General features: G+C 43.7%; 2 protein-coding genes across 4 annotated transcripts; both read right to left on the reverse strand.

Moving 5' to 3' along the window:
• Positions 1 to 7162: 7162 nt before the first annotated feature.
• PIP4K2C (phosphatidylinositol-5-phosphate 4-kinase type 2 gamma) lies at positions 7163 to 77223 on the reverse strand. Its single transcript, XM_073663302.1, has 10 exons — positions 76849 to 77223; positions 60964 to 61061; positions 55164 to 55260; positions 42803 to 42949; positions 29556 to 29702; positions 20029 to 20067; positions 17483 to 17593; positions 13522 to 13771; positions 12370 to 12473; positions 7163 to 8038 (listed from the first exon to the last, which is right to left on the reverse strand). Exons 1-10 carry the CDS (start codon positions 77194 to 77196, stop codon positions 7958 to 7960), a joined length of 1422 nt encoding a protein of 473 aa, XP_073519403.1. The 5' UTR covers positions 77197 to 77223; the 3' UTR covers positions 7163 to 7957.
• A 10649-nt stretch (positions 77224 to 87872) lies between these two features.
• Positions 87873 to 238683, reverse strand: KIF5A (kinesin family member 5A). 3 transcript variants are annotated; one of them, XM_073663305.1, is made up of 30 exons: positions 238224 to 238683; positions 179279 to 179366; positions 178442 to 178515; positions 177898 to 178002; positions 174753 to 174801; positions 171439 to 171494; positions 159932 to 160019; positions 155814 to 155938; positions 152177 to 152281; positions 151940 to 152088; positions 149853 to 150001; positions 148555 to 148730; positions 148128 to 148196; positions 147441 to 147647; positions 147100 to 147246; positions 146790 to 146978; positions 145521 to 145638; positions 133696 to 133760; positions 131978 to 132084; positions 130517 to 130618; positions 129378 to 129438; positions 129221 to 129292; positions 127614 to 127718; positions 110615 to 110635; positions 101484 to 101700; positions 101168 to 101318; positions 97943 to 98025; positions 92918 to 92945; positions 92156 to 92276; positions 87873 to 88640 (listed from the first exon to the last, which is right to left on the reverse strand). In XM_073663305.1, exons 1-29 carry the CDS (start codon positions 238347 to 238349, stop codon positions 92198 to 92200), a joined length of 3111 nt encoding a protein of 1036 aa, XP_073519406.1. In that variant the 5' UTR covers positions 238350 to 238683; the 3' UTR covers positions 87873 to 88640; positions 92156 to 92197. The 3 variants fall into 3 exon arrangements, with proteins under 3 accessions (XP_073519406.1, XP_073519404.1, XP_073519407.1); XM_073663303.1 differs by having other exon boundaries at positions 131978 to 132087; positions 238224 to 238682; XM_073663306.1 differs by lacking the exon at positions 110615 to 110635 and having other exon boundaries at positions 131978 to 132087; positions 238224 to 238681.
• Between the last annotated feature and the right edge of the window lie 49675 nt (positions 238684 to 288358).

The following is a 288358-nucleotide window of genomic DNA, read 5'->3' on the forward strand; positions in this document are numbered from 1 at the left end:
ACACCCGCATCCAACACACTCCACCCCAGTAGGGAAGGGCGAGATTGCTCCTAAGGGAGAGTCCCTGGCTCGAGGTTGGAACCATGTAGTGGGTGTGGGTGGAGGAAGAAGTCCGGGGAGCACCGTCAGTAGGAGTATAAGAAAGAGGGGAACCATCTAGAAGGAGTTCAGGTAAGTCAGTCAGAGTGAGGAGACAGTACAGAGGAGAGAGAGCTGGGAGCAGGAGCTCTGTAGGAGCTCTGCTCAGGAGGAGTGGAGAAAGGAGCAGGGCCCAGAAGGAAAGAGAGAGAGGACAGGAGCAAAGGGAAGGCTCCAGAATCAGAAGGGATCCCAGGGGAACGGTGAGTGCAGGAAGCCACCCGTGAGCCAGAATCTACACGGACGTGGAGGGATCAGGCCGCAGAGGGGACCGGCCCCAAAAGTAGTGGAGAGTAATCCGGCTCAGCTAGATAACCGGAGGTTGCTGTATTTGCAAGGTGCAGTAGCCAACCACCACGATTATATCGCTGAAAAGGTGGCTGCATAGGGTCCAGGGGACTGCACGTCGCCCGACAAGATCCGAGGCTACTGGCTTGGGACACTGATCGTGAGGCGCAGGGCAGGAGGGAGACAGCCAGCGCAGGGAAGACGACCGTGAAAGGAACATAGAACGGGGTCCCGTTTAAGTACTCCTGAGAGACTTGAGAGTTGCTGAACCCCTTCCCTGGTGAACACAGGACGACGTGGGAGGTTACACACTGGCCCTGACAACCTGGAGTCTTGAACAACTGTGAGTAAACCTTGAAGACTGCACCCCACTATGTCCTGGAATTATTGCTGCGCCATCACCAGCCCTGCACTACACATCACCGACAACACCTACCTCATAAATCATCATACACTGCCCTGCAGCTTAGCTCTGCCTGTGGAGAGCTGTACCAACTCTGCTGTGTCACCATCAGCTCCAGAGGATCTGCACCGCAGCGGCGGCCCCATATAGCCGCATACCACGGGTGGCGTTGCAAACATTATCTCTAAACTTTATTCCCCTTTTACTTTTACCCTTTTATTGACCGCCCTCTGTCACAACCACCGTGACATTCCCCAGCATCGACCGCCCCGGCTACCCCATGGCCCAGGGGGCACGTCATAGGCGCTATATAGATGATTTAATCATCTTCTGGAAGGGCACAGGAAAACAAGCAATTTCTCTTATAGAGGAACTTAACAAAAATAGTTGGGGTATTTCATTCACATATAATATGGATAAAGAAAAAATTCATTATCTGGACCTGGAAATCAGTCAATCTAATAATAAAATTATAACTAAAACCTTTTTCAAAAAAACAGATTCTAATGGATTTTTGGATTTTCGGAAAGCACATTATCCAAAATGGAAGCAGAACATACTGTTCAGCCAATACCTGCGCATCAGAAAGAACAATACAAAAGACACAGACTATGTGGAACAAGCCAAAATTCTGACTGAAAAATTATGGGATAAAAAATACCTTAAAAAAATTGATAGCAGAAGCCTATGAAACCACCTGAAAAAAATCAAAATGAATGTCTGTATGAAAAACTCACAGAAAAAAAAGTGCTCTGTTATAGACACTGAACAAACAAATACGTACAAAAAGAGAAATAAAAATGACAAAGAAAATACAAGATGGCATTATAATTTTATTACTGCTGTTAATCAGGGAAGTGTGAAAATAAGACAGATTTTAAAAAGCATTAGTACATTCTAAGAAAGGATTCCTTTCTCAAAAAGTGGCTACCGGAGAATCCTGGTATCACATTTTGCAGGGGGGTTACAATTGGGAACATTATTGCGCCTAGTGTCTTAGGGAAACCCCTCTCTCCTTCAAGACCAAAAAAGACTCCTATACAAAACCCCCTTGAAGTTTTTAGATGTGGATCAAAAAAATGTCATTGCTGCAATATCATTAGTCAACCAAAAATGTATCACATCAAGCAGCACAGGAGAGACAATAAATATAAACCAGCACCTTACTTGTGAGAGTGACCACGTTATCTACGTGATCAATTGTGCCTGTGGTCTTCAATACGTGGGCCGCACTACACAGACAGTGCGGTCACGTATGAATGGCCACAAACACAACACTAAAAAAGTTTTTTTAAAACAGTTTGTCCTGACACCTTTTGGTTAAACATCACAAAAAATTTGACATAAAGATAACTCCTGTTGAACAAATATCACAGAATGACATAAATAGGATCCAGAAACTAAACAGAAAAGAGTCTTATTGGATCTTTTGATTGAAAACCCTATATCCAGATGGTCTTAATGATATAGTGGAAAATGTGGGGGGTGGGGTGAAGGAGTGTATATTGATTAATACACAGCCCTATTTACCAATACTGAAAAAATATTTGTTTATTGAAATCTCATTTCTGTAAAAATAACGGTCATATTTTATGAGTTTTTATATACTAGAGCAGGGGTCCTCAAACTGCGGCACGCGGAGGACTTTTATCCGGCCCGCCGGGCTATGGGCGGAGGAGAGGAGAGCGGTGCCATTGCCCGCCCTTACCCCCGCTTGCTCAGGGCCCCGGCAGGCGGATATTTACCTCTCCCCGTGCCTCTGCAGATCCGCTGTCTTCCTGCTCTGCGCTTCCTGTGACGTCACAGGTCAGAGGATGCGGTGACGTCTTTACACCGCGCCCTCCCGAGTGCCGTCACAGGCAGCGCAGAGCGGGACGCCGCCGCCGCGACGCTGGAGTCCAGACCAGAGTAGAGCAGCGGCAGCAAGTGAGAAGTGAGGTGAGTATTGGATTTTTTTTTTTTTTAAATGTATGGAGGCATAGGTCATTATATGGAGGGGTGACATCCTGCATGGGGCATGATATGGGGGGGGTGACATCCTGCATGGGGCATGATATTGGGGGTGACATCCTGCATGGGGCATGATATGGGGGGGTGACATCCTGCATGGGGCATGATATGGGGGGGTGACACGCTGCATGGGGCATGATATGGGGGGGTGACACGCTGCATGGGGCATTATATTGGGGGGGTGACATGCTGCATGGAGCATTATAAGGGGGGGGGGGGGGGAACAGCCTGCATATGGCATTATAAGGGGGAAACAGCCTGCCTATTGGGAACATTTACCTGCCCATTGAGGACCTATGCTGCCTATTGGGGATATTTACCTGCCTATTGGGGACCTATGCTGCCTATTGGGGACATTTACCTGCCTATCGGGGACCTATGCTGCCTATTGGGGACCTATGCTGCCTATTGGGGACATTTACCTGCCTATCGGGGACCTATGCTGCCTATTGGGGACCTATGCTGCCAATTGGGGATATTTACCTGCCTATTGGGGACCTATGCTGCCTATTGGGGATATTTACCTGCCTATCGGGTACCTATGCTGCCTATTGGGGATATTTACCTGCCTATTGGGGACATTTACCTGCCTATCGGGGACCTATGCTGCCTATTGGGAACATTTACCTGCCTATTGGGAACATTTACCTGCCTATTGGGGACCTATGCTGCCTATTGGGAACATTTACCTGCCTATTGGGGATATTTACCTGCCTATTGAGGACCGATGCAGCCTATTGGGGACATTTACCTGCCTATTGAGGACCTATGCTGCCTATTGGGTACAGTTACCTACCTATTGAAATAACGGTTGATTTAACTTTACTTGTTCTTCATTTTAAATATTGTATTTGTTCCTGCATTGTTTTTTTTACTACAAAATAAGATATGTGCAGTGTGCATAGGAATTTGTTCATAGTTTTTTTTAAAAACTATATTCCGGCCCTCCAATGGTCTGAGGGACCATGAACTGGACCCCTGTTTAAAAAGTTTGAGGACCCCTGTACTAGAGTAACAATTATGATTTTTATGATCAGTACCATGTAATTTTTTTTTTTTTTTTATATAACTACCACTAGGTATATTTTAATCACAAGTATATATTCTAAAATTACTATTATATATTAAATATATTGAAAGAGAAAGAAAGGAGGGAAAGGGGAGGAAATGAAAAGAGAAAGGAATTTTTTATTATACATATGTTCATTCTAATATCAAAAAAATATACCATTCTAGTACACAGAATGGTGTTAGAATGTAAGGCTGAACAACTATCCACTCTCCTAACTTAATTGGGGTGCGGTGTCAATCCTAATTAATTTAACCAAGTTAAGGGAAGAAAAAAAGAAAAAAAAAAAACGACATTTTAAGAGTAACCAGTCTATAAAGATTGTCTTCCTTTAAAGTCCTTACAAGTGCATATTATACCTGATGAAGGCCGTTGCTGGCAGAAATGCGATGTTTGTTCTTAGTATAGTGTCCGAAGAAATCGGATTTTGAGAAAAAGAATTCATCTGTAACCATCCTTATCCTCCGGAAGCACCGAAAAAGGGCAGACATAGTTCCCGCATTTGTGCTGCAGACCAGAGGATTGCAAAGAACTGATCCAATATACGGATCATTTGAGTGAAAATACAAGATATCTAAAGGGTGAGTGTAAAAAAACAAAAATTGTGGCAAATGCATATATTCATCTACACAGACTCTGCGCCCCTTGTTTCCCCTTTTATCCTTCTTTCTGTCACTGTGACATTCACACCTATGTTAGGTCTGCTGTTCTGCTTTATTATAGGAGCAGAATGGCCAAAAAGGCAGTGTCAGTTCTGTCATAAGCTGTACCCCATTGACTTTAGGAGGATTTGTCTGGTTTCCGTGCTATTTAGTGTGGCCTCTTTGATGGCACATGTAATGGGTGCTTCTAACAGTATCCAGCACATAAGGGAACAAAGCAAAAGAAATAAAACAATTTTTTTTTAAATATTCCAGTCTTTTAATTCTCATGAATTCGCTCCAATAAAGAGGCACTCCGACCACTGACCTTATGGCATGGACATTAAAATTTGTGCATTAAAGAAACGTTGATTGTGTAGCTGTAGGTTTTTCACAGACTTGCATCGACTTTGATATTGAGTATAGCGCCTAGCATGAAAACTCCTTCCTTCCTTGGAGGCCACATGACCATTTGCTTGGGAGAAGGGGGTTGTCAGTGGGTATTTATGGTGCATATTACTGATACACAAGTGTTAGAATTTCTCTTTTAATCACTATGTAATAATGAGGATCTACATTTGCTATTAGGAAATATTTAAATTCCCCCCAAAATTACCAATTCTGGAGCGACTGTTCTTTGGATTCTTTATTGTACTTTTATTCATACATCCATACAAGAAATAATGGGAAAATACTGTAACTGACTGTTACCGTTCCACTCTCCAACAGTGTTTGTACAGGCGGATACTGACAGCACTGACTGTACCCTGTCAGCCTGTGCAGAAATCTCTTTTAAGAACACCTAAAACAGTGTGAAAAAAAAAAAGACTAAATAACAAAAAGCCCAGAAACAGGACATACCACAAAATGTATTTTGTAACATAAAATAGAAATACAACATTTTGTTCCAGTTTTAGTGTTGTGGTTTAATTGCACAATTGAATATATTTGTAAAGAAGAAAAGAAACTCTACTTACAGAACAGCATAAGGCACTTATATAGGAGAGAACATGAAGATTGGCACCATAAACCCTAACAGCGAGCCTGCAGACATGTTATATGGTGCAGACATGTTATATGGGGCAGTGCATTATGTCGGAAGTCTTGCACGAAAATGGGGAGGGCACAACACTCTGCTCAACGGAGGCAAATTGGGGAATTACTAAAGGTGAACCAAAAGGTAGGGATTTACATTGTAACTTAGCCCCTATGTAAGTATACAGTTTTTGAACAAATGAATAAAATCAGAAGCCAAATCTTTCCTTTGTCTCAACCTAAAAAGAAAGACATAGTAAAAAAATACACAAATATATGTTTGCATCACATCTACATACCGTAACAATCCCAAGATTGTTATATTGGCATAACAAGGAGAATTACTTCTGTTTTAGCAGTGTTTAATCTCATACAGCCCCATACCTTGTATAAAGTAGTACTGTCATATTCAACAATGTATACTTGACAATATATAGCAATGTTTTGTTCATGCACTGGCAGTTATCCATCCCATATTTTATATATACAGATACTGTCAGTAGCTGAGGGATGTATAGACTGTATTCGTTTGCAACGTATATTAGGGTTTTACCAGAAGATAATTTACTCACATCAATTAAAAACAAAGTTACGTGCCAGCAGTAAGCTTGTAAAGCCCCCGTCTCACATAGCGAGATCGCTGCTGTGTCACGGTTTTGGTGACGCAACAGCGACCTCACCAACGATGTCGCTATGTGTGACACTTTGCAGCGATCAGGCCCCTGCTGTGAGGTCGCTGATCGCTGCAAAGTGTCCTGGACCATTTTTTGGTCGTTGCTCTCCCGCTGGTCAGCACACATCGCTGTGTGTGACCAGCGGGAGCAGCGATCAGGCTGGTAACCATGATAAACAGCGGGTTACTAGGGGCACACGCGCACCTAGTAACCCGTTGTTTATCATGGTTACGAGCCTGCTAAAGTGAGCGGTAACCTCCCGCTCACTGTAGCAGAGTAGTAACCATGATAAACAACGGGTTACTAGGAGCGCGTGTGCCCCTAGTAACCCGATGTTTATCATTGTTACCAGCCTGCTCCTGCTTCAGCAGGCTCGCAACCAGGAGCAGGACATCGTGGAAAGATTCTTTCCACGATGTCGCTGCTCCCCTGATCGTTGATGAGCCTGCCTGTTTGACAGCTCACCAGCGACCACATAGTGAAGCAGCAACGATCCCTGACAGGTCGTATCGTTGTCGGGATCGTTGCAGCGTCGCTAAGTGTAACGGGGCCTTAAGTTAGGGCTGCATGGCAAGTTTAGAGAGACAGATGTGATTTCGCTGCTAAAAGACAAGGAAGTCCGAGCCAGATTGCAAGAAAGCTGAAGTTAACCACAAATTGCATTGGAGGTCTGTGTCAAAAAATTGCATGCAGCCCATTCAGATTTTTGGGGATTGTTGCATTTTGCCAACCTCATTTCTAATCATTGGATGTGCTGTTCATATTGAGTACATAAAGTTGGGGTATAACCCTAGTGTTCGTTATATTGGCTACCAAACTCCCAAGGAGAAACCATGGCCAATAAAGCAAAATATTTCAACAAAAGGAAAACCATTCTTAACAGTCTTAAATATAAAAACCAGACTCGGCATAAATATAGGTTTTTATCCTCTAAAATACAGCACAATAAGTCACAGCCAAGTAATGAACCCAAAAAAGGCACACAAAGATAAATTATGAAACATGAATGTGTACATCTATATAAACAATAGTAATAACTAATAGCAAATGAAGGAAGAGAAGGATTCTGTTTCCATATACCAAATCCCAGTGCATGTGCACATAAAAAACCTGCAAACTATGGGAGCATTCATAGAAGGTAATGATGTGTTTACAGCTGTATTTTTGGCCCATGCTCCTATCCTTTTAATTTTGCCAAAAACAGGTGTGGTGTCTTGGCATAGAGAATATGGAAAAACAAGCGCTAACCCAAAGCAAAATGAATACAATCAGAGAGGTAGAAACTACCTCCCATTATACTGTAATGTTTCCCAAAAACACAGTCCCTCGTTTGGTCATCTATGTGACATGTCTTATGTTTGATCAAACATGAGAAACTGGATATACCATATACAAAAACCGCAGATTCAATTCACACACATTGCAAAAATGGTGGAAATGTAAGGGAAGTGTGAAAATACTTTAACTGTGTGCATAGTGTATTTCATATGCTCAATGAACAGATTTTTTTTCTTGCTCCAACTCTGTTACCCATAATGACTTCATTTCCGGATTTATGGGTATTTTGCCCCTGTTACTGTGATAACATCCACTAAGCCTCCAGGACAGCATCTAAACTGAGAGTCAGCACTGAGAGGAGGAATCCATGTTCAATTTAGTCAGACCAATAAATCCACATGAAAAAGTCTAGTTTGACATTTTATGCAAAGATGTTTGTGACAAACTCCAAAAATCGCTTTCCATACTGATCTGGATGCACAGTAGAAATCTCTGCACCAGCCTAGAAGAAAAAAGAAAGGAAAAACTTGTAAGATATTTTACAAAGGCAAAAATAATGAAAATAAATGAATGCACGTCTAAAAGTAACGGGACAAAGACTGAAGTGAAATAGTAAATAGACAACACAGGAAACGGAAGGCATTCAGTCACAGGCTCCCCATAACAAAACTTAAAGCGCACCTGTCAGCAGGATTGTGCTTGGTAAAGCACATATATTGTCAGGTGGGCGCCGTTACACTGAGTAAAATGATACCTTTGTTGATGAAATCCGTACAATGGTTCTTATATAATCTTTATTTTCAGTTCTGCCATAATGATATGCTCGTGCTCTGGGGCAGGACTTTAGGGAGGGGCTGTAATTGATGCTCTCATTATGTATGCCCGTCTCTGCCCTCTGACAGGTCACTGTGCTTTCAGTGACCGGCCTATTATTTTAAATATTGTCTGTGGCAAAGTGAAAATTTACATGCCCTAAAATGGCCGCATGCGCAGTAGCATCTTTCGATTGAAGGCAGATGCTACTGCGCTCGCGCCATTTTGCTTTTGGAAAAAGTGTGGGTGCAGCAATATGGCACCGCGCATGCGCAGTAGAATATCTCAGTAATCGAGAAATGCTACTGCACAAGCGCGGGGGCCATATTGCTGCAGGCAAGTTTCTTTTTCCTCTAGCAAAATGGCGCCCGCGCAGTAGCATCTGTCTCTTGCCAATGCTACTGCACACGTGCCATTTTGCTAGAGGAAAAAGAAACTTGCCTGCAGCAATATGGCCCCTGCCGCCAGCGCTTGTGCAGTAGCATTTCTCAATTGCCGAGAGATGCTACTGCGCATGTACGGCGATATATTGCTGCACTCAAATTATTTTTTCCAAAAGCAAAATGGTGTCCACGAGTGCACAGTAGCATCTCTTGGCAACCGAAAGACGCTACTGCGCATGCGCGGCGGCCATTTTGGGGGGTGTAAATTTTCACTTTGCCACAGACCGTATTTAAAATAATAGGCCGGTCACTGAAAGCACAGTGACCTGTCAGAGGCCAGAGACCGGCATAAATAATGAGAGCATCAGTTACAGCCCCTCCCCAGAGCACAAGCATATCATTATGGCAGAACTGAAAATAATTATAAAAGAACCACAGGACGGATTTCATCAAAGGTATCATTTTACTCTTGACAGTGTATGTGGTTTACTAAGCACAATCCTGCTGATAGGTGCGCTTTAAACTGGACTTCAATAACCAACTTTTTTTTTTTTTTTTTTTTTTTTTAAGAAGAGTATGGTTTGAAGGGGTATCCCCAGCATGAGGCATTTATCCAAAAACTCTCCAACCCTCTGTAATGCCCATAACTGCCTCTACAAAGTAATCAGGCCATCCGTGATTCTTTGTTCTTGTAATTTTGTCGTTTGTCTAGTGGTTAGAAAAGAAAATTGACAGTCCAGCACAGCTTGCTATGTGACTACTAAAGTTCATTTTGGAAACTACAAGTCCCAAGCAGTAGCATGTCAGCAGCTGCATCTCTAGGCAACAGGAGGCTTCACACTCTCGATTATTCGGTGTCCTTGGTGGCTGCCATGGTCTACTCCGTATCCAGTAAGTAGAACAAGTTCCTTCTTGGCACAGTCAAGTCGCTCCTCAGTGGGGATCGCATCTTCCTCGATTTGTGAATTGCTTGCAACTCTGCTGTACACACTACGGTGCCGCTGCTGCTCTCTTTCACCCACATTTGCCTAAGTACTAACTGGCGGGTAGTTGCTACCCAACTCCCTGTTATGGCCGCTGTTCTTCGCCGGCACAGAGCGGTCACACACCACTCCTGGCGGCAATTCAGCTACCTCTGCTGATGTCACACCGACAGAGCGGCAGCTTCTTTTCCGCCCTGCTCTGTTGACGGGGTGTGACTGCCAACATCATGCTGATTTACAACCGGCTCCCTCAGTTTGACAATCTATCCCCGCTGTCTATCAGAATGATGTCGGTAGTCCTGCCCCGTCAACAGAGCAGAGCGGAAAAGAAGTTACTACTCTGTCGACGTGATGTCAGCAGAGACCACTGAATAGCCGGGGAAGAACAGTGCTGAACACAACAGGCAGGAAGGTAGGTAGCAACTACCTGCCTGTTAGTGTTTAGGAACATTTATTTATTTATTTTATTTTTTTTTATTTTTTTTTTACAAAGTCCTAGATATCCCATTTAAGGACACACTCAGAAGGCCATAATACTAATGCGAGGATCGCATTGAAATCCTCAGACTGGCTGTCGGCACTCCTGACGTAAGATGACAGCTGCATAGGAATACGTGCTGTCGTGCTCGGGTCAAGAGAGCCGACGACCTGCCCGAGGATTGCAATGCGCTCCTTGCATGAGTAATACGGCCATCTGACTGCGCCCGTAAGTTATAAAACATGTCTATAGAAGAATTGTTCTCCTGGTGTCAGCCGCAAGAAACACTGGCTGTATATCAGGAAGTTAAAAAAGCCGTGCAGTGCAGCCTCCTCTCACTTTAGGCACCATAGCCAATGTCTGCTCTGCTGCTTTGGAAGGTACAGTGCTATTGAAAACAAACAAGAGATTATCTGGATTTATTTAACACACAAGACCCAATTTGCCCCATTTATTAAAACTGTATCAGGACAATCTGCTTTATCGCACATAGCAACCAGTCACTGTGCAGATTTCATTTTGCCAGATCAGTTTTAAGAAATATCGTAATTGTTTCGTATTGTAACCAATTAAAACTTTCTGGTGGACAATTTGATTTGAGAAATGAGGCCCATTAGGGTATGTGCACACGATGCAGAAATGAAGCAGAAAATTTCTGCATCATTTCTGCATCTCCCTGGCAGAAAAAACGCATGCAGATTGTGCATGCGTTTTTCCTGCAGAATACATGCGGATTCACATGCGTTTCCGCATGTGGATTGAAAAGCGCTTTCCAGGCGATTTTAGCATCACCTGGAAAGTGATTGTGACAACTAGGTCACACTATATAAATCCATGCAGCTGGCATGGATTTATATAGTGTGACCCGAGAGAGTGTATATACTTACCTCCGATGGCCCCCGGTGTCCGCTCACTCCGTTCTCCCTCGCCGGCAACTTTGAATTGAAAGACCTGCCGACGTCAGCGTCACGTGACCCGTCACATGACTGACGTCAGCGCAGGTCCTTCAACTCAAGTGCCGGGAACCAAGCAGGAGCGGTGCGCGGGCCGACAGAAGGTAAGTATACATTTATTTTTTATTTTATTTTTTTTTTACAGCTTTTTTAATGGTACCTGGGTGTGGATGAGACTCTCCTCTCCTCTACACCCGGGTACCATCCGCACATTAGAACGCGCCAATAGCGCAAGTACAAATGCAGTCCTGCGGAATTGGCGCGTTCTAATGCAAGTCAATGGCGGCGAAAACGGCGCGTTTACGCAAAATTAATTGACATGCTGCGGATTTTTGAGCGCAGCGTTTACAACGCTGCGGAAAAATCCGCATCATGGGCACAGCACATGCGGATTTGAATTGGGGAACATTGCTGTCCTTCTACCATGCATTTTTCCGCAACTGCAAAAACGCCGCGGAAACGCATTAAAAACGCATCGTGTGAACTCAGCCTTTGCAGTGAGTTGAAGGACCTGCGCTGACGTCAGAGTCATGTGACGGGTCACGTGACGCTGACGCCGGCAGGTCTTTCAATTCAAAGTTGCCGGCGAGGGAGAACGAATTGAGCAGGACAGCGCGGGCCATCAGAGGGTAAAGTATACATTTATTTTTACCACTCTCTCGGGTCACAGTATATAAATACATGCCGGTTGCATGGATTTATATAGTGTGACCTAGTTGTCAAGCACTTTCCAGGTGATGCTAAAATCGCCTGGAAAGCGCTTGTCAATCCACATGCGGAAACGCATGTGAATCCGCATGTATTCCGCAGGAAAAACGCATGCACAATCTGCATGCGTTTTTTCTGCCAGGGAGATGCAGAAATGATGCAGAAATTTTCTGCTTCATTTCTGCATCGTGTGCACATACCCTTAAGGGAAGTTTCTTAATATTTGAGCACAGGAATGGCACAGCCTCTGCCCACAGCAACCAAGCAGATTACATATTGTCCTTAAAATAGATGGTTTTGAGGCACAACTGCTCATTTTTTTTCTATTGACACAAGTTTTATACTAGGTTTTTCCCATTATCTTTAGACATTACATGCAAACTCTGTCTGCAAAACCTCAGCTAAACCACCAGGGACATCAGTGCTAATCAGTATGGACTAGAATGGGCATGCTCTGGGACAGCTCCCCTGGGACACCATTGCACAGATTCACTAGTGAACAGCCACATAATTACCCCATGCTTCACTGTTTTGGCTGCATGGGCGGCTTTCTTCTTTGCATCATACTGTGTAAAGATGTCAATCAAACCCATGAAATAGACTTCTTTTTGTGGAGCACCTGAATAAAAGACAGATAAAGTTGATTCATGGGTTTTTAAAAAGCAAAAAAAAGTTTACAAAACCAAGAAGATTGAATAGGGAGGGTACTTTTTTTTTCCCCAAGAAAAAAAAAATTTCTTGCATTGTCTTGCAAATGTACATTATTAAATCGACTAATGTACTTTAAAGAGAATCTGACAGCAGTTTTTTGCTATATAATCTGGGAGCAGCATAATATAGGACAAGAAAGCCTGATTCCAGGGATGTATTACTTACTGGGCTGCTTGGTGTAATTTTCATAGTATCCCTGTTTTCTCTCATGTAGATGTAGCAGAGTTAAAACTTCTGGCCTGTGTATAACTCCACCAAGACCCCTGACTGGCAGCTCCCTGTGTACACTGTGAATAGTCAGCAAGCTGCTAATCAGTGGTGGGGCGCAGTTACACAGATTAGCCTGACTGGTGTGAGCATGAGCTGTAGTCCTGCACTGATAATCTCCTGCTGATTCAATACAATCAGTATTTTAACTACAGCACACAGGCTAATAAGTGACATCCCTGGAATCAGGGTCTCTTGTCCTATATTATGCTGTTCTCCGGTTCATTTGCAAAAACCTCCTGACAGATTCCCTTAAAATTTGAAAACTGCACCTTCATTAGACACGCCAGCCTCCTTCTCCATCAAAGCTGTGTCAGGGACACAAAAAGGGGATGGCTTAGCTCAAGAACTAAAGTATTTATGGTCTTTATTCCATAGCTCAATTGTAAGGTGCTGTGGAATATGTTGGCGCTATATAAACAAAATTATTATGAACAGATCCAGCAGTCAGCCCCTTCTCAACCACATGTACACACAGAAGGGGGCGCTACAAAGCGCTCTGTCAGTGTTGAAATGACAGCAGCAGGACAAGGAGTGGGGAGGGGGTCTGTTATCTGGCTATCAGTATAGTTTTCAGAAATAAAGTATATTAGCTCATTTTATTAATTTACATTTCAAACAACTCAAAAACTGTGTGGCTGGAAAACCCCTTTAAGACATATGAAAAAAACTAAAAATGTAACCCGTACACTCAGAGCTTTTGATGGCATAAACATCGATGCTGGGGTCAAATTCTCCAGGCCCTAGAGGTTTATGGGAGTTTAGGTAGCCAGCTATTCCCTCAGGAGATGTCCCATAGGAACCAACAGTTGTATGAAGCATTCCCTCATTGTCTGTTTCTTCCTCCTCAATCTCCTCTTCCTCTTCTTGCTCTCCTCGAAGGACATCATGAATTCCCAGCAAAAGACTATAGTCCATGATCTTTAACTGCACCAGAAACTAGAATACAAAAAACAACATGTCTTTATTACCTAGGAACGTAGTGCCTACACCACATTAATGTCTTTGTAATGTATATTTGGGTATAACAAGACTGGACACACAACGCATCACAATTACTATACACCTATTTATAACGGGAAGTGCAGAGTGGATGAGCACAAGAACGGACAGATACCAGTTACTTGAGGTGTCCATGTGAACCAGACTGGAAGAAACATAGAAGTATATTAAATAATGCCAAGTCTACAAAACGGAAAAGGTCAAAAAGGTAATACACTGTGTGCCGAATTATTAGGCAAGTTGTATTTTAGAGGATTATTTTTATTATTGATCAACAACTATGTTCTCAATCAACCCAAAAGACTCAAATATCCAAGCTTAATATTTTTGGAAGTTGGAGTGGTTTCCCTCCCTGTAGATCTCACATTTTATGATGGACCACAGGTTCTCTATGGGGTTCAGATCAGGTGAACAAGGGGGCCATGTCATTTTTTTTTCTTTTAGACCTTTACTGGCCAGCCACATTGTGGAGTAGTTGGATGCATGTGATGGCGCATTGTCCTGCATGAAAATCATGTTTTTCTTGAACGATACCGACTTCTTCCTGTATCACAACTTGAAGAAGTTGTCTTCCAGAAACTGGCAGTAGGTCTGGGAGTTGAGCTTCACTCCATCCTCAACCCGAAAAGGTCCCACAAGTTCATCTTTGATGATACCAACTCATACCAGTACCCCACCTCCACCTTTTGCTGGTTTCTGAGTCGGAGTGGAGCTCTCTGCCCTTTACTGATCCAGCCTCTGGCCCATCACGAGTCACTCTCATTTCATCAGTCCATAAAACCTTTGAAAAATCAGTCTTAAGATATTTCTTGAACCATTCTTGAAGTTTTATCTTATGTTTCTTGTTCAAAGGTGGTCGTTTTTCAGCCTTCCTTACCTTGGCCATGTCCCTGAGTATCGCACACCTTGTGCTTTTTGATACTCCAGTAATGTTGCAGCTCTGAAATATGGCAAAACTGGTGGCGAATGGCATCTTGGCAGCTTCACGCTTTATTTTCCTCAATTCATGGGCAGTTATTTTGTGCCTTTTTTGGCCAACACGCTTCTTGCGACCTTGTTGGCTATTTTCCATGAAACGCTTGATTGTTCGGTGATCACGCTTTAAAAGTTTGGAAATTTCAAGACTGCTGCATCCCTCTGCAAGACATCTCACAATTTTGGACTTTTCAGAGCCCGTCAAATCTCTCTTCTGATCCATTTTGCCAAAGGAAAGGAAGTTGCCTAATAATTAAGCACACCTTATATAGAGTGTTGATGTCATTAGTCAACACCCCTCCTCATTACAGAGATGCACATCACCAGATTTACTTAATTGGTAGTTGGCTCTCAAGCCTATGCAGCTTGGAGTAGGACAACATGTATAAGAAGTATCATGTGATCAAAATACTCATTTGCCTAATAATTCAGAACACAGTGTAAATAAAATGGTTGTTGCAAAACTAGATATAACCTATGGTCAAAGGAGCGAACATATTTTCTAATATTATTCAACCTCCTGAAAAAAAAAAAAAAGTAAAAAAATTCTATATATCTCCTTGCTGTGGGCAGATGTTCCTCTCCTAGGGGTGAAAGATACCAAACCTCAGACAAACAATTTAACACTGGGCCAGCTCTCATTTATTATGCGGTGCTTTTATAGCTCCATCATATTCCGCAGCGTTTTACAGACGTCATCATCGTAGTCCCCATAGAGAATCTAGATTGTGAGCCCCTATCAGTATGTCTCTGGAGTGTGGGAGGAAACCGGAGAACCCGGAGGAAACCCAGCAAACACGAGGAGAACAAACAAATTACTTGTTAAGAGGTAGAGTTTGTGAGACTGCAGATTTCTAACAAGTTTTGTATGAGGTTTTTTTTTAATAAACTAGTCTGGCTATTTACACCATGCCTACCTATGTGGAGATGTGGGTCATGAAAATTGCCAAATGACAAGAATTTAATATATTTAAATTACAAGGTCTTTAATCAATTTTCCCAAGGGCAGAATTGACACATCAGCATCACAAGACTCGATTAGCCAGACGCTTGTATAATAAGAACATTTTGCTTGAAGGATAAGATGTCATGTACAGAAACATCAAATTAGCCAGAGGACATGGAAAAAGAACAACGTGAATAAGCCATGTTATCCTTTACCAAATGAGAAAAATCCACTTGTAGCTTCAGTGCAGAAAATACAAATTACATTCTGTGCTGCAACAAAAGATCTAACCTTCATCTCTGTACTTTATAAATTATGTACTGAGGCACTTTAGACCAGGAGTCATTACCAGCCACGTGGTATAGACAGACCGCAAGTATTCACACACATCCAAAACAGCTGTAGGTTATTAAACATTATATTGACAAAACTTTAATTAAAGCTCTGCAAATATCCTCTTTACGAAGAGGAAGAGGAAATGAACTGCACCACCCATTGGAGGGAGCAAACCTAAAAGTCAATAATGACCCTTTAACGAGCCTTGCCACATGACTTAGGAAAAGAAGTGTAACTGGAAACTCCATTTGTAAACATGTTTCAGTGTGTTTTCCCCTCATCAGTGCAAAGCAGGAGAAATGATTTGACTGGGTGGGTGGTCTCTGCTAGGGGTAAAAAAAGGTTAAAGAGTAACTTTTTTATGCTGGGTTTTTAAAATTATGAATCTTGGTAATGTAATCAATTACCTTATCTTGCTTCCTGTTCTCTCAAACTGCCTTGTTCATTTACTTAGAGTGGATGGCTTGAACTGCCGGTGTAGCAAAGTTAGTACACCAGTCTCAGCTTCCATCCATGCTCCCATACCCCATGCTCAGACCCTACTTACAAGACCAGATTGCCACGGTCTGTGTTTAGTTTAATTACTTTACGTTTCTCCTTGTGGAGAGCGCCAGGTAGGCGTAGGGAGAATTCTAGACCATGTAATGTTCCCCAGAGAATTTAAATATGCAAATAGCCTCTTCAGAGATGAAGAGGACTGGAAGTCTAGTGCAACCTATTGGAGGTAGCAAACCTAAAAGTAAATTTAGACACTTTAGAAGGGTCTTACCATATGACTTAGCATAAGAAGCCAATCAGGAACTCCATATGTAGACACGTGCTTTGTGGTGCTTGCCTCTCTCACAAGCAAAGCAAAAGAACTGATTTGGCTGGGTGAGAGGTGTGTAACAGGGGTTCCAAGTGGTTAAGTTTTCCCTTGTGGCGAGAGGCAGGTTAATTAAAGCTCAGGACATATTGACACCATTTCATATGGTCTTCACTGCCCCACAAGTGCGGAATGGTGCAGTGTGCGGTACTACAAAGAACGCTGGTTGGTGTTGGAAACGTGTTGCTATGTGAATTTCCATGTACCTTGTGACCTCAAGAGATTTTAAAATGATGTAATAAAAATTTGACATTTTTTAATATAACTTTTTGGAGCTGGAATTTTTCACTTTTTTGCGGAACTACACTGCCCATGTCAACTGATTCAGATCTTACCATGTGAATTGCAATGGGTAAAATTGATTTATTTGAAAATGTGCCCAGCCTGAGGGGTTCTGAAAGAACTTTCATCACACAAAATGTCCCACCGTACTGCGGGTTTTTAGTTTATAAGTCATGCGAATGTGGCCTAACACAAACAGAACTGTGTATACAAACACGGCACTGAGCGCAGACATTCACCCTACCTCAACATCCCGCTTCAGTTTCTCCATGAAGACTTTTTGTTCCTCATCCACGTACACCTTCTGGCTCTTGTTTAGGAAATCCATGTCCTTCAGAGTCGGGAGCTCCTTTATCTGAAGGCAAAGTGAACAATGAGCACCCAATGTTCAAAATAAATACGGAGGTGACCAAACACCCTAGAGACTTAATGTGTGTGGGGGTGTCCAGATTCACCCCTGACAGAACTCAGGGAAAAGAAAGCTCTGGCATACTAGATTTTACCATGATGGATCCGATGTTCCCACTGAAGATACGATGGTGTTGGAGAGGAGTATGGGTACAGGAAGACTATCTGGCAGCCGAATACTCGTTCTATTGATAGTCATCTTAGGTTCATTAAAGGTTTCTAGGACTTTTACATTGAAGACCCATCTTTGGATAGGTCATCAATATCCGATCAGTGGGGGTGCGGCACCCGGTACCCCTGCCAATCAGCGGTTTCAGAAGATGGCCAGATGTGCTGCGCTGCGGGCCGCAACAGCAAAGCTCCATTAACGGAATAGTGGCCGCGGCTGGATACTGCGGGTACAGCCCCAATTTGAATCAATAAGGGTTGGCTGTGTAATACCCGGCCTCAGCCACTATGTAGGTGACGGCGCTGTCCTATGCAGTTCTGCAACTTGCCACATCCGGCAGCCGCCAGGAACAGAGGATCGTCAGAGGTGCAGAGTGTCTCACCCCCACCAATAATATATTGATGACTTATCCTAAGGATAGACTATCAATATAAAAGTCCCAAAGAAAACCCCTTAAGGTGAATTTAATGATGTTTCAGTATTGTGGATGATTTCATGGGCAAAAATAAAATTGTCTGAATGAGTCCTAAGGATGTGGAATTGTCAGGTTCACTATAACATCTAATAACTTTAGCTCTCACCTTGTAGAATTTTAAATCAACACTTATCTAAAGCAAAAAAAAACCACATAAATCTGATAGCAAAGACTTAAGGGAACTAGAATATAAAGAATGTTATCAGAGAACAGAGGCAATGTCTCACCACATAGGAACGTTCCTAAAGTGATTTCTGGAATTTCTGCAATGTTACAGTTATAGCAGAGTTTCCTCAACCTCAAACTCTGCAAGATCCTAATAAGGCTCCAGGTCACTTACTCCAAGCATCAGATAAACAGGAATAGCGCGCCCAGAACGGAGCGTGCACCGAAATACCGGCCTGACATAATCCTAACAAAAACAAATGGCAGCTTTTATGACCTCCTGAAATACTCTAAAATCTGAAAACTCAAATAAAACATACGTTTTATGCATTGAAAATGTAGGTAATGACATGTGGTTTGTTCTGCAACATATTGCAGTTTTCACACTGTCAGGTCATTAACAAGATTGCTGTTTTCAGCTCATAATTACCCAAACACTGTATTAGAGCTTGTTCACACAATATACACTTGTTCTGTGCAGAAAAACAAAAACCGGTGCATTTTTACTGTCCTCCTGCCAATAAAGATCAATATTGGCTAGCAGCAAAAAGAAAGGCAAAAGTCATTTGAGCTGTGGGTTTCTGGCCCCAGTCTGTTTTATGCAGAAAAAAATGCATCAAATGGGCTACAGCAGAACAAACATTTATGATGAATTTATTTACACCAGTAGTTTGTCATCAAATGAGTGTTCGTAAAAACATTAGTTCCTGATTATCAGTCCGCTGCAAACATGTCGGCGATTACCCAGCCTCACACGAAATGCTTCTTCATCAGGATAATCAAATCATTTCTGTCGGCAAAAAGTGACTGGTGTTTAGATGATCGGCACACTTTAATAATGCATTGATGGGCTGAAGTCGCACGTCCAAATGTGCCATTTTAATGAAAAGCAAACTTAGAGATGAAAGTGGATATAAAACCTGCACTGCAGAGGATCCAATATACGATAGGAAACCAGATGCGGTATGGATGCAGTATTATTTGTCAACGCGTTTTGAGGTTATCATACCTCTTCATCAAGACAAACCACAATGATGGTTTATCTCACTGAAGAAGTATGATTACCTCGATACGCGCTGTTAAATAAACCGCATCTGGTTTCCTATCGTATATTAGATCCTTGGCAGCACAGGTTTTATATCCACTTTCATCTCCAAGTTTGCTTACTATCTGTTTGGTTGATCTGCAGCCGCAGTCTTTACTTAAAAGCTAATAAAGGGGATGTGACTTTCACAACCCCCCTCTAGGTGAGCAAATCAATTTTAATCTTTCCTTTGTAATCCAAATAGGACCCTATTGCACTTATTGTCATTCCAGTTTTTATCTAAACACACTTTAATGAAAAGTGTATTTTCAATCTCATTATAATTTTGGATCTTTACAGAACCTCTTTTATAGTGCTGGATTTTACCATTTATATTCTGGGGAAAAAATGTTTGTACCTTTCAATCTTAACTAGAGAAAAAAAGCAAGCCTCATATCCAATAGCTATATACAAAAGGAAGAAAAAAACAATGAAAATGGTTCCAGAAATGCATCGTATGATCTCAAGGGGAAAGGAAAAGAAATGTACCTTCTCTTTATCACTAGCCTCTCGAGAAACCAAAGATCCCTGTGAATGATATAAAGAAATAAAATCAGTATGGTACAATGCTCAACTAACATTCAGTGATCGAGGAATCCAATTACAGTGAAAAACCTTACAAAGAAAAAAAAAAAGTCAGTACTGGAGGTTGCACTGCATATTCCACAATAGGGTAAAAACAGTCCTTTGCATAATTAGTACATAATTTGTACATAATTTGCAGCAACTCACATTTGTAATATAAGCGAAAAAAAAATGAACTGGAGTATAAACTTGGTAGGTATGCATGCAAAATAGGAGCATGTTCACATAGTGTCCCTTTCAGACGCCCATTGCAATACTAGAAGATGGTAAGTTTTGTTGTATGGGGGACACTAATATATTTGCATGTGAAATCAGTGGCCCAACACAGGACGTGTGACGCAGTAATGTTTTTTTTGTTCAAATGTTTTTATTGGTATTTTAAAATATTTTTGTTTTGTAAGCCACATCAAATCCAGGTGCTGATGGGTATTTTACAAAGTGCCTGTGGCTGGCCTAGACAGACACAGACCGTTAATGGAGTAACGAATAACATGTATAGATATTACATGCACGTGACATCCGCTCCTAGACTTGATATGGCTTAAGAAAGGTTGTCTATGCACAGGAGTTGTGCTGCAGTACCCAGTAGCGGATGCTACATATTGAAGAGCAGCAAAGAACAATCAATATGTTTACGTACAGCGGCCACAAGAGCAAATAACAGCAGATCGGAGGGGGTGCTGGGCCCTCACCAATCTGATACTAACGATATGGCATATGGATAGTTCATCAATATCCAATCCCTGGAAAAAACATCCTATAGACTGAGTATTCACTGTACGTACGCTAACCGCAGCCTCCGCCACTGCGTCTCTTTTATACTGAGCTCGAGTGCTTCACCTTGCAAGGGGTTGGGATTCACAAATCACCCCCCTTTGAGGTGTCCGCTATCCTAATTGTTTTATTAGCTACTTTTGATCTCCCACTACATCCTCTGCGGATCAGCGGCTCTGCAGCGCATTTGCTTGTAGAAACTTTTACATTTCTCCTGCCATGGAGCAGTAATAAGAACGAGGCGGGTTTTTTTTTTTTTTTTTGAGAAAAATGTCCTTACAGGCATCACCGACATCTGGAGAGGCATTGCTGTGACATCTGGTTATTATGATACAATTCTTATAGGATGAAGAAATTGTCAGCAGCGGAGCAGACTGGCCTCAGATAACTCTGTAGCAAGGGAAGGAGCACGAGCCTGGGCTTTACCTGGACAAGACCCTTACATGAATAATATTTATGTGTGGTTGTGACTCAGCACACAGGGTAACTGTGCTTTCAAGTAATAAGGTGTCCCGCGTGTTCATGAGGAATAACACTGTATCTGGTCATTATGTGACTTCTATCCTGCAGTCTCAACAATTTTCCCCTCTGCACGCACTTTGTAACGTGCTATCCACTGTTTGCTGGAGTAGACGAGCGGCAGTGATTTCACCCATAGACGGCATAGCACAGAGAGGAGCATGTCTGCTCTTCATTCACTTTTTAGCTCACGGAGACAAGCTGCAGCAACATAGAGAGTATTATACAGCAGAGACAAGCTGTGTTGATCTGAATCAAGCTCTGATGCAAGGTAAAACACTTGTTACAAAGCTCTGCACAACGGTTTTCTGTCTGCGATCAAGACCAGGCCATTTACCCCAGCAAAGACCAGGCACATTTTCATATCTTTTCGTGCATGCGGTTTAACCCCTTTACCCCCGAGGGTGGTTTACACGTTAATGACCAAGCCAATTTTTACAATTCTGACCACTGTCACTTTATGAAGTAATTACTCTGGAACGCTTCAACGGATCCCGCCAATTCTGAGACTGTTTTTTCGTGACATATTGTACTTCATGATAGTGGTAAAATTTCTTCGATATCACTTCCGTTTATTTGTGGAAAAAAAAAAAAAAAAAAAAATCTGAAATTTGGCGAAAATTTTCCAATTTTCAAAATTTTAATTTTTATGCCCTTAAACCAGAGAGTTATGTCACACAAAATAGTTAATAAATAACATTTCCCACATGTCTACTTTACATCAGCACAATTTTGGAACCAAATTTTTTTTGGGAAGGAAGCTATAAGGGTTAAAAGTTGACCAGCGATCTCTCATTTTAACAACAAAATTTACAAAAGCATTTTTTTTTTTTTAGAGACCACATCACATTTGACGTGACTTTGACAGAAAATACCCAAAAGTGACACCATTCTAAAAACTGCACCCCTCAAGGTGCTAAAAACCACATTCAAGAACTTTATTAACCCTTCAGGTGCTTCACAGGAATTTTTGGAATGTGGAAGAAAAAAAATGAACATTTAACTTTTTTCACAAAAATGTTACTTTAGACCCAAATTTTTTTATTTTCGCAGGGGTAACAGGAAAAAATGGACCCCAAAATTTGTGTCCCCCGAGCACGCAGATACCCCGTATGTGAGGAAAAAAAACCACCGTTTGGGCGCACGGCAGGGTTCGGAAGGGAAGGAGTGTCATTTGACTTTTTGAACGTAAAATTTGCTTGAATAATTAGCGGACGCCATGTTGCATTTGGGGAGCCCCTGATGTGCCTAAACAGCGGAAACCCCCCACAAGTGACACCATTTTGGAAACTAGACCTCTTAGGGAACTTATCTAGATGTGTGGTGAGCACCCAGAACCCCCAGGTGCTTCACAGAAGTTTATAACATTGAACCGTAAAAATAAAATTTTCACATTTTTTCAACAAAAATGTTTTTCAGCCCCCACTTTTGCATTTTCACAAGGGTAACAGGAGAAATTGCACCATGTAATTTGTTGTGCAATTTCTCCTGAGTAAGCCGATACCCCATATGTTTGGGAAAACCACTGTTTGGGCGCACGGCAGGGTTCGGAAGGGAAGGAGAGCCATTTGACTTTGATTTGTAAAATTTGCTTGAATAATTAGCGGACGCCATGTTGCGTTTGGGGAGTCCCTGATGTGCCTAAATAGTGGAAACCCTCCCCCCAGTGACTCCATTTTGGAAACTACACCCCTCCAGGATCCCCAGTGGTATCCTACAGAATTTGATAACGTTAGGTCATCATATTGAATAAGTTGTCATTAGTCTTGAGTGCAAGTGCTTGCTATTTGAGTTTGCATCTATTTGAGTTTGCATCAGGTACTCGGGTGTACACCAAGTATCGCGGGTGCTCAACTGACATGCTCGAGTACCCGCCCGCATGTTTCATGGTTATTAGACACCCAAAAAAAAACATGCGGGGATCGCTCGTGCATGGCAGGCAATCCCCGCGAGTTTTTTTTGGCTGTATAACAGCTGAAAAACATTTGGGACAGAGACTCAAGCATGTCACTCGAGCACCCGCCATACTCTGTGCATACCCAAGCACCCGATGCAAACTCAAGTAGCGAGTACTTGCGCTCACTAGTTGCCATATCGTCGTCATTTTTTTTTTATTTACTTCTGAAAAAATCCCTAGCCCAATGTTAACTCTAAAGCAACCCTAAAGTTTATTTTTTACGCCGTTCATCGTATGGTATAAGTGATTAGACGACGTTATTCTTCAGGTCAGTGCAATTACAGCGATGCCAGATTCATATCGGGTTTTTATGATTGACAGCTGTCACACACTAAAAGACGCATTTTTTTTGCAAAGATTAGTTTTTGCATCGCCATATTTTTTTCCATATTTCGGCCGACAGTCATGTGACGGCTTGTTTTTTGCGGGACAAGTGGACCTTTTTATTGGTACCATTTTCGGGCAAATTACATTTTTTGATCGCTTTCTATTCCGATTTTTGGGAGGCAGAATAAACAACAACAAACAATTCAGGAATAGTTGTTTTTTTTTTTTTTTTTTTTTTTTTTATGCCGTTCTGCATGTGGTAAAATTGATAAGGTAGCTTTATTCTTCGGGTCAGTACATTTACAGCAGTACCGCATTTATATATTTTTTTATATTCTGGCGCTTTTACACAAAAACTATTTTGTAGAAAAAAGAATTGTTTTTGCATCGCTTTATTCTGAGAGCTATAACTTATTTTTCGGTTGTTGGAGCTGTATGGCAGCTTGTTTTTTGCAGGACAAGATGACGTTTTCAGCGGTACCATTTTTATTTACATTTGTCTTTTTGATCGCGTTTTATTCCATTTTTTGTTTGGCGATATGATAAAACATAGTTTTATGTTTTTTGTTTTTTTTTGTTTGTTTTTTTTACTACCGTGTTTACTAAAGGGGTTAACTAGCGGGACAGTTTTATAGGTCAGGTCGTTCTGGACGCGGCGATACCAAATGTGTGTACTTCTATTGGTTTATTTTTTTTTTTTCATAAGATTATTTATTTATGGGTACAATATATATTTTTTATTATTATTATCCCCCCCCCCCACTTTCTGACATAACTATTACTTGTTCACATTGTCCCACTATGGGACTTTCACTTTTTGCAGACTGATCGCCTGCATGGCATAGAGAGCAGCAGCTCCCTATGCCATGCAGCCTGTCAGCACTGCACAGGGAGAACTTACTTTAGTCGTGCACTGCGCATGACCAAAGCAACTTCCTGCCTCCTGGTGACCTGGATGTTGCCATGATGACGTCGGGTCACCATGGCAACATCCGGGACCAGACTCAGACGCTGCGAGACGCCAGCAGAGGAGGTAAGTATCGCGCTTACCTCCTCTTGCCACCGGAATGCTGCGATCGATTTCGGTAGCAGCATTTCGGAGGTTAATGTGCCGGGAGTGGTGTAGGACCGCTCCCTGCACATAACACCGGGTGTCAGCTGTCAAATCAGCTGACACCGGCGGCGATCTCGCCAGCACCGCTTGTGTGCAGGCGAAATCGCCAGGGCGTATTAATACGTATCAGGCCCATAAGGCCCAGGGCACAGATACGTATTAATACGCCCTGGGCCAGAAAGGGGTTAAAAACCTATAACAAAATTTCCGATATTCAAGTAATTTTTGCATTTTTTAGATACATGGGGCTACACACTGCTCAAAAAAATAAAGGGAACACAAACAGAATATAACTCCAAGTAAATCAAACTTCTGTGAAATCAAACTGTCCACTTAGGAAGCAACACTGATTGACAATCAATTTCACATGCTGTTGTGCAAATGGAATAGACAATAGATGGAATTATTGGCAATTATCAAGACACACTCAAAGGACTGATTCTGCAGGTGGGGACAACAGACCACATCTCAGTACCAATGCTTTCTGGCTGATGTTTTGGTCACTTTTCAAGGTTGGTTGTGCTTTCACACTCGTGGTAGCATGAGACGGACTCTACAACCCACAGAAGTTGCTCAGGTAGTGCAGCTCATCCTGGACGGCTCATCAACGCGAGCTGTGGCAAGAAGGTTTGCTGCGTCTGTCAGCGTAGTGTCCAGAGGCTGGAGGCGCTACCAGGAGACAGGCCAGTACACCAGGAGATGTGGAGGGAGCCACAGGAGGGCAACAACCCAGCAGCAGGACCGCTACCTCCGCCTTTGTGCAAGGAGGAACTGGAAGAGCACTGCCAGAGTCCTGCAAAATGACCTCCAGCAGGCCACAAATGTGCAAATGTCTGCACAAACGGTTAGAAACCGACTCCATAAGGGTGGTAATGAGGGCCCAACGTCCACAGATGGGGGTTGTGCTCACAGCCCAACACCATGCAGGACGCTTGGCATTTACCACAGAACACCAGGATTGGCAAAGTCGCCACTGGGGTCCTGTGCTCTTCACAGATGAAAGCAGGTTCACACTGAGCACATGTGACAGACGTGACAGTCTGGAGACGCAGTGGAGAGCGATCTGCTGCCTGCAACATCCTTCAGCATGACCCGTTTGGCAGTGGGCAGTAATGGTGTGGAGTGGCATTTCTTTGGAGGGCCGCACAGCCCTCCATGTGCTCGCCAGAGGTAGCCTGACTGCCATTAGGTACCGAGATGAGATCCTCAGACCCCTTGTGAGACCATCCTGCGGTTGGCCCCGAGTTCCCCCTAATGCAGGACAATGCCAGACCTCATGTGGCTGGAGTGTGTCAGCAGTTCCTGCAAGATGAAGGCATTGAAGCTATGGACTGGCCCGCCCGTTACCCAGACCTGAATCCGATAGAGCACATCTGGGACATCATGTATCGCTCCATCCACCAACGTCACGTTGCACCACAGACTGTCCAGGAGTTGGCGGATGCTTTAGTCCAGGTCTGGGAGGAGATCCCTCAGGAGACCATCCGCAACCTCATCAAGAGCATGCCCAGGCGTTGTAGGGAGGTCATACAGGCACGTGGAAGACACACACAATACTGAGCCTCATTTTGACTAGTTTTAAGGACATTACATCAAAGTTGGATCAGCTTGTAGTGTATTTTTCCACTTTAATTTTGGGGGTGACTCCAAATCCAGGCCTCCATTGGTTAATAAATTTGATTTCCATTGATGATTTTTGTGTGATTTTGTTATCAGCACATTCAACTTTGTACAGAACAAAGTATTCAATGAGAATATTTCAATCATTCAGATCTAGGATGTGTTATTTGAGTGTTCCCTTTATTTTTTTGAGCAGTGTATATATATTATATAATATATTATATTATATATATATATATATATATATATATATATATATATATATATATATATATATATATATATATATATATATATATATATATATATATATATATATATATATATATATATATATATATATATAGTACAGACCAAAAGTTTGGACACACCTCATTTAAAGATTTTTCTGTATTTTCATGACTATGAAAATTGTACATTCACACTGAAGGCATCAAAACTATGAATTAACACATGTGGAATTATATACTTAACAAAAAAGTGTGAAACTACTGAAAATATGTCTTATATTCTAGGTTCTTCAAAGTAGCCACCTTTTGCTTTGATGACTGCTTTGCACACTTTTGGCATTCTCTTGATGAGCTTCAAGAGGTAGTCACCGGAAATGGTTTTCACTTCACAGGTGTGCCCTGTCACGGTTTAATAAGTGAGATTTCTTGCCTTATAAATGGGGTTGGGCCCATCAGTTGTGTTGTGCAGAAGTCTGGTGGATAGAGAGCTGATAGTCCTACTGAATAGACTGTTAGAATTTGTATTATGGCAAGAAAAAAGCAGCTAAGTAAAGAAAAACGAGTGGCCATCATTACTTTAAGAAATGAAGGTCAGTCAGTCCGAAAAATTGAGCAAACTTTGAAAGTGTCCCCAAGTGCAGTTGCAAAAACAATCAAGCGCTACAAAGAAACTGGCTCACATGAGGACCGCCCCAGGAAAGGAAGACCAAGAGTCACCTCTGCTTCTGAGGATAAGTTTATCCGAGTCACCAGCCTCAGAAATCGCAGGTTAACAGCATCTCAGATTAGAGACCAGGTCAATGCCTCACAGAGTTCTAGCAGCAGACACATCTCTTCAACAACTGTTAAGAGGAGACTTTGTGCAGCAGGCCTTCATGGTAAAATAGCTGCTAGGAAACCAATGCTAAGGACAGGCAACAAGCAGAAGAGACTTGTTTTGGCTAAAGAACACAAGGAATGGACATTAGACCAGTGGAAATCTGTGCTTTGGTCTGATGAGTCCAAATTTGAGATCTTTGGTTCCAACCACCGTGTCTTTGTGCGACGCAGAAAAAGGTGAACGGATGGACTCTACATGGCTGGTTCCCACCGTGAAGCATGGAGGAGGAGGTGTGATGGTGTGGTGGTGCTTTGCTGGTGACACTATTGGGGATTTATTCAAAATTGAAGGCATACTCAACCAGCATGGCTACCACAGCATCTTGCAGCGGCATGCTATTCCATCCAGTTTGCGTTTAGTTGGACCATCATTTATTTTTCAACTAGACAATGACCCCAAACACACCTCCAGGCTGTGTAAGGGCTATTTGACCAAGAAGGAGAGTGATGGGGTGCTACGCCAGATGACTTGGCCTCCACAGTGACCAGACCTGAACCCAATCGAGATGGTTTGGGGTGAGCTGGACCACAGAGTGAAGGCATAAGGGCCAACAAGTGCTAAGCATCTCTGGGAACTCCTTCAAGATTGTTGGAAGACCATTTCTGGTGACTACCTCTTGAAGCTCATCAAGAGAATGCCAAGAGTGTGCAAAGCAGTCATCAAAGCAAAAGGTGGCTACTTTGAAGAACCTAGAATATAAGACATATTTTCAGTTGTTTCACACTTTTTTGTTAAGTATATAATTCCACATGTGTTAATTCATAGTTTTGATGCCTTCAGTGTGAAAGTACAATTTTCATAATCATGAAAATACAGAAAAATCTTTAAATGAGAAGGTGTGTCCAAGCTCTTGGTCTGTACTGTGTGTGTATAATTTTTTTTTTACGGAGCAGGACAGTGGCATAATATATTTTTTAATTTTATTTTGTACCTTACTTGTACTGCCATTCTTTAAAGAGCACCTGTCAGTAGGATTGTGCTCAGTAAACTACATAGACTGTCAGGTGGGCGACATTACGCTGATTAAAATAATACCTTGGTTGATTAAATCCGTCCTGTGGTTCTTGTGTAATTCTTACTTTCAGTTTGGAGATAATGATATGCTCATGCTTCGGGGCGGCCTGTGGGGGGGCGCTCTATCTGGTGCTCTGCTTACATATTCATCTGTATGCTCTTATGACAGGTTACTCATCGTTCAGTTCAGAGTCTCCCTCGCCACGACGCAGTTACGCTCTCACTTCTTCTGGGGGCGTCGGGGCGAGGGAGACAGCCCATAACACCCTTCTCTTGGTGGCCTTCATTAAAAGGTAAATTGAGTGGTACCCACTTTTATAGAATAATCCCTTTACAGATATTTGAATATATTATTGTAGACATTGTCAGCTTTCTTTCTAGGGTGCCATATGATTCAACATCATATCTTTTGCTCTGCTATCTGTAAACATACAGGTGCATCTCACTAAATTAGAATATCATCAAAAAGTTAATTTATTTCAGTTCTTCAATACAAAACGTGTGAAACTCATTATATAGAGTCATTACAAACAGAGTGATCTATTTCAAGTGTTTATTTCTGTTGATTATGGCTTACAGCCAATGAAAACACAAAAAGTCATTATCTCAGTAAATTAGAATCAAAGTTTGACAGCGGTGTTTAAATGGTTAATAACCACACCTGGAACTCTGCTTCAGCTGTGGCTGTTAGAGACAGATGAGGACTATGTAATAAGGCGGGCATCAGTCGTGAGTAGAAAGAGCTCATCTTCAGAGACCCCTTCACACATGCAGACCATGTTCCAGGATGTTAATTCACATCTAATGTGGGAAAGCGTTAAATAGCAGGCAGGTCTCCGGGTAGAGGTGCGGGCCCTGCAGACCTAGCGTCAGTTTTAAGGCTGACCATTACCAGGAACAATAGAGACAGAACCATCTTGCAGCAAAATCACATATATTCTAATGAAGAAAATAAAGCGTCCAGAATGATCTGAAGGCCATAAAACACAAGCTCACCTTAAGATCATACTTCCTGTGAACTGTAAGGCGGTGGCTGAACATATTTCTCATTACCAGCATATAGGAGTCTTCATTGTCTACACTCAGACGATACATCCCCAAAAACTGAGGCAGAAGGGTGCTACCATGACATTTCACAATATGCTAGAAGACAGAGAGAAATAAAGATTTCAGTCTAAAAAGAACTTATTTGCATAGAATTTCACCTACGAGGCAACACACATACATATTATAGATACACATATACAGGGCTGGCTCCAGGTTTTTCTGGGCCCCGGGCGAAAGAGTCTCGGTGGGCCCCTTTAATACATACCATGATTCATGATGCACAGATACCGCAGAGAAATATATATATATATATATATATATATATATATATATATATATACATATACAGCACAGACCAAAAGTTTGGACACACCTTCTCATTTAAAGATTTTTCTGTATTTTCATGACTATGAAAATTGAACATTCACACTGAAGGCATCAAACTATGAATTAACACATGTGGAATTATATACTTAACAAAAAAGTGTGAAACAACTGAAAATATGTCTTATATTGTAGGTTCTTCAAAGTAGCCACCTTTTGCTTTGATGACTGCTTTGCACACTCTTGGCATTCTCTTGATGAGCTTCAAGAGGTAGTCACCGGAAATGGTTTTCACTTCACAGGTGTGCCCTGTCAGGTTTAATAAGTGGGATTTCTTGCCTTATAAATGGGGTTGGGACCATCAGTAGTGTTGTGCAGAAGTCTGGTGGATAGAGAGCTGATAGTCCTACTGAATAGACTGTTAGAATTTGTATTATGGCAAGAAAAAAGCAGCCAAGTAAAGAAAAACGAGCGGCCATCATTACTTTAAGAAATGAAGGTCAGTCAGTCCGAAAAATTGGGCAAACTTTGAAAGTGTCCCCAAGTGCAGTTGCAAAAACCATCAAGCGCTACAAAGAAACTGGCTCACATGAGGACCGCCCCAGGAAAGGAAGACCAAGAGTCACCTCTGCTTCTGAGGATAAGTTTATCCGAGTCACCAGCCTCAGAAATCGCAGGTTAACAGCAGCTCAGATTAGAGACAAGGTCAATGCCACACAGAATTCTAGCAGCAGACACATCTCTACAACAACTGTTAAGAGGAGACTTTGTGCAGCAGGCCTTCATGGTAAAATAGCTGCTAGCAAACCACTGCTAAGTACAGGCAACAAGCAGAAGAGACTTGTTTGGGCTAAAGAACACAAGGAATGGACATTAGACCAGTGAAAATCTGTGCTTTGGTCTGATGAGTCCAAATTTGAGATCTTTGGTTCCAACCATCGTGTCTTTGTGTGACGCAGAAAAGGTGAACGGATGGACTCTACATGCCTGGTTCCCACCGTGAAGCATGGAGGAGGAGGTGTGATGGTGTGGGGGTGCTTTGCTGGTGACACTGTTGGGGTTTTATTCAAAACTTAAGGCATACTGAACCAGCATGGCTACCACAGCATCTTGCAGTGGCATGCTATTCCATCTGGTTTACGTTTAGTTGGACCATAATTTATTTTTCAACAGGACAATGACCCCAAACACACCTCCAGGCTGTGTAAGGGCTATTTGACCAAGAAGGAGAGTGATGGGGTGCTACGCTAGATGACCTGGCCTCCACAGTCACCAGACTTGAACCCAATTGAGATGGTTTGGGGTGAGTTGGACCGCAGAGTGAAGGCAAAAAGGCCAACAAGTGCTAAGCATCTCTGGGAACTCCTTCAAGATTGTTGGAAGACCATTTCGGCTGACTACCTCTTGAAGCTCGCCAAGAGTGTGCAAAGCAGTCATCAAAGCAAAAGGTGGCTACTTTGAAGAACCTAGAATATAAGACATATTTTCAGTTGTTTCACACTTTTTTGTTAAGTATATAATTCCACATGTGTTAATTCATAGTTTTGATGCCTTCAGTGTGAATGTACAATTTTCATAGTCATGAAAATACAGAAAAATCTCTAAATGAGAGGGTGTGTCCAAACTTTTGGTCTGTACTGTGTGTGTGTGTATATATATATATTACAATGCAAAGATTTCACTTCTTACATTACATGAGTGATATCTATTGTAAATTCCACAGTAGCTCAGAAACTGGCGAATCGCTCCACACAGAATACTGGCCCCCATATAAGGCCCCATACGGAATACTGGGCCCCATACGGAATACTGGCCCCCAAATAACGCTACATACAGGATACTGGTCCCCTTTTAAAGCTCCATACAGGATACTGGTCCCCTTATAACGCTCCATACAGGATACTGGCCCCCATATAATGGTCCATGCAGGCTGTTACCCCCCACATAATGCTCCATGCAGGCTGTTACCCCCCACATAATGCCCCATACAGGCTGTCGTCGTCCCCTTATAATGCTCCATGCAGGCTGTCCCCCCCCCCCCTTATAATGCCCCATGCAGGCTGTCCCCCCCCCCTTATAATGCCCCATGGAGGCTGTCACCCCTCCTCTTTATAATACCACATGCAGGATGTACCCCCCCCTCTTTATAAGGCCCCATGCAGGATGTCACCCCCCCTCTTTATAAGGCCCCATGCAGGATGTCACCCCCCCTCTTTATAAGGCCCCATGCAGGATGTCACCCCCCTCTTTATAATGCCCCATGCAGGATGTCACCCCCTCTCTTTATAATGCCCCATGCAGGATGTCACCCCCTCTCTTTATAATGCCCCATGCAGGATGTCACCCCCTCTCTTTATAATGCCCCATGCAGGATGTCACCCCCTCTCTTTATAATGCCCCATGCAGGATGTCATCCCCCCTCTTTATAATGCCCCATGCAGGATGTCACCCCCCCTCTTTATAATGCCCCATGCAGGATGTCACCCCCCCTCTTTATAATGCCCCAGGCAGGATGTCACCCCCCCCCCCCATATTATGCCCCATGCAGAATGTCACCCCCCCATATAATGCCCCATGCAGGATGTCACCCCCTCTCTCTATAACGCCCCATGCAGGATGTCACCCCCTCTCTCTATAATGCCCCATTCAGGATGTCACCCCCCACATATTATGCCCCATGCAGGATGTCACCCCCCCATATAATGCCCCATGCCTCCATACATTAAAAAAAAAAAAATCAAATACTCACCTCACTCCTCATCTGCTGCAGCTGCTCCGGTCCAGACTCCAGCGTCGCCGGTATCTTCCCGCTCTGCGCTCCCTGTGATGGCTCAGGGGAGCACGCGGTGGAAAGACGTCACCGCACCCACTGACCCGAGACGTCACAGGGAGCGCAGAGCAGGAAGACAGCGGATCTGCGGAGGCATGGGGAGAGTTAAGTATCCGGCTGCCGGGGCCCTGAGCAAGTGGGGGAGAAGGGCGGGCGCTGACACCGCTCTCCTCCGCCCATAGCCCGGCGGGGTGCGCGACCGCCAGTGGACCCCTCTGCCTGCTCAGGGCCCCGGCACTTGCCCGGGTGCGACGGGTGCTGACGCCGGCCCTGCACATATATACAACCCCTGGCAAAAATGATGGAATCACCGGGCTCGGAGGATGTTCATTCAGTTGTTTAATGTTGTTGAAAAAAAGCAGATCACAGACATGGCACAAAACTAAAGTCATTTCAAATGGCAACTTTAGGGCTTTAAGAAACACTAAAAGAAATCAAGATAAAAAATGTGGTACTCCGTAAGGGTAATTTTTTTCAGACCAAGCAGAGGGAAAAAATTATGGAATCATGAAAAACAAACACACAAAAAAATACTCCAATACATCACTAGTATTTTGTTGCACCACCTCTGGCTTTAACCCCTTTCTGACGTGTGGCCTAATAGTACGTCATTGTGACCTGGGCCAATTGGACCAATGACGTACTATTAGGTCATGGTCTTTAATGCGGTCCCGCGACTAAAGTCGCGCTGATCGCATTAAATTTCCAGTGCCATCTCACCTCAGGGTAGATGGTGCCGGCAACCCGGGCGGTGTCGCAGACCCCCACCCCCCCCCGCAATCGCTGTGATTGGCTGTTCAATTCTGAACAGCCAATCACAGCATTCTCACTGTTTCCGGCAATCAGATTGCCGGAAACAGGGATGTGCAGCCTAGGATCGGTGCTCCTAAGAGCACAAATCCTAGCCTGTTGCTCGGAGACCCCAGCCCTGACCCCAAAGCGCTATGATCGGTGCGATCGCCGATCACACCTATCATAGCGGGACCCCACGGTGACAGGGCGGTCATGGGGCCTGCCTGTCACCGCCCCATGACCCCCTGCAATGTGATGAAAGCCCCCAGACTGGAGCGATCGATGATGACATCGATTGCTCCAATCAGAGTACCTGAATACAGGTGACCAGGCGGTCACAGGGAGGTGTCACCTCCCTGTGGTGCGTGCTCTGCCCCAGCAATGTCTGATTAATGACATTGATTGCACCAATCAGATAGCAGGGGCACAGCATGCACCACACGGGGTCACAGAGAGGTGACACCTCCCTGTGACCGCCCGGTCACCTGTATTCAGGTACTCTGATTGGAGCAATCGATCGCTCCAATCAGATTACCTGACCGGGAGGTGACTGGGTGGTGACAGCCACATGTCACCATCCTATCACCCCCCTGTGACCGCCCTGCTGACCCTCACACTTGGTGAGGATTTCTACAGAGCGGTGACATCTGATCTGTCTGTCGCTGGGCCTTGTAGTGCCACAGAATCTTCTGTGACACTACAAGACCGTCTTCTCACCTGCTCCAGTTGCTGCTGCTCTGGTCTCCTGGATCTTCTGCTCCTGCTCCAGTGTTCTGGGTCTCCTGCTCCTGACCTGCTGTGGTTCCTGCTCCAGAGCCTGCTGCTGATCCTGCTGAAGAACAGAGAAGACTTTGGTAAGTCCATCTCTGTTCTCCCCTCATCCACCCCAATCCCCCCCCCTCTCCCCTCTTTTTACCCCCCTTCCCACCATTTTTTTTTTTCGTGCATCCTGCAGTGGCCGAGCGCTGACCAGTGACTACGTCACTGATCAACGTCTGTGCTCGCTGCTTTTCAGGATTTTTTTTGTTAATTCTCTTGGTTCTGGTCTCCTGCTCCAGCCTCGGTCCTGGTTTCCTGCTCCGGGCTCCAGTTCCTGCCCCGAGCACGGTCTCCTGCTCCTGTCCTGCTGCTGATCCTGCTCCAGAGCCTGCTGCTGGAAGAAGAACAGAGAAGACTTTGGTAAGTCACCTCTGATCTCCCCTCATCCACCCCAATTCCCCTCTTCCCACACACCCGTGCGCACATCCAGCAGCTGCCGAGCGTTGATGGGAGACATAGCTCACCGATCCACACTCGTGCTCGCTGTTTGCACCACATACAGTAGTCCTTTTCAGAAAAAAAGTTCACACCAAGCACACTGACACATACACACGCTAAATAAAGTAGACACACACTACATAAATAACAAAACAAAAAATGTCCTGCTCATCCAAAACTCGCTATTTAGCGGAGGAGGCCTACGCTCTTCTTGCCTCCGACACTGACAGCGAGGGCGAGGATCTCACATTTATTTATTTTTCCGACGCCTCATTGTCCTCTTCTTCCTCCTCCTCAGGTGCTGCTGGACAGCCCTGCAGTCGTCCCAGGAGAGAAGACGAACCAGCGCCCCCCACTACTGACCCCATATGGACCTCGCCCCCCAAAAACTATGAGCCACTGATTCCTGATTTCGTGGCGGAATCAGTAATCAAGTTTGACACCACCGGCCTCACAGAACAAAACCCATCTTCATCATTTTCTAACTGGTCTCCTGTAGATGCAGTAGAAATTAAGTTTTGGGGCCTGATCCTTCATATGGGGATCGTGAAGAAGCCAGAAGTTCGGCAATACTGGAGTGTTGACGTTTTGTATAACACTCCAAGTGTTCCGAATGGTCATGACTCGGACAAGTTTTGAGGCCATCCACAAGTTCTTGCATTACAACGATAATGCAAGGTGTCCTGCAAGCGATGACCCGAACTTTGATCGTCTTTTCAAAGTTCGGCCGGTCATCGAACACTTCAACGACAAGTTTGCTGAAGTGTATGTGCCCCAAAGGGACATCTGTGTGGATGAGTCCTTAATTGCTTTTAAGGGGAGGCTTGGATTCCGGCAGTACCTGTCCAGTAAGAGGGCCAGGTACGTTATCAAGCTGTATAAACTTTGTGAGTTTACAAGTTTTACAAGTTTACAAGCGAGTTTCACAAGTTTAGAGTTTACGAAGGGAAGGACTCCCGGACTGAACCCCCTGAATGCCCTCCCCCCCTAAAAATTGTGTGGGACTTGGTGCACCCACTGCTGGATAAAGGTTATCACCTGTACGTGGATAACTTTTATACCAGTGCCCCTCTCTTCAAGATGTACCGCAGCCTGCGGTACTGTCCGCAAAAATTAGAGAGGCCTCCCAAAGACGCTAATTGGGCAGATGCTCAGAAGGGGTGAGAGCAGAGCCCAATGTAGCGACCTCCTGCTGGTGGTCAAGTACAAGGACAAGAGGGATGTCCTTCTCTTGACCACCATACATGGTGGTGGCAGCACCCTCAGCACTGTACGAGGTTCCACTACACAGGTCGGCAAACCAGACTGCGTAGTGGGGTACAACAAGTACATGGAGGGGGGGGGGGGGAGTTGATCTCTCTGATCAAGTCCTCCAGCCGTACAGAGCTTTGAGAAAGGCCAAGGTATGGTATAAGAAGTTGGCGGTGCACCTTGTACAGATGGCAATGCACAACGCTTTCCTTCTGTCACAATGTGCAGGCCACCTTAACTTCCAGGAGACAGTTATCAAGGCCCTGATATTTGGCAGCAGTGACGAAGCAGGCCCCAGTACTTCCGGAACTGAAGGACCAAGAATTGTACCAGGCCAGCATTTTTCGGGGCAGATCCCTCAAGTCGCAAAAAAAGGTAAGTCACAAAAGAGGTGCAGAATGTGTTAATAAAAGGGGAATACGCAAGGACACCATTTATCAATGTGACACCTGTCCCGACAAACCTGGCCTGTGCATAAAAGAATGCTTCAAAAAGTACCATACTTCCATGCACTACTAAATTAATTCCTGACGTATGACAACCTGATGAACACTACACAACTGACGCAGTGTTCGTCAGGTTGTCATACGTCAGTTGTGTAGTGTTCGTCAGGTTGTCCTACACAACTGACGTATGACACTACATTATAAAATTCAAAAATCAGCTACCACTTCCAAAAAGGGGGCACTTGTTGGGCATTTCCACTGTTTAGGCCCATCAGGGGCTCTGAGAACGTGACATGAGTTTTACATTGAAAACGTTAATTGGCGCTCCTTCCCTTCCGAGCCCTGCCGTGCGCCCAAACAAAAGCTTTCCCCCACATATGAGATATCGGCGTACTCAGTAGAAATTGCACAACAACTTTTGGAGTCCAATTTCTCCTAGTACCCTCGTGAAAATAAAAATATTGCGGCTAAAAGATCGCTTTTGTGGAAAAAAATGATTTTGGCTCTACGTCATAAACCTTTGCAAAACACTTGGGGGTACAAAGTGCTCACCACACATCTAAATAAGTTCCTTAAGGGGTCTAGTTTCCAAAGTGGGGTCATTTGTGGGGGGTTTCCACTGTTTAGGCACATCAGCAGCTCTCCAAAGGCGACATGGGGCCCGCTGTCATTTCCAGCGAGTTTTACATTGAAAACGTCAATTGGCGCTCCTTCCCTTCCGAGCCCTGCTGTGCGCCCAAACAATGGCTTTCCCCCACATATGAGATATCGGCGTACTCAGTAGAAATTTCACAACTTTTGTGGTCCAATTTCTCCTGGTACGCTTGTGAAAATTAAAAAATTGGGGTCTAAAATAAAATTTGTGTGAAAAAAAAAGGTAAATGTTCATTTTTCCTTTCACGTTCAATTAATTGGTGTGAAGCATGTGAAGGGTTAATAAACTTCTTGAATGTGGTTTTGAGCACCTTAAGGGGTGCAGCTTTTAGAATGGTGTCACTTGGGTATTTTCGGTCATAAAAAACCCTCAAAAAAATGGTTTTGTAAATTTTGTTGGAAAAATGAGAAATCGCTAGTCAACTTTTAACCCTTATAGCTCCCTAATAAAAAAAAAAATTTGGTTCCAAAATTATGCTGATGTAAAGTAGACATGTGGGAAATGTTATTTATTATTAACTATTTTGTGCGACATATCTCTCTGATTTAAGGGCATAAAAATTAAAATTTTGACAATTGCAAAATTTTCGCCAAATTTCCATTTTTTTTCCACAAATAAACGCAAGTGATATCGAATAAAATTTACCCCAATCATGAAATACAATATGTCACAAAAACATCTCAATCAGGGGGATCCGTTGAAGCGTTACAGAGTAATTACCTCAAAGTGACAGTGGTCAGAATTGTAAAAATTGGCCTGGTCATTAACGTGCAAACCACCCTCGGGGGTAAAGGGGTTAATAACAGCTTGCAGTCTCTGAGGCATGGACTTAATGAGTGACAAACAGTAGTCTTCATCAATCTGGCTCCAACTTTCTCTGATTGCTGTTGCCAGATCAGCTTTGCAGGTTGGAGCCTGGTCATGGACCATTTTCTTCAACTTCCACCAAAGATTTTCTATTGGATTGAGATCCGGACTATTTGCAGGCCATGACATTGACCTTATGTGTCTTCTTTCAAGAAATGTTTTCACAGTTTTTGCTCTATGGCAGGATGCATTATCTTGAAAAATTAGGTAATCATCCCCAAACATCCTTTCAACTGATGGGATAAGAAAACTGTCCAAAATATCAATGTAAACTTGGGCATTTTAAGATGTAATGACAGCCATCTCCCCAGTGCCTTTACCTGACATGCAGCCCCATATCATCAATGACTGTGGAAATTTGCATGTTCTCTTCATGCAGTAATCTTTATAAATCTCATTGGAACGGCACCAAACAAAAGTTCCAGCATCATCACCTTGCCCAATGCAGATTCGCGATTCATCACTGAATATGACTTTCATCCAGTCATCCACAGTCCACGATTGCTTTTCCTTAGCCCATTGTAACCTTGTTTTTTCCGTTTAGGTGTTAATGATGGCTTATGTTTAGCTTTTCTGTATGTAAATCCCATTTCCTTTAGGCGGTTTCTTACAGTTTGGTCACAGACATTGACTCCAGTTTCCTCCAATTCGTTCCTCATTTGTTTAGTTGTGCATTTCCTGTTTTGGAGACATATTGCTTTAAGCTTCCGGTCTTGAAGCTTTGATGTTTTCCTTGGTCTACCAGTATGTTTGCCTTAACAACCTTCCCATGTTGTTTGTATTTGGTCCAGATTTTAGACACAGCTGTGAACAAACAACATCTTTTGCAACATTGCGTGATGATTTACCTTCTTTTAAGACTTTGATAATCCTCTCCTTTGTTTCAATTGGCATCTCTTGTGTTGGAGCCATGATTCATGTCAGTACACTTGCTGCAACAGTTCTCCAAGGTGTGATCACTCCTTTTTAGATGCAGACTAACGAGCAGATCTAATTTGATGCAGGTGTTAGTTTTGGAAATTAAAATTTACAGGGTGATTCCATAATTTTTTCCTCAGAATTGAGAGATTCCATAATTTTTTCCCTATGCTTGGTCTGAAAAAAAATAACCCTTACGGAGTACCACATTTTTAATCTTGATTTCTTTTAGTGTCTATTAAAGCCCTAAAGTTGCCATTTGAAATGACTTTAGTTTTGTGCCATGTCTGTGACGTGCTTTTTTTCAACAACATTAAACAACTGAATGAACATCCTCAGAGCCCGGTGATCCATCATTTTTGCCATGGGTTGTATATAAAATAATAATCTTTTTATTTATATAGCACCAACATATTCCGCAGCACTTTACAATTCAGACAAATTTACCGACATTATCGGCACTGTGCCCATTGGGGTTCACAATCTAGATTCCCTATCAGTATGTCCTTGGAGTGTGGGAGGAAACCGGAGAACCCAGAGGAAATCCACACAAACACGGGGAGAACATACAAACTCCTTGCAGATGTTGTCCTTGGTGGGATTTGAACCCAGGACCCCAGCTCTGCAATATACATATATACAGGTGCATCTCACTAAATTAGAATAGCATCAAAAAGTTAATTTATTTCAGTTCTTCAATACAAAAAGTGAAACTCATATTATATAGAGTCATTACAAACAGAGTGATCTATTTCAAGTGTTTATTTCTGTTAATGTTGATGATTATGGCTTACAGCCAATTAAAACACAAAAGTCATTATCTCAGTTAATTAAAATAATAAAAAAACAAACAAACAAAAAAAAAACACCTGCAAAGGCTTCCTAAGCATTTAAAAAGGTCCCTTAGTCTGTTTCAGTAGGCTCCACAATCATGGGGAAGACTGCTGACTTGACAGATATCCAGAAGGCAGCCATTGACACACTCCACAAGGTCCCAGAGTCTGGAGGAAGAGTGGAGAGGCACACAATCCAAGCTGCTTGGGGTCTAGTGTGAAGTTTCCACAGTCAGTGATGGTTTGGGGAGCCATGTCATCTGCTGGTGTAGGTCCACTGTGATTTATCAAGACCAAAGTCAGCGCAGCCGTCTACCAGGAAATTTTAGAGCACTTCATGCTTCCCTCTGCCGACAAGCTTTTTGGAGATGGAAATTTCATTCTCCAGCAGGACTTGGCCCCTGTCCACACTGCCAAAAGTACCAATACCTGGGTTAAAAACAATAGTATCACTGTGCTTGATTGGACAGCAAACCCGCCTGACCTTAACCCCATACAGAATCTATGGGGTATTGTCAAGAGGAAGATGAGAGATACCAGACCCAACAATGCAGACGAGCTGAAGGCTGCTATCAAAGCAACCGGGGCTTCCATAGCACCTCAGCAGTGCCACAGGCTGATCGCCTCCATGCCACGCCGCATTGATGCAGTAATTGATGCAAAAGGAGCCCTGACCAAGTATTGAGGGCATTTACTGAACATACATTTCAGTAGGAGAACATTTCGGATTTTAAAAACATTTTTCAAGCTGGTGTTATAAAGTATTCTAATTTACTGAGATAATGACTTCTGTGTTTTCATTGGCTGTAAGCCATAATCATCAACATTAACAGAAATAAACACTTGAAATAGATCACTGTTTGTAGTGACTATATAATATGAGTTTCACTTTGTATTGAAGAACTGAAATTAACTTTTTGATGATATTCTAATTTAGTGAGATGCACCTGTATATACATATACACACACACAATATATAATTTTATTAATGTAGTGTCAAAATATTCTGTGGTACTTTGCAGTTCTATAGATTTGTATTAGTTAATATATATTTATATCACTGGTAACTAGGAAATTCTGATACAGTAGCATTATTTCATGGTAATCCCTCAAAAGAATTTAGTTCATGACAAAGAAAAGATTACACTACACAAACTGGGAATGAGATTGGATATGGTGTAAGAGCCCACAAGAATGGGAAGGCTTTCAGGCTTCAACAACCTTCAATATGTTGTATTTGTGATCTAGTTAAAGGGATATCCCAGCCTAAACAAGTTATCATCTAGATAGGTGATAAAAGTTAGATCCATGAGAGTATGAATCATGATTGCGAGAACTGGGACTAATCTCCACTGTTCTCTCTTGGCCATAACACCACAGCTAAGAGTTGACCAGTACAGTAAATTGACCATATGGCCTGCTGTCCCATTCAATGCCAACAGACGCCCATACATTAGACTAAAGCTGGCAGAAACCATGCATATCAGATCGCAGACTAATTTGTATGGAGCCTCCCAAAAGATGTCAGGGAACGATCCAACATGCCTAATTTCAGCATCTGATCCTTTTGTGCTCCCTGGACAGGGGACAGGGGAGTCTGGCCGTAGACCTCTCAGAGCGCCCAGCTGAGCCAAGCATACCTGTGTATGTAGCAGTTGAAAGACAGCTGTAAGCTTACAGCTGTCTAATGTGTACAAGGGGTTGTTTCATGGTTGTTCTTCAGGAGCGCACCCCTCCTCTGCCTCCTAGCTCACTGTTTGGCAGCTTGAACTGCGCGCTCTCCAGTGCTGCTAGCCTAGGCAGCTTTTCCTCTGCATTATCGGATGAGCGCAGGGGTGCTGAAGCTGGACGGATCCAGCTAGCTTCAGAGCAGTGTTTGCAAGCTTGCAAGAGCGCGCTCCTTGCCTATGAAACTGGCCATTGCAGAGGAGACCAATAACCTACTCCACAAACTGATATTTAAAATCCCTTCATTCGGGAGAACGGAGAGTATTTTTTTTAATAAGAAGCAAATTGCAAAGTTGCTCATTTTTATAAGCACTTTACAATTTTAACGATTTACTAACATGAGCCAACTTCTTTAAGACACTGAAGATAACCAAGTGTTAAGGGGCTCTCCGCCATCTTGTTCAGCATCATAGACTTGAATGGAAAGATAGGACATATGCCACTAACGTCAACTAATCTAAGTTATCACTTACCCTGTAGATAGTTTTGCTGTAAAGAGTTATTCCAGCCTAACAACCTAAATAAGTTATCATCTTTCTCCTATGGCATTTTTTTTTTTTTTGCTGCTAAGGCTATGTTCACACAATGGTTTTTTTTGCATCACAAATCTGAGGCAAAACTTTATCTTCAGGAGCATTTTGTTCAGTATTTTTCTAGCAGTTTTGGTGCGTTTTTTCAGCGTTTTTTTCGCTGTCCTTCCGTCTCTATTTATGCACGTACATAAAGTTCTATGAAAAAAAAAGAACCCTTCTATTTTGCCATCAAAAACGCTGAAGAAAATTTTGGTGCGCTTTTTCAGCGTTTTTTGCATCACCCATTACTTCCTATGGGTGAAAAAATGCTGAAAGAAGTAACATGCTCTATTTTCCAAAAAAACATGCAAGGCACATGAAAAAAACAAGATGTGTGAACAGAGAATTCTGGTTTCTCATAGACTTTACTGGTACTGAAAAGGGCAGCTGAAAATTTGCATAAAAATCTGCAGCAAAAAATGCTGAAAAAAAAAACATTATGTGTGAACATAGCCTAAAGAAGAGTTGGCAGCACGCAGATTTTACTAGTAGCTCATATTATTTACATGCAAAAAGCTATCAAACAGCTGTGAGGACTCAGAGAAAGAGTGATTGACAGCCATCAATCGCAATGAGGTGGGGGGCAGCAATAATATTTCTGTATGAAATCGTAGAATCCTACATATACCCCCTCCACCATATGCTGCCATCACATAGAAAACCATAAGCATGCGGACAGCAGCATGAAACGCCAATATGTTCTGCGATTTTAGCTTTACTTACTTGGTGGTAGTCAGAGAGGATACTGTGCATATTTGCCACATCGTCACTGGAGATTTCCTTAACAGCCAGAGTCTTGTCATAAGCCAGAAGAAATCGTCCATCATGAGCTTCACTTTCAGTGTATGGAGAACTACGTGTCAGAGACACCTAAAATAAAGATTAGAAATCAGATGTCGGGCACATGTAATTAATGAATGAAGATGAGGAGGGAAAGTAAACGTTCATACTACAACCAGACAACACTGTAGATTGTTTTAGCCCAGCAGAGATCAGAAACTGGTATGGCCAGAAGATCTAACCACATTCTGGTGGAATAAGTAGTCAACAATGTTAATTTTCCAATACCATTACAACTTTACCTGGCTCAGTAGAGGTAACCAAATCTGGACACTTCAAAATCTAAAACCAAGTGTTATTCAGACTACTTAGGAGGATCAAGGCCAACACCACATCACACAGAAAACCAGCCAAATTTAAAGTGGTTCTACATCTATAGAAAATATTGGATAGTTGCTAGAATAGATCATCACTTGGATTTCCAAGAATCCTACCTAATCTCAGAATAAAGGGCTGCAGCAGCCTCATCATAGCTTTTCCTGCAGAATGATGCTCCCGATACCTGGTGTTTAAGGGTCTACAACACAAGCCTTAATTTTACATCGATTTTTTCAATATCATGAACAGTCAAGATCCCAAGGCAGTGTGAGAAATATAAAGCGGGTCACATACGTACAGAACACGTTACCAATTTTCTAAGTAAATATATTTCTAAAAGGTGCAACGGACATGAAATTGTTACCAGTCTTCAGTAACAACCCATCCAATCCACACAAGCTGGTAATTTATAGATCTCTATGGTTTGATTTAAGTTATGTGCAATAATGAAAATGACACAGCAAAAATGTATAGAATACGTGAAACAACAACAAAAAAAAGCCATGGAAAGTCATGACACCAGCTGAAATCTATCAGTAATTAGAAAGCAATCCTGCCACTTGGTGAAAAGTAATATCAGTTGGTTCAACTGATGACCTATAAAAAGGTGTCTCATTACTAAGGTGCCACACAAGAAATATCTCATGATGGGTAAAATCAGTGAGCTGTCTCAAAACCTTTGTAATTTTATTGTTGCAAAACATACTGATAGCATTGGTTACAGAAGAATTTCTAAACTACATGAATGTTTCAGTGAGCACTGTTGGGGCCATAATCCAGAAGTGGAAAGAACATCATTTCACCATAAGTAGACCATGACCAGTAGTGTTGAGCATTCCGATACTGAAATATCGGGTATCGACCAATATTCGCGGTATCAGAGTTCTGATACTTTTAGAATATCAAATACCGGAATCGGAAGTTCCCATAATGCCTGCGCTCTGCAGTGTCTCTGAAGGATGACAAGCTGGATGGCAGCGCTCAGCTTACTGTACTTGTCATTTAGTGTTAAAGGATTTATTTAAAAAAATAATAGTGTTTTCATGCACCGTCTCTTTAAAAAAGCCGGCCGGCAATTCAGCACCGGTACCCGACAATTTATAACAGAAAGAATAGAGCATCACACATAGATTAGATAGATAGAAACATGTCAGTCACATATATATGAAGTACAGTGATAGTGTTGGTTACTGTACTTGTCATTTAGTGTTAAAATAAAAGATTTATAAAAAAAAAAAAAATTGGCGTGGGGTTCCCCTTAATTTTAGTCTCTAGCGGAGGTTAAGCAGACGGCTGGGGCAGATGTTTGAAGCCTGGGAAGGGGGTAATACCCACGGAGCTTCCCAGGCTACTAATATCAGCCCCCAGCTGAATACCTAGCCTTTACTAGCTATTAAAATGGGGGACCCCCCCAAAAAAATGACGTGGGGTACCCCCTATTTTAATAGCTAGCAAAGGCTAGGCAGACAGCTGGGAGCTGATATTAATAGCCCAGGAAGGGTGCCATGAATATTGTCCCCCTCCCAGGCTAGAAACACCAGCCGTCAGCCGCCCCAGAAATGGCGCATCCATAGGATGCGCCAATTCTGGCACTTGGCCTCGCTCTTCCCCCTGCCCTGTAGCGGTGGCAGTGGGGTAATAGGGCTGGGGTTGATGTCCGCTTATAATGCCAGCTGACATCAAGCCCAGGTTAGTAATGGAGAGGCGTCTATAAGACACCCCCATTACTAACCCCATAGTCAAAGTAAAAAAAAAAAAAAACACAAACACCCAGAATAAAGTCCTTTAATTGAAATAAAGACACAATTCTTTATTGTTCTAAATTAAACCATACTTACCATCACGCCCATTCCAGCTGAAGCCAATGTCTTCTGCAATAAAAGTAAAATAATAAACCAACATCATCCTTACCTTTCCATGGTTCCCAGGACAGCTTCAGCTCTGCTACATTGACATGACAGGCTGGATCGCAGCCGAAAACTGCCATCCAGCTTGCCATGCCGCACACACGGAGAAGCGCAGGCATGCTTGCGCTCCTCAGTGTCTCGCTGTGACGGCATAAAGATGAGCCGAGGTCATGTCCAATGAACTCCGCTCACCTCATGCACGTCACTGACCGCGTGGGAAAATTCTTCAACGCTCAGAGCTTCAGCAGGAGAATTCTCTCACGCTCGCCGCAAGTGCAGGAGAATTCTCCCACGCTGTCAGTGACGTGCATAAGGTGAGCTGAGTTCATTGGACATGACCTCGGCTCATCTTTATGCAGTCACAGCGAGACACAGAGGAGCGCAAGCATGCCTGCGCTTCTCAGTGTGTGCGGCATGGCAAGCTGGATGGCAGTTTTCGGCTGTGATCCAGCCTGTCATGTCAATGTAGCAGAGCTGAAGCTGTCATGGGAACCATGGAAAGGTAAGGATGATGTTGGTTTATTATTTTACTTTTATTGCAGAAGACATTGGCTTCAGCTGGAATGGGCGTGATGGTAAGTATGGTTTAATTTAGAACAATAAAGAATTGTGTCTTTATTTCAATTAAAGGACTTTATTCTGGGTGTTTGTGTTTTTTTTTTTTTAACTTTGACTATGGGGTTAGTAATGGGGGTGTCTTATAGACGCCTCTCCATTACTAACCTGGGCTTGATGTCAGCTGGCATTATAAGCTGACATTAACCCCAACTCAATTACCCCACTGCCACCGCTACAGGGCAGGGGGAAGAGCGAGGCCAAGTGCCAGAATTGGCACATCCAATGGATGCGCCATTTCTGGGGCGGCTGACGGCTGGTGTTTCTAGCCTGGGAGGGGGCCAATATTCAAGGCACCCTTCCTGATTTATTAATATCAGCCCCCAGCTGTCTGCCTAGCCTTTGCTAGCTATTAAAATAGGGGGGACCCCACATCATTTTTTTTGGGGGTCCCCCATTTTAATAGCTAGTAAAGGCTAGGTATTCAGCTGGGGGCTGATATTAGTAGCCTGGGAAGCTCCGTGGGTATTACCCCCTTCCCAGGCTTCAAACATCTGCCCCAGCCGTCTGCTTAACCTCAGCTAGTGACTAAAATTACGGGGAACCCCACGCCAATTTTTTTTTAATAAATCCTTTATTTTAACACTAAATGACAAGTACAGTAATCAACACTATCACTGTACTTTTTATATATGTGACTGACATGTTTCTATCTATCTATCTAATCTAAGTGTGATTCTCTATTCTTTCTATTCTAAATTGTCGGGTACCGCTGCCGAATTGCCGGCCGGCTTTTTTAAAGAGACGGTGCATGAAAACACTGTTATTTTTTTTAAGAAATCCTTTACACTAAATGACAAGTACAGTAAGCAACACTGTCACTATACTTCATATATATGTGACTGACATGTTTCTATCTAATCTATGTGTGATGTTCTATTCTTTCTGTTCTAAATTGTCGGGTACCTGTGTATGCTGCTGCTGAATTGCCGGCTTTTCATGTAATACATTCTACATTATTCTTAGTTGTTTTCCTTCATGTAGAATTAACCTACAAGGAAAGAAAGGGTTTATTTTTATTCAGATATTTGTGTCCCATTGACTTGCATTGTTTTCCGGTATCGGAATCGGCAATATCCGATATTTTTTGGGTATCGGTCCGATCCAATCCGATCCGATATTTCCCGATATCGGAAGGTATAGCTCAACACTAATGACCAGGTGCTCCCTGCAAGATTTTAGACAGAAAAGTAATTAGAATCAGAAGAGTTGCCCAAGAGCCAAAGACCACCCATAGAGAGCTCCAGAAAGACCTGGAATCAGCAGGTACAATTGTTTCAAAGAAAACAATAAGTAATGCACTCAACCTCCATGGCCTGTATGCACGCTCCCCACACAAGACTCCATTGATGAACAAAAAGCATGTTCAAGCACGTTTAAAGTTTGCTCAACAACATTTAGACAAACCTGTGAAATACTGGGAGAATATAGTCTGGTCAAATGAGACCAAAATTAAACTCTTTGGATGGCATAATGCACTGCATATCACCCCAAAAACACCATACCAACAGTGAAGTTTGGAGGTGGGAACATCATGTTTTTTAGCATATGGCACTGGCAAACTTCATATAATTGAAGGATGGATGAAAGAACAAATGTACTGAGATATTTTTGATAAAAATATGCTGCCTTCTACCAGGATGATGAAGATGAAAAGAAGGTGGACATTTCAGCAAGAGAATGATCCCAAACACACAGCCAAGGAAGCTCTCAAATGGTTTCAGAGAAAGAAAATAAAGCTACTACAATGGCCCAGCCAATCACCTGACCTGAATCCAATAGAAAATTTATGGAAGGAGCTGAAGCTCAGAGTTGATAGAAGGAGTTTATGGGACCTTCAGGATTTGAAGAGTCTTTATGTGGAATAATGGGCCAAAATCACATTTGAGCAATGCATGCGACTAGTTTCTCCATACAGGAGGTGTCTTGAAGCTGTCATCACCAACAAAGGCTTTTGTACAAAAGTATTAAATAAATTTGAGTAAGAGCGTTCAATACTTTTTCCGTGTTAATTTATGGACATCTATGGCTTGGATTTCTTTCTGAGTGTGGATTAGATGGGTTGTTACTGTGGCGCCCCTGCGGGTCCAGTCGCCACAGAGGTACAGCATCTCAGCCAGAGGTGTGGTACCCCACTCTCGGGTAAGGAGGGAGCACTACCCGGGACCCACACACCCACATCCAACACCACATCCATCACTCCAGTAGGGAAGGGCGAGATTGCTCCTGAGGGAAAGCACAGTCCCTGTCTGTCTGGAGGAGGGAACTAGGTAGAGGAGGTGGGTGGAGGAAGTAGTTTAGGGGAGCACTGAAGGAAGGACTGAAGGTAGAGGGGACCACGTAGAGTGACAGTTTGTGACGTGGGTCACATGACAGACAGTATAAAAAAAAGACAGGTAGAAACATCTAGAAGCGCCTAGTGAGTGAGGACCATTGAGGAGTAGGGTCCAGACAGAGTAAAGGCCCAGTCAGTGGGGCCCCGTAGGAGAGAGAACGAGAGGAGCGAGGGAGTCAGAGAAGGGCTCCAGAGAGAGAAGGGATCCTAGGAGCACGGGAAGTGCGGAGTCCACCTGTGCGCCTGAACTTACGCCGACCGTAGTCGGGAGAAGGGATCAGGTTACAGTAGGGGAGCGGCCACAGACTAGTGGAGGACTGCAAGACTCTGTAGCAAACGGGAGGCTGCGGTATCTCTATGTGATGTAGCCAAAACCACACACATTCGCTGAAAAGGTGGCCATATAGGACCAAGGGGACAGAGAGGACGTCGCCCGACAAGGCCTGCGGCCACTGGCTCGGAACACTGTGTGTGAGGCGCAGGGCAGGAGGGCGAGAGCCAGCGAAGAGAGAGACGACCCGGGAAATGTACACAAGAAGGGGGTCCCGATCAAGTGCACCCAAGTTATCTGAGAGTTGGCTGGATTACTTCCCCGGAGGACACCGGACTCGGTGGGCTGTTATAACCGGCTGGCAGTTGTAACCTGGAACATCATAAGAACTGAGTAAAAACTTGAAGACTGCACCCCGCTGTGTCCTTGACTTAATTGCTGCGTCACCTGCCTTGCACTACACCAACAACAAAGCTACCAATTTAACTGCCCTGGGGCCTAGCTCTACCCGTGGAGAGCTGAACTCTCTGCTGTGTCACCAACGGCCCCAGTGGATCTGAACAGCAGCGGCGGCCACCTATAGCCACATACCACGGGTGGTGTCACAAAACTTTACCCCCAAAACTTTATTCCCCTCCATTATTGACCGCCCGGGGCCACGGACCGGGTCACGCCACCGTGACTATCCCAAAAGAACCGACCGGCCCGCCACCTTGTACTCCACAGCCCCAGGGGGCGCGTCATTACAAACACCTGGTGTGAATTTCAAGCTGATAGCACCTATATATTTACTTAGAAAACTGGTGACATGTTCAAAACTTATTTCACCCGCTGTATACAAGTATGCTTCCCTGGCTTAAGGAGATGTTATGTCTGAGCCACCATCATTGGACACTATATAACAATAGAATAATATCGAATGACAAACTATTGACTTCCTAGCAGTCTATTGTGGCAAATAAATTAACTAAAAGTGGCCCAAAAGTTTTGCTCATATATCATCCTTTACAGACAGTCATGAAATGGGTGGGTGTAGGGTACACTACTGCATTGAATGTGTTAATGTGTCTTAGCTGGAATGCAGTGCCTAAGGGTCCATTCACACGGACTGATCGGCGTCACGATCGGCGGTTGATAAAAGCACATTTACACAGGCAGACAAAAGAAAACTGAGTGATCGGTAGTAGATCGCTCAGTGTGCATAAGCTGCAGTGGTTCCCGGGCAGTGCCAGTCTGGTTTCCACAGGAAAATGTACTGCCGAGAAGTATGATTTTTTGCGCTCCACAAAATAAAATTTGGCTCATTCATTGGGTGAACGGCAGCCCGTTTACACTGCAAAATAGTGAACCGGTCTTTTTTTAAGAACGCTTGTTCATGACAATCTTTCAATATAAATGCAGGTTAATTCTCCTCCTCTCCAGCTGACCGCTAAACCTTCTCTTTCTTCCTTAATTATGGAGATCAGAGAGTGTATTGAACAGTCACACAGTTTTATGAGCACTAATTGGGGATCACAGAGTCTGTGCCACAGCAGCGTTTTGCTGAGTGAGATGATCTTTTACAGTAGGCAATAATGCTGGTAGTAAGGCATAAAAATGTGAGACATTGAAGTAATAAGAGTGTCAGATTCTCAATTATATCTAGGAAAATTACTATATTAACCAAAAGTAACACATCTAACTAGGGTAAGAAAATTAGGAGGATAAAGGGAACCTGTCACTAGATTCATGCAGCCCTTACCAGAGGCAGCATGAATCCGAGCCTGCGAGTAGTATTGTTGCCAATCATGTTTTACTCTGAACAGTCTGAAATACCAGTCAGGGACTATAGGCCGAGACTTGACTAGTTCGGCGCTGCCCTCGGCCCACCCAGCTTTAGCTTATTAACAGGTCTCTCTCTATGTACAAACATGGGACAGACCTGTCAATCAACTGGAGTGGGGAGGAGCCAGCTGAGCGCTGACCAGACTAGTCAGGGGTATCTACCTATAAGGTCAGCTTTTCAAACCAGGTTTGCTGTAAAACACCACAGCGTTTCAGAGTAAAACATACCTGGCTGCAATCGTGCAGCAAGGCCTCTTATTCATGCTACCTGTGGTACAAGCAGCAAGAATTTGACAGGTTCCTTTTAATTAATGCTGCCAAAAGACAGTTTAATCCTTTCTTGACTGTCCGGTCCTGAAGAACAACTTAGATTCCACTGTCGCGATTGACTGCAGTATTTAAGCGATGCCCCTCTCACTACATTCGTTCTGGTATCTTTATACACAATTGCTTTTTTTTTTTCCATGCGTTTCTAAACCTACAGGAAATACACACCACAACTAAAGCATGCAGAGTTTGAGAGGTGAAGGGTGGGGGGAATTAAAAAACAAACCAAAAAAAAAAACAAACACCCCACCAATAGTGTTAAAAATACCACACAAAAAAAATGCACTGCTTGCAGAGAATTAAATATTTTCCTACTGACTTAAAGCTAAAATCTGCAGAAAATCCTGCATATAAAGCAATAGGAGTCCCCGGGCTCATCCTTACAGCCTACTAGGCACATAGGAGGCTGTAAGCTCCGGACAGGGGACCTGCCATCGGACCGGGGACCGGGCATTGTGGTCAGTGTAAGAGCCACGATATAGCATTCGACTGCATTTAGCTTCCCATTATGGTAGAATAAAAATAAAATGGATTCGTTCTACTTTATAACATGCCTTCATAAAACTTCATCTTTCTCTACTGCCGCTCTCATAGTTTAGCCTTTAGTAACTGAAAGACATTTCATTATACCGTGATAAGCAGATTTGCTTTAATAAGAGGATTTTATGGATTCTTTTCTAAAAAGTAAGACTCATGAATATAAAGTAGTTGGCGTTCAACTTGAGTAATGTTAGACTGTAAAGCCCAGCACCAAGTTACAACGAGGCATTTCCAGCTCGTGCAGGAAACTTCTTCGGTTCTGAAAACTGTTAATTTTTTGCTGTTCTTCTGATTCTTCTTTACATCCCACAACATTTCCTGAGTTTGCAAAAAAATCATATTGATTCCTTTTACGCTGGGTTTACATTAGATGATTCACGGTGTTTAACAACCGCTGTTTGGCAAATATTTGTCAATCAGCAGTCGTTTAATAGCATGTTTAGACAGGCAGACTGCATACTGATGTGTGCACAGAAAGATCAGTACTTAGATAGTTGTGTGGGCAATGGCTGCCATTGTTCGGTGCAGGTCCTGTTTATACATAATGATGTGCCCCCAAGGACAATGCTAATTTGTGCAAACCAACAAATAATTTCACGCATCGAACAAGCTTTCTGCTTCTTCACGATCAGAAACCCTCCAAAAAACCCACCAACACCACCAGCCAAACAATCATAATAATGCTCAAGGAAAAGCAAAAGCCAATATTTCCTGAAAAGTGTGCACATATCCTTAAAGAGTATGTTTGTGTCTAAATATCAGGGCTGTGGAGGGAGTCCGGGAGTCTGTGTCCATTTTGGTGGAGTCAGAATCAGCATAAAATGGACCGACTCCTAAAATATACACTGCTCAAAAAATAAAGGGAACACAAACAGAATATAACTCCAAGTAAATCAAACTTCTGTGAAATCAAACTGTCCACTTAGGAAGCAACACTGATTGACAATCAATTTCACATGCTGTTGTGCAAATGGAATAGACAATAGATGGAAATTATTGGCAATTATCAAGACACCCTCAATAAAGGAGTGGTTCTGCACGTGGAGACCACAGACCACATCTCAGTACCAATGCTTTCTGGCTGATGTTTTGGTCACTTTTGAATGTTGGTTGTGCTTTCACACTCGTGGTAGCATGAGATGAACTCTACAACCCACAGAAGTTGCTCAGGTAGTGCAGCTCATCCAGGATGGCACATCAATGTGAGCTGTGGCAAGAAGGTTTGCTGTGTCTGTCAGCGTAGTGTCCAGAGGCAGGAGGCGCTACCAGGAGACAGGCCAGTACACTAGGAGACGTGGAGGAGGCCGTAGGAGGGCAACAACCCAGCAGCAGGACCGCTACCTCCGCCTTTGTGCAAGGAGGAACAGGAGGAGCACTGCCAGAGCCCTGCAAAATGACCTCCAGCAGGCCACAAATGTGCATGTGTCTGCACAAACGGTTAGAAAAAGACTCCATGAGGGTGGTATGAGGGCCCGACGTCCACAGATGGGGGTTGTGCTCACAGCCCAACACCATGCAGGACGCTTGGCATTTGCCACAGAACACCAGGATTGGCAAAGTCGCCACTGGCGCCCTGTGCTCTACACAGATGAAAGCAGGTTCACACTGAGCACATGTGACAGACGTGATAGAGTCTGGAGACGCCGTGGAGAGCGATCTGCTGCCTGCAACATCCTTCAGCATGACTGGTTTGGCAGTGGGTCAGTAATGGGGTGGGGTGGCATTTCTTTGGAGGGACGCACAGCCCTCCATGTGCTCGCCAGAGGTAGCCTGACTGCCATTAGGTACCGAGATGAGATCCTCAGACCCCTTGTGAGACCATATACTCCTGCGGTTGGCCCTGGGTTCCTCCTAATGCAGGACAATGCCAGACCTCATGTGGCTGGAGTGTGTCAGCAATTCCTGCAAGATGAAGGCATTGAAGCTATGGACTGGCCCGCCCGTTCCTCAGACCTGAATCCGATGGAGCACATCTGGGACATCATGTCTCGCTCCATCCACCAACGTCACATTGCACCACAGACTGTCCAGGAGTTGGCGGGTGCTTTAGTCCAGGTCTGGGAGGAGATCCCACAGGAGACCATCCTCAACCTCATCAGGAGCATGCCCAGGCGTTGTAGGGAGGTCATACAGGCACGTGGAGGCCACACACAATACTGAGCCTCATTTTTTACTTGTTTTAAGGACATTACATCAAAGTTGGATCAGCCTGTAGTGTGTTTTTCCACTTTAATTTTGGGGGTGACTCCAAATCCAGGCCTCCATTGGTTAATAAATTTGATTTCCATTGATGATTTTTGTGTGATTTTGTTGTCAGCACATTCAACTTTGTACAGAACAAAGTATTCAATGAGAATAATTCATTCATTCAGATCTAGGATTTGTTATTTGAGTGTTCCCTTTATTTTTTTGAGCAGTGTATAATAAATTGGGTTCAGTAGTTCCATGCAGTTTGTGGGGTACGGTGTACCCTTATTATTTGCACGACCAGCTTTTATAGCTCTTAATGGAGAAATGGCCTGCAAACTTGGTGTTTCTTTGGAAAGAGAAAGTATTAGAAAATTAGTGATTGAAGAAGCCATTAACCAAAAGGAAGATTTAAAGACTCTTGAGATGCTTTGTGTTTCTAAGGCTATGTGCCCACGATGCTGAATTGATGCAGAAAAACTCAGAAAGAATCCGCCTCTCCCTGGCAGAAAAAAAAACACATGCGAATTTTACATGTGTTTTTTTTTGCCAAGGAGAAGCGTTTCAGCATGTATTTTTGCATGCGTTTTTTCAAGCGCTTTTCCAAGCGATTTTGAGCATTACTTGGAAAAGTGCTTGACAAGTTGGTCACACTATATAAATCCATGCAACTGGCATGGAATTATATTGGGTGACCAACTTATGCTGCTTTTCCGCCGCGAAAACGCATTAAAAACGCTTGGTCTGCCATGTTTCCCAATGATAATCCGCATGTGCTGAGCACGTGCTGCGGAAACTTCCGATGTGGATTATCATTGCGGAAAAATCAGCAGCACAACCATTTATTGTGAGTAATCGCGGAGAAATCGCCACCACTGACTTGCATTGAACCGCATAACATCCGCATGTATACATGCGGATGTTATGCGGTTCAGTGCACGGATGGTACCCGGGTCTGGCGAAGAAGAGACTCTCCTCCAGACCCGGGTACCATTAGTAAAAAAAAAAAATTAAAATGTAAAAAAATATTAAAAAAAAAAAACATTATACTTACCTCTCCGGCGGCGTCCTCTGTCCTCGGCCTCCCGCAGTGTTCTGAAAGGACCTGCGGTGACGTCATTTAGTCATGTGATCGTCAGCGGTCGCGTGACCTGTCAGCTGACTAAATGACGTCACCACAGGTCCTTTCTGAACACCGCGGGACACAGAGGACGCCACCTGAGAAGTATAATGTTTTGTTTTTTTATTTTTTACGTTTTAATTCTTTTTTTTTTTTTTTACTATTGATGCTGCACTTAAAGCAGCATAATTTGGTCACACAATATAAATCCATGCCAGCTGCATGGATTTATATTGAGTGACCAACTTGTCAAGCACTTTCCAAGTGATGTTCAAAATCGCTTGGAAAAGCGCTGGAAAAAACGCATGCGAAAACGCTTAAAAAACGCTTCTCCCTGGCAGAAAAAAAGCATGTAAAATCTGCACACATATATTTATTTTTTAACAGCTACAAATGGTATAAAATAAAAAATATACCATAGGCATCATTGCTCAGCTGCAAGTAGTACAGCACACGATTATTGCAGCCATTGTTTGTTCACAGCAAACATGTACTGATCACTTGTAAACACTAGGAGGACCGTCAGGAACAAAAAAGAAAAAAAAAGAAGAACAGGCAAGTAGGGGGTTTTGCTTTTTTTAGTTTATTTTTTTTTTTTAAAGGAGGGGCAGATGGGGTTGGAGAAATGCTGCAAGCTGGTTAACCCCATAAAATAGGTAATTTACCAGCGATTCCCTGAGTTACAAACATAGCAGGAATATTCATAATTTGTTTTGCTGCAAACGCATTTTGCAAGGAAAAAAAAAAGTGTCTAACAAATTCCATAGTTTTATACTTATGTGTTCATTTTGTCAGCTTACCTGATAATCAGTGTCATCTATTACAAAACGCTCACGGAGATTTCGGAAAACTTGCGGGCAGTACTCTTTAAACTTAAAGTGACTGGGTAAATTCTCCCTAAAATATATAAATGGAAAAAAAAATAAGGAATTTTGAGTTTCTGTTATAGAAAAAACAAAAAGAGTAAATAATCGCAACTAAAGTGCCCATATCTGTAAAAACAGGTAGCTAAAAGAAGTTGAGAATATGTATAGAAGGTTTGCAGAATTGGATACAATGACAAATGCTAATTTCAAACTGCGTTCTGGCACCAGTTTGTTGGTCCAGTCGGGATTTACTTTTGAACTCCCGGTAAATCAGGATATGGGCTTATTCGCCGACGGGGCCATAGACTATAGTGGTGCCGGCAGAGCAAACGGGTGCTCTGTCGAGCATCATTTTCGGGCGTATACACCTACTGGAGGCAGACACTCAGATGTAGTAGACACACGCCCTAAAATGATGCACGATAGAGCGCACGTTTGATCTGCAGGCACAATTATAGTCTATGGCCCCGTTGGAGCATACACCCGAATCACATTTTGCGGGGGGCTTCGGACACAAGCCCAGACGGGACCAGTGAATGGGTGCCAGAGTGCAGGATGAAAGCCCCTTTACTGTGAAATAATCCAATGCTTTATTGACTGTCAGTACAAGGATATGATGACATGTGGACAGTGTATTACAGTAGCAAAGTTGATGAAATTTTACCAATTTCATCCACACGCTGTGGAACAAAAAAAAAAGTGGAAATTGACCAATGCGGATTTTAAAGAGGTTCTCCACATTCTCTGTTTAGGCTTCTAAATATCCACATGATCTCAGTTAGCCGATTTTTACTGTTTTAAAACCCACTCTTTGCAGCAACGCCATAAATCTGTCAGATTTCAAGGGCGTCTCTTGTGTACAGTGCCCTCTTGAGGTCAACCCACAGATTTTCAATTGGATTCAGGTCTGGGCCATTCCAAAACTGATCTTTTCTGCTGAACCCATTCCTTTGCCGATTTGAAGGTATGCTTAGGGTTGTTGCATGCTGAAAGGTGAAATTCCTTTTCATCTTCAACTTTTCAGCAAAGTCCAGTTCCAGCAGCCAAAAAACAGACCCAATAAATAATGCTGCTTCCACCATGATTCTCTGTGGGTATGGTATTCGTCTGGTGATACGCAGTGTTGTCTTTGCACCAAACATTCCTTTTGGAATTATGGACAAAGAGTTCCACCTTGGTCTCATCAGACCAGAACATGTTTTCCCACATTTTTCGCAGACAACCTAGGTTGTCTCAAAACACAGCTCGGCTAGGATGTTTTTATTTGTAAGGAAAGGATTCCTTCTTGCCACGCTACCCCATAGGTCAGACATGAAAAAGATTGCTGTCACATGCAGTACACAATCAGTACTTGCCAGAAAATCTTAGATGTGGGGAGAAAAATGACGCAATGTAAGAATGTTTTAAAAAAAAAAAAATAGACGTGTTAGTTTATTTTTATCAATTAACAAAATAAAATTAAGTGAATTAACAAAACAGAGACCTAAAATCAAATCAAAATTTGGTGTGACCACCCTTTGCCTTTAAAAAAGGCATTAATTCTTCTAGGTACACTTGCAAACAGTTTTTGAAGTAACTCAGCAGGGAGATTGTTCCAAACATCTTGGAGAACTTCTGTGGAGATAGATGGATTTGCACAAGCCTGTCTCTTCATGTAATCCAGGAACAGACTTAATGATGTTGAGATCAGGACTCTGAGGGCCATATCATCACTTTTATGCTAAAAGACAATTCTTAAAGGGGGTTGTCCGGTCTTTTGATTAAGACGGCAGACTTCTGAATTCTTCGAGTGCAAACTGCACGCAGTAAGAATTCTTCTGTGTTGCTGGTGAAAGCGGCTGGTCACGTGACCAGAAGTATGTAATTTCCATATTTCCAGCCACATTCAGACTAGAAGTGCTCGGCCACCCTAACTTGTATCGCGCGATACTGAGCATGTCTAGTCAGGATGTGACCACATGTATGCATATTGCATACTTGTAGTCACGTGACGACCAGCTTTTATCGGCAACACTGGAGAATCCTGACAGACAGCAGTGCACATGTTATAAAGATTCAGAAGTCTTTTGGTCACAGTGTGACTTCAGACTTTCAACCCAAGCCAGAATAACCCGTTTAATGCATTGGCTGTTATGTTTGGGGTTGTGGTCCTGCTGCAGAATAACTTTGGAGCCAGACGGCGGCGTGATGGTATTGCATGACTGATTTGCCTGTATTTCTCAGCATTGAGGACACCATTGATCCTGACCAAATCCACAACTCCATTTGCCAAAATACAGCCCAAACTTGCAAGGAACTTCCATCTTGCTTCATTGTTGCCTACAGACACTCATTATTGTACCGCTCTCCAGCCAGTCAGAAAACAAAATGCCTTTTGTTACAGCAAAATATTTCCCATTTTGGCTTCTCAAACAATTGTCCAAGGATGTTTGGAACACCCACTCTGCAGAGTTCTTTCACAACCTTTGTGCAAATGTCCCTAGAGGTATTGATGCCGTTTTGAAGGCAAAGGGAAGTCACCCCAAAAAGTGATTGATAAAACTAAAGTGAATGAACAAAATCCAATCAACAAAATATAAAACTATTAACATTATTTTTTAGCGCATTCTTACTTTGCAGCATATTTTCCACAACAGCCTAAAACGTTTCTGTAGTGCTGTGTATATGCACTGTCTGCACAAGCAAAAAATACGTACCGCAATAAACATACAACATGCATATACAGTACTGGTCAAAAGTACTGGTCAGTCCCTTTCCCCAGCTGTCACTACCCACCTAATTAAAATATTTAACCTCTCTCTTTCTTTGGGTACCTTTCCCTCTTCATTTAAACATGCCATCATAAACCCTTTACTTAAAAAGCCATCCCTTGACCAGAACTGCACTGCTAACTACAGACTGGTCTCTAATCTTTCCTTCATCTCTAAACTCCTGGAACGCCTGGTCCATTCCAGTCTAATCCGCTATCTCTCAGATAACTCTCTTCTCGACTCTTTACAATCTGGTTTCCGCTCTTCACACTCTACTGAAACTGCCCTCACTAAAGTCTCTAATGATCTACTAACAGCTAAATCTAATGATCACTACTCCCTGCTGTTTCTCCTGGATCGCTTTGCCGCTTTTGACACTGTGGATCACCAGCTCCTCCTCACTATGCTCCGCTCTATAGGCCTCAAGGACATCGCTCTCCTGGTTCTCCTCCTATCTCTCTGACCGCTCCTTCATGGTATCTTTTGCCGGCTCTTCTTCCTCTAATCTTCCCCTTACCATCGGGGTTCCACAAGGATCAGTCCTTGGTCCCCTCCTCTTCTCCTTGTATACTACCGCTATTGGAGAAACCATCAGCAGATTTGGTTTCTAGTATCATCTCTACGCTGATGACACCCAACTATACACCTCTTCACCTGACATCACCCCCACTCTAATACAAAATACCAGTGACTGTCTGTCCGCTGTCTCTAACATCATGTCCTCCCTCTATCTGAAACCAAATCTCTCCAAAACTGAACTCCTTATTTTTCCTCCCTCTACTAACCTACTTATACCTGACTTGTCAATTTCCTTGGGTGGCGCCACCATAACTCCCAAGCAGGCAGCAAGCTTGCTGTCTTGGAGTCATATCTGACACACAACTTTCCTTATTCCCCATATTCAATCACTCACTCATGTCACCTGCACCTTAAAAACATCTCCAGAATCCGGCCTTTTCTCACGTTTGATACTGCAAAAACTCTTACTGTTACTCTTATTCACTCTCGTCTGGACTACTGCAACGCTCTTCTAATCGGTCTCCCTCTAAACAAACTCTCTCCTCTCCAATCCATTCTGAATGCAGCAGCCAGGATCGTATTTCTATCAGGCCCTTCACCGACGCCTCTACCCTGTTCCAGTCATTGCACTGGTTACCCATTCACTACAGAATACAATACAAATTCATCTCTCTCACCCACAAAGCTCTCCACAGTTCTGCACCGCCCTATATCTCATCCCTCATTTCTATCTATTGCCCCTCCTGTGCCCTCTGTTCTGCAACTGATCTCAAACAAACACCCTCCTTAAGCCAAACCTCACACCTTCGTCTCCAAGACCTCTCTCGTGCTGCCCCAGTTTTTTGGAATGCACTGCCCCAAACCATCCGACTAATGTCTAGCCCCCATGTCTTTAAACACACAGCCTATCACCTCAACTCACCAACCTAACTCTCCCCTGTCCCCTCCTAAATATTAATCTTAATCTGCCTCTGCATATTCATCTGTCTCCACATCCTCCATGCACCAAATACCACACGGTAATTGCTCTTAGATACTGGCTGATGACCATGTTCTACCTATTGTGTCCCCCCTTTCTCATATAGACTAAGTTTGCGAGCAGGGCCCTCAACCCTCCTGTAACTGTTGATATGTGATTCATTGTATTGTTTATATTATCTGTATATGTCCTTACTTAAGCCCCCGTCACACCAAGCGAGATCGCTGCTGAGTCACAAGTTTTGTGTCTGAGTCGTCAACAAGGTCGTTGGTAAGGTGTCAAACGCACCGATGCATGCTACCCAGCGGGGCCTCAACGATCAAAGAAATGTCCAGACCATTCCGACACGACCAGCGATCTCACAGCAGGTGCCTGGTCGCTGCTAAGTGTCAAACGTAGCGATATCGCTACTGAGGTCGCTGTTGCGTCACAAAACTTGTGACTCAGCATCGATCTCGCTTAGTGTGACGGGGGCTTAACTCTGTAGTTAAAGAAACATGTCTATTGCCCTCTAAACCTAGAGTCTACTGGGATCCATACAAACAATTGGTTGACCACGTAATACACAGTCATAGTGAGCTCATAACTCCCACAGAGCAAAAGGGAGTTGTTTGCTTTGGCCAATCTGCACCACAGGAGAGACAAGACGCTACACAATTTACATTAGCTGGCTATGTAGACAATCTTGGCTCTGGTCAATAGATGAGGGTCCTCAACAAGGGGCATTTATCTAGGAATTCTTTTAGGCCACGTTCAAACTTTCATTTGGACATTCCCATTGCCTGCTCCACTTAGAAGAACAGACGAAGAAAACAAAAGTGTAGCATAAGTGATAGAGGGAGAAGCAGAGATACTGCATTTACTCATTATGGGGATTATTTGGGTCTCCTTATGTTTTCAGAATGGAAGGATGTTCCATTTAACCAGACCTATAACGAAATGAAGAAAGAGCCCATAAATAAATATATGTTCAATCAACCAAAAAGCCCCTTTAAGAGGAAGGAATGAAGAGACCACGGAGGCCAGTGATTGGCTGCAGCGGTCTTGTGGGCATGTTCAGCACATTATCACTGCAAGAGAAAAAAAACCAAAACAGCTGGGAACTTTGAATTGGTGTGTATGGGGGGTGGGGGGAGATCAATATAAGGTTGTTTATTTTATAACATTTCCTGCCTTTATTACATTTTTATGACCTGGACAGTCTCTAAGGCTGTATCAAGAAGATTCAATGTTACTGGAGAAAAAAAAAAAAAAAAGATATATGTTTGCACACCTAGAAATAATAGCCATGCTTGAAAAAATGTTTTTCTTCCCAACATATTAGTACTGGTTGAACGGGCATAGCAGCTGTTAGATTTGGCAGCGCAAACCTCGGCAATCCAGGATCCACTCCCATTAGATGATAAATATGACAACACTTCTGGTGATTGCCCTACAGCAAAGATAAAGAAACAAATAGTATCCTGCTAACTATGTGACAACCAACCTGTTAAAGAGGTGATTAGTGACCTTAATTTTAGAGTTAGCCTTAAAATCATCTGGTAAAAGCATCACCGGAACAGGAACTTGATTGAGCTCATTGACCTAAAAAAAACAAAAACACAACGAACATATCAGCATAAATTAAATGTCTTAAAGGGAATAGCTTATGTTATCAATTTTTATTTGATTAAAGGAGTTATCCAGGACTATTTTACTGTTCTGTTATGGGCCCAAAAACTTACAGGCAGGTACCCAGCACGATCTCTGCCGGTTCACAGCAGTCACAAACCACTCCTAAGTACAAACGATTCTGCGGCTTTCATTGCCGTCACGTCAACAGTGCAGCCGCTTCTCTTCCGCTCTGCTGTAGGGCGTGACTGCCGATGTCACACTGACTGACAGGAGGAAAGTCGGCTGTCAATCAGCATGAAGTTGGCAGTCACGCCCCGTCGACAGAGCAGAGTGGAAGAGGAAGAGCTGCTCTGTTCTGAAGCAGTAGAATTGTCGGCAGCAGTGGTCAATGATCGCTCTTAGCCGGAGTCGGGCAGAACAGACAGATAGTTAGCTGTTGCTTGCCTGTCAGTCCTTAGCCCCATGATAAAATATAACAGTCCCAGATAACCCCTTTAAAGGGAGTCTGTCACCTCAAAAACACTAAGGAAACCGCATTGTCAAATAGTGGACACCTAGTTTGAATAATATTTTTTAGGTGAAAGACTCTTTAGATGTGAATCAATAGAATATATATATTTTTTTCTCCTCCTAAATCTCCTTGGGGCATTTTCTATGCAAATCATTGGTCACGGCAAGAAGGTTTGTGGAGGGGAAAGTAGAATTTTCTTTCTTATTTAAAAGTAGTTAAACGCATTAAAGAGAAACAAAAACGGAAAAGAATTCCCTTGGACGCACCTTTAGACCATGCGCACAGGTTCAGTATTATACATCAGTATTTGTAAGCTAAAACCAGGAGTGGGTGATAAATACAGAAGTGGTGACGTGTTTCTATTATACTTTTTCTCTGATTGTTCCTCACCTGATTTTGGCTTACACATACTGATGCAAAATACTGAACGTGGCCTTAAACTGTTAAAAACGTTAGTGTTTGGGTGGATACAATAATGGCATGCTAAGGAATGAGATATGTAGGAGGTAGAAGGAAGTTACACCGAGTTAGGAAAGATAAGAACAGCCAAGTGAAACAACTCCCTAAAGTTACACACCAGCCGCTCTTTTTAGGTACGTTGGCAAAATGATTCCTGGGACTCGTCCAGGAATTGGTGAGGTTTCAGCTTAGAACTCACATTTCGCTTCATGCAGCCATATACAGTAAATGTGGACAATTTTCCACAAGGTCATACCCATAACAATTCTTCATATTATCTGCTAAGAGATCTCTGTTCCCTGGGCAGTGACGTACAGATGATAAGTACATGTTCAACTGCCAACAAACTATTAAATGCTTAGACGGAAGGTGATAATGACTGGCACAAAAAGGAATTATTTGCATGACTAACAAAATAAACCACAATTACAGACATCAAGTTAAACAAAACAGTTGTTTGAGCAGCTGGCAGGGGCAACACACAACCAGCCAAGGATCAAACGGAAACTATAAGGAGAATCGGAATTCCCTGTTGTAATTATGCGTACTCCATGAAAGGCAGTCTGTCACCAAGATTTTGCCACCTAATCTGAGAAAGAGCAGCATTATGTAGGGACAGAGAACCTGATTCCAGCGATGTGTCAAGTACTGGCTACTTGCTGCACTATTTGATAAAAAAAAAATCAGTTTTAAATCAGCAGATAATCACTAGAGGATGAGTAAACCTGCTGCCAGGTAGTCCTCCATATTCATGAGCTCTGTATAACCCCACCCCACCACTCATTGACAGCTTTCTGATTATGCAGTGTACACAGAAAGCTGCCAATCAGTGGTGTGGGCGGGGTTATACAAAGTTCAGCATTATAAAACTGCTAGATATGCAGCAGATAAAACAGGAATTTTATCAAAGCTGCAGCAAATAGCCCAGTAAGTGACATCACTGGAATCAGATCTCTGCCCCTATATCATGCTGCACTTAGATGGGAGTAGCAAAATCTTGGTGAAAGATTTCCTTTTAAAGAGTCTAACACAACACCATGCATAATCTACCAGAGTGTCAGGCTAGCCTGGCAGCACCTACATGAGGTCGGATATTTACCTAGTAGCAGACTGACTGGCAGGTTTACCAGGCTCTTATGTGATCATGTTGGTCACCTACTTGGGTACTGTGCTGGTAAAGTGTATAGGTCATCTCCCACCAGCACATCTGCAACTAGCCATCTAGCACTGCCTGGTAAACACATGATGATCAGCTCACCAATGATATTCATTTGATAAAAATAGCAGAATCAAAAACTGATTTTTGTGGGACCAGCTGTAGTTTTGAATGACAGATTTCAATCTATCATATAAAGTAATGTAGAGAATACAGGAAAAAATTCCATGAGCAGTAAAAGAAAAAATCCAAATCTGACATTTTTTTGGAGGGGAGGTTTGGTTTTTATGGTGTGCATTGTGAAAATGACCCGCAAATATGAGTTTACAGGTCAGTAGGATTACAGAGGTCAAACTTGTTCATATTGTTAATTATTTTTTTCACTTAAAACGCACCTGTCAGCAGGATTGTGCTTAGTAAACCACATTCACTGTCAGGTGGGCGCCATTACACTGAGTAAAATGATACCTTTGTTGATGAAATCTGTCCAGTGGTTTTTATAACCTTTATTTTCATTTCTTCCGTAATGATATGCTTGTGCTTCAGGGGCGGCCTTTGGGGAGGGACTGTAGCTGGTGCTCTAATTATGTATTCATATCTCTGCCTTCTGACAAGTCACTGTGCTTTCAGTGACTGCCTTCTATTATGCATACTGCCTGTGTAATTTCTGTGCCAAAGTAAAATTTACATGTCCCAAAATGGCCCCCGCCGCCCCGGCAGTAGCATCTCTCAGCAACCGAGAAATGCTACAGCACAAGCGCAGGCCATATTGCTGCAGGCAAATCTTTTCCTCCATCAACATGGCGCCACTAGCGCGCAGTAGTATCTATCGGCAAGCGCCATTTTGCTAGAGGAAAAAGAAATTTAGGAGCGTCAACCTACTAATGACACAAAATTGTGTAATCCTTTATGTTTTGTTGATAGATAGCATGCTAGTTCATTCATAAATTGTAGCCCATTCATACCCATTTAAGTGACCCACCAATTGGTATATCCTAAATAAGGTCTATGCAAATAATTACCCCATTCCAATTTATTCATGTCACTTATGTTTCAGTTTTATAACAAGTGGTGTATCTTTCAGAACCATGTATCCCATTTTATTCCAAATGAGAACTATTTGCATAACCATTGGGTTATTTTTATTTTATGTATTTGTTCCTCCCCATTGTCCAGATTCTAAAAATTCAAGAATAATTATAAATGGTGTCATGGATTAGATAAATCTAAATTTAAAAATAACTGAAGTATCCTCCGCTGTGTGTAGATAAATTAATTAGCTACTAACTGATTGCTCTTGTAAGAGCAAACTTTTACTGTGTACTTCGTTATAAAGAGGTGCTACCTCAAAAGGTGAAGATTAGGCAGACTCACATACTTTTCTCCAAGACTTCTCTCATGCTGCAACAGTTCTCTGGAATGCACTACCCCAGACAATCTGGTTAATTCCTCCACTTAAAACTGTGCTTTTACAGCAATTTTAAACGTGCTCCAAGAACAATTTTCTTCAGACTGGCCCATCACATCACCTCACTAATATAACTATTCCCTGTTCTCCCATCCTAACTTTTCCTCACAATCTGGACCCTCCTTTCAGGTGTTCTCACATCATCCATGCACTCCGTAGCACCGTTTCTGAACTTATATACTAGCTGATGGCCGGTTCATGAAGCAATACGTGAATACCCCCATTTATTATACTAATGGCTGGACCATACAATACAACCACTTTTTGTTATCTTTTCTGTCATCCCGATTTCCTCATAGATTGTAAGCTTGCAAGCAGGGCCCTCATTCTTTGAATTGTTGAATAATATATTGCTAAGTAATGCAATATCAACACAATCCACGGATATTTCTGTGATGACGGGATATTATCGCTTTCGTGGGTTCAAGTGCCAGGATTTTCGGCCCTGGAAAACCACAGAAATGTAAAATCAACTTGAATTCTGGATATATCATAGTCATGTTGGGTGTGTCTGGTATGGTTATAGTGTGCTCAGGAATATGGCTGTCATATTATTCCACTAGGAGGTTCCTGTGGGAAAAAATTACCAGTTAGATTTAGGTTCTGCTTCCATCTTTCTATGCATACAATTAACCATACTCCTCTCACCTGACCAGGATGAGGGGTGAGTTTGAGACCCTTTATAAGAGCTCACCCAAAAAAAAACAAAAAAAAACAACTCATTGCCATACTCTGGAGAACAAGAAGTATTGTTGATCTGTCCAAATTGCCAGTGTCTCTCCTCTGCCAAAAAGTCTTACAGATTGAATTCTTAAGCAATTTTTGTATTTAACCCCTTTTATTTTAATACAGTTTAATACAGTCTGTGTGACTGCAGACTTATGAATCCCCCCAGCGCACACACTGTGGGGATTCACAGGTTTCTGACCCAGGACCAGAGAATATGCATGCGTTATACATACTCCCGGCCAGTGGGTGCGGCCTTGCTCCATACACTTGCATTGAGTGAGGCCACGACCTTTCTAGTGACACAGCCATCCAGTGGGTGAGACAGACTAAAGGGCGCTCAATACATGCGTATCAAAGCGAGGCCGCGCCCACTGGCCGGGGGGTATGTATAACTCGTATATACCCGCTGATCCCGAATCAGAAACCGGCGAATCCCCAGAGCGCACAGTCCGTGCGCTGGGGGGATTCATAAGTCTGCAGTCACACAGAGTGCCCCTTTAATAAGTTTGTTCCTGGCAGCTCTAAATGTACCCATAGTCTATTAAGAGGAAAAGTATAGTTTGGTTGTATTAACCGGTGTATGCCTGAATGCAAGAAAACTATCAGGTATTTGGAAAAGATGGGTCTCCATGTGTACTAGTGTGTCCCCCAATGTAGGCGTCTTGCTGGCATATCAAAATAGTTAGTAGCACAAGGAGTGTGGATGTGTGAACTGGTTGTGGGGTGCACTTAGCGCACTGTCAGCCTGTTGTGATAGGTGAATGGATGAGTGAGTGTGAGAAGCAGAGTCCCTCCTTGCGGTCATATCGGAGTGACGGGTGCAGCAAATGGGCGGTGTTCATGTCAACTACTAAAAGGAAAACACTCACATCTTATCATTAATTCCTTCAAGTATATGTGTATTGTCATTTGGCTTGACAATAAACAAAATCTAGCAGTGCCAGATCTCCTTGCTTTTCCAGGTTTGTCAAGAAAGATAGCATAATACATGCTTTTCTACCTCGCCAAACAAGTTCTCTTGTAAGACTCAAGGATTTTCTAAATCTTTTCTCTAATCAAAAGCAGGCAGCTGATACGTAGATTCTGGGGAAAACCAACATCCAAAGCTATACGATCTGCAATTAATAAACTGTTTATTCCAGAACTTAAAGGGAATCTGTCAGTAGGATCAACCCTCCCAAACCATTTATTTGGGTATGTAGGTAATAGCAAGCTAAATAAAGGGATACCTTGAGATCTAAATAAATGTAGGTAATAGCAAGCTAAATAAAGTGATACCTTGAGATCTGTGACACTCAGACGCAGCAGCCTACGTCTGAGTGTCCGCCTCCTGTACACTCCCGAAAAAACTGCACGACAGAGCGCACGTTCGCTCTGCAGTCACCATTGCGGTCTATGACCCCCGTCAGAGCATACGTTCGAACCCCGTTTTGCTGGGAACTTTAGGACGTATGCCCCGACGGGGACACAGAACGCAATGTGAAAATACCCTAAGGGGTTTAATGGTATGAAAGTTGTTTTTTCATATGTAAAATATTTGATTGTTCCTTTTATTGGCTTTTTTTGTTGTTTTTTTTTTATGGAGGAGTGGCAATCAAAAACAGTTCTGGAGTTTTAATTTCTTTTGCACTTTATAGCATTTACCAAATGGGATCATTTGTTTTAGATTTTGTTGGAACAAACTTTCAAACTTAAAAAATGCCTGCCGAATGGGTTGAATTTTTACATCTTTATTTTTAAAGGGGAAAGGAGTAGATGATTCTAACTTCGTCCCTTCATGGACAGTTGATCGCCCGTTCTATATACACTGCAAGAGTACAGTATTGACAGAATATAGAGAAAATAACGTTCTCTTATGAGGCCCAATGGCTGGGCTTCACAGGAAGACTAAGATGGCAACTTTGGAGGCCTTCAGCGGGCATCCAACTACCATAACAAACCCATCGGCACTGCATCACAAGGAGGTAGGTGGCGGCGGGAGCCAGTGCACGTGCACAGTGGCAATCAGTCCATTTAAATGGTGTTGTCAGAGATTCACACTGGCGTGTACCGACTCCAGGTTTAAAAAAATATATACATTCGGTAGGTTCCATTATTAATGTATACTTAATGTATTACATTTTTCATAGGAGTTTAGAAAAGATGAGAAGTATTAGCATAATTATCCTAAGTTATTTAGTCTAATGCCTCTATGAAATTTAAAAAAAATAAATAAAATAATATAGAGGAGTTGTAACTTTGGCTTACAGACTCCACAGCCCTGCCCGTACAATGTGCTCCTGACCGTGGCATCAGGACTGCACACAGAAAAGTACTGTAACCTTATAAAGCAGTGATCTAAGCTCAACTCAGACAGAACACTGCAAAACTATCTTTAGCTCAACTAATTTAGCATGGGCTCATAAATGTAGAGGGCAGACCTGGTTGGGTTCTGTTTGTACTGAGGCCTCATTCACACTTACATATTTGATCAGTATTTTGTTCAGTGGAGGATGCATACATGTATTGCATGTTAGTTTTTCTGTGTTTCAGATGAACTCTTGGTTTAAAGGATGTAAAATACTGATCAAATAGGAAAGTGGGAATGAGGTCCAAGACACGCTTGATGTACCCAGGTCTGCATGCTCATGATCGTTATACAGGAAGACTTTCCCAAAATAATCTTTTAGGGTAAGACCGACTGTATGGAAGTTATTCCTTATCTATTGCATAAGAAATAACATCCAGATGCCAGGGTTGTCTGACCGCAGGGACCCCCATCAAAGCAGAGAACAGGGACTATGAATGGATCAGTGGTCGATCATGTGCACGGCCACTCCATTCATTCTTTATGGCACTGCTGGAGATAGAGGAGTGCTGCGATCGGCGGGTCTTCAGCGTTCCCATAAGAATGAATGGAGCATCAGCACGCTTTACTTGCAAGGAGCTCTTCAGTGCCCCAGTTCTCTGGATTGGTGGGGATCCCAGCAGTCGATCCCCCAGCGATCAGGAGGTTATCCCTTATGCAATGGATGAGATATAAAGGTTTGGTTACTTTCAAGTTTTATAGTTAACAATTAAACCAGACATACTCCAATTATTTAAAACAGGAGTGGATATCAGTTCATTTTGAAAGTTGTTTTTTTTTCTTTATGGAAGATAGTAATTTTTTTCATACTATGTTTTAAAGGGGTTTAACCACTAGTGACAGTGATTGTTGACTGCGGTTGACACCCCCAAAAATGTAACATTGGAGAGCAGGATAATATTTTGTATACCGTACACTGACTGGTAAGGATGTAGTAAAGCCTGAGCACATGATGCTCACAGAAAACACATTTGTCTCATTGGTGCACGAGATGAGAGCACTTTTTTTTTTTTTTGGTTTGTTGGGGATGGGTGGAAAGGACTTTTGTTTATTTTTTTTATTTATGTTTTGCAGTACTTATTTGATTATAGAGAATTAACAGAAAGAAAATTGATGATTTAACAAGAGGAATAGTGTTGCAAGAAGCGTGATTCTTCCCATTAAACTAAGGGCAGGAGGATGGACCCTACTGTAAGTATCATCTGTCATCCTCATACAACAGAGCATTGCAGCTCCAGATATACACATAAGCCATCATGCAAATGTGAACAGAGGCTAACATGTCATTTTTCAATCACCAGTTCATTAAATTATACATGTCATTTTCCAACTAAATATCAATAATAGAGGAAAATGTATAGTAGTTACCAAAATAGCGACACTGACAGGTGCCCCTAATGGTAACGACTTTCATATTGACGACTGACATCCCATACAGGTTTATCAGTCTGTGTCTGGAGTATTGCTTTAGGGGGAGAACTCCCCTTTATGGAAATTGGATTCCAAACGCTCTTATATACCTGAAATAAAGCAGTTACTCACCCTCCCCAGATCCAGCACCAGCTCCCCAACACTGCTCGGGTTTCTGAGTTTTGGTTTGCAGCGGTGACGTCACATTGAATGCTTACATAACTGCTGCAGCCAATCACTGAGCGTAGAAGCTGTGCCGACAGACATAGCAAGCTGCCAAGTTCAGCGATTGGCTGAAATGGTGACGTGCACTGTTGAAGTGACATAACCGGTGCAGCCAAAACACTAAAACCCAAGCACAGGGAGACAGCGCTGGACTCGGGGAGAGAGAGTACCTGCTCTGTTTGCTATTTTAGGTATGTAAGAGTTTAGGGTCCATTTACTTTGAAAGGAATTACCCCTTTAAGACACTTTCATGAGGTTTGTAAGACCTCATGGGCATCAGCATGGCATTAACCAACACTACTTGGTGTGACATCACTGTGCTGCCCTAACCAGAATATTTTGTGAAATGACTATAGATACTTCAGGAACAAGTGTACAACGTATGGCAGGAAGGGAACTGCAGCACTGACTTTGAGCTATGTATCCCCCCTGCCCCCACCAATTACGTCCTCACTAAAAACAAAGTGATTATTTCTGCTGGATGAATGATAACAGAGAAACAGCTACTGGAAAAATGTAAATTACCCCAGAAACTGGCATTTCACCTTGAGTAACAGAAGGCCTGCAGCCGGGCTACACACCATGAAGAAAGAAAGCTGTGCAACAATGGAACAAAAAATACCAACCAAAAGGGGCACAGCCAAGTCTGGTGCACAAAAGGCTACATAAAAGACAACAGAAATAAAAAAAAAAAAAAAAAAAAGACAGAAGCATACCCTGAGCAATACAATATGCTCACTGCCTAGAACGGTCACATTACACAATATTGTGTATAGCAACCAGCGGCAGCAGAGGTCGGGAGCCCCCCGGGCAACAACCAGCCGCAGCATAGGCCGGGAAACCCCATGGTGCAACGAAGCACACAGAGCAAGAGCCTCATATCTTAATTAATAATCAGGTGATTTATTGCAACTATAATGTAATATCTTATGCAATATTTTAGGTAACTGAAAGTCCTATAAAATGATGGGTCACTGCCACATTAAATGAGACTAACACAACTCTGTGTGCACGTGTTTCTTTGTCTCCCGATTAAAATCGCAGGTATACCAATTGCTGATCTACCAGATGAACTTGGAACAGTCTCCCACCAGGAACCCAATATATTGGGTACGGTACTTCCAAACGTATGACCCAAAAGCCTTACTTTACATTTATGTGAATCACTCGAGAGCACTACTACCAGACAAAATTTTGCACATTCTATGGCGCCATTAAGTATCACTACGTTTCCTCCAACAGCAGTGCAGTGTACCCTGTGCACGCTCACAAATAAAGGCCTATTTAGACAAGTTCTAGGCATAAGTGAGCGCCAGACTCATTACATAACCTATATATTAAGCCCTTGCCGACACACGCCGTATATATACTGCTCTGAGGGAGCTGAGCACCGCTGTTATCAAGTGCGGGTGTCAGCTCTATGGGAGAGATGATACCATGTAGCAACGCCCACGATCGGAGACAGCACCGATCGCAGGCGCTTAACCCCTGTGATGCTGCTGTCAATAGTGACAGCAACATCACGGGGCATCGCAGAGGGAGTGAGCTCCCTCTGTGCGCCCATCAGTAAAAAAAAAAAAATTTTTTAAAAAGTACACAAATTTGGTATCGCTGCATACAGAACGACCAGACCTAGAACACTGTCCCACTAGTTAACCCCTTCAGTGAACACCGTAAAAAAACAAAGCAAAAACTATGCTTTAGCATCATGCCGAATAAAAAGTGCAATAAAGCGCGATCAAAAAGACTAATGCAAGTAAAAATGTTATCTCTGAAAAAGTCATCTTGTCCAGCACAAAAACCGCCATACTGCTCAATAAGTGGAAAAATAAAAAAAGTTATAGCTCTTAGAATAAAGCTATGCAAAAATTATTTTTTTTCTATAAAATACCGTATATACTCGAGTATAAGCTGACCTGAGTATAAGCCGAGGTACCTAATTTTATCACAAAAAAAAACTGGGAAAACTTATTGACTCGAGTATAAGCCTAGGGTGGAAAATGCAGCAGCTACTGGTAAATTTCCCCATTCCTGGTATGCATCTCCCCCCCCACCCATCATCCCCAATCCTGGTATGCATGCCCCCCCCCCCCCATCATCCCCAATCCCGGTATGCATGCCCCCCCCCAATCCCGGTATGCATGCTCCCCCCCCAATCCCGGTATGCATGCCCCTCCCCCTATCATCATCCCCAATCCCGGTATGCATGCCCCTCCCCCCCATCATCCCCAATCCCGGTATGCATGCCCCTCCCCCCATCATCCCCAATCCCGGTATGCATGTCCCCCCCCCCCCCATCATCCCCAATCCCGGTATGCATGTCCCCCCCCCCATCATCCCCAATCCCGGCATGCATGTCCCCCCCCCCCCCCATCATCCCCAATCCCGGTATGCATGTCCCCCCCCCCCATCATCCCCAATCCCGGCATGCATGTCCCCCCCCCCCCCATCATCCCCAATCCCGGTATGCATGTCCCCCCCCCCCCCATCATCCCCAATCCCGGTATGCATGTCCCCCCCCCCCCATCATCCCCAATCCCGGTATGCATGTCCCCCCCCCCCCATCATCCCCAATCCCGGTATGCATGCCCCCCCCCCCCCATCATCCCCAATCCTGGTATGCATGCCCCTCCCAACATCCCCAATCCTAGTATGCATGCCCCCCCATTATCCCCAATCCTGGTATGTATGCCCCCCCCATCACTGTACACATTAAAAAAATAAACACTTCTACTCACCCTCCTTTCCTCTACTCCAGCGCTACTCCTGTTCTGCCAGCAGCTCACCTCCGCATCTGAGCAGCACATGATGTCATTGCCATGTGCCCTCAGATGAGCTGCGGGGATATTCACTTCTCTCCACGTCGGGACTATGGTAGTGGAGAGGAGTGAATATTCCTGTTCTTTAATAGCGTGTGCACCCATATTCACCCTTCTCCACGCCCATAGGCATGGAGAAGAGTGAATACGCATTCTCTTTAGTAGTGGGCACAGAGGATCGCTGAGCCGCAGCAGGAGCTGCGGCGCTTCTGACACTGTGCACACGCTATTAAAGAAATGAATATTCACTCCTCTCCACTCCCATGAGCGGGGAGAAGGGTGAATATTAATTTTCCTTTAGCAGCAGGCACACAAGGTAGCTGCAGCAGCGGCTACTGCATGTGCCCCGATCCTCCGCCGCCGCAACCCCCCCCCCTCCCCACCACCGGAATATATTTACAATAAAGTATGTACCCGAGTATAAGCCGAGGGGGGCTTTTTCAGCCTAAAAAATGGGCTGAAAAAGTCGGCTTATACTCTAGTATATACGGTAGTTTTTATTGTGTAAAAGCGCCAAAACATAAAAAAACAAAACCAAACAACACTATATAAAATGTAGGATTGCTGTAATTGTACTGACCCAAAGAATAAAGCTGCCTTATCAATTTTACCACAAGTGGAATGTCATAAAATAAAAATCCCCAAAAAACAATTTCTGAATTGCTGGTTTTTGTTCATTCTGCCTACCAAAAATAGGAATAGAAAGCGATCAAAAGAGGTCATTTGCCTGAAAACTGTACCAATAAAAACAAGCTCTCACATGACTGTCAGCAGAAATATGAAAAAATGATAGCTATCAAAATATGGTGATGCAAAAACTTGTTTTTACACTAAAAAGCATTTTTAAGTGTGTGACAGAAGCCAAATATAAAAACCTGATATAAATCTGGTATCGCTGCAATTGCACCGACCCGAAGAATAAAGTTGTCTAATCACTTACACCGCATGAGGAATGGCGTAAAAAATAAATAAAACCAATTCTTGACCTGCTGCTGATTTGTTCATTCTGCCTCCTACAGATTGCAGTAAGGCTTTGCGCACAATATCCTGCGCTGAACGCTTACACCGGGGTTTCCATGTGAATCTCTAAAATATGTGATTCAAACATAACCCCTGGCGGAAGATTCCCTGTAATGAGGCAGATGGAGGCACTGTGGACACAGTCTGCCCTGTGATACGCCGGTGCCCATCTTTTTATTAGTCGTGCATAAAAGTGCCATTGGCCACAGTTTTGTGCACTTCTGAAAAGAAGAACACTGCTGAACAGAGGCCAGACTGAGTCCAGAGTAACTCTGCTGCCTCATTATAGTGAATGGATGCCTTTGGGGTTTCATCTGAATCATGTCACTAGGAGATTTAGATGGAAACCCCGAAATAAGTGCTCAGTGTAGAGCACCAGATAAATGTGATCCAAAATGTTATGTAAAAAGTTCCCAATAAAAGCTTTAACTCCATTCACAAAAAAAAGCAAATCCCCACTCAGGTCAGTCATTTGTTTACGGAAGTATAGGGTCTTCCACATTACTGGTAGCACAAAGGTTCTGGAAAAGCGAAATGGCTACTCACCCCCCAAAAGAAATCCAATGAATTCTGCGCTTCCAAATCCAAATGTCCCCCTTCCTTCTGAGCTCCAGCGTGCCTAAACCACATTTAGAATCCACACGTTTGACATTTCTGTAGTGATGAGTGCAAGCCTAATTTACATGAATGTCTCCAGAAGCACGAGCTGGGTACAATGTACTGGTCACTACAACATACTGGTCACTACAGCGGCAGTTTGCAATATTCACTCAACAACATCCACTGCTGCTTATTTATTGAAAACACCCATGGAGTCAAAATCGTCACTACACTAGTAGATGAATTCACAAAGGGGTATAATTTTCAAAATGGGGTCACTTGAAGGGGATTCTGCATATGGAGTCCGCATACTATTCTAGAAAAATCTGCTCTCCAGCAGGCAAATAGAACTCCGTTCATCCCAAGTCTCGCCGTATGACTAAGTACTGTACAGCCACATATGGGGCATTTCTACATTCAGCAGAAATTGTGGGATACATTTTGGTGCCATTTTAGTCATTTCCCAATGTGAAAATGTAAAAATTTGGGTCTAATGTAAACATTTTGTGAAAAAAAGTTAAATGTTCATTGTTTCCTTCCACATTCCATTGATTCCTATGAAACACCTGAAGGGTTAATAAACTTCTTGAATGTGGTTTTGAGCACCTTTAGGGGGTGCAGTTTTTAGAATAGTGTCACTTTTGGGTATTTTCTGTCATATAGACCCCCCCAAAGTGACTTCAAATATGATGTGGTCCCTAAAAAAAGGGTTTTGCAAATTTTGTTGTAAAAATGAGAAATCACTGGTCAACTTTTAACCCTTATAATTTATTTTTTTTGTTAGGAAGTTATGTTTCCAAAATTGTGCTGATGTAAAGTAGACATTTGGGAAAGGTTATTAACTATTTTGTGTGACATATCTCTGATTTAAGGGCATTAAAATTAAGTTTGAAAATTGCAAAATTTACACCATATTTCCAATTTTTTCACAAATAAACTTAAATCATATCAACATTTTTTTTACCACTATCATGAAGAACAATATGTCACGAAAAAAACTCAATCAACGGGATCTGTTGAAGCGTTCCAGAGGTATTACCTCATAAAACGACACTGGTCAGAATTAAAGAAATTGGTCTGGTCATGAAGGTGACAACAGGCCTCAGGGGTAAAAGAGTTAATGGGGTGCACTATACTGTGTGTAGGGTATATAAGGGGGTGCACTATACTGTGTGCAGGGTATATAAGGGGGTGCACTATACTGTGTGTAGGGTATATAAGGGGATGCACTATACTGTGTGCAGGGTATATAAGGGGGTGCACTATACTGTGTGCAGGGTATATAAGGGGGTGCACTATACTGTGTGCAGGGTATATAAGGGGGTGCACTATACTGTGTGCAGGGTATATAAGGGGGTGCACTATACTGTGTGTAGGGTATATAAGGGGGTGCACTATACTGTGTGCAGGGTATATAAGGGGGTGCACTATACTGTGTGTAGGGTATATAAGGGGGTGCACTATACTGTGTGTAGGGTATATAAGGGGGTGCACTATACTGTGTGTAGGGTATATAAGGGGATGCACTATACTGTGTGCAGGGTATATATATCAGGGTGCACTATACTGTGTGCAGGGTATATATATATCAGGGTGCACTATACCGTGGGCAGGGTATATATATATCAGGGTGCACTATACCGTGGGCAGGGTATATATATATCAGGGTGCACTATACCGTGGGCAGGGTATATATATATCAGGGTGCACTATACCGTGGGCAGGGTATATATATATCAGGGTGCACTATACCGTGGGCAGGGTATATATATATATCAGGGTGCACTATACCGTGGGCAGGGTATATATATATATCAGGGTGCACTATACCGTGGGCAGGGTATATATATATATATATCAGGGTGCACTATACCGTGGGCAGGGTATATATATATATCAGGGTGCACTATACCGTGGGCAGGGTATATATATATCAGGGTGCACTATACCGTGGGCAGGGTATATATATATCAGGGTGCACTATACCGTGGGCAGGGTATATATATATCAGGGTGCACTATACCGTGGGCAGGGTATATATATATCAGGGTGCACTATACCGTGGGCAGGGTATATATATATCAGGGTGCACTATACCGTGGGCAGGGTATATATATATCAGGGTGCACTATACCGTGGGCAGGGTATATATATATCAGGGTGCACTATACCGTGGGCAGGGTATATATATATCAGGGTGCACTATACCGTGGGCAGGGTATATATATATCAGGGTGCACTATACCGTGGGCAGGGTATATATATATCAGGGTGCACTATACCGTGGGCAGGGTATATATATCAGGGTGCACTATACCGTGGGCAGGGTATATAATGGGGTGCACTATACCGTGGGCAGGGTATATAATGGGGTGCACTATACCGTGGGCAGGGTATATAATGGGGTGCACTATACCGTGGGCAGGGTATATAATGGGGTGCTCTATACCGTGTGCAGGGTATATAATGGGGTGCTCTATACCGTGTGCAGGGTATATAATGGGGTGCTCTATACCGTGTGTAGGGTATATAATGGGGTGCTCTATACCGTGTGCAGGGTATATAAGGGGGTGCTCTATACCGTGTGCAGGGTATATAAGGGGGTGCACTATACTGTGTGCAGGGTATATAAGGGGGTGCACTATACTGTGTGCAGGGTATATAAGGGGGTGCACTATACTGTGTGCAGGGTATATAATGGGGTGCACTATACTGTGTGCAGGGTATATAAGGGGGTGCACTATAACATGTAGCCGCTCTGTATTTTGTATATACTGTACATGACGTGTAGTTTTGCTGTAAGATAAATCAGCATTACCGCAGGCTGTATCACTCCTGGGACTTGTAGTTCTGGTTCTCCTCTGGAGCTACAGGTGGCATAGTGTCACCACCCTCCTCCCGGTGTCCGCCTCCCCCCGGGTACCACGTCAGGACCTCCCTCCCGGGCACCGTCCCGCTCCCCTCCAGGTGCCCCGCACTCTCCCGTCACCCGTGGGCGCAGGCCGGGCCTCACCGAGTGATTGACTCCCCACATGAAGACACTGACGAGCGGGTCGCTGGCCCGGAACACCTTCACTTTCTGCTGCACGAAGTGTTTCTTCTTGGTCTTCGTCTTGGCAGTCGTGGTTGGCAGAATGCTGACAGCTGCCGAGGAAGTAACGGGCACCGCGCTGGAAGACATGTCAGCACCACGGGGCCGCCAGCCACCACGACCCCCGAGCCTCCTCCTCTTTTTCTTCTTCTGTCCCAAGCCGGTGCTCCCCCGCCCGCCGGGACTGTTGGCTCTCTCCGCCCCTTGCAACTCACCTGAGCGCCGTGCGCGCCTGCGCAGCAGCACCCTACCTCCACCCAACCGGCTCATGGGTCACGTGACTGAACGCCAGGCGCGCCCTCGTCGCCATGGAGATTTTATCCGAGAAAGCTGGAATGTCAGAGAGCAGCAGCCATTTTGACTAGTGGCAGGGACAGGGCGTGTCACAAATAATGGGTATTGTCCGCCCGGGTTGTGTCAGTTCTTGTCCACAACGATGTGTGCACATTTGCCCAGGTTATGACCCAACTCCTTCAGTCCTTTCTTGCTCCTGCCATATCCCACTCTGGCTCTGCTCATATATCTTGCCTTTGCAGTCCTATCATCACTGTGAAAGAAACTTTAAACATCCTACTAAATAATAATAAATGTCTACTAGGTGAGGCATTCCTCGCCATCGGGAAAATGGGGGTCCCACAATTCTAATCAGATGCCAGCAGCTGCCGCTGCAACTTAAAGGGAACTTGTCACATGAAAAAATACTATTAACCTGCAGCTATGGGGTTAATCTGCAGGTTCATACCGTTCTGAACCTGCCCGGCGGCTGCACTTAGACCCCCGCTGCTGGGAGGAAATGATCTTTATTCCTTCCGACAACGTTTGGGTTTCAGTAATGGGGGCGGCACCGGTTCACTCATCAGTCATAGCTCCCAACCGTACCGTATTTGGCCGGACTGTCCTGATTGGAGGGCTCAGCCCCGCGTCCTGTCACGACACAGCTGTTCTCCCAGCTTCTACAGGGCAGGCGTCAGCACCAGGGCAAGTGCCGGGGCCCTGAGGAAGCAGAGGGGCCCACTCGCCAAGAATAGTAGGGGCGCAACAAAATAGTTTCGCCTAGGGCGCCGTAATCTCTCGGGCCGGCCCTGGATAACAGCAGAATCATTTCATTTCATAGCGTTAATGTTGAAAGAAAACTCGATTGTGTTTAAGCTATATACAGTATTTTCCATGTCAGAGAGAAGAATACTTACTGCTCAGGAGGAGGGATGGGCGAGCATGAATAAAGCACGGTGTACTCATATCTGGGGTCTCCATACATCAAGAGAGTAGGGATCTCAAGTGCGTGTGAGAAACATCTGTGTGCTGTCAGCTTTGTATTTCCTCTCACCCGTTTGTCTACGCACTGAATAAATCGATCTAGATGATTTGATATCAAGTCGTTGAACGCCGCGTCTAATATTTTGGTATTTTACTCTTGTGCTGTGAACACTTCACACCATTCACTGTTGGGTTAGGCTGAAAATATCACCACTGCTGATCAGAGATGATTCGTAATGACTGACATTGTAGAGGTAGTGCCGACTCTTCATTCATGCCTACTATGAAAAAACTGGAGAACAAGGCAAAACGAAAATAGTTTTTTTTTGTCTTACACTCGCTCTGTATGTGATATATTGGGAGACATATGACACTCTAAGTAGATTTTATTCACCATCATTTAAAGGGGTTGTTTGACAAGCATTTTTTTTCTTTTATACTAAATATTCTTTTATTTTTTAACCCATTTTGAGTATTTGTAATATATATATATATATATATATATATATATATATATATATATATATATATATATATACACACACCGTGGTGTGGAAAAATGTTTGCTCCTTTTCTGATTTTTTATTCTTTGGCGTGTTTGTCATGCTTAAATGTTTCAGATCACAAAACAAATTAAAATATTAGACAAAGATAACACAAAATGTAGTTTTTAAATGAAGGACTTTATTATTAAGGGAAAAAGAAATCCAAACCTACAGGGCCCTGCAGGATTTTAATCCATGACTACGTAGTGTGTTACTAACGATAATGTTTGAAACTGTGGTCCAAGCTCTCTTCAGCTTATTGACCAGGTCCTATCATGTAGTTCTGGGCTGTTTCCTGACCTTTCTCAGAATCATCCTTACCCCACGAGGCGAGATCTTGCATGGAGCCCCAGACCGAGGAAGATTGACAGTCATCTTGTGTTTCTTCCATTTTCTTATAATTGTGCCAACAGTTGTTGCCTTCTCACCAAGCTGCTTGCTTATTGTCCTGTAGCCCATCCCAGCCTTGTGCAGGTCTACAATTTTGTCTTCGGTGTCCTTAGACAACTCTTTGGTCTTGGCCTTGGTGGAGAGGTTGGAGTGTGATTGATTGATTGCGTGGACAGGTGTCTTTTATACAGGTAACGAGTTCAAACAGGCGCAATTAATACAGGTAATGAGTGCTGAGTAGGAGGGCTTCATAAAGAAAAACTAACAGGTCTGTGAGAGCCAGAATTCTTGCTGGTTGATAGGTGATCAAATACTTATTTCATGCAATAAAATGCAATTTAATTATTTAAAAATAATACAATGTGATTTTCTGGTTTTTATTTTTAGATTCTGTCTCGCAGGTGAAGTGCACCTACGATAAAAATGACAGACCTCTCCATTCATTGTAAGTGGGAAAACTTGCAAAACCGGCAGTGTATCAAACACTTATTTTGACACACTTTTACAATGACATACAGTACAGACCAAAAGTTTGGACACACCTTCTCATTTAAAGATTTTTCTGTATTTTCATGACTATGAAAATTGTACATTCACACTGAAGGCATCAAAACTATGAATTAACAGATGTGGAATTATATCCTTAACAAAAAAGTGTGAAACAACTGAAAATATGTCTTATATTCTAGGTTCTTCAAAGTAGCCACCTTTAGCTTTGATGACTGCTTTGCACACTCTTGGCATTCTCTTGATGAGCTTCAAGAGGTAGTCACCGGAAATGGTTTTCACTTCACAGGCGTGCCCTGTCAGGTTTAATAAGTGGGATTTCTTGCCTTGTAAATGGGGTTGGGACCATCAGTTGTGTTGTGCAGAAGTCAGGTGGATACACAGCTGATAGTTCTACTGAATAGACTGTTAGAATTTGAATTATGGCAAGGAAAAAGCAGCTAAGTAAAGAAAAACGAGTGGCCATCATTACTTTAAGAAATGAAGGTCAGTCAGTGCGAAAAATTGGGAAAACTTTGAAAGTGTCCCCAAGTGCAGTTGCAAAAACCATCAAGCGCTACAAAGAAACTGGCTCACATGAGGACCGCCCCAGGAAAGGAAGACCAAGAGTCACCTCTGCTTCTGAGGATAAGTTTATCCGAGTCACCAGCCTCAGAAATCGCAGGTTAACAGCGGCTCAGATTAGAGACCAGGTCAATGTGCCACACAGAGTTCTAGCAGCAGACACATCTCTACAACAACTGTTAAGAGGAGACTTTGTGCAGCCGGCCTTCATGGTAAAATAGCTGCTAGGAAACCATTGCTAAGGACAGGCAACAAGCAGAAGAGACTTGTTTGGGCTAAAAAACACAAGGAATGGACATTAGACCAGTGGAAATCTGAGCTTTGGTCTGATGAGTCCAAATTTGAGATCTTTGGTTCCAACCACCGTGTCTTTGTGTGACGCAGAAAAGGTGAACGGATGGACTCTACATGCCTGATTCCCACTGTGAAGCATGGAGGAGGAGGTGTGATTACAAAGGACAAAGAACACAATAGGGTCTTATCAGGATGGAAAGTTATTAAAGCCCATGCACATTGGTGCTCACCTGGTAGGGTTGTGTGCACACAACCACTGATAAGGCTTTAGGCTGCTACAGACTCACGGGGAACAATAGAAAATAAAACTGGAAACAAATGGGTTAGCCTGTGCTGCCGTCGAAGGATGAGAAAAAGCAGAATCCAAATGAATGTGGTTTATTCATCAATGTGTTTCAAAACGCGTGGACGAATAAACCGCATACATGTGGATTCTGCTTTTTCTCATCCTTCGACGGCAGCGCAGGTGAACCCATTTGTTTCCAGTTTTGCTTTCTAAGGTCTGAGCATGGACGGTGGTGCACGTACTGTCCACGGGTCTCCTCACCCGAACATGACAGCCTAGACATATATGAGGCTGGCAAGTTCTGGTCAGGAGACCCACGGAAAGACCATGCATCACATCCCATGCTCAGACCTTGCCATGTGGTGTTAGAGACATCTCTTATCCCATTTAATAACCAAAACCTGGCGTTACTTGATTAAACAATGTGGACCATTGACATTAAAGCTTGCTACTTTAGAAAACCAAACACTTTACCATGAAAATGAACACTCATCTTGAGCGTGCTTGTGCATTTCAATGGAGAGAACAGGCCACTATCAGATCCAATACCAGTGGCTTACTTTGGGCACGTTAAATTAGCCATCTTCATACATAGGACCTTATACATCAAACTTGAGAACAAACCTTCTTACCCGTAACAACCAAATTGTATCCGAAGACTAAACATGTCAGGGTCAGGCAAAGGAAACCTTCAGGTATCACTTATCAGAAGGTCCTCAGTCTGGCCACCGAGTGGTTATGATGTGCACTGTCGGGGGTTTTGTCAGCATGTTGTAGTATTGTGTTGAATCGGTATTGTGAAAAATTGTAGCCCTTAATGAAATTTGTGCAAAGGTAAAGGTCCATAATGCACCGCTGAAATACTAGGAAACTGTCACCGGGTTTCATCTTGACAATATTGATGTAGTGCAATTTGTGTATGTATATATAATATCCGCTCCAGGTACAGCTCGGGGCAGGGTGGCCAACTTGACTTTTTATTTTTCTGGACAGCTTATCAAAAAATCATGGACAGAAAACATTTTTTCTGGACACATTGGAAAACCGTAATACATCAATTTTATTATAAGTGATCCATGTATACAGCCCATACTTCTGATGTGAAACATTAAATGCATTCACTGTAAACTGTAAAATGCTGATAGTTACAGTCAAAATAATCTGTATAAATTTCTTCAGTTTCAAAAAATCACGGATGCCTTGAATTTTTTTTTACAGACAGGGCAAAAAAGTGCCCTATTTTTATCGGCTGTCCTGGAATTTCTGGAGGGTTGGCAAGCCAGGCTCAGAGTTACATTGATTTGTTGGTGGAATCAATGATACGGCCATTTCTCCAAAGTGTCGCAGGAGATGTTCTTCAAAAACACAATGCCGGGCTTCATGTTATTCTTGCTAATGTGAGCAGCCAGCATGGCCTAAACGTGCAGCGTCTCCGGACTTATCTCCCATCGAACACATCTGGGACGTCATCGGTCGGCAATTGCAAATGGAGCTGCCAGCAGTAGACCTTGAAGATTTGCCCAAATGCATTCAGAATGGCAGAAAAATCCACAGACAACCATTAATAACCTTACTGATAGCAGCCAAGGTGTGTAAGTGCCCGTGTTTCTGCACATGGCACTCATATTGGATACTGAAAAAATCCAGATGTTTAAACATTTTGTTTCCATTTTTTCATCATTAGCATATCACTATTATGTCTATGCATCCCATGATTTCCATAATGCTGCAACTGTACTTTTTGCTGTTTCAAAATCAATGTTGAGGAGTGTACATATGTATTTACATGTAATTATCTCACATTTTGTGCATTCTAGTTGCCTATATTTATCAGTGCTGGGTACCTGGAACACATATTAATGTCTGTTGCTCATTCATAGATACAGATGGGTCAACAAGCCCTTATGAAATAGGCTTCTCTATGTTGTACATATGTGTACAATTGGAAGATGTCAAATATTTCTATATCTTTAGGCAGAAAACTGAAATTTTACTACACAAAGCAATTTAACATTAAAATGGCTCATGGCTGTTAAAGTTGATAACCATAATTACCATGTTATGGTGCATAGTACTTTAATGATTGTGTAACACGGGCACTTTAGATGCAGTGACACAGAAACACAGAGCAGCTAATACGGGGTTAATAAACAGGGGACGTTTATAATAACAGGGTAAATCTCCACGCAGGGAGTATCAGGGGAAAAACAAGGGAAAAGCAGGTAAAAGTCTATCACTGACAGTTCACAGTTTAACTGGATGTAGCAGAGTCAAACCGGTTATAATCAACAGTTTTTTTCACTTAGTTGACTCTCGCTCCTCACAAGGCAGATGCACGCTGATGCCGGTGTTGATTTTTCAGGCTTCCCCGCCCAAACAATGCTCTGTCTTCTGGCAGCAGCGGGCGGTCTCCGGTTTTACCCGCTGAGCCTCTAGTCCATAACACGGCACTTCACGTGCCCAGCTCCACCGACCCTGCGTCTCTTCTCTAGTCGGCCTGACTCCTCCGGTCCACTGCACTTTGCTCTTGCTCCCAGTCCTGGAGCCAGGAGCCTGGACCCTCTCACGCTGCTCTGCTGAGCCGGATCCAGCTCCGCTTTCCCACGCAAAACGTACTCGTCTCTTCCTCCCTCTAGTCACACCAGGAGTCGCTCTGTCACCTGACCTCCCAGCTCTCTCTCGACACACCCCCTGCTTCCCTGTCACATGACTACTCTGCTTGCAGTCTGTCTTCCCCCTGCAACAAGAGGTACGGCCCCGGCAGTTCCGGATCCCTTGCTCTGAAAGTACTTACACCCCGGTCTTCCCCCTTACACCCCCGCTCTCCTTTAACTCGCCATTCCACGGGCGAGAGTTCCTTCATCAAATGTTCACATTCTTGGACTTCCTGGACGATATGGTACCATGTGAATTGATCTTGTTCGTAGCGGTAAGGAGGCACTCCTGCTGTTGTCCGTTCTGACCGGCGTAACTCAGTTTGACCGATGGGGGGTGCAGGGTCACTCGGATTTCCAATCTCCGCCTGCCCGGTGGCTTCAACCGATGTTGTTCCCTCGCCGTCTGCACTGGGGACTGCAGGTAATCGGGTGCTGGGGCTTGGAGGTAGAATCAACAACTCTTCTTCGTCCACATCGTGGCTTGGGGCAACTGTGACAGGTCCCTCTCTAGAAGCAGGTAATTCTTCTCCACCCTCGTCATCTTTAGACAGACAGGGTCGCAGCACACTATGATGAACCACTCTGGTAGGGGCTCCTTCAGCCCCCTCGGGTTGAACTTCATACACAGGTCCTTCAGCGCCAATCCTGCGCTTCACTCGGTGCGGGGTCCGTTCCCACCGCCTACTCAATTTGCCCCGGGGCCGCCTGTCCCGAACCAACACCCGCTACCCGGGCCTTAGAGCTGTCCCTCAAAGAGGCAATGTCTCATGATGTTTGAGCTCCTGAAACTTTTGTTGTACCAACCGTCGGAGGGTCTGCAGTCGATGCCGATGTTCTCGGACCCAGGAAGACACCCCCGTCCGTGGGTAGTCCTCCTCGGGGTCCAGCTCTAACTCGGTGATCTCTCGCCCCTTTCGTCCGAACAGCAAGGTATAAGGAGTGAACCCCGTCGCACTATTCACTCGGTTGTTATAGACCCACACCAGCTCGGCCACAAACTCAGGCCATCGTACCTTCCGATCTTCCTCCAACGTGCGGAGCATTTGGATCAGTGTCCAATTAAAGCGTTCACAGGCCCCATTTCCTTGAGGGTGGTAAGGAGTAGTCCGTGACTTCTCAATCTTGTACAACCGGTGCAGCTCTTCCATCACCCAGCCTTGGAAGCAGGCGCCTAGATCGGGCAAATCCTGCTTAGTGAGCCGAAGGAGATTCCTCTTGGACTAAATTCGTTCAACCTGAGTCGTTAATAAGGTTTTTCCAGTAATAACCATGCATGGTCTATCATCAAATTGGCCACTAATGTTTGATCAGCAGGGGTCTGTACCCCAGGACCACCATCAATCAGCAAAGCTGCACTTCCAAATGTAGAAGAAGCAAAGCTTTCTCATATAGCAGCAATGGGAGAGCACAATGCAGTTGGCCTGAACTGTCGATCAGGAGCATCCATCCCCTAATAATTAGGAAGTCTGGAGGCTAGGGAGCGATGCGCTCCTGAAGTTGGGATGAACTCTTTAATACATAGTCCGTGTCTGCCCCATCAACACCAATTATGTATTCTCAGCAAACCTCTTTAAAGTGTCGTCATACACACTGCTTACATTAATAAGATCTTAGACCTGATGAGTCTGGTGTACTTACTTTGAACTTCCATGTTAGAATGGCTGTAAAATCCTGATATTAATATGAGCTGGATATGTTTTAGCAGTTGGAACTGGCCGAATTTTATTATTAATTAGGAAAAATTTAAAAAAGGATCATGCAGCCATCCTGATATGAATTCTAAAAGTAAGTACACCAGCCTCATTAGGTCTAAGAGACATAGCTAACAATGTATGGTGTTTTGCATTGCATTTGCACTCATCAGTCCGGAAGCTGCACATGGGACGTACTTGGACGTTCCAACATGACAACGATCCAAAACACAAGGCCAAGTCGACCTGTCATTGGGTACAGCAAAACAAAGAGAAGGTTCTGGAGTGGCCATCTCAGTCTCCTGACCTCAATATCATTGAGCCACTCTGGGGAGATCTCAAGCGCGCAGTTCATGCTAGACAGCCCAGGAATTTACAGGAACTGGAGGCTTTTTGTCAAGAAGAATGGGCAGCTTTACCATCTGAGAAAATAAAGAACCTCATCCACAACTACCACAAAAGACTTCAAGCTGTCACTGATGTTAAAGGGGGCAATACATGGTATTAAGAACTGGGGTATGTGAGCTTTTGATCAGGGTCATTTGGATGTTTTTGGTTGTCATTAAGATTTAAAAAGAGAAAACACAGTAGTTTGACAATAAATGGCTTTCACCCAACCAATAACCATGAGTGGAGAGAGAGTTTTTTTGTTATCATTCATATTCTCTAAAACAAAATTCTGCCGGGGTATGTAAACTTTTGAGCACAACTGTATATGATATAAAGGAGAGAACATGGTACAGGCATTTTTGCTGGACTTCCTAACAGTAGTTCATTGAAGAATATTACAGTCATCCTCTCCGCGGCCTCTAGCTAATTGATGACAACAATGGGTTCCATTTAACAGAATAGCAAAGGATAAAGGTTCAGTTTCCTTAGGGCGTCCTTAGGATAGGCCGTCCACGTTTGATTGGTGGAGCCTTGACCTTTGAAACCCCACCAATCAGCACTTAGTGAGGCTTTTTTTGTTATGTTTTTGATCTTTAACACTTTGAGTAGGTTGAAAAAATCCTAAATTCTATGCACTGACCACATAAAATTTGCACCATACATTTTTTGTCAGTTAATAATGCTTATGAGGACACCAGATATCCCGTTTTATTGGTAGCGCATACTTATACATACATCTACATAGTTGCTAACATTTCTGGGGACGTCTAAGTATTGCCCCCCAATCCTTCTAGGAAAGCCCCAGGCCCAGTCATGGTTTAGAAGAACATCGCCCCTTTAGGCCCAGAGGGCCTGGGAAGTCTTGAACAGTTGGCAATTATGCATTTACATTTATTTATAAAATACTATTGACATTTACCAACTTCCAAGACTTACGGTAGGGTCACATGGCGACATGTAAATCACATATAGTGAGTGTAGAATGGGTTGCACTGAAAATGATAACTTTGCAAAAAAAATCCAAATCTGTTACATTTTTGGGCACAAGTTGAGAACTTGAGTGAGACTTGCCACTTGCATGAAACCTGTTTGCAATTTTTTCTTAGTTTTTTTTCTTGCTTTTTTTATTAACAGTAGCTCTAAAATAGTTGCATGACAACCAATCGCACAACTTGTCTAAGAAATACTGACGCTTGAAGCCTTAATTGCGTTATATAGTAATAGACAACCCCTTCTTAATAGCTTAAGTGCCTGAAATAAAATAAAAAATCATATACTTACCTTCTGGACTAGTGGCACTCCAGGTGATGTGATTCCCAGTGGTCGCATGATGGCTGTGACCAATAAGCGGCATCTCCTCCTGTCCAGTCGGTGACTTCTATTGATTATGCTATTTGTTTTTATTGTGTATAACCTACACATGTAAAGTGTCATGGCATAAATGGTGCTATAATAATAAGTAATAAAAGGAATAATAATTACTAATCATCTGCAGCCTTTTTAGTATTCCAAAAGATCAGATGTCCGTTCTAACCAAATAGGTGAAGGCTGCAGTCAATCAGCAGTCACATGAGATAACAATGTCACGCGGCTAAACGAAATACCAGGACTAACATCGCAGGAGTGGCGTTGGTCTGGGAGGTAAGTATATGATTTTTTTTATTTTTGTGGGGTGCTTAAGCAATTAAGTAAGGGTTGTTCAATCAACTCCTTTAAAAGTGTACAGATAGTCCCAATATATGAAGTGCCCAAATCCATGGACTTTTAGGCTACGTTCTCACGATGAGCTTTTGGTGCATTTTTGACGCTGCGTGTTTTTGTTGTGTGTAAAACGCAGCGTCTTACACATTCAGCAAAGTAGATGGGATTTATAGAAATCTCCTGCCCACTGTGCTTCTTATTTACACTGTGTAAACTGACCTGCGATGCAGCATGTCAATTTCTCTTGCGGGTACACTGAGTTTTCCGTGCGGATTTTTCCCATAGACTTGATTAGATGTGGAAAATCCGCAGGTAAAAAACAGCAAAAACGCATGTAAAAAAAAGCGCACACAAAAACGCAATGAAAAAACACAAGTAGCCTAATTTAAACAATAGGTGCAGAAATTTTGCAGCATCGAAAATTTGCCAAAAGCTCATCGTAGCAACATAGCCTAAAAGGGACTGAAAACCCTACCATGTATCACTACTAATTGATGAGGCAAAAATGCAACCCATACAGAACAATACACAGAATGAATAGAGGGTCCTGGGGAAAGTGTGGATCCATATAATGATTCTTACAGATTGTTGCAGTCATTTTATGTAGTTCACCAAATTTGACATTTAAAAGAAAAAAAAGTAAAAAAACAAAAAAAAAACAAAATAAGAGTTGAATTATCTTTATTGGAAATTGCCCAACTTACTCTACAATTAAAAAATAAAACAATAATAAATAGTATCTGTAAATTCAAGACACAGACATACACTGGAGACAGAACAGTGCGATGGATCATGCTCACTAAAAGGGAAAGTTTCATTATTTATCCTATTTTGTTTTTTTTATCTAGCCTTAAAGTTTTATTCTTGATTTCTACTCTGCAAAGTAGCCGACCATTTGTGTACGATGCTGCTGCGTTGGCTGCTTTACATTTTCCCCTGAGTTTCTTTGCATTAGATTCTTGGCAAATACTGGGGACTGAACGCAGGTGGTTTGTAAATGGTCACTTATATGTATAGTCCTTACTTAGATATAAAATGTTGTTTCTTAATGAAAATTTCTCTTTACCCATGTTCTCATCCAGCGTATTGTCAAGTACTGAATAGACAACTATACATCATTTTCATTGTCACATTTTATTCCATTCCTTTGGATACATTACTAACCCCAGGTTAATGACACAGTGCGTGATTTGACAGGTATACATTAAGTTTCCCTAGAGGACTGAGATTAAAACACAAGTGGGTACATAATTGAGTGCATTGCAAAGGTATAGAATAAACATTAGCAGCTGTTAGTATACAGTACGTTAACAGAGCACGGTAGAAAGACATTGAGCTAGAGTCATACAGGGAGGGAGATAATGTTTGGCAGCAGAGGCCACAGGAAGCTAACTTGCAGCATGCTGGGAATAAGCTTCAGTTCCTTTGGAGACTGGAAGTGGAAAAGAAGAAAGAAAAAAGCAGAGAGAGATCAATAGATTAGTGCATTAGAGGGGAAAGAACAGCGCTGCATTACCGGACGGAAACTTCTGTGTTTTTGCTCTAGTCCTACATAAAGTAGCTAGTTTCATGTGACAAAATGTAAGGTAGGGGGTTTCTCCTAATAGACAGTCTTGGGCAAAAAGATGGATGAGGTCCGTCATTGAGGTGTAGCCAATATTTATTTTAATTATCTGTAAAAACACAACTCGTTTCAGCCGCTTCACCACAACTTTGATGGGACCCTAAACCTAATACTTCTCAAGTCATCCATCTTTTGCACCCAAGACTGGCCATTATTTGGAGAAACACTAGGGCCTCAAGCTCTACATTCTGCTTGGTTTTCCTCCCGGTTCTGTTTGGCATCTGTCGGACGAGGATATTGGGGGCATGGTGGATATTTTATCAAGCCTACAGTTGAGTTGTGCCCATCATAAGGTGAACACCTACACTGCGACTTGTTCCTCCCTTAGCTCCCTGACAAACCCTATGTGCATCTATTTTGGTTATTTCTTATATATGCCTCTTCTAAGTTTGCAAATTACAGCAGGCCAATGCAGTTTGGTAAAAGTAAGGTGTGCCCAATCTAAAGGCACCAAACTAAAATTCCACATCAAATATTGTATTTTTGCAAACTTCTTCTTGTATATAGAATTTTCAGAGTTTCAAAAGAAGTGAATGGAGACATTTGCCTGGAGAGCTTTTAATTCCTGATGGTTCAAGACAACGCCCCATTCTCGAGATATGCGTGGGTCCAACATTTATCAGGCATTTCTATCATATTCTGTTGATATACCATAAATATGTAGATGCAAATGCTATTCTAAAGGAGTAAAGGGGTTCACCTAACCGCTTCCTGCAAAATGACGTAATTGTGTGTTCAGACTGCAAGTGCTTTCCCACAATTTCCCATATAGTTCCATCACAGGGGTGGCATGGGGACAAGACCTGTGCCCATGCCATCCATAGCAGGAGTCAGTTGAATACACAGCTAAGCTCCTGCTGCATGTGATGGGACCAGACTTAACTCCAATCCCAATACATTGACCCATCAGATTCCACTGTCAATAGTGATAGCGATGTGAAGAGTTTGATAAAGGGGGAACACTAATTGCTAAGGATGCCTGACTATGGCTCCATGTCTGCCATGGTCCTCCGCCTATCACATCCTAGGTCTAATAGACTGCTTGTAATTCTAAGGGCAGAGACACACTGCCGTATTTCTCGTGCGAGGATCGCATTGTAAACCTCGTACTGGCTGTCTGCTCTCCTGACCTGAGCTTGACAGCTGCATAGAAATACATCATGCTGTCGTGCTCAGGTCAGGAGAGGTGCCGGCCAGTCCGTGCAGTGCGATGCGATCATCGAACAATTTATACAGCAGTCTGTCTCTGCCCTAACACTTACAGACTAGGTAATGCATTGCACTACATGGTAGTACAGTGCATTATCAATGCGATCAAAGGGGAACTAGTAAGTATTGTAAAAAAAAAAAATATGTATATGCTTTTAGGTTTTAAAAAAATATATATAAATGTAAAATAAAAATCACAGTTTTAAAAATAAAAAGGTATGTTTGCGGGGGAAAAAACTCTAGCAAAACAACATATATTTTGTATCGCTGGGTTCGTAACAACCCAAACTTTATAACTGTATGGTTTTTTTATTCCTCACGCTCAATGCCATAAAAAAAAACTATGAAAACTGTAAGTGCTGTTTCTGTTCATCTTGCCTCAAATTACAGCTAGTTATGTCAAAAAAAGTTCTGCAAGAAAAATTAAAACATTGGCTCTTATAATATGACAGCAAAAAAAAACACGTGATTTACTTGTGCAAAGTAGTAAGACATGAAAAAAAAATTGAGTAAGACCATAATCATATCGATCCCCAAATTAAAGTTAAACATTTAGATTTAGGTATTTTTTTATGCCTCCTATAAAAAATGAAGTGATCAAAAAGTTGTATGTACCCAAAAATGGTTTCAGTAAAAACTATATCTTGTCCTGCAAAAAAACAAGCCCTCACACAACTCTGTGCAGACAAATTAAAAAAGTTATAGCTATTAGAATAAGGTGACCAAAAAATAAATAAATTTAATGTTTTGCGCAAAAGTAGCAAAACATAGAAAACCCCATATAAATTTGTGCTGTCATGGTCATATCGACCTATAGAGTAAAGACAACATGGTAATTATACCTAATGGTGATCGAAATTTATAAAAAATTGAAAAAATAAAATTAGAATTTGTTGTTTGTTCATTTTGCTTCCCAAAGAGTGATAAAAAGTGATCAAAACGTGTCAGAGTACAATATAGTAAAAAAAAACTACAATTTGTCACAATATAAATAAAATTTTCCATCAGTGTTGCTGTATGAAAGCTGAACACTTAGGGTTCTTGGAACGACCCAAAATAAGTTGTTTTTTTTTCTAAGTTTGTATTTATTGTACAAAATAATAAGACATAAAACTATATAAATTGGGTATTGCCATATTCATATTGACCAACAGAATAAAGCTAACACTTTATTTCTGAAGCAAAGTGAATAACGTAAAATATGTGATTGGTAATAGGTTATATGTACCCAAAATGATTCTACTGACAAATACAACTCATCCCCTCCCCCCCAAACAAAATTGCTGAAAAAAAAAAGAAGTTGTAGCTCCTGGAATGTAACAATAAATAGGTGGAAAAGATAAATGGTTTGTAATAAAGCTGGCTGTAACGCCAAGGGGTTAAAGGAGTATTCTTAACCTGTACATTTATATCATATCCACAGAACCCCAATAATCAGACACTAATTTATCAAAAGAATAGGAGATCAGATGATCACTATTTACAGGTTCCCTCTGAAATGAAAGGCTTTTGCTTATCTTCAACAGGCCACCTCTTTGGATTTCAATGGAAAATTCACTTATGGTCACATTGAATCAGAGGTGACAAAACCTGTGGTTCTGCCAGTATATCAGGCATTTATGGCTTTCCTATAGATATGCAATAAATGTGTAAGATCGTAATTCCTCTTTAATACAAATAAAGGGAATCTGTCACCAGATTTTTGCTACCCCATCTGAGAGTAACTGTAGGGGCAGAGACCTTGACTACAGCGACGTGTCACTTACTTTACTGGTAGCTGCAGTTTTGATACAATCAGTGTTTTCTCTGCTGCAGATCTAGCAGTTCTCTGAATGCTGAGCGCTGTATAACTCCGCCTACACCACTGATTGGCAGCTTTCTGTGTCCACTGTGCAATAGGGTGGGGACGGAGTTATACAGGGCTCATGAATATGGAGGACTACATGGCAGTAGGTTTACTAGTCTTCTATTGATAATCTCCTGCTTATAAAACTACATCAAACAGCCCAGTAAGTGGCACATCGCTGGAATCAGGGTCTCTGTCTCTACATCCTGCTGCTCTCAGATTTGGTGACAGATTCCCTTTAAATGTAAACTCCTTTCCATTGACTTACCTGGAAGTGCAGGTGAAAAGACACATTTAGTGAACCCTGTTATTAGCTGGCTGCAGTCTCCTGGTGAAGGGGAAATAACTGGGACTGTTCATCAGCCTCACAGCCACATGGCAAGTCACTTCTGCAAATAGATAAAGCAGAAAATGAAAGCACATTAAACATGTAACAAAAGATCACAAACTGAAATAATGAGGCCAAAAAAACAGTGGCAACAAATAAAGTGATTGACTTATTTTCCAAATTTCAAAAATCAATCTGCTTGCTATGTACAACTTTACTTTCATTATTTGGACATGTTCTCCACAATAGGACAATATATTAGGGTTCCATCCCCCAGCAGAAGCAAAGAAGGCGAAACCATGTGTCAAGGTGGATCATTGTTTGCGGCATGTTTTTTTATCGATGGGTTATGATATATTTTATATGTTGTGAATAAAATAAAAAGTGCTCTTATCAAAGTACTCTTCATGACCTATGGAATAACTTCTGGTAGCACTACAGGGTGCAGAATTCCCACTAGAGATGTAAACAAAACACAACTGTGGGATTGAGGAGGGAGTTTTTTTGTTTTTTTTTAAAGGAATTATAAGACAAATGAATGAACATAGTTTAATGATGAGCTATAATATGTCATTTTGACATTGCAGTGCATATATTTATTCTTTTTTTATGATCTTTAGTGCATTTTCAGGTGGGTTCTAGGCGGCATTCGCCTGAACAACACGCTGTGTGCACATACATGGGAATGCTCCCGTGACTCACCGGTTATCATTGATGTCTGTAGCATTGCCTGTTGTCAGCACAAAGGGAGAAAAGACAGAAAAAAAAACATTCTCTTAATAGGACACCAATTATGTATGAACTTATGAACTTCATTGCCAAAAGTCACAGTATAACATTATAATGCACTGAGCAGCTGGTTAGCAAATATAATATAACGCATCACATTAAGAGAAAAATGTCTTTTTATCCTTGGAGATCAGGAGGTCATTGCTTCGCACACTTTCTTTGTGGTTTATTACTTTACATGCCTCCTAGCGATAATTCTATGGTTGAGCAGTAATTGCCTGCACAAGTCCGGCGGTATGGCAGCTAGAATAGCTTATTTACCCTGCTTTCTGGCTAGAGTACGAAAACGGGTCAATAAAGGGACTTGTGATCACATTAAAGAATGAGCTTGTAGGTTCCCGACTCCATAAAGTATACATTTATCCTGTTTAGCAATCGAACAGTCATGATATGAATTCTAAAAGAAACCAATTAGATGCTGCAATGTGACTGGTGGCTACAAGTATCACCATTAGGCCACATTCACACTTCAGTATTTGGTCAGTATTTTACATCAGGAGAGGAACAATCAGAGGAAAAGTATAATAGAATTCTGCATTTATCACCCACTCCTGATTTTAGCTTACAAATACTGATGTAAAATACTGACCAAATACTGACCGTGTGAACGTGGTCTTACTCACCGAACACATGGCGTGACACTATACTCCATGTACAGGTATTATTATATTAATATACGGGGTAAGCAGTCTAATCCCACAAAGATTACTGTAATAATGTATGCTTAGGTTTGCATCTTACAACACAGCAGGTTTTTGTGGACTATTAGGAATTATGCTTTTAATGTGCTTATTATTGAAGAAAGAAAAGTAAGTGAAAAATAAAGAAAAAACAAAACCAAAAAAACGTCTCCCTTGGTACTTTAAGGCCACACATTCAGTACTTGGTCAGTATTTTACATCAGTATTTGTAAGCAAAAACCAGGACTGGAAAAGTATAATAGAAACACGTCACCACTTCTGTATTTATCACCCACTCCTGGTTTTGGCTTATTAAATACTGATGTAAAATACTGACCAAATATTGATCGTGTGAACGTGGCCTTGACGGTCCACAAAAATTGATGCCATTATTTTCGCTGTGAATCCACATGTATTAGGCTACGTTCCCACAATGAGCTTTTGGTGAGTTTTTAATATTGCATATTTTCTGCACCTATTACGGTAAGTAAATTAGGTTACTTGCGTATTATATTTACTGTATTTTTTCAGGGCGTTTTTATCGCGTTTCTGACCCTGCAGTTTTCATCTTGGTGTGTCATGTTGTATATAAAGCTGCTTTGTTTTTGATACTTCCTGGTATTTGGCTTTGACAAAACTTTATTGATACAGTCATGTGCGGATTACATGGGTTTTTAGTGCGTTTCCACAGCGAAAAAGCTCTAAAGACTTGTATGCGTTTTTTACCTGGGGATTTTCCACATCTAATGCAAGTCTATGGGGAAAATCTGCACATAAAACTCAGCGCAGCCGCAAGAGAAGACATGTTGCGGATTTGAAACACGCACCGCAAGTCAGTTTACACTGAGTAAAAAAGAAGAACAGTGTTCAGGAGATTTCTGTAAATCCCATCCACTTTGCTGGAACTGTAAAGTCACGTTCACACGTTCAGTATTTGGTCAGTATTTTACATCAGTATTTGTTAGCCAAAACCAGGAGAGGAACAATCAGAGGAAAAGTATAATAGAAACACGTCACCACTTCTGTATTTATCACCCACTCCTGGTTTTGGCTTACAAATACTGATGTATAATACTGACCAAATACTGATGTATAATACTGACCAAATACTGAACGTGTGAACGTGGCCTAAGATGCTGAGTTTTTAATGCAGCAAAAATACACAGCCTTAGGCCATATCGACACGTTCAGTATTTGGTGAGTGCATTTTTTACCCACTCTTGGTTTTGGCTTACAAATACTGAGGTAAAAAACTCACCAAATACTCAACGTGTGTACGAGGCCTACTGATTTTAATACAGCGGGGGTGAAATTCAAAGTGAATCTGGAGCAAAATGTGCTTATAAGGCCACGTTCGTTCACACGTTCAGTATTTGGTCAGTATTTTACATCAGTATTTGTAAGCCAAAACCAGGAGTGGGTGATAAATACAGAGGTTGGGACGTGTTTCTATTATACTTTTCCTCTGATTGTTCCACTCCTGGTTTTGGCTTACAAATACTGAGATAAAAAACTCACCAAATACTGAAAAATCCTGAAAGTGTGCACATGGCCTGAAAAATTTGTCCCATATGCACAACAGAATGAACATGCCGTGCAATTGGAAGCAAACAACATGCTTGTGTCTCCATTATCAACAATGTCCTCAGCCTGTGGATGAGATTACTGTACTGTAATCCACTGTGATTTCTCTCTGCACCGACCCCACCGACCCTAACCCACTGGTAAAATCCACAGCAACTCTGTCCTGTATGGATTCACCCTTTGGTTCCTGGAGTATTGGAAGATTTGAACTATCGGACACCACACTATACTTACAAAAAAACGTTCCATACATGAATCTGTCCACTCCGTATCTGCGTGTGGGATGTGCACCCTCATTTTACAGCTGACAGTATTCTTTTATGGTACTCAGGGAAAGCGACAAAGGATATAAATCTGTTGGACTTTATTCCAAGACAGCTAACTGGATAATCGAATACTAACATGCACTTGTAATGGGTGATGTGCAGGTCGGTGACAGTGCTCGCTATCTGGTCCCTGGATATAATGTAGATTAATGCTGCCATACATACTGTGCTACTTTCCTCTGAGTCTTTATGAATAGGATAAAAGTATAATGCCTCTTACTGCCGGCCCCATGATTTCTGCTAATCTGCCATGAGAATATATTTATTAGATGTCAAACAAATGTTATTTTCAGACCAAAGTGTGCGACATTAGTGCAATATTACAATAAAAAGAAGATTAGAAAGCCCTGATGTAAAGGGCTGCGCTCATATGTCCCTGATCTCTGGGCCGGCCACACCTGGCCTGAACACCACAACTTCATAGGAATATAAGAGACTTGATTTTGGGTCAGGAAACCCTTGAATGCTCCTGATCTTGTGGTCCGGACACGGACTGTGAAACACTTGACTGAGTGTAGGTCTCCTGAAACTAACTCAGACATATCTGAGGCTGTCAGGTTCAGGACAAACTCTATGTTTCTGCAACAGAAATTGACATGCTGAGGTTAAAAAAACTCATAGCTTGGATTAAATTAGGATTAAATTTGTCCACTTAGTTGGTAGTGCATCATGCTGCCAATTTTACATGCAAACAATCCATAAGTGAAATCAGGGCAAAATATGAAACATGAAAACCTGGCCAAAAGGTAAGGGCTCTTTCACACGTCAGTGTTTCCAGTACGTGTGGTGACAATGAATGGGTCTGAGCACATGTCAGTGTGTTTTCACGGACTCTGTGTCCTTGTGATCCACACATACACGTTAGTTTTTGGCCGGCAGCACGGATCACACGGACCCATTCAAGTCAATGGGTCCGTGTAAACACATGCCGCACACGGATGCCATCCGTGTGACACGTACTGGCGCTTGAGAATCAGCGGTACAGTTAGTGCTGTTCCCAAGAGCTGGGTGCTGAACGCTGTCCTCATCAATGTCCTCATCAATGTCCCCTGCCGGCGCTGCGATCAGCACCAGCAGGGGACCATGATGACATTAGTAGTATTCTGCTCCCGCACTGTCCACCTGTAAAAATAAGAATAAAATAAAAAAAATCCTTATACTCACCTGTCCTAAGTGTTCCCCGCTGTAATCCATGCGACCGATCACACCGAGGAGCCGGGGAGAATGACTCCTGCAGCGAGGGGCTCCGGAATTGCGCTCAGCGAGCGGTGTCCTGTCACTCACTGAGTGCAGCGGGAGCTCCGGGGCCGCTCGCTGCAGCGAGTCATTCTCCCCGGCTCCTCTGCTGATCGAATGATTACTTGCATTTTTTATATGTACTTTATAGCATTTTTGATGCTGCGTTTTTGTTTCTGTTTGATATGTTACATTTTATATAAAGCTGCTTTGTTTTTGATACTTCCTGGTATTTGGCTTTGGCAGAACTTTATTGATACAGTCATGTGCAGATTACGTGCATTTTTTAGTGAGTTTCCGCACGAAATGCACAAAAAACGCATGTGTATTTTTTACCTGCGGATTTTCCACATCTAATGCAATTATATGGGAAAAATCTGCACATAAAACTCAGCGAAATTAACATGTTGTGGATGTGAAACTTGCACCGCAAGTCAATTTCAACTGAATAAAAAAAAGTACAGTGGACAGGAAATTTCTATATATCTCATCGACTTTGCTGGACCTGTAAAACGCTGCATTTTTGACACAACAAAAACTTTTTAGAATTTTTTAGAATGAGAGAAAAAAACTGCAAAAACGCTGAAACCGTGTGCTGAGAGAATTGACGTTCTACAGGTCTGAAACTGCTTCAAATCTGCAAGGAAAAAATAAGTCATTTGTGCATGAGATTTCAGAAATCTCATTCTCTTTTCTGGGACAGTAAAATGCAGTGTTCTTGTTTTTCTTGGAAAAAAATAGGGAAAAATGTTAAGTGTGGACATACCCTACGATGCTGCGTTTCTGCACTGCGAAAATATGCAACATCAAAAACTCACCAAGAACTTAATGTTAAACAAGCCAATAATCAGAAATAATAATAAGAAGAAAACACTGGTCAGTGGGAACTTAACCTTACTAATGAAAACTGACCACAAAACCTGAAGTGTGCGTAGCTCCTAAATCAGATATTGCTGCGGCCTTTGCATCAAAAGGGGTCAGGATAAGATGACTTCTGTCACAGTTGCCCCTGCCACCATGTCTGACCAATGATTGGGGTGATCCTCACACTTTGAGATGCCCCTGCAATAACACATTCATATAGTTTCTGCCGTATGATTTACTGGTCTCACCATTGTCCACATTCATCTTCTGGTAAGTAAGCAAGCTGCTAGTGGAAGAACTGCTTCTTGCAGTGGAACATGGGTTGGTGTAACTAGAAACAAAAAAAGTCAGCCTTGTGTTAATACAATACGTAGTCTGTTAAATATTTCAGATCTGGTAAGATGCAGTATAAAATTTGGTAAAAAATGCATAAAGAAAAATACAAGGCAAAAAAAATCCCTTAATTGCTATAAAATACAAAAATATAATTAAATGATCAATACAGTAAATTCTGAAATCCTTCTGCCTTGGCCGGTCCGGTGCAAGACTCTCACTCACGTGCCGCCTTTAGTGCTACATCTACAACCAGATTGTTTGATGAAGTAAAAAAAAGATGAATCTTTGGCTGACTTGTCTGCATCCAGAGTTTAATAATTTAAAGGTTAAAAGAAGATACAAGTCCATCGAGATCAACCTATAACCTAACGTTATCCAGAGGAAGGCAAGATGAGTTCCCTGGATCAATGTCCCATTGCAGAATCTAGTACCCATAACCTTTGGCATTATGGGTTACCTATTGATAGAGAATGTGCAAACTGGTGAAAAAAGGTTGATCTTGATGGACCTAAGTAATTTTTCAACCTGTGTTACTATGTTATCTGTAACATTATACATTGAAGGAAAAATAAATAAATCTAATTACATTTAAAGACTAGAATTTTGTGATAATGTGGCTGATAGTATTGGAGGAAAGCAGGATAGAATGTTGCAGCCGACAATTATCTCAGGTCTAGCATGACACTTATCCTGCCTGTGATTTAGAAATTTCAATAATCTTATTATATTGATCATAAATTATTGACTATTATGAAACAATCTCAGGGGCTTCACACATCTGATATTTACAGTTCGACCACGATGACTGGGGGTCCTGACCCGGATTTTCAACCTTAGGGCAGGTGCACGCGGTCGTCAAGTGTCTCATCTGAGAGAATCGGGCCAATTATGTTAATCACACTCTGATCAGAGTTTGATCCGAGTGTCAGCTTAGTGTGATCCGATTCTCTCAGTTGAGGAGAAGATGGAGAACAAAATTTCTCCATCTTCTCCATTGTGTTAGTGCGCTAAAATTGGACTGCTTTGGATGTCATCCGAGTGCAGCCCGATGGTTTCCACGCACCCATTGACGTGCATGGCCAAGTGCGATTCAAATATCGGCTCAAACTTGGACATGCTGCAATTTTTTTCCTACTCGGTCAGAGGAAAAAAAAATCGGACATGTTCAGGTAAGGAGACCTACAGCCAGTACACACATCATGGTCTGTGCTTAGACCGTGTACGTGAGATATGTGAAGCCACGCCTAAGGATGATACCACATGATACAGCTGGCGGCATGCATCCGAAACTCTTCCCACCATGATGCCCAATGGCCTCATAATTTAGTTTCAAAATTTTGCAGCCATGGGGCATCACAGTAGACAAGAATTTCAGATGCATGCAGCCTGTAGGAGTGTGTGGTATCACCATGTTCCTTTTAGGGTTTTACTCTCAAGCTCTGGACAGGGTACATGTGGTCATATTGTTATATTTATCCGAAATATACGGAGAGAAGTATTTTAGAACTGACGTAGTGATTTGACAAACACTGCAATGATGACACTGGCCTATAGAGAACGGTATGTGGACATTTTGAAGACTAACATTAGAAATCTCCTGACATATCGTGGAGACAAGTTCAACTTTAATTTGAAGACAAAGTCAGCTCACCTATATTTCCATATCATGCAGGACAGGCATGTACCATGCACGGACACTTGGAGCACGGCAGGAAGAATGTAGGAAGAGATAAGATAAGACCCAGCAGTAGGACTCATGCCTTGATAAAATGCATCTTTTTTTATCGTAGATCAGATAAACAACTCTGAATAAATCATACAAGTTGCAAACTTTTAACTTTTGATTGATTTATTCCGAATTTGTTTTACTGATCTACAATAAAGAAGATACATTTTAACAAGGCATGAGTCCTACTGCTGGATCTTATCTCTTTCTGTGTCCAACTTTAAACTAGCGCAAGATGTCTACACATGGTTTTGGCTGCTAATGATTACCTATGGAGTCGTATTGCGATCTGCAATCTACTGCAATTGCGAAGCGCAGTGGTAAATGTTTCTAAATTTGTTCATTCTGTCGCCGGTCACAAGTTGCACGTGGCTCACTTGCCATAGACGTAAATGACATAGACTTCAGTCACCTAAAACTTATCGGCAATTTGGCTGTACTTTTGGCAGCACTAAAACAGATTGCAGAAATGTTCTTTGCTCCATGACTTGTATGAGTATTGCTCATATGTGACCCATGTGTCACGGGTGTATCAGGTTTGACAGACAGTCGTTCTGGATCCAGCTGTAGAAGGTCGCTGCGTTTGGCTTTGCAGACACCTTCTTGATCCTTTCATCTCTAAAGTGTAGTGGTATCCTTCTTTTGCTACGACCCAGCAGTGATCTCCATCTTCTGCTGCTAACTGACACACCTTTGCTTGATATATAAAAACTCTCAGTATCTCCAAAGAGTATCCAGTGATAGAACTATTTTCCCCTGCTCAGGTCTGGAATACTAGCAGTCGGCTAGTTTCTTCTTGGAGTTTCTTGGTGGATTATTGTCATCTTCTCTCTGGTGTCTTCTCAAGCTAAGTGAATTCCCTTGTCTGTTTTCCTTGTTTGTCTTTAGTGCAGTGGGGGCTGACTAGTGCTCACCCCATCCCCTCCCTACCTAGGGTCTAGCTCTAGGGACAGTTCGGGATTAGGTATCCTCCTCGGCGATATGTGCGGAACTTATTTAGAGACGGTAGGGGAATCAGGGTGTTGTAAGATCTGCCTAGTGGTCCCCACTCCCCCTTTCCCTAGTTGTTGGGCTTCCCCCCTTTTCCCATCGTCATACACTTGGTCCTTCCCTCACCGAGCGTAACATTATGTTGCTTGCAGCTCTAGCCTAACCGGTGGGATCGGAGTCCTGACACCCCAACCGGTCGCTAACAAATATGGCCAGAACCATTGCTCTTTTCTAGGACAGTCTTGAAGGAGAACAGACCTTGGCTTAGTACCTCTACCCCCTATCTGAGATCTGAGAGCTTATTCCCTCACCTTTTAATGATTGGTGGGGTTCTCAGGTGGAAAGATAAGAGAATTGATGAATAATTATAGGGAATACTTCAGTGTACATGCAGAAAAAAATCTATTTTTCTAATACTTACAATGTGTCATTGGTGGGGCTGGATGAATGCATGTACATATTTTGGTATTGCTGAAAGATGTTGTTAGTGTAACTAAGTGAATCAGAATTGCGGACTCCATAGGGATTGGTGGGGGATGAGGCAGGGTAGTGTCCAGGCCTGATGGGCTTGGCTGCAAGAAAAAAGGAACACATTTAAGCAAATGGCTTTTACTTGAAAAAAGCAAGTGTTCAACAATCAAGTAGCCATTAGATAATAAATATCTGTAAGTGATTTACTGTCATATTAGAACAGTGCTAAAATAACAGAACTGTCACCAGAAATGTTGCTTTCTTACCAATCTGTGCAGTGTGCGTGCGCTTCACTGTATTCTTGTAGCGTACAGCTTCCTTAATGCGGTCCACCTCCTGCTGATACCGTCTCTTGTCCTTCATAGCTCCTTCCTTTGCCTCTTTCAGTGCACCCTCCAGGGCCTTAACTCTCTCAGCCGTAGCCCGAAGACGTTTTTCCAGTTTAGGAAGCTCACAACGAAGATCTGCATTGTCACGAACCAGCTGGAATGCATGGCAAAAAGTCAGAGATCGGAAGTACGATCATGTGGGAATCATGACAACATAAAGAAAATATTACATTTTTATCTAATTTTTCTTCAAGCTACAACATCAGTTATTGGTTTAGTCATACATCGTGTGCAGATTTATAACATTTTATTAGGCATTTTTACAAATATTGTGCACATACAAGAATAATGCACTTATAAAAGACGATGGTGTGCACATAATACAAATTAGGAGACAGCAAAATCTACCTGGAATATTCAGACAAAAAAACATCACAGAGGTTTGCATATTTTCGGCAGCACACCCCTTTTACAACAGTAGATGATTTTTCGGCCTGCATAAACAATCTAATCCGCTTGTATGTCGGCTGATGTCTACATTTGCCAATGATCGGTAACGTGTTTTTTTAACACTTGTTAGAGTTCATGCAACACAGTCCACAATGCACGGACTGGTCGCGGGACTCCCGACCTGAGCATGACAGCTTCATGTAATGCTATGTGGTTGTCAATCTCAGGTCAGGAGATCCGCGGCAAAGTCCGTGCATTGCGCCCTGGGCTTGGACTGTGTTGTTCGACCGTCTGCATAAGCCCTTAGGCTAATTACTGACCTGTTTAAAGAGCCTTTAGGGCAACAACATACAGAAAATCTGTGCCTTGGCTACAACCAAAATAAATTAACTTTTTGATGATAATCTAATTTAATGAGATGCACCTGTAGGTGGGAAGACCTTGAGTCCAGCGATGTGTCAACTACTTTACTGGGTGTGATACAATCAGAGTTTTCTCTGCTGCAGATGTAGCAGAGCTCAGAAAGCTAACCCCACCCACACAACTGATTAGCAGCTTTCTATGTACATTGTATGTTGACAGTAAACTGCTAATCAGTGGTGTGGATGGAGATGGACTAGGAGGCACAAGGGCTGCTAGTCTGGCAGTGATAATCTCCTGCAGATAAAACACTGTTTATATTGAAACAAAAGCACACAGCCTAATAAGTGATACATTGCTGAAATCAGTGTATCGACACCTTCCTCATGCTGCCCGCAGATTACACAGCAACAACCTGGCGACAGATTCCCTTTAAATCCCTAATATCAATCATCATCTTAAATCCTGTATGTATTATTATAGCCTCAATATAAAAATACATAGACTATTTTCACTTGAGCTACCTTGCAGGCTTATAGATTTGGGAGATGTGAAATCTGATGCAGTACGTCCCGTATAGATCACATGCACTAATTCTTATGGTATATATAACATGCAGGCATAGCAGTGGCTTATGGAATAGAAATCAAGAAGCTGGTGAGTTTAGTGGATGCCAGCCAGTGAGTGACAAACTGTGTGATAGCAGCAGCCAGACCACCACCTCTTGCCAGGAAATACAGAAACTCGTAAAAACAATACAATAAACGACCAACAATACTATCAACGCCTGTAACAATCACAGCTGATCAATAAAAGAGATGAAAAAGTACTAGAATGAGAATCAGTGCATAAAATATATATTTCCTTCCTCCTAATAAACCATTGACAAAAAAGTAGATATTGACTTAAGCTGCGCGACTCCAGGACTCTTGTACTATGTACTCACAGTACAATGTAAAGTACAAACTATGTGCACAATTCTGTATATTCATTCCAAACCGAGGATAAGTCTATGTGTCACAGTATTAAAGGGAACCTGTCATGTTGAAAATGGTATCTGATCTGCAGGCAGGATGTTATAGAGCAGGAGGAGCTGATCAGATAGACATTTTTATAGGAAAAGTTTCAGTAAAACTTTGCAATTTATTCATTGCAATCCCTGTTGTTTGTATTTATATGAGTCCAGTGGGCGGTGCTACTCACTGACTGACAGTCTATCCTGTATGACTGTGCATGCGGAGACAGCTGTCAATCACTAGTAGGACCGCCCACTGGACTCATATATACAAATGACGCGCCCCCTGGGACATATTCCTTTTTGAGGGGAATACCCGGCACCGGATCAGATGGGGGGTTGTAGTCTCCGAGTGGCTGTGACCCGGTTCCGTGCCCAGGGCGTCAAGCTCAGTGTGATGTGGCAGTTCTATAGATGTTACTAAAGTTCTTTTGTGTCGACTACGCCACCCGTTGTGATGCGGTCACTGTGGCCGCCGCTGCAGCAGGGTCCATTGAGGCTGATGGTGGATGCGCAGCTTGGTGGGATCACCCCCAACGGGAGGGGTATAGCCTCAGAGGGGACAGGCGCAGAGGATGGGGGTTGTGGTGGTGCGGTGCAGCCGGCAATGAAGACAGACTCGGGTTGTGCAGTTAAGGGTGTTTACTTACTGCAGATGTTGTACTGGTCACTCCAGCTGTTAGTGACCACCCGAGCCGTGCTGCGTCCACCAGGTCCTGGATCCAGCCAACCCCCAAACAAGTCCGGAGCGTGGCCCTGAGCTCTCCCTCTGTCCTTTCTTCAGCCGTCCCCACCAGTGATTCACCTAGGTCCAGCTCCCTCGGGCCTTCTGTTGGGACACCCTTGGCCCTGGGTTCCCTGACCCTTCATGTGGTGTGCCTTCGGGGTGAATGTGATGGGTGACCGTGGCAAACGCTGCCCACGATCTCCGGTCTCTGGCTAGGGATTGTTTTTGCCCCCACCAGCTTGGGTTCCGGTACCCTGATGCTGACTCCTCACCCGGTGCTCTAATTTGGGTTCTTGGGTCCCTTCAGTCTTCCCTCTCTGGGTCTTTCTCTTTTCTCCTCTCTCACTCTGGGTCTTGGTCTTTCTTTTCTCCTCTGCTCCTGACTTGTTCTCTGCAGCTGATTGACTCTCTGCGTCTGACCCTGATTCTAGTTGGTGCCCACCTTATATATCCCTCTATGTGTGAGCTCAGGTGACCAGCACCCAATGAGCTCCTATCACTACCCAGACTGCTCCCCCTATCTGCCCCTACACTACATGGGATGTACCACCCCCCTCCCACTCCAGCCAGGAACAGGCTCGGTTGTACCTGCACATTTCTAAGTGGGAGTACTGTCGGCCTGCTCCTCTGAAATGGGATGTATGTAGTGCATGCAGTCTATCTGAGCTCAGTTCCACACTCCTTCCTTACCCGGGAGTGGAATATCACACCTCTGGGTTGAGGTGCAATACCCCTGTAGCAGCCGAATCCTCAGGGTGCTACATTCCCCCCTGGTAAATCACAGCACGTCCTCGGGCTGTAAGACATAAACAACACCAAAAACATACAAAACTTTTCATATAAACATATAAAACATACAAAACACCATATATATAAAACTTTTTTATATAAACATTCTCGTAGACTTCTCTTGTCTCTGGTTCCTCCTCCGGACACTGTGCACCGTGTGTCCGGGAAAAGTGCGACAGTCTCTTAGAAAATCTGGTTTTCTATAAAACCGGTAGGGGGCGCTTTAGGACGCGCAACTATATACAGGGAAAGTTGGCCGCTCTCAGTCCTCGGCCAGGTAGAGGGAAGGGAATGGCTGCTCACAGTCCTCAGCCTGTAGGATGAAGGGGTTAACGGGTAACAGTTCACTGGTCCCAACGGGGACTATTTTAGCAGCAACAGTTTCAGTTTCTTTATACCCCCATTGGGTAACTTATTTACAGCACCTGCTCTGCCGCACTCAACGGCGTCTTCCTCCTGCTCTTTGAACTTCAGACCCGTCCGGGTCCTCTTGCTCCTCCTCCTCGCACCGCAACTCCTCCTCCGTCAGGCGGTGTACGTGGAGGGCGTAAGGTCCTTTGGCACACTTGTGCCGGGTAAAGGTGACCTCGTCCCCGATGTAGAGGTCACGACCTCTGTGCCCCTCCGGCAGATGGGACTCCACGTCTCTGCGCGTGACAAAGACGTCGCCGTGGGTGTTGTTGTCTCGAATGAAGCCCCACCCGTGCTGCTGGTTAAACTTGATGACAGTCCCGGTGGTACGGGGACTGTGCGCTGCACGGGGGTCCCTCCTGGTCCGGCTCTTTTGCTTGGCGCGCCTTATTTGGGCCTGTTGTTCCCGGACCCGCCTCTCTCTCCGCTCCCTCGCGAACTCCTCGAGCTGCTGTCGGCAACACTCGGCGCGGTCTGCTGCAGCTGCCCTAGTTTCCTGAGTGAACCCCATTAGATCTTCTCCAGTGGGGTCCCACTCAAACTGCGCTTCCGCTAGCGGGGGCGAGATCCGTGCCACGGGCTTCGGAGCCGGAATCAGGGGTTAATCCAGGGGTCTTAGTCTCTGCTGCCGTTCCAGCTCATGGTATCCTTCGGGCCAGATGAAGGGCCGCCCGTCCGGCCATGCGAGCTGGCTGAACAGGTCCTCCCCCAGGTGTGGCACCCTTGGTATTGCGGGCGCGGTGGTGGTGGCGCCCGGGTTGCCCAGGCCTTGCGGCCAGGCCTGGGGCACCTGGAAGGTGAAGGGCACCGTTAATACGGCGGCGCCCTGGGCTACCTGGCCTTGCGGCCAGGCCGGAGGCTCCGCGGAGGTAGGGGGCGCTGTTGGTGATGCGGCGCCCGGGGGTACTAGGCCTTGCGACCAGGCTGGTGGTATTTCCTGCTTTGTCACGCTCCGGGTCGAGGCGCGTGACGTCACAGGGGTCGCTGCGGCGGCTTCCGGTCGGGGCCTAGTCCATTGCGGTGACGTGGCGGCTACGGGCACAGCAGGGGGACTTTCGGGCTCTGCGACGGGGAGCTGGGGCAGGTGAGCGGTGTCACGGCTTGGGGTATAGGCGTCCCCTTTACCTGCCTCCATGCGTTCGGCTCCCTCTTCGGCGCCGTCTCCGGCCTTGGGTCCTCCCGCGCCATCCTCAGAGGCGGTCTGCTTCCTCTTCCAGGGTAGCGTGCTCCTCTGCTTGGTCTCTGCGTGCTGAGCCATCTCCCGGCTCCACTCCGCCAGTATCTCCCGCTGTACCCGGGCCATCCTCCGTGCGAGGCCCTCCAGGGCAGTTTGTGCACACTCCCGGTCTCGGGGGAGCTGCGCTAAGATCTCCGCTAGACCTAGCGGGGTTGTGGACTCTAGCAGGCTCCTGACCATCGGGTCGGTGCTGCTCTGCTCTGCTTCCGGCAGGCTCCTGGCCAGCGGGCCGGTGCTGCTCTGCCCTCCTTCCTCGGTCTCTAGCAGACTCCTGGCCAGCGGGCCGGTGCTGTTCTGCTTTCTCTCCATCTCCGGGTAAGCTCCTCCGCTACTCCTCGTTAGACCTCTTGCCTCCGGGTGCGCTCGCTCTAGACTGCTCCAAGCGACACCCATCTTTTCTCTTCTCTTTTGTCTCCTCCCACTTAGAGGGCGGTCCCGGGGCAACTCGGCGACTGTCAGCTCCAGGGGTAGTTCTTTCACGCTGACAGACACCTCTAGCATCACAGTCTCTGTTGGTGGGGGCGGTTTCCACTTTTGGCGCCATTTTCTGCCCTGGCCCACGATGGGAGGTGGCCTCCTGCCCTCCTTTGGCACGCCCATAATGGCGTCCGCTGCTCTTCCAAGGCGGGAAATCTGCGGTTTTGGCGGGAAGCGTCGCCCAGTGGCGGGAAACTCTGCAGATGGCGGGAACAAGTTGGAAATGGCGGACAATCGGCGGGAAACGACTGGTGATGGAGTCCGATGGCGTGGACCCTCCGGAACCGGCGGGAGACTTCTTTCTGAGGTAAACTTGCACTTTTCTTCAGGCACGCAGTACCCGGGTGTTGCGGGCACGTAATCCTGCCGACTACGCCAAAGTTGACGCGCCCCCTGGGACATATTCCTTTTTGAGGGGAATACCCGGCACCGGATCAGATGGGGGGTTGTAGTCTCCGAGCGGCTGTGACCCGGTTCCGTGCCCAGGGCGTCAAGCTCAGTGTGATGTGGCAGTTCTATAGATGTTACTAAAGTTCTTTTGTGTCGACTACGCCACCCGTTGTGATGCGGTCACTGTGGCCGCCGCTGCAGCAGGGTCCGCTGAGGCTGATGGTGGATGCGCAGCTTGGTGGGATCACCCCCAACGGGAGGGGTATAGCCTCAGAGGGGACAGGCGCAGAGGATGGGGGTTGTGGTGGTGCGGTGCAGCCGGCAATGAAGACAGACTCGGGTTGTGCAGTTAAGGGTGTTTACTTACTGCAGATGTTGTACTGGTCACTCCAGCTGTTAGTGACCACCCGAGCCGTGCTGCGTCCACCAGGTCCTGGATCCAGCCAACCCCCAAACAAGTCCGGAGCGTGGCCCTGAGCTCTCCCTCTGTCCTTTCTTCAGCCGTCCCCACCAGTGATTCACCTAGGTCCAGCTCCCTCGGGCCTTCTGTTGGGACACCCTTGGCCCTGGGTTCCCTGACCCTTCATGTGGTGTGCCTTCGGGGTGAATGTGATGGGTGACCGTGGCAAACGCTGCCCACGATCTCCGGTCTCTGGCTAGGGATTGTTTTTGCCCCCACCAGCTTGGGTTCCGGTACCCTGATGCTGACTCCTCACCCGGTGCTCTAATTTGGGTTCTTGGGTCCCTTCAGTCTTCCCTCTCTGGGTCTTTCTCTTTTCTCCTCTCTCACTCTGGGTCTTGGTCTTTCTTTTCTCCTCTGCTCCTGACTTGTTCTCTGCAGCTGATTGACTCTCTGCGTCTGACCCTGATTCTAGTTGGTGCCCACCTTATATATCCCTCTATGTGTGAGCTCAGGTGACCAGCACCCAATGAGCTCCTATCACTACCCAGACTGCTCCCCCTATCTGCCCCTACACTACATGGGATGTACCACCCCCCTCCCACTCCAGCCAGGAACAGGCTCGGTTGTACCTGCACATTTCTAAGTGGGAGTACCGTCGGCCTGCTCCTCTGAAATGGGATGTATGTAGTGCATGCAGTCTATCTGAGCTCAGTTCCACACTCCTTCCTTACCCGGGAGTGGAATATCACACCTCTGGGTTGAGGTGCAATACCCCTGTAGCAGCCGAATCCTCAGGGTGCTACACAAACACCAGGGATTGCAATGAATAAAATACAAGTTATACTGAATCTTTCCCAACAAACTTGTACATCATTCTGCCCAGCTTCTCGTCCTCAACACTATGCTGTCCACAGATCAGACTGCATGGACAACGTGACAGGTTCCTTTAAGCTGGATGAGTTACAATACTCATAAAGCTAAAATAATACCACCAGGACTGTGTGATAATATCACTCTATTAGAACGGAAGCTAAGCAGAAATTTGCTTTAAATTCCAGAGACACATTTCATCATGTTTCAAGTGTTTCATTCCACCATGAAATGTCAAGAACCTCCTTGCCTGCAGAACCATTGTCCGGATCAGTCTGCTGTATAAGATCCTGTTAGCCAAAGGGGGCATTATAGTACAGAAAACCAATTCCCACAATATGCTGCCCTTGAATTAAGCTGAACAGTACGGTTACAGATCCACTTTACTACGTCCATAGCACGCAAAATGTACGGTACCCCAAACATACGATGGTTACTTCCAGCCACTGCTGTCTGTTCTTCAGGCTCCCTGAGCTTTTGTATTGTGTCTGTAGGACCTTTATGTGTGGCTGTATGATTACTATGGACGCATCCTTAATTTTTCAGGAATTTGGAAGCAGACTGGTCCAGTAAAGGCTCATACTAGTCTATGAGAGTCATACTAGGGATCCATATAAAACCAGCCAATATAGATCAGTACTTTTCCAAACTTTGAAGGGCATCCTGAGATGCAGATTTTACTACCAGAGCTTCAGTATGTGAATCTTGCCTTACGTATTGATGCTCTTAAGCCTATTTCACACTAGTGGGTTTTTTTATCTGTATTTCATTTGTTTTATTTGGACTGATAAAGCCAGAATTTGCCCATTAAAGTTTATGGTGACTGCTTAAAATACGGATGCATCAGTATTTGATCAGTATTTGCATTCATCAATATTATTATTGATACTTTTAAATTAAGATGATCAAATATTGATGCAGTTTAATTATACATTCATAGTGTGTATTACAGATCTGTATTATGGTATGTTCACATTGCGTCTTTGCCACACATCAGTGGCTCCATCTAGATTTCCGTTTGAAGCCCTGAAAAATTGGGAATTTGGGCAGAAGCATTGACTGTAATGAAGCCACCGGAGTCACTCTGTGCTGTGCCTGACCTCCATTTCGGCAATGTCCGTCTTTTTTGAAGTGGGCACAAAAGCGTGGACAATGCCGAAAAGAAGGGCAGACAGAGCACAAAGTGACTGCTTCATTAAAGTCAATGTCCAGGTTGGCGGTTCTGTCCGAATCCAGTTTTTCAGGGCTGTAGACCGAAGACCTAACAGAGACACTGACGTGTTGGAAAAACGCAGTGTGAACCCAGCCTTACGGACGTATCAAACACGCTTGTGTAAAAGAGGCCTCTCCTATTAGGTTATGAAATCAAGCATCTAAAAAAATACAATCAGCAGCTGCAGATTACTTAAAGAAGCTGAAAACCCACGAGATAGCTGCAGGGAAAACCAAATCGGGGTCTGAACAATGCAAATTTTTTTACATAATTGGCAGAAAAATACATAATACCCATAGTTTGATTTTTTACAAAAGAGAACTTTTACTACTTTGTGTTATATTTGTGTGCATGAGCTATGAAGAGCTGAAAAATAAATCCCTATTTTTACACTCTGATCCTAATCCAAAATGTGGTGGAAGGTGAGGAACGGTGAGCCGAGCCCTGCGAGTCCCATTCACTAGCACCACGTGTGATCATTTGTGGGAGCTGCTCCCTGACTCCATGTCGGCCGCATACAAGATGAATCCCATCATTACAGCTTGGGAAATGGATGAACGGTTGTAAGTATAAGATCCCTCCTTGCCGTACGAGGAGAGGTACAAGCATCGCTAACGTATGCGAGATCCATTTATTACATAGCAGTACTGAAATCTGAGATATAGGAGTGATGGAGGCCAGCGGACCTGGAGTTAGGAAAACATCTCTTTTAATGTCTTTCAGTACCTTGGAAACCCAGTCATCCAGCTAAATGGAAGGCAGCAAGGAGGGAATGGGGGATACAAATGGGAGTCATTGAAAAGAGATTGCTTACTTCCATATAGACTGAGCGTGCAAACCGAAAAAAAGCAGAATGTGGAACAAATCGACATAATGGACGCAGGGTGATAATGCACTTATGATGGAGACAGATTCTGCTGCAGAGGATGATGACTACATATGGCAATATCATTTCAATTATTCATTGCATTTATTAAGATGGTGGCTGGAACCGGTCCATGAAGGCTATTACGCAGGAAAGAAAAGATGTCGCAGGCGTTTATTCAGATTCTACAAAAAAAAGTCATTGATTGGGGCTTTCAATATAAAGATGAAATCTGCTCACTGGGTTACAAAGCTGTAATATTTGTTCTATGACAGACACTACCTGAAACGTGAATCTGCAAAGCAGCCAGAATAAGACCTTAAATAGAATTATGATCAAAGAAATGTAACCACTGATCCATGCGTGCATATCCCAATGCCAAGGAATCTAGAAGACATTCTCCAGTCAAATACACGAACAATACTAATATGGTGTCGGAGCCTGGAATGATTTTCATGTACATTTAGGCTGCGTGCCCACTAAGCGTTTTTTCAAGCGTTTTTGCCGAGGAATTTCCGCAGCGAAAACGCTTAAACGCTTGGTAAGACGTGCCCCATGGTCCCCAATGATAATCTGCATGTGCTGTGCACATGCTGCGGAAATTTCCGCTGCGGATTATCATTGCGGAAAAACATGCAGCATGTTCATTAATTTTGCGGACACGCAGCGTAATCGCCGCCATTGACTTGCACTGGACCGCGTGACATCCGCATCACTGCATCTGCACATGCGGATATCACACGGGTTTGGAGAAGAGGAGACTCTCCTCCGGACCCGGGTACCATGGTACCTGTAAAAAAAAGAATTTAAAATAAAAAATAAAGATTATACTTACCTTTCGATGTCCCCCGGCCTCCTCAGCGATGCGTCCGGTCTATTGTATGGGTCGCGGTGGTGTGAAAGGACCTGCCATGACGTCATTTAGTCATGGCAGGTCCTTAAACACCACCGCAACCGATACAATAAACCGGACGCATCGCTGAGGAGGCCGGGGCACTTCGGAAGGTAAGTATAATCTTTATTTTTTATATTTTTACCATTCTTATTCTTTTTTTTAAACTATTACTTGGTCACACTATATAAATTCATGCCGGTTGCATGGATTTATATAGTGTGACCAAGTTGTCAAGCACTTTTCCAAGTGATGCTAAAATCGCTTGGAGAAGCGCTTCATAACCTGCATGCGGAAATGCATGCAAAAACACTTGACAAACGCTTCTACCTGGCAGGAAAAACGCATGTAAAATCCGCATACGTTTTTCCTGCCAGGGAGAAGCGGAAAAAATATGCAGCATTTCTGCATTGTGGGCACATAGCCTCAGAAGCCCTCTTTGGACTGTCAATGTGACCTCCATCCGTTACCTATCTGCAGCATAGGCGATAACTTGTTGATCGGTGGGGTCCGAATGCACCAAATGGCAGAATAGAGGACTTTTATCCCAGATAGAGCAGAGCAGCAGTGCATATGTCCAACCTGCACTCCATTTATTCACTATTGTGCTGATGAGCACTGCTCTTGGCTTTTTCCAGCAGTCTCACCATCTTGTAATGGGGATTAAAGTTCCCTGTTGGGAATCAAAGTCCCCAGATAGGCTCAGGTCCCAGCGGTAGGATACCCACCGATCAGAAAGTAATCTATCCTATTGATAGGTGACAACTTGTTTTAACCAGACAGCAATATACCATGCCTCTGTATGCAAATGGAGGAGACAAGTCTTGTAGAGGGGACTGCGTATCTTGTGGTAAGCAGCCGCTCCGCAACCTGTTGTTATGAACTACAGTGGGTACGGAAAATATTCAGACCCCTTTAAATTTTTCACTCTGTTTCATTGCAGCCATTTGGTAAATTCTAAAAAGTTCATTTTTTTCTCATTAAATTATACTCTGCACCCCAGCTTGACTGAAAAAAAAACAGAAATGTACCCATTTTTGCAAATTTATTAAAAAACAAAAACTGAAATATCACATGGTCATAAGAATTCAGATCCTTTGCTCAGTATTGAGTAGAAGCCCCCTTTTGAGCTAGCACAGCCATGAGTCTTCTTGGGAATAATGTAAAAAGTTTTTCACTCCTGGATTTGGGGATCCTCTGCCATTCTTCCTTGCAGATCCTCTCCAGTTCCGTCAGGTTGGATGGTGAACGTTGGTGGACAGCCATTTTCAGGTCTCTCCAGAGATGCTCAATTGGGTTTAGGTCAGGGCTCTGGCTGGGCCAGTCAAGAATGGTCACAGAGTTGTTCTGAAGCCACTCCTTTGTTATTTTAGCTGTGTGCTTAGGGTCACTGTCTTGTTGGAAGGTGAACCTTCGGCCAAGTCTGAGGTCCAGAGCAATCTGGAAGAGGTTTTCATCCAGGATATCTCTGTACTTGGTTGCATTCATGTGTCCTTCAATTGCAACCAGTCGTCTTGTCCGTGCAGCTGAAACACACCCCCATAGCATGATGCTGCCACCACCATGTTTCACTATTGGGATTGTATTGGGCAGGTGATGAGCAGTGCCTGATTTTCTCCACACATACAGCTTAGAATTATCATCACAAAGTTTTATCTTTGTTTCATTAGACCAGAGAGTCTTATTTCTCATAGTCTGGGAGTCCTTCTTGTGTTTTTGTGCAAACTCTATGCGGGCTTTCATATATCTTGCACTGAGGAGAGGCTTCCGTCGGGCCACTCTGCCATAAAGGCCCGACTGGTGGAGGGCTGCAGTGATAGTTGACTTTGTGGAACTTTCACCCATCTCCCTACTGCGTCTCTGGAGCTCAGCTACAGTGATCTTGGGGTTCTTCTTTACCTCTATCACCAAAGCTCTTCTCCCACGATTGCTCCGTTTGGCTGGACGGCCAGGTCTAGGAAGACTTCTTGTGGTCTAAAACTTCTTCCATTTAAGGATTATGGAGGCCACTGTGCTCTTAGGAACCTTGAGTAATGCAGAAATTATTTTGTAACCTTGGCCAGATCTGTGCCTTGCCACAATTCTGTCTCTGAGCTCCTTGGGCAGTTCCTTTGAGCTCATGATTCTCATTTGGTCTGACATGCACTGTGAGCTGTGAGGTCTTATATAGACAGGTGTGTGCCTTTCCAAATCAAGTCCTACTAGTTTAATTAAACACAGCTGGACTCCAGTGAAGGAGTAGAACCATCTCAAGGAGGATCACAAGGAAATGGACAGCATGTGACTTAAATATGAGTGTCTGAGCAAAGGGTCTGAATACTTATGACCATGTGATATTTCAGTTTTTCTTTTTAAATAAATTTGAAAAAATTTCTACATTTCTGTTTTTTTTCAGTCAAGATGGGGTGCAGAGTGTACTTTAATGAGAAAAAAATGAACTTTTTAGAATTTACCAAATGGCTGCAATGAAACAAAGAGTTAAACATTTAAAGGGGTCTGAATACTTTCCGTACCCACTGTATGTGATAAAGTCTGGATCATTCTGTACCGTTAGATCTGACTTTTAATGGGGTGATCTGGACACTTTCAGAATGCTGTAAATGAATAAAAGAAGTAATACTCACTTTACCAATCCCATTACAGGTCTCCTGCGGGTGTCCATACTTACCACTCTGTCCAGATGGACATGTAAGTGCTGCAGACAATCATTGGCCTCAGTGGTGACCAATAAGTCTCTGTTACAGCCAGTCATTGAGGAATACAGAGACAGGCAGGGAACCAGCAAAGCATCGGAATGGGAGTAGCAGGGATCGGTAAGGTGACTATTACTTCTTTTCCTTGTTTTAAAACACTCTGAAACTTTTAGAAAAAAAATCGCATGTGGCCAGAGAACCTCTGTAAGATTTCTCAGCTGATTCATTGTTAAATATTATGACTCTACACCTAAAGCCATGGCCCCACTATCAGTATTCGGTCAGTATTATTTCTCAGACGTGTAAGCCAAAACCAGGTGAGGAACAATCAGAGAAAAGGTATAATAGAAACAAGTCACCAATTCTGCATTTATCACCCACTCCTGGTTTTGGCTCCCACTCCTGAGAAAAAATACTGACCGAATACTGATAGTGAGGCCGTGGCCTAAATCTAATAACCGTATGAAACCTCACAGCTAGAGATGGCAAAAAGGTTTGCACAATCCTGGCCCAGCAGACATGTCGGTACTCCACGACTTCCAGATGGGAGCTCTGCGAACCTCCGCCTACATGGCCGCATCCCTGATGCCTCATCTGATTAGTAGTGTCAGCAGTTCCACCTGTATTGTGATGTTAGTGAAGTGGGAAATCAAGTTCCATTTTGTCTTCTCAGTCCCCATTTTATGCTCTAAATCTATCACATAGCACCTCTACACGGAAATTCCCCCTATACATACCAAGTGCATAGAGACTGAATCAAACAGAGAACATAAACAATTACTGTACGACCATTAAAAATGTTGGTCTATATTCACACTCGTGTCTTAGCTCTAATTAGTTAGGTTTCTATTGCTGGGGAGGGGCGGAAGAGCAGAGTCTGCTGCACTATCCTGCCAGGTAGACAAATCACAGGTCATTAGTATTCATCAGGTTCCAGTGCAAGATGGATCATAGCAGATCTGTCAATGATCCTATAAGAATGGATGATACCAGTGTGAACAGAGGTGTACAGATGCCATTACAATTAAGTACAAGGGACACAAAACTATGTATTTATATTGTATTTTTTTTTACTAAAACAGCATTACAAATATATAATAATGACACCTTAATTAGCAGGTATTAAAAAACAACCGGACACAGTCACCCTCTCAACAGTTATGATTTTGCAATAATAAATGAAAAAAAAATCTAAACTTGATCAAAATAAGTCAATAAATTAGAAAAAAAAATAAAAGAAACCTGGACATACAATATTTTAGAGAAACGCCACATCTAAACCCTATATTGATATAAAGATACTACAAAATGCATTTTATTCAATCATATAGAGTATATATTCTTGTATTGCCATTTCTGGTCTTCTGAATTGTAAAGCACAAAGAGAAATGGGATAACACCTCCAATTTACACTGTGCTGCCTATTATGTAACACAACTCGGGTAATTCCAACATTCTGGAATTTACGCTACCATAAGAATCAATGTACCGCACCACAGTGTACTTTTTATCATGAATACCTACAGTGACAAGTAGAAGTTTGGGCACCCCTGGTCAAAATTACGGTTATTGTGAACAGTTAAGCAAGTTGAAGATGAAATGATCTCTAAAAGGCCTAAAGTTAAAGATGACACATTTATTTTATATTTTAGAAATAAAAAAAAAATATTTTCACCTTTTACATTTTAAAAAGTACAAAAAGGAATATGGGCAGATGTAAAGGTTTTAGCACCCTGCATATTTAGTACCTAGTAACACCCCCTTTGGAAAGTATCACAGCTTGTAAACGCTTTTTGTAGCCAAACAAGAGTCTTTCAATTCTTGTTTGAGGGATTTTCATCCATTCTTCCTTGGAAAATTCTTCTAGTTCTGTGAGATTCCTGGGTCGTCTTGCATGCACTGCTATTTTGAAGTCTAACCACAGATTTTCAATGATGTTCAGATCAGGGGACTATGAAGACCATTGTAAAACATTCAGCTTGCGCCTTTTGAGGTCGTCTATAGTATATTTTGACATGTGTTTAGGATCATTATCCATTTGTAGAAGCCATCCTCTTTTCAACTACAGCTTTTTTACAGATGGTGTTATGTTTGCATCAAGAATTTGTTGAAATTTCATTGAATCCATTCTTCCCTCTACCCATGAAATGTTCCCCGTGTCATTGGCTGCAACACAACACCAAAGCATGATTGACCCACCCCCATGCTTAATCGTTGGCGAGATGTTATTTTCCTGAAATTCTGTGCCCTTTTTTCTCCACACATACAGTGCATTGTGAAAGTATTTGGCCCCCTTGAACTTTTCTACCTTTTGCCATATTTTTGGCTTCAAACATAAAGATATAAAATTAAAATTTTTGGGGGAAGAATCAACAACAAGTGGGACACAATCGTGAAGTGTAACGAGATTTATTGGATATTTTAAACTTTTTTAACAAATTAAAAAATGAAAAGTGGGGCGTGCAATATTATTTGGCCCCTTTACTTTCAGTGCAGCAAACTCACTCCAGAAGTTCAGTGAGGATCTCTGAATGATCCAATGTTGTCCTAAATGACTGGTAATGATAAAAAGAATCCACCTGTGTGTAAGCAAGTCTCCGTATAAATGCACCTGCTCTGTGATAGTCTCAGGGTTCTGTTTCAAGTGCAGAGAGCATCATGAAGACCAAGGAACACACCAGGCAGGTCCGAGATACTGTTGTGGCGAAGTTTAAAGCTGGATTTGGATACAAAAAGATTTCCCAAGTTTTAAACATCTCAAGGAGCACTGTGCAAGCGATCATATTGAAATGGAAGGAGTATCAGACCACTGCAAATCTACCAAGACCCGGCCGTCCCTCTAAACTTTCATCTCGAACAAGGAGAAAACTGATCAGAGATGCAGCCAAAAGGCCCATGATCACTCTGAATGAACTGCAGAGATCTACAGCTGAGATGAGAGAGTCTGTCCATAGGACAACAATCAGTCGTACACTGCACAAATCTGGCCTTTATGGAAGAGTGGCAAGAAGAAAGCCATTTCTCAAAGATATCCATAAAAAGTCTCGTTTGAAGTTTGCCACAAGCCACCTGGGAGACACACCAAACATGTGGAATAAGGTGCTCTGGTCAGATGAATCCAAACTCGAACTTTTTGGCCAAAAAACGCAAAATGATATGTTTGGCGTAAAAGCAACACAGCTCATCATCCTCAAAACACCATCCCCACTGTCAGACATGGTGGTGGCAGCATCATGATTTGGACCTGCTTTTCTTCAGCAGGGACAGGGAAGATGGTTGAAATTGATGGGAAGATGGACGGAGCCAAATACAGGACCATTCTGGAAGAAAACCTGTTGGGAGTCTGCAAAAGACCTGAGACTGGGATGGAGATTTATCTTCCAACAAGACAATGATCCCAAACATAAAGCAAAATCTACAATGGAATGGTTCAAAAATAAACGTATCTAGGTGTTAGAATGGCCAAGTCAAAGTCCAGACCTGAATCCAATCGAGAATCTGTGGATAGAGCTGAAAACTGCTGTTCACAAATGCCCTCCATCCAACCTCAATGAGCTCGAGCTGTTTTGCAAGGATGAATGGGCAAGAATTTCAGCCTCTCGATGTGCAAAACTGATAGAGACATACCCCAAGCGACTTGCAGCTGTAATCGCAGCAAAAGGTGGCGCTACAAAGTATTAACTCAAGAGGGCCGAATAATATTGCACGCCCCACTTTTCATTTTTTAATTTGTTAAAAAAGTTTAAAATATCCAATAAATTTCGTTCCTCTTCATGATTGTGTCCCACTTGTTGTTGATTCTTCACAAAAAAATTAGAATTTTATATCATTATGTTTGAAGCCAGAAATGTGGCAAAAGGTAGAAAAGTTCAAGGGGGCCAAATACTTTCACAATGCACTGTACCTTTGATCATTGTTGCCAAAGAGTTCTATTTTACCCTCATCGATCCATAAGACTTGTTTCCAAGATGCATCAAGCTTGTTTAGATGTTCCTTTGCATACTTCTGATGCTGAATTTTATGGTGAGGACACGAGAGGTTTTCTTCTGATGACTTTTCCATGAAAGCCATGCAGGTGTCTCTGAACAACAGAACCACAACTCCAGAGTCTGCTAAATCTTTCTGAAGGTCTTTTGCAGTCAAGAGGGGGTTCTGATTTGCCTCTCTAGCAATCCTACAAGCAGCTCTCACTGAAATTGTGCCTGGTCTTCCAGACCTTATCTTGACCTCCTCTGTTACTGTTAACGCCAAGGTGGCGTTCATCATGTCCCACCTCACCGGGGAGGCATTGGCATGGCTAAACCCTCTGTGGGAAAGAGGGGATCCCCTGGTGTCCGATCTTTCGGCTTTCCTCGCTGCCTTCCGGAAGGTCTTCGATGAGCCCGGACGAAAATCTTCTACTGCCTCCTCACTTCTCCATCTCCGCCAAGGGAGTATCTCCGTGGGCCAGTATACCATACATTTCCGAACCCTCGCATCTGAGCTTGCCTGGAACAACGAGGCCCTGGTGTCCACCTTCTGGGAGGGTCTTTCCAGATGGATCAAGGATGAGCTAGCCGGTGGTGACATCTCTTCCACCCTGGACGACCTGGTGTCATTAGCTACCCGGATTGACATCCGTTTTCTGGAACATGCTAAGGAGACTACCCGAGAAGATTTCCGCATCTCGATCCAAAAGCCAGCCTAGCAACCAGCAATTCCCTGGGCATGTTCGCCTGAGCTCATGAAAATTGACCAAACCAGGATGGTCAAGTCTCGCCAGGAGACGCGCCGAGCCGAGGGGAGTTGCTTGTACTGTGGCAGTAAAGAGCATCTGATCCGTTCCTGCCCGGTGAGGCCGGGAAACTCCAGTGTCTAGGACCGCTCAGAGAGGTCGTCCTAGGCAAGAGTCCTTGACTCTCCGTCCTTGACTCTGTCTGTTTCTATTTCCAGTGGTGAGACACGCTTTTTCGAGATTGCCCATCTGGATTCTGGAGCCGCTGGGAATCTCATTCAACAGGCAGTTGTGGAGCGGTATCAAATTCCTACTGTACGCCTGGCTGAACCGTTGGCGGTTGCCTCCGTGGATGGGAGGCTTCTTCCGGAGACCATCCTACTCGTCACAGAGCCAGTAACCCTTCATGTGGGAATGCTGCACTCGGAGAAGATCTCCTTTCATGTGCTGTCCAGTCTCTCTCACTCCCTCTTGCTTGGTCTGCCCTGGTTACAAAGACATGAGCCCGTCATGAATTGGAGATCTGGTGAAGTGCTCCGTTGGGGTCAGGAATGCCATGAGTCCTGTCTGGTTCCGGTTCATCCAGCTCGACCCCCATCAACTCCGGCTAATCTACCAGGTCTGCCGGAATCCTACTGGTCCTATGCGGACGTCTTCGACAAAAAGGAAGCAGAGACACTACCACCTCATAAGCTGTATGATTGCCCCATCGACCTGGTACCTGGCGCTTCTCCTCCCCACGGGCGTATCTACCCCTTCTCGCTGGCTGAGACCCGGGCCATGTCTGAGTACATAGAGGAGAATTTTGCTAGGGGATTTATCCAGAAATCCACCTCTCCGGCTGGTGCAAGATTCTTCTTCGTCAAGAAGAAAGACGGCTCCCTACGTCCCTGTATCGATTACAGGGGTCTTAACCAGATTACCATCAAAAATAAGTACCCAGTGCCTCTCATCTCGGAGCTGTTCAACCGCCTTAAAGGTGCGAAGATCTTCACTAAGCTCAATCTTCGTGGGGCGTATAATTTGATCCGGATCCGCCAGGGAGACGAGTGGAAGACGGCATTCAACACCCGGGATGGTCACTACGAGTACCGCGTGATGCCCTTTGGTCTCTGTAATGCTCCAGCCATCTTCCAGGAGCTGGTTAATGACATCTTCCATGATCTTCAGTATTCTTGCGTAGTGGGATACCTGGACGATATCTCGGTCTTCTCTCCAGATCTTCCCTCATACCGGAGGGATGTTCGTCAGGTTCTGCTAAGGCTCCGGCAGAATCGCCTATACGCCAAGTTCGAGAAATGCCTCTTTGAGCAGACCTCTCTACCGTTCCTGGGCTATATTATCTCCGAGACTGGTCTGCGGATGGATCCCGAGAAGGTCTCTGTCGTCTTAAAGTGGCCCCGTCTGGAGGGGTTAAAGGCGATTCAGCGATTCCTGGGCTTCGCAAATTATTACCGCCTCTCAATTCCTCATTTCTCCTCCCGGACTGCTCCCATCTCCGCGCTCACCCGTAAAGGAGCAAATCCCAGGGAATGGACTTCCGAAGCGGAGGAGGCCTTTGTCTCCCTGAAACAAGCCTTCTCTTCCGCCGCTGTGCTACACCGTAGGTATTGCAACAAGCAGTTCTTCCTGGAGGTTGATGCATCCTCCTCCGGAGCCGGAGTGGTGCTCACCCAGAAGTCCTCGTCCGGGAGAATGGTAACCTGCGGCTTCTTCTCCAAGCTCTTCTCCTCGTCTGAGCGCAATTACTCCATAGGAGATCGTGAGCTGCTGGCCATCAAATTAGCGCTGGAGGAGTGGCGCTACTTGCTGAAAGGGGCTCTGCATCCGGTGGTCATCTACACTGACCACAAAAACCTCGCTTATTTGCAGAACGCCCAAAGATTAAATCCACGCTAGGCCAGGTGGTCTCTTTTCTTTGCCCGATTCTGCTTCACTCTGCATTATCACCCGGCAGACAAGAACATTAAAGCTGACGCTCTATCCCGCTCATTCCTGTCTTCCGACCAAGAGGAGGAACCTCTACAAATCATCGACCCCTCCAAAGTAATGACTGTGGCCCCGTTTGACCTGTATCATCTTCCATCCGGTAAGACCTTTGTAGTGGTTCTGGATCGTAAGAAGGTTCTACTCTGGGGTCATTCATCCAAACTAGCCGGTCATGCTGGCCAGAAGAAGACCTTTTTGCTCATCGCCCGACATTACTGCTGGCCTTCCCTGCGCAAGGATGTTGCGGACTTCGTCGCAGCTTGTTCCTCCTGTGCCCGTAACAAGGTTCCCAGGCACCTTCCATCTGGCCGTCTTCTTCCTCTTCCTATGCCTTCCGCTCCGTGGCAACACATTGCAATGGACTTTATTACGGATCTCCCTGTTTCCGCCAGTTGTACTGTTATTTGGGTGGTCGCTGACCGCTTTTCTAAAATAGCCCACTTCATCCCTCAGCCTGGTCTTCCGTCTGCATCTATGCTGGCTAAGGACTTCATTCATCACATTTTTCGTCTCCACGGCCTACCCCTCCACATTGTGTCTGATCGGCGGGCTCAGTTCACTTCTCACTTCTGGAGAGCTACGTGTAAACTGCTGGATGTGTCCTTGGATTTCTCCTCTGCTTATCATCCTCAGTCCAATGGTCAAGTGGAACTTATCAACCAGTTTCATACCAGCTTTCTTCGGCACTTTGTCAACGCTCACCATAACGATTGGGTTGAGCTCCTGCCCTGGGCCGAGTTCTCCTATAATAACCATGAAAGCGAGTCTTCTTTGAAATCCCCGATCTTTGTGGTCTACGGTCAACACCCCCGGATTCCGTTTCCCGTCTCCTCTTCAGTGGACAATCCTGCCGCAGAGTCTCTGGTCAGCAAATTTTCAGCCATTTGGGAAGACACTAGATCTGCACTTCTTCAGTCCTCCGAGCGGATGAAGAAACATGCTGATAAGAGACGCCTGGATCCGCCTCAATTCCGTCCGGGAGACAAGGTCTGGCTTTTCTCCAAATATGTTCGTCTCAAGATACCTTCCTATTAGTTGGGTACGCGGTTCATCGCTCCGTTCGAGGTTCTGAACCAAATCAATCCCGTGGCTTACAAGCTGAAACTCCCGGTCACCTTACGGATTCCCAACTCCTTTCATGTATCCCTCCTCAAACCTGTTGTCCTTAATTCTTCCTCTGACGATCCAGGTAACGCTCCAGCTCCAGTCTCTGCTGAGGACATCTTTGAGGTAGAAAACATTTTGGCCACCAAGAGGGTAAGAGGAAAGACTTCTTTCTTGTGGATTGGAAGGGGTTTGGCCCTGAGGAGAGGTCTTGGGAACCCAGGGAGAACATTCATGCCCCTCATCTTCTTAAAAATTTCTTGCGGGCCTGAAGAAGAGGGGGCGTAAAGGGGGGGTACTGTAGCATCGGCGTCTCTGCCCGGCTGGAGGCCGTTCCCCTCACCACCGCGGTCCAGGTCCGGCGTCCTCCTGCTCCTCTGCTGCTGTGGCACGCTCTGCGCGTAGCTTCCCAGGCTCTGTGCTTAGGGCGTGCGCGCACTCCCTCCCTCTTAAAGGGGCAGCGCTCGCCGCCCTATAGAGTCCCCGGCCAATGGCTGGAGGACTTTCCCTATATTAGGCACCTCCTCCAATATGGAGGTGCCTGTGCAAGGTTGTTGTTCCGTGTGCTAACACTTGCTTCAGCCCTCAGGTCCCGCTGCCTGTCTTCAGTCCTGTCCGCCAGTCTGTCTACAGTCCTGCCTGCCAGTCTGTCTTCAGTCCAGTCCACCAGTCTGTCTTCAGTCCTGCCCACCAGCCTGCTTACCTGGAAGCACCTGCCAGATACCTGCCGTGCCCGCCAGCCTGCTTGCCTGGAGTACCTGTCTGTTAACTGTTGTGCCCGCCAGCCAGCCTACCTGGAGCACCTGCCTGTAACCTGCCGTGCCCGCCAGCCTGCCTACCCGGAGCACAAGTCTGGCTATCTGCCAAACCAGCCTGCTTATCTATTCGGACCATCTGTCTGCCTTCCTGCCGTGCTCATCCGCTGTACTGTTCAGTTCCTGCCATCTGACCCGTGGGAGTCACCTGCTCTAACACAAGATTGGTCCCAGAGTGGCACCTGGTCCACCTGTCCGGTCCCTCCCTGGTTCACGGAGTCGATTGAGCCGCCGTGCGACCTTGGTCAGGCCGAGTAGGCACTTAGTCATGCCCCTCTGGTCCCTCCTTGCACCAAAGCACAGAGGTTCCACCACCCGGACCCGTAACATATGTAGTCCTTACTAGGCATGTATGTAGGCCTTACTAGCCAAGTATGAAGTCCTTACTGGGCATGTATGTGTAGCACCCTGAGGATTCGGCTGCTACAGGGGTATTACACCTCAAGCCAGAGGTGTGGTATTCCACTCCCGGGTAAGGATGGAGTGTGGAACTGAGCTTAGTAGGCTGCATGCACTACATACATCCCATTTCCGGGGGACAGAACTACGGTACTCCCACCAGTATATGTGCAGGTACGACAGCGTCTGTCCCTGGCTGGAGTGGGAGGGGGGTGGAACATCCCAGTAGTGTAGGAGCAGATAGGGGAGGGACTCTGGGCATAGGTAGGAGCCCATTGGGTGCTAGTCACCTGGGCTCGGGTGTCAGAGGGAGTATATAAGGTGGGCACCATCCTTCCACCGGCCTCAGCGGTCTGCCCTGCAGCGGCGGCTCCAAAGCTGCATTCAACGGGTGGCGTAGTCATCCAACATCTACTGCTAATATACAGCGCCACTTAGTCTGACTCCCTGGGCACGGACCGGGTCACCGCCACAAGGACTACTACCCCTACCCAGATCCGGCTCCGGGTATCCCCTGAACATGGCCCAGGGGGTGCGTCAACTTTGGCGTAGTCGGCAGGATAACGTGCCCGCAACCACCGGGTACTGCGTGCCTGAAGAAAAGTTTATCTGTACCGTAAAAAGAAGTCTCCCGCCAATTCCGGAGGGTCCCCGCCATCGGACGCCATCACGGGTCGGTTCCCGCCGTTTGCCCGCCATCTGCAGCCTTTTCCCGCCATCTGAGAAGATTTCCCGCCCTGGCAGAGCGGACGCCATTATGGGCATGCCAGAGGGTGGTAAGAGACGACCTCCCATCGTGGGCCAGGACCAAGAATGGCGCCAAAAACGAAGACCGCCCCCACCAGCAGAGGCTGCGATGCTAGCGATGTCCATCAGCGTGGGGGGTCTGCCCCTGGAACTGACAATCACCAAGTTGCCCCAGGACCGCCCTGAGTGTGGGCGGATACAGAACAAAAGAGCGAAGATGGGTGCAGCCTGGAGGAGCCGTACCCGGAGATGGAGGGAGAGGCAGGCAGCACCAACCCTGTGGTCAGGAGCCTGATGCAAGCAACCACCCCACAAGACCTGGTGGAGATCCTGGCACAGCTCCCCCGAGACCGGGAGCGTGCACAGACCGCGCTGGAGGGCCTCGCACGGAGGATGGCCCAGGTGCAGCGAGAAACGCTGATGGAGTGGAGCAGGGAGATGGCCCAGCAGGCTGGAACCCGCCAGCGGAGCACACCACCCGCAACGAGGAGCACGCCTGCCCCTGAAGAGGATGCAGAAGGGACGGAGGCCGGAGACGACGCCGCAGAGGGAGCTGAAGAGACGGAGGCAAGTAAAGGGGACGTTACTACCCCGAGCCCAGCCACCGTAAGCCTACCCCCGCTCCCCGTCGCAGAGCCCGAAGTCCCACTGATCGTGCCCGTTGCCGCACCGCTACCGCTCCAGACTAGGCCCCAAGCAGGAGCCGCGACCACGCCCCCTGTGACGTCACGCGCCTCAACCCTGAGCGCGGCCAAGCAGGAGACGCCACCGGCCTGGTCGCAAGGCCGAGTGCCCCCGGGCGCCGCCGTCTTCACGGTGCCCTTTACCTTCAGGGTGCCCCAAGCCTGGTCGCAAGGCCTAGTGATCCCGGGCGCCGCTGCCACCACCGCGCCCTCAACTTCCACTGTGCCGCACCTGGGTGAAGACTTGTTTGCCCAGCACACTTGCCCGGATGGGCAGCCCTTTGCGTGGCCACCGGAGTACCACCATCCCCGACTCCGGAAAGAAAGACCCCTGGATGAGCCCCTGATCCCGGCTCCGGCGCCCGCCAAGATCACCCCACTCTCTCTGGAGGAAGCGCAGTTTGCGTGGGACCCCACTGGAGGAGACCTCATCGGGTTCACTCAAGAGACCCGGGCGGCCGCAGCCCAGCGAGCAGAGTGCTGCCGGCAACAGCTAGAGGTTTTCGACCGGGAACGACGAGAGAGGCGGGTCCGCGAGGAGCGGCTGCAAGTAAAGAGTGCAGAACAAAAGAGCCGGACCCGAAGGAACCCCCGTGCAGCCCACGGTCCCCGTGCCAACGGGACTGTAATCAAATTCCAACTGCAGCACGGTTGGGGCTTCATCAGAGATCATCACACCCCCGGCGACGTCTTCGTGACCAGAAGAGATGTCGAGTCCCACCTACCGGAGGGACACAGAGGTCGGGACCTTTACCTGGGTGATGAGGTCACCTTCACCCGGCACCAATGTGCCAAAGGACCCTATGCCCTTCATGTACACCGACTGACAGAGAAAGAGCTGAGGTGTCAGGAGGAGCAAGAGGACCCGGACGGGTCTGAAGGGTACACGGAGGAAGGAGCAGGAGGACGCCGCTACTAAAGTACGGTAAATGGAACTGTAAAATAGTTACCCGTTAGGGTACAGGAACTGTTACCATTATAGTCCCCGTTGGGACCAGCAAATTAAACTGTTCCAGTGTGTCCCATCTCTCCACAGGCTGAGGACTGTGAACAGCCATTCCTTTTCCCCACTGGCCGAGGACTGAGAGCGGCCACCTCCCCTTGTATATAGTTGCGCTTCCTAAGGCGCCCCCTACTGGTTTTAGAAGGAACTGTGTTTTTTCCAGAAGAGACTGTTGCACTTTACCCGGTCACAAGTTGCACCGTGGCCGGAGGAACAAGAATGTTTATAATGAAAAGTTTTATATGAAGAGTATTATGCTGCTGATATATATATAGTGTTTTATATGTTTATGATGTTTTAAAAAAAAAAAAAAAAAATTGTATGTTATTGGATATTTTATTCTTTTACAGCCCGAGGACGTGCTGTGGTTTACCAGGGGGGAATGTAGCACCCTGAGGATTCGGCTGCTACAGGGGTATTACACCTCAAGCCAGAGGTGTGGTATTCCACTCCCGGGTAAGGATGGAGTGTGGAACTGAGCTTAGTAGGCTGCATGCACTACATACATCCCATTTCCGGGGGACAGAACTACGGTACTCCCACCAGTATATGTGCAGGTACGACAGCGTCTGTCCCTGGCTGGAGTGGGAGGGGGGTGGAACATCCCAGTAGTGTAGGAGCAGATAGGGGAGGGACTCTGGGCATAGGTAGGAGCCCATTGGGTGCTAGTCACCTGGGCTCGGGTGTCAGAGGGAGTATATAAGGTGGGCACCATCCTTCCACCGGCCTCAGCGGTCTGCCCTGCAGCGGCGGCTCCAAAGCTGCATTCAACGGGTGGCGTAGTCATCCAACATCTACTGCTAATATACAGCGCCACTTAGTCTGACTCCCTGGGCACGGACCGGGTCACCGCCACGAGACTACAACCCTCAACAGATCCGGCTCCGGGTAAGCTCCCGCGTGCGCGCGATGCCGCGCGACACCGGCCCAGGGGCGCGTCATATGTAGTCCTTACTACCCATGTATGTAGCCTTTGCTAGCCATGTACGTAGCCATTACTAGGCATGTACGTAGCCATTACTAGGCATGTACGTAGCCATTACTATGTCTGTATGATGGCCTTACTAGGGATATATGTTGTAGTATTTATTTACATAATAATATCCATAATTTAAAATTAAACCATTAAAAATATACATTGTCTCATTTTACAGGATTCCTGTGAAAAAAAAAGATTGCCTGACAAGACCTACTAACTAGTGTGGGAAAAAGCACTATTCTGTGCTTCATAACACCATAAGGCGAATGAATCGATAAAACTAATGTGTATTATAAAATTATATATACTGTATATGTGGAGGGTGCAAGGGAATAAATTAGCACCTATTGTGTAAGCCCCTCATCCCCTGTACATTGTGAGATCACATGGGCTGACTCCCTTCTCTGGTTGCTCATTACATATCAGGATTATATAGGATTACATGTCCATTAGAGTTATTAGAATTAATTCATGAATATGATTTACAAATACAACTCTTGTCAAGAGAACATCCCGGCTAGTTATGGGCAAGGCTCTGCCTCCAGTTATGTATGGTGATAAAAACTCAAATGATCAGAAACACAGGCATGCACTTGGCAGCAACGCTCTACCCCGGCATAATGTAGGAGATAACAGCAGCCAAGCAGGAGCATCCATGTCAGCTCTTCATGCAGATGCACTAAGCACAGACTCTTCATGGCATTTCCCAGTACATTTTGCACACACAATGATATGAGGTGTTCAGTTTGTGAACAACAAATACACTTTTTCTTTATTTTTCACCGTTTTTCTTTCTTTTTACTAAAGCTAGCGTTCACGTTCACAATAGCTGTATCACCTACCTGTTTGTGAACCTTTGTAAGTTGCTCCAAGTTGTTCTCAAGAAAGGAAATCTTCTGTTTCTGGGAGTGAATCCCCCCACTATCCTCGGGTTCCATTTCAGCACTCTATATAGACACAATTGTATGTTAATAGATACAATACACAAGGCTGTCATATTGTAAGACCTATATAGTAGAGTTGGTAAGAATCAGTCTACAGGACCTAGGTCAAAGGGCCACTATTCTGGACAGGAGCCCTGAGAACCACCTTCTACCTCTTGGCATCTGTGGGTCATCTTTTGATTAGCCAGCCTGGTGCGACATCACATTTGTATAATGCCGCAACGATGATGTCACGCTGCAACGACGATGTCACATCAGGTCGGCTAATCAAAAGACGAGCCAGGGATGTCGGGAAGAGGAGGCTGTTCTCATGGCAATCTGATGACCAGAAATTACTATCTAGGCCGATGGACCTTGTCCTGCGATCTGCACCAAGTGTACTATATAGTCCTTCATAGTAGACATTATGAACATAATTAGTACGATAGTTCAAATATACTGATTGCTTTTTCTACATTTGATGTCCCTGTCACATAGAAGGAATCATAAAACTAGAATTCCTCTTTCCCTACTTCTGAACAGCCCGAAGTAAAAAGGTCATGCACATGTGTTATCTTCTCCATACTTATCTGTAATCAGCAGATTACCAAGGTAGTGCTTTCCTAGCACGAAAGTACTAAAAGTTCATGAGCAATGGCTATAATACACATAAGCACAAAATACTGGGATTGACTCATCTGGACAAGTAGCAATAGCAACTGACATTAAAAAATGGGGATGTACTGGGCAGCACGGTGGCTCAGTAATTAGCACTGTTGCTATGCAGCGCTGGGGTCCTGGGTTCAAATCCCACCAAGGACAACATTTGTAAGGAGTTTGTATGTTCTCCCCATGTTTGCATGAGTTTCCTCCAGTTTCCTCCCACACTCCAAAGATATAGTGATAGGAAATTTAGATTGTGAGCCCCAATGGGGACAGTGCCGATATTGTCTGTGAAGTGCTGTGGAATTAATGGCGCTATATAAGTGAGTAAAATAAATAAAAATAAATAATTTCTGGAAAAAAAGCAGACAGTACCTACACATTTTCTGCAGTGCCCCTTGCCAAGGTCCCCATGTGCATAAAGTCAGCTGACCATGTAAAGGGTATGAGATCTCCTGAGTCTCTCATAACAGATGATGTCGTGGAAGAAAAAGATTGGACACTCTGAATTTAAATGCCCATTCCTTTTTTTTCCCCTAGAGATAAGCTGCAAGAGTCTGACAGCGGCTTACTCCCGTCTTCCCATAGAAGACATGCCCTCTCAGCCAAGCCAAGGAAAGCACATGTAGAGGAGACACATCTGAAGTAATAACAAAGATATTACTGAATGGACAATCCCCCTATTATTTTTTCTACTTGATATAGACCTAATGGGACAATCAATTTTCAGTAGCAGAAGATTAAATTCTTTTGCATGGGAAATGAAGGAATCCTACCCCTTTACACTGTGCAGCTGGAATGTAATATGTGGCTTATTCCATAAAGTCACATAAGCCATTGTGGATCATGAGAAGTCAACTTACTTTCTTGACCCGAGATGTGACGTCTTGAACAAAAAGCTTCCGAAGATTGTGGAGGGTCTGGAGTTCACGGGCCTTAGATAACAGTTACAGATCAGTAAGGATCCCAATTAATATTAGCTATGACGGTGATACATCAGACTATGGGAGATCTACTTACAACAGTCTCCTCGAGCCCTTTGAGATCCTGCTTAGACTGCTCGTGCTTCTCGTACAGAAATCTGATGGAAAAAGAAATGGGTAAATAACCTGCACAATATTCATCCCTGATAATAAATAACCTGCACAATATTCATCCCTGATAATAAATAACCTGCACAATATCCATCACTGGTAATAAATAACCTGCACAATATCCATCACTGGTAATAAATAACTTGCACAATATCCATCACTGTTAATAAATAACCTGCACAATATATCACTGGTAATAAATAACCTACACAATATCCATCACTGGTAATAAATAACCTGCACAATATTCATCACTGGTAATAAATAACCTGCACAATATTCATCACTGGTAATAAATAACCTGCACAATATCCATCACTGGTAATAAATAACCTGCACAATATCCATCACTGTTAATAAATAACCTGCACAATATATATCACTGGTAATAAATAACCTGCACAATATTGATCACTGGTAATAAATAACCTGCACATTATCCATCACTGGTAATAAATAACCTACACAATATCCATCACTGGTAATAAATAACCTGCACAATATATATCACTGGTAATAAATAACCTGCACAATATTCATCACTGGTAAAAAATAACCTGCACAATATCCATCACTGGTAATAAATAACCTGCACAATATCCATCACTGGTAATGAATAACCTGCCCAATATCCATCACTGGTAAAAAATAACCTGCACAATATCCATCACTGGTAATAAATAACCTGCACAATATATATCACTGGTAATAAATAACCTGCACAATATTCATCTCTGGTAAAAAATAACCTGCACAATATTCATCACTGGTAAAAAATAACCTGCACAATATCCATCACTGGTAATAAATAACCTGCACAATACCCATCACTGGTAATAAATAACCTGCACAATATCCACTGGTAATAAATAACCTGCATAAGGGTTCAGTGATGCAGTTATAAACACTGTCAGATTTTGGGGATCACCGCACCATTGTGTCCATGGGCTTCCCACAGGACGTTTAGCCCAAAAGTTAATATGAGATTAAATTATAATCTGCATTATGTGCGGCTACACAAGTAGGACCACATCCTAAGCAGCTCAGCCTTCCATGGACTCTCACGTCAGCTCCTGCAGTTTGTGGCTCTTCTCGTGTTCCTCGCTCTTCAGCTTCTCATAATCGGCTCTCAGCTTCTCAAGCTCCAGCTGCAGCTTCTGGTTCAGACTAAAGAATTAGAGAGAGGATTCAATTATTCAATTTTGCACCAAACAGAAGAGTTTTTCTTCATTTTTGTGCTGGATATAATTAATAAAACTCCAAACACATCTCATATTTAATAAATTAGATTATAAAAATAAAGCAAGAGATTAAGCAAGAGCCTTCTGGGCCCATTAATTTTGAGAAACATTTAGGGTATATTCTCACAGGGCATATTTTCCACAGAGAAATTGTATGTGGAGAATATCAACAGCGTAAATAGACCTGCACTACAGCACGTTCAATTATGTGGCAGGCTTGCGCTCTTTTCAATACAAAGGGTTAATTATGTGGCATTTTGTCAATAAAATCCACAGTGATTATTTTTTTCAACTGTGGATTTTGCTGAATTTTCTGTTGTGGAAATTTTGCAGAGGGAAACTTTCCTATATATTAATTTAATGTTCAATAATTGCTTCTTCTTCCTTTGGGTCTCGTCAGCAGCACATGACTTCATGCGGCACAGAAAGGTGGCCTAGTCTAGTCAATGAGCGATCTGGCGTCTCATGCATAAAGTTGGGATCCAAGGGGTGAGGATTCTCCTTCGGGGAGTGACATGTCAAGCCTGACATGCCAAGGTGAGGAGACTTTCAAAGCCGTAATGCTCCTCTGGGAAATATGCAAATTGTCTCTTCAGAGAGGAAGAGGACTTGAACTCTAGTGCCACCTATAGGAAGCAGCAATCCTAAAAGTCAATATCGACTCTCTAACGAGCCTTGTTACATGACTTAGGATAAAAGCCAAAACCAAAATCTCAATCTGCAAATTCAAGTCCTCTTCCTCTCTGAAGAGACATTTTGCATATGCATAAAGTTAAAGCACCATTCCAGTGGGGTTTTTTTTGCATTGCACTGCTAGAGTGCTGCTTTAAATGTAATTTCCCTGCTGCCTGTCTGATACTCACCTGCTGCCTTCATCTTTTTCCAGAGTCGCTCCAGTCGTTCTCCGGCGAGAAGTGACCTGCGGGCAGCTCCAGTGTTTCATGGAGTGTGCCAGAGGTCACTTTTCAATACATCTCTAGGAGAGCCTTGTTCTGACCTTGTTCTGGCTCTCATAGACTTGCATTGAGCTCTTGTGAAGTAGCTTCTGACTTCCGGACAATCAGAAGTTACAGGCACAAGTTGGCGCCAAGGGACCGGAGCAGCAATGGTAAAAGGTGAAGCTGCTGGCATGTGAATATAAGAACGGGAGCAGGGGGCTTACATTTAAAGTGCCAGTCCAGCGCTGGAGTGGTGCTTTAAGTTGTGCCAAAAAGAACTGAAAGGGACAAAGTCACAAATGTGCCATTCTTCTGGAGTACATGTCAGCTCATGTGCACTTTCTTACTCTTTCAGTTCATCAATGATCTTCTGCTTCTCATTAATCTCATCCCGGAGACGGGCCAGCTGCTTGTGATGGGCCTCGCGGTGGCTTTCCATCTGCATCTCCAGGACCTTCTAATACAAAGGGGAATGTGACATGACTTTGTACAGAAACAACCAAACTCTACAAATCTCAAAGTCTATGAGAATATATCATCCGTTATGGAGTGGACTTTCTCTATGCATCATTTAATATTGACGGGTTGTTAATTCTTAACACAGGTTGTAAAGCAAATTCAAGGAGTTTTCCACCTGAAGTCAATAATGGAATATTGCTAGGATATGCTGATGGTGGAAGACCAACCTCGGGAATTTTATTGATCCCTAGAGCAAAAAACTATGTAAATGGCCCATTCAGCTTTTCACATAGAAGCCTGGCATACATGGAAAATACTAAATGTGCCCCTCACCCCACTGACAGCACCAACAAATATAAACCCCATTATTATTATTTTAATTTTACAACTAAAATTCTGTACCATATAAAGAGGTTTTCCAGGATTTTGCACAATTGTCTTTAAGAAAAAGAGACTGATATAAAATAAAGAAATAAGATAAGCCAGTAACTCGCGTCACTGGTGATATTTGCATGTACAGCACATGACCACTGAAGCATATGATTGGCAGAAGCGGTTAGGAGACCTGTCATGTGGTGGTCCTGAGGAAGGAGTCGGATTTGACTCTGAAACGCGTTGACAAATAAACCACCTTTAATGAACTTGTTCTGTGATTCATTCTTGAATCAGCAGCGAACTTGAAGTCCACCTACTTAGGCTTTCTATAAAGCCAATGTTTTGGAGTAGCCATCACAAAGCCCTGATCTCAATCCTATTGAAAATTTATGGGCAAAGCTGAAAAGGGAGGTGCGAGCAAGGAGACCTACAAACCTGGATCAGTTACACCAGTTTTGTCAGGAGGAATGGGCCCAAATTCCGACCAACTATTGTGAGAAGCTTGTGGAAGGATATCCCAAACGTTTGAACCAAGTCATTCAGTTTAAGGGCAATGGTACCAAATACTAATGAAATGTATGTAAACTTTTGACTTTGCAGTAAGTAATAAAAATGCCATAAAACATTCTCTCTCTCTCATTATTCTGGCATTTGTCAAATATTAAAAATTATGTTAATTCTAATTGACCTAAAACGGGAAAGGTTTATTCTGATTTCATGTCAAATATTGAGAAAAACATGCATATGTGTCTTTTTATATAGTGTATGGAAACTTCTGGTCTCAACTGTGGTATTGCTGCATTCGTAAAAGTCCGATCTAGCAAAATATAAAGAGAAAAAAATCAAAACGCCAGAAATGCGGTTATTCGGTCACTGCACCTCGGCCTCCATAAAAAAATATAATAAAAAGTGATCAAAATGTTGTAACTAGCCCAAAATTCTATCAATAAAATCAGTTCGCCCCACAAAAAAAAAGCGCTCACTCCACTGATGGAATGGTAAAAATGGTAATGGTCTAAGAAAAATGGTGACACAAAACAATGTTTTATTTTTTACACACTTCTGCATTTTTTTACCACTTAAATAAAATAAAATATGGAAGCTTGGAACCACATGATAACAGTAAAATGAATGATGTTCAAAAATACAACTCATCCCACATTAAACACGCCATGCATCAAATGAGCAATGTGAATAATAACAAATGCGACACGTCACCAGATATACTGACCTTCACCTCACTGGCTTCCACCGCATCCTGTTCTTTATCCTTCACTGCTACTTCTGTCACATTTTCTACCAAGTAAAAGAGACAGGACAGATTATACATCATGTGCAGTCACTCTGATAAGTCCCAGAAGCGTCTTCCTATGATAAGTGCTGATAAAACCCCCCCCCCACACATGGATTCATTCAACTCTGACTCGTCAGACATAGCGCAGAGCGATATTTTCGGCCTAGCCAATATAAATGAGTTCTCCTCCCAAAGGCCTTGATTCATCAAAGATGTTTTGCCACATTTCTAGTTTGTAAGACACTTTGAAAAGTAGCTATTTTTTCTGGGCAACTGAAAGTTGCGTCAAAACTTTGCATCTTTTGGCATTTTCATTCCATTCACAGCCAGATCTGCCAAACTGACACAAATTCTTCAAAACTTAACACCTGTATGTCAGAAATGAACTCGAGTCCCTGACAGGAGTAAAATTTATGGCGACGCGCATGGAGGTGCATGCCGGTGATAAGATGCACCTTATTGATTAAGTGGCGCGTGCCTCTAATTGAATTTGGAGCATCTTACTCCACTATGCACCTTCACTAAGACAGGAGGGTACAATGCCAGTCTTAATGAATTGGGCCCAATGTTTCAGAAGATAGAAACTAGTGACAATAATGATATCTTGGTAGATAAAGCTTGGGAGCGAAGGGAATCATTCCTCATTTACTGGAGTGATCAGGAACATGACTGCTCTTTAATCATAAGGCCATATTTTTCTCATACGTGTTCAATTTTTTATCCGAGCAACAAATCTAAATTACCAATACAAGTCCTTGAGTCAGTTAAGATCACAGACAGCACACAGATGCCATCCGTATACAGTCTCTGTGCTGTCCATAATTAACAATGCAATGAATAGAAGCTTTCAGTTTATTTATATATTTTCCTCACAAGAAAATCCACAGATGAAAATCTGATAAAAAACACTTTTTTGTAAACCAAAAATCCCACTGAGATCTGAATGAAGCCTAAGTATCAGGTACACAACCCGCCACCCGTATTTATATACTGCACAGACTATACACATACAGTACTATACACATACTGCACAGACTATACACATACAGTACTATACACATACTGCACAGACTATAAACATACTGTGCACAGACTATAAACAAACTGTGCACAGACTATAAACATACTGTGCACAGACTATAAACATACTGCACAGACTATAAACATACTGTGCACAGACTATACACATACTGTGCACAGACTATACACATACTGTGCACAGACTATACACATACTGTGCACAGACTATACACATACTGTGCACAGACTATAAACATACTGTGCACAGACTATACACATACTGCACAGACTATACACATACTGTGCACAGACTATACACATACTGCACAGACTATAAACATACTGTGCACAGACTATAAACATACTGAGCACAGACTATAAACATACTGAGCACAGACTATAAACATACTGTGCACAGACTATACACATACTGTGCACAGACTATACACATACTGTGCACAGACTATACACATACTGCACAGACTATAAACACACTGTGCACAGACTATAAACATACTGCACAGACTATAAACATACTGTGCACAGACTATACACATACTGTGCACAGACTATACACATACTGCACAGACTATAAACATACTGTGCACAGACTATACACATACTGTGCACAGACTATACACATACTGCACAGACTATAAACATACTGTGCACAGACTATAAACATACTGTGCACAGACTATAAACATACTGTGCACAGACTATAAACATACTGTGCACAGACTATACACATACTGCACAGACTATAAACATACTGTGCACAGACTATAAACATACTGCACAGACTATAAACATACTGTGCACAGACTATACACATACTGTGCACAGACTATAAACATACTGTGCACAGACTATACACATACTGCACAGACTATAAACATACTGTGCACAGACTATAAACATACTGCACAGACTATAAACATACTGTGCACAGACTATACACATACTGTGCACAGACTATAAACATACTGTGCACAGACTATAAACATACTGCACAGACTATAAACATACTGTGCACAGACTATACACATACTGTGCACAGACTATAAACATACTGTGCACAGACTATACACATACTGTGCACAGACTATAAACATACTGTGCACAGACTATACACATACTGTGCACAGACTATAAACATACTGTGCACAGACTATACACATACTGTGCACAGACTATACACATACTGTGCACAGACTATAAACATACTGTGCACAGACTATACACATACTGCACAGACTATACACATACTGTGCACAGACTATACACATACTGCACAGAATATACACATACTGTGCACAGACTATACACATACTGCACAGACTATAAACATACTGTGCAGACTATAAACATACTGAGCACAGACTATAAACATACTGTGCACAGACTATACACATACTGCACAGACTATAAACATACTGTGCACAGACTATACACATACTGCACAGACTATAAACATACTGTGCACAGACTATACACATACTGCACAGACTATAAACATACTGTGCACAGACTATACACATACTGCACAGACTATAAACATACTGTGCACAGACTATACACATACTGCACAGACTATACACATACTGCACAGACTATACACATACTGTGCACAGACTATAAACATACTGTGCACAGACTATACACATACTGCACAGACTATACACATACTGTGCACAGACTATACACATACTGTGCACAGACTATAAACATACTGTGCACAGACTATAAACATACTGAGCACAGACTATAAACATACTGTGCACAGACTATACACATACTGCACAGACTATAAACATACTGTGCACAGACTATACACATACTGCACAGACTATAAACATACTGTGCACAGACTATACACATACTGCACAGACTATACACATACAGTACTATACACATACTGCACAGACTATACACATACAGTACTAAACACATACTGCACAGACTATACACATACAGTACTATACACATACTGCACAGACTATAAACATACTGTGCACAGACTATAAACATACTGTGCACAGACTATAAACATACTGTGCACAGACTATACACATACTGCACAGACTATAAACATACTGTGCACAGACTATAAACATACTGTGCACAGACTATAAACATACTGTGCACAGACTATACACATACTGCACAGACTATAAACATACTGTGCACAGACTATACACATACTGCACAGACTATAAACATACTGTGCACAGACTATACACATACTGCACAGACTATAAACATACTGTGCACAGACTATACACATACTGCACAGACTATAAACATACTGTGCACAGACTATACACATACTGCAGACTATAAACATACTGTGCACAGACTATACACATACTGCACAGACTATAAACATACTGTGCACAGACTATACACATACTGCACAGACTATAAACATACTGTGCATAGACTATACACATACTGCACAGACTATAAACATACTGTGCACAGACTATAAACATACTGTGCACAGACTATAAACATACTGTGCACAGACTATAAACATACTGAGCACAGATTATAAACATACTGTGCACAGACTATAAACATACTGTGCACAGACTATAAACATACTGTGCACAGACTATAAACATACTGAGCACAGATTATAAACATACTGTGCACAGACTATAAACATACTGTGCACAGACTATACACATACTGCACAGACTATAAACATACTGTGCACAGACTATAAACATACTGCACATACTATAAACATACTGTGCACAGACTATAAACATACTGTGCACAGACTATAAACATACTGTGCACAGACTATAAACATACTGTGCACAAACTATAAACATACTGAGCACAGACTATAAACATACTGTGCACAGACTATAAACATACTGTGCACAGACTATACACATACTGCACAGACTATAAACACACTGTGCACAGACTATACACATACTGCACAGACTATAAACACACTGTGCACAGACTATAAACATACTGTGCACAGACTATAAACATACTGAGCACAGACTATAAACATACTGTGCAGACTATAAACATACTGTGCACAGACTATAAACACACTGTGCACAGACTATAAACATACTGTGCACAGACTATACACATACTGCACAGACTATAAACATACTGTGCACAGACTATAAACATACTGTGCACAGACTATACACATACAGTACTATACACATACTGCACAGACTATAAACATACTGTGCACAGACTATACACATACTGCACAGACTATAAACATACTGTGCACAGACTATAAACATACTGTGCACAGACTATACACATACTGTGCACATACTATACACATACTATACACATATTGCATAAACTATACACATACTGTGCACAGACTTTACACATACTACATAGACTATACACATACTATACACATACTATATACATACTGTGCACATACTATATACATACTGTGCACTGACTATTCGCATACTATACACATACTGTGCACAGACTATACAAATACTGTGCACACACTATACACATACTGTGCACATACTATACACATACTGTGCACAGACTATACACATACTATACACATACTGTGCACAGACTATAGACATACTGTGCACATACTATACACATACTGTGCACAGACTATAGACATACTGTGCACAGACTATAGACATACTGTGCACATACTATACACATACTGTGCACAGACTATACACATACTATACACATATTGCATAAACTATACACATACTGTGCAGACTTTACACATACTACATAGACTATACACATACTATACACATACTATATACATACTGTGCACTGACTATTCACATACTATACACATACTGTGCACAGACTATACACATACTGTGCACATACTATACACATACTGTGCACAGACTATACACATACTATACACATATTGCATAAACTATACACATACTGTGCACAGACTTTACACATACTACATAGACTATACACATACTATACACATACTATATACATACTGTGCACATACTATATACATACTGTGCACTGACTATTCACATACTATACACATACTGTGCACAGACTATAAACATACTGTGCACAGACTATAGACATACTATACACATACTATATACATACTGTGCACATACTATATACATACTGTGCACTGACTATTCACATACTATACACATACTGTGCACAGACTATAAACATACTGTGCACAGACTATAAACATACTGTGCACAGACTATAGACATACTATACTCATACTATATATATACTGTGCACATACTATATACATACTGTGCACAGACTATATACATACTGTGCACAGACTATAAACATACTGTGCACAGACTATAGACATACTGTGCACAGACTATAGACATACTATACACATACTATATACATACTGTGCACAGACTATAGACATACTATACACATACTATATACATACTGTGCACAGACTATAAACATACTGTGCACAGACTATAAACACACTGTGCACAGACTATAGACATACTATACACATACTATATATATACTGTGCACATACTATATACATACTGTGCACAGACTATAAACATACTGTGCACAGACTATAGACATACTGTGCACAGACTATAGACATACTATACACATACTATATACATACTGTGCACAGACTATAGACATACTGCACAGACTATATACATACTGTGCACAGACTATACACATACTGCACAGACTATAAACATACTGTGCACAGACTATACACATACTGCACAGACTATAAACATACTGTGCACAGACTATACACATACTGTGCACAGACTATAAACATACTGTGCACAGACTATACACATACTGCACAGACTATAAACATACTGTGCACAGACTATACACATACTGCACAGACTATAAACATACTGTGCACAGACTATACACATACTGCACAGACTATAAACATACTGTGCACAGACTATACACATACTGCACAGACTATACACATACTGCACAGACTATACACATACTGTGCACAGACTATAAACATACTGTGCACAGACTATACACATACTGCACAGACTATACACATACTGTGCACAGACTATACACATACTGTGCACAGACTATAAACATACTGTGCACAGACTATAAACATACTGAGCACAGACTATAAACATACTGTGCACAGACTATACACATACTGCACAGACTATAAACATACTGTGCACAGACTATACACATACTGCACAGACTATAAACATACTGTGCACAGACTATACACATACTGCACAGACTATACACATACAGTACTATACACATACTGCACAGACTATACACATACAGTACTAAACACATACTGCACAGACTATACACATACAGTACTATACACATACTGCACAGACTATAAACATACTGTGCACAGACTATAAACATACTGTGCACAGACTATAAACATACTGTGCACAGACTATACACATACTGCACAGACTATAAACATACTGTGCACAGACTATAAACATACTGTGCACAGACTATAAACATACTGTGCACAGACTATACACATACTGCACAGACTATAAACATACTGTGCACAGACTATACACATACTGCACAGACTATAAACATACTGTGCACAGACTATACACATACTGCACAGACTATAAACATACTGTGCACAGACTATACACATACTGCACAGACTATAAACATACTGTGCACAGACTATACACATACTGCAGACTATAAACATACTGTGCACAGACTATACACATACTGCACAGACTATAAACATACTGTGCACAGACTATACACATACTGCACAGACTATAAACATACTGTGCATAGACTATACACATACTGCACAGACTATAAACATACTGTGCACAGACTATAAACATACTGTGCACAGACTATAAACATACTGTGCACAGACTATAAACATACTGAGCACAGATTATAAACATACTGTGCACAGACTATAAACATACTGTGCACAGACTATAAACATACTGTGCACAGACTATAAACATACTGAGCACAGATTATAAACATACTGTGCACAGACTATAAACATACTGTGCACAGACTATACACATACTGCACAGACTATAAACATACTGTGCACAGACTATAAACATACTGCACATACTATAAACATACTGTGCACAGACTATAAACATACTGTGCACAGACTATAAACATACTGTGCACAGACTATAAACATACTGTGCACAAACTATAAACATACTGAGCACAGACTATAAACATACTGTGCACAGACTATAAACATACTGTGCACAGACTATACACATACTGCACAGACTATAAACACACTGTGCACAGACTATACACATACTGCACAGACTATAAACACACTGTGCACAGACTATAAACATACTGTGCACAGACTATAAACATACTGTGCACAGACTATAAACATACTGCACATACTATAAACATACTGTGCACAGACTATAAACATACTGTGCACAGACTATAAACATACTGTGCACAGACTATAAACATACTGTGCACAAACTATAAACATACTGAGCACAGACTATAAACATACTGTGCACAGACTATAAACATACTGTGCACAGACTATACACATACTGCACAGACTATAAACACACTGTGCACAGACTATACACATACTGCACAGACTATAAACACACTGTGCACAGACTATAAACATACTGTGCACAGACTATAAACATACTGAGCACAGACTATAAACATACTGTGCAGACTATAAACATACTGTGCACAGACTATAAACACACTGTGCACAGACTATAAACATACTGTGCACAGACTATACACATACTGCACAGACTATAAACATACTGTGCACAGACTATAAACATACTGTGCACAGACTATACACATACAGTACTATACACATACTGCACAGACTATAAACATACTGTGCACAGACTATACACATACTGCACAGACTATAAACATACTGTGCACAGACTATAAACATACTGTGCACAGACTATACACATACTGTGCACATACTATACACATACTATACACATATTGCATAAACTATACACATACTGTGCACAGACTTTACACATACTACATAGACTATACACATACTATACACATACTATATACATACTGTGCACATACTATATACATACTGTGCACTGACTATTCGCATACTATACACATACTGTGCACAGACTATACAAATACTGTGCACACACTATACACATACTGTGCACATACTATACACATACTGTGCACAGACTATACACATACTATACACATACTGTGCACAGACTATAGACATACTGTGCACATACTATACACATACTGTGCACAGACTATAGACATACTGTGCACAGACTATAGACATACTGTGCACATACTATACACATACTGTGCACAGACTATACACATACTATACACATATTGCATAAACTATACACATACTGTGCAGACTTTACACATACTACATAGACTATACACATACTATACACATACTATATACATACTGTGCACTGACTATTCACATACTATACACATACTGTGCACAGACTATACACATACTGTGCACATACTATACACATACTGTGCACAGACTATACACATACTATACACATATTGCATAAACTATACACATACTGTGCACAGACTTTACACATACTACATAGACTATACACATACTATACACATACTATATACATACTGTGCACATACTATATACATACTGTGCACTGACTATTCACATACTATACACATACTGTGCACAGACTATAAACATACTGTGCACAGACTATAGACATACTATACACATACTATATACATACTGTGCACATACTATATACATACTGTGCACTGACTATTCACATACTATACACATACTGTGCACAGACTATAAACATACTGTGCACAGACTATAAACATACTGTGCACAGACTATAGACATACTATACTCATACTATATATATACTGTGCACATACTATATACATACTGTGCACAGACTATATACATACTGTGCACAGACTATAAACATACTGTGCACAGACTATAGACATACTGTGCACAGACTATAGACATACTATACACATACTATATACATACTGTGCACAGACTATAGACATACTATACACATACTATATACATACTGTGCACAGACTATAAACATACTGTGCACAGACTATAAACACACTGTGCACAGACTATAGACATACTATACACATACTATATATATACTGTGCACATACTATATACATACTGTGCACAGACTATAAACATACTGTGCACAGACTATAGACATACTGTGCACAGACTATAGACATACTATACACATACTATATACATACTGTGCACAGACTATAGACATACTGCACAGACTATATACATACTGTGCACAGACTATACACATACTGCACAGACTATAAACATACTGTGCACAGACTATACACATACTGCACAGACTATAAACATACTGTGCACAGACTATACACATACTGTGCACAGACTATAAACATACTGTGCACAGACTATACACATACTGCACAGACTATAAACATACTGTGCACAGACTATACACATACTGTGCACAGACTATAAACATACTGTGCACAGACTATAGACATACTATACACATACTATATACATACTGTGCACAGACTATAAACATACTGTGCACAGACTATAAACATACTGTGCACAGACTATAGACATACTATACACATACTATATATATACTGTGCACATACTATATACATACTGTGCACAGACTATAAACATACTGTGCACAGACTATAGACATACTATACACATACTATATACATACTGTGCACATACTATATACATACTGTGCACAGACTATATACATACTATACACATACAGCACAAAAATATACACATACTGTACTGTGAATGTGTTATATCCATGAAAAACAGAAATAGAACACGTACATGGAGGACTGAATGAGGCCTAATAGTCACAAGGGTTTTATAGTAATTGTAAAAATTGTAACGGTAACGGTTCTTTCTAATTGACCTTTGTGAGAGAACAGAATCCATTTTGAGTATGTGGCATCCATCTTGTCTTGTAACTTTTGTGTTATAGTGATCAAGTAACACTGATGGGTGGGGAAGTTTCACATTTCTGTTCACGCCCCTAAAGTTTCTATTGGCTCATAGATAAGAGGGAACTTTTCCTTTGTCTGTGACACTTTTTAAAATGCCTACATGTGCTAATAAACCAGAAATCCTGGGTACACCATACAAGGCTGTGCTATATTGATTTCCCAAGCGCTCCTAAAACAAATCTTATTAATTTGAAGTTTGAAAGGCATAGAAGAGGGGGTATTTCGCTCACAAAATTTGGTGTCAAAAAGTCCTGGGACCAGACGCGCATTATACCATCCGGATCTTGAATGAGAATGGACCCTTAAGTAAAAGTGAATTCTAAAGCTGAAGTATAAGGTAAAAAGCTTATTCTTATAATTGTAATTCACTTTTACTGAGAGCTGGTCTCCCTCCATTCCGGGTGAGTTATTTTGCATTAAATAGTCTGGTCCAAGAACTGGGAAAAGTTACATATGCCTTTGTGAACTGTGTGCATGTGATGGGATCAATGTATGAGTGTGAAATGTAGAGGTATTTGGAGGATTGTTAGTGTTGCTGTGTCTTGATTGGCTGTTCAGACTGATCATCTCTCAGCAGGAAGGGTATCCTGCAGTCCGTTTACTCGTTGTATTGTAGGATTTGTCTTTGTGACTGCCTACTTTACATTGTAGGATTTGAGTCTTTGTGACTGCCTACTTTAAGATAAAAATTGTGCTAGCACTTATTTTGAGACAAGTATGGGAAACTTGTAGATTAAATGGGGGAAATTTGTCGAGTAAATGGAGAAAAGCAGAAACCCAATGGAAAGACAGCAAAAAGAAGAGTGTTCATATAATGTGAAGGCAAGGATGCCATAATAGATTGTAGGAGAATATTGAAAAGTCTGAAATTCCCCCACAGGGGGGGTCTAGGCTGAATGCGTTCAGGAAGAAGGTTTTTCTTTGGAGCAAGCATGGTTAAGACAAAGGTTGAAGCTGAGGAGTGAAAGAATGTTGGCGGAGGAAGTAATTAGTGAGGGAAGTGTGGAAAAACCACTGAGAATATGAATGTTTTGACAATAGACTGGACAGACTTAATCAGACAGAACCATTAGTACCTACTCCCTATGGACCAGGACAGTGGACACGTATTATACGTGGAGAACAGAATACAGGATGGAGAGATAGTTGTTTAAATTGTGAGGCACGCAGATCTAAGCCCAATGTCCTGAATGCCCCTATAATGCCCATAGTGCCATGAGGAGACAACATTCCACATTCCCCACATTTGTCCACATGGAGTGGGGAGGACAGTAACACAATAGGGGGAGCAGAAAGAGAGCAACTTTCAACAACTGACTGACAAAAAGGGCATAGACTAGTTCTTCTAAAGACTATGAGTACTAAATGATGAAAAAAATTATCCTAAAACAGTTAACTAAAATGATAAGAATCATGTTTCCTTTATCAGACAACCAACAGATGCAGGTCAGATATAACTGTACTAGTTGAAGACCTTGAGGAATTGGTAAATGTAAAGGAGAAAGACATGACTGCACATATATTGCTAAGCAGTAAATGGGACAGTCAAAAGAATATCTAACTAGTAGATACTGTATTGATACGTGTGATTGCATCAAATTGCTTGCATGTTCCAAAGCAGATTATCACGGAGAATGATGACTGGCCGGTACCTTGAGCCTGCATCTTAGCCAGTTCTTCACTCAGGGTATCATACGACTCTTCCAGCTGGCGTTTCTTCAGCTCTACGCTGTGCATGTATTCAGTCAGAGACCTGATCTTGGCCTCATGCTGCAAAAGAATAGAGAAAGAAAGTAAGATGGAAATGATCAAAACCCTCTGTCAACATCTCAAGACTGACAACTAAAGTGGGTTGTGTGGGACTAAACAATTGCTGACCTATCCAATGGGGCTGCTTCGTTCCACCCCATATATTGCTTATACCCGGCCGCTCTGGGAGCAGATTTAAGCTGATCGGTGAAGGATCCTCATTGAGCTAATTTTGATAACCTATCCCACAGATACGTCATCAATTGTTTAGTCCCAGACAACACATAAAAGTATTGCCATATTATAGAAGGGACATTTTTAACTTTAGTGACCTGATTTATTTTTCTTTGTAGTTATATTTTTGTATGCATTTAAAATGTATATACATTGTGCAGACAGACTTTTAGGAGACATTTTGGGTTTTTTCATTGCTGATTTCCCTTTAACTGGGGAGGCCATATTAGCTCACATTACTGGGGAAATCTAGCCTCCTGAGATCTGTAGCTGTCTGCCACTATCCAGCTCTGAGCATGAGCAGTGTATACAGAGATCAGGAAAGGAAGGCAGAGGCAGTAACAAACCAACCCTGCCTTCTCTAATGGGAGTCCAGCTGTCTCTGACAACTGTCACTACTCTCCTTCAGCTGCACAAAACATCTCTTCTATCTATACGCCGACCAGCCCAACATTCAAAGATATTTGGCAGTCCGTAAACTTTTAACTACAAATTTTCCATTTAGAGAGGACCTGTCAGCTCTCCAGACATATTTGTGTTGGTAACTACTTGCAATCTCCATAACACTTTTCTCAGGACTTTGTATTGTGCCGTTCCTGTTACACCTGGGTGTTACCAGTTTGGGGGCATGTCCCTACAGAGTCTGACACTGCCCAATCAGGGCTGACAGTGTAGACACACGCCCCTTTTTGACAAGGGGGAGTGGCAACACCCAGTTGTCAATTAATTCATACAATTTTAAAAATAGAAGAGAAAGAGCACAAATCAAAATTATGAGAAAAGAATTGTCTGTTCACGTCAAAAATTAACATTTACCGAAAGAGACATGTCAGGAGAGACAGCAGGTGGAAAAAGGAAACATTTGAAACCTTATACTATACTGACATGAATCAAAGCAATGGACTAAGGCAAAAATCAAGACACGGACTGAGACATACCTGAGATATCAGCAGTTGGCAGGAGGACAGCTCTCGTCCTGTCACCTCCATCTTACGGTGACATTCGACCTGCAGGTTTTCCAGCTGGCGGCATCTTTTCACCACTGACTTCACCTCAGATTTGATCTTACTGATGTAGAGACGTGCCACAGTAAATTCTTCCTCTATGGCACCACTTATCTCTACAGGCTACAGAGAAGACTTGCTTTAAACACTATATTCTCATTAAGAAGAATACTGACTGAATAATTTAGAAGTGGGATTAAATGGGCCCTCTGAAGAATGTTTTGTAGATTGAGATACTACTCACCAACTTAAACTCTCCATTGCCCACAATGACACTGAATTCACTCAGATCTTTCATCAGACCATTGAGAACTTCTGCAATTCTCTTGCGTTGATGGGTGCTGAATTCCTGCAGGCGATGGAGATCAGTTTCCAGAGAAATAAGAGTGGCCTTGACAGAGATAAAAAAAGAAATACTCAATTATCAAAATCCACTGTTTATCAAGTGACTACCCTTCATCAATCATGATTTGGTTATTATATACTAGTTTACACTTACAGAGTAACTCAAGCCAAGCTCAAGATAAGAAAATAGTAGTCAGTGCACTAGCGCCATCTTGTGGCCAGATAACCGAGGATACTTACAACTTTTTGGGACAGTTCATCAGCAAGTATCTTGTTCTGCAAAGTTTTGTCCTCCACTTCCTGGGATTTTTGGTCATAGTTGACGGCTAGCTCTTCTAGAGCCTGCAGAACTTCTTTTACTTCTTCCTTGGCACAGTCATTCTCAGACTGTAACCGAGTGAGTTCCATTTGCACCTTGTCATTGTCTCCACGGGTAGATATTAAGAGCTGAGGATACAAAAATTGAGGTCAAGTTATTTGTCCTGGTCTAAAGACGGGTAAAGTAGAAAAAATGAAATTGCCAAAACAAACATTACCAAATCTTCGAAAAATGGAGCTCAGATGTTCCCCCCAATGGAAGCACAGACTCGAATTAGTCCAAAACATGCCAAAAGAGCTAGTAATGTCCACCTTTTAAGCCAAACACAATAAGATACCTGCCTGGCTACCTGCCCGGTGAACTCAGTTTGCCTGATTTAAGTCTATAGCTCTGTTGTGAGCTCATCTGAATCTTGTTTTTCAGGGTTCAGACAGAAACATGCTGGAGTCAGGAATAGGGGCCAAGGAGTGGTATGAAACTGGTCTTGCACCATCGCGGCAGCACTTGAGTGGTGAAGGATTTATCACGTCAACATCGCTTCACCTGTTTTTGGCCATTAAAAAAACATCTTGCACAACAAAATCAAGCATTTAATTCCCTAATATTACCTCGTCTTGGTCCAGCATTTGCTGCTTGAGTTTTTCTACTAACTGACTCTGCTGGTTGATCTCATCATCCTATAAATATAAAGAACACAGCATGAACGTCCTTTACCAAAATGCAGTTTGTAATGTCTTTGAAACTATTTTTATAGAATTATATGATATATATGTTCTGAGATATGTGACTGTCATTTTCCTCTAGCAGCTTCCACTGCAGCTGTCCTGAATTTTAACCATCACAGAATGTAGCAGATGACTGGATGATTCAGAGTCCTGACTGGTCGATCATATTTCCTTACATCATGAGCTACACAGAATCTGATTGGTCATGTAGCTTTCGCCTTTAGTCTTTAGATGACAATAAAATAAAATTTGTGATTTACTTTATAAACTATTCCTGATTACACCCCAGTAAGCACTGATTACTCCATACCTTGTCATCCAGCTGCTTATACATCTTACGGATCTCCTCCTCATACTTCCTCCTCTCTTCTTCTGAGATCCTGATCACAATGGAGGAGTTGTCATCATTAACCGGGGTCTCATCACAGGTTTCCTGGATTGTCTGCTCCTCATCACTCAGCTGCTCAGTCTCAGGTACATTCTCTCCTAAAGGAAAATGAAGGAGATTGTTTTTTGACTGAGAGATAATAAATACTCTATCCCTTGTAGATTCTGAGCCCTTGCGGGCAGGGTCCTCTCTCCTCCTGTACCAGTCGCTGACTCGTTTTGTTCAAGATTATTGTAAGTGTTTCTGCTATGTATACCCCTTTTTCACATGTAAAGCACCATGGAATAAATGGTGCTATAATAATAAATAATAAAAATAAATACACTTGCATATCCACAGTATATGTGTCACGGGTGTGTCAGATGTGACAGACAGTCGACTTAGAGTTGGTTGCAGATCACTGCGTTTGGCATTACAGACACCTTCTTAGAATCTGTCTCACTCTAGGACCAAGCAGCTACCTCCCTCCTGCTCTAATTAACACCCAGGCCTGGGTGTTTAAATATTTTCAGTTTGCTATAGGGAGGCGCCGGTGATATTTACATGTTTCCCTGTGAAGGCTTGGAGCTATTGCAGTCTGCTTACGTCCTCTCTGGTGTTTGGAGGATCTTTGGTGTAATCTCTCTGAAGTCGGCTCAAGCTAAGTTATTTCCCCCCGTGCTTGTCTCCCCTTGCTGTCTTTAGTTGTTAGAGGGCACAGACTAGTGCTCATCCCCCTTTCTCTAGCCAGGGCCCAGCTTTAGGGAGATACAGTGTTTTAGGTTCCTGTGTGGCGATTGGTGAGGAACAAATAGAAGGACGATAAGGGAGACAGGGTGATATCAGATCAGCCTAGGAGGTCTCCACTCCCCCTTTCCCCTCATCCCTTCGTGTTACACTTAGTGTTTCCCACACCTTGCGAGACATTAGGCCACAAATGTCTAATAGATGTGGGTCCCACCTCTAATCTCCAAAACTGGGGTCCCCCAATCCCAAGAGAGAGGTGGCCATCCATACACAGCTCTCTCCGCTAACTGCTGTGGCAGCTCCATATACAATAAGGTGCCATTACTCTTCTTTATTCAGAAAGCTCACAGCAGTGAATACATGAGCAGACACCTCTCCTGTCACTGCGGCCATGACACCACTCAGTTTGGGAAGCACTGATACCAGACCTTTTCAAATGCACTGGGTTTTATATGTTACTTTTTGACTACTTTGCACAGTGAACTGCCTCTTACCATTCCTCCAGCGGGCCAGTTCAGCCTCCAGCTTTTGAATGGTTTCCTTCATCGTCTTGTTCTTTTCCTTCTCCTTCTCGTACTTCTTCTTCCATTGCTCTGCTGTCAGCTCAAGGTTGACTGATGCAGTATTCTTGATAGTCTTGGCTCTAGAGGCATGATGACAACATTTACAATGTTTATAGTGTGTTTTACACTAATGTACATATGCAGGTGACAATATAAATGGAGAATAGCCTTGGCACTTAATGGTTTTGTCCCATCTTCTTGAATAGGAGTGCACCTGTCTCCAGCCTTCTGGTTTGCTGCTTGTTGGGGAGTTGTGCCCTCCTACTTGATTGACAGTTTCGGTCCAGCAGCAGTGTTGTGCCACTTGCCCATGCTGTGCTTTTTCCGATACTGCGGTATAAGGCTTTATCTCTGCAGCATCAGAGGAGAACAGTGACACTGAAGCTGGTCAGGATCGGGAGCACAGTGAACTCCAGTGATCCAACCGACCTCAGTGTTATGACTGCCAGAACACATTCATATGAGTAACATACAAACCAGGAATATAAATACCTGAATCTGACAGGTTCCTGTTCAGACTAGAAAAAGCCCTTCTCTGACCCTGGTCTGTCCCTGCCTTACTGCGGAGGTTGACACCCTAAGGTAATGCAATGGCACCCCCCACTCGATGGCGGCTTACCCTGAAAGTCCTTTGCAACTCCTAGGATCACTAGAGTAGTAGTTCTCAAAGGAGAAACAAAATCACACACAAAGCAACTACAACCAACAAAAACTACAGCAAAGTGAATGAATCCAAAAAAATTCTATCACCAGCAGGAAACACCAGTAGTGTAAGGTATTCAAAGCTGCACCCGAAAGGTGATAGATCAGACAGAGTAAATGAAAAACACCTAATATACAAAACTGACAGAAACAATGATGACAGAACTAAAACACCCAAAGAAAGGGTGTATCAGTTGTGGCTCAGCGAAAAGAGACACCGACCACAGAACACAGAATCAAGGGTTTGAATCCAGAAGAATGACACTGAGCAGTGCTAAGGGCCCTTTCACACTTGCTTTGTCCCATGTTCAGTAGTCCAGTCAGGGCCTAGGCCTGAAACCCCCGGCAAAACTCTGACCTTTATAGTCAATGGCTCCTTCAGCACATATGGCTGAATCCAAATTTGTGGGGGGTTCAGACATAAGTCCCGACAGGACCACTGAACGTGGGACAAAGTGCAGTGTGAATGCACCCTAACAGGTTCTATTACATAATCAGCCATTCATTTAAATAGTCAGTATGTATTGCTACACTTTGCACATATAGCCAGCAATATGTACCCTAGCCAATAATGGATGGTCCCCAAATACCTGTGTCAATTAGTTGATCTCCAGTCTGACTACTATATAAAAAAAGTTGTCTTATGACGCAGTCCATCTAAGGCAGGGTTGTCAAATTCAAATACACAGAGGGCCAAAATGAAAAACTTGGAGAAAGTCGCGGGCCAATCAGTATACAGTATAATGGACCCCACATAGTCCTCCATACAATATAATGGCCCCACATAGTCCTCCATACAGAATAATAAGCCCACATAATACCCCTTACAGAATAATGAGCCCCACATAGTCCTCCATACAGAATAATGGACCCCACATAGTCCTCCATACAGAATAATGGGCCCCACATAGTCCTCCATACAGAATAATGGGGCCCACATAGTCCTCCATACAGAATAATGAGCCCCACATAGTCCTCCATACAGAATAATGGACCCCACATAGTCCTCCATACAGAATAATGGACCCCACATAGTCCTCCATACAGAATAATGGGCCCCACATAGTCCTCCATACAGAATAATGAGCCCCACATAGTCCTCCATACAGACTAATGAGCCCCACATAGTCCTCCATACAGAATAATGGACCCCACATAGTCCTCCATACAGAATAATGGACCCAACATAGTCCTCCATACAGAATAATGGCCCCACATAGGGGTGGTGGTTTTGATATCGAGGGCCAAATAAAACCACTTTCCGGGCCAGATTTGGCCCACGGGCCAGAGTTTGAGAAGTATGATGGGATACGCACCTCTGGCCAAACATAAGAGTTGACTTGGTCTCAGCATCGTTATAGCTTGATGGCGAGCAGCAGATAAACATAGTGGTCCTGCAGTTTCCACCCAGCGAGTCCTGCAGGATTCTGGTCATCTTGCTGTCTCTGTAGGGAACGTATCCTTTCTAAAACAAGGAAAAGGATAGAATTAGTGTGCACAGTTGTACAAGTGAAGGGTATGTGCATAATGAAGAAGAAAAGGCTGTCACTTACCGCTCCTTCTGCTAGAGAAGATATGACATTTCCCAGGGCAGACAAAGACTTATTTATGTTCTTGGCTTCATCCAGTACTGATCCTTCAGCTCCAGTTTTACTAACCTAGAAGATTAGATGAGTAATACAATTTTTTTTTGTCAGATTAGAAGGAGACAACCAAGGTAAACTGGTGTCACACACACTTTATAATTAACACTAGGTTATACAAAAATCAACTGAAATTGGCTCCGAGTCACAAATGGGAAGGAAAAATGTGAGCTTCATTCCTTTCTGTGTCAGTAGCCCTGAGGAAAGAGATGATTTCTCTATCTCCCCGCTGAAACCTCATGACTGATCTCAGCAGCATTTGGCTTAAAATATATGAAAATAGCCAGCAGTCTGTGTTTTCTTGATATTTAAAGAAGAACTCCCATCAAATCCTCTTAATATATTGCAATCATCATGTTATATAGCACTGTGTACTTACAATTGCTCATTTTGCCTTTCTACTCAGTTAATTCTTTTCTTTTCCATTAGGTCTGTGACATCACGTGATTAAAAACTGACTAGCTGAATCCTTCTAAGCTCTATGTAGAAACAGGAGGTCTATGGTCCCTGCATGAGTCATCATTAGAACTACAATTCTACCTCACTGTCCCTAGCAGGGGGAGGAGCGGAGCAGTTGGGTAAGGAGTTGAAGACTGGGTGGAGCTGGGCTGCCAGGGACTTTGCATTGATGACTCATGCAGAGAAAAGAGACTTGCTGAATCCTTCAAAGCTCTATGTAGTAACAGTAAGTCTGTTTTTAATCACGTAATGTCATAGACCTAATGGAGAACAGAAGAATTAGCTGGATACAAGGGCAACATGAGCAACTGTGTCACGGTTTCATAACTGACTGTGGTCTAGGGATGCTGTGAGTGACAGCTCAGCTGCCCTATAAAATCTGGAGTGTGCTGGATTGTTGGTTTTGTGAGTGACAGTCCAGTTATCCAATCTGAACCTGGGGCGTGCTGGGCTGTTAGCGTTTTGATTGACAGCCCTGCTGTTCAATCTGGTCTGGTCTGCAGACGTTTCCCCAGGTGCCTCCTGACCTCAAATGATTTGCTAGGTATTTAACTGGCTAGCTGTGAGCAGCAGATTGTCAGTTGTAGCTTTACTTTAGGTGTGTGTGTTTAGCCCCGTGTTTGACTTCTGATCTTGTTTATGACTTTGGTTCTGTTGTGACAATTCTCGTGGATTATCTCTTCTGTTTTGGATGCTCTCTGACTTCAGGTATTTGACCTTGGACTTGGCCTCTGACTATCCGTTTGTTGTACAGCCTAGTTTTGATGTACCCTTCTGGCATTTGGCCCCAGACTGTTTCCTGACTATGCCTTTGCGTTACCCTTCTGTACTATGAGTCCTCCTGGTATCTGACCTCGGACCTCCTGACTACCCTGTCTCACGGCTTGCCTGTGAGTAGTGACTCAGAGTCACAAATTGTAAGCACAAAGTGCTATATAATATGATCACTGCAATATATTAAGAGGATAAAAACTTTGATGGGAGTGCTTTTTAAGAACATTTAGGATCAATATGGAGCCCCTTTAAATTAATAACAGGTTAAAGAGTAACCGTTGTTTATTTATTTTTGAAGATAAATCAATAGCACAAATAAAATAAGAAAAATAAGAAACTTTGAAATATATTTTATAAGAGAAATCTTTCTTTTCCTCCTGGAATGATCATTCATTCTCAAAAATTCTTCAGTGAAGACAGATTTTCTCAATACTGAGATAGATGACAGCTGGTGCTCATAAATTGTATGGAACTAGCAATAAAATGGAATTTTATGAACACCAACTGCCATCTCCTATCTTGTTAATAGGAAATCTGTCTTCAGTAAATGCAGATTTTACCCATGAACTGAGAGTGAACGAACAGTCAAAGAAGAGAAAAAAAGCTAATTTTTTTTATAAGATATTTTACAAAGTTGCTGTTGATTTATGAAATAAACATTAAAATGAAGATTACTCTTCGTATTTTGGATTGGGAAATTTGGTTTGATGAAATTATGAATAAGTAAAACTTATGTAAAAAAAAATATATATATTGACTTAATGTCTTTTCTTCAGATTTATTGTTGCAAGTCATCTCAGAAATCTATTAAACAAACTGCCTGCTGTTCTTTCCCCTAACTGTAGTGTTCTGCAATCTCAGGCAATACAGACAGATGGGCAAGCTGCACAAATCAATAGGTCTTGTTCCGTCTGAGTTCACATTGATTTTAGCATATTCCACAAGCCATCATTTCTGGCTGTTAATCCAGTGATTGTGCAGAATTATCTGTAATGTATTTCTATATAAAGCACATGGTCTAAATATACACAAAAGGGTTAAAGTCAAAACACGACACAGCATTAGAGGATGACCTGACTAGTCAGACAAAAATATGAGCAAGTCCACTAGAACTTTCTACAGAGAATCATGAGTTGGTGTTATGATACCGGCGTAGTACTGCAGGAAACCAGTGGCCAAAGGAGCACAAGCAGGAACAGCAAGCGGTAGCAGAAGTTCTTGGAGCTAGTCAGAGTAGAAGTTTGTAGGAAAGAATCTGTAGTTGAATAGAACAGTCTGGATAAGAATGTTCAAGAGCTGGAGACTGAAACTAGGCTAACAGCTAGACACAATACTCAAGCAATGAGTGAGAGATACATGCGGCTTTAAGTAGGCCCAAACAGGAAACAAGATGGATTCCATAGATTCAGAATCCGCCACCTTGGTAAAGGGCAATTGCAGAACACAACAGCAGCCTCCAGTGGTAAGGAGTGAAACTGCAGCACAATTATTAAAGTGAACAATAGCGGCCACTAGTGGTCAAACTGTAGAAGGGCAACAGAAATCCTGACGGTTGGTAAAATAAAATATATAAAAAGTAATACGTGCCCCTGTATCCGCACTGCCCATGTGCTTATGTTATCTATGTGATAATCATGGCCTTGTATGGAAGGTTCACAGATGCACAATTAAAGGGCAAGACCTAAATGACACATTATGAGTATTTTGGGCAGTTAATTGCCGTGATGCTTATGGTCCCCACTGTCCGCAAATTAAAAGGATGTCCAAGGCTAATTAAAAATAAAAATACGGTATACTCAATCTCACCTATCAATTCCCCACTGCTCCTCTCCAAGCACTGCCCATGGACTGGATAGGAGCGAAAGGAGATCGGTAAGTGAGAATGTTTTTGCTAATTTTACACCTTAATTGTTTTTTTGTTTTGTTTTTGTTAAATAGGGTTTTGTAGCGTCAGCGTCTCTGCCGAGTCCACCTTTTCCTGGCCGTTCCAGCCACCTGCCCTTTGGGGGTCAGCTGCTGTGCATCCGAGGTCAGTCCTGGTGTATCACCTGGTCTTACTCCCCTGGTCTCTCCTGGGATCACGGTATCATCAGCTGCCGTGCAACCAAGGTCAGACTTGGGGTGGCACTTAGTTACGCCCCTCCAGGCTCTCCTTGGGTCTTGGCACAGTAGTTTCACCACCCAGTCCGTTACAGGTTAGGCAACTTTTAATAGTGATCACTCGAAAGAAAATAACCCCAGAGAATTTTCAATGAATTATCATATATATTGTAGTAAAGCAACAAACTAGTCATGTCATGGTTGTGATTCTGACCTTCTCACTGCCAGCCAAGTCAACCAGGTACAGCTTTCCACTCAGCTTCTGTTCCGTCTCCACATTCTCCTGCTTGATATTGATGAGGAAGATGCTGTGACTACGGGAACTGTGCTCATTCATGTCTGAAAGAGACAACGTGGCACAGTGATAAAACTTATAAAGCGGCACAAGTCCCGTACAGGACATAAAGGATTTCATGTATCTCATCTGAGGATGACCATCCTTCTCTAATTTTTGCTTCTTGTACCCAAAACATACTGAAGGCAGCATCAGTAGCACTGAGAGAGATAGATAGATACTGTTTTTCCCCGAAAATAAAACTTACACTGAAGATAAGCCCTAGCATGACTTTACAGGATTTCTGACATATGCTTGAAATATAAGCCCTACTCCAAAAATAAGCCCTAGTTACAGTCAGGGCCGGCACTGGGGGTGGGGGAGGGGAAAAACTGGGCAATTACCCAGCATCCCCACTTAAGAGCCCCCAGCATTTCTATTCCGAGATTAAGACTACTTAAGGACCTTTGCTAACATCACGGTCATGTGACCATGATGTCACCAAAGATCTTTTAACTTCAGGAGTCTAGAGGAACTGAAGAGGAGACAGGCTAGCATGTACCATATGTGCAGTGTGAGTGTATCTACATGTGTATGTATGTGCAGTGTGTGTATATATACATGTGTATGTACAGTACAGACCAAAAGTTTGGACACACCTTCTCATTTAAAGATTTTTCTGTATTTTCATGGCTATGAAAATTGTACATTCACACTGAAGGCATCAAAACTATGAATTAACACATGTGGAATTATATACTTAACAAAAAAGTGTGAAACAACTGAAAATATGTCTTATATTCTAGGTTCTTCAAAGTAGCCACCTTTTGCTTTGATGAATGCTTTGCACACTCTTGGCATCCTCTTGATGAGCTTCAAGAGGTAGTCACCGGAAATGATCTTCCAACAATCTTGAAGGAGTTCCCAGAGATGCTTAGCACTTGTCGGCCCTTTTGCCTCCACTTTGCGGTCCAGCTCACCTCAAACCATCTCGATTGGGTTCAGGTCTGGTGACTGTGGAGGCCAGGTCATCTGGCGTAGTACCCCAGCACTCTCCGTCTTGGTGAAATAGCCCTTACACAGCCTGGAGGTGTGTTTGGGGTAATTGTCCTGTTGAAAAATAAATGATGGTCCAACTAAACGCAAACCGGATGGAATAGCATGCCGCTGCAAGATGCTATGGTAGCCATTCTGGTTCAGTATGCCTTTAATTTTGAATAAATCCCCAACAGTGTCACCAGCAAAGCACCCCCACACCATCACACCTCCTCCTCCATGCTTCACGGTGGGAACCAGGCATGTAGAGTTCATCCGTTCACCTTTTCTGAGTCGCACAAAGACACGGTGGTTGGAACCAAAGATCTCAAATTTGGACTCATCAGACCAAAGCACAGATTTCCACTGGTCTAATGTCCATTCCTTGTGTTCTTTAGCCCAAACAAGTCTCTTCTGCTTGTTGCCTGTCCTTAGCAGTGGTTTCCTAGCAGCTATTTCACCATGAAGGCCTGCTGCACAAAGTCTCCTCTTAACAGTTGTTGAAGAGATGTGTCTGCTGCTAGAACTCTGTGTGGCATTGACCTTGTCTCTAATCTGAGCTGCTGTTAACCTGCGATTTCTGAGGCGGGTGACTCGGATAAACTTATCCTCAGAAGCAGAGGTGACTCTTGGTCTTCCTTTCCTGGGGCGGTCCTCATGTGAGCCAGTTTCTTTGTAGCACTTGATGGTTTTTGTAACTGCACTTGGGGACACTTTCAAAGTTTGCCCAATTTTTCAGACTGACTGACCTTCATTTCTTAAAGTAATGATGGCCACTCGTTTTTCTTTACTTAGCTGCTTTTTTCTTGCCATAATACAAATTCTAACAGTCTATTCAGTAGGACTATCAGCTGTGTATCCACTTGACTTCTGCACAACACAACTGATGGTCCCAACCCCATTTATAAGGCAAGAAATCCCACTTATTAAACCTGACAGGGCACACCTGTGAAGTCAAAACCATTTCCGGTGACTACCTCTTGAAGCTCATCAAGAGAATGCCAAGAGTGTGCAAAGCAGTCATCAAAGCAAAAGGTGGCTACTTTGAAGAACCTAGAATATAAGACATATTTTCAGTTGTTTCACACTTTTTTGTAAAGTATATAATTCCACATGTGTTAATTCATAGTTTTGATGCCTTCAGTGTGAATGTACAATTTTCATAGTCATGAAAATATAGAAAAATCTTTAAATGAGGTGTGTCCAAACTTTTGGTATGTACTGTATATACATGTGTATGTATGTGCAGTGTGAGTATATATACATGTGTATGTATGTGCAGTGTGAGTGTATCTACATGTGTATGTATGTGCAGTATAAGTGTATCTACATGTGTATGTATGTGCAGTGTGAGTGTATGTATATGTGTATGTATATAAATGTGTATGTGCAGTGTGTGTGTGTGCATTTGTGATGACATGATTATATTTGAATAAATGTTGATTTTTTTGTTCAAGAATAAATGTGAATTATTGTTCATGGAAAAAAATAAGACATCTCCTGAAAATAAGCCTCAAATCATTGATCTTCAGGGAAGATCGATAGACAGACAGACAGACAGACAGACAGACAGATAGATAGATAGATAGGAAAAAAGCAGCACAAGCAAACAAAATGTGAATGGCTGGGTCCCGTCCTCCAGGTAAATACCAAACCTTCTTACATATGGAAAAATAGTAAAGACGGCACTCCAAAAATAGATGATGTATTAGCTCAACAAGAGCTGTGGCAACGTTTCGGCTAGATATAGCCTTTTACAAGGCTTGAAAAAGGCTATATCTAGCCGAAACGTTGCCACTGCTCTTGTTGAGCTAATAAATCATCTATTTTTGGACTGCTGTCTCTACTATTTTTTCCATGTATAGATAGACAGATAGATCATAGATAGATAAAAAATAGGTCCAGCACCAGCAACAGAAAAATATACATAGTATGGTGAAAGTCCTGGCTATTGCCACTATGTGCTATTAAATATTGTTTTACCTTTCAATGTTGGAGTGCTGTTTTAGTTTTTTAGATAGATAGATAACATGATTGGAACAACACCATATATTCAGAGTCTTGGGCACAAAGCCCCCAAACAAATATCCATTTATATTGGTAATATGATGAAAAAATGACAGGCAGCACTCCAAAATTTTCTTGTGAAAAAATATGGACTTTATTAGCCCGGTGTGGTGATGTTTCAGTTGTGAACAAGGGTTAAAGGGTTGATAAAGGTTGTTCACAACCGAAACGTCTCCACACCGGGCTAATAAAGTCCATATCTTTTCACAAGAAAATTTTGGAGTGCTGCGTGACGTTTTTTCATCAGAGATAGATAATTTGCACATACAATATTAGGTATACAATATTGGCACCATGCTCGTCATATCATTGTGAATTGCTATGTTGAGCTGAAAAATGCACTATTGGTAATGTAGTATCTTCCAAATTATATAAAATAGTTAAAGAGAATCCATTACCAGGCTTGTACAAGCCCATCTGAGGGTAATTTGATGTAGGGGCAGAGACCTGACTCAAGCGATACGTCACTTATTAGGCTGCTTGATGCAGTTTTGATAAAATCAATCTTTATGCAGAACTATCAGTTCTCTGAATGGGTATAACCCCGCCCACACCACTGATTGGCAGCTTTCTGTGAACACTGTACATAGGCAGAAAGCTGTCAATCAGTGGTGGGGAAGCGGTTATATTGAGCTCATGAATATGGAGGACTAACTGGCAGCAGGTTAAGTTGTCTAGTGATAAGTTTCTGCTGATATAACAGTGATTTTATCAAAACTACAGCAAGGAGCCCAGTAAGTGACAGATTGCTGGAATCAGGGTCTCTGTCTCTACATCATACTGCTCTCAGATTAGGTAGCAAAAAACTTTTGACAGATTTTCTTTAACAAGAAGAATGTACTACTGTGTGTGCTAATATCAGATACATGGATCACAAGTGAGTCCTCTCCATACACAGTTCACCGAGGCTTCACCTAATAAAAATACAGCATCAGATAACTCATGTCAGCCCTTACTTGTGACAGCGACATGGCGGTTGGACTTTCCTTCATCAATCACATCTAGGATCTCCTCCGGACTGGACACAAAGCGTTCAGTACATCCCTGACATGGGAAGAAGAATGGATCTTGAGAGTACAGTACTCTGCATCAACCAGTCATTAATAGCATGCGGCTCGCTATTTGCAGCAGCTCAGTACACAGTGCACATCGTCTGATAACTTACATATATAACGACCTTATGAGATTATACTGCAACAAATGGAAAAGAAAGACTTATGCCAACTTAATTGAGATAGATGATAACTAGATAGATGATAATTATCTGATCGAAAGGTAATATGAGCACTTCTTTTTTGCAGGATGAGTAGCACTTTTGACTTACACCATTAATTTTACGATATAATCTACTGGATAAAAGGAAAAAAATTCCAGATGAAGTTAAATGGCGAATAGGGAGAGGTGCGGTCAACAAATTTATCATAATTTATGCCCAAGTAAGGGTGGAAATTATTACAAAAAAATGTTCCCCAGTCCATAATGGGAATATATTTTTTATACTTGGAAGCAGCAGCTGAAAGATTCAATTCTCTTAATGAATTTGGTGCATCTGACTCCAGCCGGGCCTTCAGCAATACTAGCGTGCAAAATGTCCGTCTCGGGGCCAAAGTCTATATTGTCACTATCTCGTTTCATCTAGGTTCCCAGCAGTGCAACAGATTTATCATCTATCATTATTCAGTGCACCCTGCTGACCCTGCCCCAGTCTACACAGTAAAGCAAAGAGGTGAGCTGCAGAAAACAGGAACTGCTAGCTTATTGTGCTTTGCTCCCGAAGCCAAAAAGGAAACTGGAACATTATAAAAAAAATGTTAAGGCTATGTTGACATATCCAGTGATCATCCGTTAGAACAGATCCAGCAGCAATCCATTTACTAAAAAGTTGTACAGTTACAACTTTTTTTTATCCAGCTAAAAAAAAAATGATTTCAACTGAATCCATTTTTTTCACATTGAAGTCTATGGAAAACGTATATGTTAATTAGCCATCAGTTTACTTCCATTAGAAACTGATCCAGTAAGCAAAAAACGGATACTTTTCAAATGAAAGAAAAGCGGATGGCTAATTAACAGATCCGTTTTCCATAGACTTCAATGTTAAAAAAATGGATCCAGTTGAAATCAGTTGTCTGCACAACTTTTTAGTAAATGGATTGCTGCGGGATCCATTCTAACGGATGATTACTGGACAAGGAACATAGCTAAAAGGTAATCTGTCAGCAGGTTTTTACTATTTAATCTGAGAGCAGCATAATATAGGAGAATAAAGACTGATTACAGGAATACTAGCTCATTAGCTTAGCAGCTTGCTGTAGTTTCAATACAATAAGTCTTTTATTAGCAGGAGATTATCACTGCCTGACTAGGTCTCATGTGCAGGTCAGTCCAGCTAATCTGTGTAACCCCGCCTCCAGCATTGACTGACGTCTTGTTGACAACATACAGTGTGCACAGAAAGCTGCCAATCAAGGGTTGTCCGTGGTTATAGACAGCTCAGCATTCTGACCTCTGCTACATCTACAGCAAAGAAAACAGGGATTCTATCAAAACTGCAACAAGCAGTCTAGTAAATTATACATTGCTGGAGTCAGGCTCTCTGCCCCTACACCATGCTGCTCTCAGATTACAAAGCAAAAACCTGCTGACAGATTCCCAAATAGACAAGTCAGACAAATAATAAAGCACCAAATATTAAAAACATGTTTATAATAAAAAAATAAAATAAAATAAATAATATGTACATTTCTGTTTAGTAACATTTTATATTAGTGCACACTCTGAGCTAAAGTATCGCTCCTTCAAACCTTCGACCGCAAAAATCGAATGACGACTACAATGAGGATAATGTGCTCATCCTGCAATAGCCAAACAGGACAGAATAATGGTAATAATTTAGGAAAAAGCAGCACTCTGACTCATTATCACCAATGTAGTAATTTACTATGATTGCGAACACTAAATCATCTCTTACTGGGATTTCACAGCTCTTTGTAAAGGGCATAAACTGAGCTGTGAACTAGAGGGAATATTATTCAATTCACAGCATATTCTGACTCGGAGAAATGATGCTAAGTACTGGCCATTGTGCTTCAGACTCGGAGAAACAGCGTGAGATCAATACTTTGTGATCATGGCTTTCAGCAAAAGCCTCTGAAATCCTGTAACCTGCCCACATAACCCTGCAAAAGAAAATGGATTTTCTTCTTCCAGTAATAGGCATTTGGCACTTCAGTACGGGTTGCCCACAGCACTGATATCTATCTATCTATCTATCTGGCTATCTAGCTATCTAGCTATATATATATATTGCATATATTATAAATCAAGGGCTTCCTGCTATGTCCACATTATTTATGTATATTAATTCAGAACCCCAATACACTACTGAAACTAAAGATTATTCCAAATTCTTTTTTTGGGGGGAAATACATGGCTGTAAATTAAATTAATCCACATATATATATACAAAATAAGGCCCACTAATAATTATTAGAGGGCCCTATTTTGGATATATATATTTGTATTTATTTAATCATGATTGGTAAAATTAGCTAAATCAAGGAAGTGGGATAAAATATAATCAAATATCTAAAATGTTGTTTTCCTGGCTACATAGACAAACAAGAACACACAGACATTCAGATTTAAGCACCATTAACTTGAGTGATAAACCCGTCTGTGCTGGTATAATTATGTGGGATTTATTGTTATGATGAGGATAAATCTCATAACATAATAATCATACTTATGAGAAATAAGAACAATCCATAAATGGAAGCATAGGATGGTCAGAAATGATCCTTCAAATGATATGATATACCCACAGTCCATCCTGGCCAGAGGGATCTCATGTCAGATTATCTCCCAATGCGTTTCTTAAATTTAGAATTATCAGAGAAGTTGTGCTGGTTCAGATAATGTCCCTGTCAAGTAGCCAGATGACAAGATGTAAAGCTGCGACAGCGTGTCATGCGTCTGGGTTCAAGCCCTTGATCCTGTGCTTTGTGGTCGGCTTCTCTATCCACTGAGCCACAGCAGATACACCTTTTCTCAGGGTGTTTATTGTTTATTATCCTTGTTTAAGTCTTTTTAGGGTAACAGGTGTTTTCAGTTGTCCGCCCAATCACCTTTCGGGTGCGGCTATATATTCATTCTCCCTGTTGGTATTTCCTTTTGATGATATTCTCATTTGGATGTCCTGCCATACTGCCGTTGTTTATGCCAGTCTGTGAAAGACCAGCTAGGGTTTATCACTCTGCTGATTATGCTTTCACCCTGCACCTATCTTCTGTTTCTTGTTTAAGAAGTAGACAACATACTTTCTAGCAATATACAAATGCACAGGCAACCAGCACTGCAGCGACTCAGTCCTTGTCCACGGGACCCGTGGAAGTGTGATAGACACGCGAAACGGCCGTCGTCCGCAAAAGGTGCCGCTTCCCTGCATTTTTAATGGAAATGGAATAAAAGAAGATTTTATTACATCGGTGTGCCACCTCGCTTTCTTCATGTATGAATTGTGACTTTCTAGCAATATGTACCTTATCTTCTCATTTTGTATTTTGTGGTTTGTTTTAACTCACTCTGGGATCTCTTTCTCAGCTCTCCTTCCCTTCTGTAGGTAAATTGCACTCTGCTCTGCCCTCCGGTTCCTTAGGAGTAACGTAAAGCGCTCAATGGCTTTTCAGGCAGCACAGGTCCGACCTGCCATCATTTAGTCTGTTGCTAGGGCTATTCCAGCCCACGCAGGAACCACTAGTGACTGCGGGGTCAGGATCTCTAGTTTGTACAGGAACCAGCTGGGTCAGTTGCAGTTTCTATTGTTTTACCTATATTTTCCCGTGTGAGTTGTTACACAATAATAACACAGCGGCTGTTAGTGATATAGCTTCACTACACAATATGTCGCTCCCTTCTCTGTTTAGATGGGGAGCGTAAGGGGCTGATCCAAAGACCATGCCGTGTATTTCCTGTTTGGGACCGTGTCAGGCTCCAACTTCACCCATGTTATTTCAGAGCGCCGGAGTAAAGTTGCATCATTTCTGAAGTTCTGAGACATTTTAATGGTTAAAGGGATTGTTCACTACTAGGACAACCCCTTCTCAATCTGAGTGTTAGAACCTTGCTCTTAGGTTTTTTCTATTGCTGGTCACATGACCTTGTTGGCCTATTTAGTCCTGCTCCGCCCTTCTGGCTTTGCTGGACTTCATTGTATTTCTACTCTTTAGCTAGCCGGTGCTCAGTATCTAACTCTGTTAGTTTGCTTGGTCTTCGGACCTCTGTGTTCTATATATATTGTTTGTTCGTCTGTCTGCTACTATTTCTGTTAGGAGGTGTCCATTTTGCTCCCAGTCCCTAGTACTTGTAGGGATTCCTTCCCCACATCTATAGGTCTCCGTACAGACTAGCTGAGGACTTTAGCAGGTCTGATCGCAGGATCAGGTTCCCTGTTACATCGTAGGGATCTAGCTGAGTTCTATCGTAGGGACAGATCTCCTCTCTTTCCTTAGCTCTGGTAGCAGAACATAACAGTAAGTCCAGCCCGCAAATTCTCTAAGGAAAGATTTTTCTGTTCCATCATGGTGTCGGTTCAGGATTTGGCTAAACGCCTGCAGGGACTCTCTCTGGAGGTGGCCGAGCTCCATCAGCACGTGAGTAACTGTTCTGGAGCACATTTCTTGGAGCCTAAGGTACGTTTGCCTGATTTATTTTTTGGTGAACACCAAGAATTTTTTTCATTTAAAAATGCTTGCTTATTGTATTTTCGTTTGAGACCCAGGTCCTCTGGGGATGAATCCCAGCGCGTAGGGTTCATAATGTCACTTTTGCGCAAAGAGCCTCAGGAGTGGGCCTTTTCTTTGCTACCTAGTGATACATGCCTTAGATCAGTAGATAGTTTTTTTTCTGCTTTGGGGCTATTATATGATGATCCTGACCGTGTCTCATCTGCTGAGACTGAGTTGAGACGTTTGAGACAGGGATCAAGTAATGTGGATAAATATTGTACTCATTTCCGTCGGTGGTCTACTCAAATAGGGTGGAACGATTCTGCTCTGAAGAGTCTGTTTCTGGCAGGGCTTAGTGAAAGGGTTAAAGACCTGCTAATTGCTTATCCCACACCTGAAGATTTGCAACAGGCTATGCAATTAGCTATACGGGTGGATAGGAGACTGCGTGCAAGGGTTAATGAGAGCAAATCCTCTGCTATGTCAGTTTCTGGTCATATGAATGTGTGTACTAACAGTGGAGAGCCGATGGAGATTGGAGCGATGGCACCTCGCTCTCAAGAAAAAGACCACAGATTTTCTGAAGGTTTGTGTTTCTATTGCGGAAATTCTGGTCATTTCATTAAAAGCTGTGTGCTTCGTATGAAGAAAGAAAAAAAAATGGTCAGTCATGCCCGTATTGCCTGTTTAAATTCCAAGGGTGTATTTTTAGCTGCTTCCACTATTGCTCAGGAAAAATTAATGGAATTTCGGGTGTTTGTCGATTGTGGGTCTACTCTGAATGTAATTGATGGGGGATTCTTGGAAAAACTCAATTTAAAACCCGAACCTTTGTCATCCCCCATTGCTGTGGTTTCTGTGGATGGCTCCCCTTTGAAGAATGTTACTCTCAAGGTCTGTGAATTTCCCCTCACTATTAATGGTGTTCACCATGAGAAATTGGATTTGGTAGTTTTGAATAACTTGCCTTCTCCGGTGGTGTTGGGATTGCCCTGGTTAAAATTTCACAATCCTGTACTGGATTGGCCTACCAATGAAATTAAATCCTGGAGCCATAAATGTTATGACAAGTGTTGTAACGGGCGCATTGCAGCTGTGGATAGGGGGGAATTGCCTGTTCCTATTCAGGATTTTTGGAGAGTTTTTTCTGAGAAGGAATCGCAGGTTTTGCCTCCCCATAGAGACTATGATTGTACTATTGAATTTGTCCCTGGAGCGACTCTTCCTAAAAGTCGTTTATTTAATCTTCCTATTCCTGAGAGAAAGGCTTTGGAGGAATATATACAGACAAGTTTGGCCGCCGGTCACATTAGGCCCTCTAAGTCTCCTGTGGCGGTTGGATTTTTTTTTGTAAAAAAAAAGGACGGCGGTTTACGTCCTTGTCTGGATTTTCGTGAGATTAACAAAATTACTGTACGCAATCCTTACCCACTGCCATTGATTCCTGATCTGTTTAACCAGTTAGTGGGGGCCAAGTGGTTCTCTAAAATTGACCTTCGGGGGGCATACAATCTGTTGCGCATGAAGGAGGATAACTCATGGGTGAGGTCGGATGATGTTTCCGCGTCCAGACTTATCAGAGCGTTTCACAGGAGATTTCCTGATAAGCCTGGTCCTAGGGGATCCGGAGGATCCTCTTAGAAGGGGGGGTACTGTTAGAACCTTGCTCTTAGGTTTTTTCTATTGCTGGTCACATGACCTTGTTGGCCTATTTAGTCCTGCTCCGCCCTTCTGGCTTTGCTGGACTTCATTGTATTTCTACTCTTTAGCTAGCCGGTGCTCAGTATCTAACTCTGTTAGTTTGCTTGGTCTTCGGACCTCTGTGTTCTATATATATTGTTTGTTCGTCTGTCTGCTACTATTTCTGTTAGGAGGTGTCCATTTTGCTCCCAGTCGCTAGTACTTGTAGGGATTCCTTCCCCACAACTATAGGTCTCCGTACAGACTAGCTGAGGACTTTAGCAGGTCTGATCGCAGGATCAGGTTCCCTGTTACATCGTAGGGATCTAGCTGAGTTCTATCGTAGGGACAGATCTCCTCTCTTTCCTTAGCTCTAGTAGCAGAACATAACACTGAGTACTTGGTCCCAATAAAATAAAAACACATATATTCACCTCCATTGCCGGCGTCGTTTCAGCAGTGTCGGCCCTCGCATTCCCAGGACTCACATGAGATTATTTATGTCACGTGAGCCCTGCGCCTAATTACCGCTGGCGTCACTGTCCTCACCTCCAGACGTTTACGTAATTAACAGGAAGTAAGAGCTGCGGCTGGCCACTCACTTCCTGTTACTTATACGTCTGAAGGTGGGGACAGTGACGCCAGTGCTGACTGGGCACAGGGCTCATGTAACATAACAACGTCATGTGATCCCCGGGAACGCGAGTGCCAAAACTGCTACTACGGCGCCGGCATCTCAGATGAGTATAAGCTTTTTTTATTTTAATGGGGCCCAGCATGGGGAATGAAAAAGGGTTGTCCTAGTAGGGAACAATTGCTTTAATGGTACTGGATAATGGAATAGAGATATTTCTTTTTAATATGAATGTCTGTGTGTTCTTGTTTGTCTATGTAGGCAGGAGAGCGACATTTTAGTTATTTGATTAAAAGGAAATACGGGGCTAAATTAAGCATAACATACTTGCATTTAATAAGCATGAAGATGAAAGGGACAAATGTTCAGCAGCCCGTAGACCACAGTACATCTGCAGCCTTGTCACCACTATGAGACTCAGCTGTTCAAAGCAAAAAAATGATTTGCGGTAATTGTATATTGATTCATTCTGCAACCATCAGCACTGGAGAAATAATGGCGGAAATATATAAGAGCTTTGCAGATACCAGAGTGCTGCAGTGTTGTGTAATCGGACGGGACTGAATATAATTTTGATGGATGGCTTTACTTATAAATTGGAGGGTATAACCTCTATCCTTTGTTTTCTGATACATCATATTCATTGTCCAGCAGAGTAACTAACACATCCTAGAAGCTTCAGTGGTCCCATTATGTTAACACACATACATGTAGTGTTACGGCCCAATTCATCAGGCATTTGCGCCAGCTTTTTGTGTACTTTTTGGTGTTTAAAGAATGTTTTTAATTAGTATCAAATTCTTCTTTTAATTTGCGTCTTTTTTATCTATTTTATGTGTGCTTTGCCATTTTGGGCATGCTATTTGTTTTCCAGATATTTATGGCCGATTCATCAAAAAAAAAAAAATAGTGCAAATGTACTCCAATCCTTCCTTGGAGTGATTTTATTTCTTGTAGTTCAACTTTTTGTGCAAATGTTAGAGCTGCAAGATATTAACAGAAAGGCGGTAATAACAAAAGGCACAAAAAAGGTTAAAGACAAAAATAAAGAGCATTTTTCTTCATCTTGCTCAAAATTCATGAAACGTGTGCGCTATTTTGAAGAATCTGGGGCAACAGAATGACAATGAATACAATATGACAAAAAAGAAAAGTGACTAAAAAAACTCCAAATGATGAATTGGCCCTTAGTGTTGTGAACATATTACCTCCAATTCACCAATACAAAGAACTGTTCGGGCTTGAAATAGCTTCTGTTTAAGGCTAACCATGCACGAGAGAGTTTACAAGGCTGAGAAGGCCAATTTAGACCATTTTTTGCCAACCATTGATGCTTTTTTGTGACCCAAACGAGCGTGACAAATGTTGACTGATGGCAGATATCTGTTCAAAAATTGATCGCCGTATTGGGTTTCTTGGGTCCTTGCTGTAGTTGGAAAAGTGTTTATTCCGAACAACACATCTGAAGACTGGTGCACAGATCATAGCAGAGATGGATAGGTGATTTGTCATTTTAACTTACAGCATTGTTATCAGCAACAACAACCTTCACAGACCAGCCATAAATGACAACTCGTTTAGAAAATGGCCATCAGAAATCATTATTGTGTGGCCAGCTTTACTGGTGGCCTAGTAACACATACTTTATAACCAGTCTGTCCCTGCTGCAATAGAAATCAGATCTCCATGCACTGACCTCCAGGTAAGGTTGTGCTGGGCCTGTGTATATACAGAGCAGCCAACATAACGGGACAGAGCTTCAGAGGAGAGAGGACAGCAACAGGCTGAATCAATGATGAGACTGGAGGTTAGGCAGACATGTTTTCAATAGGAGTAACAACCTCTATCAGGCCGGGGTCCCACGAGCATAAATTGTCTCCTCCAAGACAATCGGATATATTATGATAATGACACTCCGATCAAACTCTGATCTGACTTTGATCAGAGTGTCAGCATAGGATGATTAGATTCAGATGAGAGAATTGTAGCACAGGTGAGAAGATGGAGAACAATATTTTTCCATCTTCTCCATTGTGTGAGTCTGGGAAATCAGCCTGCACTCAGATTTCATGTCAGTTGTTTTCCTAGCACCCATACACTTGAATGGGTGAGTGCGATCCGATCTGTGCTGCAAATCGGTATAAGAAAAAACGCTGATGATCACAGCCCCATAGAATAACATTGGTCCGATATCTATCCGATAAAACATCAGATAGCACTCGTCCGATGTATACGCTTGTGTGAGTGAGCCCTTAGCCTCATTCTGCAGTTGTCTTCCACTAGTGCCAGATCTGAGGAAAGCTGGAAATGTATTTCAACAACCCGCTATTCGCCCCAAGTCCATTGTTCCTCCTTGTCTGCACAACCTGAGCAAGGGCACATTCACTCATCTATGTCTGCTTTGCAGAACTCCAAAAAACAGATCCTTTAAAAACGTATGGCTTCCATCTGCCATCTTTTTACTGGAGCTTCATAGATTGCACGGCTGAGGCTGATCCGCAAAAAAATGGATGAGAATAAGAAATGCTCTGAGTTTAACGTGACAGACATAGATGTGTGAACATTTCCATTAAACAGCACTGTACAAAATGAACAGTACAAGGATAATAAAGACTGATGTGTGAATGTGCCCTAAGAAGAAGTTTGAACGGAGTGGTGATAGGACACCATTGCTTCCTTAAAATTGTATGGGGGTGATGGAAACAGCCATGCAAAATGCTAATTTTGATGGGGATTTGTTTTCTGTGCATTGCAAGGAGCAAACCCACAGTGAAAATGAATGGTTCCACATGATAATGGGCAATCTGGGGACTGCAGCAAACCCTGAAATTGGTACTGACTGTTCTCATTACATGTGTATTGTACTGTACTTTGTTGTGGCTTACTGTTGTGGTGACATTACAATGCATTTCTGAAAATTCTCTTTAATTGAGGATGGATCTGCTAATGATATTTTAATGATAACACTCTTGAGAATGACAGGTCGCATCAAAAGGCAGTCCTGTACAGGCAGCTTTAAGTGCTACCCTGTCTTTAATTATTCGAGGTTTAGATTTGGAGTCCCAGGAGTTGCCCAATTAGACTTCCTGACAATACTTAGGCTTGCACAAGTATAATAACATTTTATGACAGAAAAATTTGAATCTCAAACATTTTGAAGAAAAAACAATTCTGTTTTATTTGTGTGCATATACTGCAGCATACGTTAATATTACAGAATAACCCAGAGGCTCTTGTGTATGCCTTATGTACACCTCTTTAAGTTAATGTGCCATTTGTTTGATTCCCTCTTCTCTGATATGGTTCTCCTAATGCAGACTACATTTCCCATGATCCCACTGGCATAGCTGAGAGTCTTATTACATGGCACTTGCTCTGATCTGTGCCTTATCTAATAACAGTGAAATTTCTACGACATTAAACTGCTGCTTCCTCGTATTGAAGAGTCTCAGCACGTTCTGTATCATGCAGATTCAGACTGTCTCCCCTGCCTCCTGCTTGTGATAACTTTCTCCGTCAGCTCCTACAAGGAGGAGGCAGGTAGAACAGAGTGAAGGATACAATGGACATTTTAGAAACTGTAACTATAGAGATACAGACAGGCAGTTTGAGTCAGTGGAGTTTTCATTGTATGGAGTTATTATATTACTGATCTTTTGTATAATACATAAATGATATCACTCAGCTGTATGGGAAGACACACAGGAACAAGGAGGGTGGAGATTGGTAGTTAGAGGGGGGAGTCTGATAAATTCCAGGAGGAATTTGAGAGTTGATGATGCCATCTTGTGGTTTACAGGAAGTCAGAGTCTGACCAGGTAGTCAGACTGGAGATCAAATGACATTGCTGTCCATAATGAAGAGTTCAAAATGTATGCATGCAACTGAGCTGTAACAAACACCAAGAATATTGCTTGTAGGTGAGCATCATATGTGCAAACTCTTTTCTGGAGTGCTTCTTTAATACACTGTGTCCCTAATGCATCTCATTACAATGTAATTTAAATAGTACATTTACCTTTGGTGAGCTAATAAATAAGCTATACCCTTATTAAATAAGTGTTGTCTAATAATAGTGGAATTGCGCACTGTGGCCATACAATACTCTGTCTATGGACCAGCAAACAGAGGCTGTCAGTCTGCTAACAGCTGTAGAAAGCTATGGTAAATATAATTTCCATACTTTATTATCGGACAATGCATACTACTTTTCTTATTGTGTTTGCTACTTTAGGAGCATAATATAACACAAGGAAATGTTGTATATGAGATTCCATAAGATAAAAAAATCTCTGACGCTAAGAATGCAGAGGTCATAAGGTAATACTTCCAAAGACATAGTTATACAGATTAAAGAAAAATGCAATATTTGTTGCTAATCTTATGGACCCAACAAGATAAAAAACATAGTGTCCGCTCTCACCTTGACAAATGGCACGCGGTTCTTGTCTTCATGCACCGAGAGGTTTGTTTTAGACACTAGAAAAGGAAGGAGAATAAATTGATTTACAATAGCTTTAAAAGGAAAATCAATACTGCCAAATAATTTACTCAACTATTTTTACTCACACACTAAAAATACAGAATATATGAAAGAACAAACAGAGTACAGATGTACTTAAAGGGGTATTCCAGCCACAACAAGGACAGGTGTGAACTAAGGGATCTTTGGGTCCCATTGCTGGAACCCTAACTGATCACCGATGTGCTTTATTCTTCCCTGGCTCTTGTCTGGCCGCAAAGCTAAGGCTGAGAGAAGTTGAATGGGGAGGAAGGTGGCACTCCATTCATTTGTGACATTGAAGATACCCAAGCGATATTGCACTGTCTTTTATTGGCCGTCTTTAATAGTGTCACAATATTAAAAAGGGCGACAGGGAGCATGTGTGACCTATGGCTCCATTCAAGTCTATGACACTGAAGATTTGTGACCAGCCGTCCAGGGAGCATGTGTGACCTGCGGCTCCATTCAAGTCTATGACACTGAAGATTTGTGACCAGCCGTCCAGGGAGCATGTGTGACCTGCGGCTCTATTCAAGTCTATGACACTGAAGATTTGTGACCAGCCGTCCAGGGAGCATGTGTGACCTGCGGCTCCATTCAAGTCTATGACACTGAAGATTTGTGACCAGCCGTCCAGGGAGCATGTGTGAACTGCGGCTCCATTCAAGTCTATGACACTGAAGATTTGTGATCAGCCGTTCCATTCAACTCCTCTAGGTCGTGGTCTTGCCAGGGAAGAAAAGGTGCACAAGTGCAAAATTCTGGTGATTGATGGAGACTTACACTCTTCTAACAGTTATAATCTATCCACTGGATAGGTGATAATTTGTTGGAGCCAAAAAAATACCCTTAGAAATGGAATAAATGGGTTAATTGTGCGCTGCTGGTATTAAAGATGGAAAAAGAAGAATGATATCCAGGAAAGCAGTGTATTACTCAACGCGTTTCAAACTTCATCAGGAAAGCACACTGTGGTTTGTCCTGATGAAGAAGTTTGGAACTTCGAAACGCGTTGACTAACACACATGGATATTGTTCTTCTTTTCCATCTTTAATACCGGCAGCGCAGAATTAACCCATTTATTCCATTTCTATAGGTATTTTTTTTAGCTCTAACAAATTATCATCTATCCAGTGCATTACACATACAGACCCTATGGACACCCTTTCGGATAAAAGATACTGACCCTCTATTTTACCCTTGGCTACCCTAAAAATATAACACTACAGAACAAGATACAAAGTGCAAAACCCTTGAGAATATAATTCCATATATTACATTTCCAAACTGTGGGTGGGGAGCTTCAGATTTCTAAAATTAAAAAAAACAACAAATACCCAGCCTTCCTAGAACATGGGGCTGATAAAGAAACTAGTACATGGGATAGATCGGGAATCTTGGAATGTAAAAAGTAGGATGACAATCTCTGAGCTGCGATGTCAGCCAAACAGAAGGAACTCAGAAAGGACTGAAGAACACAGAATCCCATTCTACCACACTGGGTCTCATACTTTTAAGCTCCAAATAGGGTCATTCCCCTTACAACATGTGCTATCTAGCATTGGTCATTCAACTCAAAATGTAAGAGACTTGCAATATACTCATCGTACATACACTTGTTATTGTGATAACACTGGCAAAACTCTTATTTCCTACAGAATTGGATGTGACACCGTCTTGGAACCAGTCTAGGCATCAGACTAGAGAAGTGCACCCTCACAGTCTGAAGCGAGTGACAGGTCATAATCCAGAATGAATGCACTAATTTGATCCTCTAATGAGGAAGATGTTCGCACATTCTACCTGAATGTATAATCAGCTAATAATTACTCATTTGCATACACGTGCCATGCCTTGTAATAAATGAGACTGCAGGATATATGGGGTCGGGTTAGCTGCTGGCAGCTCTCTATCTGTGTAACCCATGGATTTGTTAGCTTATATAACTGTATAAACCAAGGATTTGGGCACAATAGGATGAGATTCACACTAATATTATTTTTTTATACTTTTTTTGCAGAACTGATTAGATAATACATAATGGTTGTACAAACAGGACTTCCTAGATTTAGACTACAGATTTTGGATCCATACATGCTACCTTGATGTTGTTCTCTAGGATCTAGGTTCTGTTATCTGACGATGAATGGTTCTGGTACTTCTGCATCATTTGGACTATCCTCCAGGACCAATCCATTGCTCTACTGACCTATTCATCCACTCTCTACACCTCATTTTCTCTATTGCAAAATATATAAGAAATCATTATTCAATATTCTTGTCACCTTTCAGAGACTCCTCACTGTTATTCACATGTGAAAAAGCAATGTAAGGCTATGTGCCCACGATACAGAAATGCTCCAGATTTTTCCTGAGCGTTTCTGCATCTCCCCTGGCAGAAAAAACGCATGCGGATTGTACATGCGGATTGTACATGCGTTTTTCCTGCCAGGGACAAGCGGATGTGAACCGTTCTTCACATGCATTTCCCCATGCGGATTGATGGAAAGTGCTTGTGACAACTAGGTCACACTATATAAATCCATGCAAACAGCATGGATTTATATAGTGTGACCCGAGAGAGTGGTTAAAAATAAAAAAATAAATGTATACTTACCCTCCGATGGCCCCCGGTGTCCTGCTCACTCCGTTCTCCCTTGCCAGCCGAGTTGGATTGAAAGACCTGCCGACGTCAGCGTCGCGTGACCCGTCACATGACTCTGACGTCAGCGCAGGTCCTTCATTCCACCCGAAGTGCCGGGAAGCAAGGAGGAGCATTTATTTTTTATTTTATTCTTTTTTTACAGATTTTTTAATGGTACCTGGGTGTGGATGAGACTTTCCTCTCCACTACACCCGGGTACCATCCGCACATTAGAACGCGCCAATTACGCAAGTACAGATGCAGTCTTGCAGAATTGGCGCATTCTAATGCAAGTCAATGGCGGCGAAGACGCAGCACTTCCGCAAAATAATTGGTAGTGCTGCGTTTTTTTCCGCAATGATAATCCGCAGCGGAAATTTCCGCAGCATGTGCACAGCAAATGCGGATTATCATTGGGGAACATTGCTGCCCTCTACCATGCGTTTTTAATGCGTTTCCGCAGCTGCAAAAGCGCTGCAGAAACGCATTAAAAACGCATCGTGGGCACACAGCCTAATACTATCTACAACATAATAAGTTACTTTTATTTTACCAATCTAGCTGCCTCAGCTCTATAAAACTACTTACCATCCAGGAGATCTCTGATTTTATCCAGGTAAATCTCAAAATAGGACACCTGAAGAAAGAACAAATACCACCATTAGAATTGAAGTGTTATAATCTTAAAAAACTGTCTACCCCTTGAAACACATAACAATGTAATCAATCCTAAGAAAATACTCCCAGAACATTGGCAAACTTCAAGGAACCAACCCAACCATGCCGAAACCCACTAGAAGAAAGTAGGTTTGGCAGTATCCATGTACAGAGTAAAGCAGAAGCAGCTCCTGGTTGATTGGATTTTAACAAATGTCATCAAGTTTCGGTTGGATTTTGAATCTGTATGCTATGGGTCCGTGTGGTGGAACCTCTGTGCTTCGGTGCAAGGAGGGACCAGAGGGGCGTAACTAAGTGCCTACTCGGACAGACCCAGGTCACACGGCGGCTTAGTCGACTCCGTGAACCGGGGAGGGACTGGGCAGGTGAACCAGGTGCCACTCTGGGACCGACCTTGTGTGAGAGCAGGTGACTCCCACGGGTCAGATGGCAGGAACTGACCGGTACAGCGGATGAGCACGGCAGGAAGGCTGACAGGTGGTCCGGGTAGATAAGCAGGCTGGTTCGGCAGATAGCCAGACGGGTGCTCCGGGTGGGCAAGCAGGCGGGCACCGCAGGTAACTGGTAGGTGCTACTGGTAGGCTGGCTGGCGGGCACGACAGGTAACAGGCAGGTGCTCCAGGAAGGCAGACTGCGGGCACGGCAGGTGCTCCAGGTAGGCTGGCTGGTGGGCACAACACGTTACAGGCATGTGCTCCAGGTAGGCAGGCTTGTGGGTGGGCACGACAGGTAACAGGCAGGTTCTCCAGGTAGGCTGGCTGGCGGGCACGACAGGTAACAGGCAGGTGCTCCAGGAAGGCAGGCTGGTGGGCACGGCAGGTTACAGGCAGGTGCTCCAGGTAGTCTGGCTGGTGGGAACGACAGGTAACAGGCAGGTGCTCCAGGTAGGCAGGCAGGTGCGCACGACAGGTAACAGGCAGATGCTCCAGGTAGGCTGGCTGGCAGGCACGACAGGTAACTGGCAGGTAAACGGGCTGGACTGTAAGACAGACTGGCGGGCCGTACTGTTAGACAGACTGGCGGGCTGGACTGACAGACAGACTGGCGGGACCTGAGGGCTGAAGCAAGTGTTAGCCCACGGAACAACAACCTTGCACAGGCACCTCAGTTTTGGAGGAGGTGCCTTATATAGGAGAAGTCCTGACTCTATAGGACGGCGCGCGTGGCCCCTTTAAGAGGGAGGGAGCGCGCCCTAAGCACAGTGCCTGGGAAGCTGCATGCGGTGCGCGCCACAGCAGCAGGGGAGCCGGAAGACGTCGGACCAAGACCGCGGCGGTGAGGGGAATGGCGTCTCTGCCTGGCAGGAGGCAGAGACGCCGATGCTTCACTGTAACATATTTTCTGTGGATTTTCACATTAAATTTCACCCTCTGCAATGTACTGGGTAAAGTCTGTGGTAAATCCACTGCTTGTGAACGTATCCTGAAAGGAGATGTCCTCTACTTAGATATTGATGACATATTCTACAGCCATGGTCGAAAGTGTTGGCACCCTTGAAATTGTTCCAGAAAAGTACGTATTTCTCACAGAAAATTATTGCAATTACACGTTTGTTATGCACATTTTTATTTAAGTTGTTTACTCACAATTTTGGAAAGGTGCCAAAAATGTTGGGGGTTGAGTGAAATTATTTCCAATTTGCCTTTTTTTTCTCTGTTTTTTTTTTGTGTTGTTCCAATACACACAAAGGAAACAAACAAGTATATAACAAAACATGTGTAATTGCAATTATTTTCTGGGAGAAATACTTCATTTTCTGGAACAATTTCAAGGCCGATAGCACTTTCAGCCATGACTGTATACCCATAATAGTATTGACAGTCTGCTCTCTCCACTACTGTGTGATGATATGTGCTTGAACACAGCAGACCTGAGTGTGATTATCTGACAGCTTTTGGCTCTATTCTCTATCAGTCTCATTACAAATACTAGTACCTCTTCTCTCATAGTGCTGTCAGCTGATAAACAGGCAACCACATACAAGGGGAACAAGAACATGCCACCATTATAGCTTAGACCAGGCTCTGTGTAAGACATAGTGACAACGCATTCAGTGTTGGGGAGGGGCAGTACAGCAGACTTGCCAACAATACACTTGCTTTGTTGATGTTAATGTGTATTTGGTCCTGTCAATAAAAGCTCATTTCAGTTTGAAAGGAGAAATATAATTGCTTATAATAGGACTCCATTTCTACATTGCTGCCCTTCCACCCACAAATAATATTAGATATGTGAGCTGAAAGCCTGCAGTTAATCACACTTAGCTCTGCTGTGCTCCAGCATGTCATCACCCTGCAGTGAGGCGAGCTGACAGTTTGTCAATGCTACAGTGGGGGCGTGTTCTTCTTTCCCCAATGTGTTGCTCCCTGCTGATGATTGGTCAGTGTCAAAGAGAGGAAGAAGTACACACCCCCAGTGAAATCTATCTGGTAATGCCCACTTAGATTTAAAAAATTAACTGTTTCAGTGCCAAATACTTTGATTTCTAATATCTCTGCAACAAAGAGGCAAAATAAAAAAAATGTTTTATTCTGCCATTTCCATCATGTGTCCAGTTCAAAATGAAAAATTTGGCGAAAGGTCCTCTTTAAAGGAACACAGAGCTGCTGTACCTGAGAACGGCCACTATACAGTGTATGGATCTGCGCTGGTTAAGCTCCATATACACTGGTTATATCTAGCCACCACTGGAACTGCAAACAGCTGATCGGTAGGGGTGTCGGATGTTGATCACCATCAATATGATATTAATAACCTGTTCTAAGGAAGGACCATCCATATTTAAGTAATAGATGACACATTTAAGGTAATTGAATGCTAAAAAATTATATTTTAGGTGTTCCTATTAAAAACTACCTGAATGCATCAGCAGGCTAGTAGTGATGAGTATCAGACATCAATTGTAGGGTCTACTGAAACACCAGAAAGGACCTGGGTGTAATACTCCACATGTCTCTTCTGCAATGTTTTCATATAGAATATGATTCTTTATTTTAGAAACGAGAACATAAAGTAATATAAAGTTTAGTTACTCATGTGCAAAGTAGTTTTTTACCTTTATATGGAATTCCAAGTTCTCATCCATGGAATAGATGTGGTTAAAAATATCCCTAGCGATCCTGGGTATTATTCCCATCATCTGAGGATCATGGAGCTTTCCCTGAGGAAAAGTAGAAAATAACAGTCTGCATCTTACAGTTCAGACATGACAAAATATTTATAAAGAGCCCTTCCTTTTTTGATATGCATTTGCTAGAAGTTTCATTAGAACTGAAAATTAACAGCCTGATTCTTCAAGGTGTTAGAATCTGGCGTAAACCATCTTGAAATGTCTTAAAACCTTTGCGCCTTTTGACATTCTGACACCAATCCTGGGATGGGACGGGATGCGTCAAAGCCCACCCAGTAGTAAATTCATTAAAATTTACACCAGAAATGTATTCCAGTACCTGATCAGATTTACATTTTAGATATAAGATGCGCCTAATTCATTTAGCATTGTGCACCTCTTAATGAATTGGTGGTGCCTTCATTACGACTGGGATGCAAAAACCCAAATCTTGAAGAATAGGGCCATAAAACTTTACTCAAATACTTACCTCCATGGTGTGGGTCTTTCCAGAAGCTGTTTGCCCATAGGCAAAGATGGTTCCATTATATCCGGCCAGCACATCTGTAGGGAAAAGGAAACATCTAAGTACAGAAATGTTATTTAATTTTTGTATGGTTGATTTCCATATTAAACTAGGTAACTATCCCTTCGTCATTAAAGGTAATCTGTCAGCAAGCTCAACGCCACCCCACCCCTCTCCACATGCCCACCCTCCCAAACCTTTATATGGGCATGTAAGTCAGTGAAAGATGATCGCATTGGTGCTTTTATATCTACTATCCGTTGCCTGAATTTGGAGAAATCTATGAATTTCACAATATGCAAATAAGGCATTAAGTGCTTTGTCACGCCCCCGGGGCAATTAACGAAACTTTATGAGTGATAGCTTAATCTAGCACCTGAGTAGGTTACCGCTATCCTCGCTTCTGTGCACTAAGGTGCCTTGCTCAGGCCGACGCCGTCAGCGCTCCATTGTGCATACACCGCCCACCCAAGCAGTATGAGCAGAAGGAGGACACTTGGCAAGTCCAGGTTAGGGGGCTGGTCTTTCTGACAGATTCCCTTTAAAAGAGGTTGTAAATAGGGCAGAACTTTACTGCAATTACATCATGGGTGAAACATTTTATTAGGGTATCATGAGGATAATATGAAGTTCCACTAGTTCAACATTCTTAGGGCAAATCAGATAGACATTGACATAAAGCAAAAATGTAATGGTGACTAGTGTCACATCTACTCTTCTGAACTTGTACCCTAATTCTGAATGTTGTAAGACCCATGGCTGAAAAGTAGACACAAAGCGTAGCACGCACAAAAGATTTACCTTTAACAATTTGCATAGCACAAGCATGGTAGACTTGCTCCTGAGTCGTATTTGGTGGAAACACGCGATCAAAAGCGTAAGGTTTTCCCTAGAATATAAAAAAAAAATACTTTTTTATGGAAATATATCATTAAAATTACATTTTTTACAAGATTTTTTTTATCAGTTGCATATGTATTATCTTCCAAAACAATATTACGACCTAAAAAATATAATTATGTAATAATTTCATCATAATAAGTCTTCCTGAAAGAACAGGAAGTATGATTCTAAAATGGCACCAGTGGCCTGTGTGAGAATGGCAAGTTTTATACATTTTTAAAAAGCAGATTGTGATATGAAAAAAAAAAAACATTGCCAAAAAAACACATTTACCATAAAACCCCGATTTAAACAAATTTTTTGGTGATAGATCCCTGTAAGGTGGCCATAAACATCAGATGAATATCAGCCAAACATAAGGGACCAGATAACTACTAAATTTGTGTCCCAACTGTACCCCAAAGGCTCACGTTGAAATCACACATGTTTCATGCTTTTGTCTGGTAGCTGAATACATGCAATATAGAAAGTCTGGCGGATGTCTCTACCGCTCCCATGGAACATCCTAGGTTCATTATGAAAGCTTCTCGTTCTTTTCCATTAAGCTTGTTCTTCATTTTCCCATTCTTTGATATTAATTACTACGCATCATGTTCAAAGAGGAATGTCTGTTAATTACCTCGATCAATAATTACCAAAAATATGAGACAAGCAATGCTCCCAAATGACCTGAGATCTGAGAGAATTTAATTAATCATTAATCATGAAAGAAATAAAATACTGAGCTGCTAAGAAAGAGAAAAATACGAGGCTAGAACGGATTCTCATGTCTGACATTCATGGTCTGAGTGCAGACTACGATGTCCAAACTTCCCACGGGTCTGAACTCAACAGTCTCACATACTGTATGCCTAAAACTGAAACAAGCCTAAAGCTTTGTTCACACTTGTGTTGTGGAGTCCCTTGACAACATAGGCCATAATAGTCTGCTGGATAAGTAATATGTGGGACTAAATGGCTTATAATAGGGTCTGTTGGGATGTGACAGTGTTCATCATTCTGGCAAGAAAAATAGCTATTAGAGATGGGCGAATTTATTGGAGTGGACTTGAATTCTACTCCAAATCCGTATTCTCCATAGTACAGATTTTCTGTAATTCAATCCACGTGAATTCCGCAATAATGGAGGCCTGCTGTGACAAAAGGTTAAAAAACAAAACATTACCTAACCACTATATAAGCCTTGGGACCTCTTCATAACACAGTTGCGTGCTGGTGTCTTCACCCTAGAACAGGACTTTACATTAACCCGTAACCAGGTCTCTGAAGTCATGGCACGTTGAATCGTCACAATGCGCCGTGCCCTCGTAGGCCTTGTCGCAGACAGAAGTCCTGTTGTAGAGTGAAGACGCCAGGGCCTGGAGGTCAAGACAAATCATAACAACGTGACTCCATGACGCACCCTGACCTCCCAGATTTGCTTGCAGCCAGAAGCTCTATTCCAGAATAAAGACACCGATGCGCGTATACAGAAAGAAGAGGTCCTGAGGACCAGACAGGCAGGCAGCGGGTATCAGAGACAGCGAGGTGAGAGGTGAAGTATTAAGTCTTTTTTATTTTTTGCATGTTACGCCTATTATGGTCTGAGGTCTGGACATTCAATTCGTGGAGAATAATTTTGCTGTGAACCGAATTTCGCAGTAAAATCCACGTAATTCAGCAAATTCAAGTCTCGCCAGATCCGCTCATCTGTAATAGCTGGGCAAACTGAAGTGCTAAATCAGTATGGGGGATCTAGCACAAATGTGAAAGGAATAACAACGTTGTGAATCACATAGGGAACAAAAAAATCTATTTTTCTATTTTTTTTTTCCTTATTTTACTGAACATATTTTTGAAAGAATAATTAAGGTGAAAATCCCTGTTTTGCTCCGTTCAATTAAAAAAATCACATAAGTATCGTCTATATTTCTATTTTATTTTTTAAAATAAAAATCATATTAAAGGAGTTGTTCCGGACTAATATATTAATGATCACTATCGGAGTAAATAGTAGCAGATTTGTAGGGGTGCTGAATGTCGGACCCCCACCGACCTCATATCGATGACATATCCTAAGAATAGGTTCTCAATATGTAACCAAAGAAAAGTTATTGTGACCGAACATCTGCAGGAAAAGTAACTGAGACACAGTAGTAGAGAGCGCTCCAATCTGTGCTCTGGAAGCGGAAATCTGGAAAGTAAACTGGATGTGCAAAAGACTGAACAAAGCCTTGAAGAATAAAAAAAACACTTATACAGCCAGCTTGTTAATATGATTGGTTCTTCTGGAAAAAGCCATGAGCTGTAATCATCAGACATAGTCATTACCGCTAGGTTTTCTTTGCCTTAATACTGGAAAACTAAACAAACTTGATGGATGACAGTGTAGAGAGGGTTGGACAAATCCTTCAAGCCAAGTAGACAAAATGCAAGAAATTAAATTGTATCCTTAAAGAGTAACCGTCATTTTCATTTTTATTTCAGAAATCAATAGTACACATGAAAATAAGCAACTTTGTAATATATCTTATCTGAGAAATCTGCTTCTTTTTCTGCCAGAACTGATCTTTCATTTTCAAAATTCTCAATTCCCAGGTAAAATATGTATTCAGTGAAGACAGATTCTTACATTACCGAGATTGGAGATGGCAGCTGCTAATGATAAGATTCTATGACGACAGGAGGAAGGAGAAGCTCTGCCTCCAGCTCCTCCCTTCTCCTGTCTACAGAGAATCTTATCAGAACTAAATATCATCTCCGATCTCAGTGATGTAATAATCTGTCCTCACTGAATCAGATTTTACCTGGGAATTAATAATTTTGAAAATGAATCATCAGTTCTGGCAGAAAAAGAAACAAATTTCTCTGATAAGATTATTATAAGTTTCTTATTCATGTGTACTATTGATTTATAAAATGAAAATGAAAACTACAGTTACTTTTTTAAGAGTGGCCAATTTTTTATTGCCGCTGCTTCCTTGAGTATTTTGTGTGTTTTTTGGTTTGTTTAAATCCGCCACATGGTTCAAAAAGATATGGACCTTTTCCTTGGTGTAAATTTTTAGGGTCTTTGTCAAGGAGGCGTTGCTCACAGGGTAATATTGCCAAGGAGCCTAAAGACATGCCACCAAAGAATCTTGTGAGCCACGTCCCATTGTAAAGACCATAAAAATTAGTACTAAGTAAAAAGGCCCATATCAGTGGAACCATATGGTGGATTTAAGAAAAATAAAAAAAACTGATCAGTACGGGAAGCAGAGGAAACAAAATAAAAACAAAAACTACTGACTTCTGACCTGGAGACAGGTCCTCTTCAAAGTGAACCTGACAGCTGATACTTACATGTATCAGGGACTGGCTGTATGATCGCTGCCAGGTATGTTTTTCTCTGAAACACTGCGGCATTTTAGAGAAAAACATACTTTAAAAGCCAAAGAGACCTGTCAATGTAGGACGTGGGTGCAGAGAAGACATGGGGGATCCGCCTGCCCAATTACCCCCCAGGGCTGCTTGGTCCCCGACGGCTTCTCCGTACCCGCTTTCCTGGATTTACAGGTCTCTGTCTACATGTGCATGTAACCTGTCAATCCAAGGCAACGGGAGAGAAGAAGCCGACGGGGACCCAGTGCTGCTCAGACGACTGCAGCGTTTCAGAGTCAAACATACCTGACTGAGATCATACAGCCATTGTCTGATATATGGTGCCCATGGATCGGGCAGCATGTATCACCTGTCAGGTTCACTTTAAAAGTGAAGAAATATTTCCCATCAATGAACGAAACTTATAAGAAAATTGAAACCAATGTTGCACATTACTGATCACACTGTCATTTTGGCTTCTGTGACACATCCTCTAGCATTTTTGAGAAAAATAAATGCATGGAATAAAAGCAAACATGCACTAGTAAACTGATAAAAATCAACACTCTACTGAAGAGGTCACACCAAAAGAAAATAGAAATGAACTAAAAACAATTAAAAAGAACAACACAAATATAAATAAAACAATGGAGGTTCAGACCATGATCAACTGATCTCTTTACACAATGTAAAGCTCGGCCCTATCAGTCTAGTCAAAAGGAAAAAAGGGTTTTGTACTGTGTTAGCCAGTTGGAAAAACAATTGATTGCTCTCAGTAAGGGATCAATCTTTGTTTAACTGGCTAATACAGCCCGGTAACCTTTTTTATGCTGACTAAATGGCGTCTTCCTGAATGTACTGCACACATGTGGCACTAAAAGCTTTTCGGTATATAATTTTAATTCTCTATAAACCTAGGGCAACCTAGGGCACACCATGTAATATGCTGTTCATATCTTGTCAGAGTAGAACCGTATTGTAAGTCATATAAATTCAAAATGAATGTATCAAAAAAGTAAATTGCAGAAGCACCATAAACCGCTAAATATGCCTTGCAATGCCACACTAATAATATTAATAAAAATAATTTTATTTCTATAGCGCCAACATATTCCACAGCACTTTACAATTGAGCAGTACAAACAATAAAGACAATACAAAGTAACAAGTAGTTCTACAGTTACAGGAGGAGTGAGGGTCTTGCTCACAAGCTTAGAATCTATGAAGAAATATGGGGGGACACAATCGGTAGAACGTGCTCATTATGTATGGTCCAGCCATCTTTATAATAAATAGGGCATTGCAAATAAGTTCCATAAGCCGGTCATCAGCCGGTATCTGTCTAGGTAAGTTACCAAGTGCTATTGGGTGCATGGAGGATGTGGAGACAGATGAGTAGGAGATACCAGGTTCTGAGTAAAAATTAGAAATAGGGAACAGGGGAGAGTTAAATTGGTAAAAGCCATTACAGTACTATCCTCTCTAAACATATATTTGCATGGCTGTATGCTTTATTTAAGATACTTGTTAACACTAGGTATAACTAAATGAGCATGAAAATTATTTAAAAGGGGTCTTTCCTCCTTTTTAAAAGGGTTGTCCCACCATAACTGTCAACGGAAACTACTGTAAGCTGCCTCGGCTTATGAAAGCCACAGACAACTAAGATTTTATTTACAGGGCAAGTCATGCCAACTCTACATTAGCCTATGGCTGGCCATGTATTATTACATGAGAACTATTCAAATAAATAGACGACCAAGATCCACCAGAGCAAGAGCTACTGGTATTCAGAGTTAGGGCCCACTTGGTGAGATGGATCCACTAAGCCACAGACCGAGGGTGATGACACAGCTACAATGACCTGGACGGGCTCTGCTGTACTGCAAGCAAGAGCAAAACATAGTGAAAGCCACAAAGCCAGAGTGCAGACATACACAGGATAGCAGATGAAGGGTTAAACAGAAAGTCTGAACCAGGATGTACATTGAGGAATCCACAGGAGTTAGCGTTGATGTTTGCCGCATAATTTCAACAGTCTCTAAATAACAGTTCGTAACGCATACAGCTGATGATGAGCAGTACATGCAAGTTGCACAAACCACAGGAGTTTGCAGAGATGATTGCAGCTGAAGGAACTGGATGGTGGCAAACTGTGAGACAAACAGCAACAGAAAAAAACACTGACTAAATGCTCAGACATCACTTGTGTCTAAGTTTACTTTAACAGGTATGGATTGATGATGTCAGTGAGGTTTTCCAAGCAGCTTGTGAAATATGGAGTACAGCAAAGGGCTGTGGCCATATGAAAAGTGAGCAAAGCTCAACCCTGGAAGTGTGTAACACTCAGGCATAGGGAATTAGGTTGTTTTAGTGAACACCTTAAGCTCATACAATTTGAAAGAATTAAATTAGGAGAGTTAAATGGGCTCCCTTAAGCTGAGAAGCCTTTATGACTTTTTATAGGCAGGTCTAAATTATAGGCATGATTATATTTTTTTTATAACTATAGACATTTCAGTAAATGTTGATTCACAGCTTTATCAATGTGTGTTTTGGTGGTATCCATAGACCCATATGATATGAACTTGATTTGGACAAATAATAGTCCTGACTCTCTTCCAACAGATGATATTGTGGAACGGGATGAGATTTTAATAGATATAAAGATGACATTTAAAAACAAAAAAACCTTATACTACAGCTTTGTAATAAGGAGGGATCTCCACACCATTTTTTGCCATTTTATAAATGCTATGAATATGAAATGCTCTTAGATAGCTGATCACTTTGAAAACAAGTGGGATAGCTGACAGTAATGCTTTTATGTCATCATTTTATGTATACTAACAAATTCCGGATTTGAAAGTATGTCATTTAATATACCTCCAATTCTATCAAACATGCCGCTGATGTCTGAGATTCTGTAAAACCTTGTCATTTTATGGAATATGTACTATTCAACGATGGCCGCCAAGAATTAGCAATGCCATTTAGGATTAAACAATAAAATAAAATAATGTTGCTATTGTGCTAACCAGATTGTTGCAATTCCTACAAATGGAGGATCCTGTCCACTGAGAGTAATCTCTGGATGTGCCGATGTATGTAACCAATTACATTAGTATCCAAAGGGGAAAATATGTCATCTGTTATTCTCATACTCCATGCAATGTTGTTTTTTTTCCTTTTGTCACAGCAGAGATTTCCAGGGGACCAATTTACGAAAACATCTTGCCGGATCCTTATTTTATTAGAGCAAGAAAAAGCGCAGCAGCCCTTCTTCTTGGTGACACCCATACTATTGTATTATATATGGGTAATCCTATTGGCTTTTTTTTCTTTTTTTTTCTTTAGCTCTAGGTTAAGTTATTACATTAAAAATCTTGGGGGATCTGTGTGCCTTAATTATAAATGTTACTTTTGCAGCTGCACAGAGCAGATGAACATTTTATAGAGCACAAGTGGTCTATAGGGGTGGAATTTGCATATAGCTGATTATGCTTCCTCGGGATGATGCTTCCATATTTTTCATCCTTGCTCACATTAATGCAGCTGATGAAGCTCGGTATTCCTCAAGGCTGTGGCTGCCTGTGATAAGAAAAATGCTCAGCCCGAGGAGCTGTCCAAGAGCTGAAATCTGTTTTCATTCTCCGCAGGGACCTAGCCATCCTGCCAGAATACTGCTGCTATTAAGACTGACAGTAAACACATTGGTTCCATATACTGTTCAATAATAATAATAATAATTTCTACTTTTACTGAAGATTTCTATTTAATATAACTGTTCTTCCCCCAGATATACAAGAAAGCAGTTAACACTGTAAGACTATGCATTTTCTTAATATTTTTACCATTGTGTGAGATAGGTGTGGAAAGATCAGGATCCTAATACCTCTCTTCACTGTAGGATAGCTGTTAATATGATTGCTGGTAGTCTAATATTTGGGACTCCCATCGTGAGAACTAAGGTCCCAAAGTCCATTCATTGACAATTTGAGCCTACCTGAGCACTATAGCACCCATTAAAGGGGATCTGTCACCAGATTTTGCTACCTCATCTGAAAGCAGCATAATGCAGAGGAAGAAACCCTGATTCCAGCGATGAATCACTTAGTTTACTGGGTGCAGCAGTTGTGACATAATCAGAGTTTTTAGATGTAGCACGTAATAGAGAAAAGAAAGTTACCCCCACCCCAACTCTCTGTGCACATTGCATATCGACAGTGAGCTACTTATCAAAGGAGGGGGCGTGGTCGGACCAGGGCTCACAGAAGCTGTAGTCCAGGCAGTGATAATCTCTTGGTGATAAAACATTCATTGTACTGAAACAACAGCACACAGCCTAAAAAGTGACACATCCCTGAAATCTGTGTCTCATAAACCTGCTGACAGATTGGAAGGGACTGTGGGCATCTACCCAATCCGTCAAACTAGGGGCACCCTAGACTATCCCTGTCTCACGTATAACCCCGGATGCTGGAGACGCCGTGGTCTCGGATCCTATGTTAATCCTTATCTGCTCCCTCACCCACCCAGTGAGATGTGAGGCCAAAGGGTATTGGAAAACACTAACCAGACAGACAGGGTTAAACAGACAGGGATAACAGAAAACTACAATCATACAAATACACTCACAAAACAGCAGAGTGGGAAACAAAGGAGGAATAGGAGGCACAAACCAAATGGGAGAGAATAAACACGCAAACCAACTCCACGCAGAAAAGTCCTGAAAAATTCTCCAACCGCACACTCTAAACACTGAACAACTCATCCAACTCCAAACCAGGAAGTGGAAAAACTATCACTGGCAACTCACAAGTGCCAGTGGCGAGCATATACACTATCGTTCAAAAGTTTGGGGTCACCCAGACAATTTTGTGTTTTCCATGAAAACTCATACTTTTATTTATCAAATGAGTTGCAAAATGAATCGAAAATATAGTCCAGACATTGACAAGGTTAGAAATAATGATTTTTATTTGAAAGAATAATTTTCTCCTTCAACCTTTGCTTTTGTCAAAGAATGCACCCTTTGCAGCAATTCCAGCATTGCAGACCTTTGGCATTCTAGATGTTAATTTGCTGAGGTAATCTTGAGAAATCCCCCCCCCCATGCTTCCTGAATCCCCTCCCACAAGTTGGATTGGCTTGATGGGCACTTTTTGCGTACCATACGGTCAAGCGGCTCCCACAACAGCTCAATGAGGTTGAGATCTGGTTACTGCGCTGGCCACTCCATTACAGATAGAATAGCAGCTGCCTGCTTCTTCCCTAAATAGTTCATGCATAATTTAGAGGTGTGCTTTGGGTCATTGTCCTGTTGTAGGATGAAATTGGCTCCAATCAAGCGCTGTCCACAGGGTATGGCATGGCGTTGCAAAATGGAGTGATAGCCTTCCTTATTCAAAATCCCATTTACCTTGTACAAATCTCCCACTTTCCCAGCACCAAAGCAATCCTAGACCATCACATTACCTCCACCATGCTTGACAGATGGCATCAGGCACTCTTCCAGCATCTTTTCAGTTGTTCTGCATCTCACAAATGTTCTTCTGTGTGATCCAAACACCTTTGATTCGTCTGTCCATAAAACTTTTTTCCAATCTTCCTCTGTCCAATGTCTGTGTTCTTTTGCCCATATTAATCTTTTCCTTTTATTAGCCAGTCTCATATATGGCTTTTTCTTTGCCACTTTGCCCTGAAGGCCAGCATCCCTGAGTCGCCTCTTCACTGTAGATGTCGACAATGGCGTTTTGCATGTACTATTTAATGAAGCTGCCAGTTGAGGAGCTGTGAGGCGTTGATTTCTCAAACTAGAGACTCTAATGTACTTGTCTTGTTGCTCAGTTATGCAGCGGGGCCTCCCACTTCTCTTTCTACTATGGTTAGGGCCTGTCTGTGCTCTCCTCTGAAGGGAGTAGTACACACCGTTGTAGGAAATCTTCAGTTTCTTGTCAACTTCTCGCATGGAATAGCCTTCATTTCTAAGAACAAAAATAGACTGTCGAGTTTCACATGAAAGTTCTCTTTTTCTGGCCATTTTGAGAGTTTCATAGAACAAACAAATGTAATGCTCCAGATTCTCAACTAGCTCAAAGGAAGGTCAATTTTATAGCTTCTCAAATCAGCCAAACCGTTTTCAGCTGGGCTAACATACTTGTGCAAGGGTTTTCTAGGGTTTTCTAAACATCCATTAGCCTTCTTACACAGTTAGCAAACACAATGTACCATTAAAACACTGGTGTGGTAGTTGTTGGAAATGGGCCTCTATACACCTATGTAGATATTGCAAAAAAAACAAGACGTTTGCAGCTAGAATAGTCATTTACCACATTAACAATGTATAGAGTGTATTTCTGATTCATTTAATGTTAGCTTCATTGAAAAAAAATGTGCTTTTCTTTCAAAAATAATGACATTTCTAAATGACCCCAAACTTTTGAACGGTAGTGTATACCAGAGGGGAGTGATCAACACAGAACAGCTGAGACAATGCAGGATGGAGAGCTCCAGGAGACCAAGTGAGCTAATTAATCCTTGCAATGACAGAGCAATGAAAATCTGTATTGTTTAATGGATGGTGAAGAAGTTCTAATCAGTGCAGGAGTTCGTGTAACCAGACGCCTCAATCTTCTGGCCCCTCTCTGTCGCGGTATCCCTGTGACACAGATTCCCTTTAACTTATTAATGTGAATTACTGTGAATGGAGCAGGGGTCACATATGTGAACTATCACTACATTAACACAGAGACTTTGTTTTTCATGCTTGGTAATTGTCCCAGTGTTTGGACCCCAAGTGATCATACTTTTCATCCAGCCTCTCTTGTGAACAGATGATAAATGTTGACCTTTTAACCACTGCACCACCTACAACCATTTTTAAAACTCTCTGGATTATACATCTACAACCAGTAATGGTTGAACAGCACCAAGCACATCTTTACCCCGAACAAAGTGTTTTAGAAGGTTAGTTACATGTAGATGTAAAATAGATGTGTAATCAATATGGAAATCACAAGCTCCAATTTAGCCTGGAAGGCAAATCAATTGTGAAAAGCACTTTCAATCAATAAGAAGGCATGGATTTTCATGTCCTATTAGTGGTCCTCCATCTCCCTCATTCAGGACCATCTCATGTCATAGCCCAACCCATGGTCAACACAGCCTACTCTGACCTTAGTTATGGATGTCATTGCCACATAATCACAATCAACTATGCCTCCTCGGCCAAACATATTCGATGAATTTTATTAAAGATATTAGGGAACCTAAACTTTTCTTAAATTGTACCTCATCGAGCTATCAAGGCAACCCTGGAGATTGTGACATGCAATACTAATCGGAAATCTATCAATGTCCAAAGTCTGTCTAATTTTTTATATATTCTCTTTTATAAGGGCGGCTATTGGTCGATTTTGACCTATATTATTAAACACTCATTCCTCCCTTTATTGGCATTGTGTATACATGTACTGGGATGATTGTTTTGCCTTTATAATATATCTTTTTTGTATGTAACTTCTTGTTGAGTCGTCAGTTTTTCCATATGTATGTTGGCTTCTCTTTTCTATGTCATCTAATGTTATCTAATATGTAAATTGTCTTTTCAGGGAGAAAGTGGACTAGAACTCTAGTCTATAGTCCTATAGGAAGTAGCAATCCTAAAAGTCAATATCGACTCTCTAATGAGCCTTGTCACTTGATTTAGGATTAAAGCCAAAACCAAAATCTCAATTTGCAGACACTGTGTTTCGGGGTACTGCCCGCTCATCAGTGCAAAGTGTGAGATCTGGTTTGGCTCCTCTGGGAAATATGCATATTGTCTCTTTAGAGAGAAAAAGGACTAATGTTACCAAATAAAATTATTCATTTTTATTTAACATGTGATTATAAAACACAACACATAAATGACATACATACCACTTGAGTTTTCAGGCTTCCCTATATACATCAAAAGTAGATTATGTTTCGAATCAATAGCAATTTGGAGCCAATCAAACGCTTATATTCATGACTTTTCGATCATGTAATACTTAAGGCTATGGGATATGTCTGCAATAAACACATAAAACCTGAATTCATTTTAAAGGAATATTCTGATTTAGCGTGATTACAAGGAGTGTCTCTCGCTCTGGGGGACCGATCCTGTCCTGCATGACACGATTTTGTTACCCTATCTGTGTGGCATGATGGTTCGGGTACTGTATATATACACTTATCTTGGTACTGATACTGTATCTAAGCTCTAAGTGGCTACATTGTACAAATTCCCCCACTTCTAATATGTAAACTCTGACTAAGGGTATATGCACACGTTAAGGCAAAAAAGTGTTTCTCTCAGCAGAAAAAAATGCTGCATAAAATACATGCATTTTTTGCTATTTTTCATGCATTTCCCCTATTCAAAATACTATTTTTATTTGCAGGGAAAAACATGACAATGTTTGAACAAACTCAAAATGTGCTGTGAATGCATATAACATGAATTTATGGGGATAATATAGATGACTTTTGTTTCTTGGATAAGAAATAAAACAAAATCTGCCAGAATTTAGTTGGATTTCAGAGTTTACATCGCAACAAACCTGCTATTCAATTATAGTGGTTACTTTTTTTGGTATCCCCTGTACATATAAAGTCCTTTGTCCTTTTCCGTTGACAGATAAGATTAATTACCGGTAAGAAACAAGTGGAGGGGAAATTGTCTTCCACGGTGAATCTCATAATTACCTGCAAGTAGCAGATACAGTGGCTCATCTATAACTATTATATAGATACCAAGCTGAAATTGTTAGCAAGTTTAAGAATGAACGAATTACCTCTTACAAATATTGTAATTTATTTTAATAGTCTAAGCAGCAAGAAATCCCCGCATGATATAGCAGTAATTAGTTCAGATGCATTTCAGTCCCTATCATCTTTCATGGGGCTATCAAAACATTAAGACAGGAGCCAAGTCCGCAGAGAGCAGCTGTAATTGGTACAAAAGAGACCCCAGCGTCTCTGGATACGGACACGTCTGCTCTTCATGGTATGATATGTGACAGGCTTCAACTTAGCCCTTATGCTCACAAAGTAGAGAGAGCCCAAGACAATTGTAAAGGCTTTATCGCATAGCCAACCCATAAAACCCATGCAAGCCCTGCGCCTCTGTATCTTGTGAGCCAGTTACAGAGTAAAATAATAATGAAGAAAGAGGGGCTTAATTTTAAATTGTATCTGCTTTTTTGTCCTGCAGCAGCCATTTATCCTAGTTTGTTTCCACCTGCACAGGGGCCTCCATATCAGGTTCCATCATTTTACCCAGAAGAAAAAGAAGAGAATGTTACACAATTACAGAGAATCTGTCAGCAGGTTTTTGCTATTGAATGTGAGAGCAGCATAATGTAGGGGCAGTGAGCCTGATTCCAGGGATTTGTCACTTATTAGGCTGTGTGGTAGTTTCGATACAATCAGTGTTTTATCAGCAGAACATTATCACTAGAAGATTAGCCAGTCCTGCTAATCTGTGTAACCCCGCCCCCACCACTGATTGAGGGGCTTGCTGACAATTCATGTACACATGAAGCTGCCAATCATGGGTGTGGGTGGGGTTATACCCAGCTCAGCACTCTGACCACTGCTACATACACAGCAGAGGAAAAAGCAGTCCAGTAGGTGATACATCCCTGGAATCAGGCTCTCTGCCTCTAAATAATGCTGCTCTCAAATTACATAGCAAAAACCTGATGACATGTTCCCTTTATTTTTTTCTATTAAAACCTAATATAGTCAATGGGATCCACGAGAAACCATTTGTCCTCATCATGTGATAGATGGAACAGAAATGCGGAAGTCAAAATGCTAATGTGCACCTAGTCTTAGTACATAGGAAAAAAATACTATTCAAAATGATTCCAGCGATGTGTCACTTACTGGACTTCTTGCTGTAGTTCTGATGAAGTCCCTGTTTTATCTGCTTCACAGAGGCATATCTAGGGGGATGCAACCGGGGCATGTGCCCCAGGCGCAGCCGGCAGTGGGGCGCAGTCGGCCACCTAATGTGGCGGTCCAAAGTGTCTCCCCCGGCGGCTGAGTTCTGCCGCCCCCCCGGACCAGCATTCGGCCGTTCTCTGAACAAGGTGTCATGCTGACACCCTGCTCACAGAAGCTGCAGCATGCTGGCTCCCATTGATTGCACTGGCGTCTCTCAGACTCTAGTACAATTTAAACTCTGACTCCTCTGGGTAAGAGCGATGCCAGCAGCGTGATCAGGTCATGTGATCACACAGCTGACGTCACTCACCGGCACCAAGCGTGAAGAGCATCGGTGGTGGTAAGTGCTCCACACTGGAGCCGGAGACACCAGGGTATATATACTCTATTACTCTATGTGTGTATGGGGGTATATACTGTGTGTGTGGGGGATTTACTGTGTGAGTGTGGATTTACTGTGGGGGTATATATACTCTGTGTGTGGGGGTATATACTGTGTGTGGAGGGGTATTTACTGTGGCTATGTATATACTCTGTGTGAGGGGGGTATTTACTGTGGGGGTGTATATACACTGTGTGGGGGGTATTTACTGTGGGGGTGTATATACTGTGTGTTTGTGGGGTATTTACTGTGGGGGTGTACATACTCCGTGTGTGTAGGGGGGGTATTTACTGTGAGGGTGTATATACTTTGTGCGTGGGAGGTATATACTCGGTGTGTGTGGGAGGGGGTATTTACTGTGGGGGTGTCTATACTCTATGTGGGGGGGTATTTACTATGTGAGGCTGGGGGGATTTAGTATAACGGGTCTGGGGGGGATTTACTGTGTGGCGGAGATTTAGTATAATGGGTCTGGGGGGATTTACTGTGTGGCGGAGATTTAGTATAAAGTATCTGTGGAGATTTACTGTGGGGGGATTTAATGTAAAGAGTCTGGGGGGGATTTACTGTATGGGGGAGATTTAGTGTAACGGGTCTGGGTCGGATTTACTGTGTTGGGGAGATTTAGTGTAACGGGGGGAAGATTTGAGGACAGAAGTTTGGGGGGCAAGAAGAGACAGTAGGTGCAGACAAAGTATGGTGAGTGGGGGGATGGGTGCGAACACAGTATGGTGAGTGGGGGGATGGGTGCGGACACAGTATGGTGAGTGGGGGATGGGTGCGGACACAGTATGGTGAGTGGGGGGGTGCGGATACAGTATGGTGAGTGGGGGGATGGGTGCGGACACAGTATGGGGAGTTGGGGGGATGTGTGAGGAGGCAGTATGGAAAGTGAGTGGGTAAATGTATTAGGAGGGAGAAGGAAACGTGTGAGGAGACTATAGAGGGGAATAGTGAGGAGACAGTATGGGGAGAAAAGTGTGAGTGGGCACAGAATAGAGACTGAGTAGTGTGGGGGGGTAGTATGGGGGGGCAGTATAAGGGCACAGCCAGGAGGGGACAATAAGCCAAGGAGGTGGAGTGTGATGAGGGGTCACAGTATAGAGACTGGGCCATACAGGGGGGACCCAGTGTGAGAGGATAGTGTGAAGAGGATGCCCAGTATGGTAAGGAGAGGACAGTGTGGACAGCATGTACCATAAGAGGGACAGTGTGGGGGTCATATTTTGTGCAGGGAATATAGTGAGGGGCAGTTATTTATTCAGGGGCTCAGCGTAGGGCAGATATTTTTATTCAGGAGCATTATAATGATACTTCTATCTTTAAGGGCATCATGTGGGGATGAGCTGCAGAAGAATGGAGAAGATGGAAATCTGCAGAGACGAGCTGTGGATGAGAAAAGTCATCATGGAGTCTGGACAAGATGGAGAAGAAAAGAAAGAGAGAGACTCCGGAGACAAAGTCATCTATCAGGTACCTGGATGTAAATGTTATTTGTGATACTGACTAATTATCATGTTATTATTTATGTTAGGAGCATTAAAGCGGTTGTCCAAGTTTGTGATGAGTCTGCAGTCATTCTACGTGACTGCAGACTTCTGAATTCTCACAGTGCGCACTGCACGCTGTCAGGATTCTCTGGGGCCGGCGATTTACATATATGCAGTCACATGCCGACTAGACATGCATGGCCTCAATAAAAATGAATTGAGCGAGGCCAGACACGTCTAGTCGGAATGTGGCCAGAAGTATACAAATCTCATACTTGTGCAAGGTAGAATCCTAAAAGTGTGCCACGCATGTGTTGTGAGAATTCAGAAGCCTGCAGTCACATAGAATGACTGCAGACTTTCTTCTCAAACCTGGACAAGCCCTTTAGTTGTAAAATGAAGCCCTGTAGCCAATCCTAACAGCGTGTAATATACTCACTGTCAGGATTTAGCTCAGCTTGCTGTTTCCATCAGTCATCACATGGCCACTTCACTCATACGCAATTTTCATACTGATGGTCACCTGACAACGAGCTTCTCTGTTTTCCACTGAATATTGAGAGAATTTGGGAGAGCAGCTCGTCAGCATGTGACTAAGGCTGTGTTCACACATTGCGTATTTCCCTGCGTTTTTTTACGCTGCGTATTTTCCTGCTTTTTTTACCTGCGTTTTTTTACGCAGGTAAAAAAAGCACCTCCATTCACAGACTGCGTAAAAAAGCGCAGCAAAAAAAGCAGTGTGAAATGAAGTGTGACATGTGTAATGTATGGGTCTGTGTGTCCTGTGTGTACTGAGCATCTATGTGTCGTGTGTGTGAGTGTCCCCTAGCAGTGTATGTACAGACAGCTTCTGGCTGCAGTACATACACTGCTTTAAAAGAAATAAACTATGGATACTCACCTATCCGATGGATGGGAGAGGCGTCCGCTCCGGTCCCGCGGCTTCCAGCATCTGCCGTGAAGCTATCAGCTGACTGTCACGTGACCGGCTTGTAAATCAGCTGACCGGAAGCCGGTTACAAGCCAGTTAGCTTACAGCTGATCGCTTCACCGGCAGATGCTGGAAGTGCGGGACCGAACCGGACCGGACGCCTCTCCCATCCATCGGATAGGTGAGTATCCATAGTTTCTCCTGCGCCTCCATAAAAAAGCGCTGGAATTACGCAGTGTGTGAACACCGCTGTGTAATTCCATCGCTTATAATGGGCACAATAGGAGAAAGCGCAGGACGCAGCTGCGTAAAGAATTGACATGTCAATTCTTTACGCAGCTGCGCTTTCGTGCTGCGTAAAATCACACAGTGTCTGAGCGGCAAAGTGAATTTCCCATTCACTTTGCTGGCAGACACAAGGCACATTGCGTATTTTGAAAAAGCGTGCGCAAAAAAGCGTGCGAAAATACGCAATGTGTGAACGCAGCCTAAGTGTGCAAATCACATATGTGCTGGGGGGGGCACCAAACTAAATTCTTGCCCCAGGTGCCAGAAGATCTAGATACACTTCTGCTGCTGCAGGTGTAGCAGTGGTCAAGATTCTGATTTGTGTATAACCCCACACACACCCCAGATTGGCAGCTTCCTGTGTACACTGTATAGTGTAAGCAAGCTGCCAATCAGTGGTGGGGACGGGCTTACATAGATTAGTTGGACTGGCTTGCATGTGAGTCCTAGTCCTCTAGTGATAATTTCCTGCTGATAACACACTGATTGCACTTAAACAGCAGCACACAGCCTATTACAGGGTGGACTGACCATCTGGCAAATGCCAGATGGGCCAGTGCCAGCTGTTGACCACTCCTTCTTTTAGTGACTCAGTCAGCCCAGCAAGAGCAGCCGACACATAGACAGTAAAGCAGTACGGTGACAGCCATGCTCAGGTGAGTTCTGCAGATTACATGCTCCGCAGGGCCGTGGAGTCGGTAAGCCAAACCTCCGACTCCTCAATTTCCATGACATCGACTCTGACTCCACGACTCTGACTCCACGACTCCGACTCCCTCATACATGGCTCATCTTTAAGTGATAAATTTACTGTAGAACAGATTCATCTCAGCTAAAAGTCTAGACCCTTAGATCAGGAATAGGACAGACATTTATAGGACATTTCATAACTTTCCCAAATTCTTATGAAAAAATATTCCCCACAAACTGCATTGAACTACTGTACCCAATTTATTATATTTTAAGAGTCCACGGCCCACTGCTGCCCACATTCAGGCTGTGATTAGAGCTTCTCTGAGTGTGAAACAGTTATCCTCTGGCAGCTCCTGTCTCTTTGATCTGCTGCTCCCCTCTATGTCAGTCACAGTGCTGGGGTGTGCTTACAGCTGCCGCTCTCACTGCTGTGAGCGGTGATTGTAATTGCTTCGGGCACACCTGCATGTCTCAAAGGGGCTTCTGGGAGAAATAAAGTTTATTTTGTTCCAGTTGCCGCACTTTCAGTACAGCGGTTGGGCACCTTTCTAATGGTATTAACCTGCAGATTAACCCTATACCTGCAGTTAAATAGAGTTATCTGACCTGACAGGTTCCCTTTAAATTTCACATAGTGGTATTCTGGCTTTACAGCAGTTTGTATCCTGTAAGGCCACATTCACACGTTCAGTATTTGGTCAGTATTTTTTATCAGCATTTGTAAACCAAGACCAGGAGTGGGAGATAAATGCAGAAGTGGTGACGTGTTTCTATTAGGCTGTGTGCCCACGATGCGTTTTTTAAGTGTTTCCGCAGCGGCAAAAACGCTGCAGAAACGCTTAAAAAACGCATGGTTGAAGGCCTGCCATGTTCCCCAATGATAATCCGCATGTGCTGTGCTGCGGAAATTTCCGCTGCGGGTTATCATTGCGGAAGAAAACGCAGCAATACCAATTATTTTGCGGAAGCTCTGCGTTTTCGCCGCCATTGACTTGCATTGGAACGCATGGATTACGCATCACTGCATCTGTAGATGCACATTCCATGCGTTTCAATGTGCGGATGGTACCCGGGTTTGGAGAAGAGGAGACTCTCCTCCGGACCCGGTTACCATAGAACCTGTGAAAAAAAGAATAAAATAAAAAATAAATATGATATTTACCTTCTCATGGCCCCAGGTGTCCTTGTCTTCACTTGCCGGCAGCTCGCGGTGGACTGAAGAACCTGCGCTGACGTCATAGTCATGTGACGGCAGGTCCTTCAGTACAGCGTAACCGCGATCTGCCGGCAGCCAGGACAGAGCGAAGCAAGACTGCGGGGGCCATCAGAAGGTAAGTATATATTTATTTTTTACCATTCTTTAGGGTCACACTATATAAATCCATGCCGTTTGCATGGATTTGTATAGTGTGACCAAGTTGTCAAGCACTTTCCAAGTGATGCTAAAATCGCTTGGAAAGCGCTTGACAACCCTTACGGAAATGCATGTGAAGAACGCTTCACATCCGCATGTCCCTGGCAGGAAAAACGCATGTACAATCCGCATGTACAATCCGCATGCGTTTTTTTCTGCCAGGGAGATGCAGAAACGCTCAGGAAAAAATCCAAAGAATTTCTGCATCGTGCGCACATAGCCTTATACTTTTCCTCTGATTGTTCCTCTCTTGGTTTTGGCTTATAAATACTGAGGTAAAATACTGACGTAATACTGAACATGTGAACGTGGCCTAAATGTGATATATATCTCAAGCGATCCACAAAAATTGACGAACATATATCACATTCACTTCATAGTAAGTGGGCCTGTGTGCTCTCAAATGCCAGGGCTGAATTTCAGTCCCAGTCAGACCCTGCTCCCATTATCTGAATGCAAGGAAGAGTGTGAACTTGTGCTAATTGTGCAGTAACACTTTGTTACTCAGCTCTGTCCTGTTTTCCAGCAAAGGGTTAGAAATGCTCCATCTCCATATCTGGCTTCATGGCTTGATAATTGATGGATCCTGATTTTGAAGAAAATCCCATTAACCCAAGATTGCGAAAGAAAAGCACAAAACACTTTTATTGGATGTTAAATTGACCGAATTTTATTACAATTCACATTATTATTATTTCATTCAGTGTCTGAAATTTAGAATTAGCCAATTGCTATGAAAAAGACACTGAGAATGGCAAACCTCCGACTCACGAAGAATCACCCTTCAGCACTCAGGAGAGGAAAAACCCCTGTGGAGGAAACCTCGAGGGAACCATGGCTGGAGGGCTGCCCTTCCCTTAGGCTTAGAAGGTTAATGCCAACAAGTAACAGGAAATTGTACCAGAATTTGTACATTGTATCATATTTACAGTGAGACATAATATACATCCACTATAGAAATGATAGCAGTGACATCACATAGTCACACAAGTTACACATTACATCTGCAGAAAACAGACAGTAATGGAGAAGGTCAAAACAGGTGCCCTGTGCGAGCACTGTATGGAGAAGCCTAATGCGACCTCTCCAGGCCGTACACATAAAGATGAAGGCGGCTAGTACCGGACGTGAGGGAGATCTGGCTGCAACATCTGTCACCCCATTGATCGCTAGGGTTAGTTTGATCTGGCTGGCAAGGTGGCATGGCTGATCTGGCTGGCTAGGTGGCATGGCTGATCTGGCTGGCTAGGCGGTATGGCTGATCTGGCTGGCTAGGTGGTATCCCCTTCCTCCTTTATAGATTGTGGAGTGATGAAGCTCCAGGTCTCCAGACACATCAAGTACGGCACCTCATACGGCTGAATGACCTGTGATTCCGGAATCTTCTTTTACATCTATGCTAAATGTGTTTATGACATCTGCACAGTTGCCGTAGTTACCACAGGTGTTTATTACTGGTGATTCTTTGGCTAGAAAGTCCCTCTCAGTGTTCCAAAGAATTAACCCTTGAATGACTGGCATTGTGCCTTTCTATAGAAACCTGTAAAATAAACTTGTCACATATTTTAAAGTTGCCCTAAGTCTAATTAGTGAGCGCATCTACAGATCTGATGTGTAACAAGCACAATAATTCCCTTAAGCCAGGGGTGGGCAATTAATTTTCCCGAGGGGCCACATGAGAGACTGTGACTGTAGCCTCCCTATATACAGAGTCAGCCCCCACACAGCCTCCCTATATACAGCGTCAGCCCTCACACAGCCTCCCTATATACAGCGTGAGCCCCACATAACCTCCCTATATACAACGTCAGCCCTCACACAGCCTCCCTATATACAGCATGAGCCCCACATAGCCTCCAATGTACATACAAACATCCCACACACATAGAAAAAAAAGAAAAACACTACATACTCACCTCGCTCCAGTTCCCCTGGTGCCCTGCTCCTGTACACTGACTCTCCGCAGTGCACAGCTGACGCAATGAAATGACGTCATCGTGTTTGTTGTCGTACACAGTGGCCCCTCTCCCACAAATTTACCATCCAGCAGATGTGGACAGCGGTGACAGCGGATAGACGGCGGGCAGCAGAGCGCATGGTGTGGCCCTTGGGCCGCTGTTTCAGTGCTTCAACTGTCTCGGTCCGTGGGCAAGACTGGAACAGCCAGAGGGCCAGATATGGCTCGTGGGCCGCACTTTGCCCAGGTCTGCCATAAGCCCTACATAATGCATAAATGCACAATATGAGTACAGACCAGTCCCATAGAGAATGAATACTACTGAGGTCAGTGTAGTTAGAGAAGTAGAAAGCCAAACCAGAGTGATTGTTTCCGATGACACAATACAGCATACACAGCAGAGGAATGGCAGGGATTGGTGTTGTCCACAAAGGAAGCCACTCCTAAAGCCGAGGCACAAAAAAGCCCGCTTCCGAGTTGCCAGGGCCCATGCTGAAAAATATGAAGACTACGAGAACTCTATACAGTGGAGTGATGAGGCCAAAGTAAATGTTCTTGGAAATGATGGCTTCAAAACTGTATAGCGTCACAAAGGTGAGGAGTACAAATAAAAATGCATACTGCCTACAGTGAGACATGGTGGTGGCAGTGTCTTTATGTGGGGCTGCATGAGTGCTGCTGATGTTGGGGAGCTACATTTCATTGATTGTATCATGAAATCACAGATGTACTGCTCTATATTGAAATAGAACTTGCTACAATCACTCCGTGCCCTTGGTAGGCATGCACTTTTTCCAACACAACAATGATCCAAAATACGCATTTACATAAATTTAATATGCAGCTTCATTTAGCTCTGCCAAAGTGGCCAGAGCTGAGTTGGAACAGGGGTAAGATGACGCAGCTCACCTAATTCACGATGAGCTGTAATGCCAGTATGTAATGCCAGAAATTTTACTCCAGTCCACACAAAGAACTTGTCAAGACGCACCAGGATTCAATAAGAGGAATGTGTCTGTTAATGAATCCAGCACCTCTGACTCCAGCACACTCCCTCATCAAGCCCTGCATGAACAACCCTGGTCTTAATGAATAAAGGCCATAGTAGCTGATGTCTGGCCTTGAAGGGGTTGCCCACTATTCAGACAGTCCCTTCTGAATGCCTATGTTTTCCCCCCCGAAAAATAATAACACTGATACTCACCTGCGATCCCGGCTTCACTCTCCCATCCGTCGGACATAATTGACATTCGGAGGAAATGAGAGAGCTGCAGCTCTCGCTTCCTCCAGGTGACTGATTTGTCTGCAGGGATCTTGTATGTCACATGAAACCTGGGAGAGTCAGAGCCGACATTGCTGGAACGGCGCCAACACCGAAGGTGAGTATTAAGTGTTATTATTTTACTATGGGGGAAACATAGGGATTGAGAAGGGTGGTCTGAGTAGTGAACAGTCCCAGTAAAGGGAACTGATTATGTCAAAATATGTTATTAACCTTCAGATATGGTGTAAATCTGCAGGATAATAGCAGCTCCCCGGCCCCTCACTGACCGTCCGGCTACCAGGAAGAAATGAACTTTATTCCTTCTGGCGACCTTTGCCTTTTAGTCATAGACTTGCGGCAGCAGCTTCATTCATTGCTCAGTACATAGTGAGCGGCTGCTGTAACCATGCTCCAGCACTGTCAGCCGGCTCTTTACTGATGCACTGCTGATCCGGCTGTCCGTCAGTGCCAGAGCAAGGTTACAGCTGCCACTCACTATGTACTGAGCAATGAATGAAGCTGCTGCCACAAGTCTATGACCCGTGTCCGGGGGTGATCCTCAGCCTCTGATACTGGACATGGGATTTCTAGAGATCCCATCCACTATGCTGTAACATTTGGACGCTGCGGGTTTGACGCTGTGTAAACACGCAGCGTCAAACCTGCAGCGGCTCCTGATCGTGGCCACGTACCCAAACTCACCCGCAGCATGTCAATTTCTGTAGCGGACAAGCTAGTCTCCACTGCAGATTTTGACCGATTGAAGTGTCATTATATGCGGTGGATTCACAAGTACTGACAACAAAAGTGCGGTATTAGCACACCGCGTTTTGGACGCTGCAAAAATACGCTGCATCCAAAGCGCTGCTTGTTGCTGATTGGGGGGACGAAGTGGTTAACGAAACAGCTATGAGCTGTTAATAATAGCCAGGAACCATGTTTGGAAATGGCACCTTCCTAGGCTAAAAATAGCAGCTCACAGCTGCTGAATAAATTACATGAATGGAAATGCTAATGAGATTGGGAGAATGGGATCAGCTGACACCTAGCTCTTTTGTTTGGTGATGACAAGGTGTCAATCAGACCCTTTCATTACCAAACCTAATTAAAGTAAAGTAAAAAGTTAAATAAACACACAGACACAGAGTAAACACTTTATTTTAAATACAAGACACATTCTTTAATCATTTAAATTAACCAATATACTCACCCCAGTTCTGACATTAATCCAAGGATTTAAGAAATGTCCCACAAAATAACTTTATTTAGCTCTAAAAAGCATTCATTGATGTAAAAATAGCTTAAAAAACCACGTCAAAACGGTGCGGATTTTCCGCAGCATTTTTCCTGCCAAGGAGATGCAGAAACGCTCAGGAGATTTCTGATTTCTTCCATTGCTCCATCATCTAGTTATGATGTTCCTGCACCCATTGTGGGCACTCTCAGTGATTAACCAGGGTCAGAAAAGATATCAGGTCCAATCAGCCTAGCCTTTGCTCCCCACACATCAATGAGCCTTGGGCAACCAAAACCCTGTCATTGCTAGTCCTTTGCTCGACCAATGTAATTTGACTCTGTCAGCGGTTGCTTGGCAGCTCTAAAATTGCTACCATGGACGGGCTTAGCGCAAGCTACTCTGGTTACCAGATCCCAGGGGTTGCCCGGTCCTTCCTCCTTTAATCCCTGTACAGGGATCTGGACTTAAATATGGGCGACTGGTCTGGAGTCACGGAATAAGCTGCTGTCAGGTGGTGCAGGCTGGTAGGAGTTTTCAGGTAGCCAGGTCAGGACCAGAAAGGCAGGAAAAGAACCAAATCAAAAGATGCACGACACGCAAAACAAGCCGAGGTCAAAATAAGGTAACAGACACACTATACTGGAGCTGAACTGACAGGACTGAACCAGAGAAGCATACGACTATATCTGGCAGCTTCCAGCAGTAAGCTAGAAGCTTAAGTAAGGTGTTGTGCTCTCCAACTGGTTGGAGCAGGGAGCCGATAACTCCAGCTGGACAGCACACACACCCATACTGTCAGACTGGACGGCACTACAGGTCCCAGCCACCTGAATCTTAGTGACTTGACAGAACCTGTGCTGTCCAGAGCCTCTGGTTCCGACGTCTCATCTATCATCAGCGCCGCCCGCAGAATGACTATGGTGGCACCTGGCGACAGAAGCAAACATCACATGAGCAGATCCTGGTTGAAATGTGACAACCATTTTTTGAGGTACTAACCAATGAACACCCAGGACACCACACAAGACCTTCTATTTTGGAGCCAGTCATCACGCATCACAATCTGGCCCTTGTGATGAGTCCAGGTCCTGACGTTTTCACATTTTCTTTGTTATCAACACATCAATTTAGGAAACTGACAGTTCACTTGCTTCCTAATCTATCTCACCACTTTACAGATGCTTTTGCTATGGGGTTTTAAGTTATTAATTTCAAGTTACTAATTTCATCTGACGGTGATTTTAATGCTATGGCTAATAGGTGTACAATATGAATTGCTGGGCAGAATGCTTACTCCACATGTTGATTTGACCTTCAAAGTGTCAGATTTATCTCCCAGTTCAGGTTCCAGTCTCATTCCTGTTTGCCCAGTGGTTGTCATCGTTCTGATACAGAAAACCTTCCAGGACTTGGTCTAACCAGTCAGGGTCGGCACGAAGCCAAATACCCGCAGGAAGTAAATGTTCAATTTGAGCCTGCTGTGATTTGTGCACAGTAGTCAGAGTTTAAGCTTGTAATAGGGTTGTTTCAATACTTTCTGGTTGCAGACGGTCGTTTTAGTGTAAGCTCTTGTATTAACGCAGCTGGATTGGTTATTGCAGGTGACCCAGTTGTTCAGTGTACAAACTATGTCTACGACTAAGTAAAAATTCTCCAGCATCTGTGACTTAGAAAAAGATAATAAAATTCCACTTTTCTGTCAGCGAATGGATACAATGTAATATCACACATCCAACAGATTTATTTTACTGGTAAAGAAAAGTCTTGTGAGCAGTATTTATAGAGGTTGCCCAGAGACTAAAACTAGTGGAACAATTTCAGAAAAATGTTCCTCAACGCAAAATTGCAAATACGCTGAATATCCCACCATCTACAGCAGGGGTCCTCAAACTACGGCCCGCGGGCCACATGCGGCCCGCGGAGGATTTTTATCCAGCCCGCCGGGCTGTGGGCAGAGGAGAGCGGTGTCAGCGCCCGCCCTTCCCCCCGCTTTCTCAGAGCCCCGGCAGCCCGGTACTTACCTCTCCCCGTGCCTTCGCAGCTCCGCTGTCTTCCTGGTCTGCGCTCCCTGTGACGTCTCAGGTCAGAGGGCTCGGTGACGTCTTTACACCGCTCCCTCCCGAGTGCCGTCACAGGGAGCGCAGAGAGGGACAACGCCGGAGACGCTGGAGTCCGGACCTGAGCAGCGGCAGCAGGCAAGGAGGGAGGTGAGTATTGGATTTTTTTTTTTAATGTATGGAGGCATGGGGCATGATATTAGGGGTGACATCCTGCATGTGGCATTATATGGGGGGGTGACATCCTGAATGGGGCATTATATGGGGGGGGGGGTGACATCCTGAATGGGGCATTATATGGGGGGGGTGACATCCTGAATGGGGCATTATATGGGGGGGTGACATCCTGAATGGGGCATTATATGGGGGGGGGTGACATGCTGCATGGGGCATTATATGGGGGGGTGACATGCTGCATGGGGCATTATATGGGGGGGGGGTGCATCCTGCATGGGGCATTATATGGGGGGGTGACATCCTGAATGGGGCATTATATGGGGGGGTGACATGCTGCATGGGGCATTATATGGGGGGTGACATCCAGCATGGGGCATTATATGGGGGGGGTGACATCCTGAATGGGGCATTATATGGGGGGGGTGACATCCTGAATGGGGCATTATATGGGGGGGTGACATCCTGAATGGGACATTATATGGGGGGGTGACATCCTGAATGGGACATTATATGGGGGGGTGACATCCTGAATGGGGCATTATAAAGACAGGGGAGTGATATCTAGCACGGGGCATTATATGGTGGGAGAAAGGGAAATCCTGCATAGGGCATTATAAGGGGGAAACAGCCTGCCTATTGAGGACCTATGCTACCTATTGGGGACATTTACCTGCCTATTGGGGACATTTACTTGCCTATTGGGGATATTTACCTGCCTATTGGGGACATTTACCTGCCTATTGGGGATATTTACCTGCCTATTTGGGACATTTACCTGCCTATTTGGGACATTTACCTGCCTATTGGGGACCTATGCTGCCTATTGGGAACATTTACCTGTCTATTGGGGACATTTACCTGCCTATTGGGGACCTATGCTGCCTATTGGGGACATTTACCTGCCTATTGAGGACCTATGCTGCCTATTGGGGACATTTACCTGCCTATTGAGGACCTATGCTGCCTATTGGGTACAGTTACCTACCTATTGAAATACCGGTTGATTTAACTTTACTTGTTCTTCATTTTAAACATTGTATTTGTTCCTGTATTGTTTTTTTTACTACAAAATAAGATATGTGCAGTGTGCATAGGAATTTGTTCATAGTGTTTTTTAGATTCTAGAGAAATCCATGTGCACAAGGGACAAGGCCGCCAGTCAATACTGGATGTTCATGATCTACGGGCCCCTGGCGGCACTGCATTAAACACAGGCATGATTCATTGTGCAAATCACTTCATGGGCTCAGGAGTCCAGAAATCATTGTAATCATTCATTGTCGGTGAATATAGCTTGCCGTACAATCCACAAATACATGTGAAAGCTGTATTGTGTAAAGAATAAGCCATATTTCAACACAATCCAGAAACGCTGCCATCTTCTCTGGAACAAAACTCCGTTCAAATAGACTGAGGCAAACTGGAAAACTGTTCTGTGCTCAGATGAATCAAAATTTGAAATTCTTTATGAAAATCATGAATACGGTGTCCTGCCGACTCTGGAGAGGACCATCCAGCTTGTTATCAGCACACAGCTCAAAAACCTGCATCTCTGATGGTATGGGGGCGGCATTAGTGCCTATGGCATGGGCAGCGTACACGTCTTGAATGGCTCTATCAATACTGAGCATTATATAGAGGTTTTAAAAATACATAAGCTCCCATCCAGATGCCTATTTCAGGGAAGGCATTGCATATTTCACCAAGGCAATGCTAAACCACTTACTGCATCCATCACAAGAACACGGCTTCACAGAAATGTTTGGGTAATGAACCCGGTCGTCTGCAATCCGGACCTTTTCCCAATAGAAAACATTTGCCGAATTGAAATGAAACGAAAAATCCAACAAAGACGACCAAGGACTGTGGAGCAGCGAGAATCCTGCATCAGACAAGAATGGGACAAGATTCCTCTCCTAAAACTCCAGCAATGGGTCTCCTCACTTCCCAGATGTTTACAGACTGTTGTAGAAAGAAGAGGAGATGCTACACAATGGTGGACATGGTCCTGTCCCAACTTGTTTTTAGATGGTTTGCTGCCATCAATTTCTAAATTAATTATCTTTTTTTTCACATGAAATGGAAAAATGTGTAATGTTTAACTTCAGATCTGTGTTCTGTTGTGAATAAAATAGGGCTATAAGAGATTTCCAAATCATTGCGTTCTTGTTTTCTGCACATTTTACACAGCCTCTCAACTTTTTTGCATTTGGGGTTGCATTTAAAACATAATTTATATTCCCTGGACAATCCCTTTATACAAATTCAGATTCTATATTAGAAAATAAACTAAAGTCTGATTGCAGACCATAAAGACATTGTGTTTATTTCAGGAACATGGAACAAATAAAACAGCAATCTCCAACACTAAAAACCAACATGTTTTGACCTAGATGTCTTAATAATAGACATGATTAAGACCGCAAGGCTGAAATGCGTTGGCTTGTAAAGCTGGAGATTGCTGTTTTATTTGTTCCATGTTCCTGAAATAAACACAATGTTTCTATGGTCTGCAATCGGCATGCTGGACACCATTGTTTGTTATATATTCCCATACTGATGGAACTGTGCATCTGAGAGGAGGAGGAGATCAATCATGAAAGCAGGGAGCGGGCAAAACCTGACCTTTTATTTTAGAAAATGCAGCCGTTCCCTATTGATAAAATGAATTAATAATAATGATTAAATTATAAATGAATATAACGGAATATTCCATTAAAAGGTTGCATGGATACTACAAAAGAGGACGTGTCACCATTTCTGACGTGTCACCACCTCGGTGGTTCTTCTGATATACCTCCTGGAAAAAAATTAACGTACTATTATTATTTTCAAATCAATATGGAAGTTCTCAATCCAGAATAAATGTGCAATAAAACAGTAATCATGGTGGCAGACATTTTTCCGGACCTGTCTGTACTCATAGAAAAGCACCTCTCCGCCTGCTGTAAGTGGTTAAAACAGAACGCATGAGACTGGATTCTGTAAATTGAGAAGTTTAGTGTCCTTTCAAAACACTAATAAAATAAAATTTCTTCAAAGAACACAACCTGCTACAGAAGTCTCAAGGTTATACAAATTAATTGCCGCAGGCACATTAACCGCTCCTCCAAATATACCGTATCAAAAATATACGGGAACAAATCCATCAATACATCATACCGCTGGGTTTAGAACAAGTGCCAGAATGTGCATTATGCTATTGTGGCACCCCAGGGGTCTGGTTTCCACAGTAACAACAATGTTATGTCTGAGAGCAGGTGGGAGGTCTCTTCGTCAGGAATCCTATGCATGCCACACCTCCTGCCCAGTCCTGGGAGGGGAAGAACTTCCCCTATATAAACCTAGGGCTAAGGCAGGGTTAGAGAGTTCAGAGGGAGAGTTCAGCCAGGAGGGCTGACAGGGAGCTGTGGCTCCGGCTGGGCCCAGCTCCTGGGCCATGCCAGAAGTAGAGAAGAGAAGCAGCATAGGAAGAAACAACAGGAGCTCTGTGGGAGCAGTGTTACAAAGAGTCAGGGGCTGGCAGCTGCAGAGCTCGCCCTGACTGAGAAGATTTCTTACCGGACCCGGAGTCCGAGGCTGTGGGGACTAACTCCTACCCAGCAGCAGAATCCGTCAGGCAGGGGATTTCAGGTCCTCTGGCCAAGAAACCCGAAGGCACGGTCACACGCATGGGACCAGCACCGCCGTCGTGGAGCGGAAGCTACTAGAAGGCCCCGAGTCACCGGCCATACGGGTGAGCACCACACGGTACACTCAGGGATGTGGGCTACTTATACTCGCTTCTAGCAAGGTAGCCAGAAGAGTATCGTTAGTTTGGGAGGCCTACAACTCCGCCTGGCCAGGGGAGATCCCATCTGCTCAAGGACTGACCAGGCCTCAACCGCTAGCCAGTACTCCGGGAGGGTCTATCTTTGTCATCAGTAAAGACCCTGAACTACACCGCATCGTCTCTGAGTGGTTCCTGCTACCCCCATCATCCACGTCGGCTGCCCTGAGGCCATACCCCTCCCGTTGGGGGTTATACTATCACGCTGCACAATCCTACCACCGGCCTCAGCGGTCTGCCCTGCAGCGGCAGCTCCATAGCTGCATTCAACGGGTGGCGTAGTCGTCCATCATCTACCGCTGATACAGCGCCACTTAGTCTGACTCCCTGGGCACGGACCGGATCCCCGCCACGAGACTACAACCCTCAACAGATCCGGCTCCGGGTAAGCTCCCGCGTGCGCAACGCAGCGCGACACAGGCCCAGGGGTGCGTCAACTTTTGGCGTAGTCGGCAGGATCTCGTGCCCGCAACCACCGGGTACTGCGTGCCTGAAAAAGACTGTTCAAACTTACCTGTGGTGAAGATTCCCGCCATCCGGCGCCATCTTCCGCTTCCTTCCCGCCATCGGTGGAGTTTTCCCGCCATCCGGCGCCATCTTCAGCCTTCTTCCCGCCACACGTGGAGTTTTCCCGCCATTGGACGCCATCTTGAGGACGCCGCGCGGGAAGAAGAGGGGCGTGGACTCCGAAAGCGCGCGAGAACTGAAGCCCCGCCTCACGTCCGGACGTTGCGTAAGGTCCTGGAAGGAGCCCAGCAGACGCCGATGTCACAGGAGCGCGACGGAAGGTCCTCAACCCTGACGATTCACTGCGGAGCCGCGGCCTACGGAAGAGGATCATCGCAAGGTAGGCCACGGTCCACTAGGGGGGAGAAGGATGCCGGATACGGAGGAGAGCTTCACCGCTTCAACCCCCGCCAGCGCCACCGCTGTTGCGGTCATGCCTTTCACCATGCCCTATATCCGGGGGCAGCCTGGCTACCCCAGTACTCAGGGGAGTCACATACCCTGCATGACTTTAGAGAAAAGCTGGATAGCCTCTTCTAGGTGTACCCCCTCACAGAGGAGCAAAAAGTGAGCATCCTGGTGGCCCAATTAACCGGGGCAGCCCAAAGGGAGGTAAAGTCCTGGCCACCTGGGAGGAGGACTGTCGCAGAGATACTAACCCAGCTAACCGAGGAGGAGCTGCAGTACTACCAATACGAGGAAAGCCAAGAGGACCCGGACGGGTCTGAGGACTACCCTCAGGAGGGAGCACAAAGAGGACATAGCTACTGAAGGGAAGTAGCGTGAATAAAGAGCTGTAAATAGTTACCCGTAAGGGTACAAGGACTGCTGCTAATTAAAATATGGTCCCCGTTGGGATTAGTGAATTGTTCCCCATGTGCCCCTATCTTAAACCAGGCTGAGGACTGTGAGCAGCCATTCCTTATCCCCACTGGCCGAGGACTGAGAGCGGCCATATCCTGTAAATAATTATGTGTTTCTAGTAATTTATGGGAGTCTTTGGTGGATTTACCGGGAATCCTTTGTGTATAGTTGGAGCGTAACCCAGGACGGACTAAAGACTGTTAAGGACTCGGGGCAGGACAGACCCCTACCTGGTTACGTCTCCCTGTTTTGGTGAAATGGACACCTTGCTTTTCTTCAAAGACTGCACCCGGTTGCGGACACTCCGTAACCATCTTAATGTGTTTTTCTTATTGTATTATTATTGTTTATACCTTGTTATGTTTTTCTAAAAATATGTTTAGTCCCGGAGTACTAAATTTCACTAGGGGGGAATGTGGCACCCCAGGGGTCTGGTTTCCACAGTAACAACAATGTTATGTCTGAGAGCAGGTGGGAGGTCTCTTGGTCAGGAATCCTATGCATGCCACACCTCCTGCCCAGTCCTGGGAGGGGAAGAACTTCCCCTATATAAACCTAGGGCTGAGGCAGGGTTAGAGAGTTCAGAGGGAGAGTTCAGCCAGGAGGGCTGACAGGGAGCTGTGGCTCCGGCTGGGCCCAGCTCCTGGGCCATGCCAGAAGTAGAGAAGAGAAGCAGCATAGGAAGAAACAACAGGAGCTCTGTGGGAGCAGTGTTACAAAGAGTCAGGGGCTGGCAGCTGCAGCGCTCGCCCTGACTGAGAAGATTTCTTACCGGACCCGGAGTCCGAGGCTGTGGGGACTAACTCCTACCCAGCAGCAGAATCCGTCAGGCAGGGGATTTCAGGTCCCTGGCCAAGAAACCCGAAGGCACGGTCACACGCATGGGACCAGCACCGCCGTCGTGGAGCGGAAGCTACTAGAAGGCCCCGAGTCACCGGCCATACGGGTGAGCACCACACGGTACACTCAGGGACGTGGGCTACTTATACTCGCTTCTAGCAAGGTAGCCAGAAGAGTATCGTTAGTTTGGGAGGCCTACAACTCCGCCTGGCCAGGGGAGATCCCATCTGCTCAAGGACTGACCAGGCCTCAACCGCTAGCCAGTACTCCGGGAGGGTCTATCTTTGTCATCAGTAAAGACCCTGAACTACACCGCATCGTCTCTGAGTGGTTCCTGCTACCCCCATCATCCACGTCGGCTGCCCTGAGGCCATACCCCTCCCGTTGGGGGTTATACTATCACGCTGCACAATCCTACCACCGGCCTCAGCGGTCTGCCCTGCAGCGGCAGCTCCATAGCTGAATTCAACGGGTGGCGTAGTCGTCCATCATCTACCGCTGATACAGCGCCACTTAGTCTGACTCCCTGGGCACGGACCGGATCACCGCCACGAGACTACAACCCTCAACAGATCCGGCTCCGGGTAAGCTCCCGCGTGCGCAACGCAGCGCGACACAGGCCCTGGGGCGCGTCACTATCGGTTTGTTTGCATCTAGCAGGATAATGAGCTTTTTTTCCCTATTGTTTTTTTAACACCAGCCTGGTTATGGGCTTTATAGCTTGTTTTTAGTCTATCGCCCACTTCTTATTGACTTTAAAATGACCTGAATTTAGTAATTACTTAATGTCCCCTTTAAGTAACAATTCTTATGCAGCTTTTTCTAGAACTCTGATTTACTTTGTTATTCCTCATAGAAATAGAATAATAAAAATTGTCATTGGGCTTGTCACCAGATTTTCCCAAACTACAGTCACCACTTTAAATGCATTTTTTATATCAAGCTGTATATAAGTCTCAGAGGCCCTCTGCATAGCCCAAAAATTACCTTTTATTATCTCTTCACTGACTGCGCTGGATCTTATGATAAAATTTAACTTTTAATAATATATTTAAATAACAAAACAATTAATCCACCGTACTTGTGTGCAGTCTATCCAGAGTGTGCCTGCTGTAGCAGGACACACCATGGACATAAATAGACCCAAAAGGGACAGTTAAATGTCCAGAATCAGCTCATAATACATAGAGGTGCTAAACTCACTATCACCATCTATCCCCAGCTGAAGAGAGAGGGCATAGAGAAAAGGGGGAAATGGAAGGGAGAGGGGAGACCCCCTTCCTAAAGTGCAACCAATCAGAAATTGCACGATAGCCCTTTTGCCTAAAGTAGAAACTTTAATCAAAGATCTCTATGCATTAATATTATAGCCCTCCTCCATAAAGAGCACCCAGAGATTTTCTGCAGGTAACTCCCCCAGATAATCCAGTCTATAGCATAGGTTACTGCCTGGAAATTATATTCTAGCTCCTATATTTTCACTGCTTTCAGTGAATTTATTCTTTTTGGTGGTGAAAAATCAGTGAGCTGAGAGGTCCTGCTTCAGTGACTACTTTTATTATCTCTCCCTGCATGGCTGGCAAGGGCTCTTTGGCCTTTCCCGGCACATTCACATTACATTACTTTGCGTTGCCCCAAAAGGTCAGAGAGAAGAACGCCTGTTCAGGAGCGCGACATTGTGAGGATGATGTAGGACGCGTCATCTACATGAAGCAGGGCAAGAGGACGGCGATTGCGAGGAAGTAAGATCAGCGACGCTCCTCGGACCCGACCACGCCGCATGTTCAAGAAATTTCAGAAATCTCATTCGTTTTGCTGGTACTGTAAAACGCTGCATTTTTCCGCGTCGAGGAAGTACAGACAAAACGCAGCAAAAGTGCAATGTGTGAACAAGCTCTTAAAGTGACAGCTCCGTCAAACTAACAGGGTTTTCTTACAATAATGTCAAGGCAGAGCTTGACAAATCTCAAGAGTCATGTAACCAATTGGCTTAGAAATGTGGCCTATCATTTTGCATTATTTTCCATTGTTGCCAAGGGGAATCCTTATTGCCAGGCCAGTAAAAACACTTTCTGCAAAATTTTTAAAAGTAATTTATTCACTTTTTTAATAGTATATGGTATAAAACATTGATTATTGGGTACAATTCCTGGGAGCCCCATCAATCCTGTGAAGGGTAACATTTTAGTTACATGAGCCAACAGACAGGCATTCATGACCTATACCATCATATGACAACATAGTCATAAAACATTAGGTTAGAACAGGGTTCCCCAACTCCAGTCCTCAAGGCCCACCAACAGGTCATGTGTTCCGGGTTTCCTTAGTATTACACAGGTGATGGAATTATTTCTTGTGCAGGTGATATAATTATCACCTGTGCAATACTAAGGAAATCCTGAAAACATGACTTGTTGGTGGGCCTTGAGGACTGGAGTTGGGGAACCCTGGGTTAGAAAACTAGTTAGATGCCTTCACTGACCTGCCTCATATTTTACATAATGCATCTAGTAGTGCGGGGCTAGGTAAAATAGGAGGCAGGTCAGTGAAGGCACAGTGAGCTGTCATAAGAGCATACAGATGAATATGTAAGCAGAGCACCCAATAGAGCGCCCCCAACAGGCCATCCCGAAGCACGAGCATATCATTATCTCCAAACTGAAAGTAAAGATTACACAAGAACCACAGGACGGATTTCATTAACCAAGGTGGCATATTAATCAGTGTAATGGCGCCCACCTGACAGTGTATGTAGATTACTGAGCACAATCCTGCTGACAGGTGCGCTTTAAATTAACAGGAGACTGCAAGAGGGGTTCCGCCTATTTTTGCTCTCAGTTCACATTCTGAGAGCTTGTGCAAGGTGAGTTTTTTTACATCTATTCACCTGGTGTTGAAGTGGTGTGGCGGCCGTTGTAGCTGCAGTGCTGTGTTAGTGGGGCGGTGCGGCCTGGAGTCGTGAGGACTCGGTCTTGCAACATGGGTGCTGTGAGGTACGAGACCACCCGCCCTGCTGGTGCATTGTTGCTGTGATGGCGGTTGGCGCACAGCCATCAGGCTAGGGACCCACTAAGAGGTTCTCCGTGACGTGGCAATAGGCTTCATACAGTCTGATCAGAATGTTAAACTAAGAATCTCATGTTCAGTTTGTAAATTTTTGCCAAGAGGCATTAAACCAAAGTATGAATATTTGGATGTGCGGTCCATGTCTTTTTCTACAGTTCTGATTCTCCCCATTGAGGCTCACAATCTAGATTCCCTATCAGTATGTCTTTGGAGTGTGGGAGGAAACCGGAGAACCCGGAGGAAACCCACGCAAACACAGGGAGAACATACAAACTCCTTGCAGATGTCGTCTCTTGGTGGGATTTGAACCCAGGACTCCAGCGCTGCTGTGAGCCACTGATCTACTATTGTGCCCATATTAGTTAATGGTAATATCACAATGCAGTGCCCGCAAAACCGTATCTGCTAGAGATGAGTCTATTTTGATGTGCCACCCACAGATAGACATCGACAAATATTTGACCGCCTCCAGGTCTCTTAGATGGTGAGTCAATCCATGCATTAGGTGAGCATTTTACACCTTTCACGGAGAGAAAGCAATCGAGCTGTAAATAATGATTCTTTCAAGGGCAAACTGACAGAGAGAAGTTCTCTGGGCTTAAGAAAAAAACATTGTACTGCTAAAAAAAAAAAAAATACCGCCACACTGAGCAAACCGTGCTGTATCAGACAAGGATGCATTAGAAACCCCAGGAGACCTGAGGAAACCTGCTATACAATCTATTATGGGAGAGTTCGGTGACTGGTATACCGCCACCAGTTTAGTTTTATTAGGGTCTCTGATCAGAACTCCCGGAATGTCGTAATGTTCGTGGTCATCATAATTTCCCTTTTTCATTGCTATTCTGATATATGCATAGTAAGTACCGTAATAACTTTTATTTTCAACATTTTTTTATATTTTTTTTCCTACAATTTATCAGCCACTAAAGATTTAACATAAAAATGTGCTCTACTATCTTCATCATTCCCCCCATGCAATCCGTATGTCCCATTCATATGGATGTGATTAACGCTTGATTCACGGTGCACAGCTGGGTGCTCGGCTGATGGTGTCCATGAACAATTACTTCAGCTAATGCAATTACTATTCTCCTCCGTATGGCACTGAATGCGCAGCATCAGGATCAGGAACGTGATTCTTCTCTGCAACATACCAGCACACCGACCGAGTATTTTATTAGTAGATACCATCATGCGTGAATACAGATTTTAATTACTTGAGACCCTGTATTATATAACTGTCAACTAATTCTAAAGATAACATTTTATCTTCATAATCCCCCCTGGCAGCCTCAAACACACAACACGCTGGCAGCAAAAAAGGGAAATGGGAGCACAACTGAAGCGTTCACTGCAATGAGTCATTACAGACCGCTCCGTGCAGTGTACGACGCTGCGCATCATGTACAGGCGGCTAGAACAGAGCACATCCAGAAAAAGGCCGAACAGACAGCCATGGCCGAAAGTGTTGGCACCTTTGAAATTGTTCCAGAAAAAGAAGTATTTCTCCTAGAAAATTATTGCAATTACACACGTTTATTTCCTTTGTGTGTATTGGAACAACACAAAAAAACTGAAAAAAAGGAAAATTGGACATAATTTCACACAAAAAAAAAAACAAAATGGGCCAAACAAAATTATTGGCACCCTTAACTTAATATTTGGTTGCACACTCTTTTGAATAAATAACTATAATCAATCGCTTCCTATAACCATCAGCAAGCTTCTTACACCTCTCAACCGAATTTTGGACCACTCTTCTTTTGTAAACTGCTCCAGGTCTCTCATATGTGAAGGTGCCTTCTCCCAACAGCAATTTTAAAATCTCTCCACAGGTGTTCAATGGGATTTAGATCCGGACTCATTACTGGCCACTTCATAACTCTCCAGCGTTTTGTTTCCATCCATTTCTGGGTGCTTCTTGAAGTAGATTTGGAGTCATTGTCCTGCTGGAAGACCTATGACCTAGGAGGCAAACCATGGCTGTGGAGTCGGTAAGCCAAGCCTCCGATTCCTCAATTTCCCTGACTCCGACTCCTGACTCCATGACACTACTGAGCGTGTACACAAAGTGCAACACAGATTCATCTCAACTAAAAGCCGAGATCCTTAAATAAGGAACAGAACAGACATTTATAGGACATTTTACAACTTTCCCAAATTCTTATGAAAAAATTTACAGCACATTGTACATTGTACTACTGTACTCAATTTATTATATATTTTAGGAGTTGGTCCATTTTTACCGACTTCAACTCTGACTCCAACTCCACCAAAATTGACACCTACTCCACGACTCAGACTCCACTGCCCTGACGCAAACCCAGCTTTCTGACACTGGGCACTACAATGCGACCCAAAATCCTTTGGTAATCTTCAGATTTCATGATGCCTCACATACAGTCAAGGCAACCAGTGCCAGAGGCAGCACAACAACCTCAAAATATCTTTGAACTTCCACAATATTTGACTGTAGGGACTGCTTTCTTTGTAGGCCTCATTCTGTTTTCAGTAAACAGTAGAATTATGTCTTTACCAAAAAGCTCTATCTTGGTCTCATCTGTCCACAAAACACTTTCCCAGAAGGATTTTGGCTTACTCACATACATTTTGGCAAACTGCAATCTAGCTTTCTTATGTCTCTGTGTCAGCAGTGGGTTCCTCCTGAGTCTCCTGTCAGCGTTTCATTTCATTCAAATGTTGACGGATAGTTTGCGCTTACACTGATGCACTTGACTGGGGCTACTTATCCACCATCCGGACTATCCTGCATTGCAATTTGTCATAAATTTTTCTCTGCCGTCCTTGTCCAGGGAGACTAGCTACAGTGCCAGGGGATGTAAACTTCTTGATTATGTGGCGTACCATTGACAAATGAACATCAAGACCTCTGGAGATAGACTTGTAACCTTGAGATTGTTGATATTTTTCAACAATTTTGGTTCTAAAGTCCTCAGACAGTACTCTTCTCCTCTTTTTGAGTCAACTTCTCGCCTTTTTATCTGGTTTCAGGTGTGATTTTCATATTGCCCAGACCTGTTACTTGCCACAGGTGAGTTTGAACGAGCATCACATGCTTGGAACAAAGTTGTTTACCTGCAATTTTGGAAAGGTGCCAACAATTTTGTCCCGCTCATTTTTGAGGTTTTGTGCGAAATTATGTCCAATTTGCATTTTTTTCTGTTTTTTTTGTGTTGTTCCAATACACAAAAAGGAAATAGGCATGTGTATAACAAAACATGTGTAATTGTAATAATTGTCTGGGAGAAATACTTAATTTTCTGGAACAATTTCAAGGCGGCCAACACTTTTGGCCATGACTGTATATTAACCAGGCATGGACAGGAGTCTTAGGGTTCGCTTAAACTAGCGTATGAAAAATCAGTCCCATTCTCATTCAGGAAGTGGGATGATTTTTTTCCTCACTTGTCATCCGTGTGCTGTCCGTATACAATCTGTTTTTTTAATCAGCAGCTATTAATCTTTTACAGGACCATTTACAGTTTCCTATGCTACAGAATTGTAATGTATCCCTAAAAATCAGATGCCGTACAAATGGTCCGTATTGAATGCGATTTTCTTTTTTCTCATGCCAAATACAGCAGAGAAAAAATTTGCAGATCGGCACTGCCTCATTGAGTAACATTGGTCCGAGTGGAATCCGATTTTTTTCTTGTATTGCACTCGTCCCATTTATACGCTAGTGTGAGCGAACTCCTATAGAAATAATCATATACAAGCAGCAACTTACCTGCCTTCTCTAATACAGATCTTAAGGCCCAGTACACATAAGACGAATGTCAGCCAACTCACTGATATCGATGGATTTGGCTAACGGTCTAATGTGTATGGGGGCGCTGGCTGCCTTATTGTCGGGAGCGATGTTGATTGCACATATCCGATTTCAAATTGATGATCACATTGTTCTACCAGAGATACACCACCAACCAACATGTCAGCCAGTGGCATATCTCTGGGAGAACACAGGAGCAGTCAACCGAACAAGCGCTCCTGTGTATGGGACAGAGTGCCGAGATGTCTGTCGTGTGAATGATTCTCCAAAAGCTATCTAGTGGTATGGCCGGCTGTACCCTCAAGAAAAGAGTCCATCAGTTCATAAGGGAACAGTAAGTCAAAGGTGGACCAACAACTGAAAGAAAATCCCTTTAAATGCCTTATAATAATGATCATTATCGTTACTGTATGACCGGCAAACACTCTTCATGTCACATCCATTTTCATCCATCTGCTAAACACCTACCCCAAGATGAAGCTTAAAGGAGCACTCCGGTGAATTTTTCATTTGCCCTATAGTAAGGTATTATACGTGTATGGAAAGTACAGCGGCAGTTGAGCGGACAGTTCCGTGGCACTCTGGTCCTCTCTGGCACCACGTGACCCCATCTGTAACCTGCTGGATCAAAGGATGGAATTGGTGACTTTCAATGTAAGTCTATGAGACTCTCCAGCCTCAATCTGTGTCTCATAGACTTGCATTGAGAAAATTCAATAACTGACCTCCGCCCCTCACAGCAACTATGTGAATGTATATATTTTTAACTTGGGAAGGGGGGTATAAAAGGGCTAAAGTGTATTACCATGGCTGGTGTAAAGGTGGTTAATGTGTCACTGGCCTGAAGATCGCACTGAGGCTGGGTGACAGAAGCAATATGGTACGAATTTAATCAACGTTATAAGGGAAGGAGAAGTAATGCCTATAAACAATGGAGCATGTGCCAGGAGACTGAAAGAGATGCAGAAACGGCAAGGGAAAAACGGGCACATGACTAGACTAAGTATATGGATAAAACTGAATATTTGAATATGTATAAACTGAAGCTGGACAGTGAGTAACCTCTATAGGATCTGTGTGATGATGCCATGAATTCTGTATTGTACGCTTCTTGTAAACTCCACATAAAATACAAACATATTAAATTAAGTCAGAATGAAAAATCCTCCCTTACATAAGATTTAGCTATTTGCTCACGAGGCAAATTCTGTTTTCTGGAGAGCCATGACTACTGATAATTCATCATACCACCATTACAAGCTTAAAACTAGTACAGTAACATAGTGAGAATAAAAGCATCTTTTTTATTGTAAATGTCATATGCATATTGCATAACATATCATCTAACAGTAATATGGAATACAACAGAAAATCATTATGTTATTTCCATAGCAATTTTGATTCCTAAAACAATTTTTTCAAGGAATCTGTCAACATGTGTTTGCTATGGAATCTGACAGCAGCATGATGTAGGGACAGAGACCCTGATTACAGCGATATGTCACTTACTGGGGTGTGATTTGCAGTTTCAATACAGTTAGTGTTTTATCAGCAGGAGAGTGTCACTAAGAGACAAGATGCCTCATGCCTCCTAGTCCAACCACACCCCCAGCACCAATTAGCACCTCTCTGTCACTATAATTTACACAGAAAGCTGTGATGTGGGCGAGGATAAAAACTGATCTCTTTTAGGGTATGTGCACACGGTCAGGAATGGTTGCGGATTGGACGCAGCACACTTGCGCTGCATGCAATCTGTAGCGGCCAGATGTTAGAGCATAGTAGATGGGATTTCAAGAAATCCCATGGCAACTATGCGTTTCCATGCTCCTGCGGCTCACCCGCAGAGACGGACATGTGGAGCGTCTTCACAGATCGCAGCACGTCAATTTTGTCAAGAGAAATTCTATCAGTGCAATGTATAGATTGCGGTGAATCCGCATGTGTTCAATGAACACATGCGGATTCAACTGCGTGCGGTGCTTTGGAAACAGCATAGAGTATGCTGCGTTCAAAGCACTGACAGAAAGGATAGTGTGCACATACCTTTAGAGCTGCAACAGAAAAAAATGTGATTCTATTATAACTGTTTTCTCCCACACTCCAAAAACATACTGATAGGAAATTTAGATTGTGAACCCCAATGTAGACAGCAATGATGATGTCTGTAAAGCGCTGTGGAATATAATGGTGCTACATAAGCAAAGCATAAAAAGGAATAATAAACATGAAGTTACAGGAGGCCGGGGCTGCACTCACTTTCCTGCAGCGTCTATCATCTCTCCTGGAACAGGATGTCATCAGGAGGCAGCATTGCAGTTACTTACTACAGTTTCTTTCATCGCCACCCCCACTGAAGATATCCTGCATCCATGGTCATGGTGAAAGAATCCATGGGAGAGGTGATCGCACCCCCCTGATGAATTTTCATCAGGGGGCGGTGATAAAAGCAGTTTGTGACACCAGCACTACTGCCTGATGACGATTCGTTTCAGGGCGGTGCAAGAAGTTATGGGGAAACGCTGATGTCACTCCAATGTGTCTATTACCTCCCCCCGATAACGTCTTCTTCGCAGTTAGAAGATGCAGCTGCAGAGACAGAAGCAGAGTTGCTGTGCTCGCCTCTCTCATACATTCTATGCTCACGGATTTAGAACATTGTCAGAGGGCGGCGATGCAAGAAACTGTAGAAAGTAACTGCAGCACTGCCCCCAGATGACGTCCTGTTCCAGGAGGGGAGATAGACGCTGGGGGGTGTGAGTGCAGCCCTGGCCTCATGTGAAATCCTGTTTGAGACTCCGCTGAAACAAAATGTCACAGAAAGTGAAACATAAAACACAAATTTAGGGATTAGATAGAGAGAAGTGTAGGGTATTACATAATAAAGTTAGTTATAAAAGTCATTAGGGTGTAAAGATAGGTATTTTAAAAGGACATTTTAGATACCGGATCACTTTTTTAAGCAGTAACCCTAAGGACTCACTGCAAAGCTGCATTTACACTGCAAGATAATCGTGGACGAGTGCACTTAAACATGCTTGTTTCACAATTATCTTGCAGTGTAAGCAGGCTGCCGATCTCCCTATAAATGAGCAAAACACAATGATCTTTTGCGCAACACAAAAAAAATCATTGTTCTCTGCGGTGGCATTGCCGTGTAAGCAGGACTCTCACTGTCGAGAATGATGACTGCTCAGTGCGCATCCTTTACCCAGTCTGCCTTTATAAACAGGCTATTATACGACCACCAATTGGTAATGATTTACTGATCAGCAGTCATATCGCGCCGCCTGTCAGTGTAAACAGACCATAAAGTCACTGTGTTCTGTCAGCGGCAGTGGTATCTGTAGAATGATTGACCTACAAGAGAATATGACGTGTGACTTAGGCAATATATATCTACAGGTCCGTATTATTCATGTCATTGGAGCCATTTCAGGGGTTAGTTGTTCATGGTTATGACATCGGCCTATCTCCCCTGACAAAAAAAGAAAAAAGACCTATCACTTTCCATGTAATTTTTTTTTTACCTGATGTAAATGCCAATGTGCCCCTGAATCTGGTGTTGTTACACTTTTGATCCTGCACCTCTCTATTCCTGAGATATGGTGTTATGCATCTGTCTTGGCAGGGCTTCACCACCTTCCCCTATGGCCACTGCTCTCTGCTGTGTTCCACGTTGGGTTTTACAAATGGCCTGGCATACTCCCATGCCAAGGCCTATGTAAGATCCATTAAGACACACACCTGTGTCTTGGTTTTAAGACTCTTAGACTTGTTTGTATTCCTGTGCACCTCTATCTTTTCTGGCCTGCACCTGCCTGCTTTGTTTTGGACTTTCCCGCATCCTGTCTGTGGCTTCCAGTGTTTCAAGTCCTCGCTCCATGCATACCTTCCTTGCTGTTGCATCAACACTCGAGATTCGGGTGCCCACCCGGACCTGAGGTTTAGAGAAGCCACCTCACAAGGTGAACCTAACATATGGCCATCTGTTCCCTGTACAAAAATCTACTCTTTTTATCCAACTGGGCGTGGTCTTCATGAAGACGCCCACAAATAAAAGTTGAGGACCATGCCCATTTAGCTAAAAAGACTACAAACCCTGGCAAAAATTATGGAATCACCAGGCTCGGAGGATGTTCATTCAGTTGTTTAAGGTTGTTGAAAAAAAGCAGATCACAGACATGGCACAAAACTAAAGTCATTTCAAATGGCAACTTTAGGGTTTTAAGAAACACTAAAAGAAATCAAGATTAAAAATGTGGTACTCAGTAAGTGTAATTTTTTTCAGACCAAGCAGAGGGAAAAAATTATGGAATCACTCAATTCTGAGGAAAAAATTATGGAATCATGAAAAACAAACACACCACCTCTGGCTTTAATAACAGCAGAGCTGAGGCATGGACTTAATGAGTGACAAACAGTACTCTTCATCAATCTGGCTCCAACTTTCTCTGATTGCTGTTGCCAGATCAGCTTTGCAGGTTGGAGCCTTGTCATGGACCATTTTCTTCTACTTCCACCAAAGATTTTCAATTGGATTGAGATCCGGACTATTTTCAGGCCATGACATTGACCTCATGTGTCTTCTTTCAAGGAATGTTTTCACAGTTTTTGTTCTATGGCAGGATGCATTATCATCTTGAAAAATGATGTCATCATCCCCAAACATCCTTTCAATTGATGGGATAAGAAAACTGTCCAAAATATCAATGTAAACTTGGGCATTTATTGGAGATGTAATAACAGCCATCTCCCCAGTGCCTTTACCTAACATTCAGCCCCATATCATCAATGACTGTGGAAATTTGCATGTTCTCTTCATGCAGTCATTTTTATAAATCTCATTGGAACGGCACGAAACAAAAGTTCCAGCATCATCACCTTGCCCAATGCAGATTCGCAATTCATCACTGAATATGACTTTCATCCAGTCATCCACGGTCCACGATTGCTTTTCCTTAGCCCATTGTAACCTTGTTTTTTTCTGTTTAGGTGTTAATGACGGCTTATGTTTAGCTTTTCTGTATGTAAATCCCATTTCCTTTAGGTGGTTTCTTACAGTTCGGTCAAAGACATTGACTCCAGTTTCCTCCCATTCGTTCCTCATTTGTTTTGTTGTGCATTTCCTGTTTTGGAGACATATTGCTTTAAGTTTCCGGTCTTGACGCTTTGATGTTTTCCTTGGCCTACCAGTATGTTTGCCTTTAACAGCCTTCCCATGTTGTTTGTATTTGGTCCAGATTTTAGACATAGCTGACTGTGAACAACCAACATCTTTTGCAACATTGCGTGATGATTCACCTTCTTTTAAGAGTTTGATAATCCTCTTCTTTGTTTCAATTGGCATCTCTCGTGTTGGAGCCATGATTCATGTCAGTCCACTTGGTGCAACAGCTCTCCAAGGTATGATCGCTCCTTTTTAGATGCAGACTAACGAGCAGATCTAAATTGATGCAGGTGTTAGTTTTGGAAATGAAAATTTACAGGGTGATTCCATAATTTTTTCCCTCTGCTTGGTCTGAAAAAAATTACCCTTACTGAGTACCACATTTTTAATCTTGATTTCTTTTAGTGTTTCTTAAAGCCCTAAAGTTGCCATTTGAAATGACTTTAGTTTTGTGCCATGTCTGTGATCTGCTTTTTTTCAAGAACATTAAACAACTGAATGAACATCCTCCGAGCCTGGTGATTCCATAATTTTTGCCAGGGGTTGTAGATCTATGGTCCATACAGGGAACAGAGGGCCATATCTCAGGGATGGAGAAGCGACATTTACACCACAGGAAAAAAATTACATATTTAAAGCAAGTGACAGGTCAACTTCAAAAATTATAATGCTTGATCCTTCTTCCGTCAACATCATCTGTTGGGATTGGGAACTGGGATACACTCCTACACATAAATAGCAGAGTTCGGACCACCCTTCTCTTGTGTCGTGAGCTGTGAGTGAGCCTCATATATAATGTACTGTGGTTTATGCTATAACCTCTGTACACTGCTAAAATGCTATCAAATTCAATGGAAACGCATCCCCTATCTGTATTCAGCCCAGCTCTCAGAAATAGATTACACTGATGTATCTCTGACAGAGGAACCAAGGCGCCTTGGAAAGCAAGTCTTGTGAGGAAAGATAATTAATGTGATATGAGCGTGAAGCTGGAAATCTCAATATCTCGTAGAACATTACAGCCACTGAATTCTCATTCATCTCCCTGTAACTTGTTTATCCGGAGAACGGAGGGAGGAAACAAATAATATTTCACTTAATAACCAGATACAGATCAATTTTACATAATACATTTCTCATTTGCTACACATGAAGGTCAAAACAAATTGGCTGACAAATTGGTCCGAACCCTCAAGGCCAGATGCAGTTCTGCACCAACTTCTTGTGGCTCGTAATAGCTTCGATGGACTCTATCAGATGACATGATTTATGGGACAGATCTTCATGTGGACATAGTACATTCCACTCAACTATTAAAGGTCATAATATGCCTTGGCTTATTAGGGTAGTGCAATTATTGGGTTAAAATAAGATTTGTGCCCATAGGGATCAACCATTTTTACAAATGTACCCAAGTTAATCAAGAAGAAAAAAAGAAAAAAATCTTCCCCCTTAATAAGATTGATCAATCTATAATACAGTGGAAAAATCGCTTTTCATTAGTCATCTCATTATCATCACAGACAGGATTACAAAGACACATAACACCTCTATATACAATCAGGCTTGGACTGGCCCACAGGAGAGCAGGAAAATCCTCCGGTGGGCCACCACCCTCTTATATGAGCAGTGTTTGGCACAATATACCTGAACCTGCATTTAATAATCTACCCAGTTCATTGTTATATAAGTCTGTGATTGAGGATAATGTTAAATTTGCATGTAGCTGAAAAGTGGGGCCGTGGAGTTGGTAACTGGTGGGCCCTTGGCACCCCAGTACAACACTGTATACAATAAATGACACAAGATCATGATATGCAGATCAGATGATGGTCACAGCTCACCTTTAGCCAGTATCAGCAGGGAGAGATAATCATATAATAGCATAAAATAAAACTTTTAACAGTACAATTAAAAGAACCTAGAATAAAAACAACACACAAGGACCACCAACAGTATAACAATATAAAGTGCAAATGCTCAATAAACCAGTGCTTATATAAAAAGATTTGATCTCATCACTGTGCCATGATGATACACATTCATCCCGGCAGGATTGCAGGAGCAGATAAAGCAGGGATCGTTTCTATTATACCCTGTGGTGCCCCATATGCTGCTCTTGCCCTGACAAGGGTAGTACCCAAGTGTAGTATTGCCTCAACGGTACCCCAAGGTGAATATGGGGGTAAGGGTGCAAAAATATGACCACATTTCTATGGTGGGCACTACTTGCTAGACCGATTCCTGGGCTCCCTGCGACTGCAGGAACTCTATTTTTGCTTTCTTAGCCCCCATACACCTACAGTTTACATACTCCTCTGATGAGTCCTCTATACTGAGGAAAAAACGTGTAGGGAGGGTGACATTCTCTTTGGGGTACCATTGAGGCAACACTACACTTGAGTACTGCCCTTGTCAGGGCAGGAGCATCACATGGGGTACGACAGGGTATAATAGAAACGATCCCTGCTATATCTGCTCCTGCAATCCTGCCGGGATGAATGTGTCTCATCATGGCACAGTGATGAGATCAAATCTTTTTATATAAGCACTGGTTTATTGAGCACTTACACTTTATAATGTTATACTGTGGTGGTCCTTAGTGTTGCTTTTATTCTAGGTTCTTTTAATTGTACTATTATAAGTTCTCTTTTATGCTATTATATGACTATCTCTCCCTACTGATACTGGATATTATCAATTAAGAGTTTTATAGGTCTGTCATACTGTATCAGACCCTTGCTGGTTCTCTAACAGCTCACCTTTCCCCATGCACAGTCGCCTTTATACTGTCTCTGTAAATATGACCGCTGCAGCCAATCGCTGGTTGCAGTGGAAACGGATTGCTCACTGATGCGCAGCCAGTGTTTAGCTGCAGTGGACACCTACTCATCACAGTTGAAAGAAGAAACACAGAAAGCAGTATGGAACCCGGACATCATTAGAAGAGAGGAGACCGATATCAGGCAAGGTGCGCATGATTTTTTTGTGTGCCTGCTGTATAGTTATTGAAAAATTCTGAAGTAGAAAACCCCTTTAAGAAGCTAACACATTGGCGGTGTGATACTGTAAGTGAATAAGTGGAAACTGGTGCAGGACTATTTCTGGATCAAGGGCATTTGCTATATTACAATATCTGCACAAATCTGTCTGAAGTTGACTCAAAAGATAAACACTGAAAAGGAAATGTATAGTTAGAAAAATTGTTTAAATCACATTTTTATGTAAATAAAAACTGTAACATCTCTGAAAAAATATAGCTGTAAGATAATACAGGAACAACTAACGATAGTTGATGGTCATAGCTCACCTCCTCCCCCTCCCAGCACAATGACATCTATGTAGCTCACAAAGTTTGCCTGGAAAACTCTCCCATCTAAGTCAATGAGGATCTGTAGACACCAAGTCTCCATGTACATGTGGATACTGCCTCTGTAATCATGTGCAGAAAAACAAATCTGAAATAGAATATTTCTAAAGGATCAGAATATGCTTTACAATAAAAGCAGTATAAATATATGTGATATATTCCTTTTAAAGAGGACCTATCACTTACGTCATAAATACGTATTTTTTTTAACTAACTTGGTCACACTACTATAAATCCATGCCGGTTGCATGGATTTATATAGTGTGAACAAGTTGTCAAGCACTTTTCAAGTGATGCTAAAATCGCTTGGAAAAGCGCTTGATAACCCGCATGCAAAAACGCTTGACAAACGCTTCTACCTGGCGGGAAAAGCGCATGTAAAAACCGCATGCGTTTTTCCTGCCAGGGAGAAGCGGAAAAAATATGCAGCATTTCTGCATCGTGGGCACATAGCCTAATGGACATGCTGCGTATTTTTCCGCAATGATAATCTGCAGCAGAAATTTCCGCAACATGTGCACAGCACATGCGGATTATCATTGGGGACCATGGGGCACGTATTACCAAGAGTTTTTTAAGCGTTTTTGCTGCGGAAATTCTGCTGCAAAAACGCTTGAAAAACGCATAGTGGACACGCAGCCTTACGGTAAGTGACCAACTGGACTGAGCTCTGGCAATTCATGGGTAAAATGTATCAAATCTGTATTCAGTGAAGACAGATTTCCCCATTATTGATACAGGAGCTGAACGTTGGTGCTCATAAAATTCTATGGAGGGGAGGAGGGGCTGGAAGCAGAAAGACATTCTGCTGCAAGTTCTCCTGAAATGCCACTTACAGTATATGCTGCACATTAAGTACACTAAGGGTCCGATTCATTAACAATGGAGTTCTGCATGCCAGTCTTAATGAAGGCACCGCTGGAATAAGATGTCCCAACTTGCCGGGTGGGCTTAGCCCCGTTCTGCCTAATATTCCCCCCTTTTTGGCAGAGCTTGCTTGGAAGAGCATAAAAAAATGCAAAAGTCACAAAATTTTTGTGACATTTCAATGTGTCTTATATCAGAAAACTGACAAAAACACATTTATGAATCGGACTCTAATATTAAAATATGGCAGTCGCATTGATATTGGCTCGCTACATTCGTCAAAAACTGCAGTCCCTTAATAGACACGTCATAGAGGAAATATAGGTTAGATGTCCTCACTCACAGTCAGTGTCATGTATTCTGATTTCCTGTTGTTCTGACCCATTAAACTCGAACACTAGACATATTATTGGTTCTTACCCCTCCAGTTAGATGAATTAAGCCTTAAAAGTAATTAGCTTCAAGATTAATTTCTATCTATATTTTCATATTTTCCAGAACAACGGCTGGGATGAGTTATATTTACTGCATTCCTCTTCAATCAGAGGTTACTCCAAGGTTTTCTGTAATCCTACACTGCCTGTATATACAGTATCGACACATCCATGAAAAATCCACTGATCCATAAAATCTAGATGAATCCAATCTATAAAACTCAAACCCTGGTAACCTCTAAAGTTTAGAGTCTAAACAAACCTACCAGATGGAAATATAAAAATAAGTCCTTTAACTCTTTAGCATCGCAGTTATTTTTGGATGAGACTCTTTTGATAAGTTTTGTATTTTTTTTCTCTATGAAGGTTTTGTATATTTTAGTCTGAGGGGTTTGTATACTTTTTTATTTTTGCATTTTTTTATTTTATTTATTTTTATTAAAAAAAAATATACAGTACAGACCAAAAGTTTGGACACACCTTCTCATTTAAAGATTTTTCTGTATTTTCATGACTTTGAAAATTGTACATTCACACTGAAGGCATCAAAAACGATGAATTAACACATGTGGAATTATATACTTAACAAAAAAGTGTGAAACAACTGAAAATATGTCTTATATTCTAGGTTCTTCAAAGTAGCCACCTTTTGCTTTAATGACTGCTTTGCACACTCTTGGCATTCTCTTCATGAGCTTCAAGAGGTAGTCACCGGAAATGGTCTTCACCTCACAGGTGTGCCCTGTCAGGTTTAATAAGTGAGATTTCTTGCCTTATAAATGGGGTTGTGACCCTCAGTTGTGTTGTGCAGAAGTCTGGTGGATACACAGCTGATAGTCCTACTGAATAGACTGTTGGAATTTGTATTATGGCAATAAAAAAGCAGCTAAGTAAAGAAAAACGAGTGCCCATCATTACTTTAAGAAATGAAGGTCAGTCAGTGCGAAAAATTGGGCAAACTTTGAAAGAGTCCCCAAGTGCAGTAGCGAAAACCATTAAGCGCTACAAAGAAACTGGCTCATATGAGGACCGCCCCAGGAAAGGAAGACCAAGAGTCACCTCTGCTTCTGAGGATAAGTTTATCCGAGTCACCAGCCTCAGAAATTGCAGGTTAACAGCAGCTCAGATTAGAGACCAGGTCAATGCCACACAGAGTTCTAGCAGCAGACACATCTCTACAACAAATGTTAAGAGGAGACTTTGTGCAGCAGGCCTTCATGGTGAAATAGCTGCTAGGAAACCACTGCTAACGACAGGTAACAAGCAGAAGAGACTTGTTTGGGCTAAAGAACACAAGGAATGGACATTAGACCAGTGGAAATCTGTGCTTTGGTCTGATGAGTCCAAATTTGAGATCTTTGGTTCCAACCACTGTGTCTTTGTGCGACGCAGAAAAGGTGAATGGATGGACTCTAAATGCCTGGTTCCCACCGTGAAGCATGGAGGAGGAGGTGTGATGGTGTGGGGGTGCTTTGCTGGTGACACTGTTGGGGATTTATTCAAAATTGAAGGCATACTAAACCAGCATGGCTACCACAGCATCTTGCAGCGGCATACTATTCCATCCGGTTTGCGTTTAGTTGGACCATCATTTATTTTTCAACAGGACAATGACCCCAAACACACCTCCAGGCGGTGTAAGGGCTATTTGACCAAGATAGAGAGTGATGGGGTGCTACGCCAGATGACCTGGCCTCCACAGTCACCAGACCTGAACCCAATCGAGATGGTTTGGGGTGAGCTGGACCGCAGAGTGAGGGCAAAAGGGCCAACAAGTGCTAAGCATCTCTGGGAATTCCTTCAAGATTGTTGGAAGACCATTTCCGGTGACTACCTCTTGAAGCTCATCAAGAGGATGCCAAGAGTGTGCAAAGCAGTCATCAAAGCAAAAGGTGGCTACTTTGAAGAACCTAGAATATAAGACATATTTTCAGTTGTTTCACACTTTTTTGTTAAGTATATAATGCCACATGTGTTAATTCATAGCTTTGATGCCTTCAGTGTGAATGTACAATTTTCAAAGTCATGAAAATACAGAAAAATCTTTAAATGAGAAGGTGTGTCCAAACTTTTGGTCTGTACTGTATATATATTTTTTTGTCTATGAAGGCTTGTTATACTAAGATATGACTAAATTAAGTTACAGGCCCGAAGCCTGCGCTGTAAAACTGCCAGGAGACGAAGACAATTCTTACTGTTCTGATTTCAGGTACAATCAAAATATAAACAGAAAAAGCAGTATGCGTAAACGGGGGTCACCAAACCATATCAATTCAGAATACATTTTTATTAAACACTGAACTAGACAAACAGAGTTAAAAACATTTGAAAAGCACAATGCTCAAACCACATAACCAGCCGTAACAGGGATTTGTATTGGCTGAGCCTCAGAAAATGTCACCACCAAAAGAAAAGTGCAAAATAGCTTAAACACTCAAAAGAGATATAACATGGCACATTTTATCCAAGTCAAAGTGTAACAGTGCAAGACAGAATCATACTCACACCATTGATCCCATTAGTATCTATGCTCTGTCCACTAGAACGTGACCAGTGGTAATATCCGTCAGAGGAATATATCAGAAAACTAATTGTTGCACTTATTTCCCCATAGAAATAACAGGGTAAGCCATAGGTGACCGTGTGCAAATACACACCAGAGGCATGAAAGACCACCCAACCCCACGCGTATCGCCACTACCAGGGTGGCTTCATCAGGGGAGGAATAGTACTAGATTTCAAGTACAATGTTATTAGAGTCTTTCTGTGGACCATAATTACTTGACACATTAATGACCCCACATATACACATCTAAGTCACCATTCATACTAAGGGAGCATTTATACTGCACGATTATTGGTTCAAACTATCTTTTCCTGAAAAAAACATGCAGTATGAACAGACTACCGATCACCTGACAAATGAACAAAACGCCCATTTATTGAATAATATAGTCGGCAAATGGAATCTGTCACCAAATTGTTGTTATGTAATCAGAGAACAGCAGGATGTAGGGGTAGAGACCCTGATTCCAGCGTTGTGTTACTTACTGGGCTGCTTGCTGCAGTTTCTTTGAAATCAATATTTTATCAGCAGGAGATTATCACTAGCGGGCTGGTCTCCGGCTATGTAATCCTGCTGGGCTTCATAACTATGTCCTAACACTGATGGACAGCTTTCTGCCTATGCACAGTGTGGGCAAGGTTATACAGAGTTCAGCATTCAGAAAACTGGTAGATCTGCTACAGATAAAACAGTGATTTTATCAATATGAGAACATGAAGACCAGTAAGTGACACATCGCTGGAATCAGTGTCTCTGTCAAAACATTGTGCTGCTCTCAGATCACATAGCCAAAACTTGCTGACAGATTCCCTTTGTATTTGCTTAAAAATCATCGTCCTCTTCCTGTATAAACAGGACCTGCGTTGCCGAGAACAATGGCAGCCATTACTATTACTGATCATTATAGGCGCATTGCCAGTGTAAACAGGTTATTAAACAGCATGCAAATAAGTGGCCGATTGTCTGTCGTTTTCGGCTGCAGGTCGTGTACTGTAGACCCACCATTACTAAGATGTTGTACTTGCTTATCTGAATCTTCACATGGTTTCCATGACAACCTTGTACCTGACATAAATCAGAAGGGGACATAATGGCATCAAAATTTATTTTCACTCATTAGTTCTACAATTTTATTCGATTTTTAAGGAAACGAGATAATAAAAAGACCCCTTAAGACCTTTTACTCATTGATGAGAGATTTAGTGCATCTTCCCACCTACATGTTTTCTGGCTATTTTCACCCCCTTCATTGATTTTACACCGCTGCCATCGTTGCGCCATTGAAATCTTGCGTATGCACCAATCACCAGAGTATCGGCACAGGCTCAGAGCGGGAGGCATCCGGTCCAATCACACACCATAATGCACGGACTGGCCGCAGGTCTCCCAATCCGAGCTTTATAGCTTCTTATATTTCTATGAGGCTGTCACGGTCGGGTGGGAAGACCTGCGGCCAGTCCGTGGGTTGCGGTCCGTGATTGGCCACAGATCCTGTAGTGGGGAAAGAGTCTGAAGCAGTGCACCCATGAGGTCGGAGAGGTTTTGCACAGCCAGACAAGTTCACATTGGCTACCAGCAAGTTGCACCACCAGTCAGATCGTCCATATCCCAAGTCACCAGTGCTGTGGCTGCTGCACCTTTGGGATCCATAGTCTTGGAGTTGTGTTAGGCTCACCAGGTGAGGGGGGGTCCTCTAAGCCTTAGGTCCAGGTGGGCTCACAGATCATGGGCGTTGATGCAGCAAGCAGGAAGGCACTTGGGCAGCGATGACTTGGAATTTCAGGAGCAGCAGGAGAGATGAAATGGAACCTAGAAGGAACAGACGGTGGAGCACACCAAGCATAGGACAAGAGTCTCAATTCCAAGACAGAGATGTGAGTCTAAACAGGCCTTAAATGGGTCTAGGAAGATGATGTAACTGATCCACTCTGAGCAACTCGAAAAACACAACGTGGAGCACAGCAGAAGGCAGCAGATCCAGGGGAAGGAAGCAGAGCCCGGGAAACCCAATAAAAGTGTGTAACACCTGGTCGTTGACAAGCTGCAGGGGAAACGTTGCAACTACATAGCACATTACTGCTGCAGGCAATCACTGAGCTCAGCAGCTTGTATTGTTTACATCAGTAGCACCACTGACTACCAGTGTAGGCTGCAGCAATCACATTTGCTCTAGACATGATGTCACTGCTGCAGTCTGTCAACAAAGAGTAGGGACAGCGGTAGAGAGGCATCACTGGATCTGGGAAGGGGTAAATATAGTTCTGTTTGATTTTTAAGAGCTGAAACTTTACGGATTAAAGTAAATGAAATCCTGGACAACCCCTTTAACAATTTGCTCCAAATTTCTGCCACAAGCTGTATTTTGATCCTTTTTTACCAATGCATCCTCTGATGGTACTGCTCATTTCCCTCCAGTATTATAATTAGATGTATATATTTATGAAACACAAAGAAGAAAACAGCACTACATTTTGCTTGCAGGCTTTCTTTTCGGTATTGTTTTGTACAATGATAGTTTTTATTTCACAAGGACATTTTTACTAACCCCTCGAGGTGTCTAAAAATACTGTACGCTCAAGGTTAAAAGAAGGAATGAGATAAAAAATAATTGGTAAGAAAACAGCGTCTTCTCATCTCAGTGCAATAATCACCGCTGTCTATAAGGATTACACTGTATGGAGCTTTGATTATTAACGCTTGGGGCACGAGGGACACATCTCAATTGCCAATCACAGTAGGCAGTGTGCCCACCGATAAATATAACTAATATCAATGAATCTGTGTCCTCGATATCATCTTCTACATAATGTTCATTATATAAAATCGCGGAATCAAGAAAATAATGAGTTCAACGTAAAATCTATTCATGGTCCTGGATTCATTTCATAAGAGGCAAATAGGGATGGAACTGCAAAGTTAATTAGCAGGATCATGACAATAATTAACTCTCCACTGCCCTGGGCAATGTAAGTGACTACACCCATAATTATTAAATATTTTCTCATGTATGCCACATCCATGAACCCAGCTACTGCTCCGCACTTATTTCAACTGGGAAGTGGAAATCTGGCAAAACTCAGACAGAAAGAGGGGAAATCAATGGAGAAATGAGCAAGAATATGGAAAAAAATATCTATTATACACTTGTGTATTTTATTAAAAGTCAAGATACAGTCAGAGTTTTTGTTATTAAAAGGGTTTTCCAATAAAAAAATACATAAATCAGCTTTAAATATTAAGTTCACTCACTAGTATCTTATCTTAGCACAGTGGCCGCCATAATCCTTAAATGGAAGAAGTTTGGGACCACCAGAAGTCTTCTTAGACCTGGCCATCCAGCGAAACTGAGCAATCGTGGGAGAAGAGCTTTGGTGAGAGAGGTAAAGAAGAACCCCAAGATCACTGTGGCTGATCTCCAGAGATGCAGTAGGGAGATGGGAGAAAGTTCCACAAAGTCAACTATCACTGCAGCCCTCCACCAGTCGGGCTTTAATGGCAGAGTGGCCCGACAGAAGCCTCTCCTCAGTGCAAGACATATGAAAGCCCGCATAGAGTTTGCTCAAAAACACATGAAGGACTCCCAGACTATGAGAAATAAGATTCTCTGGTCTGATGAGATGAAGATAGAACTTTCTGGTGATAATTCTAAGCGGTATGTGTGGAGAAAACCAGGCACTGCTCATCACCTGCCCAATACAATCCCAACAGTGAAACATGGTGGTGGCAGCATCATGCTATGGGGGTGTTTTTCAGCTGCAGGGAAAGGACGACTGGTTGCAATTGAAGGAAACATGAATGCGGCCAAGTACAGAGATATCCTGGATGAAAACCTCTTCCAGAGTGCTCTGGACCTCAGACTTAGCCAAAGGTTCACCTTCCAACAAGACAATGACCCTAAGCACACAGCTAAAATAACAAAGAAGTGGCTTCAGAACAACTCTGTGACCATTCTTGACTGGCCCAGCCAGAGCCCTGACCTAAACCCAATTGAGCATCTCTGGAGAGACCTGAAAATGGCTGTCCACCAACGTTCACCATCCAACCTGACGGAACTGGAAAGAATCTGCAAGGAAGAATGGCAGAGGATCCCCAAATCCAGGTGTGAAAAACTTGTTGCATCATTAACTGATTGCTGAATCTCCCACCGCTAGAACCTGGGATCAGCTGTACTTCTTGGAAAAAATAGCTTTTTTTTGATGCAGGGAAATTGAATTGAATTCAATGCACAAACATAGGGTCCCAAATTAGAAGTTGGTGTGTTTTCTTTCTATGTTTTAGGCCTCATTCAGACGTCGTTTTTTCTTGTACGAGTACTCTCTATGTTATTCACGGATAGCAGTCGTACCAATGACAGTCTATAGGGCTGTTCACATGTTCAATTTTTTTCCTCGACAGAGTGGTCTGTTTAAAAAGACGGAGAGATGACCGATATTGATCCTAGGGTTAAATCAAAATTGAAATGTAAGTCTTTGGGTCTGTGAAAAAAATTAGATGCACTAGGATGACATCCGAATGCAGTCCGATTTTCACGGCGTATCATAAAGGAAAAGGTGGAGACAGATTTTTTTTCTCCATATAACAGAAAAACTGATGACACTCGGACCACCCTCTGATCAAAATAATCAGTCTGTTTTTCTCGTATGTGGGAAAATCTGATGTCTGAATGAGGCCTTATTTGATGGTGTGAATAGTGGTACAGACTTCATCAACCAATGGAGAAAGACCAAACTGAAATTAGTGTCAGTGTGCACAGAGCCTTAGAATTAAACTACGTGGCATTAAAAATGGCGGCTCCCAGAGCAGTAATTAACCACAGCCCGGTTTGTACTAAGGGTTTCGATTTGATTGATGGTAGTATTGAAAAATGTGAGGAAATCTCAGAAAGCTCCATTCACCAATACAGCATATCTTCTGTAAGAAAAAAACTGCAGCTGGGAGAAGCACCCAGTGTGTATGTGTGTGAAGAGGGTATATGGCGATGTTCACACACTGAGGCCGAACGGCATTTTATCAGTTTTAAAAATCAATGCAGGAAACGGACCGTGGAATTTTAAGTGGGAATCGGCCAAGAATAAATTTGCCAAATAGGAGTCTGAGGAAAGTATTCTGATTCCCTTTGACAGATGTATGGCGGCCATTCTTTTCTAGAATGTTCTTTTCACATCTGTTAAAATATACAAAGAATATTTTCCACAACCGGTACAGAGAAATAAACCATCCCAGGACTGCAGTACGCGGCCTTTTCTCTGCAGTGTGTCTCATCCTTACAAATAATGCTGCTATTTCTCTCCATTAATAATAAATGTGCAAATAATGAATTTTTATAAGTAACGTCTCTAGTGCGATCATACAAAAAATACTGTTAAATTGACAAGCAATTCTACTAAAATAAGGCTTCATTCACACACCTGAATTATAGGGCTGTATTCCACAGATTGATAATATGGTGCTTATACTGCACCTCTGCTTCCTATTCTCGACATGAGCGCGGCATTGTTTTCTCACGCATTTCTCCACAAGAATATCAATTATGACATGTTCCATTACATTCTGTATTATCTATCTAGAATCGCTCTATGGGAGACAGAATGCCTACAGTCCCATGGTCTGGCGCTGCAGGGTCTCCATGTGCCCCCATATAGGAGCCATTACTCTTTTTGTACAAACATCTCTGTGTAGATAAGGCCTTATATGAACACATACTATAAATGCCTAATGCGCTTTAGAGTGAATTCCATTTGTTATTCTGGAAGTATTCTCCTAAGAAATGCTCCAAACAGGAGAAAACAAAGTGCGGCAAACAGTGTCTCCATCTGCATAACATGGAACCATCGGGACGTATATGTCGCCAGACACGCTCTCTGTATTGTGCATGAGGCCTATAGGCCAAATCCTTTACATATAGACCATGCTTTGGTAGGAAAATGCAATTCCTTTAAGGCCGGGGTCAGACGAGCTTATGCAAAATCGTCTGTTTCATCCAGAAAACCAGGACGATTTTCATCTGCATTGTCATCTGTGTGTCCATTTTTGATGTCTGTGTGACTTCTGTATGACAGCCCTAAAGAATACATAGAACAGATGGGTTAGGGTAATTGCCCACAGCACACAATGGGCACTGGAAAAGATAAAGGCCTCCATTATAAGGAGTTGTCCACTACTCGTACAACCCCCTATTAACTCTTGTTATGTCACACGATCCCTGCGGCCAATTAGCGGCCACTTCACTATCCCTTCCTGCGGACAAATCAAACATCCGGAGGAAGGGAGAGCGCAACCGCGGCACTGATTTCCTCCACGTCTGATTTCTCTGAAGGAAGGGACAGTGAATCGGCCGCTGCTTGGCCACAGGCCCCGGGAGAGGCGCCGCTGACACTGCTGGAACAGCGCTGACACTGCTGGAACAGCAACGGCACTGGAGGGGAGTATAGGTGCTATTATTTTACTTGGGGGAAACAGTGATTGAGAAAAGGCTGTCCGAGTAGTGGACAACTCCATTAAAGGGAACCTGTCAGGACGATTTTACTACTGATTGTAGTGGATGTGCTTTGGAGCCACATGCAAACTAGCCTGGAAGTGCATTGTGGGTGTGGCCACATAAAGTGCATTAGCCTCCAAGGCTATGGCTACTGGGGTGTTAACACCCAACACTGTGTCAATAAAAGTAAGGCTATGTTCACACAATGTTATAAACGTTCCGCTTCACAAATACCCCAGGAAATGCTCACTGATGTGTATGTTTAGCGCAGGAGTGGCATCCATCAGCCACAGACTGCCATGTTAAAGAAAGAAGTGTCCATTTAACGGATACACTTTTTACTGGATACTGCAGGACAGGCAAGCTTTTTGTGATTTACTGATGTATAACGGCCCCTGTCTGTCAGAATCAGGGCAAAACCGTGGTGTGAACAGAGCCTAACAGTCCTCCTCCATTACAGGACATCAGCTACACTGGTACTACATGCGCTCGCTGACTGATGCCAAACAACCAGCCCACCGAGGACTTGAAGCCTTAGATTATAATCCTGGCTCTAATTTGTAAAAGTTATAATAAACTGAAAGGAAAATTCAAACCATTTAATTTAGTTTTATATGAAAAATAAACATTTCATCCTAATAAATAATAATATTAATCACATTTCAATGTTGTGGCAGCAATACTCAGTACCACAGGAGGACGGACGCTGCTCCACAATGCTGAATCCACATTTCTCTCTATTTATATTTTCCATTCATGATATGAAGGGTCGAGAGGCAGAAGCAGCAGAACGGCGTCTTCCTGCAGGCTCAGGGCGTGGATGGGCAGGACCAACGTACTCATCAAATGAGCATCTCTGACAAGTCAATGCTATGGCCTAGTGACCTTGGGAGGGTCACACTCATCGGAAGACAGACCCATCTGTATTGTATTATATATACAGGGCATTAATATAACATATAACTGGCATTATACATCAGCCCAGATCAGGGAGGGCACAGACTGTGCAGGGAAGTGACCTCACGTCTCCACCCTGATGCTGCATTTACACAGGATGATGATGGTGATGATGAAGAGGATGATTATGGTAGTGGTGATGAGGATGGTGTTGGTGGTGATGATGACGTGGGCATAATGATGAACATGGTGATGGTGCTGGTGTTGATGAGGAAGGTGGTGGTGATGATGATGGCGGTGTTAGTGTTGGTGGTGATGATGTGGAGATGATGAAGATGGTGGTGGTGATAGTGTTGGTGGTGATGATTATGGTAGTGGTGATGATGATGATGTGGGGAATTGATGAGGATGGTTGATGAGGATGGTAGTGGTGATGATGAAGGTGGTGCTGATGAGGATGGTGGAGGTGATGAGGATGGTGGTGGTGATGATAATGAAGATGGTGCTGATGAGGATGGTGGTGGTGATGATGATATCACTGCAGGATGATGCCATTTCTATTCATTGCTTTGTCCACAGCCCTAGGTGACAGAAATGTGTAGTGACAGAGACATAATGACAGGGGTTTGTAAGCAGATCCACTAGAGGGCGCTGTTTGAATCTTTAGATAAACAAGGAGAGAGGTATAAATCCGGCCATCACATCTGACATGTAGTATGCACCAGGCTGTATACACCCATACACTATATATATTATAGGGCATCACACACCCCAATATACCGCCAGGCTGCAGCCCCCATTGCTGTCAGGCTGCAGGAGGTGCAGCAGGCTGTAGCGCATTGCAGAGCAGAGGTAGGCGCACGATGCCTGCCAGCCTGTATGGAGGGCACCGCCACACCCTGCACGGGCACAATGCACGACCCGACACCCCAGCACAGCTGTCACTCACCCCGACCACCACGCAGTCGTCGCCCTGGAACACGGGCAGGTACTTGTCTCCTCGCTGCACCTCCGACTGACTCAATGGACGGAACCTGCACAGGACCTTGATGCTGCACTCGTTGGTCTCGGCCATGATGGGAGATGATCGGGCTGCGGGTACAAATCACGGATGGCAGAAGCAGCGCAGGTAGAGGATGCACGGGAGACCGGGAGGAGAGAGGACCGCTGCTAGATCCCGCCCTTACAGCGCCGCTGGGATGGAGGCTGCCTGGAGACTGATGATGGGGGAAGGTGCTGAGCATGGAAGGGGCAGGCAGCGCTCATCTGCAGCCTGTGTCTCCGGAGGATGGACGGGATGCGGCGGCGGAGTCCTCTCTGTCTTGTTGTGTGATGCAGCCCGAGCTCCACTGTGGAGGCTGCGCCGAGTCACGTGACCAGAGGGACTAATGCTGCTGTAGGGAGGGAGGACGGCGCTGAGGGGAGAGTGATGCTGAGCAGGAGATGTCTGATGGGAGGGAGATGCCCTGCAGGAGGGGACTGGTGGGAAAGTGATGCTGAGCAGGAGGGGACTGGTGGGACAGTGATGCTGAGCAGGAGGGGACTGGTGGGACAGTGATGCTGAGCAGGAGGGGACTGGTGGGACAGTGATGCTGAGCAGGAGGGGACTGGTGGGACAGTGATGCTGAGCAGGAGGGGACTGGTGGGACAGTGATGCTGAGCAGGAGGGGACTGGTGGGACAGTGATGCTGAGCAGGAGGGGACTGGTGGGACAGTGATGCTGTGCAGGAGGGGACTGGTGGTAGAGTGATGCTGAGCAGGAGGGGACTAATGGGAGAGTGATGCTGAGCAGGAGGGGACTGGTGGGACAGTGATGCTGTGCAGGAGGGGATTCATGGGAGAGTGATGCTGTGCAGCAGGGGACTAATGGGAGAGTGATGCTGAGCAGGAGGGGACTAATGGGAGAGTGATGCTGAGCAGGAGGGGACTGGTGGGACAGTGATGCTGTGCAGGAGGGGATTGATGGGAGAGTGATGCTGAGCAGGAGGAGACTGATGGGAGAGTGCTGCTGAGCAGGAGGGGACTGATGGGAGAGTGATGCTGAGCAGGAGGGGACTGATGGGAGAGTGATGCTGTGCAGGAGGGGACTGATGGGAGAGTGATGCTGAGCAGGAGGGGACTGATGGGAGAGTGATGCTGTGCAGGAGGGGACTGATGGGAGAGTGATGCTGTGCAGGAGGGGACTGATGGGAGAGTGATGCTGTGCAGGAGGGGACTGATGGGAGAGTGATGCTGTGCAGGAGGGGACTGATGGGAGAGCGATGCCCTGCAGGAGGGGACTGATGGGAGAGTGATGCTGTGCAGGAGGGGACTGATGGGAGAGTGATGCTGAGCAGGAGGGGACTGATGGGAGAGTGATGCTGTGCAGGAGGGGACTGATGGGAGAGTGATGCTGTGCAGGAGGGGACTGATGGGAGAGTGATGCTGTGCAGGAGGGGACTGGTGGGAGAGTGATGCGCTGCAGGAGGGGTCTGGTGGTAGAGTGATGCCCAGCAGGAGGGGACTGGTGGGAGAGTGATGCTGAGCAGGAGGAGACTGATGGGAGAGTGATGCTGTGCAGGAGGGGACTGATGGGAGAGTGATGCTGAGCAGGAGGGGACTGATGGGAGAGTGATGCTCTGCAGGAGGGGACTGATGAGAGAGTGATGCTGAGAAGACGGGGACTGATGGGAGAGTGATGCTGTGCAGGAGGCGACTGGTGGGAGAGTGATGCTGTGCAGGAGGGGACTGATGGTAGAGTGATGCTGAGCAGGAGGGGACTGATGGGAGAGTGATGCTGTGCAGGAGGGGACTGATGGGAGAGTGATGCTGTGCAGGAGGCGACTGGTGGGAGAGTGATGCTGTGCAGGAGGCGACTGGTGGGAGAGTGATGCTGTGCAGGAGGAGACTGATGGGAGAGTGATGCTGTGCAGGAGAGGACTGATGGGAGAGTGATGCTGTGCAGGAGGAGACTGATGGGAGAGTGATGCTGTGCAGGAGGGGACTGATGGGGGAGTGATGCTGAGCAGGAGGGGACTGATGGGAGAGTGATGCTGTGCAGGAGGGGACTGATGGGAGAGTGATGCTGTGCAGGAGGGGACTGATGGGAGAGTGATGCTGAGCAGGAGGAGACTGATGGTAGAGTGATGCTGAGCAGGAGGAGACTGATGGGAGAGTGATGCTGAGCAGGAGGAGACTGATGGGAGAGTGATGCTGTGCAGGAGGGGACTGATGAGAGAGTGATGCTGTGCAGGAGGGGACTGATGGGAGTGTGATGCTGAGCAGGAGGAGACTGATGGGAGAGTGATGCTGAGCAGGAGGGGACTGATGGGAGAGTGATGCTGAGCAGGAGGGGACTGATGGGAGAGTGATGCTGTGCAGGAGGGGACTGATGGGAGAGTGATGCTGTGCAGGAGGGGACTGATGGGAGAGTGATGCTGCGCAGGAGGGGACTGATGGGGGAGTGATGCTGAGCAGGAGGGGACTGATGGGAGAGTGATGCTGTGCAGGAGGGGACTGATGGGTGAGTGATGCTGTGCAGGAGGGGACTGATGGGAGAGTGATGCTGAGCAGGAGGGGACTGATGGGAGAGTGATGCTCTGCAGGAGGGGACTGATGGGAGAGTGATGCTGAGCAGACGGGGACTGATGGGAGAGTGATGCTGTGCAGGAGGGGACTGGTGGGAGAGTGATGCTGAGCAGGAGGAGACTGATGGGAGAGTGATGCTGTGCAGGAGGGGGCTGATGGGAGAGTGATGCTGAGCAAGAGGGGACTGATGGGAGAGTGATGCTCTGCAGGAGGGGACTGATGGGAGCGTGATGCTGTGCAGCAGATGTCTGATGGGACGGAGATGCTCTGCAGGAGGGGACTGGTGGGAGGTAGATGCTCTGCAGGAGGGGACTGGTGGGAGAGTGATGCCCTGCAGGAGGGGACTGATGGGAGAGTGATGCTGTGCAGGAGGTGTCTGATGGGAGGGAGATGCTCTGCTGGAAGGGACTGGTGAGAGAGTGATGCCCTGCAGGAGGGAACTAATGGGAGAGGGATGCTGTGCAGGAGGGGTCTGATGGGAGATTGATGCTGAGCAGGAGGTGTCTGATGGGAGGGAGATGATGTGTAGGAGGGGACTGGTGAGAGAGTGATGCTGAGCAGGAGGTGTCTGATGGGAGGGAGATGATCTGTAGGAGGGGACTGGTGAGAGAGTGATGCTGAGCAGGAGGGGACTGGTGGGAGAGTGATGCTGTGCAGGAGGGGACTGGTGGGAGGGAGATGCTCTGCAGGAGGGGACTGATGGGAGAGTGATGCTGTGCAGCAGGTGTCTGATGGGACGGAGATGCTCTGCAGGAGGGGACTGGTGGGAGGTAGATGCTCTGCAGGAGGGGACTGGTGGGAGAGTGATGCCCTGCAGGAGGGGACTGATGGGAGAGTGATGCTGTGCAGGAGGTGTCTGATGGGAGGGAGATGCTCTGCTGGAGGGGACTGGTGAGAGAGTGATTCCCTGCAGGAGGGGACTAATGGGAGAGGGATGCTGTGCAGGAGGGGTCTGATGGGAGAGTGATGCTGAGCAGGAGGTGTCTGATGGGAGGGAGATGATGTGTAGGAGGGGACTGGTGAGAGAGTGATGCTGAGCAGGAGGGGACTGGTGAGAGAGTGATGCTGAGCAGGAGGGGAGTGTTGGGAGAGTGATGCTGTGCAGGGATGGGAGAGTGATGCTGAGCAGGAGGTGTCTGATGGGAGGGAGATGATCTGTAGCAGGGGACTGGTGAGAGAGTGATGCTGAGCAGGAGGGGACTGGTGGGAGAGTGATGCTGAGCAGGAGGGGACTGATGGGAGAGTGATGCTCTGCAGGGGGGACTGATGGGAGAGTGATGCTCTGCAGGAGTGGACTGGTGGGAGAGTGATGCTGTGCAGGATGTGTCTGATGGGAGAGTGATGCTGAGCAGGAGGGGACTGGTGGGAGAGTGATGCTGAGCAAGAGGGGACTGGTGGGAGAGTGATGCCCTGCAGGAGGGGACTGATGGGAGAGTGATGCTCTGCAGAAGGGGACTGGTGGGAAAGTGATGCTGTGCAGGAGGTGTCTGATGGGAGAGAGATGCTCTGCAGGAGGGGACTGGTGGGAGAGTGATGCTGAGCAGGAGGGGACTGGTGGGAGAGTGATGCCCTGCAGGAGGGGACTGGTGGGAGAGTGATGCTCTGCAGGAGGGGACTGGTGGGAGAGTGATGCTGTGCAGGATGTGTCTGATGGGAGAGTGATGCTGAGCAGGAGGGGACTGGTGGGAGAGTGATGCTGAGCAGGAGGGGACTGGTGGGAGAGTGATGCCCTGCAGGAGGGGACTGATGGGAGAGTGATGCTCTGCAGAAGGGGACTGGTGGGAGAGTGATGCTGTCCAGGAGGTGTCTGATGGGAGAGAGATGCTCTGCAGGAGGGGACTGGTGGGAGAGTGATGCTGTGCAGGAGGGGACTGGTGGGAGAGTGATGCCCTGCAGGAGGGGACTGGTGGGAGAGTGATGCCCTGCAGGAGGGGACTGGTGGGAGAGTGATGCTGTTCAGGAGGTGTCTGATGGGAGGGAGATGCTCTACAGGAGGGGACTGGTGGGAGAGTGATGCCCTGCAGGAGGGGACTGGTGGTAGAGTGATGCCCTGCAGGAGGGGACTGGTGGGAGAGTGATGCTCTGCAGGAGGGGACTGGTGGGAGGGTGATGCCCTGCAGGATGGGACTGATGGGAGAGTGATGCTCTGCAGGAGGGGACTGGTGGGAGAGTGATGCTGTGTAGGAGGTGTCTGATGGGAGGGAGATGCTCTGCATGAGGGGACTGGTGGGAGAGCGATGCCCTGCAGGAGGGGCTAGTGGGAGAGTGATGCTATGCAGGAGGTGTCTGATGGGAGGGAGATGCTCCGCAGGAGGGGGCTGGTGGGAGAGTGATGCCCTGCAGGAGGGGACTGATGGGGGAGTGATGCTGTGCAGCAGGTGTCTGATGGGACGGAGATGCTCTGCAGGAGGGGACTGGTGGGAGCTAGATGCTCTGCAGGAGGGGAATGGTGGGAGAGTGATGCCCTGCAGGAGGGGACTGATGTGAGTATGATGCTGTGCAGGAGGTGTCTGATGGGAGGGAGATGCTCTGCAGGAGGGGACTGGTGGGAGAGTGATGCTGAGCAGGAGGGGACTGATGGGAGAGTGATGCTCTGCAGGGGGGACTGATGGGAGAGTGATGCTCTGCAGGAGTGGACTGGTGGGAGAGTGATGCTGTGCAGGATGTGTCTGATGGGAGAGTGATGCTGAGCAGGAGGGGACTGATGGGAAGGAGATGCTATGCAGGAAGTGTCTGTTTGGAGGGAGATGCTCTGCAGGAGGGGACTGATGGGAGATTGATGCCCTGCAGGAGGGGACTGGTGGGAGGGAGATGCACTGCAGGAAGACACAGGTGGGAGAGTGATGCTCTGCAGGAGGGGTCTGGTGGGAGGTAGATGCTCTGCAGGCAGGGACTAATGATAGAAATATGCTCTGCAGCAGGGACGGAACAAGGTATTTTGGTGCCCTAGGCAGATGAAGCGATGGTGCCACCCACCCGCGATGAACCCTCAGCCCCTAAATAAAGGAATGGGTCAGCGACTAAAGTAATCCATCCCCTAACGCCCCCCTCCTTCCCTTCTGGTGAGTTAAGTAACAAGCTCCGACTACTTTCACTAGAAATGTTACCTTTCTCATCGAAAAATACCACCAAAAGTAAAAATAAGTGATGTACTTTAGGGGTGAGACAGGGAGTGTGTTTTCAAAGTCAGGTATAGAATCATTCATTGTTTGCAGACCATTTACATGATACGAGGGACAAATAGCGATATTCATCCCTGACATTCTATATTTTAAATGTCAGTCCCAAGGATGGTCATGGAAACGAATATAGCTTAGCTATAATGGAGGTTGTTTGGTTACAATTAAGGTGTCCAGCATTTGGCGGATATCCTAATGGAAACTAAACAGACCCCATTATAGATAAAGGGATACATATGATGGGTTTTACGTCCATCATGTGAAAAATACAGTTTGCAACAAAACTGATGGTGGTTCTGGTGCCGTATTCTGGTACTGATGGTGGTTCTGGTGACATTTTCTTGTACTTATGGTTTTTCTGGTGATGTATTCATGTACAGATGGTGGTTCTTTTGATGCAATCATGTAGTGATCGTTGTTCTGGTGCCGTATTCCCTTACTGAAGGTAGTTCTGGTGACGTATTCATATACGGATGGCGGTTCTTTTAATGTATTCATGTAGTGATGATTATTCTGGTGACTTATTCATAACCAGAACAATCATCAATACAAACCAAAATCATCATCAGTACATAAATAGAACACCATAGCCAACAATAGTACATAAATACAACACCAGAACCATCATCAGTAAATAATTTGGTCTCTAGAACTACCATCAATCAGTTGTAATGTCAAGTCAGTCCCATTGTTATGACAGTGTAGTAACTCACCCGGGAATATAGGTATCACACTAAAAAAACTGATACTGACCCTGCCGGTTACTGTACAGACTAGAGATCCTGACCTGGCAGTACCTGAGATAGCCCCAACCAGGGCCTAAATGACGCAACTCGGACCTATGCTGCCTGAAAGACCATCGAGTGCTTAATTTCCTCCTAAAGAATCGGAGTGCAGTATGGAGTTCTAATTACCTACAGAAAGGGAAAGTGTGCTGAAATAGAAAAGGATCCCAGAGTGAGTAAAACAAAGGATTAAATACGTACTGTTAGAAAGTAAACCACCTACTTCCTAACAAGAGACAGAAGGTAGGTGCAGAATGAAGAACAAAAACAGCAAAGAGATGAACCCTTGCTGGTCTTTCACTGACTGGTTTAAATTTCAAGTATGGCTGGACGTCTAAATGAGACTATCACCAGCAGGGCGAAAGTATATAAAGCCGCACCAGAAAGGTGATAGGGCAGTCAAAAGAAACATATGTTACCCAAAAAATACTTGAACTGTCATGCTTCTGGATTTAAATCCTTGATTCTGTGGTCAGTGTCTCATTCCATTGAGCCACAATTGATACACCTTTTCTTTGGGTCTTTTAGTTCTGTTATCTTTGTTTCTGTCGGTTTTGGGTAACAGGTGTTTTTCATTTACTCTGTTTGTCTGTCCTATCACCTTTCGGGTGAAGCTTTAAATACCTTCCCCTACTCTTATTTCCTGCTGGTGATAGCCTTAGTTGAATTCATTCACTTTGCTGTAGTTTGTGTTGGTTGCAGTAGTTATGTTTGTTATTCCTTTACTCTTAAGGGGACTGCTACTGTAGCTATCCTAGCAGCTGCTAAGGAAATTCATGGTAAGCAGCCCTTGAGTGGGTGCGACATTACACTATCTTAGGGTGCCAACCTCTGCGGTAAGGCACATACAGACGAGGGTCAGAGAAGGGTTTTTCCTAGTCTGAACAGGGACCTGTCAGGTTCACGTATTTGTCTTCCTTGTATGTATGTTACCCGTGCGAATGTGCTTTGGCAGTCTTAAAAGCAACAAGGATGACAGAAACTAAAGACACAAAGAAAAGGTGTATCTGCTGTGGCTCGGCAGAGAAGCCGACCACAAAACACAGGTTCAAGAGTTCGACCCCAGACTCGTGATACCCATATACATTTGTATCTCATGAAACAACAACTCCCAGTGTCTCTTTAATAATGGTAAGGAAATGTTGGAAGTTGTTGTTATCAGACTGCGGACCATACAGGAACCACAATACTGATGAAACGCAGACAGTATCATATGTAAACCTTTACAACCGTCTTATAGGTGACTTCTCTTATTGTGTAGTTTCTTTCTTTTCGTCTCCATCTTGACCAGATGCCATGATGACTTTTCACAGCTCTTCTCTGCAGACTTTTCTCTTCTCCGGTCTTCTGCAGCACATCCCCACAAAGTGCCCTTAAAAAATAATGGCCCAATAGCCAGCCCCTCAAAATGTTCCCACAGCCAGCCCCTCATAATGTCCCCACATCCAGCCCCTCATAATGTCCCCACATTCAGCCCCTCATAATGTCCCCATAGCCAGCCTCTCATAATGTCCCCACATCCAGCCCCTCATAATGTCCCCACATCCAGCCCCTCATAATGTCCCCATAGCCAGCCCCTCATAATGTCCCCACATCCAGCCCCTCATAATGTCCCCACATCCAGCCCCTCATAATGCCCCCACAGCCAGCCCTTCATAATGTCCCCACAGCCAGTCCCTTTAGTGATAGCTTCCATTTATTGGCAGAGTTAAATAAGAAAAATAAAAAAAGCTTACACTCACTAAATCCCGACTCAGTGCCATCTGACGACACTGCATCGTGCCATCTGATGTCCCCTGCGTGTGCCATCTCCAACAAAGTGCAGGCCGGAAGTGGTCTGCATTCTGATAGAGTAGATTACAGCTCCTCTGCTCCTTTCCTGGACAGCGCTCACAGCAATTGATTTAGCTTCTTACAGATGTGAATACAATTGAGTGCAGGGAGGGTGCGACGACCGCAGTGCATGGCAGGGAGAAAGTTGAGTGGTGTCAGTGATTAACGTTGCTACCCTGTGTGCCTGCGCCCCGGCCGTCTCTGTGCTGAATGCCTGCAGCCGAATGAAGGGACCAGGCTGCCGCAGGCATTAGGCCATGTAACTTTTTTCCTAAAGTGCGCTCACCGGCGGCGAGGCAGGAGGTATCGCCTACCCCTTGTCCCAGCCCTGGCCATCACTTTATGGAATGTGAATTCCCCGTTAACACCATTTCACACTTTTGAGCACGGGGTTGTATCGTATGGACATTTTACTCATCTGCCAATCATTATTTTTACAGGGGCACAGGATCCACCTGAGGACTTCAATAATGAAATGATGCTTTTACTAAGGGAGTTTGCCAAAAATCCAGATATGGAGCAATGTCTGAGGCAGCCGGACCTGGAATATTTATACAGAGGAGCAGTAAGGATCACCGTGTGCATCAGACTGACATCAGCTCAATGTCCATTCATCTAATGGTAATGACATGTTTAGCTGATATTTGCCCCCCATACATCAGAGGCTGGGGTGGATGAGCAGGAACATTGAATTTCAACATGCCCTACCCTTTCTTCTTAAGGGAGGTAAGCCTCTACCAAAAAGGTCTTTACAGACATAGAAAATACATCAGTATAAAATATATAACAATGATCATAAAGGAAAGTCTGTGTGAAAATGTATATTAATTACTCTTTTAAATAAAATAAATGTTGAACTTGACAAAACAATTGTATGCCTTTCAGAGTTATTACTAAAAGGGTTTTCTGATTAAGAAATCCACAAGGCATTTTTCTAGATTACACACAGGAGGGGGCCACAGCTGCCCCGGGGCCCAGAGGTGGAGGGGGACCCTTGCAGGCACCGGCGTACTGCCCATAGCGCAGACCGCACAGCCTCTACGGAGCCCAACTGTAAAGGGGTCCGATGCTCTTACCACTCCCACCAGTAATCATTCTGATAGCCAGAGCCGAGGTGAGTGCACTGTGCTGAGTGCGGGCATTGATAAAGGGGGCATGTCATGCAGGGAGAGAGGCCACTGGCCAATGAACACTTCCCCATCAGACTGATGAGAGTGCTCACTAGCTGCCGGCTCTATCCTCCTGTATGGCTTGCATTCATCAAGGAGCTCAACCACATGAGTGAACAGAGCCACAGCCTCCTGCATCGCTGTTCTGAAATACTCTGTGCTGCTCGGTGCTCCGTTCTTTCACTTTTTACAATCAGTGACCTCGGCTGTTACAAGTTTTCAGCCATTGATTGTGCAATCATCATTGTGAACAGATTATTGGACACATGACCTCTTTATATATTTTCCATTGCGCATCACTACGGTTGACAGGTACAATTCTGACTCTGTATTGGCTATGCCCAGTCTCTGCCCTGTCTATGCCCAGTCTATGCCCAGTCTCTAGTTTGCACTGTGGGGGATGTTCGTATTAAACCACTTTTGATCAGGTATGCCTGAATGGTGACTGCCAGCTTAACAAGAGTATTCAGAGTCTCGGGTTGTTCTGTCTTTATCTAACCTCTTTGGTATCTTCTGCCCAAACAGACAATCCAATGTGATAGCTCACACTCTGTTTGACAAACTCACAATAGCTTGCGCCATTATTGCAATCCGCCAGCTCTGCACCGATTCCTTCTTCAGGACTGGCAACTTCTTCTTAGACTAGGTTCACATGACTGTATGATTTTCATCAAGAAAAGTCGAATGATTGTAATCCATATGGTAGTCCGAATGCAAGCCGAGTCCAATCCAATTGTGAGATTTGTTAATCGTATGCAATCTGTTTTTCTCGTACGTTTTTTTTTAATTTCCTATAATATTAAGAACCTCTTTGATCCTAACCCTATAACAACAACCCCACTAAGGTCAAAGGATTGGACCGCATCCATTTTATTGGGATATCCCATCGTGTATACTCATTGTTGGTCTTCTGTATTGAGCAAGCTCTCAATATGGCTTCCGATCTGGGTGGTGTCAGGGTAATTTGGAGAGCGGCGCTGAGTGATTGTGGATCTGAGGAGGTGTTCCAAACTATGGGTCCATCCTCTGGTCAGCCAAAGAGCCTCTAAAGGCCACTTCCATCAGCTGTATGGGGAGCTACGGCGCAACCCCGACATATTATTCTCATTTTGACGCATTCACCTTGTAACCATTGATCGCCTGTTGGAGGAGCTTCATCCTGGCCTTACATTCCAAAATACTATAATGAGGTGTTGTATTTCAGCAGAGGAACGTCTTGTTATCACTCTCAGGTAAGTTTAAACTGCTAGATTTGATTTGTGAAGTCTCCTTTAAGGCTGTTGGCTTGATAGTTTCAGTCCTTTTCTTGAATGGTCTCATTGATTATATCTCTCAGTAATGTATTTGATTCTGGTGGTGCCCAATTTATAACAGAGGTGCTGCAGCCGTCCTTTGCGAAGTGCTATGGCTCCTCACAAGCTTGCCTGTGGCTGTTGGCACAACGTTCCTGTAACCAAAGCACGAGGTTTGTCCACAATCAGCTCTGATAGGCCACATAAATGAAACCAGTATGGTGTATCATTTAATTTTATATATGATGGGTACTGGTGCTCATGTCGCTTGTAGATACATAAATGTGTTTTTTTAATTTTAATAGCTTGTGTAATTACAGAAGGGTACTGCAGAGACATAAGAGCGTCCCGTCCCTTTAAATTCCATGTGTTACATGACACTGGTCAGCAGCCAATAGAATCGCTGCATTTGAATTTGAAAAAAAGCAAATTGTCAGTCATCCTCAGTCTGTTACAGGACAGCGAGCAGTGAAGATGGATGTCGGTGAGTGCTCCCATCCCATCATCTGATGTAACTGACACTGATTTATCTCATCTCCTGATACTTCATTTATGTTATCTGGAATCCGCTGATGATTTTATCATTTCACCTCAATTCAAAGTAGGAGAGAACAGCGGGCAGAGCAGGCAAATCTGTCATAACGGCTGTTGTCACCTGCCACTAGGGGGAGCTATCAGCATAATGTACATTTAGGCTGCGTGCCCACTATGCGTTTTTCAAGCGTTTTTTCCGCGGAATTTCCGCAGCGAAAACGCTTGGTAAGACGTGCCCCATGGTCCCCAATGATAATCCGCATGTGCTGTGCACATGCTGTGGAAATTTCTGCTGCGGATTATCATTTCGGAAAAATACGCAGCATGTTCATTTATTTTGCGGACACGCAGCGTAATTGCCGCCATTGACTTGCATTGAAACGCTTGATATCCGCATCACTACATGTGCACACGCGGATATGAAGCGATTCAATGTGCGGATGGTACCCAGGCCTGGGGAAGAGGTGACTCTCATCCAGACCCGGGTACCATAGTACCTGTAAAAAAAAAGAATTTAAAGTAAAAAATAAAGATTATACTTACCTTTCGATGTCCCCCGGCCTCCTCAGCGATGCGTGCGGTGTGTTGGGCGGCCCGCGGTGGTGTGAGGACCTGACATGACGTCATTGAGTCATGTGACAATGTGACAGGTCATGCGACCGCTGATGTCAGCGGTCGCGTGACCTGTCACATGACTCAATGACGTCATCGCTGGTCCTTCACATCACCGCGAGACACCGGGGAGACCGGACGCATTGGAGAAGGAGACCGCGGGCCATCGGAAGGTGAATATATTCGTTATATTTTATTTTTCACCATTCTTATTCTTTTTTTTAACTATTTCTTGGTCACACTATATAAATCCATGCCGGTTGCATGGATTTATATAGTGTGACCAAGTTGTCAAGCACTTTTCCAAGTGATGCTAAAATCTCTTGGAAAAGCGCTTGATAACCCGCATGCAGAAATGCATGCAAAAACGCTTGACAAACGCTTCTACCTGGCGGGAAAAACGCATGTACAATCCGCATGAGTTTTTCCTGCCAGGGAGAAGCGGAAAAAATATGCAGCATTTCTGCATCGTGGGCACATAGCCTTACTGGTGAACTGCACTCCCCCTAGTGGTCGCAGGAAAGCAGAACTGTATTATTAGGTTACAGAGGACACTGTGCTGCCAGTGTTAATTTTTAAGGGACCTTTTTTTACAACTTTTTTCAGTGGGGTTAGTGTTCTGGCGCTGATAATGGGGGTTAAGCTTTATGTGCTATTAATTAAGTCACTATGACTGTCATTTTGGGGAGTTACCTGTATTATGGACATGCAGGACATAGAAATACATGTATGCCATATATCTTTATTTACATTGCACAGGTACAATCCAGTGCACCATATGTTTTGTATGTGGAGTTATCTATACTGGTTCCTCTACTATAAAGAGACTGTACAAGCACCCAGTAAAGGCTATGTTCAGTGTGGTCATCCTGCCTACATGTATGAGTGTAATGGGGGTCCGATACCAGGGGGATGTTCACTATGAATATATGTGGAAAGCTGCTGTGTTTGTGTCTATCAATTTTGTGACTAAATCTTTTTTGGATTCATAGATTTTACTATGGATTTTACAGAAGATGATATTTACAGGATGGCCATGAGCCGCAGATCTCTGGGGGTCAGCAGCTTCATGATCACCGGACCCCTTGTCCTATTCTCCATCACTGATAAGTAGACATTCTCCGGATTCTGTTTTCTTTAGGACGTCTACCTCTGCCAGGCATGTGTCTTCGGACCTGGACACTTCTCATGTGAGATTATTTTTTTAACTAAAAATAATTCCCAGTTAATCTGAAAATAAAATACCATTCCTTTAATCCAGCATTTAATAATCCATAACATCTATTAATCCAGAATAGAATTGCAACATAATGTAGTTTGAGCATAAACTCAGAGAATAGTTTTTAATAGTAGATCGTATGCTTTTCTATGCTTGGAATAATTCAGAATCTATCAGGTCACGTTGATGTTGGGTTCAAGGAATTTTCCTGTAATTTTAAGGATTTGATGCCTCTGGACATTGTATTATTGATCCCATTATCTGCCTGTGTTTTCTTTCCAGCTTGTCCCAGCACAAAAGAAGAAAGAGATCAACTACTTCTGATATACTGCACCAGATTCCTGCCATCTCCGATCTTCAAGATGGAGGTCACTGATCATATTGTACACTATGTTGTCCATATTCTGTCCAAAGATGTGAAGGAACATCTCAATAGATAACTAACTGAATCCATTCTTGTCTTAGAGCCTCATGCCGCCCAACCGTGAAGCTCAGAAGAAATATTTACCTTTTCCTTTGAATGAAGAAAAAGAGCCGACATCAATGACACCAGAGCAGCCAAAAGAAGAGGAGATGAAGATGCCCAAAGCGGCAATGAAGTATCGGGAAATAAAAGAGCTGGAAGAAGATGAGGCAGAAGACACCAAGGGAAAAGAAGAGGAAGAAGATGGGAAGGCTTCAGAAGTGAAAGAAGAACTTGTGCAAAGAACCAGCAACTGGGCCAGAAGTGTCCAGAACCAGCCGTCACGAAGACTGAAGATCCGCCAGCAGTCCATCCTCCAATACGTCAACACCAACCTCAGAGGAAGGAGGAATATCATCTGGACCATCCTCCATGCTGATGGACTGTATGGAATCAGCATTCAAGATGTAGTAAGATCGACAGCTTCAAATCTAATAATAATAAAAAGAATAGGCATAATATAGTAATTGTTAGATTAAAAAAGCTTTAAAATTTAGTTAATATTAAAAAGACATTTATAATATTAGGAGCAGTAATTTAGTAGGTAATATTGTAATAAGAGGAATAACTATAACATTAAATTGTATATTAATGGTAGAGACATAAAAATAACACCAGCAGGTTTGATCCAGGGTTCTGGGACTGATCGCCTTTTCCCGGGGTCATGAAGGAATTTTCCCCCTGCGACACCAATTGGCCGAATGTATCCAGGGGTTTTTGTCTTCTTCTGGATCAACAGCTTTAGGAATAGGGATCTAATTTATAGTTTTAGTAAAATATCAATACAAATGAAAGTAATAATGGTAATAATAAAATAGCAATAATTTAAAAATATCTAGAATAAAACATTAAGAGTATAATATTAGTAATGTAATAGTAATAATAGTAAAATAGCACCAAGCTAAAAATAACAAATAATAGTAATAATAATATAGCAACAGTATCTAGGGTGATAATTATCATAATTAGTACATCATTAAAAGGTATTAGGGGCTATGATCCAGGGTTCTAGGACTGATCGCCTTTTCTCGGGGTCAAGAAGGAATTTTTCAGAAATGGGCTTAGATCTCACTTACAAAACTGTGAAATAAATCAAACTATTTCCTCATTTCTCTTAATAGGAATATTTAAATCTCAAGGCCCACAAGGTCTTTTATCTAGCTTGTATACATATTTGCTATCAACAGGCTTAGATCGTAACCCTTTGCCAGCGAAAAATAAATGGAGACTCCTAATTCCGAATATGGGGGAGGAGGAGTGGGATGAAATTTTGGAGTCCCCATCATTTGTCTCTCCCTCTGGGGCGCTCCTCTAATTCGGAATGTTTACCTTGTCATACCATAGATGCCGACTTTGTTCATTTAATTTGGGACTGTTCCATTATTAGGTCCTTCTGGCAAGAAGTTACCTCCTTATTATCCTCTTTAGTATCCATTCCAATTCCATGTGATCCACTGATTTGCCTTTTTGGGGTAATGGAGGATGATGTCTGGGACCACTATATTAAGATTTTTTTGAGAGAAACCTTATTTTTGGCTTTGAGATGGATGGGCAATACACAGCCAACACTGCGTTCCTGGATGGCTTTGGTTAACTCAGTAATTCCATTTGAAAAGATAGTATATCAAAATACAGGTTTTCCATTAAAATTTATTTTCCAAAATATGGGACTATTGGAATTCTTCATGTCTTACAATCTCTACTTAGGCAAAGGGTTTGAGCTGGAAAGTAAATATGTAAGAAATATGTATAAATAGTAAATCACGTGTTATAGGTGACAAATGTTACTTATGGAGACAGGCGTCTAGACTCATATACACTACGATGTGAGTTAATTTGAGCATGGAAAATATTGCACAAGTTTGATAAGTTATGGTTGAGATTTCCAAATTTGGATTGTATCCTAATTAGGAAGATACCCTATTTCTCTACCTTTTTCTTTACATATAATTCCAGAAGATGTGACATTCACAAGGCAAAGAAATTATTTATATATATGTGGTAACCCACCTGACCTGTTCATTTTAATATGTCCGCACTGATGTATATCTATGTTGATGTGATATCTCTGGATGTTTTCCAATACCAAATGCAATGTATAATTGTTTATAAAATCAAATTAAAAAAAAAAAGAAGGAATTTTTCCCCTGTGGCCCCAATTGGCTGAATGTGCCCAGGGGTTTTTGCCTTCTTCTGGATCAACAGCTTTAATTCTAGGTATCTCATAGTACTAAAGTAATAATAGTAATAATAAGTATACATTATAATAGTAATGTATAGATTGTGATGATAATAAGAATAGTATAAATAGGTTAGTCTGTTAGTGTAGGGCCCCATCTGATGAGGTCGCCTTGTCGTTGGCAGATGGGCTTGCACAATTTGATTATAATGTGCACTAAGAACCTCAAGTATATAAGTACTAGATCGAGGCCCAATGCTATCGCATCGGGAGGGCGGTAATGTCACGATGGGGGCAGGCTTTGCAGCGTTGAGAATCTCTCCCCCCCATGTGCTCACCCATCTATCCACTCTCTCTTTCCCCCCATGTGCTATCCCTCTTGTCTGCTGTCTCTCTCCTTCCTGTGCTGTGTTCTCCCCTCTTGTGCTGTCCCGTTCAAGGTGTCTCCTCCCTGTGCTGTCTATCTCCCCCCTATGCACTTTCTCTCTCCCCATCTGCAGTCTTCTCCTCTCATGTGATCTCTTCTTTGACCTGTGTACCTCATGTGCTCTCCCCCTTGTCTGCTCTCTCTCTCCACCCCTGTGCTGTCTTCTTCCCTCATGTGTTCTCTCGTTTAAGCTGTCTCCCCCCGCAGTAAATCAGACCGCCACCATCTTTGTGCAGGCAGATAGCGGTGGTCACATCAAAACTGCGCATGCGCTCCTCCTGGCGGTCAGTGAATCATTTGGCTGATCCCGGCGGTGTCGTGTGCATCGTGTTCGCGACGGTGTTCCGCTGGTGGTACCACGCAAGAGGCTGGTACCACCAGCCATTTCCATATTGAGACACCCATCACTTGGGTGTCCCAATATGGCGGTCGACGAACTTCTGCTTGGAATTTCGGGATCCGGACAGCATGTGAAGACATTACAAGGTAAGTTATATTATATTATAGATAGTAACTAAGGAATTAATAAAATGCACAATATTAGAAATATAACTTTGGGTCGTTTCCTTTATTTTCGTGTAATAAAGTAGGAAAGAAAATCCAACACGTTTGGAAACATGTGTAACTCTGTGTTGCAGTCGTAGTAGCTTGTAAATTGCAATGCAAGCCCCATTGGAAGTTATCAGATTCAGAGCTCGCTCACACGAGCAAATAACTTCGATGAGCGCTCCTTGCTGTTTTATTGGATACCACTTGAACCAATCTTATACTATGGTGCAGTGCAGATCTGCTTTTTTTTCTCATGTCGATTCAGATACATGAAGTTGATTGGTATTTATTTGGCCTTTTAGGATAGGCCGACCATCGCACTTCCATGCGCTCTGAATAGAGTTGGTGTAAATCAATTTACGTCTCCTACATTCTGGCACCGGTGGCTTTTCTTTTGATTAGTTGTCCTGGCCTCGATGTCATTGTTGCGAGCTGCAGCTAATGCCGGGAGGTAGGAGGCGGTTCTCAGGGCTCTCAGATTACTGACGGCTCTCAGATTACTGACGGCTCTTAGATTACTGACGTGGTCCATGGACCGGGTCCTGTGAATTGTTTCGCATTATCTCTAGCACAGAACAATCATCGACACAATCATTCTATGCACATAAAATATCATTGTTCTCAGCAGGACGTTGTGCTGCCAAAATTGATGATTTTTAAGCAACCTGTCACCTGGCGAACATTTTGATCGTTTATCGAGTGATTCACATCCTATCTAGAAAGTCCGATAATCAGGAAATTAGCTTTTTTAGGAATACTAATTACCGATTATCAGCCACTATAAATGCACCCTTAGTGTTATTTTAAGGTGTGGACATAATAAGGATGTATGGCGCCAGTAAATTTACTAATAATAAGGAATGAGCTGGACACCCCTGTTGGAAAACATTTCCCTCCTTTAGGTGTCATTTAGGACACTTGGTAACATTTTTGATAATAGATGTTATTTTTTCAAGTCATCAGTATGTGTCGGTCCCATGTTTTCTTCAATTAAAAGGGCAGTCAAAGAATGGGAATAGGACCTCTTTATAGAAGTTCTGTCCCCAGGTTCTGTCACATTTTGCTCGTGTGTCAGGTGATTGCCTTCAAGTTTACATGGACAGATAACTGGGAACAAGTGTTCATACGATGGTCGTCTGAGCTACTGGCATTTGTAAATGTGTCCCCATACTTACCAATGCCCGGTCACTAATGCACTGCAGGATGCAGCAAGCCCCCAAGATAAAAGGCAGAGGTAGCACAGAGTCAAATACTGATGAGCCTCTACCATTCATGAACTGGGCAGAGGCTCAGATGTCTCAGTATGATATATCCATAAATGCATAATGCTGGAACAAACAAGCACTATTGCAGTTTACTGCTTCTAAAAATTTTCAGACGTTTTTGTGATGTTAACACTTTTATTATGTTTACACTTTTTTGTATTGGAGACCGACCACCTCTGCTAGACAGAAGAACATGTGCAGAGCTTACAAGCTCTTTTCTATTGAGGTTGTAAACATTGTTTTGAAACTGGCCAGGATAGTTGGAGGGCGCTGTAACCTCCTTATCCTGGCCTGCTTCAGCACAGTGCTTACAAGCTGAACAGCAGCGGTGGTCGGTCTCCTAGGTAAGAGTTCTAAAAAATAGAAAAGTGTTAACATCTCAAGAACAGGCACATTTTAATGAGCAGTATATTGTAAAAGTGCTTGTTTTAGCCATCTATGAGAAGGTAATAACCCTTTAAAGGTGTTGTCTGGGATTTAACAGTTAATGACGTATCCATGGATAGCTCATCGATATATGATTAATGATTATGTGTTACCCCAGTCTTCCATTTAAGCGAGTGAGAGATAATGTGCAGCACTCAGCAGCAACAACTAAACACTGGACAACCCCTTTAAACATGGATGTAAGGATTCTCCTCCCCAAAGGTTATGTGCATGATATTAAATAGCTTTTCCCATCTTATAAAACAATGGCTGATCGCTCAGCGACCCCCATGATGTGATATGCCATCACCAAGGCCTGGACAAGAGATTTTGGTGCCCTAGACTGATGAAGCCGATGGTGCCATACCTAGGGCCATCTCCAGGTTTTCATGTGCCCCTGGTGAAAGAGTCTCAGTGGGCCCTTTTAACACATACCACGATTCATGATGCACAGATACCACAGAGAAATATAGGTCTAACACAATTCAAAAGATTTCACTTACTTGTTACGTTACGAGTGATACGTATTGTAAATTCTACAATAGCTCAGAAACTGGCGAATCTTCTCTGCGCACAGTGCAGTTTGGACAGAATAGTCCTCCATACAGAATTATGGCCACTACATACTCCTCCATAGAGTATAATGGACCTCATACAGTATATTGCTCCATACAGTATAATGCGTCCTATATATTGCTCCATACAGTATAATGGGCCCCATAAAATGCTCCATACAGAATAATGGGCCTCATATATTGCTTCATACAGAATAATGGACCCATATTATGGTCCATACAGAACGGGCCCCATATAATGTTCCATACAGAATAATGGGCCCCATATAATGCTCCATACAGAATGGGCCCCATATAATGCTCCATACAGAATAATGGACCTCATATAATGCTCCATACAGAAAAATGGACCCCATATAATGCTCCATACAGAATAAATGGTCTCATATAATGCTCCATACAGAATAATGGACTCCCTATAATGCTTTATACAGAATAATGGTCCCCATAAAATTCTCCATACAGAATAATGGACCCATATAATGCTCCATACAGAATAATGGGTCCCATATAATGCTCCATACAGAATAATGGACTCCATGTAATGTTCCATACAGAATAATGGACCCCATAAAATGCTCCATACAGAATAATGGGCCCTATATAATGCTCCATACAGAATAATGGACCCCATATAATGCTTCATACAGAATAATGGGCTCCACATAATGCTCCATACAGAATAATGGACGTCATATAATGTTCCATACAGAATAATGAACCTCATAAACTGCTCCATACAGAATAATGGGCCCCATATAATGCTCCATACAAAGTGGGCTCTATACAATGCTCCATGCAGAATAATGGACCTCATATAATACTCCATACAGAATAATGGACTCCATATAATGTTCCATACAGAATAATGGACCTCATAAAATGCTCCATACAGAATAATTGGCCCAATATAATGCTCCATACAGAATAATAAGCCCCATATAATGTGTCATGCAGAATAATGGGCCCCATATAATGCTCCATAGAGAAAGGGCTCTATGCAATGCTCCATGCAGAATAATGGACCTCATATAATGCTCCATACATAATAATGAACCCCATATAATGCTACATACAGAATAATAAACCCCTTCAAATGCTTCATACAGAATAATGGGCCTCATATATTGCTTCATACAGAATAATGGACCCATATTATGGTCCATACAGAAAGGGCCCCATATAATGTGCAATACAGAATAATGGGCCCCATATTATGCTCCATAGAGAATGGGCTCTATGCAATGCTCCATGCAGAATAATGGACCTCATATAATGCTCCATACATAATAATGAACCCCATATAATGCTACATACAGAATAATAAACCCCTTCAAATGCTCTATACAGAATAATGGGCCTCATATATTGCGTCATACAGAATAATGGACCCATATTATGGTCCATACAGAAAGGGCCCCATATAATGTTCCATACAGAATAATGGGCCCCATATAATGCTCCATACAGAATGGGCCCCATATAATGCTCCATACAGAATAATGGACCCCATATAATGCTCCATACAGAATAATGGACCCCATATAATGCTCCATACAGAATAAATGGTCCCATATAATGCTCCATACAGAATAATGGACTCACTATAATGCTTCATACAGAATAATGGACCCCATAAAATTCTCCATACAGAATAATGGACCTATATAATGCTCCATACAGAATAATGGGTCCAATATAATGCTCCATACAGAATAATGGACTCCATATAATGTTCCATACAGAATAATGGACCCCATAAAATGCTTCATACAGAATAATGGGCCCTATATAATGCTCCATACAGAATAATGGACCCCATATAATGCTTCATACAGAATAATGGGCTCCACATAATGCTCCATACAGAATAATGGACTCCATATAATGTTACATACAGAATAATGGACCTCATAAACTGCTCCATACAGAATAATGGGCCCCATATAATGCTCCATACAGAATAATGAGCCCCATATAATGCACCATACAGAATAATGGGCCCCATGTAATGCTCCATACAAAGTGGGCTCTATGCAATGCTCCATGCAGAATAATGGACCTCATATAATGCTCCATACATAATAATGAACCCCATATAATGCTCCATACAGAATAATGAACCCCATAAAAAGCTTCATACAGAATAATGGGCCTCATATATTGCTTCATACAGAATAATGGACCCATATTATGGTCCATACAGAAAGGGCCCCATATAATGTGCAATACTGAATAATGGGCCCCATATAATGCTCCATAGAGAATGGGCTCTATGCAATGCTCCATGCAGAATAATGGACCTCATATAATGCTCCATACATAATAATGAACCCCATATAATGCTACATACAGAATAATAAACCCCTTCAAATGCTCCATACAGAATAATGGGCCTCATATATTGCTTCATACAGAATAATGGACCCATATTATGGTCCATACAGAAAGGGCCCCATATAATGTTCCATACAGAATAATGGGCCCCATATAATGCTCCATACAGAATGGGCCCCATATAATGCTCCATACAGAATAATGGACCCCATATAATGCTCCATACAGAATAAATGGTCCCATATAATGCTCCATACAGAATAATGGATTCCCTATAATGCTTCATACAGAATAATGGACCCCATAAAATTCTCCATACAGAATAATGGACCTATATAATGCTCCATACAGAATAATGGGTCCAATATAATGCTCCATACGGAATAATGGACCCCGTATAATGCTTCATACAGAATAATGGACTCCATATAATGTTCCATACAGAATAATGGACCTCATATAATGCTCCATACATAATAATGAACCCCATATAATGCTCCATACAGAATAATGAACCCCATAAAAAGCTTCATACAGAATAATGGCCTCATATATTGCTTTATACAGAATAATGGACCCATATTATGCTCCATACAGAATGGGCCCCATATAATGCTCTATACTGAATAATGGGCCCCATATAATTCTCCATACAGAATAATGGGCCCCATATAATGCTCTATATAGAATAATGGACTCCCTATAATGTTTCATACAGAATAATGGATCCCATAAAATGCTCCATACAGAATAATGGGCCCCATATAATGCTCCATACAGAATAATGGACTCCATATAATGTTCCATACAGAATAATGGACCCCATAAAATGCTCCATACAGAATAATGGGCCCTATATAATGCTCCATACAGAATAATGGACCCCATAAAATGCTCTATATAGAATAATGGACTCCATATAATGTTCCATACAGAATAATGGACCCCATAAAATGCTCCATACAGAATAATGGACCCCATAAAATGCTCTATATAGAATAATGGACTCCATATAATGTTCCATACAGAATAATGGACCCCATAAAATGCTCCATACAGAATAATGGACCCCGTATAATGCTTCATACAGAATAATGGACTCCATATAATGTTCCATACAGAATAATGGACCTCATAAAATGCTCCATACAGAATAATTGGCCCAATATAATGCTCCATACAGAATAATAAGCCCCATATAATGTGTCATGCAGAATAATGGGCCCCTTATAATGCTCCATAGAGAATGGGCTCTATGCAATGCTCCATGCAGAATAATGGACCTCATATAATGCTCCATACATAATAATGAACCCCATATAATGCTACATACAGAATAATAAACCCCTTCAAATGCTTCATACAGAATAATGGGCCTCATATATTGCTTCATACAGAATAATGGACCCATATTATGGTCCATACAAAAAGGGCCCCATATAATGTGCAATACAGAATAATGGGCCCCATATAATGCTCCATAGAGAATGGGCTCTATGCAATGCTCCATGCAGAATAATGGACCTCATATAATGCTCCATACATAATAATGAACCCCATATAATGCTACATACAGAATAATAAACCCCTTCAAATGCTCCATACAGAATAATGGGCCTCATATATTGCGTCATACAGAATAATGGACCATATTATGGTCCATACAGAAAGGGCCCCATATAATGTTCCATACAGAATAATGGGCCCCATATAATGCTCCATACAGAATGGGCCCCATATAATGCTCCATACAGAATAATGGACTCCATATAATGTTCCATACAAAATAATGGACCCCATAAAATGCTCCATACAGAATAATGGGCCCTATATAATGCTCCATACAGAATAATGGACCCCATATAATGCTTCATACAGAATAATGGGCTCCACATAATGCTCCATACAGAATAATGGACTCCATATAATGTTACATACAGAATAATGGACCTCATAAACTGCTCCATACAGAATAATGGGCCCCATATAATGCTCCATACAGAATAATGAGCCCCATATAATGCACCATACAGAATAATGGGCCCCATATAATGCTCCATACAAAGTGGGCTCTAGACAATGCTCCATGCAGAATAATGGACCTCATATAATGCTCCATACATAATAATGAACCCCATATAATGCTCCATACAGAATAATGAACCCCATAAAAAGCTTCATACAGAATAATGGGCCTCATATATTGCTTCATACAGAATAATGGACCCATATTATGGTCCATACAGAAAGGGCCCCATATAATGTGCAATACTGAATAATGGGCCCCATATAATGCTCCATAGAGAATGGGCTCTATGCAATGCTCCATGCAGAATAATGGACCTCATATAATGCTCCATACATAATAATGAACCCCATATAATGCTACATACAGAATAATAAACCCCTTCAAATGCTCCATACAGAATAATGGGCCTCATATATTGCTTCATACAGAATAATGGATCCATATTATGGTCCATACAGAAAGGGCTCCATATAATGTTCCACACAGAATAATGGGCCCCATATAATGCTCCATACAGAATGGGCCCCATATAATGCTCCATACAGAATAATGGACCCCATATAATGCTCCATACAGAATAATGGACCCCATATAATGCTCCATACAGAATAAATGGTCCCATATAATGCTCCATACAGAATAATGGATTCCCTATAATGCTTCATACAGAATAATGGACCCCATAAAATTCTCCATACAGAATAATGGACCTATATAATGCTCCATACAGAATAATGGGTCCAATATAATGCTCCATACAGAATAATGGACTCCATATAATGTTCCATACAGAATAATGGACCCCATAAAATGCTCCATACAGAATAATGGGCCCTATATAATGCTCCATACAGAATAATGGACCCCATATACTGCTTCATACAGAATAATGGGCTCCACATAATGCTCCATACAGAATAATGGACTCCATATAATGTTACATACAGAATTATGAACCTCATAAACTGCTCCATACAGAATAATGGGCCCCATATAATGCTCCATACAGAATAATGAGCCCCATATAATGCACCATACAGAATAATGGGCCCCATATAATGCTCCATACAAAGTGGGCTCTATACAATGCTCCATGCAGAATAATGGACCTCATATAATGCTCCATACATAATAATGAACCCCATATAATGCTCCATACAGAATAATGAACCCCATAAAAAGCTTCATACAGAATAATGGCCTCATATATTGCTTCATACAGAATAATGGACCCATATTATGCTCCATACAGAAAGGGCCCCATATAATGCTCCATACAGAAAAATGGGCCCCATATAATGCTCCATATAGAATAATGGACCCCATATAATGCTCCATACAGAATAATGGGCCCCATATAATGCTCCATACAGAATAATGGGTCCCATATAATGCTGCATGCAAAATAATGAACCCCATATAATGCTCCTTATAGAATAATGGACCCAATAAAATGCTCCATACGGAATAATAGGCCTCATATATTGCTCCATACAGAATAAAGGACCCCATATAATGCTCCATACAGAATAATGGGCCTCATAGAATGCTCCATACAGAACAATGGACTCCATATAATGTTCCATACAGAATAATGGACCTCATAAAATGCTCCATACAGAATAATGGGCCCAAGATAATGCTCCATACAGAATAATGGGCCCTATATAATGTGCCATACAGAATAATGGGCCCCATATAATGCTCCATACAGAGTGGGCTCTGTATAATGCTCCATACAGAATAAAATACCCCATATAATGCTGCATACAAAATAATGAACCTCATATAATGCTCCATATAAAATAATGGACCCAATAAAATGCTCCATACAGAATAATAGGCCTCATATATTGCTCCACACAGAATAAAGGACCCCATATAATGCTCCATACAGAATAATGGGCCTCGTAGAATGCTCCATACAGAATAATGGACTCCATATAATGTTCCATACAGAATAATGGACCTCATAAAATGCTCCATACAGAATAATGGGCCCCATATAATGCTCCATACAAAGTGGGCTCTATACAATGCTCCATGCAGAATAATGGACCTCATATAATACTCCATACATAATAATGAACTCCATATAATGCTCCATACAGAATAATGAACCCCATAAAAAGCTTCATACAGAATAATGGCCTCATATATTGCTTCATACAGAATAATGGACCCATATTATGCTCCATACAGAAAGGGCCCCATATAATGCTCCATACAGAAAAATGGGCCCCATATAATGCTTCATACAGAATAATGGACCCCATATAATGCTCCATACAGAATAATGGGCCCCATATAATGCTCCATACAGAATAATGGGTCCCATATAATGCTGCATACAAAATAATGAACCCCATATAATGCTCCATATAGAATAATGGACCCAATAAAATGCTCCATACAGAATAATAGGCCTCATATATTGCTCCATACAGAATAAAGGACCCCATATAATGCTCCATACAGAATAACGGGCCTCATAGAATGCTCCATACAGAACAATGGACTCCATATAATGTTCCATACAGAATAATGGACCTCATAAAATGCTCCATACAGAATAATGGGCCCCAGATAATGCTCCATACAGAATAATAGGCCCTATATAATGTGCCATACAGAATAATGGGCCCCATATAATGCTCCATACAGAGTGGGCTCTGTATAATGCTCCATACAGAATAAAATACCCCATATAATGCTGCATACAAAATAATGAACCCCATATAATGCTCCATATAAAATAATGGACCCAATAAAATGCTCCATACAGAATAATAGGCCTCATATATTGCTCCATACAGAATAAAGGACCCCATATAATGCTCCATACAGAATAATGGGCCTCGTAGAATGCTCCATACAGAATAATGGACTCCATATAATGTTCCATACAGAATAATGGACCTCATAAAATGCTCCATACAGAATAATGGGCCCCATATAATGCTCCATACAGAATAGTGGGCCCCATATAATGTGCCATACAGAATAATGGGCCCCATATAATGCTCCATACAAAGTGGGCTCTGTATAATGCTCCATACAGAATAAAATTGTAGCATCGGCGTCTCTGCCCCCTGACAGGCAGAGACGCCGTCCCCCTTACCGCCGCGCTCCTGGCCTGGTGTCTTCCGGCTCTCCTGCTGCTGCCGGTGCGCGCAGCTTCCCTGGCACTGTGCTTAGGGCGCGCGCATGTGCGCTCCCTCCCTCTTAAAGGGGCCGCGCGCGCCGTCCTAAGGAGTCCCCGGCCAATGGTCGGAGGACTTCCCGTATAAAAGGCACCTCCTCCAAAATGGAGGTGCCCGTGCAAGGTTGTAGCTCAGTGTAGAAACTCTGCTTCAGCCCTCAGGTCTCGCTACTAGTCTGACTACCAGTCCAGCCCGCCAGCCTGACTACCAGTCCAGTCTGCCAGCCTGACTACCAGTCCAGTCCGCCAGCCTGACTACCAGTCCATTCCGCCAGCCAAGTACACTCTCCAGCCCAACGGTCTGCCTACGGACCAAACCCGCCAGTCTGTCTATGGGCCAGGCTTGCCTGCCTACCCGGAGAACGTACCAGTTACCTGCCGTGCCTACCAGCCTGCCTAACTGGAGGCTCCTGCCAGTTACCCGTGTTGTCTGCCAGTCCGTCTAACTGGATCACCCGTCAGCCTGCCTGCCTTGCTCATCTGCTGTACCGGTCAGTCCCTGCCTTCTCACCCGTGGGAGTCACCTGCTCTCATACAAGGACTGGTCCAGAGTAGCACCTGGTCCCTCTGCTCGGTCCTTCCCTGGTTCACGGAGTCGATTGAGCCGCCGTGCGATCTTGGTCAGTCCAAGTTGATACCTAGTTACGCCTCTCTGGTCCCTCCTTGCACCGCAGCACAGAGGTTCCACCACCCGGATCTGTAACAGTTTGCACGGGCCATGGATCCCGGTGGCCCCCAGGCTCCTTTGCTTGCTGACAAGTACCAGGAGGTTTCTCGTCAGAGATCCCAACAGGAAACCATCCTCACCTACCTGCGGTCTGTCAACTCTCGCCTGTACATGCTGTCCGTCCCACCTGTGTCCGCCTCGAGCTTCAAGATAATATGTATGCATCGTGAATGGGATGAGGGGTGCCATACATACCAGGATTGGGAGGTGAGGGGCTACACATACCAGGATTGGGGGATGAGGGGGCCACACATACCAGGTTTGGGGCATGATGGGTACCATACATACCAGGATTGGGGGATGAGGGGTACCATACATACCAGGATTGGGGGTGAGGGGTACCATACATACCAGGATAGGGATCTGGGGGGGGGGCCATGCATGCTAGGATTCGGATGAGGGGCCATGCATACCAGGATAGGGATGAGGGGTACCATGTATACCAGGATTGAGGGGTGAGGGGTACCATGCATACCAGGATTGGGGCGTGAGGGGTGCCAGGCATACCAGGATTGGGGGATGAAGCGACCATACATACCAGGATTGGGGGATGAGGGGTACCATGCATACCAGGATTGGAGGGAGAGGGGACCATGCATACCAGGATTGGGAGTGAGGGGACCATGCATACCAGGATTGGAGGGTGAGGGGTGCCATACATACCGTGATTGGGGGATGAGGGGTGCCATGCATACCAGCATTGGGGATGAGGGGTGCCATGTATACCAGCATTGCGGATGAGGGGTATCATGCATACCGGAATAGGGATGAGGGGTATCATGCATACCAGGATAGGAATGTGGGATACCATGCATACCAGGATGAGGGATGGGTACCATGCATACCAGAATAGGAATATGTGGTGCCATGCATACCAGGATTGGGGGATGAGGAGTGCCATGCATACCAGGATAGGGATGAGGGGCCATACATAACAGGATTGGGGATGAGGGAGCCATGCATACCAAGATGAGGAATTGGGTGCCATGCATACCAGGATTGGGGGATGAGGGAGCCATGCATACCAGGATGAGGGATTGGGTGCCATGCATACCAGGATTGGGGATGAGGGAGTCATGCATACCAGGATGAGGGATTGGATGCCATACATACCAGGATTGGGGGATGATTGATGCCATACATACCAGAATTGGGATGAGGGGTGCCATGTATACCAGGATGAGTTGTACCATACATACTAGAATAGGGATGTAGGGTACCATGCATACTAGGATAAGGGATGGGGTGCCATGCATACCAGGATGAGGGATGGGGTGCCATGCATATCAGGATGAGGAGTACCATGCATACTAGAATAGGGATGAGGGGTACCATGCATACCAGGATGAGGGATGGGGTACCATGCATACCAGGATGAGGGATGGGGTGCCATGAATACCAGGATGAGGAGTACCATGCATACCAGAATAGGGATGAGGGGTACCATGCATACCAGGATGAGGGATGGGGTACCATGCATACCAGGATGAGAGATGGCGTGCCATGCATACCAAGATTGAGGGATGAGGAGGCCATACATACCAGAATTGGGATGAGGGGTGTCATGTATACCAGGATGCGGGGTACCATGCATACCAGAATAGGGATGCTGGGTACCATGCATACCAGGATGAGGGATGAGGTGCCATGCATACCAGGATGAGGGGTACCATACATACCAGGATAGGGATGAGGAGTGCCATGCATACCAGGATTGAGGGATGAGGAGTGCCACGCATACCAGGATAGGGATGAGGGGGTCATACATACCAGGATTGTGGATGAGAAAGCCATGCACGCCAGGATGAGGGATTGGGTACCATACATACCAGGATTGGGGGATAGGGGGTGCCATACATACCAGGATTGGGATGAGGGGTGCCATGTATATAAAATTTGGGATGAGGGGGCCATGCATACCAGGATGAGAGATGGGGTGCCATGCATACCAGGATTGAGATGAGGGGTGCCATGTATACCAGATTTAAAATGAGGGGTATCATGCATACCAGGATAGGAATGTGGGATACCATGCATACCAGGATGAGGGATGGGGTACCATGCATACCAGAATAGGGATGAGGGGTACCATGCATACCAGAATAGGAATATGTGGTGCCATGCATACCAGGATTGGGGGATGAGGAGTGCCATGCATACCAGGATAGGGATGAGGGGGGCATACATACCAGGATTGTGGATGAGAAAGCCATGCACGCCAGGATGAGGGATTGGGTACCATACATACCAGGATTGGGGGATAGGGGGTGCCATACATACCAGGATTGGGATGAGGGGTGCCATGTATATAAAATTTGGGATGAGGGGGCCATGCATACCAGGATGAGAGATGGGGTGCCATGCATACCAGGATTGAGATGAGGGGTGCCATGTATACCAGATTTAAAATGAGGGGTATCATGCATACCAGGATAGGAATGTGGGATACCATGCATACCAGGATGAGGGATGGGGTACCATGCATACCAGAATAGGGATGAGGGGTACCATGCATACCAGAATAGGAATATGTGGTGCCATGCATACCAGGATTGGGGGATGAGGAGTGCCATGCATACCAGGATAGGGATGAGGGGGGCATACATACCAGGATTGGGGATAAGGGAGCCATGCATACCAAGATGAGGAATTGGGTGCCATGCATACCAGGATGGGGGGATGAGGGAGCCATGCATACCAGGATGAGGGATTGGGTGCCATGCATACCAGGATTGGGGGTGAGGAAGCCATGCATACCAGGATGAGGGATTGGATGCCATACATACCAGGATTGGGGGATGATTGATGCCATACATACCAAAATTGGGATGAGGGGTGCCATGTATACCAGGATGAGTTGTACCATACATACTAGAGTAGGGATGTAGGGTACCATGCATACCAGGATGAGGGATGGGGTGCCATGCATACCAGGATGAGGAATGGGGTGCCATGCATACCAGGACGAGGAGTACCATGCATACCAGAATAGGGATGAGGGGTACCATACATACTTGGATGAGGGATGGGGTACCATGCATACCAGGATGAGAGATGGAGTGCCATGCATACCAGGATTGAGGGATGAGGAGGCCATACATACCAGAATTGGGATGAGGGGTGTCATGTATACCAGGATGCGGGGTACTATACATACCAGAATAGGGATGCGGGATACCATGCATACCAGCATGAGGGATGGGGTGCCATGCATACCAGGATGAGGGGTACCATACATACCAGGATAGGGATGAGGAGTGCCATGCATACCAGGATTCGCGGATGAGGAGTGCCACGCATACCAGGATAGGGATGAGGAGGTCATACATACCAGGATTGGGGATGAGAAAGCCATGCATGCCAGGATGAGTGATTGGGTACCATACATACCAGGATTGGGGGATAGGTAGTGCCATACATACCAGGATTGGGATGAGGGGTGCCATGTATATAAAATTTGGGATGAGGGGGCCATGCATACCAGGATGAGAGATGGGGTGCCATGCATACCAGGATTGGGATGAGGGGTGCCATGTATACCAGATTTGAAATGAGGGGTATCATGCATACCAGGATAGGAATGTGGGATACCATGCATACCAGGATGAGGGATGGGGTAGCATGCATACCAGAATAGGGATGAGGGGTACCATGCATACCAGAATAGGAATATGTGGTGCCATGCAAACCAGGATAGGGATGAGGGGGCCATACATACCAGGATTGGGGGATGAGGGAGCCATGCATACCAGGATGAGGGATTGGGTGCTATGCATACCATGATTGGGGATGAGGGAGCCATGCATACCAGGATGAGGGATTGGATGCCATACATACCAGGATTGGGGGATGATTGATGCTATACATACCAGAATTGGGATGAGGGGTGCCATCTATAACAGGATGAGTTGTACCATACATACTAGAATAGGGATGTAGGGTACCATGCATACCAGGATGAGGGATGGGGTGCCATGCATACCGGGATGAGGGATGGGGTGCCATGCATACCAGGATGAGGAGTACCATGCATACCAGAATAGGGATGAGGGATGGGGTACCATGCATACCAGGATGAGAGATGGAGTGCCATGCATACCAGGATTGAGGGATGAGGAGGCCATACATACCAGAATTGGGATGAGGGGTGTTATGTATACCAGGATGCGGGGTACCATACATACCAGAATAGGGATGCGGGGTACCATGCATACCAGGATGAGGGATGGGGTGCCATGCATACCAGGATGAGGGGTACCATACATACCAGGATACCAACACTTTTTTTGGAGGGCACCACCCTATTTGGTGGGGATCTACATGCAGTGTGCCCTAAAACACTGTTTATCAAAGAAGAAAAGAAAAGAGGTACACTATGTTCACAGTGATCACCCAAATTTCTGCAGATTTGTTATAAATATATATATAAATTTTTATTTTATATCCACAATTGCTGAAAACGCCCAAAACAACCCTAAAACACAAGTAAAAAGCTCAGTGGCATGCGTCCCACTGAGTAAATACCCATTCACTGTACATTTCCTCTCAATTTATAAATAATATGATATTATATACCCAAGGGTTGTCTCTGATGGTCAATGCATTATAATCGCTATACAACATTCACAAAAATGTCATGATTATATAAGGGTTAACATTTATTGCACTTTCCCCTATTACAATACACAATCTCTATTGCACACACCCTCAATACAATGAAAATAAGTATTATTTGTTTAGACCTCTTGTTATTTCTTGTGGTCTCTTACAATCATTGCTATTTGACAAAAATGTTAAGGATCAACACTAGTGTTGAGCGAACATGCTCGACACTGCTCGGTACTCGCCCGAGCATCACGCTACTCGGGATGTTCGGCGAGCACCGAGCATTTCCGGGTTACTCGGGCGGGAGCTCGGGTCTCCGCCCTGCATGTTTGGCGCGCTTTACAGAGCCAATGAACATTCAGGGATTGCCAGCCAGTCACTGTAAAGCTGCAGCCATGTTGGTTGTGGGCATTACAGTGATTGGCTGGCCGCACAGCGTCACCTCGAGTATTTAAAACGGGGCGCCACCATCTTGGACACAGTCGCTCCGGATTAGACAGTGTAGGGACAGCGCTGCTGATTTAGGGAGAGATATAAACTGCGAAATAGTTAGTGTAGGGTCTGTAAAGGCTGCCAGAACAAACAGTCCTTTTCAGGACTAATATCCATCCCAGATACCAGGCAGGCAGGCTGTATAGGAGACACAGTGGTGATACCAGCAAACGCTGCATTACAGTCCAGTGTGCTCCTGTTGCTCAAATTGCTGGACTTAGCACCAGGTGTCGGGGGCCAGGAAAAATCCTTTTCTTTTCATCTAAATCCTCCTTTTTTTTCCCTCCTTCACACTGTACAAATACCCATCTTATTAACCTTTTGGTGTGTCCCCCCCCCTCCCCCCAAAAAAAGCGTGTCTCTGATTTTTCAGACACAAATATAACTGTTGAAAATAGTCTGGTGTAGGCTAGAGAAACAGAAGTGTTGTTTTGCACTTCCACGGTTCAAACCTCTGTATTATCCATTTTGGGCCATTTGTATCTAAAAAAAAAAACAGTTTGAGTGTGTCTCTCACTGTTCAGCCGCAAATATCTCTATTTAAAAAAGTGTGGTATACCCCAGTAAACAATAACTGTGGTTTTGCCATCCCACGGTAAAAAATCTCTATTATTCAGGTTTTGGTATTTTTTTCCGTCAAGAAAAACAGTAGTGTCTCCTGACTGTTGTGACACAAAAATATATCTGTTGAAAATAGTCTTGTGTAGGCCCGACATCCCAGTGTGGTGGTATGTTCTGCTACCAGAGCTAAGGAAAGAGAGGAGATCTGTCCCTACGATAGAACTCAGCTTAATCCCTACGATGTAACAGGGGACCTGATCCTGCGATCAGACCTGCTAAAGTCCTAAGCTAGTCTGTACGGAGACCTATAGATGTGGGGAAGGAATCCCTACAAGTACTAAGGACTGGGAGGAAAATGGGACACCTCCTAACAGAAATAGTAGCAGACAGACGAACAAACAAAATATATAGAACATAGAGGTCCGTAGACCAAGCAAACTAACAGAGTTAGATACAGAGCACAGGCTAGCTAGAAAGTAGTTAAACAATGAAGTCCAGCAAAGCCAGAAGGGCGGAGCAGGATTAAATAGGCCAACAAGGTCATGTGACCAGCAAAGGAAAAAAACTAAGAACAAGGTTCTAACAGTACCCCCCCCTTCTAAGAGGATCTTCCGGATCCCCTAGGACCAGGCTTATCAGGAAATCTCCTGTGAAATGCTCTGATAAGTCTGGACGCGGAAACATCATCCGACCTCACCCAAGAGTTATCCTCGGGTCCGAAACCTTTCCAGGCCACAAGATACTGCAAACTACCTCTATACTGTCTAGAGTTAAGGATGCGAGAAATTTCATATTCCCCGTCCTCCACCACCGGAGGAACAGAGGCAGAGGCGTCACAATCCGATACAACAGCTTTTTTCAACAGAGAGACATGAAATACCGGATTAATTCTCCAGGAGGTAGGAACCTCCAAACTAACAGCAGATTGGTTGACAACCTGAAGCACCTTAAAGGGCCCTACAAATTTGGGACCCAATTTCTTAGAAGGAATCCTCAACCGCAGATTCCTAGAGGACAACCAAACCATGTCACCAACAGCGAACAAAACCTCCTGTCGTTTCCTATCAAAGTAGTCTTTAGATTTTCTGTTGGCCTCCTGAAGATTACCACGCACATCCGTCCAAACTCTCTCCAAATCACCGGAAAAATTCTCCTCCTCAGGCACGGCAGATCCCAACTTGGAGAACGACCCAAACGACGGATGTCTCCCAGAACAACAAAAAAAGGCGAACAACCAGCAGAAGAAGATGTATGATTGTTCAGAGCAAATTCAGCAAGTGGCAGAAACTCAGACCACCCCTCTTGATTGTCTGCCACAAAACAACGCAAGAACTGCTCAACATCCTGGTTTTTCCTTTCTGTCTGGCCATTAGATTCAGGATGATATCCGGACGAGAACGACAAATGAACTCCCAACCTGTCACAAAAGGCACGCCAAAAATGAGCCACGAACTGAGGACCTCTATCAGAAACAATGTCAGTAGGAACGCCATGAAGTCTGACAATTTCCTTGACAAAGGCCTTAGCGAGAGTTTTAGCGCAGGGCAGTTTGACGAAGGGAACCAAGTGACACATCTTGCTAAAACGGTCCACGACCACCCAGATGACAGTAAAACCCTCAGAGGGGGGAAGGTCAGTTATAAAGTCCATAGCCAAATGTGTCCAAGGAGCACTGGGAACCTCCAAAGGACAAAGCAACCCCGCAGCAGGAGTATGTGAGGACTTAGATCTAGCACAAATAGTACATTGGCGCACCCACTTAATGACTTCCTTCTGCCATCCAGGCCACCAAAAACTGCGACCCACAAGTCTCTTGGTCTCAGAGATTCCGGGATGACCTGCCAACCGAGATTCGTGACACTCAACAAACAAATCTCTCCTAAAGGTCCCAGGCACAAACAACCTCCCATGAGGAGTGTTAGATGGGGCATTCTCCTGTGCTTTAAGAATCTCATCTTCCAAAACGGAGTCCAAAGCAGCTATCACAACACCTTCTTGTAAAATGTTCTCCTCTTTCTCAGCACCGACTATGGGAGAAAAACTGCGAGACAAGGCATCCGCCTTAACATTCTTAGTACCAGGGATGTAAGTAACGGAGAAATTAAACCACGAGAAAAACAGTGCCCACCTAGCCTGACGGGCATTCAGGCGCTTGGCAGTGACGCGCCCCTGGGCCTGTGTCGCGCTGCGGTGCGCACGCGGGAGCTTACCCGGAGCCGGATCCGTGGAGGGTTGTAATCTCGTGGCGGTGACCCGGTCCGTGCCCAGGGAGTCAAACTAGACGGCAGTCTATTAGTAGTAAATAGTTGATGACTACGCCACCCGTTGAGTGCAGCCAGGAAGCTGCTGCTGCAGGGCAGACCGCTGAGGCCGGTGGTAGGATTGTGCAGCGTGATAGTATAACCCCCAACGGGAGGGGTATGGCCTCAGGGCAGCCGACGTGGATGATGGGGGTAGCAGGAACCACTCAGAGACGGTACGGTGTAGTTCAGGGTCTTTACTGGTAACAACGACAGACCCTCCCGGAGTACTTGCTAGCAAACGGGGCCTGGTCAGTCTTTGAGCAGATGGGATCTCCCCTGGCCAGGCGTAGTTGTAGGCCTCCCAAACTGACTGTACTCTTCTGGCTACCTTGCTAGAAGCTGATGTAAGTAGCCCACGTCCCTGAGTGTACCGTGTGGTGCTCACCCGTATGGCCGGTGACTCGGGGCCTTCTAATGGCTTCCGCTCCACGATGGCGGTGCTGGTCCCACGCGTGTGACCGTGCCTTCGGGCTTCTGGGCTAGAGGACCTGAAATCCCCTGCCCGACGGATTCTGCTGCTGGGTAGGAGTTAGTCCCCACAGCCTCGGACTCCGGGTCCGGTAAAGAATCTTCTTAGTCAGGGCGAGCTCTGTAGCTGCCAGCCCCTGACTCCTTGTAACTCTGCTGTTTCCTATGCTGCTTCTTGTCTCCACTCTCCTTGTCTGACTCACCCTGCCTCAGCCCCGGGTTTATACAGGGGAAGTTCTTCCCCTCCCAAGACTGGGCAGGAGGTGTGGCATGCACAGGATCCCTGACCAAAGGACCTCCCACCTGCTCTCAGACATAATATCTCTATCACTGTGGCAACCAGACCCCTGGGGTGTCACAGCAGCATCAAGATATATCAGATTTTTATGATCCGTAAGAACCTGAACGGGAAATTCCGCACCTTCCAAGAAGTGGCGCCAGTGTTCAAATGCGAGTTTAATAGCCAATAATTCCCGATTACCAATATCGTAATTCAGTTCAGTCTCCGAAAATTTTTTTGAAAAAAAGGCACAGGGATGTAATCCATCCCCGTTATCCTGAGACAATACTGCGCCAACCCCCACAGAGGAAGCATCAACCTCAACCAAAAACGGCTTAGTCACATCAGGCTGCATAAGGATGGGAGCAGAGGTGAACCTCTCCTTGAGATACACAAAAGCTTCAATGGCCTCAGAAGACCACTGAACCGCATCAGCACCTTTCCTGGTGAGATCGGTCAGAGGTTTGACAATACTAGAAATTTTTTTTATGAATTTTCTGTAATAATTGGCGAAACCCAAAAACCTCTGTATCGATTTCAAACCAATAGGCCTAGGCCATTCCTGTACAGCTTGAACTTTAACCGGGTCCATCTCAAAACCTTCGCTGGAGATAATGTAGCCCAAAAAACTAATTCTCTGTACAGCGAACTCACATTTCTCCAGCTTAGCAAAAAGCGAATTGTCCATTAACAACTGTAATACCTCACGTACGCTCCGCCAATGAGACTCCAGATCCGGTGAATAAATCAAAATGTCATCCAAATACACAACCACATTTTTGCCGATCAAAGGTCTAAGGATGTCATTAATAAGATTCTGAAAAAATGCAGGAGCATTAGTAAGACCAAAAGGCATAACCAGATTCTCAAAATGACCCACAGGAGTGTTAAAAGCAGTCTTCCATTCGTCACCCTCCTTCATGCGCAACAGATTGTATGCCCCCTTAAGGTCAATTTTAGAGAACCACTTGGCCCCCATTAACTGGTTAAACAGATCAGGAATCAATGGCAGTGGGTAAGGATTGCGTACAGTAATTTTGTTAATCTCACGAAAATCCAGACAAGGACGTAAACCGCCGTCCTTTTTTTTTACAAAAAAAAATCCAACCGCCACAGGAGACTTAGAGGGCCTAATGTGACCGGCGGCCAAACTTGTCTGTATGTATTCCTCAAAAGCCTTTCTCTCAGGAATAGTAAGGTTAAATAAACGACTTTTAGGAAGAGTCGCTCCAGGGACAAATTCAATAGAACAATCATAGTCTCTATGGGGAGGCAAAACCTGCAATTTCTTCTCAGAAAAAACTCTCCAAAAATCCTGAATAGGAACAGGCAATTCTCCCCTATCCAAAGCTGCAATACGCCCGTTACAATACTTGTCATAACACTTAGGGCTCCAGGACTTAATTTCACTGGTAGACCAATCCAGTACAGGATTGTGAAATTTTAACCAGGGCAATCCCAGTATTACTGGAGAAGGCAAGTTATTCAACACTACCAAATCCAATTTCTCATGGTGAACACCATTAATAGTGAGAGGAAATTCACAGACCTTGAGAGTAATATTCTTCAAAGGGGAACCATCCACAGAGACCACACAATGGGGGATGATAAAGGTTCGGGTTTTAAATTGAGTCTTTCCAAGAATCCCCCATCAATTACATTCAGAGTAGACCCACAATCAACAAACACCCGAAATTCCATTAATTTTTCCTGAGCAATCATGGAAGCAGCTAAAAATACACCCTTGGAATTTAAACAGGCAATACGGGCATGACTGACCATTTTTTTTTCTTTCTTGATACGAAGCTCACAGTCTTTAATCAAATGACCAGATTTTCCGCAATAGAAACACAAGCCTTCAGAAAATCTGCGATCTTTTTCTTGAGAGCGAGGTGCCATCGCTCCAATCTCCATCGATTCACCACTGTTAGTACACACATTCTCATAACCAGAAACTGACATAGCAGAGGATTTGCTCTCATTAACCCTTGCACGCAGTCTCCTATCCACCCGTATAGCTAATTGCATAGCCTGTTGCAAATCTTCAGGTGTAGGATAAGCAATTAGCAGGTCTTTAACCCTTTCACTTAGCCCAGCAAGAAATAGACTTTTCAGAGCAGAATCGTTCCACCCTGTTTGAGTAGACCATCGACGGAAATGAGTACAATATTTTTCCACATTACCTGATCCCTGTCTCAAACGTCTTAACTCAGTCTCAGCTGATGCGACACGGTCAGGATCATCATATAATAGCCCCAAAGCAGAAAAAAAACTATCCACTGATCTGAAGCATGTATCACTAGGTTGCAAAGAAAAGGCCCACTCCTGAGGCTCTTTGCGCAAAAGTGACATTATAAACCCTATGCGCTGGGAATCATCCCCAGAGGACTTGGGTCTCAAACGAAAATACAATAAGCAAGCATTTTTAAATGAAAAAAATTCTCGGTGTTCACCAAAAAATAAATCCGGCAAACGTACCTTAGGCTCCAAGAAATGTGCTCCAGGACAGTTACTCACGTGCTGACGGAGCTCAGTCACCTCCAAAGAGAGTCCCTGCAGGTGTTTAGCCAAATCCAGAACCGACACCATGATGGAACAGAAAAAAAAATCTTTCCTTAGAGCATTTGCTGGGCTGGACTTACTGTTATGTTCTGCTACCAGAGCTAAGGAAAGAGAGGAGATCTGTCCCTACGATAGAACTCAGCTTAATCCCTACGATGTAACAGGGGACCTGATCCTGCGATCAGACCTGCTAAAGTCCTAAGCTAGTCTGTACGGAGACCTATAGATGTGGGGAAGGAATCCCTACAAGTACTAAGGACTGGGAGGAAAATGGGACACCTCCTAACAGAAATAGTAGCAGACAGACGAACAAACAAAATATATAGAACATAGAGGTCCATAGACCAAGCAAACTAACAGAGTTAGATGCAGAGCACAGGCTAGCTAGAAAGTAGTTAAACAATGAAGTCCAGCAAAGCCAGAAGGGCGGAGCAGGATTAAATAGGCCAACAAGGTCATGTGACCAGCAAAGGAAAAAAACTAAGAACAAGGTTCTAACATGTGGTTTCGCAGTTCCACGGGTCAAATCGCTGTACTATCCAGTTTTGGGCCTTTGGTATCTAAAAAAAAAGCAGTTTAAGTGTGTTGCTCACTGTTCAGCCGCAAATATCTCTATTTAAAAAAGTGTGGTATACCCCAGTAAACAATAACTGTGGTTTTCCTCTTCCACGGTTCTAATCTACTCTTTATTACCCTTTTTCCATTGATAGTGCAAGTGTAAGCTATTTTACTTCATTTACAATGGGCAAGGCGTGTGGCAAGGGACGTGGAAGTGGACGTTCTGGTGATGGTTCGTGCAGAGGACGGGGCCGTGGCCAAGGTGAAAATGTGCTACAACCAACAGCCACATCTTCTCGCTCCCACTTCTTGACCGAATTACTAGGGAAGCACAGAACAACACCAGTATTGAGAACTGATCAGTGTGAACAGGTTATTAATTGGATAGCAGATAATACTTCCAGTTACCTGGGCACAACCACCTCCGGTCTGTCTTCCACACGGTCAACTCTTAGTAGCCGTGAGTCTCGACCGCATACTCCTCCTCACCCTGATGCTCCTTCCTCCCACCATGCCGAGTGTCATCAGACAGCAAGTGATCCCACACTTGGACACTCTGAAGAGCTGTTCACTGGTCCATTTCCATATTTGGGCCCCTCGCCTGATACGCTTGAAGTGGTGGAAGAGGAGATCCCATGTTGCGATGCCCAAATATTTGAACAGCCACGGCCACAGGAAGTCGACGTTGGCAATCTGTCACAAGAGGTGGACGATGACGAGTTACAATTGCCAGGAAGTGAGGAGGAGGATCGTGGTGGTGCGCTAGTGGAAGAGGAGGAGGTGGTGGATGATCTAGTAACTGACCCAACGTGGAAGGAGGACATGCAGACTGAGGCCAGCAGCACACAGGGGGAGGGAAGCAGAGTACCCCAACAGGCAGGAAGAAGCAGTGTGGTGGCCGCAGACAGAAGGCAGGCAACCGTTCCCCGTAACACCAACACGAGGGACGTTGCCAGTACAAGCGGTAGGTCTTCCAGAGTCTGGAATTTTTTTAAAGACTCTGCTGATAACCCCAAAAAGGCCATATGTTCCACCTGCCATGCCAGCATCAGCAGGGGTGACAAAACTACCAGCCTGACCACCACCAGCATGATCAGGCACATGACAGCAAAGCACCCGACTTTGTGGGGCGAAACCCAGGGTCCACGACCAGTGTCAGCGGGTGTCACCACTGCTTCTTCCACTGTTGTGCGTGCAATAGAACCCCCTGTTGTGTGTGCAAGGCAATCCCCTGTCCATACTGCATGTAAAGATGCCCCCTCCTCTCAGTCTTCACTTGTTATGGCAGTTTCTCAAGAAACAGCATCAACGTCCACATCCACGTCCCACCGCAGTGTTCAATTGTCCATATCCCAGACCTTTGAACGAAAGCGGAAATTCGCAGCTAACGCCCCACAGGCCACAGTCCTAAATTCGCACATTTCACGACTGCTTGCATTGGAAATGCTGCCTTTTAGGCTGGTGGAGACGGAATCCTTCCGCAATCTTATGGCGGTGGCCGTCCCTCGGTACTCGGTCCCCAGTCGACACTATTTTGCCCTGTGTGCCATTCCCGCACTACACAAGCACGTGTCCCAAAGCATCTGCCGTGCCCTCAACAACGCAGTTACTGGGAGAGTCCACCTGACAACGGACACGTGGACAAGTGCTTGTGGCCAGGGACGGTACATCTCTCTGACGGCACACTGGGTAAACATACTGGAAGCCGGGACCCAGTCGGACCTTGGGACGGAACACATCCTCCCCACACCGAGGATTGCGGGCCCTATGTCAGTCAGAGTTGTCCCCACAGTGTACAGCTCCTGCGCATCCTCCTCCTCCTCCTCATGTTCAGCCTCCATCTCAGATATCACCACATCAGTTACAAGCTGGAAGCATTGCAGTACTGCCTCCGCCAAGCGGCAACAGGCTGTGCTGAAACTCATAAGCTTAGGTGATAAACCTCACACTGCTTGTGAGTTGTGGACAGCTGTGAAAGAGCAGGCTGATCTGTGGCTGAGACCGCTGAACCTACATCCCGGCATGGTCGTGTGTGACAATGGCCGTAACCTGGTGGCGGCTCTGAGGCGAGGTGAGATCACACATGTACCATGCCTGGCTCATGTGCTTAACCTCGTGGTTCAGCGGTTTCTTAAATCGTACCCCGAGTTGCCAGATCTGCTCGTGAAAGTACGCCGCCAGTCAGCTCATTTTCGCAATTTGGCTACAGCTTCCGCCGCCCTTGCTGTGTTGCAGCAGCGTTTGCAGCTTCCGGCACACCGACTGGTGTGTGATGTCCCCACACGTTGGAACTCTACCCTCCACATGTTGCAAAGGATTTGTGAGCAGAAGAGAGCAGTTGTGGAGTACCAGCTGCAACAAGGCCGTCGATATTCAGGTCAGACTCCACACATAAGACCTCAGGAGTGGACCTGGATGTCTGACATATGTACCATCCTGACAAACTTTGAGGAGGCCACCAAGATGGTGAGTGGCGATGACGCCATCATTAGTGTCAGCATCCCACTTGTCTGCCTTTTGCAACCCTCTCTGCAGAGAATTAAAGAGGAGGCATTGCAGCCAGAGTATGATGAGATGGATCAAGAAGCCGTAGCGGGCGATTACACACAGCCCAGCCTCATCTCATCGCAAAGTGCATTGGGGGACAATGAGGGAGAGGAGGAGGAGGAGGAAGAACAGGAGCTGCTATCATGCGTTGTAGACGGTAGTACCTGTACAAGTGTCATACCGTCGGTTCAGCGTGGGTGGCCTGAGGACAGGGGGGAGGAGGAAGAGGAGGAGGAGGAGGAGAGCATGGTCAGTCGTCATCTTGGTGAGGACACGGAAATCTTGCCCGTTACCAGTCTGGCACGCATGGCTGACTTTATGTTATGCTGCCTTAACCGTGACCCTCGCGTTGTCAAAATGTTGGGTGACAGTCATTACTGGTTGGTGACACTTGTAGACCCCCGCTACAAGGAGAACTTTCACTCTCTTATTCCTGAGGTGGAGAGGTCTACAAAAATGGGGCAATACCAGAAGGCCCTTGCTGCAGAACTCTTAAAAAAATTCCCATCTGAACACGCTAGCGGCAGAGGTCACAGTTCGTTGCCCAACCAAGGCGTACAGGCGAGAGAGATGCAACTCCAATCCAGCAGAGGCAGGGGAACACTGTCAATGTTCTGGGACAGTTTTCTGACACCCGCCCAGCTTATAGGCCCTGAGGAGCGGGGTACTCTCACAAGGAGTGGAAAGTTTCAAAAGATGGTGAGGGAGTACCTTGCCGATCGTACCAGCGTCCTCCGTGATTCCTCTGTGCCTTTTAATTATTGGGTATCCAAGCTGGACACTTGGAATGAACTCGCTCTGTACGCCTTGGAGGTCCTGGCCTGCCCTGCCGCCAGCGTGTTATCGGAGCGTGTTTTTAGTGCCGCTGGGGGAATTATAACTGATAAGCGCACTCGCCTGTCAACTGACAATGCTGACAAGCTGACCCTTATCAAAATGAACAAGGGCTGGATTGGGCCAGACTTCTCATCACCACCAAATGACAGCAGAGTAACATAAAGTCAAATCCACTGTGTTATTTCGGGAGGTGTATTCACATGCACCGCTTCACACCCACACATGGGTATACGCTTCCTCGTTTCGGCTGTTTAATCTTCTTCTCCTTATCCTCAGCCTTCACCACCACTATACCACCAGGGTGCCAGCATTGCAAGTTCCTCCATCCTTATTTTTGGCAGCTTTTGCTTGCAAGGCATAAGCAAATACTATGGGACAACCACTCCCCAATAATGGGACTTATGTTTGTAATATGCTGTACTGCATGGCTCTTGTAAGGGGCATTGCAAATTGCTCCGTCCTAATTTTTGGCAGCTTTTGCTGGGAAAGCATAAGCAAATACTATGGGACACCCACTCCCCAATAATGGGACTTATGTTTGTAATATGCTGTACTGCATGGCTCTTGTAAGGGGCATTGCAAGTTGCTCCATCCTAATTTTTGGCAGCTTTTGCTGGGAAAGCATAAGCAAATACTATGGGACACCCACTCCCCAATAATGGGACTTATGTTTGTAATATGCTGTACTGCATGGCTCTTGTAAGGGGCATTGCAAGTTGCTCCGTCCTAATTTTTGGCAGCTTTTGCTGGGAAAGCATAAGCAAATACTATGGGACACCCACTCCCCAATAATGGGACTTATGTTTGTAATATGCTGTACTGCATGGCTCTTGTAAGGGGCATTGCAAGTTGCTCCGTCCTAATTTTTGGCAGCTTTTGCTTGGAAAGCATAAGCAAATACTATGGGACACCCACTCCCCAATAATGGGACTTATGTTTGTAATATGCTGTACTGCATGGCTCTTGTAAGGGGCATTGCAAGTTGCTCCGTCCTAATTTTTGGCAGCTTTTGCTGGGAAAGCATAAGCAAATACTATGGGACACCCACACCCCAATAATGGGACTTCTGTTTGTAATATGCTGCACTGCATGGCTCTTGTAAGGGGCATTGCAAGTTGCTCCGTTCTAATTTTTGGCAGCTTTTGCTGGGAGAGCATTAGCAAATACTATGGGCCACCCACTCCCCAATAATGGGACTTATGTTTGTAATATGCTGTACTGCATGGCTCTTGTAAGGGGCATTGCAAGTTGCTCCGTCCTAATTTTTGGCAGCTTTTGCTGGGAAAGCATAAGCAAATGCTATGGGACACCCACTCCCCAATAATGGGACATATGTTTGTAATATGCTGTACTGCATGGCTCTTGTAAGGGGCATTGCAAGTTGCTCCGTCCTAATTTTTGGCAGCTTTTGCTGGGAAAGCATAAGCAAATACTATGGGACACCCACTCCCCAATAATGGGACTTATGTTTGTAATATGCTGCACTGCATGGCTCTTGTAAGGGGCATTGCAAGTTGCTCCGTCCTAATTTTTGTCAGCTTTTGCTGGGAAAGCATAAGCAAATACTATGGGACACCCACTCCCCAATAATGGGACATATGTTTGCAATATGCTGTACTGCATGGCTCTTGTAAGGGGCATTGCAAGTTGCTCCGTCCTAATTTTTGGCAGCTTTTGCTGGGAAAGCATAAGCAAATACTATGGGACACCCGCTCCCCAATAATGGGACTTATGTTTGTAATATGCTGTACTGCATGGCTCTTGTAAGGGGCATTGCAAGTTGCTCCGTCCTAATTTTTGGCAGCTTTTGCTGGGAAAGCATAAGCAAATACCATGGGACACCCACTCCCCAATAATGGGACTTATGTTTGTAATATGCTGTACTGCATGGCTCTTGTAAGGGGCATTGCAAGTTGCTCCGTCCTAATTTTTGGCAGCTTTTGCTGGGAATGCATAAGCAAATACTATGGGACACCCACTCCCCAATAATGGGACTTATGTTTGTAATATGCTGTACTGCATGGCTCTTGTAAGGGGCATTGCAAGTTGCTTCGTCCTAATTTTTGGCAGCTTTTGCTGGGAAAGCATAAGCAAATACTATGGGACACCCACTCCCCAATAATGGGACTTATGTTTGTAATATGCTGTACTGCATGGCTCTTGTAAGGGGCATTGCAAGTTGCTCCGTCCTAATTTTTGGCAGCTTTTGCTGGGAAAGCATAAGCAAATACTATGGGACACCCACTCCCCAATAATGGGACTTATGTTTGTAATATGCTGTACTGCATGGCTCTTGTAAGGGGCATTGCAAGTTGCTCCGTCCTAATTTTTGGCAGCTTTTGCTTGGAAAGCATAAGCAAATACTATGGGACACCCACTCCCCAATAATGGGACTTATGTTTGTAATATGCTGTACTGCATGGCTCTTGTAAGGGGCATTGCAAGTTGCTCCGTCCTAATTTTTGGCAACTTTTGCTGGGAAAGCATAAGCAAATACTATGGGACACCCACTCCCCAATAATGGGACTTATGTTTGCAATATGCTGTACTGCATGGCTCTTGTAAGGGGCATTGCAAGTTGCTCCGTCCTAATTTTTGGCAGCTTTTGCTGGGAAAGCATAAGCAAATACTATGGGACACCCACTCCCCAATAATGGGACTTATGTTTGTAATATGCTGTACTGCATGGCTCTTGTAAGGGGCATTGCAAGTTGCTTCATCCTAATTTTTGGCAGCTTTTGCTTGGAAAGCATAAGCAAATACTATGGGACACCCACTCCCCAATAATGGGACTTATGTTTGTAATATGCTGTACTGCATGGCTCTTGTAAGGGGCATTGCAAGTTGCTCCGTCCTAATTTTTGGCAGCTTTTGCTGGGAAAGCATAAGCAAATACTATGGGACACCCACTCCCCAATAATGGGACTTATGTTTGTAATATGCTGCACTGCATGGCTCTTGTAAGGGGCATTGCATAGTTGCTCCGTCCTAATTTTTGGCAGCTTTTGCTGGGAGAGCATAAGCAAATACTATGGGCCACCCACTCCCCAATAATGGGACTTATGTTTGTAATATGCTGTACTGCATGGCTCTTGTAAGGGGCATTGCAAGTTGCTCCGTCCTAATTTTTGGCAGCTTTTGCTGGGAAAGCATAAGCAAATGCTATGGGACACCCACTCCCCAATAATGGGACTTATGTTTGTAATATGCTGTACTGCATGGCTCTTGTAAGGGGCATTGCAAGTTGCTCCGTCCTAATTTTTGGCAGCTTTTGCTGGGAAAGCATAAGCAAATACTATCGGACACCCACTCCCCAATAATGGGACTTATGTTTGTAATATGCTGCACTGCATGGCTCTTGTAAGGGGCATTGCAAGTTGCTCCGTCCTAATTTTTGGCAGCTTTTGCTGGGAAAGCATAAGCAAATACTATGGGCCACCCACTCCCCAATAATGGGACTTATGTTTGTAATATGCTGTACTGCATGGCTCTTGTAAGGGGCATTGCAAGTTGCTCCGTCCTAATTTTTGGCAGCTTTTGCTGGGAAAGCATAAGCAAATACTATGGGACACCCACTCCCCAATAATGGGACTTATGTTTGTAATATGCTGTACTGCATGGCTCTTGTAAGGGGCATTGCAAGTTGCTCCGTCCTAATTTTTGGCAGCTTTTGCTGGGAAAGCATAAGCAAATACTATGGGACACCCACTCCCCAATAATGGGACTTATGTTTGTAATATTCTGTACTGCATGTCTCTTGTAAGGGGCATTGCAAGTTGCTCCGTCCTAATTTTTGGCAGCTTTTGCTTGGAAAGCATAAGCAAATACTATGGGACACCCACACCCCAATAATGGGACTTATGTTTGTAATATGCTGTACTGCATGGCTCTTGTAAGGGGCATTGCAAGTTGCTCCGTCCTAATTTTTGGCAGCTTTTGCTGGGAAAGCATAAGCAAATACTATGGGACACCCACTCCCCGATAATGGGACTTATGTTTGTAATATGCTGTACTGCATGGCTCTTGTAAGGGGCATTGCAAGTTGCTCCATCCTAATTTTTGGCAGCTTTTGCTGGGAAAGCATAAGCAAATACTATGGGACACCCACTCCCCAATAATGGGACTTATGTTTGTAATATGCTGTACTGCATGGCTCTTGTAAGGGGCATTGCAAGTTGCTCCGTCCTAATTTTTGGCAGCTTTTGCTGGGAAAGCATAAGCAAATAACATGGGACACCCACTCCCCAATAATGGGACTTATGTTTGTAATATGCTGTACTGCATGGCTCTTGTAAGGGGCATTGCAAGTTGCTCCGTCCTAATTTTTGGCAGCTTTTGCTGGGAAAGCATAAGCAAATACTATGGGACACCCACTCCCCAATAATGGAACTTATGTTTGTAATATGCTGTACTGCATGGCTCTTGTAAGGGGCATTGCAAGTTGCTCCGTCCTAATTTTTGGCAGCTTTTGCTGGGAAAGCATAAGCAAATACTATGGGACACCCACTCCCCAATAATGGGACTTATGTTTGTAATATTCTGTACTGCATGTCTCTTGTAAGGGGCATTGCAAGTTGCTCCGTCCTAATTTTTGGCAGCTTTTGCTTGGAAAGCATAAGCAAATACTATGGGACACCCACTCCCCAATAATGGGACTTATGTTTGTAATATGCTGTACTGCATGGCTCTTGTAAGGGGCATTGCAAGTTGCTCCGTCCTAATTTTTGGCAGCTTTTGCTGGGAAAGCATAAGCAAATACTATGGGACACCCACTCCCCGATAATGGGACTTATGTTTGTAATATGCTGTACTGCATGGCTCTTGTAAGGGGCATTGCAAGTTGCTCCATCCTAATTTTTGGCAGCTTTTGCTGGGAAAGCATAAGCAAATACTATGGGACACCCACTCCCCAATAATGGGACTTATGTTTGTAATATGCTGTACTGCATGGCTCTTGTAAGGGGCATTGCAAGTTGCTCCGTCCTAATTTTTGGCAGCTTTTGCTGGGAAAGCATAAGCAAATAACATGGGACACCCACTCCCCAATAATGGGACTTATGTTTGTAATATGCTGTACTGCATGGCTCTTGTAAGGGGCATTGCAAGTTGCTCCGTCCTAATTTTTGGCAGCTTTTGCTGGGAAAGCATAAGCAAATACTATGGGACACCCACTCCCCAATAATGGGACTTATGTTTGTAATATGCTGTACTGCATGTGACGCGCCCCCTGGGCCGTGTGTACACGTGTGTGGGATACCCGGTGCCGGGTCTCTGGGGTCTGTAGTCTCCGTGGCGGTGACCTGGTCCCGTGGCTCAGGCTGGTCAAACCAGTTGCAGTCTTTCTTAGGTTTTGAGGTTAATTGTCTGACTGCGCCACCCGTGGATTGCGGTCAGGGAGTACCACCGCTGCGAGGCAGACCGCTGAGGCTGGTGTTGTGTGCGCAGCATAGAATGGGATAACTCCCCTCGGGAGGAGTATAGCCTCAGGGCAGTGAGTGTGGATGATGGGGGTGATGGTGCACGAGCGCAGCAGGAATGACTCAGAGTCTTTGCAGTGCAGTTCAGGGTCTTTACTGATGATTATAAGGTAGACCCTCCCGGGAGTACTGGCTAGCATAAGAGGCCTGGTCAGTCTGTGAGCAAGCAGGAGTTCCCCTGGCCAGGTGGAGTTGTAGGCCTCCCCGTCTGTCTGCACTCTTCCTGGCTACCTTGCTGTAAGCGGGTAGAAGTAGCCCACGTCCCTGAGTGTACCGTGTTGTGCTCACCCGTATGGCTGGTGACTTGGGGCCTTCTGTTAGCCTCCGCTCCACGACGGCGGTGCTGGTCCCTTGCTTGTGACTGAGCCTCCGGGCTTCTATGGCCAGAGGACCTGAAATCCCCTGCCGGCTGGTTTCTGCTGCTGGATATATAAGTCCTCACAGCTTCGGACTCCTGTGTCCGGTTCCTATTGTCTTCTGCCAGGGCGAGCTCTGCTCAGCTTCCAGCCCCTGGTCTTTAGCTCCTAGCTCCTACAGAGCTCCTTGCTGTTACTTTCCCTTGCTCTCACTCTGACTCTGACTGTTCTCTGACTCACTCAATCCCGCCCCAGATCCAGTTTATAAGGGCAGAATTCTCCCCTCCCAGGATTGGGGCAGGAGGATGTTGCATGTTTAAGGGATCCTGACCAGGAAACCTCCCACTTGCTCTCCGACGTAATATCTCTATTACTGTGGTGACCAGACCCCTGGGGTGCCACACATGGCTCTTGTAAGGGGCATTGCAGTTCCTCATAATTTTTGGAAAGCCTTCCATTCACTGCTTAGGCCAACAGTGCACGGGAGACCCAGTTGCTATAAATGGAAAAAAAGGTTTAGTTAATGCCCTCTGACCTCCATGTCATTTCCAAGGGGCATTGGAGTGGCTCGAAATTTTTGGTAGGCATTGCACTCACTGTAAGCCCTATAACTGTGTAGCCGAACCGCTCCTTTTGTTACAGAAACATATCCTACAAGACATATCTGGTTGACTGGCCTGATATTGATGTGAATGGTCCCTGTTCCTCCTGCTCTTTCTCCTTTGCCACTACCTCATCCATCATTTATCACCTGAAGCTTTGTTTTAACGGGAGTCATAGAACTTGGATAGTAGCAGGAAAACATCCAGCAATCCTCGGAGGAGGTAGGATATGCGCCAAAACGCTGACCACCTCAGGCCTAGCCACTACTACATACATGCGCTTGCATTCCAACAAAACAAAGCAAATGCTAACTTCTATCATCCTCATCATGCTCCTCACCTTGGCACTCTCAACTCCCCTGATGGAGAAGCCAGGGCCCACCAGAGGAGTCTGATAGTCCGGTGGGCTCGGCCAATGCTGCCCTAAAGCAGGCCAGGCTAAGAAAAGAGTGGGAAAGGTTACCGGGACAAATAGGGGTGGCTGGGGACCGAGTATGGACACCCGGCCACCCCCTGGAGGCTGGGGAGCAAGCGGGGACACCCGGCCACCAGGCGGCTGGGGACTGAGTATGGATACCAGGCCGCCGACACAGCCATGGCGTGGTGGCCAGATTCCGCCTCCACATGCCTAAAAGGCCCAATTTAAAGTGCAAGCAAGCAAGCAGTATGGTATTGCAGACTGGGGGTGGGTGGGTGGCAGGCTGCATACTTGCGCTTGCATTGCAAGGAATGGGAGAGGTACAATTGAACACTGCCCTGGGACAAGGACTTGAATGGGGATAGTTGCAAGTCTGCAACGACAGGTGCAAGGTGGGAGGCATCTTCGCATGTACCATGAACAGGGGTTTGGCATGCACACACTACAGCGGAATAGGCTCTCCTTCCCACTAAATGCACTGGGGAGGGCACAGGTAATGTTTTGGTATACGCACTTAATCTTATGTATAAGGCACACCAGGACAAATATGGGCGGCTGGGGACTGAGTATGGATACCTCGCTGCCGAAGCAGCCATGAGGTAGTGGCCAGCTTCGGCCTCCTCCAAACTAAAAGGCCCCATTTCAAGTG

This window comes from Phyllobates terribilis, unplaced genomic scaffold (assembly GCF_046119375.1).
Source record: "Phyllobates terribilis strain yellow unplaced genomic scaffold, ASM4611937v1 Scaffold_2__4_contigs__length_985480577, whole genome shotgun sequence".
NCBI lineage: Eukaryota > Metazoa > Chordata > Amphibia > Anura > Dendrobatidae > Phyllobates > Phyllobates terribilis.

What these genes read in the sequence shown, in the direction of transcription:
- PIP4K2C (XM_073663302.1), bottom strand. Translation starts at nt 77,196, where the DNA reads ATGAGCCGGTTGGGTGGAGGTAGGGTGCTGCTGCGCAGGCGCGCACGG. An exon ending in ACAGGAAGTATGATCTTAAG is followed by an intron (nt 20,068 to 29,555) that starts GTGAGCTTGTGT and finishes TATCATTCACAG; the next exon opens with GGATCTTTGGTTTCTCGAGA. An exon ending in AACTGAAGCGGGATGTTGAG is followed by an intron (nt 13,772 to 17,482) that starts GTAGGGTGAATG and finishes TTTGTATTCTAG; the next exon opens with TTTCTGGTGCAGTTAAAGAT.
- KIF5A (XM_073663303.1), bottom strand. Translation starts at nt 238,349, where the DNA reads ATGGCCGAGACCAACGAGTGCAGCATCAAGGTCCTGTGCAGGTTCCGT. An exon ending in ACTGGCCCGCTGGAGGAATG is followed by an intron (nt 148,731 to 149,852) that starts GTAAGAGGCAGT and finishes ATTTTCCTTTAG; the next exon opens with GAGAGAATGTACCTGAGACT. An exon ending in ATGAACTGTCCCAAAAAGTT is followed by an intron (nt 147,247 to 147,440) that starts GTAAGTATCCTC and finishes ATCTCTGTCAAG; the next exon opens with GCCACTCTTATTTCTCTGGA.